The sequence below is a fragment of the Sesamum indicum genome, linkage group LG9 (genome assembly GCF_026168435.1).
Source record: "Sesamum indicum cultivar Baizhima isolate 11 linkage group LG9, ASM2616843v1, whole genome shotgun sequence".
NCBI classification, from domain to species: domain Eukaryota; kingdom Viridiplantae; phylum Streptophyta; class Magnoliopsida; order Lamiales; family Pedaliaceae; genus Sesamum; species Sesamum indicum.
Window position 1 is genome coordinate 3,353,016 of NC_142665.1, and position 279,752 is coordinate 3,632,767.

A 279,752-nucleotide genomic window follows, 5' to 3' on the forward strand; every position below is an offset into this window, starting at 1 on the left:
AAGATTTACGGTTGAAAGCATGGGTGTCCAGCCTGATATGCTATGCTGTAAGATGTTTTTAGAGAATTAGACGTTTTTAAAAGTTTATAAAGTTCAATCAGACACCCTCTAACTAGGTTGCACAATCATCAACTTTCTCCCAAACTAGAATATTATCGTCTAATCAAAGTCGAAACAGTCCCAGAAGCAGCCCAAGAGAATGGAGTTTGATCCTGCAAGAAATGTAAAAATATGGCATTTTAGTTGCATATGTCTAATGTGTGTAAAAGGAAAGAACTAGAGATTAGTGCTAGAGAAAAGGTCCAATCAAATGATAGTTTCTTGTTATAATTGGTTGGCGACATGGCATAGGCTAATTAAAGTTAAGGTTGACAGTTGGACAGACAGTTGGTATAGTATCACAGTTTCTTTGTCTATAATCTTACAACATAGGATCTGGTATATAAGGATGTCCAATCCTCACTGCATTCCACAGCTATCTCTTCACAGAAACAAGTAAAACCAGCTTTGTCCCACATTCAGAACTGATGGGCTCATCTACTCTTCCATCAGCCATATTTTTGGTTTTGTTTCTCGCTGTCTTTTTGTTTTTCGGCACTGGTACAGCTCAGCAATCAGGCACGACGCGGCACTACAAGTTCAATGTAACTATTTTGCTCCCTATAACTAGTTGTCCATGCATTCCTAGTTTAAATGATGCATCGCTGAGTTGTGATCGCGTTTGCATGATGTGTTTTGCAGATACAGCTGCATAACGTCACCAGATTATGCAAGACAAAAAGCATTATTACGGTGAACGGAAAGTTTCCTGGTCCTCGTATTGTTGCTAGGGAGGGTGATCGTGTTGTGATCAAGGTGGTTAACAATGTGTCCAACAATGTTAGCATCCACTGGTAATTACTCGTTGCATATATGCAGGAATTCTATTGCTAACTCTTTGCATGTATACTTAATCGATGCTTACATGAAAGAATTTGTTGGCATTACCGAATCAGGCATGGTATTAGGCAGCTGCAGAGCGGGTGGGCGGACGGACCAGCATACGTGACTCAGTGCCCAATTCAAAGTGGGCAGAGCTATGTGTATAACTTCACCATTATAGGCCAGAGAGGAACTCTGTTTTGGCATGCTCATATCTCCTGGTTGAGAGCCACTCTTTATGGACCGATTGTGATCCTCCCAAAGAAAAATGCTTCGTACCCCTTCCCCAAACCCCACAAAGAAGTCCCAGTCATCTTCGGTTAAGTATCAAATAATTCCTGTTTCCTAATGAAATGAAGAGTTCGGTTTAGTCTCTGGAACAAGCTTAATGTGATCATTAACATGCATGATGAAATATTACAGGAGAGTGGTGGAATGCTGATACAGAGGCAGTTATCAGCCAGGCTCTTCAGACGGGAGGCGGACCAAACGTCTCCGATGCATACACCATCAATGGATTGCCTGGTCCATTGTACAATTGTTCTGCTAATGGTAATTTTTATGCTAGTTCTTGAAATATGGAAAAGACTAGTACTCCACTATTTGGATCCAACTTATTGTAGTTCTGTTGTTGCAGAAACCTTCAAGCTGAAGGTGAAGCCTGGAAAGACTTATCTTCTTCGGTTAATCAATGCTGCGCTCAATGATGAGCTCTTTTTCAGTATTTCCAACCACACGCTCACCGTTGTTGAAGCCGATGCCATTTACATAAAGCCATTCGAGACAGATATTCTCGTCATTGCACCTGGACAAACCACCAATGTCTTGCTCAGGACAAAGCCTAATCCCACAAACAGCACATTCTTGATGGCGGCCCGGCCTTACTTCACTGGCCAAGGCACCTTTGATAATACCACTGTTGCTGGTATTCTTGAATACAAACTCCCTTCTCAAAAGGCCCTCGACGCTCCAATTAACAGTCTCCAAATCCCAACCCTTCCACCGATTAATGCAACTTCTTTTGTCGCAAACTTCAGCAGCAAATTTCGAAGTCTAGCAAACGCTCGATTTCCTGCAAACGTGCCACAAACCGTGGACAAGAAGTTCTTCTTTACCGTAGGTCTTGGCAGCAGCCCCTGTCCGAAAAACCAAACCTGTCAAGGGCCTAACGGCACAAAATTTGCTGCATCTGTCAACAACATCTCCTTCACAAACCCCACAACAGCACTTCTCCAGGCCTACTTTTCCAGACGTTCCAACGGCGTTTACAACACTGATTTCCCAAGCTTTCCTCTTATGCCATTTAACTACACGGGCACCCCACCGAACAACACCGGTGTTGCCAACGGCACAAAACTGGTTGTGCTTCCATTCAACTCCACCGTGGAAGTGGTGTTGCAGGACACCAGCATCCTAGGGGCGGAGAGCCACCCTCTCCATCTCCATGGCTACAACTTTTTTGTCGTCGGCCAAGGATTCGGGAACTTTGATCCTCAAAAGGACCCTCCAAACTTCAACCTCGTCGATCCTGTGGAAAGAAACACTATCGGCGTGCCGTCGGGAGGGTGGGCTGCCATCCGTTTCCGGGCTGATAATCCAGGTTCGTGCTTTTCATATAGAAATTCTACTCCTATGCTTCTCCTGCAATAGTCTTAAAGTTAAATGTTACTCCTAAATTTCCGTTTCCTCCATCAAGAACTGCTGCATTGAGAATAATACAATATATCTTGAATATATAAACAGGTGTTTGGTTCATGCACTGTCATTTTGAAGTCCACCTGAGCTGGGGTTTGAAAATGGCATGGATAGTGTTGGATGGGAAGCTGCCTAACCAAAAGCTGCCTCCTCCACCTTCTGATCTTCCCAAATGTTGATGCTGATTTCCTACTGGTCTTTTAGCCGCTCCAGTTCTTTGCATGCATAAATTATACAAACAGAAGTTCTTTCTTTCTTTCTTTTTTTTTTTTTGGTTCTTTACCCCTTCTTGTTTTTGCCTTTTCGGCTTGTTTTCGGACGTGGTGAGTGTGGGGGAGACGAAAAAAGACTGAAACCGGAATTGTATTGGATTTTTGCCTTTACATCTGTTACAACGAAATGAGAAATAAAGATGTCGTGAGAAGATTTTCCTTCCGCTATATCTCTTCTTGGATATTAGTTTCATTCGTTTATATAATCAACTTAAAGTAATACAATAAAAATGACATGTATTAGAATAAAAATTATATGGCCCTAGTGGATTGGCTCATTAACTTGAACCATAGGTCCAGTCTAAGATCAAGTGATCCAGGACCATTGGTATAAACTGATCCTAAATATTGTGACCTCGGACCAGCCCAATCCGATCGGGCATGGGCTTGACTGGTCCACTTTTCTTATTAGGCCAATTTAGTCTTGGGCCAGACTAGTCGAGTCCGACCCACTTTGTATTTTGAATCCTAATAAAATTCGATTATGTGTCGAAATATATAAGAGGTGTGAGACTCTTGGTCTCGTAAAAAGTTGATATGGTAATTTAGTCAATTAAATTATTAATTCTTGTGGATTGCGGACTTCTTTTTGTCATACAATTTCAAGATCCCAAATTTTAAGCTGCACGTGAAAAAATTCAACGGGTTCAAAAATTTTCATCAAAAGACATCATATAAATCTAACGATTAATTTATCAAATCAATTTTTAAGAGACAAAAACTGCAACTCCTATGTATACCAGATAAAATTCGGAATTAAGCCTATAATGTTAAAGAGAAATTCATGACAGTTATATCTTTTACATCATCCAACTAATTCTTTAAAATTTTGTGAGTATCTTAATGCTTTTATTTTCTATCATCTAATAATATCTCGATACACAACAATCATCCAATATTATTGCAACTTTGAACCATGAAATCGGAAGGATCGAAAAGTCATTCGGCATTGAAATTGGATCACTTGAATGATTTTGATGATGCTTGGATTGATTTACAAGGAAATGGAAAATATACATCTACTTGTTCAGCTTGGTACTTATGCTCCAAATTGGTAAACACCTGAGGCCGAGCCCTCTATAAAGGATTACTTTCTCGTACACAAACTGAACGGTAGATTACATCACATGTCCTTGGATTCTTTAACTTCTTTAATGTCAACCAATTTATGCAGCCTAAGTAACATTGGTATCAATTTTATTTTTTTTAAACGATCATTTTATTTAAATATGTGAAATGTTTATTTTATAATTGAATGATAATAAAATTTAAATTCAGAATCTCTTATTTGAATTATCTCTAACAAATGATTATCTCATCTAAAAGATTTGATTGTTAGATAGGTTTATTAAATATTCGTTCTAACAATCACTTAGAAAAATAGTGAGTCAAAAGCAACCATGAAAGTTTTAATTAGTAAAAAAAATAGTCTCTTGAATGAAAAAAAAAAGGGTAAAATATATATAGCTGGTGGTGGTTGTTTTTTTAACTATGTGCAATGTCTATTTTGTCCATAATTACTAATATAAAGCATAAATACTAAATTACCTTTCTGATTTGTGATCAAATAGTTAAGTTATATATATATACAAGGATAATTTTGTACTTATAATAAAATTAAGGATGGAATTGGTGTTCAAAAATTACAAATACCCTTCTCAAATAGAAAATAATTATGTAGCCTCTATATGGTGAGATGAACATTACTATTTTACTCTTCTTGAAATTTTTTTAAACAATACAAAAAATTAGGATGGGTAAAATAACTATTCCATGGGGAGTATTAGTTCATAAATTTTTTATTTGTAATGTAAAAGAGTATTTTGGTCAGTTCCACTTAATTAAAAATTATATGGAATCTAATGGAAGCTAACATAATGGGTTTGTCATTAGATTAACATTAAAATTAATGGGGTATTTGTAATTTCTAAAATAATAATAAATTATTTATAATTATATTAAATTTTAAAAAAGCAGCTGTAATTTACTCAAAAATTAATCAGGCCAAAATAAATAAGGAGACAACGAACTTTTTTGGTTCAAGTTTTTATTTTTGGCCCATTTATCATTTCACAGTGGTAAGATGCTTTTAAAAAAACAAAAAAAATGCAATGGGGTAGAGATTGAAGATAACCTGAGTTTGAACCAATACATCTAAAGAGGAGAGTGACGTCAAATTTATCTAATGTGTTGATGGCACAAGGATTCGTAAGATGATATTAACCCTAACAATGGTGAATTTATCAACCCAACAATTAACGTTTTAAACAGATTTTATTGAATGTGGAAAAAACCTGATGAATATGGGTTCATGTTTCATGATTTGAGTCCATGGGGAAACATATACAATGCCATCAAAGTAATTAATATTTTTCGAAAGATCTGACATTAGAAGTGGGTATATTTTTTCAATTTTCCGAAAACATCTTTTTGGTACTTGTACAGATTCCCATTGTTTCTGTAATACAGCTACTGTACATGAACTCTATCTCAGCACACACACATCATTACCAACAAGAGTCCAGCTGTAAGCAAATGCATTTGAATTCGATACGCACAATGTAGAAAGAAATAGAGGGCCCGTTTGGATTTGGATTTGGATTTGGATTTGGATTGTTCTATCTGCACTCAATTTTATACTATATCTTACATTTTTAATCTCATAATATAGAAATAATGTAGCTAGCTAGTTACACTCACTCATCAGGATCTGAATTACTTCCGCTGTTTTCTCTCTCGATCTCTCTGGGGATGGCACCAAAACTTGTTTACAGTTACAAATCCACCTCGTGCTCACCCATCCAGAATACAGCATCAATAACAACAATTAACAAATTAAGCAGCAGCAGCAGCAATCGACAGACAGACAGACATACTTGTGATCATCAAGAGTCGCCGTTCTTCTTCCAGCTGACCAGCATCGTGATGCACCTCTTCACAATGTAGAACTTGGCTTTCTGTTCCTTGGCCAGGCTGCTGCACTTGCGCGTGAACTCCGAGCACCTCTGCGATGAACTCCTCGACAGAGACGACTTGGTCGATGCGCTCTTCTGTGAAGCGCTCCTCGACAGGTTGAAAGGATTCTTGAGTGACTTTGTGGTCGAGCCCCTCTGGGAAACGCTCCTCGGCAGTGACGAGGACTTGCCTGACGAGGAATTATGCCAATGGCTGTTCTTATCATCCTTGGACGTTATCTTCCACTTCTCGTCCATATAGTGCTCCATTGCACCACCTAGCAACCAACAAGGGTGTTCTTTTCTTGTTTTCTTGTATGTGTATTTGTGTGCGTGTTAGAGAGAGAGAGAGAGAGAGAGAGAGGGAGGTGTAAGCATGAGAGATGGAGTGGTGATGGTGGGACAATTTATAGTAGGTTGAGGGAGAGTGGTGCAAATTGCCAGTGTTGACGACTGTTGCTGTTGCAGCATCACATGTGGATGATTGAGTAAAATCGTCAGACCTTGCGCCTTACTTTATAATTTGCAGGCAAATTCTATGCTGGATCTGGTTTTTTTATAGGACCCAACAACGATTTTGATGCTGCCTACAATGTCTATTTATTTTTATTTTTTTCTTATAAATTGATAAGTATATAAATTCCATTCATAAATTCACATTACCATAAATTCGTATCCAATGTAATAAAAGCTCGTTAAAATAAATTACTAATATTCAGTAAGATAAATACACACACATCTTGTGGGATTCAAAAATTAAAGCCCGGCGTGAACTTATTCATAGGATAAATACAATATATATATATATATTTACATATGTAAGTATTTATATACTGTTTACAAATACGACTTCATGGGCCTCTCCCTCACAAGTTCAAATCAAACGTAACTTATTTCCTTCACAAATTCAAATCAAACTTTCTCTGAAATGCAAGTTATAAATGTACCTGTTGTTATAATATACCCCCTCCAAAAAGGAAACAGAAAAAGCACAAGTTTTCCTTTGCCTCATCTCAAGCATGTTTGAATTTTCAACTTTTATGAGAGGAAATACTAAATATAACATTTTCATCCTGTACATGTATGTACGAGTCTTCGATTTTTTTTGTCGTGTAAAAAGTTGATTTGACAATTGAATCCATCAATTTAATAATTTTGTAGATTAGGGATTTTTTTTCCGTTGGAATTTTCAAAACTCGTGCGGATTTTTTCATGTGCTTGATAGATGAGAGAATAAAAAATGAGAATTTTGAAAATTCTAGAAAAAAAAAAGTGATTAGTCCGTGAAAATTGATAAATTGGTGAAGTAAATTGCTAAATTAGCTTGTCACAGGATTGAAATTGGCACACCCGTGCATATATGTGACGAAAATTAAAATTAAACATGGTTTCTTCAATTCCTATCGATATATTTGAATTTGGATTTTAGATTTTATGAATCTTAGTGACCAAGTATTGAAAGAAATGAGAGCTCTTTGTTCACTTCAAAAGCTTATAATAAGTTGATATTTGAATTGGGTTATTCAAAATTACGAATTTCAAATTCCTAAAACCAAATTGTTTGGATAATTTTGACTTCAAATCTTTAAACTTTGATTAATATTAAACTATATTTTGATGAACATTGATAAATCTCGAAAAAATTTTCCATATGTGATGCGGCTCGCGACTCAATCAGTGTATCGTTGCGCGAGGTATTATTCCTTTTGACCTTATATGGGTTTCATGATTTTATCTTAAAAAGGCGTCGCGCTGAGAAGAGAAGGTTTTTGAAGTTTCAAACTTTTCATTTGCAACTAATGAGGGATGTTTTGTCGTTTAAAATATTATTCTTTTATATTTTTTAATTAAATTCAAATTCATTAATTCAAATATGTACAGTCAGTTATATAAACGGCTAATATATTTGAACATAGTAAAGTCAGAGAAGTGAGAATGATTTGAATTAGAGTGGAATGATGTTGAAATTCGATTTCATTTGAGCAGCAGTAGGTCGGTGCGCATTAAACTATTGTACCTTCACTGTCTTCTATCATTTCATGATTCCTCACATTTTTATTTTCATTTTTATTTTTTAAATTTCAGTTCTCCTTTTAATTATTATTCTTACCCTTCTCCCATAGTTCCAGATTGGGTCAAAACCACCTCTCATTTTTAACAATTTAAAACTGTACCGTTTTGATTCTAAATCTCTCTAGTGTAGAATATACTCATAAAAGGGCTGTGGAATATGCAACCCACATCACTTATAAAAATATTGAAATTTCCCCCCCCCCCCCCCCATTTTAATGACTACTCATTTAAAATACTGTTAGGTAAAAATAATCATATCTTAAATTTTATACGCAATTATGTATATTAAAATATTTTTTTTTTATAAATTGATGGCAAGAGATTCAAACCCTCGATGTCTTATCTGATCTACCTCCAATACCATAATAAATGACTACCTCATCTGAAAATTTCAATTATTAGACAGAGTCTTAACAATTTCTATAGACCTAAAAATTATAATAAAATAAATCAATAAAAAAGTTTAAATTTTAATCTTAATTATTCAGTATTTATCATGATCTTAACTATTTTTTATTTTTAATCATGATAATCAATCCCGACAAAACTCGAGCAAAAAATGGATTTCCACTAGCATTAATGAGTTATGTCCACACTTTCACTTTTGCCGAAGCATTTAAACTCAAATTGTTAGTGAAATGAGCGACGTTATGTATGAGTTTAAATATTGAAAGCACACATACAAAGATTATGGGCTTTTTGTACATATTATAAGTAAAAGGGTAAGAGAGAGAGAGGTGCACATGGGAGTGTTGGGCGCCTGCGTTACTGAATTTGTACTTATATTAATAATCGTATTTGGTTTATTTCAAACTCAAAAATCAAACAATCATAGAGTAATGTGTTTAGTCGGAACAACACCACGTGATCCACTTCTATTCACTGTACAAAAATAATAGCCCCACTGTTTTTTTATTTTTCTTTTTTTCCCCAAAACTCCATCTCCAATTATTAATCTCATATTTTTAATGTTAAAAATGTTTTTCTTTAATTGATTTTAGCATAGAAACGAAAGTGTATTTGAAAATATCTAACGAAAATGTGAAATAACAAAAATTGGTCGGAGCTGCTTATATTTTTTGAAGTAAATCAATTTAATTTAAGCAATGTCATATAATTTTTTTTAATTATAAGTGTTTATTTTCGACATTTACAAATGGATCAAGGGACTGAATTTTCCCACGTCCCCATTGTAGTTTGGGATGGTGAATGATTAGGGCTAAAATAAATGTGAATTGCAGTGATTGGGAATCATCTCAAGTGTAAGTTTTGCAGAATTGAGAATATTTGACCAGTCAAGGGGAAGGGAGTGAGGAGTGAGGGCAGCACCAAAAATTTCAAACTCATAATGTTTGGGAGTATCAATAAAGAGCATGTGATCTTAGTGGCTTCGTACAATCATTAATTACTTTAATTAATTGCTCCTTCAAGATTCCTCTCCTCTTCTACATTATTTACGTATGCTCTCAACCCTTTTCATTTCCTCATTATTTAGATTGCGTTTGATGTTGAAAAGTATCTAATAAAAATTTTAAGAAATTAAAATTCAGAAATTATATATTGTATGGTGAAACAAATCTGATGAGAAAATTTAAATTTTGATCACGGGTAATTAACAGTCGTCATGATTTCACCTATGCCCAAAATATTTGAAACAATTTTTAGCCGTAACCAATATTTTGGTCATGCTTGCAGAGATAACCGTAGTCGTGGCTAATTTAATTATGGTAATTAATCATAGTGACTGGTCATATTTCTTCCGGCGTAAAACATTCCAACTTACTTTAAAAAATTTAAAATACTCCTTCAGTTTTGATTATATTAATTACAAAATTAATATATTTAATGTTTTATAAGTTTTATAATCTATTTTGTCCAAATACTTTAAAATTTTATTCTAATTTCGTATAAAATATTTTAAATAAATTTAACCAAACATAATCTTAGTTTGACCAATGCGGAGAGTTTTGCCGAAAAAGTTGAAAATGTTTATTATTGTTTCAAGACAAGTACTACTTGGTAGGGAAATGGTGAGAAAAATAAAGAAAATTATTATTCGACAAGTTAAGGAAATCAAAAGTATTTTTTAATATTAAAAGAGTATTATATAGTTTTTTTTTAAATTAAAGAAATAAAAAGAAAAATGAGTCAAGGGATTTGAAAATTATATTCAACGTAGTGATACAAAAATATTAATAATAACCAGACATATGTGTCTCATGACACTTTTTGACATATATATTTGTTTTGTCCAAGAATAATTTCTAAATCAAATATTGCATTAGATATGTACATAATTTATGTTGTTAATTCACTAATCATATTTAGTTTTCATGTTAAGTTCCATTTTAAATTGTAGACATCAAACTTTATTTTTGGGATATGCTAATATATTTTTAATTGGTAATTGAACTGAATACTGCAATATTTTCTGTTAAATTTATCAAAAATATTTATAGTTATTGAAATTTAGCAGACTCATATCAACCAAACAAAAGAGTTCGAATCTCATTGTCACCTATTTATGAAAGAAAGATGTCATGTGCAGGAAATACGCTCGATAAAGAGATATATAAAGATTTTATGTGCAAAATTTGAACGTGAAAGGATATGTTATACAATTTAAGTTGTTCTAACTCTGGTATCACTATTTGAAATAAAAAATAATTATTGTAAAGAGGTAAAAGTTTTATTTATCTTTCATTATTTTTTTTAAGCATTACTTATTATTTTAAGTTATATGGATCTTTGAAATATATATTTATAGATAAAAACTTATTTCAAACATAATAAAAAGATATTAAATTTGGAATTATTAAGCCATTTACAAGGAATTATATATGGGTAATAGTGATTGTATAATTAATTCAAAATGTTTGAAATTATGTAGTAGCTAGAGAATCTGTTTCGATTGTGTTGTCACCAATTGTCGTTGGACCCATTACTTTTACCGTTATACGAAAAGCTATACCTTCTTTTAAATTGTATGGCAGCTTAAGCCTCACTTCCCAACTACAGCTCCTCCACAGTAATCATTTTATTGACAAACAAACCAATATATTTATTTGTACTTTGAACTAGGCCGAAAATAATTAATAGAATACAACTACAAAATTTTAGTATTTATGCTGATTGATCCGGACAGAAGATCGAGTTCGTTCCAAGGGTAGTCCGAATAAGAAGTTTCAAGAACCTAAGAAAAGAGAAGATAACGGGCTCGTCGGATGGCTCCCAACAAAGATCTTCTGACACTTAAGTGAGTTCGAAGTCGGATGAAAATATAATATACTAATAAATAAAATAGATGGATGTATGTAGGGCCAAAATGTACCCACTTATTTGGATCACGTGGCATGATTTTGAACTAAAAAATATCAAACGATCAACGAATCAGATATAGAGTCACCAAAGCGGGACCCTATTCGAGGATGTTTGTCTCTATAGGTGGTATTCTGCCTTTTGTGATGGATTATTTTTATCTTTTTATTAGTAAATTTAGTATATCCCGTCACCCATGAATTGAAATAATTCCAGCAGGTTTCTACTAATTAGTTGTAGAGAGATGCACATAAATACAATAAAAAATATAAAGTTGATTATATTATTATTTATAATAAGTAGTTGCAATTAGTGATAAAAATTGGGAAGATGGTGGAGGGGTAAGGGTAAGGGTAAGGGTAGGGGTGGGGCATGTGAATGAGAATAGAAAGCATCTGGAGGCCCACATGCAGACCATGTGCCTTACACGCACTCCACTGCAACCACTATAAATTGAATTCACAGTACAAATCCGTCGTAACATGCTACACTCACTCTCCTCAACCCTCCACTTATATTTCAGGGTAAAATGCTCTTCGTCCCTACCAATTACCATTACCAACCCACCCTATGTCTAATATTTACTGACTATGTGCTAATTGGCACCAACTGGGCCGTGGTCACGACTAAGCTGACCCGAGCCAAGTTGATGCGCTGCGTCATGGCTGCCTTGTACCTTACGACTTATTTGGCCCATTTCTTTCTATAAAATTCATTTTTTCAACAAAATAAAAGAAAGGGTTAAGAATTAAAAGGGACGAGTCCTATGATGGTACTGGTAGAATAAAAGCTACTTATTGTATGAATTCAGTGAACATAGGTTTGTTAATGGACGGGTAATATCCAAATTGGACTCGTTATAATAGTTAATATTTAGATTCAGATTCATTATAATAGTTAATACACAGACCCGAACCCATATCCATTAAATTAAGTGCTTATATTTTTTATGATTGTAAAATAGATTAATAATGGTCTATTATTTGAACAAAGTTAAGATCATTATTTATATTCCAAATGACGTTCAATTTCACATGTTTCAAATTTGAATAGTTTTTAATTTATTTTATCGGCCACAAATTTATTAAAATATTTTTAATAAATTAATTTAGTAATGCGTTCTAGTAATATCATTATATATATTAAAAAGTAAAAAAGCATGTATAATTTTTCATTAATTTTAACTTGGGTAAAACCCAAATTGAGCCCAATTATTCTGAATATAGCATGAATAAAACCCGATGAATATTTTGCAAATAAGATTGGGGTATAATATCTAAGTAACAATTAAAAATATTTATACTTGAGTTTGAATTGAAATAGGGTTATAGCTGCCGATTAACAAGCCCAAGTGGATGTTATCTATGTTGAGAGGTTTGAGCCCAAACACTCACAAACATCCATTCTTTCTTGGGAGAAATTCTTGTATGATCTTTTGTCTTCCTAAAACTTATTTCAAACCATATTGAGTGCACAATTACATACTAGCTAGAAAATGATAATGACCTTAAAATAAATAACCATTTTTAGTTTTATAAGACCCCACATGGATTATGACATTAGTAAACTCACTTAAACTTTAGATTCCTTTTTCATGAAATTAAATGCAATTTACTTGATATAAAAAATTATCTAAAATGAAAAAAAAAACCTTTATAATGAAAAAATAAATAATTACCCCGTCATTTTCAAAATAAAGTAAAAACACCCTCACGTAATTTTTGTCTTTCATGCACATGCTTTATTTTTAGTTATTAAATTTTATTATAACTTTATTTAAAAATTGTTGAATATAACAACACAAGTTTATATCACAATATTCTCAATGGAAGAAAAAAGCGCAAAAACTTAATATATATATATATATATATCATTGTAACATTAAATGTAATTAATAGAATTACAACAAGTATAATCAATTAACAAATAAAGGGTTAAAGTTGTTACCTAATCAAAATAACTTCAAATATCAATGAAAATTAGAGACAGAATTCACGAACAAGAGTAAATAAATATTAGTAGGATGGTGAGATTAAAAAAATTTGAGAGAAATTGAGAAAATAGAGAAAAAATAAGAAGAATGAAAGAAGATAGTGAGATTAAATGGAAAGAGAGGAACACATTTATATAGAAAATTTTGGAACGATCTTTGGAACGGATATAGGAACACATATCTAGCCGTTAAAAAATAACCGTTAATTTCGACTTTAGGGCGGCACTTGAGATAGTCTTAGGAACGGTCAACTCGACCATTGAAATATAGACGTTGTATTTCATTTGGAACGGTTTCAGTAATACAAAAAAAATAATTCAAAAAATCGTTGCAATTTGCACTGGGTGTTGGAACGGTTTTAGAAACACATAGCTTTTTAAATAAACTGATAATTTAGAACTGTTTTTCACATATTTGATTAAGGGTATACCAAAATCGTTCCAAATTGTACCTCATTTTTTGAAATATATTTTCAAACTGTCATTTTTGGGACATCCATTGCAACACATATAGGAACCGTTGGGTAGGGACTGTTCCTAATTCTAATATAGAGTTTCAATCATTTACTATTACTATTTTAAAACGGTATTTGGAACGCATTTAGTAATCATCTTTTTTGGAACTCATCTAGGAACGGTTTGACTGCTCTAAATTTAAAACCCAAAAAAAAGGTTGAACATGACGTCATGTTTCAATGAACATTTTTTATGCATTCCAAAGACTGATCCAAGGTGGAACAGGCTTTGGAACTGTTGCCATTACCGTGCCAAATTCTGTCTTTTTTTAAGTGAACCCTTCAACACAAAACCCTATTTCAAACTATTACAGAATAATGGTGGATTTTGAACCCTTAAATTACAGACCAAAAATTTACAAGACAGATTTACAAGAATATATATAAACAATTGCAGATCTAACTATACAAGTATATAGAACAATAAAGAGTAAACATATAAAAGGCTCAGAGAGCCAGATCCGCTGAAGGGCCCACGGTCACAAAGATCGACAGTCAAACTCACGGTTGCTCAAACCAATCGTGAAAACCTTGGCACACAGGCCCCTTTTCTGAAACCACAAAAGTTTCCTAAAAAACTTAGGACTCATACAGAACACTTTAATCGGGTAGAAGAATGGAGGAAGAGGAAGATAGCAAATTTCTTTGTTATCAACAACCAGAAACCACATTTAAATTTATAGTGGTTCTAAATTGAAGAGAAGGGAGGAAAAGAGGCGATGGAAGGTAAGTTTCAAAGAATGAAGAGAGAAGAACTAGAGAAGGAGGGAAAAGAAGGAGAAATAAAAAGACAGATTGAGAATAGGGTTGGGGCTTTAGGGTTAAGTACTTATTAAATGGGTCAAAGACCGATCAGGGCAGTGGGCCAGTAGGAGCGAGCTGGAGCCAGCCAAATGGGCCAAGATCACAAGTGAGCTTGAGCCATCCAAGTGAAACTGAAGGTTTAGAGATAAATAGGCTAGGACCTGCTCCGGTGATGATCTATAATTTTAATAGAGACAATTGTCATTTTTCTTCGTGTTTGAAGGCTCTTGTACGTAAGGGGACACTATAATTTCTTGACTTCAATAGTTTGGAAATGATGGAAAAAAAGAATTGTTCGTAGTTCCAACTCAAGCAAGATAAAAAGGTTGGCTTGCCCTTAGAGGGATTTGGCATTGCTTCCAAGGAATTATAAAAAATAATTAAAAAGAAAACCGAATTTTGTGTGTAAATTTTCGTTTGGTACTTGGAAGTTCAATTATATTAATTATTCTAATATATACGTAAATAAAATGTTATTCTTATCAAAGTTATCTTCTAAAAATGCATTTTTCCGACAAACTGATCAGGCGTTCTTTTCCGAAAAAATGTTTAACATTTTATAAATACTTTTTTGCAATGAGCCCATCCATTCAATCCCAATCTACTTCTATAAATGCACTCCCTTCAATCTATTTTTGAAAATTATTTTGCGGCAATCCAAAACACATTTGATGCGTCTTTTCTAATATTATTTGGTTCCACTTTCTCAAAATTTATAATGCTATTCTTGAAATGAGTAGCTCATTTTATCTCTAACAAGAACTTCCATTGGATGGTAAACCGTCTGTGTATAATCCAATTTATCTTAAAAATAAAAATTTAATTTAATTTACCTCGACTTCTTATCAATACACAACCACTACATTTTTATTTTTACCAACAAGGCCTCGTGCGCGGTGGCGATGTCTGGATTTTCAAGAGTATATATGCTTCGTTTAGAATTTTATCAAACACATATATGCTTCGTTTAGAATTTTATTACATATAATTCACATGATTAATCTACAATTAAAAAATAAAAAACCCATTCCGTATTATGAAAAATAAAAATTCGTAAATATATTAATTAAAATAAAAGAAACAAGAAAACCCGGAATAAAAAATGGCAAGGTGGAAGCTAACAAGTATGAAAATTGAAATGAAGTTTGAAAATGTACAAAATTGACCATATACATCATCAACATCCCCGTCCCAACAAGAGGAAAAACGTTGACGTATTGCGGCCTACAAACCACACAACAAGAGAATAATAATCCAGCAACAGATCATGCAAATATGCATGTCCAACTCAAAAAGGATGGATCAGTATCCTAAGCACAAGCTTCAGGCCTCGGCCGCACCGCGAAGAGCTGCTCTAGGTCAGGAGGCACAAAGTAGCCGTTCTTGGGCGCTTCCCTCTTCCCTCCCGCGCAGTCTCGTAGGGGCTTCTTTCTCGGCGGTGGAGGCGGCGCAGACCTCACCGGGATTCCGCGCTCCGGGGTACGGCATCCTTCATCATACGCGGTGGAAATCTCCATCTCAATCTCCATGTATATTAAAAGTATATATATATGTATATGTATAAGATAAACAAGAAAGAAACAGTAGTAGTTCTTGAGTCGGTAGCTTATGGTACAAGTGATTAATTAGCCAGTGCGTGTTTTTAGGGTGTTTGGATATACAGCGGTTGACAGAAGGAACAATCAATCTTGTGTGTGTGTGTTTGGGGGAAGATTTGATTAATAAATGAGTTTGGCGTGTTCTGGAAAGCGCTAGGGATGTGTGGAGGAGGGTGGAGACAGGTGGGTTGGTCTGGGCGTCCACGTGTTGGATGTACAAGGGGTCTTCATCCACGTCGAACAGGACATCTGGCGGTGTTGGGTTCTGCTGCGCCAACGTTTGAGCGGGAAATTCAAGGTTTACATCGCTGTTTGAATCTTGGCCACAAGAGGATAGGTTGTGGCCTCCTGCCAATCTCTTTACACTCTGTTTTTATACCCTACACCACAACCTCATCACTACTTCATCATCCACCCCTCATCAAAACATACATCACCCAATATATATATATATATATATATATCTTCTTAAATTATTTAAAAATAATCTAATTAATTTTTTTGATAAAATGTAGAATTTTTTTTGTTAAATTTAATATTTTTAAAATTGTAAAAAGATTAAGATATAATTACATAAAATTTCGAAAACAATGTAATTATCCCAAAGTATTATTATATAATGGCAACTGACAAGTTGGTGAAGAAAGTAGGTATATCTTAAAACTGCAAAATGTGTTATTTGGAATATGTTTCTTGGCTCTATATCACATCATATAGTAGTACTCCCATTCATTATGAAATAAACGGTTTGAGGCTTTAATTTGTATTACTTTCTAGTTTAATCTTATCCGTATATTTCATTCATTTCTACTGCAAAATTTAAAAAAAAATATTTTTTATACTTATTTATTATGTGTAAAGGTAAAAAATTGTAACGTGCACTGATTAATACAACCAGCAATGACTATTAATCATTATTAAAAATAATGAAATAACTAGAATTCTGTCAAATATTTATTAACTATATTCACAATAGTTTTGTTCGACTAATGTAAATAATATTTATTTATCATAATTTTTAAATTTTATAGGAAATATTTTATTTTTTTGGGTACCCGACTTGGTGATTTCTTATTAAGAGGACGCAATGTGTCTTCCTGGAGGGCTTTGGTCTAATTGGGCTGGGCTTCACTATTCTTTCTCCTGCAGGGTACGACTAGGACTCCCAGCCCACTATTAGCAGGTCGTTCACTAGTTGGGCCCAAGTAACTAGTAACGCTTTAATACTCTGGCTCGTGGGCCACAAGGTTTGCTTCAGTTGGTCCACTCCTTTTATGAGAAAGGCCCAATAGGTTTGACCCAACAATTAAAAATCATCACCGATCTTGTAAAAAAAGGTTAATCACACTTAGAACCCCTGTTAAAATACAAAATTACTGTTTTTCCAAAGAAAGTTTTCAAATTTGCACTTGAATCCCCGTATCGGGAAATTTGTAGAAAATAATTTAAAAATTTACCACAGATTTTAAAGTGCAGCATGTATTAATTTGTTACAATAATTTTTAAACTGTAATGACAGACATTATCGTACTTAACTACCTTTAACCACATAACAACTGACAAAACAATGAGTACCAGGGCCAGCTGGATGTTTGCAAGATCTCAGACAAAACCCATCCCACATATACTCTAACAAAATGTGCTTTAGGCTGTGTAAACGTGGCCTCCCAACAAGCACATTTTGACTGAACGCACCCACACACATTTAAAATGAAAAAAGCTAATATCATTTATTTATTTATTACAGCAAACAAGAAACAAGAATCTTGTAAGAGGGGGCGACAGTTACTGGCATCCGTATCTATTGCCACACAGATTTGATCTCCTCCAACTTGCTTCTAAGGCACACATACATCATTTACATACATATCAATGGAGATAAATAGATCATTGCCTTCCCGATATTTTTTTATTTGGTCTTGAAATTTGTTTTTTATAATTCATGCGAAATTTTCTTACAACTACGACGTGTAATGCTACTTGCAACAATATTTTTTTGGACGAAATGAAATTTGTCCGTACAACCATCAATACAAACTCCAGTCAAATTACAAGATCAAAAAATGAAAAAAAGAAAAAACAAGAAATTAAGACTCTACGCAGTCAAGAGTTTTAAATTTTACACAACGGAAGATTGTACAAAAAAAAAAAAAAATACAAGAAATTAAAATAAAGAAAAGAAAATGATAATTGGGAAGGAAATGTCATTAATGGGAACACTTTTGTTCCCACTTTTTTTTTTTTTTTTTCTTTCTCTTTTCGGTGCTTCTATATATATAGATAGATATATTTATTTTGTGCTTAGTGTTTGGAGTATTGAGAAGTAGGTAAGTATTTTTGTTACTCATTTCGACAGACTTGAATCGGCAGTCCTCCTTTAGGCACAGGAAATGGGCCATATTGTATTGCATCTCCCTCCCCCATCACTTTCCATCTGATATATCAAACATTAATTTAAATAATTAATTCGTCCAGGGTATATACATATATATATATATATTATTGATATATTTTTCAGGAAAAGTGACCAATCATATAATAAATGTATCATTCTTACTCTCTCATTAATTAAATTCGACCAAATCTGATATCAACATAACAATTTCAATTTTTCCAGGTCTAAAACAGACTGTGGGTTGAGTCTCATCCCCTCGTAGCCTCAGGAATGTGAGTGCATAGTCATGCCATTAATGGCTCAAAAGATGAGCAGAGTCTAAAATTTGGAGGTGGAGTGGTGCATTGGCGCCACCTGTATGCACACAATACAAGATAGGTAGCAGCTGTTGTTGACTATTGTGAGTGATCATAAAATTTTTTCCTACCCTCCAAATAAAATCCTCTCAACCAAAATTTGAAGTTTTCAACACCAGTTTTGTCCTCTGGAGGACCACTGATTAATTTCTACCTCCCAAGGACACTCTAAACTCAATGGTCCTAACCCTATCTACACTACACTCCTTACTAGTAAGATTTGATTCCCATATAGCCCCATTCAGAATCCCTGCACGTGTACATATATAGTAAATCTTTCTACTATCTAATTATATTTTTTATATGTACAAATTCTGTTTATGATATTTTTTCTTTTTATAAATGAATGACAACGAGATTCACATGTAAGTCGGGCTCTTATACATCTAATTTTATAGAATTCAATGGTGCTAGACGAGTTGGGCTGAGTTCAACAGTGTAAGCATAAAATAATAGATAAAAGCAAAAAATGTACCTGTAAGTGGTAGTGAGATGGTGAAGGAAGACGAGCATCTCAAGTTTAGCCAGTTCAGATCCAGGACAAGAATGCACCCCATTTCCAAATGGCATATACGTGTTAGGTCTGGGAGGCACCTGTACCGATTGCATATGTGAATAAAATATATACATATGTATCTACACGCACATACATGCAAACATGCACCAAACTCCATTTGTGGTTGGTTGGATGAAATCTCCTCAACTTTTAAAAAAATTATTAAGTGTGACGGTTTGTTGCGAGAGACAAGGAGCTTGTTTTTTTTTTCAAAGAGAATTACAGAGATAAGTTTATATTTGGCAATGTTTTGACAGATGGTAGAATGCTATTAGTCGGGTATAGAGGGAGCTAACCTACAAGAGGAGCTCACGTGGGCTGATAAGTTTGAAAAGATTTTTGTCATGGGAGTAGGAAAAGGCCCAAAGATGAGGGAAGACTGAATAATAATGATGGACAGAGATGGGGGTGGGGTGGAGGGCACCTAGATTATTGAAACATTGACAACCTTATATTTTTCAAACACAAGGATAGATGAACTGTCCCACTCCGAGAATCTTTGCTCACAGTGACAAGAGTTCAATTTCACAAACATTTTCCTACTCGTGACCACTTCTTTTCTTCCTGTCTTAATTTTTGTTCCAAACCAAATCAAATGAACTTGGTAATTTAGAGCGTCGTCTATACCTCAAATCTTGAAGGGTCGAATTTTTCTGGTTGGGGGAAGAAATCAGAAGAATGGTGAATGCTTCTGAAGAGAGGGAGAACCTTCCAACCTTTGGGGATGACATAACCTTGGAATTCCACGTCTTCCACTGCTTCTCTGAACGTGAAGGATAGAATGCTAGCACTCCGTAACGTCTCTTGAATCACCTAATTACATCACAATACGTAAAAGTACATAAGTAAAATTATTATATAGACAATTCTTCTTCATTACTTGTAAAGTTATAGGTACAATCCCTGTAATATATCTACAATTTCAAAATAGTGTATCTATAATTTTATAAATAGAATAAATGCTTGTTGCATTTTAACTTTTCAAGATATTTTTTTATATTGTGTTTTAATATTTTATATGAAATGATGTACTTTTGTACAAGAAAATGGGAGGGTTTTGTCAATTGTTGTGTTAATCAGAGGAGAAATAAAATAGTAAAGCATGTAAAAAATGAGGAAAGAGAAAAAGAGGTACCCTGCTAGTCAGCGACATATGTCGGGTATCATCCCACGTAAGCCCCCGTTTGTCTTGTAGTTGTAGTTTGCGTCGAATTCCCTCTTGCTCCCTCTGTCATACATTTACTTAATCTTGTCATGGTAAAAACTTCAAACATTAAGATTGATGTGAAATCAGACATCACAACTATATATACTTATCCAAAGACCGATTATAGGAGTCAAAAGTAAATATAAGGAATTAAGCACGTCGTCGGGAAGACCAGAAATGTTAGGTCGAGAGTGGTTTTTATTCTCTGTTTATTTAAATTATTTTTTGTTATTTATATCGTTATAAACTACTTTAAAAAAAATATAAATAGTTTGTATAATGATGGTAATTGTTTTGGAGGGTGGATCTGTAATATTTTTAAGAAATAGGGATAATTTATGTAAATAATTTCGACGTTTATGATGGGTGTGTGCACAATTATAAAATACATGGATAATTTGTGTAAAAAAAACTATAAATTAGGGGAATTATTTCTCAATCTAATTGAGATGTAAAGAATTTTTTGATTTATAATAATTATAATTAATGTAATATGTAAAATATGAATAATTAAAATGCAATGATCAGAGAGAGTGTGCTATGCTCTTTATAAAGTACGTACTAAAATATATATTTTGGTAAAAAAAATTATAGATAAATATATGTAAAGAAAAAAATATTTCCTGAAATGAGATTGTATTCGACATGTTTTACTAGCTTTTCCTCCTTGTATATATAGGTAAATCTCTTTTACATAATAAAAAAACGTGGTATGCAACTTCAATGTATATTTTTGATAGGAAATATACGCAATGAAACATTAGAGTGGAATTTCCGTTCCAATTTAAATATTCTATTTTATTTAACATATACATATCATTGTGTATTTTTTTAGAAAAAACATAAATGACGTAATCTTTATATATTTGAATATTAAATCAAATAAAAAATAGAATATTATTTGGATTTGAAAATTCAATGGGCCATCTCAAAACGTTCTGCATATTATCGATTCTGTAAAAATATCCCGTCATCTAAAACACTGACATCAGAATTTTCTAAACAGAACATAGAATAAACGTGGTAACTAATGTGATTGTTAATGGAGCATATGAAGTATTTACTTACCTGGACAGCTTCCAAGACATTGGGATTATCATGCAAGTATTTGAGCAGCCAAGTGAGGACGCTTGCCGTTGTATCATGAGCCGCAAATATTACTCCTATAATGTTATCTGCTACTTGAGAATCACTCAATTGATTCAGCTTCTGCTTCTGAGCTGCCAACAAAATTCCCAATAACCCTTTTCCGGCTTCCCCACTTCCTCTTCTCTTCTCTATTAATCTCCTCAACGTCTCATCCAATGCCTTCCTCGCCTATTTCGTTCATAAACATCACCAACCACTCGATTTATACGCCAATTATGAGAATATATCTCGCATTCCTTTAGGTAAATCATCACTAAACGACAACGTTAAATATTCATTTCAAATATGCATGCTACGCCTTATAAAATCCACGTTATTTGTAACGAATATATGTGAAGTACTGAAATAATATATTATAAAATTCTATGAATTTAAAATAAAGGACTTGGCCGGCGTAACTCATGTACACGTATACGTATACATATCATGTATTTTAGGACAAATTAAAAAACATAGAGATGGTCATTTGTCAATATTGAAAGACTTTGTTGTCAGGGTTGAGACAATTAATCCACAAATCCAATATGTACACTACATGAGTACTTTACCTTCATTGCTTTGTGGAATGGAGTAGCCGGAAAATCCAAAGGCATTGAATTGTAGCCTTTCTCTAAGTTTTGGTACAAACATCTGATTCCTTCCGTTTCTGGTTCTGGGTTGTCACCAAACGCTGAAATCATAGCCACCTCAAAAGCATACTGAAAAACAAACAAAAATCAAAGACCCCTCGTAGATCATGTAACTTAAGTGATTATCAGTTTTTTGTCGAAAATAAATTAAAAAAAAAAAAAAGTAGTTTGATTTATCGTTTATGCATTTGAACTTCTTAAACTAAATTCATTTGAATCAAAAGCTATATATATGCTTCTCTCTACCAACTTTTTCAATTTATTTGTAAAATTATAAATATTGAACTTTCTTTTCCAAACCATAATCATAGTTAGTTTTTGTTTCCACTTTTTCACTTTTGTTATCAAATATTCTGTAATTTTTGTTATAGTAAAATTTACAAATATCGCTACAGCTTATTCAAACAATCCCTTACTTTACTTACCTTTTTCATCTCTTGCAAAGTGCATATAAGAGTGGTACTGTTGTCCCAAACGGGGAGGAAGCTGAGGACTATATTTTCGATTGCGGGCACCGATCCTCTAATCGCGGAGGGCGAAAACGAGGCCTGAACCAACTTCTTGAGCATCAAATGGTAATCACCTTGGTGGAAGAAGAGCGCCTCCGGTCCTATCATTTTCATCTTACTCGGCGGATACGTCGGCCTGAAGAGATGGGCTTTGCTCACCAGAACTACCTTTGCTGCTTCCGGGCTCGCAATCATCACGCAAGGGCACCCCAATATGTGGCTCTTGAATATGTTACCATACCTGGCAGAAAAACCAAACAACAACGCCGAGGAAAGTGCGACGATAAGTTATAACTGTTAGCAACGGTACACTGTAATCGTTTAAACTTAGTCTAACAAGCCAAACACCATGCTACAAAACTAGTTGGTATATGAATTGGTGTTGGTGCGCAATCTGTAAGTTAAATTACCTTTTCCGCCTGACGGAAAAGAAGGTGTTGGGGTGTTGAGTGTAGAGCTTGAGGGTTTCCCCTACGTAAGGCCAGCCCATGGAACCGGGAGGAAGGCGGTGTTTGTGTAGTGTGGGCTGACACCATTTCCATTGAAGGAGGAATAGAAGTGATCCAAGCACAAGCAGCAAAGAAACTATAAAGATGATGGGCATAATCTGATGAAGAAATGGAGTTGGGATAGATGAGAAGAAGAAGAAGAAAGAGTGCATGTTGGAGGTGGCAGAAGCTAAGTTAGACAGCAAGTGTATGTATACAGAAAGAGTATCTGCCACCCAGCGGTGAACCTTAACCTTACATACATTACTCTGCGTAGCCTAATATATATATATATATATATATATATATATATAGTGGTTTATGGGGGGGTGGGGGGGTATAGCGTTATAGGGATTATAATCTGCGGGTGAATGGGGAGAGAGTCAATTGTTGGTGATTTGGAAGGAAAGATCCAATTAATAGGGACCACGTGTATTATTTGTGAAGAATAAAATATGAGAGAATTTTGATTTTATTTAATTATTTTTGGGTTGCCTGTAAAGTTGAAAGTCTAGTATTCTCTTCATACCAGACTCCATCCCCACCCTAAATATCTCAAAGTTGACTGCCCAAATTGCAGATTTTGTTCTGACTTTTCAGTAACAATATTATGTTGATCTACATTGTTAATTATTTGGATATGGTTATGGATGAATTGAATTTTTTATTGTATTTTTTGTTCTATTTATATATATATATTAATAAAATTGATGGCAAATTATTTATACATATCCTGTTGCATGTTTATGTAAAATAAAATAGAAAATATATGCAAAAAAAGTTCTTATATAAAAATAATAATGTAAATTATATATATATACACGTCGCGTATGTATATAAAAAATAATAATATAATATAAATTAAAATAAAAAATTTAATTCGAAACAAAACCACCAAATTAGGACTAGAGATGAGGTTATGATTTTTTTTTTGGGGGGGGGGGTAATTATAATACTTATATGATAAAATAGGAGCAATATTTTTGTTAAGTGTCATGTATGTACATATTTTAATAATCTGGTTCTGTTTTATTTTTTCCATATAATAAGATCATATTTTTTTAATTAATTTAATTTTTGATAAGTTCATGACTGTTAATGGGCAATCATTTAGACGAACAGATGAAGGAGTAGGCATTCATACAATACATCCCAAAAACACTAATAGAAACGTTCTCATGTACTATTCAAATTATTTTATGGTGTCTTGGATGGATGGATCTTATTTAAAAATTTTAAATTTATAATGATAAATTCATTAAATTTATTTGAATAAAGTTATATTACACATAAAGTTTCAAATTCTTCAACTTTTACTTTAAATTATATATATTTTGTGGTATTGTAATCGATTTTAAAATTTATTCAATTTGGAGTCATTTGAAATATTTTTACTTCAAATTCTTCCTTAAATTCAAATCTTTTGCCAGAAGCCGTCTTAATTAAGCTTCATTTTGATGAAAGTATTTAGATTCGAATGTGGGATTTGAAAAAGAATTTTAAATAATTTAATATTAATGAATTTAAAATCGATCACAATGTTACTAAAAATACTTCAAATATAAATTAAATAATTCTAAATCATTTGAAACATATATACAACTATTCAAATATGATTTAAAATACTCTAATACAAACATTAAAGAATTTACAAATTTTTTGACCAAATATTCCTTTTACTACGTTAGTCATAATAATTATTAATTACATTAAGCTGTACCAATAAATTGGTGGGAGATGTGTCTTCCCCAGTAACCTGTAGCTATACGTGTAATTAATTTTAGATAAGAGTTTTTTAAATAGTAAATTTTTGTCAATATTCCCTTGAAACATAATATTTGATACTAAATAATTATTGTCATTACATTATTGATGAAATTAATATTTTATAGTTACCTTTTAACACAGATTTTTTGTAACTTTTTTATGATCCGATGGAGAGCCAAATTCTGGTCAGATTTATTTTGCAAGGATTATTTGGTTTCCGACAGAGGGCCAATTGATAATTGTCAAGAATCAATGTAAAACTGTGGGGAATTCAGATCCTCATGGAAGCCTGATTTTATTAGAATAAATGAGTATAGGCAGCTAATTAAATAGTCAACAACAATAATAAATGAAGAAAGAAAGGGTTATAAGGAATTAATGCGAGTGCAGATGGGGTTGGAAAGGCAGGCCGGCAGCCTCCATCGCCGCCGCTAGCAACCGTTCACACACTTGTACGCAGCAGCATGAGCATGCAGATACAGGTACACAAATTCAAATCATAATTCATTCCTCCCAATGATGAGCCACCACACGCGCCCTCTTCTCGTTCGCCCACTTATGTACGTACCTCATCTCATCACCCAGCCCCCATTATTGTGATGTTCATCCTAAACTTTGACATATCATTTGCATTAATTATTTTTTTATTTATGTTTTTTTCTTGCATTAGTTGTCTTAGTTGAGTTTCTGACTAACTAATATCATACTGCATGAATATCTGTTTTGGTGATAAATCATCATAATCTTAGCTTTATGCATGAATATGGCGTCCCAAATTCTAATTTGATTCGGATTTAATCAAATCCAACAAATTATATAACAAGTATTATACATTTTAAGTCGTGATTGATATAATTTAGGAAAAATGACAAATATCATACTTGAAATTCGATTGCTCAAATCAAATTTAGATAAATTTTCAACGTCTAGAGCTAAATTCATAAGCTTTTTTTTTTTTTCAAAATATTGATTTTATCATATATTTCAGAGCTTATGATAGTGTTTGGATTTATTTTCTGAGTGTTTTATTGTATTTTATGAAAATAATTAAGATATTTTAAATAAGACGTCAGAGTTTATATATAAGATGTTAAATCTCATTTTAAAGATATACACTTGAAGCATTTGGATAAAATAGGTTTAATTATATGGAGTTTATAAAATGTTAATAATAAAAAGTTTTATAATCAATATGGTAAATTTGAAGGAGTTCATTAATATTTTAATAATAAGTTGATACTTCATATATACTTTTTTAAAGGGATTATAAGTTCATATATTATTTTTTAATTTATAAGATTTTTTTAGAAAAAAAACTTCATTGCTGACGTAAAAAAAATGCATTCCGATTTAGGGAGTAATTAAGGGTTTTTGATTTATTTCATTTTATTTTAATAATTTCATGTTATAGCGAAATTCAAATAATTTGACATCTGAGTTTAAATTATTTTCTCCTTCATTATATATAGTGGGTTTTAATCCACTTAATATTGGAATTAATTGTTTCAAATTATTAGCTCTAACTTTTTGTTTTTGTTTTTTTTTAAATTCAACTCCCTTCATCAGTAAAATAAATAAATAAATAAAATTATGATTTTCTTGGAGCTTTTCCCTCCTTTTTCACTATTTTCTTTGCTTTTATCCATTTCTTTTTCACTATCTTTAGCAAATTCATTAACCTTATATGTATTAGAAGAATTATATAATTTTAGATCATGTTTTATAATAACCTTAATCAAAAGTAAAAATTGTGAATAATACAAATTAACAACTACTGCACAACAACTAATTAATATTTTCATTATTTTTGCAGGCAGGACAGAAATTAATTATAATTAAAAATTATAATAAATACTTTAATCACGATTAAAATTATAAGAAATATTGATTAATCGTTATCAAATTTTAAAATTTTATATTTTCATTTTAATAAATAATATTAATTTATTATAATATTTAAAATAAAAAGTAATTTGTTTTGTCATGGTCACCGCAACTATGGATCATTAGCTATAAATATGCATGATACTTAATAATTACTTAGTCTCCAAATCTTAATTGTAAAGTGGACCAGAATCTGCAGTCAAAATCCTCACGGCACCTCAGTATGATTCGGTCAAATTCTATATTTATTTATAACAGTTTACTTTTATGATTGGGATAAATAATGGATTGGTTCAATCAAATCAAATGTAAAGTAAAATGAAATTATACTGTCACACTTTTAAATTTGAATAACCTATTAGGTCTTATGAGATTTTTGGACCAGTTCGATTTTACGAATAAAATTGCACCGTTTTATAAATTGAATGACGATTCAATCAATAAATAGTCTGCTGAGTTTGATGAATAACTTACGAGCACTTATTTCCTATAGTGAATTTTGGGTAAATACATTGTAAAAAGTGATCGATTATATAATAAGTATGATATATTTGGTATGTGTTAATTTGATTCGACCAGATTTAATTTGAGTAAAATATTTGTATGAAAAAATATTATATATGCATATATATATAGGAAAAGAGAAAGAGAGAGAGAGATGAAATATTTGCGCATTTCTCAAGAAATTGTCGATAGGCATAGGCATGATTAATGTTGTAGCAGAGAATATTGAAGAAGTGGGAGATACGTGGGAGGTGATACGCCGTCGTGATCTTTCCATCAGCATTGGAAATATAAAGAGACATGGGCAGGAGGGGTGAATCTTGTTGAATTATTAGGAAGCTTGGCTTGCCGGCCTGCCTGCCTCTTCCTCCTCCTCAAAAATCATATACATGTGCTCATTGGATTCTGGGACTACATATTTATTGTATGATTTTTGGACAAAATATCTTATTTCTTGAATTCAAGATGTAATGTATATGCAGTTCATTTGTAGTTTGCAGGTAGCCAAAATTGAAGTGTTGATGAGAGACAGGTGTCCACACCACTTTGCATGCTTTAAATAATATTGGTTGGAGACAGTATGGAACAATCAACCAAACTTATAACAACTAATATTGTAATTCACAAATTAAAACAACCCTTTCTTTCTACACTATTTTATTGCCACCCAACAATTTTTGTGACCTACTTGTAATGAATAATATAAGTTGACATGAATTTTGTAATAATGTTGGATCGGATCAAAAGTTGAGGTCTCTCTAAAGGTAATTGAATCAAGTGTGGAGCCTGAGAAACAGAAAATCGTTAGGCTCGTTGGGAAGTTATGAACTAAGACTCTTTAATATACTTAAATTAGTTCGAGATTTAGATCTCATAGGGTATTTAATGCTGATATTGTAATAAATGTGTTTTACCATAAATAAAATATAATGGATGTATTTATAGGATCAAATGTATCCACTTATCTGGACGTGGCGAGATCTCCAACTGGGAGCTATCATATGATCAACGGCCCATGTTGAGGGTCTGCTGGAATGGGTCTTGGAGCTAACCCCATTTGGAGTTTGAAGACGCAGATTCATGTACAGATAATGTATTTTGTCTTTTAACCAAGGCTATTAATGTCTTTTTATAAATAATCATGATGTGCCCATATCAAACGTCATCGAGGGTCATTGCGAGTGTAGTTGCAAATTTGGGACCAAACTATTTCGTCACAAATTTACAACTGTATTCACAACAAAGAGTGTCTGCAGCAAATTTGGAATGAATTTGCTGCTAAATTATGATGAAACTTTGAAAAAATGTATTCATTGTCTATATTCGTCATAATGTTGTCGCAAATTCCTTACAACATTTGTGACTAAACATGTATTTGTTGTAAGATTTGATCATTGACCAAAAAAATGCAATGAGACCAAAAAACTATTTGAGTACAACGATGGTTCCTTTTTCTTTTATTCTTTTTGAAGAAATGCACAAATTCTTAAGTGAAAACGTTTCTACCTACATAACCATACATATCAATATCATAATAAAGAAAAAGCATCAAAAGCCAATGGGATTTAGTTAAATTGGCGAAGATGAAGCTTTATAATTTTAAATGTTATGAATTCAAATATCGTTATATGCGTAAGATATTGTTCTACTGCATAATAGGTGTTATATAATAAATTGTGGGTGTTGTTTAAATTTTATTTATCTGTGAATTATGAGAATATGATAAGTAAATATTATTTAAATTTTATTTATCTGAACATAAAAAAGTACAGTCATATTTGAGTTCATTACACACTGCTAAAACCTAGTCAAGATTTTCCGACAATCACGGAGGCGGCGGTTTTCCCCCACAGCTAAAAGAACTATTATATTAGCATTGTTAAACCACATAAATTGCATTTTCTGAAAATCAAATATCCACTTTATTTTTGTGATGCCAATATAAAATTAGTAAATAATAATAGATGAGAGAGTGCAAATTTTAGGCCACCAATGCAAAGGAAATAAGAAATTTGATAAAAGCAGCCACAAATGTCAGATCATTTTTTTTTTAATTTTAAAAAAAATCTAATTTAAAAAATTATTTTTCCTCAAAAAAGAAAAATAAAAATAATAATGGGACATCCACAAAAGTCCTTTTCAATTTTTAAGACGAATATATGTAAACTGTGGGTTATTTTATATTGGACAATTTTCACGATTTTTTATTGGAACACACTCCTTAAATATCTTCATTTTACAAAACTAGTTCAACAACATTAATATATATTATATGATCAGCATAAATTTGAAAAAAGAAAATTATATTTCAGTATATATGACCTACCAAACATAATTTGTATATGAGAAATTCACTCCAAACCTGAAAAAGGAACCAGAACTAGGGGCAGATAAACCCTTTACATTTCACAAAAAACTGAGCATTAAATAAAGGGTTAATTACACACTTAAACCCCTATAGAAATGCAAAGTTTTTATTTTTTTATCCGTAAAATTTTTTAAATTACATTTACATTCCTTTCGGAAAAAATTCGTTTAAACTCTATTTCTTCTTTTAGAGTTTGAATGAATAATGCTAACAAAAGATTTATAGTTGCCAGTAAATGTATATACTGTAGTCACATTCAACCGATATATTTTACTGTTACAGCAGCTCATACCATCGGCAGGAACGTAAAGTCTTAAGTATATAGAAAACACTTACCCTACAACTAATATTCTACATCAAATAGTATAATAAATGAATTGGGTGTAAATTATCGGATCTGAATTTTGGAACAGATTTTAATTTTATGAACTCGAGACCCATCCTTAATAATATTTATAAATATATTAAAAATGTTTAATTTTTATTTAATACATATATTTATTGAAAAAATAATATTTGTAGGATAATAATAATTAATTAAGTATTTACAGATAGAAATCTATTTCTTTTAAAGAAAATACCAATTAACTGATGAAAAAATATTAATTAGGTTTTACGGATTAAACCCATCAGGGTTGGGTTGGGGGAGAGTTGAGGGCAGGGTGGGTTTCGGGTCCAGTTTAACCTGACCCATTGCTATTCCTAGGGGATATTTTTCCATGTTAAATATTGTTCCCTAAAGAACCCAAAGAAGTTTACACCAATGTCTTTATTACTCAAGCAAAGAGTTCTCTCAGACCCACTCGTTAACATCCTAAGCTGAACACCAGAAGAGAAGAAGCCATGTAAGGTGTCTTAGCAATCAGGACTTGTTTCTGCTACCATTCTGCGTAAACCGTACTTCACTTGCTATTTCAACAGCAAGAAACACCAAAAAGTTCATAGACGATAAGTTAATATGCCAAGCTCCTGAAAGAATTCCACAGGCCAATAGATCGTAACAATCATCCAATCCTCACAGGAATGAGTAAATGCTATTTCCATCTGGACATTCTTTTACCAGAAACAGAACTAACCTGAGACACCATTCACAAAATCTCACAGTACTATTACACCCAATTATGACATCAGTCCAATGTGTGCTGAAGAAAGTAATTTGAGTTTTCAGATTGTAATAGAAAAATGAACTTAAGAAGATACTTGTGTCCACTAAGCTATTAAACTCAGAAACAAGAAAGTAAAAGTACCCATATTTTGTCTGACAGTATCAACTCAATTAGAGAAGAAAACCAAAACCCATATCATATGTAGCCGAATTGATATTTATTTGCAGTTCATAACAGGGAGTGAAGCTTAAAGTTTTTTGCATGCATCTTTGTTGGCATGATCTGTCCAGAATGAGCAGAAGAACATGTACATTCAACTGCAGAAGGATTTTTAAGATGAAATTGCTCAAGCAGTCTACTATAACGACTTTTGGCTGCATGTGATGTGAATTTTCCAGAAACAGTGAAGTTATACAGGCGGAAGTCACTAGATGCACAGTTTAGAAGTGACAACTCGTGCCAATGTGACGTGAATGCCAAGAACTTGAGCCTTTATGAGTTAAATTAACAGATTGCCTGTATTTAAAGAAGTAAAAAGATAACCATATATCAAACCACATGCATTTAATCTGCTAAGGTGAGTTGAGCTGACTGCTTCACTTGTGCCACAAGGGCGGTATGACATACGACAAATGTAAAAGTAAGCAGGAATTGCTGTTTACGAGTACAAAAAAATATTTACTTTTTCACAGTCTCCCTGACTGTCAGTCAGGAGCAACGATAAGCTGAAGGGCATGAGACGAGGGAGGTTGGGTTGTATGAGTTTTTACCTGTTCAACGAGTAAAACTTTATACAGAGTAGGGTTGTATGGAAGGGCCAAAATTCAGCAATTATCCTTACCATCTGTTCTAATTCCTAAATATAAAAACAAAATATCATAATCACATACATGGTGAAACATTATTATCACAATTCCCAGCATTTTTCTTGTATTTACAATAAAGCAAGAACCAAAAGGAAACATAGTATTCACCATTTCCATACTGGTTAGAGTTAAAATTCTCCCTCATGCTTTTGAGGGCACTTTAACTGGATAGCCAAACAAGAAATTGTGAAAACTGTAGAAACAGCAGATTCTGCATAATTGACAATGTTGTTGCATTATCTTCATATAGACAAAAAGCACACACAATATCAACTGTTAAGTGTTACTTGTTCCTCTTTCTAGTTGAAGTCAATACATGCAATGAAGTAAAACTAATGCATACATGATTCTCTGCATACCATGAAACTAAACTTGACACTGCATCTCAAGCCACCAATGGTTCAAGAATAATGGAAGGAGTTCTAGAAACAGGAGGTAACACTGGATCAATGAAAGCAGAGAAGTATGTTCTGTGGAGTTCCAATTTACCAAAAATAAATAAATTAACAATGAACTTGATTTACTTTTCACATGAAAGAAACCTTTAAGGTGAATCGAACTTTTCATATATATGCATTTGTCAAGTAAAAAGTAGAAGCTGTTGATATTTTATGCAGTGGTGAACCAAGGCAATTTTTTGGCTATACTAGTGATAAGTGGTTTAGAAGACCCAAGTGTTATCTTGTGCATTGACAATGAGACAGACACGATGATTGGACAACACAGTTCAGTTGACGTTTAATTTAATGAAATAAAACGAGTAAAAAGGCAGAGAAATTTGCATTAATCCAAATCGTGATATCCTAATTTTTTTTGCTTTAAAATTAAATTATAGTGTTGCTATTTACATTCAATATTCAAAATGAATCAGAGAAACCCTCAAGAACCCAATAAGGCATCCTATGCAATTTGTATTTGCAATATGTTTGTCTGTGTGCAAGCATCAAAAGAGCAGCAAAGCAGAGAGTACACAACGACACCCTAATGCCCTGTACAATAACTTCTGCTTGTGCATCTTTTTATGTGTGTTCTGAGTGTGATTTCATTATTGCGGTATAATTCCATTTGTAATTGATTCATCACGAGTGTTGGAATTATGGGAGTTGAAAACAGACGGCCGAGTATGAAGTGATTATGGTGAGCTGAAGTTAAGGCTAATTAGAAAATATTCACTAAGAGGACATACACAAATTGTTGTATAATAGTCCACTAATTATTTGATATCATTTACAAAAAATCTCACACTTTCTTCTGATAATAACAAAAGTGTAAAATCAGCGGATAGCTAGATATTAAACATCATCTGGCTTAACAAGTTCACGATATCTCTGTGGCTTAACTGTATTCTGGGACTTTAAACTTATTTCATAGGTAATCCAACTGTAGATGTATATACTTCATAATTAGCTCTTCCTATCCTAACCAAGTAAATTTTAATTTTAGCATGAGATGATAAATTCATAACTTATTCAAGATCAACAAATACTATCTACAAAAATTTAGAAACCTGTCACCACCATATACATTACAAGATGTCATCAAAAAACCAATGACAGTGCCCTTATTCAACATTATATGCCTGTAGCAGAACTAGTCTAGTTGTCATCTTTGTGTGATGTTATTTATTTAGTTTTCAACTAATATACCAAATAAATGCTAGGGAAGAGTAAATAATTCTGAGAGGAGCCCAATCAATCGAGGAGCAACCTTCATATTAGAATGACACATCGGAAGAAAATTACTTGAACTAAACCATTGTGGATCATACTAAATTCATAAAACTAAGCTCAAGTGCTTTAAGATGCCTAAAACTATATGGAGTTGCAGATGAATATCCATTTCCATTGATATAATACATGGAATTCCAATTTAACCAGTAATCAAAAACGGTTTGCACCTTAATCTCTTGTTTCCTTCCCGCAGATTCACCAACTGCACATCTGACCACATTTTTGACTAATAAACAAAAGGAATTAACTTGTAATGAACCTTATTCATATATTCACTATATCTCTCCCCAAAGGTCTCTAGCATCAAGGCCTCCTCCAACTTTGCCTTTTGCGCATAATAGACCAAGCAGACCAAAATAATAAACAGCGAGCTCATGGGTGCTCTGAGTGCAGTAAAGTAAGTGACAAACAGGAGCATTGTAGATGCATAAATCGGGTGACGGACGAACCTGTAAGGTCCAAACTGAACAACAGCGGTAGGCACAACAACCTTCTCCGAATACTTGGCCAAGTACAATGTGGAGTGATACTGCATAAACACTGCCAACATAATCATAATCCAAATACCCACATTGTTCCACCCACCAGGTATGAGGTGCAGTTCCGTCCCTTCAAGTGCAGCCAACCAATGCCCAACCATCACTCCAACAGAAAACAAAACCTTGTGCCAATTAGGCAAGCTAATATCCCACTTACTGTCATGCTCCCTTGGGAAATAATCACCATACAAGCGCTTCCGGACACTAACATTTAGAAAAAAGAAATAATGGTACACGAAAAAGAATACAAAGGGCCATCCTTCAAGAAAGCCATTAAAATGAGCAGGTGGAACTAGTGTTAACCAAGTGAAGGCTGATGTAACGATGGCAAGTTGTTCAAATAAGCTGGCTTCTCCCTTTAGGTATTTATTTAGGCAATAAACACCATAAATTGCAAGGGCAATGACCGCCATCCATGGCCAGAATAACCACGTCCAGCTAAAATACATCCAGAAAAATGGGTTAAACAGCAGATTCACAGTCCATTTTGATGCGGCAATTGCAACAGAGAATGCCAAACACCACTTGCAAATGTCAACGGGGGTAAACTGCAAAAGGGTTGATTTCAAGGACTCAAATGAGAAACTTTTGATACTTTTCAACAAGGGGTTCGTTTCATCTGAGTCTGCTAGGGACGTAGAACTTGAACTCGAGCATTGCAGCGAGCGAAGAGGGCGAATAATTCTAGAGTAGGGAGTTGATAATGATGGAAAAACAGAGCCGGAGACAAATGAATTATCTCTATTGGCGACAACTGACAAAGACAAGTTCCAATAGCTTCTGGTATCCCATAAACTGTTCTGGAACAGCGAGTTTCTCGCAGATAATTTTTTGCATTGAGCCCGTTTGTCAAAAGGTCGCACTGAGACAAAATAGCTACTCGGGGAGAGATTACAGGTAAAAGGGGTCACCTTTGAACACACGAAGGAAGTGGCTGCCTCCATAGTGTAATTTTCTTGATGTTTTCACGGTTGAAGACGCCGAGCAACAATGTTAAATCCTATTCCGACATGGAAGTAATAAGAGAATCGGGAGGACCGCGGGGGCTAACTTCTAAGTTTTAACACCGATTGGGTTTTTGCAAAGTCATCCTACAAATTTTAGATTTTCTCAATCTGGTCCTTCCGACTACACTTTGACCATTATTTCCGTTCAAATGATCAAAAGTTAGTATTTGACTAAAATACCCCTCAAATTATCACAAGAATATGTATGGAAAATCAAATACATCCCTCTTTTTAGCATCAACAAGCAAAAATTCCAACAAAACGAAGCGATTAACCAAATATTATCCGATTGTTAACAAAATTGAAAACTTTCCAACGAACAACTCATTTTTAATTGGGCTTAAGCCTGATCAACTTATTTATTTAATCTTGGGCTGGCCCGATCCATCCGGCCCATTACGCATCTGAGACGAAAATTGCAATTAGATCTCCAAACATATAATAATCGCATATCATATATCCATATATCATGCTTCCACCAACATGTATCTTTTTGAACCTTTTAGTTTAGACTTAGAGGAGAACAAGCCTAGAGAAACTGTGAAGCAGTAGCCTTTGAACTTCCAAATTAGACCAGAAATAGAATTTCAGAAAATAAAGAATGTTGACTTCTTACATCATATTTGAACAAAAGCATGTGGGAATTGAAGGAAGACGGTGGTAAGATGATGATGTGTCCACCCCTCATCATTCATCTTCCCCAACATATAAAATATTATTAATTAATAATATAACCTACACAACAAATCTCAAACAATGCGTCGTAATTTGATTATTGTATGACGATATTTTATATATAATTATTCCACTTCTCGTGTTTAAATAATTACTTTTCGTTCACTTATTATCCAGTGATTTGATTTTAATTATATATTATTATTATGTATGCACACACATTCATAATAGTCCTAAATAAATATAAATGAAAGGCACATGGTATGCTTTGACAACGAATTTCCAAATAAAGACCCAACTAAATTTTGACCAGAAAATCTGATCTGAGTTACTAGAAAAGTTTTCTTTTAACGCCCAATCGTTGAAATTCCAGGTTTCCTGTCGCTTTCGGCGTTCCTACCTTTTTGATGAAGCATTAATAACTCAACTCCTCCTTCACGACACACACCCACAATCAGTTTTTCATATCTCCTCATTTCTTGTTTATAAATTCCCGGGCCTCCATCACGCTGTTTTACCCCAGCTTCATTTTGCGTCTCAATATCTCTTCGATCGGCCTCCCCGTTTCTGCCTCTTTCAAGAATCTGGTACGTACTGTTATTTTCTACCTCTTCTGCCAAGTGCTTTCTTTTCTGTTTTTATATTGCTTGAATGTTTCTGCGTTTTCCCACACGATTTCTTCCAAATGCGGAACTGTTAAGTTTACATTTCATGTTTTGAAAACTTCGGGGGCTGTCTGGTTACATCATTACATGAACAAAAGCCCACTTTTTTCATTTTCTTTTTTGTTTTATGTTTCTATTTGGAAAATGGGAAATTAAGAAACCTATAGTTTTTATGTATCTATTTCCCCATTTCTCAGTTTTTCTAGACCAGATCTCGTTTTTATGAAAAGATGTGTGTGTGTGTGTGTGTGAGATATTTAGAATGCATAAATTAGCTGCAGTCGTTGGTGGTCCTATTTGTTTTTGAATTGTTTACAATTGTTCGACTTTGTTTCAGACAATTGTAGAATCAAAATGGAGAATGAAGATTGCTACGAGAAAGTCACAGAACCAAGATATGAATGTCTTCTCTTTGGTGAGTTTTCCTCTATATATGTTATACTACACCCATAAATGGGGTACTCTTATAATGAAGACTTATATTCTGAATTTTCAGATGTCGATGATACCATCTACCCCCTGAGTTCCGGTATATCAGCACAATGCACCAAAAACATCATAGGTGAAACATATAAATCACTCTTTCGATCTCCTCGTGTTAGTAACTGTTGTATTATTTATTTTATAGTACACTGTGCATTACTGAGTTTTCACTGATGGTGTCAATTAGAGTATATGATCAACAAGCTCAGCATCGAGGAGGAGAAAGTTCCAGAAATGTGTGCTCAACTGTATAAGGAGTACGGCACGACTATGGCTGGTCTCCGGGTTTGATTTCTTGACATTATGTTGTTGATGCCATCTTAATTAATTTTAAGTTAATATAAAATCAATTGATGACATTGAGAAGTTGATGAAACCTTTCAGGCTATCGGCTATGACTTTGACTATGACGATTACCATAGGTAAACAAATGAATATTCTGATTTTGCATTGTTTGAGATGTTATTTCTTGGTTAAATGCAACAAGCCCCCCCCCCCCCCCTCCTGAACATAATATTGATAGGCAATTCCCCCCAAGTTAAAGAGAAGGTACTGTAGACCCTCTAATATGGGAGGCTTGAGCTTCTTTTCTAAAAATTTAGGGGTCGCGTTGTTCTAACTTTCCTTTGTTTAGGGAGTTTTTATGCCTATTAGTGCTTTTATAGGGGGTAAAGTGTGATTAACCCATTTTTTCTTGCCCTCGTTATATGTCGTATCCTTTGTTTGTGTAGCTTTGTGCATGGTAGATTACCTTATGAGTGGTTGAAGCCTGACCACACTTTAAGAAGCCTTCTACACAGCTTGCCTATCCGGAAAGTTGTAAGTTTTATATCTCTAATTGATAGAAGTGAAAATACGTCGAGTGTTGTAGGCATTTGACGATGAATGTGAAAACAGATCTTCTCGAATGGAAACGAGGCGCATGTGGCTAAAGTTCTTAGTAGACTTGGATTAGAGGACTGCTTTGACTACATTATTTGTTTTGAGACGTTGAATCCTACTCACGAGGACAAAGAAGCTGACAATGATACCAATGGTGAGTTCAAAATGTTGAGATTAAGAGTATCATAATGTAGCTTTATTCTTACACTTTGTGAATACTTCTGCTCCAGAAATCCCAAAGACTCCCATTGTTTGCAAGCCATTTGAAAATGCATTCGAACAAACTTTCAAAATCGCTGGGATTAACCCTCAGAAAACGGTGAGGAATTGGTGTTCTATGTAGCTTTATACATCAGAATTAACGGTATGTTGCTAAGATTTCATCTGAAATTCATCTATTTCCACAGCTATTCTTTGATGACTCGATCCGCAATCTACAAACTGCAAAGCGTATGGGCGTACGAACTGTTTGGGTACGTTGAGTGATCTTAACTAAACTGGAAGTAGTGTCGTTGTATGAAATGAGCGCAAAATTGTGCTGACTAATGTTTTACTATAACAGATTGGCTCATCACATAGAACAGAAGGTGTGGATTATGCACTGGAGAGCATTCACAATATGCGGGAAGCGTTGCCGGAGCTGTGGGACGCCGAAGAGAGGTCAGATGTTGGCTATTCTGAGAAGCCGGCTATTGAGACCTATGTCAGAGCTTAGAGCAACAGATGATTTTCTTGTTATCGTTGTTTTTATCGTTTCTTTTGATTCGCAGTTTAGTTTCTTACTTTGTTAGGGTAAAATTAGGATTAGATGCACGGACTTTCCTGTAAAGACACGGATAGACAAAAAAACCTCAAATAAAGAAAAGGGCAACGCAACTCCTTGAACTTTTAAAAAATGAGCAATTCGACCGTTTGATGCGGGAGTCAGTGAGATGGTCTTTCAAAAGTTTAGGGGTCGTGAAGTTGTTTTTTGTTTAGGGAGAAATTTTGTCAATTAATGTTTTATGGGGGTAGAAATGCAATTAACCTGGTAAAATTATGTAGCTGTGATATTGGCATCTCAAAGCGTATGTATGGTTCTATACTAGTATGTAGTGGATGCGTATCTCCACATGTGATTTGTGATAAAAATGTTGTTTTCCTGCTCTCCGCCCTTTTGGTTTGTTACTACTGATTCATGTGATGCTAAAGCTACTTAGGCCTTTGATTACTGTAAGATTTTCAGGTGGACTCTCTCTTTTGCCTGCTGTTGCTGCGCATTTGCTTTCGTTTTTCTTTTATTAGAGACTCCCAGAAATGTTTCAATGCGTAATGAGTCGTTCTCTAATGGCATCCATACATTGAATGCCCAATATCCCATAAACCCTTAGTTCAAAAGTTTTCGAGGTCTACTACAATTTAATTGTGAATCATATTTGCTGAGAATTTCGTCCTCATTATTTCTATTAAACTTAAGAGGGAAGGAGGGATACAACAAATTAATTTAGACTAACCATTTAATTAAGAAAAAAACGCGAAACTTCTTGTTTTATGTTTATAGACAAAAAAATTCTGTGTTATTGAAAAGGCAACAAAAAATCCCATCTTAGTAAAAAATTAACGAAAAAAATGCATTTCACACGCCTAAAATGAGAGTGAGTTTATTCATTAATACAATTTGACATTATTTTATATTTGCAAATGTCTATTTTACCTCTTTATTTGATATATAAAAGAAAATCACACAGGAATTCTTTTTGCCTATAAAATTAACAGTGAATTTTTAACTAAAAAATTAAAATACAGTGGATTTTTATATAATTTACCCTAAATAAAAATAAAATGAGTATTTCTCAAATTTTTCAGTCTTATACTTTTTTTTAAGAAAAAAAATTAAACCAAGATAAAATTGATTTTGAGGGAATCAATATACATCCAATTTTCTTATATGCTGTTTTTTACTTCCACCTTATTATACATCCATTTTTGAAACCAAACAAGCCCTTACGACATTACTTACTAGAAATTGTATAAACTAGTTTGACCTAATTTTCACATTCTCCTTTCTTTTTCCATCCAAATCTCTCTCCCCCCAAACATCGCGGATCGCTCGGGGATATTTTTGTCATTCCGGTTCCAATAATCTTATTGCCCGATTCGAAAAACCCTTGCGATTTGGGAACCAAAGTCTGCCTCTATACCTGAACTCGCAGGACAGAGGGAGAGGAGAGGAGAGAAGGAAAAGGAGTATCAGGAACTGTTTGATATATCATTAAAGTTTGGTCTGAGAATTTAGCATGGCGAAGCGAGAGCTATCCAGTACTTTGAAGAACTTGAAGGTAAAGCAACATTGGTTAATTGTTTTTCTTGTCTTTTTAGCATTCCGTTTGTTTTACACTGAATCCAACTGGGTTCAGGTTTAGTTAATCTGGGTTGTTTTTGATTGCTTGATTAATTTTTTGTTTGTGATCGTTTTTATTCTTGGAATTAAAGATATTTTGTGGAACCATGAGGTTCAATGTTCTTATTCCTGTTTGCAACTGTTTCTGTGTTTACTATTCAGTTTATGCAAAGGGCTTCTCTGAAAGATGAGAAAACCAAGAAGGAAGAAGAGGTCGTATCTGCTGGAGATTTCCCTTCCACAAGTGCTGTTAAAAGATGGTATCTCTATGTTTTCTTGTCCAATGTCACCATTATGGTTCATGTTATGAATAGATTTATGTTGGTTTCAGCTTGTAAAGGTGTATGTTCCTTGAATGCATGTAGGCCGTAGTTTTTCTGTTTTGGGTTCTATTTCATATCTTCTTTCTGCATAATACTGGAAAAAGAAAAGACGGAAGCTTCAACATCTGGTGATTCTTTTTCTCTAGTAGTAGTTTTTGGATACCGTTTTTTGCAGATAGGAGGAGCAAAGGAGTAACTATTTGTGTCCAGTTGTTACTTTATAACTAGTTACTTATAAGTAATACCTCTCCAGAATTCTTTGGCTAATGTTATTCCACTCCCTGTGTTAGGAGCTGAGCTTACTAATGTAAGAGAGAAAACTTGCTGCCAAAATTTAAGATAATTATTTGCTTAGGTAACTTCTGATGCTTTTGTAATTTGGAACAGTAAGGTTGCAATAGAATCCCAATTCTTGGAAAATGTAGTGAGAGGGGAATTTTCGTAAAGTTTGGCACAGGAATCTCCTTCCAAAAGAGCTACATGATTGATGTCGTAGTTTGCAATTAGACTTAAGATTTTTTTTTGCCCCCTTTCTGGTATAATATCAGATCTCTTACTATTCAGCCAGAGTGAACCTTCACACGTTTGTATTAGGATTCAGAGATAAAGCAGCACATAGAAGCCCATTGTGTCACTTCCCTCACAAATTGGTCAGGAAAGGGTTTCTGGACTGTCTTATGCAACGCCATACCCTTTTTCCTTGGTAATCAATTTTCTAAGGATAGATTGAGCCTATGACAAAGTGGTATCGGAGCAGGACCTTACCAGTTTCTAGAGAATGGAACCAGTGTGTGAGGGCCCAAGGTATGGCTGGTCTAGGAGGAGGCTCCACATTGTACTAGGGCTTACATGGGTTGGGTAGGGGACAATGTGATGCTACCCTCACGTATCAGTTATGAAAGAGTTCCTGGACTTTCTTATATAGCATGGTCTCCTTCCTCTTTAGCAATTGGTTTTCTAGGCATAGGCCCACGACATCATGCTTTAAGTTACCTGAATTTAGACATGTAGCTTTTGTAACTTTCTTTGGGTTAATGATTATGTAGTAGAAGGTATTAGTGTGGGATAGATTATCTTTCCATTAGAATATTAAGGAGTCACCTAGAAACAATCAGTCTTGGACCACTAAAAACTTTTGCCTTGATATTACACTTGGAATGTGTTGCATTTTGGATTGCTTTGTTGGAGAATGTGAATGAACGGATAAGAATAACCTTGAATTCTTAAGTCGATGAGTTAGACAGTTTAAGATGTACATGTTTTAGTGCAAGGAAGTGGAGGGGAGGGGAGAACAATATTATTCTGTATTTCTCAGTTATAACTTATATTAAGCAGTCAGACAGGCTAAGATATGTCTTAAGATAATAGAAAGGGAATTATGTAGACAGTTACAAAGAGCTGAATTTAACATCAGCAACAACGGGCCAAATGATATCGGGCCTGCAATATTATCAAATGGGTATCCTTTGCTTTATAGTATAGCTTTGCTAGTGTTCTGCAAGCCTGGTGAAATTTCTTTCATTGAACATCTTCAAAGTCATAAGTATGTGATAATTTGAATGCTTCTATTCTACCTTTTTTTTTTTTTTCTCTTTATTTTGTTTTCATTACATGCAGTGTTGTTATAGTTGAAGGTGATCCCCATCCTGGGATGACAAGAGGCCGCATGTCGTTTTTAAGTTTTAACCCATCTATTGATGTGAGTATAAGGTTTTTAGTGACCTACAATTCCTGAAAGACTCTTAGTTTCTACAATGTTTTTATTTTGTCTTCTCACATCCGAGTCTTGATTGCTAGAAACTGAATGAAGAAGCATCTGACGTTAGCGAAACTGAAACCCCGGCTACAAGTTCTGGCAGACAAAATGAAACGATATCCAGCAGGTCAGTGTTCTCCTGACCCTTTAAGTTCTCTTATCCTGTTGACTTACTGGTACTTACTACAATAACTTTTGGGTTTTGAGTTGTAGGACCGAATCCTTCTCAATTCTTTAAGGAGTTTGACCATTTTTCTTGGTAGTTTCTTAAAATTTATTTCACAGATGAGATGAATATATTAAAAAATTAATTTTGGCATTGCATTCATAAATCACTCTATGAATATTCATCATTTGAGGTCGCCAAAACTTGCCCAAACTCTATTTGTTGTGAAGGTCGTTTATTTTACCTCTGGCTATGCAAGAATAACTTTCTGTTCGTTCGTGTTGTATTGATTAAGTTGAAGTGATTTTGAGGAGGGTTTTCTGTTATTGACTGTGGGGTATGCCCGGGGGGTTGGGGGGGTGTGACCTGCCATATTGTGTAGCAACCAAGTGTTACAGTCACATCCTTGAGTAAGACTGTTTTTCCATTATTACAGAGAAAATGCATCCTCACAATATAGGTCAGACAACTCGGAATTAGATGCTTCAAGCAGTATAGCAAACGGTGATCTCAAGAGAAAGCAAACTGAAGTCACCTCTGAAGCACAGTATCCAAATAAGTCTTTGAGAAACTTCCAAGACAATCAAGACTCATCTCCAACTAGAAACCATAGTACTCAAAAGCTCCATAAACGTGATAAGCTGGATTGGAGTGTTCTTCGGCCTCCCAAGCACGGAAGCAAAAAGAGGTAAGTTTTTTCAGGAGATATTTCCAGATTTGTCTCAGTTGAGTATTTTTTGGCACTTACAATTGCCTTCTGCAGTTAACTATGTTGTAATGCATTTTACTTTGTATTCAATGTTTAAATCCTCCATAATTCAGATAAGCTCTTTTCTATTAGCAGCATATAGATGATGTTTTTATCATCATGGATTCTTTTTTAATTGCGAATGCACCTAAAGCTCGATAGTACCCGACAACGGATGCCATGGTTGGTTATCATTTTGTATGACTGTGTTGAGAATCAAGAACTGTATAACTATGAGATCAGCACATATGTCATGACTACTATTATTTTAGTGTTATGTTAAGAAATGTTAAATAAAAGTTGACTTGATTTTAATAATTGATTGTAGTTGAGAACTAAACAAGTCAAAGGAGAATACCATTAGTTCCCTTTGCCTTTGGTGGAACATACCAAAATCATTCACTTGATTCGGTGTGGTTAGTTGTATCTGACTAAAATTGGTCTGGCAAAGAGTTTCCAATAATAGACTTGAATGTTGGGGTGATGTAAGTATGTAACAGTGTAGCCATGAAATTTGACTAAGTAGTCTAAATAAGAAAATTAACCACATATTACTACAAACTAAAATTATTGGCTTAATTCGCTTGAACCCCTTCGAAAGTTTAAAATTACATTTTTTTTTTCAAAAAAAATAAAAATTATGTGTACATTCTTTTTTAAAATGCTTGGTATATAATTGTGTACCTGTCGTTAGGATTTTTGACTAAAAATGTTGTCGAACAACAAAATTTTAAGTCAACTTATAATTTTTTTCCTCATCGACTCTGAAGTCTTTATTGTTTTAGTAACTAATTGCCATTGGCTTGGAGGTGTAAATGTAATTATGAAGTTGAAGGGGAGTAAATGTGATAAAATACTTATGGTCGAAAGTCGTTTATTTATTTTTTATATATATGAGCGATATTGTTGTTACGTTTATATCTATCACCAAATATATATATATATATATATTAAATTACACCTTTATAGTATTTAGGAACTAATATAAAGGAAAGGTATTTATAAAAGTAATATGAAAAATAAATGAATTTACCGATTTCTAATACCAATAAAACTCAAATTTCAAAAGGTGGTTCTATAAGTTATTAATAACAATATTACGAAAACCCTATTAATATCATGATTTTCAATATCACAATATCTATTAATAATAATATTGAAACCCTCTTAGAACATTATATAATCACCCGTATTGCACAGATAAATCACATCATAATTAATTTCATATATACTAATAAGAACATATAAATGATTTAACTGAATCTACACTAAAGATATGAACTTAATGAAAAAATAAAACTTAGAAATATGTTCATCCCACTAATCCATGTTAAAGTTCCTAGTACATGCGCATTAGACATTGCACCATGAGATATTAAAGTAATCTACTACCAAAATTGTTGTAGTTACGAGATTTGAAACCCATTTTGGCGTTGAGCTTTTCAAGATTCCTACTCATATTTGGCTGCTATTACTACTGCACATCACTAAAATCATGGTAAAATCACTAAAGGAACCTTTGTAAGTATTTTTATGTTTCATTTTAGTCAATTATTAAGTATAGGGAATTTTCAGATATAGCATTTAATTATTATTTCAAGATACTAAAATAAAAAAAATATGTAAGTATATTAGAGATTATTCTAATATAGTATGTAAATATCATTTCAAGCTATTGCAGAAGAATCCTACATAAATATCTCTTCAAATTTATGAATATAATAAACTCGTTTTAAAATATGAACACTACAAGTACATCCGATGACATAATGGTCATTTGATAAACTTATTATATGGTTGTTTTTTAAGAAGAAAAACCAATTGTAAAAATGAAATCACAATTTCTTTGAAAACTATATAATTTTACATTTTTAAATAAAGTCTAGGTATAATTAACCTAAAGTTTTATAATAATTGTATTCCAACTCTTTCTCTCACAATCCCAAGTAGTGTTCAATTGTCCTGGCTTGAAATTACGGCGTTCCCTCGCAACATATTTATGTAAATAGAAAATTTTTATTCAATTGTGATTCGGTCGAACAAAATTAATACTTTTGTTATATGTCCTTTTTCTTAAACTGTACAAATAATTATATAATAAATGTATTATTGTTGTCATATAATTATTTCAATTCTGACCAAACCTGATGGGAATTAAATTTTCTCCTACAATGGACATTGGAAGGAAACTCAGAATAAATTGTCTTAAAAGAACCAATTCAATGAAATATTGAAATCAAAGCAAAGGCACCAAAAGAGGTGCCAAGTGTACGGTTACTTGACAGATAGTAGTGCCCAAACCTCCAGTACAGACTCACCATGGTAAAAACCACACAAGTGCCATAGCAAACAAGATTCTACATTCTACTTTCAAGAACAATTCATCTGAATATCTGGTTTATTCTTCACTCGACCGGCACCGGCAGCATCAACATCACTTGTGAGCAGGTTGCCAATAGGAGATGGCATGAATAACCCGCCCTTTCCATCCCTGCAGCATCCACTTCCCGTCTTCGTCCACCGAAAAGTCTTTATGATAATGCCTCTTCACCTTACTCCTCACGTATTTCACGATCTCTTGATCCAGCGCCAGCTGCCTGAAACCTGCTCTTTGATTCCTAACTTGCCACTGCTTGTAAGTCTCCGGCCTCTCCACCCTCTCCGTGCCTTCGCAAGCTATGATGTTCATAGCATCCTTCCCGAACACCTGCTCTTCAAAGAGTCGTCTGTGCTGGTCTTCTCGGGATATTGTAGCCTCAAACATATCGAACAGGGAGGAGAAGTGGAAAAGTGCTTCTCTGAATCTCGTGACGAAGAAAGGGGTGTTGTATGTGCCGTTGACGACCCCGTGAATGAACATATCAGGTTTGATCTTCTTGATCAAGTTCAGAACAGCATCCCTTGGGCTGTTCACCATTACTGTTTCATCTGGCACGTTGTGAAGCCGGTACAAGGAATTCACCACGAGCAACTCGTTCTTTTCAATCTTGAGATCTTCAAGTCTAATGGTCTCCCATTTTTGTGCTATAGCATTGTATTCAAATGGGACTTTGAATCTCTCACAGTACTTGGCAAGTCGACGGCCTGTATCCCCTACCCTCTCTGCCGGCCGGAATCCCGGTTGGGGGAAATCTATCCCAGTGATGCGAAGCTTCGGAGGTCCACCTGGTCTTTCCGACAGGGCCTGGATCAGGCAAGGCCACTGAAACCCATATAGAATGCCGAAATCAACAATGTGAAGTGTGGTCACTCCGGTTGCCAGCTTCACTATCGTTTTGTTTGCCAAGAGATTCGACATTTTCTTGAAAGGGCACGCGGTAATGAACGTCTTGTAAGCTTTCAAAATCTCGGCAGCTGATATCCTCATGGAAGAATAGGCGGTATATGATGCCATTCCAGTGCCGGCCAGACGAGCATCGAGAGCATTAGCAAAATAATGGGCGAGCCTTTCTGTGCCGTCTCCTTGAGGAGAAGAATGCTGCCTTATGCGCATAAGTAAATCAGTTACGGTCCGGCTGTCGTAGCTCGCCACAGCTTGTGCACATTGCATCAGAAGACTTCTCAGGTCCACTACTTCTTTGACGATGCCATTTTTCTTACCTCCTTTCGGTCGTCCTCTATTGGACCCTTTCGGTTGCTCGTACTGCTGCAACTTCTCCTTCGCTTCAATTTCATCCTCGTCACCACAAATAGAAATATGGCTTTTGGCACAGAGCAGCACATTATCATACATCTCCAATGGCTCAGACTCAGCAACATTGTTGGCCAACTGTTTGCTAATCCTGTGCTCTTCTATAGAATCACTTTCTTCCCTGTATCGATTCTTCTTTCCTCTCAAGCTGCTGCTTGAAGACTGATCAGAAGTCTTGTTATACAGTTCCGAGTTATTACTCAGAAGCTCATCGTTGAAGAGTTCGAAATTACTAACTTCCCCTTTGCTTAAACTGGACATGTTAACAAACTGCATCTCATTTGCTGAATCCGAGGCCCAAAACGGACCCGTCGAAGAGCCTTTCGAGGAGTCAACGGGCAGCCAACTCGACGGAAAAGCATCCAGGGAAGGATACTGAACTTGGGGAGGACTGACGAGGGATTCAAAATCCCCCAAATTATGAGGATTCCAAGCAGACTCCACGACATTGCTGACATCTAAGGAACTCCCACTACTGCTAATGCTGCAAGATTTGGTGAAAACGTCACTTGGACTTTCGGCATTCCCGTCGGAATTGTTGTTGAGGACATCAAACAGGGATTTCTCAGTGGCCTGGAGAGCCAAACTGTCATGGAGCATACAGGGCTTAGTTCCCAGGTCCTCCTCTTCCATAAGCATCTGGCTTATGAACTTGAGGATTGCATCTGAATGATCAATTTCCTCAGAAATCTCACCCTCAGATGAAGAAGAATCAGGAACTGGCGAAGATCCATTTCCAAGCTCCACAGAAAATTCCTTGGAAATTTCCCGCTCGGAACAAGATTCATCAACAGGCGATGACCCGTTTGTGATGCGAGGAAATCCGTTGAAACCAGGATCCAGTTTGTACCCAAAAACATGAAGATTTTCCTCAGGAAACACTGATTTTGGGCAGCAATTCAACTGAAAATCATTTGTAGGAGCCAAGTATCCCTGGACTACAGTATTCATGATGACTCAATATCCAGCAAAAAGCCTATTGAATCGGGTTCTTATCTCAAGAATCAGGGAAATGAACCACAAAAAGCCTCAGCGAACTGATATCAACAAGAAAAATCTTGAGAAAAACGAAAGAGTTGCAAAATTTTTAAGAAAAATCTCCCCAGAGATCTAATAAGCAAACAGAAAAACGTGGCGGCGGAACTAACAGGGACTCAACAAAAGAAAGCTTAACTGTACCGGGAAGAGAATGAGAGTGTGAATCTGGACAGGTATTCAGCGGTTATAAGAAAAGTAGGAAAAAGAAAAAAAGAGGTGTTTGAATGAATGGGCTGTGTAGAATTTCATGAAGAAGGAACGGAACGGAGACGACTTTTTTATAGGCTGTAGTTTTCAGTGTTGAGGGAATTCATGGGGAAGTGAAGCAGGAAAATTCCAGGAAATAGAGATACGTGCGTCAGTCGCAGTCGCAGTGGCTAAAGTAGAATCCTGGGCGGGGGCGGGGGACTGTCTGTGAGGGGCAGTGGAGCCGGTCAGCGAGTTGATTAGTCTTGCAACTTAGACTTTTTGGTCACTAATTGATTCAAGATATGATTTGGATTCAGCAGACAGCTTTTTTCTTTGTGTAATATTATATATATATGTACATATTGTATATTAAAATATGATTCAGATGAATTCATGAACCTGCCCTCAAACTCATCTTGTCTTCCTCTTTCCAGAGTGGGACCCCAATTATTCATCAAACCAAAAGAGAAAGGAATCCCATATTCATAATATATACAAACCAAATTTTTTATAGTTTTGGTCCAATAAATGTGATATATTTGTCATGCAATTTATTATTTTTCATGAACCATAAATCAAAATCACTCTATAAGTGTATTGTACATATATTTAGTTTAAGTTCGATTAAATTTGATTTGAATTATAATTTTTCTATATATAAAAATATAAGCATTAAAAGATCGACTCATCTAAAAATTTAAATTTTTTAAAAAAAAAGAATAATTTAGTATTCAACATTTTAACTCCCCTCGTTCACGTGCAAATCCTATACATGAAACATTTTCTTTATAAATAAACTAGAAAGATAAGAGAGACTGTAATATTAATAAATAAAAAGAGAGAGAGGAAAAGGCAAAGGGGAAAGTCCAATATTTGTATTTCAAATAAGAAAGAAAAAAGAATGTCAAATCTCTTTATCAAAATTCATTATTTTACTTTTTGTCTCACTTTATTATGTACCTCTCCAATTATACGTAGTATAATAAGACCCTCATTTTTTATATGTATTTCGTGGAAGAAAGGGCGGGAGAGAGGTTTGGTGTTTTTCATTTTATTTTATTTTTTTAAAATAAAAATACGCATTGTTATAAATATTTTATATAATAATATTATTATATATTATATTTAAATATAAAATAATCTTTTATTCTTAAAAATTAATTAAAATCGCACCTAAAGTGCATTTAGGTTACTTTCAGGATCAGGGAGTATAAATTACTAATTTGATTTTTTTTTTTCACAGGGAGATATTTTGCACATTTCGTATATCACAGGGGTTGGTATGTATTTTTTTCCTTAAATAATGCCATTTTTTATAGTTAAATTCATAGTAAAAATATTAATAAACAATTGTTCAGAAGGGATAAAAAAGTTAAATATAATAAATCTATCTTACTCCGAAGTACTACAATAAAAAATATTTTTATGGTATATATAGCACTCTATAATTTCGTACATAGGGATAAAATTGATTAATTAAATTTAATTGTTTATTTTTCTTTTGAATGCTCAATACGTATTATAGTAATTAAAGTAAAAATTAAGACCGTAAATTGTGGACAAAATGATTGGAGAGACGTAGGATTGACTAGTGAGAGAAAATGGGTACCGGGAGCCGCCGGTGAAAGGCGGGGAGAAAAAGCGTAGCGCCCAAGCTTCTAGCAGCCTTGACCGGTCATAAGTATTATATATATAGATAGATTCGGAGCGGAATCATCGCTGAAGTCGGCCACTTTGTTTTCAAGTGAAATGATGGATATGGTAAATATGATATATGTATTTTTTAGAATTTTAAAGCTTTAATTATAGAGAAAAACTTTTATTTGTTGACCACTAACTTATGATGTTAATAAATTTTTAATAACTATGTAAAATATAAATTTTGTATTATATTTATTTAATGATAAAAGAGAATAAAGGTAAAATAAATAATTAATTAAAATTGAATAAAATGAATTAATCTTAAATATGTATGAATGAAAAATTATTGATAGTAAAATGACTTTAAAGAATGGTGGAAAAATAAATATAGTTGAGAATATTTTAATTTAAAGACATGGTGCCTTCCAACAATTCCTATAAGCTCCCTGTACTTAATTTATAGGGTTTAAATATATTTTTGGTAATGTAATTTTTTAATATTTTTATTTTTTATTTTTTTAAGATTGTAAAGAGTCTTGTACCTTTTTTATATTTAGTAATTTTAGTTCTTTTTGGAGCTAATTCTTACAAAAGTTTTCAAAATAAATGGTGTGTATTTCATGTGGTTTTTATCTAAATTGATGCTTTTGTTCTGATTGGTTCACTTTTATCACTACAAAGAATACAATATTTAATCGTGGTTAATTACCATGGTCAATAACAAAATAGCCATAGCAAATAGCCATGACTATGGCCATGCAACGGTTGTCGGCCGTGGTATTTGCGAGGGTACTAAATATTTTGTCATGACTAAAAAGCATGACAAATATTTTTACCATGACTCTTAGCCATGCTTTGTATTAGTGGAAAACCTATATTTTTGCATTGGTTTTATCTAACTATGGTTAATAAAAAGTATTTACCATGATTTTTAGTGCATAGCCATTAAAATTGTAGTCAATAGTCATTTTTTTTCTAGTGTTTCGAAATGGAAGGAAATTTTTTAAACAAAAATGATGTGGTGCATTATTTTTTTCAAAAAATTACATCACACTTTTGCAAGTCCTAGGAAAATAAAGGATAATAATACCAAAATTATTCCGACAACTTTAACAAATACAACAATAAATGGACCACAAATATTATAAAATGTCAAAAAGTTATAGGATTATTTTACGATCCTAAAAATATAAAAGATAAAAATGTAAAAAATATCAAAATGAATGGAATAAAAATATATTCAAAGAGTAGTGGTTGTCGAAACACAATTGCGGCATTACTTTTACCAACAGGTTTAAAATAAAAATATTGTTGTGTATTTAGAAATGGAGTGGGAGTGTAGTGTTGCTAATTGGGTGAGTATCGTTAATCAATAGCGGGTTGATTTCCGTAATTTCTGTCCTTTCCAGGAAGTCATGTTAGGTAACTCATGCTTGTGTCTCTTGATTAGGCTACCAAAACTTGCTGGAGGATCCCAGCAGGTCTTGGGATAAATGTCCAAACATAGGACGAGGAGGACCATTACTTTTGCTGCTAAAAATGCGGCCAAGTTGGCTGAAAGACCCAATTATGTACCCTCTAACGCCTCTCCTGTTGTGGACTTGGTGGTGATTCAGCCACCTCTCATTTTGATTCTAATTTTCTTCCGTAATGCTTAATACATTATGATTTGTTTCTCAGACAAAGAAAGAAAGGAATTGTCACATGCCACACGGGCAAAGGCGCACTGAACAAAGAATGTTTCTATGAATTATCAAATACAAAGGGGGTTGGTTGTGTATTTACATGTTACCTGGAAATATATACCTTTCAGTCACACAGACCTTATATCTGGAAAACTAAACAGACAAGGAAAAATACTGTAGAAAATATCATTTCTAAGAGACTCTCCAGAAAATAAGACTAATCTCCTCATGTTCTCTTGCAAACTACAATATTGTAAAGGATTTGAAGCATGTAGTTGGATTAGATGTCTGAAGCACCTGCTAAAGTTACAGTGAACAAAATCAGAGAACACTTCTAGATCAAATATTTGTTTTGAAATTAAGGCCTCGATGAAGACGTTATATACCTTCATGATAACAACACTTTCCCCTTGCACAAGTTTGCGACTTAAAAATTTGATGCTGGTTTCGCGTCTCTCTGGGTATGATGATAGCGTATTTGGTTTAGAGCTTATAGGCCGTGTCTTGAATGTTAGAAAATTTCTCCTCAAGGTTGGAGAGTCATCACTCTCTTGAATGCCTTTGAAATTAACACTATGCCATGATTACACATCAGGATTATTGATTAGCAATTTACCCTATCTAACTGGAGCATGCAATTTAATTCGTAAAAAATGATCACTTCATGAGATCTGGTTATTCCATAACATGTGTTCAGGTTTCCATGATATTAGCTTTCTACTTTGAAGATTTAATCTGATGAATTCTGAAACATAAATAAAGCATTTAGATTGATAACTATCAAATGAAGAGACAAGTACCATTAGCTCAAGGGGTGATAACAGTGGTAAGCCCTGCAATGAATGCAATAGCAATTTCCAATCTGTTCAGTTTGGTGAAGGCGTCCAGCAAGAAAGAGCATACATAACTCTGCCTCTCCAGCCTTGCAGCATCCAGTCACTCTCTTCATCCAACAGAAAATCATTGTGGTAATCTCTCTTCACTTTAGTCTTTATTTCTTTCATTATTTCCCGGTTCAATTGGAGCTGCCTGAACCCGGCCCTTTGATTCCTTACTTGCCACTGCTTGTAAGTTTCCGGTCTCTCAATCCTTTCAGAGCCTTCACAAGCAACGACATTCATAACGTCTCTTCCGAATACCTCCCTCTCATACAGCAACCGGTCTGGATCTTCCCGTGGTATCGTGGCCTCCATCATGTCAAATAAGGAAGTGTAATGGTATAGTGCCTCCCGGAACCTTGTGGCGAAAAATGGGGCGTTGTACGTTCCGTTAACTACCCCATGGACGAAAAGAACCGGGTTTATTTTCTTGATTAATTTCAGAACAGCATCTCTCGGGCTGTTCACTCCTGCAGATTCATCTGCAACATGTCTCAGCCTGTACAAGCAGTTCACCACCAGCATTTCGTCTCTTTCAATATTTAGATCTTCTACACGGATATCGTCCCACCTTTTGGCTATGGCATTATACTGGAAAGGAACATTGAATCTCTCACAGTATTGCATAAGACGTCGTCCTGTCTGCTCAACCCTCTCTGCTGGCTTGAATCCCCGCTGAGGAAAATCAATTCCTGTTATTTTCAATCTTGGAGGCCCCCCCGGCATCAAGGAGAGGCCCTGGATTATACAAGGCCACTGGAAACCATAAAGAATACCAAAATCAATTATGTGAATTCTGGTTGCTTCCCTTGCATATCTTCCTATCGACTTGTTTGCAAATATATTCGACATCCTCTTGAAGGGACATGCTGTAACGTAGGTTTGATAAGATTTCAGCAATTCTGCAGCCGGTATCTGTCTCGATGCAAAAGCAGTATATAGTGCTGAGCCAGTGCCTGCCATTCTTGCTTCCAGGGCATTGGCGAAGTAGTGTGTCAATCTCTCATTGGCATCGCCGTAAGAAGAAGAATGTTGCCTAATCCGCTTCAGCAATTCTTCACCTGTCTTGTTGTTAAAGCCCGAAACAGCTTCTGCACAGCGAGTAAGCAGGCTCCTGAGATCAACCACTTCCCTTACTTTCCTGTTTTTCTTGCTTCCTTTCGGCCTTCCCCTTTTCACCTCCGTGGTTTTCCTATACTGCTTCATATTTTCATCGCTGCCTGACGATGATTCCTCAGCCGGAGTCTCGTAGAAGCCTGGGTTCATCTTCTGACAAAGCAACGACTTGTCGAAATTCTCCATTTGCACAGACTCTTCTGCATAGCCCGCCAACTGCTTGCTGCTCCTTTCTTCTACACAATCGCCCTGGTCCACACGATCACGAGCTTTCTTGCTCCTAGAGTCCCTGTCTTGCAAATTTCCCTGGCCGCCTCGTCCTCCTCCTGTTAGAATCAATGGGGCTCCATCACTCTCCAATCCAGAGGGCTGGCAGATTTGTTGGCTTGGCCTGACAACACCACCCGAATTTAGGACCTGGAAACGCCTCTCCGTAGAGTCCTCCAGCCCATCATAATGACACGAGAAAGCAGAAGGCCCACCGATGAATACCCCTTCCCCACAGACGATGTGGGAATCCAACACGGACCATGGAGCAAAACCAGATGCAGATCTGCTCAAATCAGAACTCACCACTTGTTGATTATTAACAGCAAATGATGCCTGTGGACTCAAACTCGCATTGACAGGAGCAGAGCACTTGTCACTCAGCGCATCATAGAAATATTTCTCGGCAGCCTGGAGAGCAGAGCAGTCTTGAAACATGCAAGGCCTGTGCTCCAAGTCGTCTTCCTCCATCAGCATCTGCTTTATGTATTCATAAACACCCCCAAAATAGTCGCACGCCACCGGAGCTTCCTCATCGTTTAGATTACCGCTCCTTCTAAGCTGCGACGAGCCCGTCAGGATTCCAGGCACGCCGCTCAATCTACAGTTCCCGGAAACCGTCCCCATTCAACCCAAAAACACTAGAAGATTTCGCAAAAGAAACAAGAAGAATAGAACTTCAACTATGAATCAAAATGAAGCAGCATCATTATACAACTCACTGATTTCCCTGTATATGACGCTGAATTATGTTTCAACTAGTGTCCCCTGTTTATAAGAAAACAATGGTATATTGAAACTCGCAATTATGTCCTGGGGTGCGTGTAATACACCAAAGGGAGCAGGTGATCCTGCTTCTCAAATAGAATTCCGCCGACTCATATTATATTTGAATCAATTATACGACAAATATTATCACATAACTTGATATATAATTTAAAAATTGATCAATTATATAACAAAATATATTATATAATTAAATGTTGGAACAAACTTAATTTGTACAAAAATTTCCGGACTACCACCTATAGTAAGTAAAGAAGAGTATCACATGAGATCAGGGTTTTTTCTTAAAGTATACATGAGTTGATTGTGGATTTGGGAATCTCTTTATTTATTTATGTGTTGCCCTTAGCAGGTTGTCTCAGGTCTATTTGAAAATCTGACTTTTACGATTAATTAAGAGGGTATCTGACTAAGTTCATTTAATCTTGTCAGTTTTATATATTATATAATTATTCTTTTTGGGAGAAATATACTATATAATTACAAGATGCTTTAGATTTTTTTTTTTCTAAATTTTGAAAGGAAATTTTTTCCTTTTAAATTTACACTTTTTTTTTAAAGTTTACGATATTTTTACAGCAACTAATATACCTTATAATATTCAGTACGCAATACAATAATATTTTTAAAAATTAATAAATAACTTCAATGTAAATAACATACGTATATTAATATTAAAAATAGACTAAATAACAACATTGGTATAATTCAAATCTACAATCTTTTCATTAGGATACCTCAACTAGACTACTCAAACCAGAGATTATTGGTTACATCAATACATTTGCATGTTTGAGGATGTTTAACTTTTGTTTCAGAGTTTTGAAAAGAAGTGTAGTGTAGGGCAGGGGTGGTGTGGGGTGGGACGTGGGCATAATCATAGACGTGCACTTGCAATAAAATAACGTGGATAGGATTTAATATTTGACCGACAATTCTTACAAGGATGCCTAATTTACACCTTGCTCCCTCAAAATACGCTAATACACACTTTGCACCCTTCAAACATCACTTTGCACCATCGCTGCACATGAACTTTCCACTTTGATAAGTAATAAAATAACAAAAATTAGTATAGAAATAATATTTTGATACTCATTACGATTAAATAAATAGACACTAAAAACCGAAATTGTATTGAATTTTTAAGAAAATAAAAATAAAATATAGAACGGAAATTTTTTAATTTGATTTTGGTATCTATCAATTTATTATTATTATTATTATTTGGATTCGATCCAATCTATTTATCAAACTATGAATATCCTTATAAGAGACTTTGCATTTCTGGGGAGCTAATTGTAAAAATTGTATTTATTAATTATCACAATAAAAAAAATAAAATGATTTTCCTACTAAAATAAAAACGATTTGAAAATTATTATAAATCAACACTACCAATTATGCCAAGTAAATCAATTTAAAAACTCAAAATTTTGACTACAATTCCCGATATTCGTCATAATTTTATCTATAGTCAAATTATTTGTCATTGTTGTTAATTATGACCAAAGCATTAATCATAATATTTGATCATGACTAATATTTTAAAATAATGGTAATAACCGTTGTGATTAATTATGATTAAACAAGATCTTTAAATAAATTTTATCCACAATATTTTTTTTATTATTAAAATATATTTTGACAAGATTGATATCATGGTCATTCAATATATATTTTTATCATTAATGTTAATTTTATTGGTATGAATTGTTACACGATTCATTTAAAAAATTAACTGACTTTCCACAATATTAATTTTGTAGGGAATGAGTTGGTCATACATGTGGATGTGGTTCTTAGTGGACGTGACGGCTAATTAAGTTTTCTAATTGAGTTGGCAGACTTTTTTTTTTTTTATATTTTGATTCAACAGTAATGACTTTGATCTATCACCTAACAAAGATATAGAAATGTGGTCTGGCTGCTCAGATTTTGGAGACAACTAAAAAGATGTGCAGATTTCTATAAATAAATAGTATAGTTGAACGTATTTTGTGTTTGAATTTTAAATTAGATGATTATGAATGAGCATTGATGTGTACCAAATTTTTACGAAGTGATAAAATGGAGAATTTTACTTACTGTACAATTATGTACCAGGTGAAATACGATTTTTGAATGAGGTATTTTTCTAAAAAAATTGTCACTTTCAATGAATAGTGCTCTTGTGAGAGGTGCTGGGGGAGATTGTCGATGCGGTGGGGGGATTTTACCGTTAAGGGGTGCATGTTCATGTGTCAGGGAGGATACCTCCTGGGATATTGATTGTTCGCGAGGCGGGTCTTGTTCCACCCTGTTCAATTGGGCTTCGCGGATCACGTCCAGATTGTGGACGTCATGGGCTCAAGACTTGGTTTGCATACTCAATGTCGAGGTAAATTTTCCCACAGGCGGCGCCAATCTCCGCCCACACCTCCCATGAGAGCACTATTCATTGAAAGTGACCATTTTTCTTACAAAAAGAACTATATCGAAAGTTGTGTTTCATCTGGTACATAATTATGACGTAGATAAAATTTTTAATTTTATCCGTTCATAAAAATCTCGACCACATCAACATTGTCTTTAAAATTTTAGAACCACATTTATGAGAAATGGTTTAACTCTTTTACTTTGATTTCAAACAGTTTAATTTTACTTTTATAATGTGAAAAGTGAAAAACAAAGAAAATAGTACAGAAAGAGAACGCTGTGCTTGTAATCATTTTTGGGTTAAATACATTTTGTTTATTTGAATTATACATTAATTGCAATTAGGCTCTTTGAACTAATAAAATACAATGATACCATCCACAAAATTAATTGTTTGGATCAAATTACATTAATGTCTTGTATGTATATTTATTTGTAATATATTTTGAATAATTTTCACCTTAATGTGAATATTAAAATATTTCTTTGTTCAAAAGATACTAAAATATTTCTTAATGAAAAAATGCATTTAATTATAATTGATGCAAGAAAAGAGTTGCTTGTTCGGATAAGTCTAACTTGGAATCTTTGGACCTGAGTTTTCACAAATCTTGAAACGTGATTTTACAAAAGACACATTAACACTTGAACGTAAACAATAATAAAAGAAATAATCATAATCAAAGAATGTAGTAATGAGTAGTAGATTGACTCCAAAATACAGTAAACAATAGTGAATTTGTGGCATGTTACCTTTTACCTTTTAACATGTTTCTAGATTTATCTCCAAAACACCTATTTTCCTTATAAGAGCAGAAATGTATTATTATGTGTAGAGGTTCAAAGAATAGCCTCGGAGTCTGTAAATACGACAATTAGGGGGAAGACAAGTCCAAATTTCTTTCATCAACATGTGAACAAGTCACAAATTACTATACCTACACTTTAAACTTACGAGGCATGCAGATATTCGACTCGTATGTCACGGATTTAAGAACATGCAAAATTTAAAATTTTATTTTATTTACATATGAGAAATTACATTGACATTCCTTAAAAATTAAATTCAAACACTCTATAATTTGTTATTAGAGTAACTTTAAGATAAAAATGACCACAAACCATTTTACTAATCATTTTTATTAGAACAAATAAAAGAGAGTGTAAAATGAACAAAGTTAAAAGACTTCATCAACACTGTGAATTTGTCAATTTACACAAAAATCAGGAATATTTAAGTGTGAGGCAGATTAGAGTTCTGAACCTGCATGCAATCACACAGCACATAGGAGCCACCTTATATAATAATTCAGAGCTACTTTTTCCCTCAATTAACCATAAACTATTGGCTACAAAATTTGAACATAACTGCATAAAATCACTGCTGCAAAATCCATTGTAGAATCACACTACGATGCGTTCTTCCAATATAAGATCATCATCCCAATTAATGTACATATAAAAAGATCACAAGTCACCATACTCTAAAATCATCCTGGCACAACGGAAGAAGCACTAAAACATTAAATCTAGGCAAGCCGACTAATAAGCCTAGGTCAACTATATCTAAAACCTCCATGACTTCATCAAAGAGCAGTGAAATATTCCATCTCTCCTTCGCCAAGTAGGTTAGGCACATAGTTTATATGTACACATATGCTTACAAGGGACAAATATAAATATCTTGTCATACGAGATCATCTCCATATCAGGGAATAGCGGTGTCTTCTGAACATTTATCTGACAAAAATAGTAATTTGTGTTGTCAGTACACAAGTCAAAGGTGAGTTAACCTGCTCTTTGCATGGGAGAAACCATATGATATCTCAGCAATAGTCCGATGCGCATAAGCCAGAAATGCAGAAATAAAAGCTAATTTATAGATGCATACATGGAAGATGGAAATACTGATTTTGAGTGTAAACCTGGTCAGAGAATCATTGATGCTTGCCTTTTTGCCATGCATGTGATTGTGCTAGTCTATCCATACCTCACATTTAAAACTGAAAATGACAAGGAAATGAAGAGAAGGAATCACCTGCAATCTTGTTAAGGCCTTCTCCATACCCTTTCAAAATGTTGATTGAAAGTTCATAATTTTCTATGAGGGGACCCAACAGGAACTAGCACAAATAATCCGGCCTTTCCATCCCTGTAGCATCCAATTGCCATCTTCATCAAATAGAAAATCTTTGTGATACCCAGTAATAACCTTACGCCGCAATTTATTCATAATCTCATGATTCAAGGGGAATGGTTTGAAGCCTGCCCTCCTACAGCGGACTTGCCATTGCTTGTATGTCTCAGGTCTCTCAACTCTCTCTGCTCCCTCACATGCAATAACATTTATTACCTCAGGGCCATAAAAGTCTTGTTCAAAATTGATTCTGTGCGGATTATCACGAGGCAGGGTAGCATCAAACATATCAAATAGTGCTGAATAGTGGAAGAGAGCTTCCCTGAAGCGTGTAACAAAGAATGGGGCACTGTACGATCCATTGGTGACAGCATTCACAAATATATCTGGCTTCATTTTCTTAATTAAGTTCAGAACCGCATCTCTGGGACTCTCAACCATAACAGTCTCATCAAGCAATCTACCAAATCGAAACAGACAGTTCACAACAAGTACCTCACCAGGTTCAATTTTCAGGTCCTCAATTTTAATTTTCTCCCAGTTTTGTGTTGCAATAGCCTGGTACTCAAATGGTACACCAAAACGTTCACAATATTTCGCCAAGCGGCACCCTGTCTCTTCTACTCTATCTGCTGGCCTAAAACCTGGTTGCGGAAGCTCGATTCCAGTGATTCGCAGCTTGGGAGGTCCACCTGTTCTCTCTGAAAGAAACTGGATGAGGGCAGGCCACTGGAAACCATAAAGAATACCAAAATCTACAATATGCAATGTAGTCGCTTCTGAAGCCACTAATGCAATCATCTTAATTGCAAAGAAAATTGACATCTTCTTGAATGGACAGGCTGAAAGATAAACCTGGTACGCTTTTAACTTCTCAGCAGCAGTGATTTTCCTACGAGTAAGGGATGCATAAAGCTCGGTTCCAGTACCACCCAAGCGTGCCTGAAGGCCACTGGAAAATACATTAGCCAGCCTCTGGTACACCTCACCAGTGGGAGAAGAATGTTGACTAATCTGTTTTAGTTGTTCATATGCAGTCTTACGATCATCAGCAGCAACAGATTGAGCACAACTAATCAAAAGAGTCCTTAGGTCCACAGAGTCACGTTTCCCCTCATTTTTCCTAGCACGAGTTCTTCCGCCATTAAGCCCATTCGGCAGTACTGTTTTCTCCACTCCACCAGGCAATTTAGCATCACAACTACGAGACACCGAATCATCTTTAACGTCACAAAGGAGAACTCTGTCAAACATTTCAGAAAGCTCAACATCTTCAACATAAACAGCAGACTGTTTGCTGCTTCTTTCAACATCTTCAGGATCAGCATCATCCGGATACTGATGCTTTCTTCCCCTCAAGACATGAGGAGACTCATCAATCTCATCCTTTTCTACCTTGATCGCAACAGCTGGAGTGATATCTTCTGATTTTTGAGGCAACACATATTTGTCCAAATCAATAATCAATTGATTACCAGTAGGAAGGAATTTACTAGCTTCTTCCATCCCTCTCTTGAACTGCAAGATGGACTCACTATCGCTGAATATATTTTGAAGCAGGCTCGTGTTCTCAGAGGAGTTTATCTGGGTAGTGGCGTTATCATATGAGCCGTTAACAGTACCAAATGATGTTTGTGAACTCACAGGCAAGACTAAATTGGATGAAGAATCCTGTTGACAACCGTGTTCCACTGAGGTATTATTTTCACCAGGATCAACAATCCATTGAGGATCAATGGCACTACTACCAGCAGTACTACTGTTTGTATACTCACTGGATGTCCCGAAAAAGCTATCAGGGCTATCAGACGTTTGGTCACCATGACTTGATGGTTGAAAGGGTGAAGGAGGATATTCCTTGCCAATGACTTCATACAATGATTTCTCAGCAGCTCGTAGGGCTAGTGGATCATAGAACATGCTGGGCTTCTCTTCCATGTCCTCTTCAACCAGGATCTGATTAAGGAACTTTAGTACTGGATCAGAGTCTTGATCATCTGGAGATTCTGTCTCATAGCTCATAGTCAAAGATGGAGCAAAATTATCAGGGCTTGGGCTTAACGGAAGAAAAGGGATATCCAGGTCATCAAGCTCCCAATTATCATGTTTAATCCCATTGGTAAGGTTTTGAGATTGCTCATAACTGGGCAAAAAGGTCTCATCACCGAATTTCTTTCCATTTACTGTATTCAGCATCTCATTGAATGGGGGATCCATTGACTTAATTGCCTTAAACTTCCTATTGAAAGAGCCAGATTCAAAGAGTCAAAAATCCCATAACCTCATTCACCAATTTAAACTGCACAACATCAAAATAAATTTGACGTCTTGAATGGAACTCGCTACATCTCCCTCACCCAAACCCAAAACTAAAATTTAAAAAATAAATAACATGAGGTCAACTGGGAGTCAGCTTCTCGTAAGATAAATTCACCATGTTAACCTATCACAGTAGTAATAATAGTCATAAAAATACACATACGAAATCCAAAAATAAAATTTGCAGCCCTAGAAGAACAAAGCTCTCTCAGAACAAAAAAATAAAAGAAGACAACCGAAAACAAAGAACAGAAAAGTACCCAAAAATGTTTAAAAAATTTCAACTTTGCAACAACTTGAAACTCAGAAAAAAGCAGCAAAACATAAAAGAAAAGCAGAAACACTACACACGTCCCACTTTACAAGGAGCATCTTTCTTCAGCAAAAACCCTTATACCCACTCAATCATCAACACACCCAAAAAATTTAATAAAGTAATTGAAATAATCGAGAAGGAAACATAGAGAATCCGAGAGCCTCCTTTAAAAAATCAAAGGGTTTCTTTCCTTAATCAGCGTACCTCAGATTATTTGTGAAATTGACTGGAAGAAAACAGTCATAGAATGGAGTGAGCAGCGAGACTCTCACTGAGTAAACCTGGAACTTTTGAGAAAATCAAGGGAAACGCACGTCTATCTGTATATATATAGAGGGAGAAGGAAGGTTTCTTTCACTTTTTGGGATAATTATCTAGACGTCCTTGATGATTTACATAATTACAAAAAGTCAATGAATTGTTTATAATTACATAGACTTCCAAATTTATAACTTTTGCTATTTTTATTTTATTCCTTTTGGTTCTTTAGTGTATTTAGTTAATAATGTTTTATAAAAAAAACTAAAGAGATTTATGAATGCAAATACTGAATTCTTTTCCAAATATACAATATGGTATTATTCTGCCTAATTTTTGAGTAATTGTTTTGGATTGATGACTGATTGAGAAAATAATTTAAATACTTATTTCTTATAATTCACACAATATTGGTAAAATTAGTTTATCTTTAAATGAATTCTTACAACAGAGTTTGCAATTATATAAAAGAAATATATCTTAAAATAAATTAAATTTCAAACAAACTCACAAAATTGTGAAACTAAATTCAAAAGTATCTTAGCATACAATCAATAATGTGGTAAAATACTATACCTAAATGAAAGCTACAAAAAACAATTATAAAAATTAAATAAGTATGTCGAGAATAAAAAAAAAAACATAGAAAAACACCATTACAATAGTCGAAAATGTGGAATTCTACAAGAATGGTGGCCATGCACGGTCGCGTGTTTTGAATTTATGTCGATTCAAATGCTCCTAAAATACATATATCTCTTGTTCTATATTAATTTTATTTTTGTTTAAAGTTGATTTTTTAAAATTAATATTATGTAGAATTATAGTTGACGAAAACATGCATTCAAAATTTTAATTTTTACAAAACATGGATTATTACAACTAAAAAAAATCAAAAGTAATTATTATACATAGATGGCCAAATGCCTTTACAATCATGATTCACCTAAATCAGTTTTAAATTTAGATTGATAAACACCCTTATTATTACAAACTGTCATCCCTTGTTGAAACCCTAATTGCGCAGCCTTCACATCTCTCTCTTTTTCCATTCCTAATCTCCCCATCATCAAATCCTTCTCCATATATATTTATATATATATATCATTAAATAAGAAAAAAATTCTTATATAGATTCGGTCGAATCAAATCAAATCAGACTAAAATCCACAGAATAAAAAAGAACCAATATTTCCATAATCATCACCTTATTTTGATTGATTGACTTGCGAACTCTCCCTAGTGATCGAAGTCTAAGCCTTATTCTTAAATTAACGTGATAAAACGCAGTGAACTAATATAAAAAAATTAAGTGGCTTTACTTCAACGATCAATGAATCAGAGCTGTGATTCCTTGGAGTTTGATCTCGTCTCATCCCATCTCGGCGGATAAAAATAAGATAAAGAAATGTGTTTAGTTGAGATGAGATATTTTTTTGAGTACATGATTGCTTGTGGGATAAAAATGCAAGACTGTTAGTTGGTGTGGTGTGTAAAAAGTGTTAGATAAAAAAAATTAATAATTATAACTGATGCCGTATGTCTTCTCTTGAAAACGGCAAACTGTTTCTTAAGATAGAAAATATTTTTTCACAAACAAACAAACCCAACTTGGATGAGATGAGAAATATTCTATAAAAAAATACAGTCTTAACTTTTTTTTATAGAAATGGGCGATAAATAAAGAAAAAAGGTAAACTATTCATTATTTTTCTTTTATACTTTATTTGTCGGAGAAAAAAAATATTTTTTTCTTTTCTATAACCTATATAATGAGCAGAAATTAATTATCTAATTAGCATTTTGGTGTTTTTCTTGTTTGTTTTCTAAGAAAACAACAATAGACAAACAACTTTACTACCTGGGGAGGCCATTATAATACTTCATAAAGTAAGGTTCGTTATGCAATTATGTCAAACCTGAAGGAGGTATATGCAATTATCCTTTTGCTTTCAGTCCAAGGTGAAGATGAAGCTTCGGTGAAGCAGAGTGCAGGCAGCCCAACACTGTGCAAATGATTAAAACGGTCAAAGCTCACATCATTGTTTAAATATTCTTCATTGCCCGAACATTCTTAGGTTTTTGTTGTAGTTCTTACTCAATTAGTTCTTAGGTATGTTCCAAATTATTATTTCAAAAATTATATTATATTTAAGATTAATCAACGTTTTAACAAATACTCCTATAATAACTGTTACAATGGAACATTTGCTGGTCAATCAATAATTCTAAAAGATTTGTAATTTTTCAAATAATGGGAAGTAATTATGATGAGTCTTAAAGAAGCACGTTATACTTTAGCTTTTTTCTTTTTTTCTTTTTTCTGTCAAATACATCTGAAGGGTTTATTATTCTCTCGCTCGTACAATAAAAAGAATAAGTTATTCGTATGTTATAAATAATTATAATTTAAAAATTATGATATATTAATACTATTTATCATAATTAAATAAAATTAATACAAAAATTTATATTTTGATCACAATTAATTAATATTTATTATAATTTTATCTATGGTGAAGATATTACTTTAATTTTTAGTTATGACTAATCTTTTTGTCTTGCCTACAAAAACAATGAATAATAATTATCGTTCAGTCTTAGTTAATTATTATTTATCATAATTTTTTATTTTTAATTATTATAATCAGCCAAACAAAAAATTATATTTCTTTTAGTGCGGATTTTACCGTATATTTTAATTCACTACATAGTTCTATAAGAGGGTGTAAGAATAAATATTTTTTTTCTTCAAAATTAAACATAATTAAGAGGTTTCTTAATGAACAAGTTTGAGATTATGGGTTCGAATCTCATCGGATGTGTAGGCATTTGTCTCACTTTATATGAATTATTGTAATGTATTTGTTGAATCAATGTAATTTATCTGTTGGTCTTAATTATATTGAAACTCATGACATAATTATAATCGATTTACTTAAAAAAGGTAGGTAGGGAACGTATATAATGGAATTATTCGTTGTATCTTTTCAATTTTCTTAATGAAGATAAATATGTATAATAACATAAAGTAAATTGTAGTTTATGTAAACTATTTGTCAAAAGATGGATAACTTTTAGGTTTTTCTTCTAAGTTGAATAATTATCATAATTAAGAAACAAAGCGCATCCAACCACCATATCACCATTATTTGTAGGTCTAATTGGTCAAATATATTAATTATCATAATTAGAAGAAGTAATTAATGCAATAATTAAAAGTTAGATATATACAAATTTATCAACAGAGGTCGATTTGTAGGTCTAATTGGTCAAATGAATTGTGACAGGACCTAACTCAACATGCGAAGTTTGAGGCCCCATAATTTTAAGATTATGGGTATTTTACTTTAACAGAATGTGTTGATTAAATATAATTATCTGATATTGATGATTAGTATATGATTGTCTGCAAGATATAAATATTTAATATTAATAATTGTAATCGATTTATTCAATAAATAATAATTCATCGATTTCATTTAAAAAAATTGTTCAGATGGATTAATTAACATGATTAGAAGAAGTCATTAATGCCATAAATGAAAGTCAGATACAAAATTCTAAATTCTAAAAAATTTAGGATTTTGTCAAAATTACTCAGTTTTGTTCGGAAACTCAGAGGACTCTCTTCCTATAATTTGTACTATTTAAGCTCCAAAAGCAGATTGTTTGTAATTTTTCTTCTACGGCAGTTTGTTATTTCTTTATCTTATTTAATCATATCCATTTATTTAAATTATTAATATATAAAATAATATTTGAATTTAATATATTAAATAATACAACGAATCGTATCTTATATTAAAAAAAGGATACATGGATGATGACAATTTTATTTTCAGCACTATATAAACTATTTAAGTAATAATATTTGGGGTATTTTATACCAAAATGTATTTTTTGCCCAGATCTGGTTCTGTCGAATCAATCTAATCATAAAGCAAGTGTGATACACCAATCACATGTATTTACCATGTAATTAGTTTAAGTTTGATCAGTCGGGTCCAAACAAAAATTTTCAATATATTGAGACGTAATGTAAGAATATCAAGTCCAACAAAAGAATAAAAATTTAAAAAGTCTTATAAATTCGACTCTAATTATTTAGCCTGTGCCTCTTTGATTTTATTCAAAATTCTGAAAATTTTAAAAATTTTAATACATTAATTATAATTATATTATTAATTTCTAATATATAATTATGATTTTTATATTTTTGGCAGTGGGGCCGTAAGATTTAGATGGGTCACCACAAATCTGTCCTTTAGAAAAGGGAGAAAATCTTTGAACATTCTAAATCCAGATCCTCTATCATTATTTTAATCATATTAAAAATTAGGACAAAGTTCAGTATTCGCTTCGTATCAATTACTCTTTAAAATATTAAAATTCTCAATAAAACACCCTGATTTTAATTTATAAGTTTTGAAAAGTTCATTTTATCAATAAAAGAATTGCATTGTGAAATTTTTTTTTATTATAAAATTTTGAAATTATCATTTGTCTAATTCTAATTTCACTTGTTCATCGATCTGCGCTTATTTTATTATAATTTCACTTATTTTTCAAATTAATTAAAAATAAATTTATACGTGCATATAACGACCATATTTATATAACTACCACATATATATACAATATATTTACAAATATATGTTAACTGTATACTTTTTTATTAGTTCGTTAGCCTTTTGATTTTATTAATTATATATATATTTTAGTATATATATGCATGTATAAATTTATTTTTATTTTAGTTTGATAAACAAATAAAATTAAAATAAAATGAGCCCCAAGTAATTTAGGATTATGAAAATAAACAAAGCTTGATAAATAAACGAAAAAATATTAAAAAAATATTAACAAAGGATGATTTTGGTATTTTTAGAATCTATTTTTTTTTAGAACGCAATTTTTGTAAGGGTAAAATGAACTTTGCAAACTTAAAAAGTAAATATCATAATTTTCTTTTAAATTTTAATACTTAAGGGGATAATTGACGTGGAGTGAATACTTCAGAAATAATAATAGTATTTAACCCTAAATATTATTTTATTTAACTTGTTATTATTTATTAATAAATTTACGCAAAATTAAGAAATATATAGTACTAGTGTAAAATTTTTTTACTACTAATGTGGAGAATGTCTCTTATTATTTTGTATTTGAATTAATAAATTTGATTATGAACTAAATTTATATTAATTATATTTTTAAGATTATTTCGATAATTCTATATTAGAAATGATTTTCAAAATTTTTAGCGTTACTTTTGTGATGTTGTATAAATTTCAAATACATTTAATATAAAATTAATCAAAAATATTTTTTTCAAATTTTTATCTTAAATTTAAGAGTAAATTATATTGACATTCCTTAAAATTAAACAAAAAAAATAAAACACCCCCTTAAATGGTGTCAGTGTAATGTACTTGGGGAAGGTATTTCTAAAAAGTTTAAAACTTTTGTCATTGATTAAAAAGTGTACTTATAATTACAATAAATTTCATGAGGTGTAATTCTTTTACAAAAAAATATGAGGTATTTGTGGATTTAAGCTTAATATCAGGGGCTTTAATATAATTTATGTTAAATTTAAGTCATTCCATTTAGCCTCAAATATTTTGTTTTTTTTCCTTCACTTTTCAATATTATTAGACCTAAAGACGACTTTTTGGTTGCGAAATAAAAATTGGGAGGTGAAATTAAGTCCAAGTCCTTTGTACAACAATTAATTGGCACAAGGAAACTTTTCGTAATTGGAATGCCGATGATAGTCCACATGGGTCAAATGAATAAAACATGCACTCAACATATTATAATAATAATAATAATAATAGCAACAAACGACTTAAAATTATCTTATAAAATAAATAAATAATAAATTAAATTACATAAAAATTTATATAAAAATAATAGTTAAGAATATATAATGAACTTAAATAATAATTTGATTAACAAGCTTACAATAATAAATTTAGATGGTAATAAATTCAAAAAACGACTTAAAATAAGTTTTTTTTTTTTTAAAAAAAGTATTAATGAATTAAAGTACTAAAATATAGAAGTAGAACAATAAAAAAAGAATAAAGTTTCAAAAGTATAAAAACGACTATTAGAATAGTTAATTTAGAAGAATAAAATAAAAATGTTATGTCATTCATTATAAAAAAAAAAGGGGCCAACTGATGTGGTGTCAAAGTAATGCATATAGGGACGAGTAATATAACTCTGCATATTTATTTTATTATTTATATTAATTTTTAATTTAAATTTAAATTATTTTATTATTATTTTTTCAAATTGAATCTCTAAATAAAATTATATATTTTAATAATTAAAATATTAAATTATTCAATTAATATATTAATAAAATTAATTATTAAATTATAAATTAAAATTAAAAAAATTATCACACTTTTATAAAATATTTAAAATTATTTATCTCTATTTTTATTTATAATTAAATTTTATTAATATATACAGTTTGTATAAATCACATTACAATTAGTAAAATAAATAATTTATTATTAAAAAAGTATTTTAAATTGTTAAATTAATTTTTTTTTAAAAATTATTCCTTCTTCCTCGACCCTACTGCCATGTCCACCCTCAAATATATACATATAAATATGTTCAATTATATACATTTAATCTAAAGTGCGTCGTTTTTGAAACATATTATAAATAAAATATAAACTATTCTTTTTATTGAGTGCGTACAAATATATATATATATATGTGTGTGTGTGTGTGTGGAACAGAAAAGAAGAGGAAGGAGAAATGGGGTCGGCGCCCACGCGGAGCGAGGTGCTCTCACTTTTCCGATCACTACTTCGGGCGGCGCGTGATTTTACGGACTACAATATAAGGGAGTACGCGAAGCGCCGTACTGTCGACGCCTTCCGCCATAACTGCCGCCTCTCGGACCCGGCTGAGGCCGCCGCCGCGTTCTCCGAAGGGAAGTCGCAGCTCGGTGTCGCCAAGAGGCAGGCCGTGGTTTACTCGCTCTACGCACCTAGAGTGAAGAGCGTTATGGAAATGAATGGGTCGTGATATCATTATGTCAGCCGTTGATAATCTTATTAGGTTAGCTGTTCTCTTTTAGGGTTTGTTTTTTTCTTTTTCAATTTCAAGATAAAGGTGTTTCTCCAATTTTAGTTTATTCTTTTATTTAATTTCGGGGAGCATTGAACATAGTTACTCCTTCTTTCCATCAGTTTTGTTCATTCTGTTAGTTTGTTTACTGCGAGTAGTGTTTTAATACGAACTGAAGAATTTTCTGCTTTTTAGACTAAACTTGGATAAAGCAATTCTTCGGTGCTAGTTGTTTAATTTCTTTTATAATTTAGTTTGTTTCTTGTTTTATGTTCTTTTTTTTTGTGTGTGTGTATGTGTATAATTTACTTGACTTTAGTACTTATGAGCAATGCGTGTTCGATGAATTTGGATCAATTTCAGAAAATATTGGGGAATAATTTTTTGTTTTTTCCTTTGCTTCCAGGTTTCCCTGGTTACTTCATTCCTTCTTTAGCTTTGATTTCCTGTATCATTCTTATTTCTCATTCATTTGTCTTCATGAGGAGTTTTCAAGGCTTTGAGATGATATGTGTTGCTGTAGCGTTAATGGCACCTCTAATTTATGTTGCACTTTTCCAACATAGTCTCTTTTGCCGTATGAGAACCAGAGTTGACTTATTCATGGAATTTTGGATTGTAAAAGAACATATAGGCTCTGAATTATCTTCCATGTCAAGAATTGTATTGCTTGACTTGTTTGAGTCATCTGGTAGATTTTCAAGCACAGTAGTTGTTCATTTCTAAAGCATGACAATTTGTGCTACAAATAGTTAATCTTTAACGGACATTGATCAGCTTGATCAAAATTTGCATCTAGACTGTGATATTGGAGTGCTCAAATGCAACTACTACCCTATACTATAAACATTGGACCTTTACATAAAGATATAGTAATTATATTTGTTAGAAAGGATCTTGGAATAACTGTAACTTAGTTAATGATAAATTATAATGCATGTTATTAGAAGTCATCAACTTGATTCTTCCTTTAGAATTTAAAATGACCTGAATGGACTATGTCGGCTGGAATAACTTATTCAAGATAAGCTTTATGTTTTATGTTGTTGTCTGGATCTTGTAATTAAGTAATTCATTGCTAAGAAAAGGATCTGAAAAAATGAGCAAGAAAACAATCAGACAGGCTGTTGGAAAAGTTCTGTACTGCAAGCTTGAAAATTTAATTGACTGAAGTTTTATTACCCACTTGAAAACTAGAGTTTTTAGGTCTATCTTATCCATTTGAGGTGGTGGTGGTAATCTTGATTGAATCAGAATAGCCCCCCCAAAAATGACAGAGCAGATCAGTGCGTTAGAGTATCAAGAAGAGTTTACCTCTCGACTTTTCAATTTTGGTTTCCATTTTTTATTGAAGTATCCTTGTAGCTCGCTTGTGAATCTGTCTTTACAAACATGAGCTATTGTTTGATGCAATATTCAAGCCCAAGTGATCCACCTTTCCGACATTATTTGGTTTAGTCCAAAGTGCTGCCATGTTTATTGGGAAAGAGCAGTGGAGTTACAAGTCATAACTTATGTTTTAACTCCTTCAGGTCAGTCTGTGCATGTGTAAATTTCTTAAAATATAGTGCAGTGTATTAATTTCAAATTTTGGGTGCCGAAACTGACTTCTGAGACTACTGAAATGTGTTTGAGAATGCTTCTCAAATATGTAAACTTCATATAGATTGCTCTGCCAGGATCTTCGATTATCAAGGTAGGAAAACTTCTATGACAACATACAATTGTCATGAATGTTAGCATTTGGTTAGGATAGATTCTTGCACATAAATGTAGCTTTTAGAATCAGTACTTCTTGTTTTACTGGAATCCCATCAGTCCCACCTCTTATTTTCTGTTATCCTTTTGTTGTGTTTCAGTGCTAGATAAAAGGAAAAATGATGAAGATGAAGAGAATGTGGAGACGAAGAATGCTTGCCTCTTCCCCGAGAGAGGATCAGCTACGCAGTTCATGATTACTGGATATGTATTTTCACTGTTAGTGTCTCAGAAAGAATAACTGCCTCATTTTACAAAGACATGAACACCGGATGAAGCATTAATGTCCTCATTTCTGTTTAAAATAAGGACCTCTTCTTGACTTGGATCTGAGCACAGCCGATGTAGAAATACACAATTGTGCTGACATGAGAAACTAAGTTGAATTTCTATAACAAATCTTATTGCATCTTCCATTGCACTAACTAATAGGTGTATAAAAAATTGTCATTGTTTTGTTTAAAAATGATATTGTGCATTATAATAGAATTTGAAATTGTTTTTAAAATTTCTATTAGCCTACACGGAATCTGTTGCAATAATATTTGGCTTTTTTGTTTAACGCATTCAGGACATGTCAAGCCATTTAGATAACCATATGATTGTGCAGGTGGAGAACCAAATTCTGATATAGCAAATTAGAATACGAGTACGCATTTTTCAATTGAACTGTTCAGGACACATGATTCTTGTGCACCAATTTGAATTTTCATTCAAATCTGAAGCGTGAGCATTGGCTTGTGATTGTACCATACTGGGTTACAAGCTTTTAATCTATATGTACTGCGCAGTAACTCATACTTTGTCCTACAAGCAAACAACTAGATACACTAATTCCGTCTCAAACATTGGACGAATTGCATTTTGTGGCGACTGGTTGTGACGGAATTAGTTCTTGCAAGCCAATTTTGGGATGGATTTTGCATCGGTACGGCGTCGCTAACTTCTATTTTTGATGGATTTTACCATAACCAAATCCTACTTGGTGTTATTCGTCCCAAAGTTATTGCAAAATTCATTGCAAATTGTGATGAATTTTGGCCGTCACTAATTTGCTGCTATGAACAGTTTTTTTTTAGTGCTGCTTATCTCCATTTTCAAAATACTATAATGTAATTAATACGTGGCAAAAAATACACAAGAACATTTTTTTGACTGGTGAATATGTTTTCTTGGCTCCTGGGTTCACAACCATCAATGACAAGGATTAGGTGTATATGCTCTGTCATAGTCTAGATGTGTCCTTTATGTAATTATATTTGCTACTTTCTTGATTATCTGTTCTTTTAATTTGAGGTCAATATTAATTAGGTAATATCAGGATGGATGAATATGAGCCTACACATACCAAATCCTTTAAATTTAATGTATAGTTCTGTTCACAACCTCCCCCATTCTTAAAATTCAATAATTATTTAAGAAAGTATTTCAAATCCTTTAACTCTTATTTTAAATTATATTGTATGAAATATTAGTAAATTTTTAATACAATATGTGTGAATTTTCTAATAAGTTAAAACTATATACTTAAAATATATAGCAAGGTAATTGATTTCATGAAGCAATCATAAACTAAAATAAGATCAGTTTAAGACATTAACAACTCTGATTTCCAAATAACATGTTTCCAAGGAAACTAGATAACCATCATCCACCATTATGTTTCCATACTCAGTAATTTTAACTACCCCTAATTTGGAAACAAAGCGTCGCTCTAGACTCAATTATTTTGAAATGTTACCAAAATAAAAGATGATATCAGTGATAAAATATAAAATCCTGATCATAATATTATTATTAAAAAATATATATTAAGTGATAATAAATTAATAATTTTTCCTGTTATGTCACTGCATAGCAATTGTACACGTATCGTAATTGTTCATAGTGAAAATCTAATACACAAATTTTCTTGTCTCGAATTTGGTTAGCGACAGAATTTACACGATAATTGTAAGCAGTATTACAACAATGAAATAAAAGGTCTAATCAAGAAATATAATTAATTAGTGATAATTTTAATATTATCTTCATTTTAATTTTTTATGGCTATATATTTATATAGTCTGATCTAATTAAGTCCACGAGGCAACAATTTTAGGTGAACTCAAGTTATAGGGTATCAGAAAACAGTTAAAGATATCCTCAATTTTAATTTAATTATGGCCAAAACCGAGAGTTAAAAAATTATCAATGTTACAATTAATTGGTAGTTAATTAATGTGGTGAAGACAATTAGTGTTCCAATAATGAGAGTAGTGATGATTAGGGTTGCACATAAATTTGCATGGGAGCATTGCAACAATATTAGTTGTAACACCCACATGACATGGAATCAAACACAAATATTTCAACTTAGCTTAGTAAAAATTGCCTCTAATTGCTTAATCACCTAACTTCACACACCAAATCAACAAAGAGTGATAATGCTAAGAGTAGAGCTTTGCTAAAGCATCCATACCCAAAAGAAGTTAGTCCTTGTGGGTTCCATAATAGACAATCGATTGAAAAATGATCTAACTATCCTTGTAGGTTGAAGTCAGGTCCATACGATCCGAATAAAAAAAGTGCGGATTTTGACTTATTATGAGATTAATGAAAGAGTTGGGGCCGTTTACCCATGTATTGGTGGAACTTAAACCCATAATTTCTTAATTATAGAATTTCAACTTCGTCAATTAGAATGGACGTCATCAGCCATTCTGTGGCTTTTGAGTTGGTTGAAAATGAGAGCATGCTTAGCGCATCTTGCTTTGACTTGGGATTAAAGATTGTGTTTATGAAAAGAGAAGTAAAATCACTTTTACTTTTCAATTTCTCACCTCCTTTCATGCCTTTTTAACCATTATTATTTAATAATCATATTTACAACTATAATATGTGTGATAATATACTTTTAAATTTTAGAATAGTTACACCTAATACACTCTAAGCTTTATGCATATATATATATATATTAAAAAAGATTTTGGGATTTCAAAAAATTACACAACATCTTACACAATTTTTACCAATTGAGCAGTAGAATACACAAAACACCGAATATAGCATGTATTTTATATGCGGGATCTTGGAAAGAAGTGGGAGCCGGCTGGGTGATAATATATAAGGGAGTAAGCAGTGCGGTGTGCGCAATGTGAGAGCCGGCTAATAAACCTTGCTTAGGAGCAAAGGCCGGCGCCCTTACCATACACTTCATGTTCAGCTAATTACTACACAGTATCAACTTGTCACAAAAGGCTGTACTACTTGTGAACATCAACTCCCTTCCAAATCCCCTTTTTCCAACTAATTATTTGCTTTTTTCTGTTGTACTGTCGGATGGTATTATTCGAGAGAATAATCTTTGATTTTTATTCTGTATTAAGGACAAGAATTTACTCAACAAATTACCCAAAAAGATTCACTGACTTTTACATTATAGGTGATTACAACTTAAAAATGGAAAACAAATGCAAGCAACTCCTTGTAATAAGGGGTGCGTGTAAAATACCTTTCTGTGGGGAAAAAAAATAATAATTACCTACCCGTCTTTTTTAAAAATGAAACAATTTACCCCTTCTGGGAAGAGGGTAAATTGCTCAATTTTAAAAAATAAGGAGATAATTTACTATTTTTTTTTTCAGTGATTGGCGTAATTTGTTTATTTGCAATATCAAAGAGGGCTAAATAGAGTCCACTTAAAAGTCATGATAAATTAATACTATCAACTACGGCCGGAAAAATAAATGTGAGAACTTAAATGTTGACCACAATTAATTAGTATTGCAATAATTTAGTTATTACCAAAAAGTATTTTATTATGGTTTTTTTACTATAGCCAAAACATTGAGCTCGTCGTTGAACAACTATTGATGATCGATGTAGAGGTTAGTTATTATTCACTATAATTTTTCACCTTTAACTAAAATAAGTAATTATAATAAAAATTCATATTTCTTTCGGTGACACTTTCTTCGAGTGGCACTCAACGGACAAAATCTTTAGAAATCAACCTCCAATAATACCATAAGTTAGCAAGAAGGCTTACGATTCAAAGGTATACAAATTAAGTTGTGAAAAGAGACAATTAAATGGCTCAATAATGACAAGTTATTCATGTGAAAGATAAATAAGAGGTTTGAGTTTGGAAAAAGAGTTTGGAACCATGTTAGAAAAATTAGATGAGTAGAGTAGCTCAAGTAAAGAGCAGTTGACAACCTAAATGGGGGGCCCACCCCATATAGTGTGGATCTTTGTTTTGATTAAATTGAAAGAAATAATAAATATAAAAAAAATGGAAAAATTGGGGAAAAGTCCAGAGGCATAACTGCCAAAGACAAAGAGTGGAACTTCCATCTTGCACTTGGCATTGTGGGCTTGCTTAGTATCAAGACAAAGGAAAGAATAGTTTTTTTTTAAAAAAAATTGTTACTAGAGTTTCTTGTCTTTTTTCCCAGCCATTGGATTGCTTCACTTGGAGAACACCAGCCCTTGGATGAAGCTGGTGAGGATTCTCAGTTGGAGTACATGTGCTGCTATCTTTTCTTTGCCTTTATTTTATCTTTGCTTTCATGCATGGATTTCTCCTCCCAAATGTGTATGTATATATATATATCTATGGTGTCTCTAAGAGTGAATTTCAATTCTTTTTTTTCTCTTTTTTAATAATTTATTTTCTTCCATAATTAATATTGGGCTGTTGATGGCCATCATTTGCAACAAAGGTGACTGATCCTTCTCTTCAAATTTGATACTTTCTTCAACTTTCAACTACCCTACAGCTACTACTACTACTAGTAGTAAGAGCAACAAGAGAGAGAGAGAGAGAGAGAGAGAGAGAGAGTGCTTTAGTTGCTAGCTAACTCATCTCTCTTTTCTGCATACTTTTCTTGCTTATCAGATCTTGTTGTACACCATAAATTTGATCAAATCTTGAGTTTATATACCTCAGCATAAGCTCAAGATTCAAGAAACTGGAATCCCACTTGTGTTTTGAGCTCGATTGTGTCGTTTTTCGGCTGGTGCCTCAGCCATTTGTGCTGTTCCATTAGCATTTCTTGTTGCTTCATGTTATGAACTCACAATTTTAGCTTCTGTTTTGGTTTTTCAGAGAAGGAAAAGAAAAAATCAATCTTCAGAGTTTGAGCTCTTTCTGATCTGTTTCTTTGTTACTTTTTCTTGGTTGGTAGTCTGTTGTTCAACTTAGTTATGGAGAAAGATCATGATCAGAAGCATGCCTGTAAGTTCTGCAACAAAATTTTCCCCTGTGGTAGATCTCTTGGAGGCCACATGAGGTCTCATTTGATCAATGTTTCATCATCTGATCATCGAAGAATCGATGGAAAGCTTCCCAAGAAGAAGCTCCCTCCTCTTGTTAATGGAAAAAGCAGTGGTGAAACTGATTTTTCTGTGAAAATTGGTGGGAAATTTTGTTATGGCCTGAGGGAGGATCCAATTAAGAAGACAAACAAGTCCTCAAAGTCAAGTGAGGAAGATACTTTGCTTCAAGGGAAAACCTGCAAGGAATGTGGCAAAAGTTTCCATTCTTGGAAGGCCTTGTTTGGCCACATGAAATGCCACTCTGTAAACGCAAGGAGTTCGGAGGAAGATTCTTGGAACGGTTCCAATGATCAAAGGAAACCGGTCGTGGATAGCCAATCGGATAATGAAGCAGCAACTCCGTTCTACCGGAGGAAAAGATCAGATAGAATTAAAAGGTACACGAGTACTACAAACTCATCTTCTTTATCCATTGCAAATCATTCAGCAAGTGTTTCTGAGATTGATCAGCAAGAACAAGAGGAGGTTGCTTTGAGTTTGATCATTCTCTCCATGGACAAAGGGGATTGGAGTCGCGTAACGAACTCTGTTCTTGAGTCTTCCAACAATAGCGCCAAGGTTTTAGAAGCTGAAAAGGTCGCGAAAACTACTAATAACAACTCAAAGAAACTGAGAAATGGGCTGAAAACTACGGGAGAAGCAGATGTTTCAGCTGATGAATTTTGTGTCGACAACATACTTCAGAAGAATAACGTCGATGTCGGATGTAATGAATCTGAAGTTAACTCGCCAAGGAATTTGATCAAGGAAAGTGGACTTAGTCAGTTTGAAATAGATTGCACGAAAACTAAGTCAAGAAAGAGGAAATGTACTGATATACATGATTTTGACTCAGAACTCTGCCAAAATTTTGAGAGAAAGAGCAGATTCTCATGCTCAATTTGCAAAAAAGCCTTTGCGTCCTACCAAGCTCTAGGGGGCCACAGAGCCAGCCACAAGAAGTTCAACGGCTGCTGCGCTCCAAGGAGCGAAACAAGCATGGAAACCGAGAGCTCACACAATCAAAGTGATAATCACAGCAAGCTCATCAAGAGTGAAAGTCCAATTGGTAATTTTGCAGACATTGGATCAAAGAAAAACAAAGAGCATGAGTGTCCGATTTGCTTCAAAGTTTTCCCGTCAGGCCAAGCATTGGGCGGACACAAGAGATCGCATTTAACAGGGGATCAGGTCAAAACAAGTCGGTGTAATGCAAATCAGCAGCCGATCAGGGAAGTAAGAGATTTTCTTGATCTCAACATGCCTGCTCCTGCTGAAGAAGAATGCAATGATTTGAAGCCGTGGTGGTTAGGCACTAGCCACAAGCACGAGCCGTTCCTCGGCCTGCTCTCCAGCTATGGTCCTGCTTGCTAGCTATTTCTTTCTTTGACTATGGAAAAGAACAAAAGTTGTACAGATTCATTGATTTTTTTACGGAGAAAGTTGAAGTCTTTTCAGCAGCTAAAGAACCATTGAAGTTGTAACTCTTACCCAAAGATGTTCTCATTACAGTTTACTTAGGCCATTTCTTTGACATGTTTCCTGGAAAGTTGTAACATTTGATCATTACTGTATTTCTCTCCTTATTTGAAATGCGATTTAAGGTTGAACTTGAATGTTGCTTTTGGGGTTAAATACAACAACCCCCGACAACCTCAACGTTGGAGACAGTGGGTTTCTTCTTAAAAGTTCCCAAGGGGTAAAATACAATTAACCCGTTATTTCTGTTGCTTTCTAACATGATGTGTTCCTTCTGTGGAACCTAAGTTCTGCTGCTGTCATAATTCTTGCTTGGCGCTGAAGGGAAAATAACTGGTAAATTGACTACTAAGTCATGAGCAGATGTAGTCATTTTATAATGCAAACTGAGTTTGCAAGTGAGCTGAAGGTGGTTGTACCATGAGCATCCATCTCATTTCCATTAAATTATTTCTTAATATATTCTCAATTATGTTTTCATTGTGGGCTAATAGATAAGGTCGAACGTTATCATACTGAATGTGGGTTCGTATTCTTACCAAGACGTTTGGCGGAAATAAACATACGTCCTAATCTGTGTGTTGATTCTCACGCGGTTAGACTTTACTTTTTTATGACAGCGGCACACATTGCGTAGAGGCTGCCATCATTTCTGCTTCTCTATTTGGCAAAAAAAAAAAGAATGAAAATATTTCAATTATGTAGGTTAATGTGAAGTTGATTGACCATGCTTATAATAGTGTATAATCTCACATATAAACCACTTGTTATACGGTAAACAATGTCCTTCTGACACCCACAATAGATTACTAGTTAATGAAAGTTAGGTCGGTGGAGAAGTATGATAAAATACATGTTTGATTTACCTTGTAGTACAGAAATTTAGTCAATTTCACTCTACATGTATGTATGTGTAGGTATTTATGTCTAAAATGTTAAATTATCAGTTAAATGTTGCTTTCCCAAGAGGGGTAGGGGAGGAAACTCTGACGAGGGTGTTTGCCTAAATTCATTTATAAAGTCCTATAATTTTATAAAATATTTTTTGATCCTGAAAGATGTTGGAAATTTTACTTTAAAAATAAACTATCAAGTTCTTTTGATAGAATAAGATTTCCAAATTAATTTGAAAAAAGTTGAATTAACCTCATAAGATTTTTAAATTAAGGGTTTGTTTGGTACAAATCAAAGGAAAAAGGAAGGGGAAAGAGGAGAGCCGGAAAAATAATAGTTTTTCTTCAAATTGTTTGATATGATTGGAAAGTGAATAAATTCAAATGTTTTCCTTTGTATGGTACGAGAAAACAGATTAAGAAGAAAAAAATAATTTTTATAATTTTACTGAATAATTCTTTTTTTTTATTTTTTGTATTAAAAATTAATTTATTAATTAATATTATACTAATATAATTTTCGTATATCAAAAATTTAAAAACTTTATTAATAAAACTATTCATTGAATAAGAATAAGAAATATTTTTTATTAATAAAAATATTAATCAAAATGAGTATTGTTCATTTATTTTAATCTGTTTAGTTTAAATAAAATACAAAATTTACTAACAATATTTTAAACTAACGAATTCGAAGTAAAAAATCAGTGCCTTTGTTGGTACGAAAACAACTTTGGAGAACAATTAATTATATATGATATTTAATCGGGTAATAAAGTGAATAAAAATAAAATTTGTACTTTTTATCTTTTCGGCCTTATACTTCCTTTCTCCGTCCAATTTTAGACAGAAACAAAATTGAACTCTGGAAAGGTTTCATATAGATCGAGTTTTACTTTACCTCCATTTCTTCTCCCTAACCAAACACCAAATTATTTCTTATACATTTATTTTTACTTTCACTTCTCTTATATTCTTATTTTTCACCCCAATCAAACACACTCTAGTGAGGAACCTCTTTAAATTTTATAGTCTCGTCCTTTAAAAAAATTACTAAAACACTTTATAATATCTTATAAATTTTGTATTTGTTTTAAAAAATTTATAAGCTCACCCACAAATCCTGGCCTAAGTAAGCATTATTTTGAATAAGTTAGGCAGACTTAATCAACAGTTTTGACCTAATTGAGCTGTTTTTTTCTGTTCTTTTTGACCTCCTAACCCACAACCACTTGTACACATTTTAGAGCTTTAGCAGATCCGAAATTTTGTATAATAACATGGAGATTGTGAGGGTATGGACATCTAACCCACTCCTTTTGACCGAAAATTCTTATTCAGTCGGATCAAACTGATCACTTGGCAACATTGATGGTATAGAATTTAGAAGCTAGAGGTGGAGAATCAAATGGCCCTCCTGACCTATCACTTTCAAGTTGCAACGTGAGATTGCTTCGATCTCACAAGGATACATATGAGTTGTTACGTAGTCACTAAAATTAAGAAATTATGAGACGAGTTAGTGTATTTGGTACGACGCCAAAGTGCACTTATGCAGCAAACAAGGTTGTGCTGGATTTCAGGGCGTCTAATCGACTAATGCAGTTTCTTATGGAACTTTCACAAGTTATGCACATACCGGACTTCTGTCTCGACCTATTATCAGTCAGACAACTATGCACTCACTTTCCAATTCGATGAGTAAGAGGTTGTTGGCTATAGGTAGGCAAGTAGCCGAGCTATATGTTCTGGATGCTACATCCTTTTTCTGATTCTTGAGAAACCAATTTGATTCTGCCAACCCAATGTTTTCTTGTCCCGTAACTTCAGCCTGTGATGGCATTCTACGGCATCAAATACTTGGTCATTCTTATGTACAAGCAATAAAACGTATCCATGTAATCAAATCTAAATCTACATCAGACTCTTATCACCTGTGATGTATTGTTCACGAGAGACATGTGTTCATATACCTCAACCAAACAGTTTGGTTGAGAGAAAACACAAACACTTTTTACTAGTGGCCTGATCATTGATGTTTCAAGCTTCCTTACCTAGAAAATTCTGGGGAGATTCATTTCTTACAGACACATATCTCATTAACAGGTTACCCACACATGTGTTGAACTGGAAAACACCTTTCGAACTTTTAGATCAGAAGCCCGCTACATAAGAAGCTAGAATTGTTGAGACATAGCAATCAAAACAAAGTTACGATCAGTTTAGACATTGTAGTCTTTGCACTTGTCAGAGAAACTTATGTATGCACTCCATTTGCGGACTTAGGAGAACAAACTTGCAATAGATAACGACCTGATATTTTCATTTCTACTTTTCAGTTGTCCCAAAGACAAACCAAAACGTCAACGTTTACCTAAGTTTTTGTGAGAACCACAATTGAAAATGTTATACCTCATCTTTATTCAACTCTCACTAACACAAAATGCAGAAACCAGACATATTGACAACTTCCAAAAACACATGCACATATTTTACCTTTCTTTCTTTCTTACAAAAATAAAGAAAAACATTTCAGAAATAAAACCAAACAAAGCCAAGCCTCTGTGAGTGCCACGATTTCTCTACTGATCTAACATTCTTGATCAAGGAATTTGGTTAAATAGACTCCCGAACAAATTTCTCATTTAAGGCTCTCTGGAAGTTCCTAGGCAAACCAAGTTGATGCCTCAGTTTAGTAGCTGATCAACAACAACTTCTGTGTCCTAATATACTGAGAAAAATATTGGTGTGGAAGTTAACGTCTCTTTGGAGGAGTAAGGTTATAATATTTGCTCCATTTTTAAATAGCTTCAATAGTATAAGTTGATTACACCTTTCTTCCGTCCTCTTCATTTACAAACTTTCTCATGGTTTTCTCATAGCATCATTCGTTTTCCAAGTTACTTATATATATGAGTGAGAGTATACTAGGGTTATTAGAGAACTAGGGCTGATTCTTAAATCAGAATCACAAAGATAGACCATAGCACGGGGTGTCAAGACTTTTATTTCTCCTGAACCCCAAGGAAAGTTCTCATCTAGGAAAGTTTTGTTCGAAATAATTAGTATGTTTAATTCTCTAGAACTCAGTACTGGGAGAAAAAATTTGAACTCAGGCAACAAGAATTTACTACTTACTAGGCGTCGAATTGCTCTTCAGAAAAATGATGTGGACCTTCAGTTTTACAGCCTCTCACAAACTTCCAGGCATCCGCCAACAATAACAAATTTCATAGACTAAAATACACAGCACTCCCTAATTATTACGAGTATGAGAAATGGCAAGAGATTTAAGTGAAACCCCTTGACAATTTAATAGCAATAAGATAAAAGAAACTTAAATTTGGGATGAAAACTGAGACTTGTACAATATTCATCAACTTTTCTGATGGTTCTTCTATGCAAGGACAAATAAATAAAAATTTTCGCACCGTCATTACACTTCTCGATCATATATGCTCAACAAGGATAAGGAAATAGCTAAAGAAAAATTTCAACTTCCCACTTAGCCTCTGAGATCACTAGAAAAGAGATAACAACTTTCAAGACTATAGTTGCATGAAGCGAATTCACAAAAGAGAATAACAGTACTCATAAACTTCCGAAAATCCCCTCACTTATGTTTTCTACACTCATTTTTTATGGAGTTCACCTTTACAATCAGATGTTAACAAATGAATGCGCCAAATAATTGGTTACTCTCCTCAGTGAAGGTCAGAAAAATCCCTGGAAATTGTCCAAGCTCTACACATAGAAAAATTTTCAACAAGCATCTAAGGGGCGGTTTTCAACTTGTAAACAATTTTCTTTTCCATATAACAATAGAATTTCATAGTGTTTCCTAAGGAGCTAATGAAACTGCCAAACAAACCAAGAACATCTAAAGAAAACAACAATGTTCACCACAATGTAATGGGAACAATTTTACCATCATGGAAGTTGCAAATTTATGATGTTCTAAGAGATAGCAATCAGTCTGCTGCATCTACATCATCATCTTCTTCAAACTTCTGTCCAAAGCCTCTTGGTCCAGCTCTAGCTCTAGCTCTAACTTTCCCCTTTTTGCCACTTTTCTTCTTCTTAGCAGCCTCTTCTTTCTCAAACTTCTCTCTCTCCCTCTTCTGCAAGAAGTCTGTTACAGCTATGTAGACAACCTGAGAATTCCAAAACATCAATTCAAAATCAACAAAACCCCACGTTCCAAAATCACATCTTTTGAGTCACTAACAACCACAGTTTCCTCAATTCAGCATCAAAAGCAAAAAAGTCTCACCCCTACGGTAAGAACGGATAAACTGAGAAAGGCAATGAAAAAAAGAGCCGATACGACAGTGGTGCCACCACCACCACTTGTGGAAACTATTTCTTCAGAAGTCTGAACTGGGCTTGCTTCTGAAAGCAAAAAACTGCCATAAGTAGCAGAAAGTTTCCAACTTTTGGTGGGTTTTGACCAGACTGCTTCTGGTAAATGCAGAAAACATGATCTTCTTTCCGAAGATTGAGTGGAGGGAAAAGTAAGTTTAGGATCGTAGAATTGAGAAAATGAGTTCCGGGCGGTGACCAGACAAGCAGTTTTAGGCTTGAAAATCAAGGAGATTACGGGTGGAGAGAAGGTTGCAGATGATGCAGCCATGTTCATTATCCACTACTCCTTTCACATCCTCTGTTGGTTCCGGGCATCCTACCCATCCGTTTAGAAATTTAGGTGGGTATAATAGAAAATATTTATATTTTAAGATACTTTTATAAATAAAAAAAGTATATTAATTAGACGGTCAGATAAATAACGTGTTCAGAACAAAACTTACACGCTGCAAAGGAAATACAATTCATTATCAAAGAATGTGTTCTTGGTTGAAACGGCAATTTTCTCACAATAATTAATTTGTTAATTAAGATCCCAATATAATCGGTTTTATTGCACCATATAACCAATTCGCAATAAAATAATCAATTAAACTTCTTTCTTTCTAATTTGCTTACCAGAAGGTGATTTAGTGTTTTTTCCATCAATTCAATCTCACCGTTATATAAAGCTCAAGTGAACCCCCTTGACAGTTGGTTCATCAATCTCATTTCGCATCAAAACTCTTTCAATTCGCATCATAACACTTTTCACATCACATCATAACTCTTTTTCATATTGCATCATACCTCTTTTCATTTTATTTCTTTCTCATATCGCATCATACCTCTTTTTATTTCATTTATTTCTCATATCGCATCATCCCTCTTTTCATTTCATTTCTCCTTACAGGCTTTTCAACAACATCAAGGGGTACTCACATCACAATTATATTCAATTTTCACCGCTTTTTCATTTCCACATATCACTATTCCTATAAGCAGCTAGTAACGTAAAATCATATATCGATATATTCTCATTTTTAAGCACCCACAACACTCATACAACAAATATAATATTTCAATGTATTTTAATCATTCTACGTACGCAATATCGTCAATCAAATTAAATTATCCACCACTCATACATTTTCAAATAAATCAACTTCAGCATGAATCACAAATTTATATAAAAGTAATACCACAAATAAAGAGAACATATATAGATTAATACTAATTATTTAGTTACCTCAACTTTATAATGTTTTTATCTACCCAAATAGATAATTGTTCCATCCTTTCACTTTATCCGTACATCTATAATGAGTTATAACATATAATTAATATATATCAAGAACATCGTAATTTTTAAATAGAATATTAAATATTATTCGAATAATTTCTAATAATTCTTTAATATCTTATATCTATCAAAATATAAATCTTTGTTATAGTTCTACTCAATAACAAGACACTCTAGGCTTCACAAAAATACTTATAATTTATCAATTAATTCGTAGGAATTCATTTAATCAAACCCCTTATATATTTATAACTATCGTTTTTAATAACATCCCTAAATTAAATTATCATTAAAAATCTTATTTTTCCTCTTTAATAATATAATATTTCTTAAATATAATTTTTTGAAATATTTATGAATTTTCTATCAATCCCTCGCTACTATATAATTTAATTAAACAACAATACATAGAATTACGTATTTGGTTAATAATTTTGATGGAATTATATAAATTAACTATAGTAATATTTGAATCTAACAAATCTGATAATTCAATTAACCAACTATATCATTTTTATATCAAAATAATATTTAATTCAACACTAATTTAAATAGCTAAATCCATAAAATATTTCGGTTAAATAATACATCGATCAATATAAATAATATTTAATAAATAGATTAATTAGATAATATAATTATATAAATTAATAAAAATTAAAGTAAAAATTCTTACCTCCGTTACTGAAAGAAAAAAAGAAGTTGCACGTATTGTGAGATTGTGATTTGTACATATATATATATATATATATTTATCATGGAGGTGGGGCGGTGGGTGATGACCCACTCCAATTCATTTTTGGTTTTTATTTTTTTTAATTTAATTTTCTTAATTAATATAATTTGCTCCTAACCATTATAGTGAACTTCAATTTAATCCGTTCAAGTTTTAATATTTTTGAATTTCAATCTATAATTTATTTACTAACTAACTAACTTTTATAAAAATTTATCAATTAGTCCTACAATTATATATTATAATATCTGAAGCGTCACACGACTTGTATATTATATCAATTTCTTCCACTCTTTGTGAGGTCAACCACTATTAATTGATGACAATCCTCCATGCCATTTTCTGATTCAGCAAGTATTTAAAAAAATTAACTTTTGATGATATGTACACAGCGAACCTCCTCAACTATCGTAAAGCCTATTAAGGTGAAAGATCTATAAAATCGTCAGCACTACTTTTTTTTATTGTCATGTCTTGATAAATTTTATCTTGCCACTTAAAAAAATATTAGATTTATTTTATATTTAAGTTTAGACAAGTGTACCATTATTTATCTTTATACTCATTTTTTTAGGTAAATAGTTAGTAATTATTTAATTTTTATGTTCAAAAATAAATTATTTATAATTTATCTACTTAAGTTTTTTTTTTTTTAACATACAATTCTCCCAAATGTTGGCATAAGGTACTAACTATTTTGGTTAGGTTTAGACAAATATATATTGAAGACATCAAATATAAAATTTATGAGATTAAATATATAATTATTTTTAAATATTTGATGAAGTAGAGAAGTAGGACTAAAAATCAAATTTGGCGAATTATAGGAGATAGGGTGAGAGATATTTAGAGGATCAAAAAATATCTGTGGGAAGCATCCAGCGTGGCACTCTGTTTGGAATCTCATTTTGCACTTTTTCCACCTCAAACTACTTATTTATATTCACCGCCTACCCCTCTCCTCTCCTCTTTTTTCCCTATTTCACCACCCCCACCCCCACCCCCTCCGTAGATTATCTGTTACATGTGATTTGATTTGCTCTATACTCCCATGGGTGAGGAAGTGAAAATTGATGATGGTATTGCCGACTGGGAGGCTGGCCTTCCCTCCCCCGACGATCTCACGCCGTTGTCTCAGTCTTTGATTCCGGTCGAATTGGCCTCCGCGTTCAAAATCTCGCCGGAGCCGGCTCGGACCGTGCTCGACGTCAATCGCGCCTCACAGACCACACTCTCTTCCCTCCGCGGCGCTGCCGCTCAGTCCTCCGCCGCCGTCGCCTCCAATTTCAAGCCGTTTAGTAGTCACGTGGATGATCACGTGATGGTTGAGGCGGAACCCGAAGAAGGATCCGACCCGAAGAAGAGTCGTAGGATGGACCCCGCCGATGATCCGGCGATGGATGGTTGTATGGACGACCAGTCAACGGCGGCTGCGAAGACTCTGAAGAGGCCGCGGCTTGTGTGGACCCCGCAGCTGCACAAGCGTTTCGTGGATGTGGTGGCGCATTTAGGGTTGAAGAACGCTGTGCCTAAGACGATTATGCAGTTGATGAATGTTGAAGGGTTGACTAGGGAGAACGTTGCGAGCCATTTGCAGAAGTATAGGCTATATGTTAAGAGGATGCAGGGTTTATCCAACGAGGGCCCCTCGCCGTCGGATCATTTGTTTGCTTCGACACCGGTACCGCAACAGAGCTTTAACGAGTCATCCAGCGGTGCCCCCAGCCACGGGAATGGAATTGCTAGTGGAAGTCATAATACTGCTGGTAATGGAAGTAGTGCGAATAATCATGTCGGAATGCCAATTCCAATGCCATATCCTCCACCTCCTCAGATTATGCCAATGCAGATGATGGGAATGGCTGCACATGGACATGGATTTCATGGGTATGAAGCAGCTCACTCACATCATAACCATCACTATCAGCAGCAGTATAGTAGTATGGTGCAGCAACAAAGGGACTGGACTGGGAATAAGTATAGTGGTTATCCACATCATGTGACTCAGAATAATAATAAGTGTTAGTCGGAGCGATGCTGTGAGTGGAAATAAAGGTGAGGTTTTGTTATGGTATTTTCTCTTTGGTTCTTGCGGGTACTAAATTGCCGTCCTGTTGGTTGTGATATGCTTTTGCTGATTTCATATTGGTAACACAGGGTCTGATGGAATCATTGCATTGGAAATGTGACATGTGAACCTCTGCTAGGACTTTACAGTTAGCAAATTCGCTATGATTCTTAAATAGTGAATAAATACCTGTCTTAATCTATCACATTGTTTTTGAAGGTGTAACTAACTTTTACCGAATTGTTATTTGATTTAGTTCTAAGAACTAAGCTGATGCCTTTAAAAATGTTAAAGAGGCAAAATCAAGATTGTTTTATTGGAATAAGGGAAAAAAGAATGCAGATAACTTCCTGGCAAGTAGTAGAACTTCATAGTATAATTTTACATTTCTTATCTGTTTTTTGATAGAGGCAATGAAAGTTGTTGATTGGTTTCCCCTCATTCAAATTCTTGATATGGAGTTCTTTTGCTTTCAATTAGTTTGTTACAATTCCATTTGTAATCAATCATTTTTCTTTGTGGCGCATAGTATACGGCACCATGTAAGCGTTTATCCACACAAATGTGCTTCACATTCTTACTTTCTGGACTAGAAATATACATCTCTTTTCATTCAATGGTATTTCTTGGCATTGTGAGTTGCATATACTGCAGTTTCCAGGTATATGTCATATGGACAGTTGAAACTTTAACTATCTTCTCATCCTTGATTTACTTCTCCTCATGACAACTCTGGTTACTTAGGCTTCATGTTCCCGTCTACAATTATGCAGAAACTATAACAACATATTTCATCGTCATCAAATCTAGCCTCATATTTAAACCTTTGGCCTATATCCTATACAGTTTAGTTTTAGTATTTCACTGCTTATTTAATGTATTGCGGTATCAGATAAGTTTGTGCATCTTTCCTCATCTAATTCCATGTACATGATATATTGCTACAGCTGAACAATCATGATCAACATGTGTTTTTGGTATTGCTTTTTCTTGTTTATGGCTTGTTTACAGCTGGGTGTATTTAGTGTGTTTCTTATTTTCACTTGTATCCTGTATCATTCAGATCAATTGAGTGAGAGTGTTAGTGCGATGATGATGGTTTATTCTCTGCATCTAAACTTTGATTACCTGTAGTTTATGGATTAAAATATGAAATACTTACGAGTTTCTTTCAGGGGGGACGAACTTTATGGTTAAATCTTCATCTACTCTGCAACACATCTTAATTTCTTTACACATTTTCATGTTAACGATATAGAGGAAGTAATCTGTTTTTAAGGGTGACAATTGCTCTGTTATATATGATATGGCTTTTCCCTACTCGATGCCTGTTTCACTACAATCAGTAGATTCTTTTTCTTTTTCTCCCATCATTATGCTCATTCTTCTTCATCTTATTATTGATAAGAATGAAAGATTATAGGTACTTATAAGACAATCTGAGCCATTGATAACTACAGACTGTATCACTTTTTTTCTTAGTATCATTTTGATCCCACTATTGTCTTCTTAAGTATTTGATATCCTTGCATAAAAGTATCTTATATTTTTTATACAGAGAGTTCCAACTCGTAGGTGAAGAAAGTCCCCTGGGGATTTCAATGTAGCTCTGAGGATAGCATGATTAGGGGCTTACTAGACAAAAGTATTATTCTTGAGTTAATTTTAGGTTTTGATTACATTTATTACTGTAAATTTGTGGAATCAAACAGGACTATGTATCTCTGTGAGGAGAATTGGCTAACATCTTACCATGTTAGCCTGCAAAGTTTGAATATGAATCATTTGAAGCCCCTGCTTTGATAACTTCAGGTGTTGGTGATGACTGGCAAATATTTTGAGTGTTCAAATGCTAAGTCAATGAAGTATAAAGATTAGAGGTTACATTTTTTCTGTAACAAGGAGCTCTCTCTATTTCTTTTAACCTTTTCTATTTCTAAACTTATCTTCTCTGTTGAAACTGGTTTTTCTTTTATATGACTCAAGACCATGAAGAGATGCCCTGATTAGTATGTGTGATTTTCTCGCATATATTTAGATGCTGCGAAGCTTCAATATGATTCAAGTGCAGATATCCTTGATTCTGTGAGATGATTGTGGACTTTGGAGTAAATCATGGCATTTGGTCCTGTAACAGTAAATTGGCAGATAATCTATGAATTATCCGCAACAAGACTCAGCATGAGTTGCCAAGGTACTCTGAAGTTGAAGGTCACTGTCAAATTAGTCTTGCCTTCCTGCTGCGAGTTGTTAGTAGTTGACCTGCTAGTGTATTTGTTGATTAATGTTTATGCTTCTGAACATGAATGACTGTACTGAGTTTTGTTTACTACAAAACAAGTTTCTATAATAGAATGATATGCAAAAATATTTCTGCAGTTAGTCCTTGCACTTTAGTCAATCAAGTCATTCATCTTTACCTTCTTTACATAAAAGTATGGTGTGGCACTATTCTTTGACTGCATGTCTGCTTCCACTCCCATCCACCTACTGTATTTTCTTTCATTTTTATTTTGCCACAAAGATCACCATCTTTAGTTTCAATATGATGTGCTGGCATGTGAGAGTGCATGCTACTGGTGACAAAGTAAGTATGCTCCTCAATGGTAGTGCAGTATGTATACAAGGAAGCAACTCTTCTGTTAAGCAGGAAGTGAAGAAGTCAAAACTGGATCACCATTGTGAGAGCTCACATTTGTATATCTACTAGCTTCCTCTATGCTGTCGAAATGAGTAATGGTTGCCTGGCTGCAGCACAATGAATCTGGTGGATATTAGCTGCATTTTGTAATAGGTTTTGATTTGAAGTTGTCATCGACTCCTGGTACCCCCTTTGTCACTCTGAACCCTTTTCAAGATTTTTCACAGTTTTTACTAGAACAAGAACTGTAACTTGTTTGGAAACAGTGCATTTATAAGTTCAGCCTCTGTTCACAATATTAAACCAGCATGAGACATCTGCTCTAGTGCTTCGTATCAGGTTCACTCGGTTAATTATCCTATTTCAGCTTCACATGCCTGCAATGTCCAATGAGTCTACTGATTCATTTTAGAAGGTTGTAACTTTTTGTCCTAGTTTTAGATATTAATATCTTAGTCGAAAAGGTAAGAATGATGATGTTGCTTTTGTTCTGTTACTATTGAAGAAATGAATTCTTTTGCCCTTGCAGCTTGATCACTTAGATGGTCCATCAGGTTACAATATATTCTGCTGATTTCTCAGGTTTTCATCTTTCTTTGAATAACGTGAGCCCATACAGGAATATGCCTGTTTAAACTGGATTCTTGCCTAGTAACAGAAAAACAGCTACTGTTAATTTTGAAGATAAATAATCCAGTAAAAAGTTGAATCTAGGATTTCATAGTTTTTGCATGACCAAAGTAACATTCTATGAACATATCATATGACATTAGCCATGCTATTCAACAATCCTCGCATTGCTGCTAGCATCATCCATCTTATTTTTCTAGCTGGGTTACATATGTGCATCTGCCCTTGGGTGCCAAAAAAGTTAATGTGAATGGTTGTGAGTTAAAGCTCTTTTTGATGTGCTGATTGTTTCCATTGATAATGGTTGTTGGTTCAGTCTGCAGCACAAATATGGTGTTGATTCAGCTGTGGGGTTACCCCGTTGTACCCTTTCGAGCTCCAAAATCATTATGGGCAAAGAATAGAGAAATTAAAAAAGTATAACCAATGCTTGGATATTTATAGCTACGCATTTGAAATCGTGGTACTAAATACTATCCTGTGATAATTTTCATAATCTTGGACTCTGGAAATCATTACTCTTCCAAGTTTATGAATGTATTAGATTCTTGATGTTTATGGTGAACTCCTATGATATTGCAGCCCACTTGCAAATGATCTTCTGTTAAACTCTCAGAGTGAGAGGTAATAGTATGCAAAGTTATTAGAAATTTTTATTATTCGTGGAAAACAATTAGCGATGCTCGGAAAAGTCCGTGGCAATATGTTTCGATGAACAGAGGGAAGCCAGCTGATGTGACAAGAATTCACCCTAAAGGGAACACGTTGGGCAAGTCTTCCTCCGAAGCCAAATGCTGGCCATATTGGCCAACCAGATTCTAGATGGCTGAGACGGAATCTTATACTGTTTTTGGAGCTCGGTGAGAATGTTGTTCAGGTGGAGTCTAGTGGCGACAACACTGCAGTCCAGAGATTACGCCTCCATTCCCATCGTGAAGATGGCCTCCTTCTTGTGTCCACTTCTCATCCGGTGGTGCGCTGCTGGCAGACTCAGTTGCGGCAGTTGAGGAGAGCTTTTAGTGGCCTCAATTCCCATCTTCCCTCTTTTTCTAACAGGTCTCATAGACTTGCATCAAAGAGATATCCAACTGCTTCCGGTGCAAGTTAATTTGATTAGATTGGAACATATTGAATTACGACTTGGAAAACTTTCGCAATTTAGTTCGGATTGAATTTGGTCCAATCTGAAATCAATTATTACACGGGCAATATTGATATGGGCTTTTATGTAATGGCCCAATATTTGGGTTGGATGAGGCCTAAAGATTTGGGCTCGGACAACTCAATGTATAAATATTATTTTATGGGCCAAGTTTAGCAAGAGAAATGACCCATGAAGCCCATTAGCATATCGAGAAAGCACGGATGACCGCTACATGTAGGGACTGGATGAAGCCTACATGTGAACGTGCAATTGGAACTCAACTGTAAATACTCCACTTGTTCATTTAAGGTAGGCAATTTTATAAGCATTCCACCTCTTATTATTTTGTTAGACATCTATATGAGACCTCTTTGCTGATTTGGCGTCGGAGTGTCCTTGCCGGTGCCGAGATGACCCTGGCTCTTTTACCTTCTGTTTTCAATTTATTTTTGAACTTTAATGTACCAGAAAAAGGTCACCCATGACCATGATCAAATATGTTTGTCATATGATGACTGGTATACAATTTAGAAAAAATAATCAGTCAAATAATAAATATATCATACTGATTCTGTGATTGATTTGATTTGACCGAACGTGTTTTGGAGTAGAATTTTTGGAAAATTCATATCCAATCAATTTTTATTAGTCAGATTAAAGTAGATTGAAATATGAGGCGTATAATTTATATCGAATAGTTCGATCTATCTAAGGTTTAAATATATTGAAATATAAATTGAAAAACTCTATCGTAGTCATTTGTTTTGATAAGATTGAAATATATGCAATGTATTTTAGTTTGAGTAATTATAATTAATTGATTTACAGTATTTCAGATCATTTAACTTTCTGTAAATAAACTTAACTTGAATATTCTTATACTAATTATGATGTATAGCTTACTTTTAGTTCAAAGTATTTTGTTCGAGTAATTATTAAGTATTCTGAGTATTGTTGGAGTGATTATGATTAATTAATTAATTTTTATTTGAAATCATTTACTTTCCGTAATAACATCAAAATATTAGTTTGATTCTTGAAATGTTGGAGAGTCGAGTCGGGGAACTTTATTCTCTAATTTTTTGGATATAATTATTTGGACAGGATCATACTAAGTTCAATAGAACTAATTCAAATAATCAAACTAATTTATGTCACGTAGTTTCATTATTTGCAATTTCTAGAAAAGAAAAATAGTGTTATTTATCTTAATACAATTTAGATTTCAATTAATTTATGTCTTCAGAAGTTTGATCTTACTTTTAACACTGTATAGACTAACTAATCAGACTAATTCAACCAATAGAGTGTAATCATACCAACAGTAATACGCCATATTCTATCAGAACTTTAAAATTAAGCATGTCTGGACAAAAGTAGTACTAGGATAGATATTTTATGGGAAGTTTTCGTGTTGCACCCCTTTCAGTAAGAGTGACTTTCCATTTTCGACATAACTTTTGTTGTTAATTTAAAAAAAAAAAATTCAACCAATAATCTTTAACACTATACTCTAATCAAATTCAACCTAATTGAATGGATAATTTTTAACACTATAGAATTATCTTGGATCGAAAATTAAACGCAGCTGCAAGAAAGCACTTCATTTCTGTGGTTGCCCTAAATATGAATCAGCAAGTGTATAATACTTGTTATATATTTAATTCAATTTTAGTTAGAACTCGATTTGAATTAAAATTTCTCAAGCAAGCATGTTATAATCATTTAAAGTGGTGAAAATAAGCATCTGAAACTGGCATAGGTTTCAGTGTCATGTCATATTAGTTACTTGGACAAGATGGAAGGGGAGCTAAGACAGCTCTGGAACCACTGAATTAGTCCCTGATGACATGTACCAGAATTGAAAGCAAGACATTATCAGCGGCAGCAAAGATGATTATTGAAATGAATGTTCCTGCTCAGGCATGTCATAAAACTTGGATCCAACTACGGCTAGGGAAACTTCTTAATTTCCTTACTTTCATCATCTTCTTCACCTTTACAGCATTTCCCCACCTACCGGAGTCCGCATATAAATTCAACAAGAGCGTACTACTTCCTGAACTCTTTGGTTCAAGCTTAGCCAACTGTTCCGCAGCAACTTCCGCTAGATCTGCACAACCATGTTGCCTACAGGCCCCTAACAGTGCTCCCCATACGAATGAATCAGGGTCAACTGGTATTCTCTGAATAAGATCATAAGCCTCATCAAGCTTTCCTGCTCTTCCCAATAGATCTACCATACATGCATAGTGCTCTGTTCTTGGCACAATCTTATATTTTTGCTGCATCAACTGGAACAAACTTTTGCCCTGATCAACCATCCCAGCATGAGTACAAGCCGTGAGAGCTGCAGTGAAAGTCAAGTGGTCTAGCTTGCGTTCCTCTTCTCTTACCATTTGATTGAAAAGTTGTATTGCTTCATGGCAGTACCCATGATTCGCATAGCCAAATATCATGGAGTTCCAGGTAACAGTATTCCTTTCAGACATCCCATGGAACAATGACATTGCTTCTGAAATTAACCCACATTTAGCGTACATGTCCATGAGTGCACTCCTTACATACACATCCTTTACAAAACCCATTACCACGGAATAACCATGAATCTCCTTCCCACGCCTCAGATCTGCAATAGTAGCAGATGCAGGCAATAGAGAACTGATTGTTGATGTTGTTGGGGAGATCCCAGCTTTCAACATTTGCCCAAAAGCACTATAAGCTCTCGTGCTACGGAAGTTTTGCACCAAACCAGAAATCACTGATGTCCAGGATACAGCATCAGGCTTAACACCATCAGTTTCCATAATTTGGAAAATTTTGCCAACCATCACTTCATCATTTGCTTGTGAGAACCCTGAGATCAATGTATTCCAAGTCACAATATCAGGTTGCACTCCCCCAAATTTCATTTCCTCAACCAAATTCAATGCTTCTTTAACAGAATCATTTTGAACGTACCCTGAAACCATAGCATTTAAAGCCACCAAATCCTTGTCCACCATGGCACCAAACACTCTTTTGGCCTTCTCAACCATCCCACATTTTGAATACATATCAATTAATGCACACATCACAAACGCATCAGCCTCAAACTCATTTTTAAGAACAACAGCATGTATTTTCTCTCCCGTTTTCCAATCAGAGAGCTGTCCACATGCTTTAAGAACACTAGGAAGAACAATTCTGTCATAGTTATATCCTACCTTCTGCATTTCCTCAAACACACCCATTGCCTCCTCATAATACCCATTGCGCGCGAAGGATCCAATCACAGCAGCCCAACCACGTATTTTTGACTTGGGAATTCGGTCGAACAGCTTTCGGGCAGCCGCCAACTCTTTGCACCTGGTGTAAAATGCTATGAGTTTGGAAGCAAATTGGAGGGATCCAGCCAAACCATTGATGATGAGGTGGGCGTGAAGTACTCTGCCAGATTTCAAGACACCACCTTTTGTGCATGCATCGATGAGTTCACTGTAATTAGTGGACGTAAAGGAATGATGATGAAGTATAGGCGCTTTCTGGTGCATCTAATGAAGCACAAAGCACCGGAAAGGAAACCAGACAGTAGACAACTAAGTCCTGAAGTGACCAGAAATCATTGAATTTATACAAATGCATTTAGATTTGTCCGATGTTCATGAAATTACTATTATGTTGTGTATGAGTTTGTCGTATTAGACCATAAGTATAATTACATCTACATTATACAAATCATTCATATCTTTGGATAACTATACGTACACATATTAAAAATATCAATATCATTTATACAAATTATATTTACTTTTAAAAATTATATATATATATATCTTAAAAATATCAATATCATAACACAAGCGATCTCTATTATTTAATTACTAGGATATTTTTTTTATAGTTAAACAAAAAAATATAAATAATTTATGTAAATAAATCATAAATCAAACGTATAATGAAAAAAAATACAATTTAATCATCTGTAATATTATAAATATACAAATTATCCCCTTATAATTTTTTTTTTTTTTATCAATTTATCCCATGTATTTTTTAATATGCATCAATTTAGCCCTTCTATTTATTGTAAATTTTTTCATTTTAAAAATATAAAAAAGTTAATATTATTATTCTTTTATATGATAATTTATTCATTTATAATATTATATTAATTAAATTACATTAAACCCAAGGTATAAATATACTTTATTCTATAACCATATCTACAGTACTAGGTGGATTCTGAAATCTGACCCAAGGCGATCGAGTTGGGCCTCGGGCTGTATTTTTTAATAGTAAAATTTGGGATTTGGATATAGTGGAAGTCAATTATTGATTTGATTATTTTGGTATGAGTATCTGGTGCACATGTTGAACTAGGATTATTTTGGTACGTATAAACATCATCTTTCCCTTTTTCATTCTATATATTAAAAGTATATAATAATACATTCATGATAAAATAACTGATTTATTTAATTTTTAAAATTTATATTAATTAATAAATTATTATTATTTTTATTTCTTTCTTTTTATTATGTAATGTATTGACTTATATATTTTATTATTATTTATAACGTGTGAAAAATTATCTGTTATATGTACGTAGAAATAACGTGACACAATAGCTAATAGAATAATATATAAAGCAATGTAATCGAATTTCTCTTCATCCACACAACCATTACTGTTTCGGTTGGTAAATACTAAAAAAATTTCAATTTTGAAAATATGTGACGAGCTAAAATCAAGACGAGCATATTCAAAATTATGAATTTAAATTCAAATAGATAATATTTATATATAAGAATAAAATCAATTGATTATAGTTTTTAAAATCCAATTAATTATGATCAGATATTGTCTAGTTATACAAAATAATTTGTTTTGTGATGTTAATTATTAAATATCATTTAAAAGAGAAATTCGTTTGGCATTAACAAAAAAAAAATAGGCTACAGAAACACTAATGACAACTATATCTAATATATATGAAAGGTTTCAAAGTCTGAATTATAGTCCTAAATTAAGCTGATTTGTAACTATTTTAGGGAATATGATAAAAGTAAATTACCTAAATAAAATTTGGTGGTTTAAGGAAATATAATAAGTATCAAATATCAATCAGTAAATTCCTTTTAATCAAATTTGCAGAATTGCTAATTTAAAGAAAATTCTTAAATAAATTTTATAAACCCCTTCAGCTCCCACTCTTTTTTCTCTGGGTCTCACTCACCCAAGTTTTATCGTAACTCCGCCATCAATGGCGTGTTTCGCCGCTCCGGTACATCTCCTCCCCCTCAAGTCCTCCGCGGACTTCCCCCGCCGCCGCAACAATACATTGGCCGCCGCTTCTTTTTCCCGCCCCCACTTCCCGAATGCGAATGTTCAATTTGATCTCCCATCTGTTGCCGTCAGTTCCTCCCTTCAAAACCTTAAACCCTCGAAATCTCCACCTTTTTTTCTCAACTACCTAATTTCTCCCAAATATCTCGGTCTCTCTGCTGCCGCCTGCAGTGTATTCCACCTCGCGAAACCTGTCTTCTCCGGCAGCGGCTCTTTCTTTAACTTCGGCGGCGGCGGCGGAGAAGGTGGAGGTGGCGGAGGAGGAAGTAATGGAGACCAAGGTGGTGGTTTCTGGTCTCACATTTTCTCACCCGCAGCTATTGCTAAAGACGATGAGCCCCTTCGAGAATGGGATTCCCATGGATTGCCGGCCAACATTGTGGTTCAACTAAACAGGCTCAGCGGCTTCAAGAAATATAAAGTTTCTGAAATCTTGTTCCTTGATCGACGATGCGGCTCAACGTTTGACACGGAAGACTCCTTCTTTGAGATGGTGTCTCTTCGACCTGGGGGCATTTACACCAAGGCGCAGCTCCAGAAGGAGCTCGAAACCCTAGCCACCTGCGGAGTGTTTGAGAAAGTGGATTTGGAGACAAAAACGAATCCGGATGGCACCATTAGTATAACCATTCCGTTCCTGGAGTACACATGGCAGTCTGCTGATAGATTCAGATGCATTAACGTTGGATTGATGCCGCAATCCAAGCCTATTGCAACGGATCCTGATATGACTCAGAAGGAGGGACTGGAGTACAATAGGAGTCTGGAGAAGGATTACAGGAGGAGAATTGAGAGGTCAAGGCCATGTTTGTTGCCAATACCTGTGCAATGGGAGATATTGCAGATGTTGAGGCAGCAGGGCAAGGTCAGTGCACGATTGCTGCACAGGATTAGGGATAGGGTGCAGCAGTGGTATCATGAGAATGGATATGCATGTGCAAAAGTTGTGAATTTTGGCAATTTGAATACAAAGGAGGTGGTTTGTGAAGTGGTGGAGGGTGATATTACACAGTTAGTGATTCAGTTCCAGGATAAGCTTGGGAATCTTTGTGAGGGGAAGACACAGTTTCCTGTGATAGAAAGAGAATTGCCAAAGCAGGTTAGGTTTAACTGTTACAGTTATACTCACATGTATTGGATATTTTTGCAAATAATTAAGTGGCCTTTTGCACTGGCGTCCAAGTTACTAACTACCATAATCTGTTTGAGGAGTTATTGTCAATGTCTGATATGCATTACCCGGTTAAAGGTTCTCGGTATTATGATGCACAGTGTGAAAATGGTTATCTGCTATTTGTTTGGAATTATATGTGATCATACACGAATATGGTACATGACTTTTCTGTTTTATACTTCCATTTGCAAAAATTATAAGTAATCAATGTAATTCTATTGCCCATTTGGTTACTGCCTGTGTTATGAGCGTAGTAGAATAATGATTTTTAATTTGGTTTAGTGGTGAAATTACCTTGTCTTCTTTTTCCAGTATTTATTTTGGGATAATTAGGATTACATAACTTCCATCCATTAACTGTTATAATTTGGCAAGTTGTTCATTACTTAAGGGTTGATATTACTCTAATATTGTTTACAGCTCTGTCCAGGACAAGTTTTTAATCTTCAGGCTTGGGAACAAGCACAGATAAATATAAATTCATTAGCTCTTTTCACCAACTTTGAGCTAAATCGACGTCCAGATGAGAACAATGAGGGGGGCATTATTGTTGAGGTCAAGTTGAAGGAACTGGAACAGAAGTCTGCTGAAGTTAGTACAGAGTGGAGCATTGTTCCAGGTCGTGGTGGTCGTCCTACATTGGTAAAGAACTTCAATCCTAAGTTTATATTGAAGTTGTATAATTTGGTTGCTGAGAGTGTCTTTTTTGCTTGTAAAAAATGCTATTCAGGCTTCAATCCAACCAGGTGGAACTGTTTCTTTTGAGCATCGAAATATTAAAGGTTTGAATAGGTCACTTCTGGGTTCAGTGACCACCAGCAACTTCCTCAATCCGCAGGTGATTTACTTTTGATCTTCCTGAAACTTCTTTTTAAGAATGAAGTACCATTTTGTCTATAGCACTTCTATATTTGTGTAAATACATGTACAGGATGATCTTGCTTTCAAGTTAGAGTATGTCCATCCATATCTAGATGGCGTGTACAATCATCACAACCGTACCTTCCGTGCTAGCTGCTTCAATAGTAGAAAGCTAAGTCCAGTCTTCACCGGGGGACCTGGAATCGAAGAAGTTCCCCCTATCTGGGTTGACAGGGCTGGAGTTAAAGCCAATATTACAGAGGTATGCATGTTTTCCTTCTTGATGGTGTTACATATTTTATCTATATTTTGAACCTGATAATTGGGACTAGTAAGTCTGAGATTGATTCCGTTGTAAGTTGCTATTTTTACTGATTAAAAAGAAAAGAAAGTTTGGTCTGATAGATATTTGTTGTGTAAACTGAATTTTTGGGTGTCAATAAGGCAGGAGCAGTAGTTAATGATGTATTTCTTGCAGAATTTCACACACCAAAGCAAATTTACTTATGGACTTGTGATGGAGGAGATAACAACACGTGATGAAGGCGGTCATATTGCTGCAAATGGTCAAAGAGTGCTGCCAAGTGGTGGAGTCAGTGCAGATGGACCTCCCACGACCCTCAGTGGCACTGGAGTTGACCGTATGGCATTTCTGCAGGCAAATATAACTCGTGACAACACCAAATTCTTAAATGGGGCTATAGTTGGTGAGAGAAATGTATTCCAGGTGAGAAAAAGGCGTTTGCTTCAGACTAAGTTCATGTTGATATCTTCATAGCCCCTTTATTATGTTTTATATCCGAACAATAAATCCCTCCAATTGTCCATCCCCAACTTGACAATGAAAATACAAATTAGCATCTGATTTTTGAATTTATCCCCTGATGGAAGGTTTTAAGTTCTAAAGATTTATGATTTATTTTTTTCTTGCTTCTCTTCATTTCTGGTAGACTGGACGTTGCTGTTATATGACACTGCTGGTTTGAGATTTAGTAACTATGTCCAGAATTGAAGAGCTGAGTTGCTCAAATGAGTTTGGGCAACCTGCATTACTAAGATTTGTATTTTTGGTCTATCCAATAAAGCTCGTATGGTTTCTCCTTGGAACCAAACTTGCAGAATTTGAAATGCTTTCTAAAATAAATTAGTGTGGTCTACATCATGAGCTTTATATGTTAGCTTCTGTTGTGTGTCAAATTTACAGCTAAGCGACATACTCCTATCAATTAAAACTGTTTATGCATCAGTTGGCCATCAAATTGAAGCATAAACCTACTGGTGTTTTATAATTTGTCTGAAGTGGAACCTCCAGTGAATGTGCCGTACTTAAGTAATTTATTTTTCTGGAGTCTTTTGTGTGTTTCTCGTAGCTCTTGGTCCAAAATATGCATTGCAGTTTCAATCTTCATTTAGTTCCATATCATTCGTAGCTTCTTTTGAAATTCTTAGTACTTCGAGTTGCCTGGAATGCTATATAATTACTAAATATTTCTGTCAATGAGTGGGAAACTAATTTTTCTGGTCTTTTTATCTTCTGATACTTTCATTGCCATCTGGGTTGATCTTAATAGGCTTCTCTTTTAATCAAATTCTCGAAGGTCGAATTGGAGAAACATAAGAGTCAATTTATAGATTTCATAACATATTGATACGGCTTTCTAATTGGTTCATAACACAAGGATTCCAGGAATAATTCCTTGTTTCCTGCTCTTTAATTTCTGTGGTATTATTGTTTGCTGAGTTATGTCCTTGTAACAGCCTCCCTAATCTATCAGGACTGTAACTTTCCATCTTAGAATCGTCACAGTTCTTGACCTTAGCTGACTAATTTAGCATCTAAAACTTTTTTGTATATCTTATTTCTTTATAAAGTTAGATGCTGCTTTATCTTTCTATCCTCTTTATCTACATAATATTTCTTATATACAATGGATGTTACCAGACATTCTTTCGTGTTTTTAATCTTCTGCAGCTTGACCAAGGACTTGGAATTGGTAGCAAATTTCCGTTCTTTAATCGCCATCACTTAATGGTAACCCGATTTCTCCAGTTGAAGCAAGTGGAGGAAGGTGCTGGGAAGCCACCACCGCCGATTCTAGTCCTTCATGGCCATTATGGTGGCTGTGTTGGGGACCTTCCCAGTTATGATGCCTTTACTCTTGGGGGTCCTTATTCTGTCCGGGGTTATAACATGGGAGAGTTGGGAGCTACAAGAAATATACTCGAGGTACGGTAATGCGACTTAATTCCAATTGTGTAATATATTTGACCAATGATAAGAAAATAGTTCTCCTATTTGGATCGTATGTAAAAATAACACAATAAGATTACTCTTAATAGTGTAACATGGTTTTTGTACCCAAAGGTTTACTATTTATCATATTTCCGTGTGATATATAACTTGATTTACAATTATCAACATATCACACAACGAGTTCTCTTCAAGTCATTTGATATTGGATGCACATGATTGTCTGTAGTTGGCTGCGGAGCTGCGAATACCCATAAGAAATACACATTTCTATGTGTTTGCGGAGCATGGGAACGACCTTGGGACCTCAAAGGCTGTCAAAGGAAACCCCACGGAGGTGTACAGAAGAATGGGTCATGGATCCTCGTATGGTGTCGGGGTGAAGTTAGGATTAGTGCGTGCAGAGTATGCTGTTGATCCGAACAATGGAACTGGTGCAATATTCTTCCGGTTTGGAGAAAGATTCTAAGAGGTGCCGTTTGGGGGTTGTCGGTAGCACTTTCTCTTGTAGCTGCTCTGAATTTTCAAAAAGTTTGAGTTGAGACTAAAGGTTCTCTTTTGGAAGCGTTCATGTTTTTCTTAGATATTTTACAACTCTGATACTAGCCGAGTAATATAAAAACAGCTATATACTGTTAATTTTGATAATAATCCTTTAAAAATTTGAATCTAGGATGTGGTTTCTTTCATGACCCACTTAACAATCCGGATCATTTGTTTGCTTCAACACCAGTACAGCAACAGAGTTTTGTGGAGTCATCCAGCGGTGCCCCCAGCCATGGGAATGGAATTGCTAGTGGAAATTATAATACTTTTTCTAATGGAAGTTGTGGGATTGATCATGTCGGAATGCTGGTTCCTATACCATATCCTCCACATCCTCAGAATAGGCCAATGCAGATGATGGGAATGGCTGCACATGGACATGGATTTCATGGGCATGAAGCAGCTCACTCACATCAGAACCATCACTATTAGCAGCAGTATAGTAGTATGGTGCCACAACAAAGGGACTGTCCTTGGAATAAGTATAGTGGTTATCCACATCATGTGAGTCACAATAATAGTAAATGTTAGTCGGAGAAATGATGTGATTGGAAATAAAGGTGAGGCTTTGTTATGGTTTTTTCTATTTGGTTCTTGCTGGCACTAATTTGCCATCCTGTTGTTTGTTATATGCTTTTGCTGAGTTTAAATTGGTAACACAGTGTGGGCTATCTCTAATTTTCCCTGGAACGGAAAGTGCAGACAAATGGATTAGGAAGGTTGGGAACATGCTGACACATGACCAGTTTAATCTCTTTGCTGTGCAGTCTTGGCGGCTCTTGGGTCGAAGGATAAATTTGTTATGGATCAGGTGCAGTGCTGCCCCATGGAATGCATGAGCTCAGCGCTCGCCCTCTTGTTGGATTTTCAGAATGCCATAGGGAGCAGAGTTCATTCTTGAATGTCTGGTAGGGAATGGTTGCTGCCAGATACCTCTGTGATCAAAGTCAACTTTGATACTGTTGTGATCAAAATCAACTTTGATGCAGGGGTTCCCAAGGACGGGAGTGATTGCAGACTTGGTGCAATCGCTAGAGATTGGACTGTGCGTTGCATCGCCTGCCGTTCGGATACGTTCTCGCCTGTTTGTAAAGCATAACACGGAGAGGCATTAGCGGCTCGCCTTGCTGCAGAACTTTGTCATGCAGGAGCATGGGAATGTTGTACAATTGAAGGTGATTGCATCCTGGTTATCCAGAATCTCCAGCAGCGAAAGCTGATTAGTGATTGGCCCTACCATTGCTGACATCCACCATTTGTTAGTGGGATCATTGCCTACTTTTTTCTGTTTTTCTAGGAGAACCGCAAACAAGGCGGCCCATCTGCTTGCCAAGTTTGCTGAAGGAACGCTTCCTCCAGCTTATTTGTCACACTATTCCGGCAGATGCCAGATTGATTAATATAATCGTTTATTTCACCCTCAAAAGGGGGGGGGGGGGGTGTTAACGCAAGTTCTGGTTGAATCATTGCATTGTAAATGTGACATCTGAACCTCAGCTAGGACTTTACAGTTAACAAATTCATTATTATTCTTAAATAGTGAATGAATACCTGTCTTAATCTATCACATGGTTTTTGAAGGGTACTATTTTACAGAATTGTTATTTGATTTAGTTATAAGAACTACACGTACCTTCAAAATGTTATTTGATTCTAGAAGTGCAGGAGAACTAAGTGCAGCGCTGCAGCATGTGTTGGGAAGTCCTGCAGGCCAATTAAATGCCTGGGGTTCCCCTTACATCTATCAGGCTCACTCGGTCACACTGGCAGCCTATCATTGATAAGTTGGAGGCGAGAATTCACAGCTGGAGTATGCATTCACTTTCATTTATGGGTCGACTCCAACTAATTAAGTCAGTGTTATCCACCTTCACATGTATTTGCTGCAGTCTTTGCCTTGCCAAAAGAGGTTATTAAATAGCTTGAGCAACGGAATAGGCAATTCCAGTGGAAGGGCTCGGCAGCGAATAGGGTTACCAAGGTCGTGGACAACTGTGTGCAAGAACATTTATTGTGGGGGGCTGGGCATTACCTCTATCCTCCCTCAGAACTAGGCTATGATGTGCAAGCACCTTCGGTTGTTGGTAACAAAGAACAGGTCTATATGGGTGCTACGTTATAGATTGAGGAACAAGTCCTTGCAGACAATTCACGGAAGGACTGGGACTTGAGGATGGAAGCAGTTATTGAAGTTTAGGGACAGATTTCAAGTAGGTCTCCAGTATTGAAGTTCTGGTTTTGGCTCGAGCCATGGGACCGAGATAGCGTTTTGTCAGCAAAATTTCCAGGAGGTCCCATGATCACAGGCCTCTAGGAATCGTGAAAATTGAGTGAGGTGACCCACTAGGATGATTGGAGATGGCAGACGTATTCATCTAGCAAAGTCCATGAGATCACCTCTAACCTCCCACCATTGCAAGGGCGTGACACAATCAGGTAGAGATCACTAGGAGGAAAGTATTCTATTGATGAGGGCATGAAGTTTTCTGCTGAGCAAACAACTCCAGTGTTGTGGCAATCGCTTATGACAGGAATTTTCAAGGTGGCAAGGGACGTTTTTATTTTGTAGTGGAGGGTCCAGGATAGGTTGTCAACATTAGACAAGATGTATATGGATGCAGAACTTGAACCAACATTATTGCTTGTGTGATGCAGGACATGAAATTGAGTCGCATAACCACCTCTTTTTTAATTGCATGTACGTATTGAACAAGATGTGAGAAGGTTACACACACAGTGAGGTTCAGTTTAAATGGACTGTTTCAGGTTGACCTCTCGCGGGGATCGCTAATTCTTGAGCAGAGCAGATGAGACAGAATAAGAGTTTACCTTATTCCTTTCAAATTATAAACATTATTACTGCTTGGAAGGGAGTGAGTTGGCTTGGCGCCACTGCTTACGCTTTTTTTATTATAAAATTAAAATAAATTTAAGCACATTACATCAAATTTGCAATGTTGCTAATAAAAAAGAAAATTATTAATTAAATTTTATATAGGTAGGAGCGTTACATTACATTAGGCAAAGGGGCAATCCGAAATCCCCACACACTTTATAAACCCCTTTTTTCCACTCCCAGTGTTTTTCTCTCGGTCTCACTGTCCCAAGTCTTATCATAACTCCGCCACCAATGTCGTCTTCCGCCGCTCCGGCGCATCTCCTACCCCTCACATCCTCTGCCGCCTCCCGCCGCCGCTGCTCCAAATCATCGGCCACCGCCTCTGTCTCCCGCCTCCACTCCCCGGAATCGATTGTTCAATCTAATCTCCCATCTGCCGCCCTCAGTTCCTCCCTTCAAAACCCTAAACCCTCGAAATCTCCACCTTTTCTTCTCAACTACCTAATTTCTCCCAAATCTCTTGGTCCCTCCGCTGCCTCCTGCATCCTATTCCACCTTGCCAAACCTGTCTTCTCCGGCAGCGGCTATATTTTTAACTTCGGCGGCGGCGGCGGCGGTGGCCAAGGTGGAGGTGGAGGTGGCGGTGGCGGAGGAGGAAGTGATGGAGGGGAAGGTGGTTGTTTCTGGACTCGCATTTTCTCTCCCGCGGCTATTGCTAAAGACGATGAGCCCCAACAAGAATGGGATTCCCATGGATTGCCGGCCAACATTGTGGTTCAGCTAAACAAGCTCAGCGGCTTCAAGAAATACAAAGTTTCTGAAATCTTGTTCCTTGATCGACGACGCGGCTCAACGGTTGGCACGGAAGACTCCTTCTTTGAGATGGTGTCTCTCCGGCCTGGGGGCATTTACACCAAGGCGCAGCTCCAGAAGGAGCTGGAAACCCTAGCCACCTGCGGAATGTTTGAGAAAGTGGATTTGGAGACAAAAACGAATCCGGATGGCACCATTAGTATAACCATTCCGTTCCTGGAGTCCACATGGCAGTCTGCTGATAGATTCAGATGTATTAACGTGGGATTGATGCCGCAATCCAAGCCTATTGAAATGGACCCTGATATGACTGAGAAGGAGAGATTGGAGTACTATAGGAGTCAGGAGAAGGATTACAGGAGGAGAATTGAGAGGTCAAGGCCATGTTTGTTGCCAATACCTGTGCAGAGGGAGATATTGCAGATGTTGAGGCAGCAGGGCAAGGTCAGTGCACGGTTGCTGCAGAGGATTAGGGATAGGGTGCAGCAGTGGTATCACGAGAATGGATATGCATGTGCACAAGTTGTGAATTTTGGCAATTTGAATACAAAGGAGGTGGTTTGTGAAGTGGTGGAGGGTGATATTACGCAGTTAGTGATTCAGTTCCAGGATAAACTTGGGAATATTTGCGAGGGGAATACACAGTTCCCTGTGATAAAGAGAGAATTGCCAAAGCAGGTTAGTTTTAACTGTTTTAGTTATACTCACATATATTGGATATTTTTGCAAATAATTAAGGGGCCTTGTGCACTGGTTTCCAAGTTACTAACTATCTGTCTGAGGAGTTACTGTCAATGTATCATATGAATTTCCCGGTTAACGGTTCTCGTTTTAATATGATGCACCATGTGAAAATGATATCTGCTCTCTGTTTGGAGTTATCTGTAATCATACATGAATATGACTTGTCTGTTTTATACTTCTATTTGGAAATTGAAAGTAATCAATGTAATTCTATTGCCCAATTGGTTACTGCCTCTGTTATCAGCGTAGTAGAATAATGATTTTAGTGTGGTTGAGTAGTCAAATTATTGTCTTCTTTTTCCAGATTTTATATCTGGTATGATTAGGATTACTTAATGATGTTGTTGTAACATTGTTTACAGCTTCGCCAAGGACAAGTTTTTAATATTGAGGCTGGGAAGCAAGCACTAAGAAATATAAATTCATTAGCCCTTTTCTCCAACATTGAGGTAAATCCACGTCCAGATGAGAAGAATGAGGGGGGCATTATTGTTGAGGTCAAGTTGAAGGAACTGGAACAGAAGTCTGCTGAAGTTAGTACAGAGTGGAGTATTGTTCCAGGTCGTGGTGGTCGTCCTACATTGGTAAAGAACGCAATCCTAAGTTTTTATTGAAGTTGTATAATTTGGTTGCTGAAAGTTTCTTTTTTGCTTGTAAAAAATGCTATTCAGGCTTCAATCCAACCAGGTGGAACTGTTTCTTTCGAGCATCGAAATATTAAAGGTTTGAATAGGTCACTTCTTGGTTCAGTGACCACCAGCAACTTCCTCAATCCGCAGGTGATTTACTTTTGATCTTCCTGAAGCTTCTTTTTAAGAATGAAGTACCATTTTGTCTATAGCACTTCTATATTCGTGTAAATGCATGTACAGGATGATCTTGCTTTCAAGTTAGAGTATGTCCATCCATATCTAGATGGCGTGTACAATCCTCGCAACCGTACCTTCCGTGCTAGCTGCTTCAATAGTAGAAAGCTAAGTCCAGTCTTCACCGGGGGACCTGGAATCGAAGAAGTTCCCCCTATCTGGGTTGACAGGGCTGGAGTTAAAGCCAATATTACGGAGGTATGCATGTTTTCCTTCTTGATGGTGTTACATATTTTACCTAAATTTTATTGAACCTGATAATTGGAACAAGTAATTCTTATATTGGTTCTGTTGTAAGTTGCTATTTTTTACTGATTCAAAAGAAAAGAAAGATTGGCTGATAGATATATGTCGTGCAAACTAAATATTTGGGTGTCAATAAGTCAAGGGTGGGAGTTAACTAATGTATTTCTTGCAGAATTTCACGCGCCAAAGCAAATTTACTTATGGACTTGTGATGGAGGAGATAACAACACGTGATGAAAGCAGTCATATTGCTGCAAATGGTCAAAGAGTGCTGCCAAGTGGTGGAGTCAGTGCAGATGGACCTCCCACGACCCTCAGTGGCACTGGAGTTGACCGTATGGCATTTCTGCAGGCAAATATAACTCGTGACAATACCAAATTCTTAAATGGGGCTATAGTTGGTGAGAGAAATGTATTCCAGGTGAGAAAATGGCGTTTGCTTCAGACTGAGTTCAAGTTGATATCTTCATAGCCCCTTTGTTATGTTTTATATCTGAACAATAAATTCCTTCAATTCTGTCCACCCCCAACTTGACAAAGAAGATACCAATTAGCATCTATTTTTTAAATTAGCTCCTCATGGAAGGTTTTAAGTACTCAAGATATATGATTTAGTTTTTTCTTGCTTCTCTTCATTTACTGGACATTGCTGATATATGACACTGCTAGTATGAGATTTAGTAAGTATCCCCAGGATTGAAGAGGTGATTTGCTCAAATGAGTTTGGGCAACCTGCATTACCTAGAATCGTGTTCTATCCAATAAAGCTTGTATGGGTTCTGCTTGGAACCAAACTGGCAGAATTAGAATGCTTTCTAAAATAAATTACTATGGTCTACCTTATGTGCATTATATGTTAGCTTCTGTTGCAGGTCAAATTTACAGCTAAGCAACATACTTCTATCAAGTAAAACTGGTTCATGCTTCAACTGGACATCAGATTGAAGCATAAACCAACCGGGTTCTATAATTTGTCTGAAGTGGAACCTCTAGTGAATTAGCCGAACTGAAGTAAATTAGTTTTCTGAATCTTGTCTGTTTCTCTTAGCTCTTGGTCCAAAATGTGCATTGCAGTTTCATTGTTATTTTAGGTCCATGTCATTTTTAGCTTCTTGCAACATTCTTAGCACTTTGAGTCAGTATTAGAAGTGTTATATAATTGCTGAATGTTTTAAGCCATTGAGTGGGAAACTCATTTTTCTGGTCTTTTTATCTTCTGATATTTTCTTCGCATTCTAGGTTGATCTTAATAGGTTTATCTTGTCTTCATTTTAATCAAGTTTTAGAAGGTGGAGTTGGAGACACAGAAGAATCAATTAATAGAGTTTTTAACATACTGATACAGCTTTCTTCTAATTGGCTCATATCTAAAGGATTCTAGGAGTAATTCCTTGTTTTCTTCAGGAATTGAATTTTCTGACCTTAGCTGACTAATTTAGCATCAAGAACCAGTTGGTATATCTTTATTTCATTAGAAAGTTGGTTATGTATCTTCACATCCTTTTTATCGACATAATATTTCTCATATATAATGGAGGTTACCGTAAACTTAGTTATTCTTTCATTTTTTTCTTAATCTTCTGCAGCTTGACCAAGGACTTGGAATTGGTAGCAAGTTTCCGTTCTTTAATCGCCATCAGTTAACGGTGACCCGATTTCTCCAGTTGAAGCAAGTGGAGGAAGGTGCTGGGAAGCCACCACCGCCGGTTCTAGTCCTCCATGGCCATTACGGTGGCTGTGTTGGGGACCTTCCCAGTTATGATGCCTTTACCCTGGGGGGACCTTATTCTGTCCGGGGTTATAACATGGGAGAGTTGGGAGCCGCAAGAAATATACTCGAGGTATGGTAATGCCACTTAATTCCAATTACATAATTTACTGTACCAATGAAAATAAAATAGTTCTTCTATTTGATCATAAGTAAAAATAACGCAATAAGATTACTTAGGTTATTCATTTGCTGAAACTTGGTTTTGCATCCAAAGTTTTACTATTTATCATTTTTCCTTGTGCTTTTAACTTGATTTACAATTTATCAGCATCTCATACAACGACTTCTCTTCAAGTCATTTGACATTTGATGCACATGATTCCATGTAGCTGGCTGCTGAGCTGCGGATACCAATAAGAAACACACACGTCTATGTGTTTGCGGAGCATGGGAATGACCTTGGGAGCTCAAAGGATGTCAAAGGAAACCCCACGGAGGTGTACAGGAGAATGGGTCATGGATCCTCATATGGTGCTGGGGTGAAGTTAGGATTGGTGCGAGCAGAGTATGCTGTTGATCAGAACTCGGGAACTGGTGCAATATTCTTCCGGTTTGGAGAAAGATTCTAAGAGGTGCCGTTCTCGGAATTTTCCCAAAATTTGAGTTGAGGCTATAGGTTCTCTTTCGGAAGTGTTCATGATTTTCTTAGATATTTTCACGACTCTGATTTTCGTTAAACTCGGTTATTATTTTTATTTTCAGTTTAGCATAACGTGTCATTTATGATTCATGTTATAGACTAAGTAATCAAACATTACTATTGCATTCGATAATGTAGGAGAGCATAATGGGTGTGGGCATGCTAAACCTCAACCTTTTCAGTGTGATCTATTGTTCAGGTTGCGGACCTTGTGATTTTTCCTATAAGGACTAACACTATACTATACTTTTCAAGTGATGCTGGAATCAACTATATACATCATCACATGTTATACGAATGTATTACAGGAAAAAGTTAGATTGGTGCTCAAGCGGAGTTGCAGCATATGGTTTTTAACTTCAAGACCATATTTGCTTGATAGTAAGAGAATAAAAGTTGAATCTAATGTGGAGATATATATGGTTGTAAGGATTTTCATTATCAGTAATTCGATTCAAGTATAATGTTTGAATGAGAGGACTTGTGACTTGTGAGCAAGGAGAAGCAGCGAATACTTTCCCAAATTTTTCGTATCTTATATGAGACAAAATAGTGAAATTTATGTTTGGATAAGTGGAGAAAAGTTATCTTTATTACATACATGTGTTTGCATAGATATATAGCTTACATAGTAAATATCATATAAAAATATTATATGGTTCAATTGTTCATTCTAATATATAATAATATAATAATAAACGTATAAGTAGATGTAAAAAATACATATATTTTATATCGATACTATTTAGTTAAGGTTGAGGGTTGTAGGTTAACTACATTGGTGTGCATTATATTTATGGTTCTTTCGTTCTTTCTTTTCTTTTTTCGTTTCTCTTTCCTCTACATGAAATTATAGTCTTTATCTTTTAAATTTCACAATGCTTTTTGCAAATGTATTATCAAATTCATGATAGTTATTACATTTATTTATTTAGTTTAAAAGAAAGTCACAGAACAACATTTATAACCAAAACTTAAATTTAACATATCATATTAATTTTATATAATTATATAAGTATTAAGCAAATTTTTGCTATATCTCGTACAAGTATTTAGTGTGACATAATCACTTGTATTCATAATTTTACACGGGAAATGCATGTGTATGTGTGTACTTATGTGTATGCACATGTGTTGTGTTTCTTCTCAAATCATAATATCTATGTATATGAACATGGGTTCATTTACACTTACACCTCTTTTAAAAATATAAAATTGTACTTTAAAAAAAAAACGAGTTAGAAATCCCACTTACACCACCTCCAAAATCCCTTATTTTGGATTTTATATAAGCCTTCATGTCATGTATGATGAGGATCATTTTGCTTTCAAACTGGAATCCTCACAATTACTGATAACTCTCAATCCCCTCTACCTTTTATTTCTAACACCTCAAATGCTGAATTCTGCACCAGCTTCTCATTCAGTTCACAACACACCTCTTTCTTCACCATCAGACCATCAACTACAACACCAAGACAACACCAGCTTGGTTAAGTACTCACTATATTTGTACTCCAACACACATCCTTTTTGGCCTCTTTGTCGTATTTACAGGAACCTTGAACCTTAAAGCCATTGGCTTGAAGTGGGTATTCAAACTAAAATTAAGGTCTGCCATAAAGCCCGCCTTGTAGCAAAGGGGTACAATCAAATCGATTGACGTGGATTTTTCTGAGTGCTTTTCTCTTGTTGCTAAGCCGTCATAGTTTGTTTATTTCTTGCTATTACATGTTAATAATGCCTTCTTATACGGGCACTTGGATGAGGAGGTCTACGTGGATCCTCATGAGGGATGCAAAACAGCTTGCCCTACCAGGTTTGTCCTAGTATGGCTTGAAGCGCTTCATGTCAATGGAACCAAGAATTCAACTTGAAACTTTCAGCCTTTGAATTTCATCAATCTGGCTGCGATCATTGCCTTTTCTCTAAGCATTCAGCTCAAATATCTTGGCTCTTATTGTTTCCATGGATGATGTTCTTCTCACTGGTCCCTCTGAGGAACTCAATCATGATATTACGCAACATCTTGATCCTCTTGGCACTACAACGCGAGTATCTTCTGGATATGTTGACTGACAAAGGTCTCCTCGAGGCCTCAAACTGGTTGCAGATGGTGGTGCCCTCTTTGCAGACCTGAATCTTACAGACGAGTCATGGACAGAGTGTTATTTTTGAACTTCACAAGAGTGTTATGTTTCTCATGGGGTTCAGCAACTAGTTCAATTTCTGAAACATCCCTGTCAGTTTCACTGGGATGCTGCCACTTATTTGCTCAGATATCTTAAGGGATGCCCATCAAAAGGTCTCACTTTTCCAGCCAACGATGACTTTTATCTCACTATTTATTTTGACACTGACTGGCCGACTGGGCCTCTTGTCATGACACTAGATGGTCTCCCACCGGCGGGTACTGTATTTTCCATGGGGTAACTCTAGTATCACGGAAAACAAAGACGCAATCCATTATATGGACATTATTTGCAGTGTTCATACTTTTGCACCTTATTTAATGTTTCTCGTTCTTTCTCATACTGCAGCTATAATGCCTGATTATAAAGAACACCGTCATGTGTGTTTCATGCTTCTCTATTAGCCATTCCTCATATATTGATCTAGTTGAGAGTCAGCCATTGCATGATTCACTCATGTCAATTTTGATTCTTCTCATTCTGTTATGGATTCTACGCCATATTTCTGAATTTGACACTATGGCGCTACTAAACCAATCACTCAAATAAGAAATTTATGTATTTATACTTGTTTGAAATCTCCTGAAGATATATTTAAGGTAAACACAACACCACCAAAATGATTAAAAAAGGTACAACTACGTGAAATCGTACACAGAAAAGAACTCTGCAACACCACTGCGATCCAGTAGCCCCTATGCTAGCAGGCTGCTCATGTGCAATATCAAGAGCTAACTGAACTTGAGATATCATTCCAAGTGAAGAGGGGCTGAAGCATTCACATATTCACATTTCCATCCTTACTTAAAGATTTCGAAGCTTGCTCTCACTTAGAGACCCAATTCCTTTTTTAATTGCGCAAGGGCTGCTTCAATCTCATCTATATTGTCATCAATGCTGCTCCCTTCATCAGCCTTCTTCTGATCAGCGGTTGCAGCTTCCTTTGTTCCATACGATGCATATCCCTTTGAAGATGTATCATCATTGTTTTCAACTGCCTCTGCATCCGTGATGTTCAGCTCTTTCTCTAAGAACTCAACAAACTCTTCTCCAATTTCCTGCCCAGTACCAGTGTAATGAAGAGACATCAGCATTAAACAGAGAAAAAGAAAGGATGACATAAGCTAATGTTTAGATTCAGTGGGAAAATGATACAGAGTCGGATTCAAAAGAACAACTCCAACTAACTGTTTCATATAGTAGCATCTCACCGCTAGTTCTTCCCACAAGCTCTTTGGCTTTCCTTGTGTAGCAGCATTTGTCTCCCAGTTGCGAAATTCTTCCTGAAGATCTCTGAAGAAGTCCTCTGCAGAAACAAAAATTTAATTTCAGCTTCTTAAAAAACTGAAATAAATGTAAGGCATCCAAAATTATTTAACACTGAGGTAAGGAAATTATCAGTCATTGTGGTCTCGCAGGAGGATATATCCACCTAGTGTTATTTGTACATCCCTCAAAAAATTACCTGCATCATTGAGGGGTTACTATAAGAAAATACAAAAGAAAAGCCTTATCTCCTCTAGAAGGTAAGACATACTGCTGAATGAGGCCATAATTCATATACATTAATCATATAAGAGCAACGAGAAAAGATTCGTAGCCTAAGTATCAAGCAACGTGTATGCAGCTGTTTATGCAATAACTGGGCAAGTCTAGGGTAGGACCACCACTGTATGCAGTTAATCAAACTTACATTTATTAATACTTTTACAAGTACCTTGAACTTAAGACTTGTTTCTGATTAACAGATATCAAGAAACTAAAGTTCATTCCATTATGACCACAACCAACTAAAATCAACACTTTAAGTCTTTTGGTCCTCTGTGACAAATTCTGTCAGCCCATTTTCCTTTTGCATTTGCTTTGATGGACCACAGTGAGAGTTACCGATGATGTACGTGTTCAAAGGAATTTGTAATGAATATAAATGCTTTAACTGTGTCCATACCTGCCTTATTTACATATGAAATCAATATGAAGGTGTACAGAACAAATAGTTATTAGCATGAAACCAGATCTATGTATAATATATCCAAGCAAATGTCATGAACGCAACTTTCACGGCCCAATGGAATCTATTTAACCACCTAGGACAATATATCTTTCTCAAATCTGAATCAATATAGTTGCCTATCTTTATCCAAAGTTTCAAAATATGTCTAGAATCTACGATAAACTCAAATAAGAAAACTAAAATCATGTCTATATATTTTTCTATTAATAATAATTATCCACTACTTTAAATTTTTAGTTTTGAATTATTGAAAGGGATTATTCCTATTTCTAGTTATACTATAACAGAAGGTTTTCCCATGCCAATGATAAAATTTTGCATGTGTGCATCAGCAAGTTTTATTTTTAATTTGCTAGTAAAATAGTTCTTCTAACTTTGAGGTCAAAATAATACAATAGCATTTCTTACTCAACCCCTTTGGGAACTGAAAAATATACGCATATTGACAGACACAAGTTGACAAAGGCAAGCAGCAAAACAACCATTCATAACAGTATACGTCGTAGAAATTTATTATTGTGCTATCTGTCTTTCTCTGGTATGGTTCGAATAGCGATTAAACCAAGACATGTGTAAGATTATATGGAACTATTATGTCAATGCAATAACCTAAAAATAGCATGACCCTAGGAATTATGCCCAGTTACTTCGAGTTTCTTACCCAAGCAACTAAAATACAAGTAATACTCAAACTTCTCCTTTCCAAAGACATCTAACAAATGATTAATGGAAAATAAAGAACACAGACATCCCAACCCCTTCTATTTTCCTTTTTCCTTATAAAAGCATTCTTCTGATAAAATGTGCACCTTCGACTGTAGAGTGTAAAAGTGGCTGGCAGTTCTAAGGACTCAAGTATTCTCAGTTCTCATGCCTAAGAATGGTTGTTGCATGAACTTTACATAGCGTGACAAATTGCTACTCAATTACACAATTTCTCTTGCTTCCCTCTTCTACAATTACCGAAACCAACTAATGAGTGAAAATCTGCTTCATTAACATAATGAGTCCATGATTAATGATCATTGGGTTTTGAATTGCTCACACCAAATAGATATTATTGATTGGACATGCATACAAGAAAGCAAGACAGATGGCAGCTTTGTTCAATCAAAATTAAAGGTGAGATTGGCATATTAGTGTGCGTAGTGTGTCAATATGGACATAACTGCACTCACTATATAATATAAAACACCAAATTTTATTTATTACCTGTTGATAAGTAAACTTAAGTTTTTTGCCATTTGGAAGAGTCTATCCTCCTGCATCCTCATATTAAGACAGCAAAAGTTTGAGCCAAAAGAAAATAATGGTATGATTCAGTGTTTTTAAACAATTCAAAATCTTAAAGTATGTTAATGCATTTGAAACATTATTTTGCTTCATTCTGGAAACATAATTCGTAATAGATGTTACGACATTTGAAATTTTAGATTTCTTCAATCCAAAAGCAAAATTCCTAATAGATGTTACTGCATTTGAAATTTTATTTTGCTTCATTTTGTGAGCATCACATGCTCTACTCTCACCTTTTCAATTGGTTTTCAACTGGCTTTTCATAATATAAAAGTAGTCATCATATTTATTCACCATATATAGTCTTGACCTTTACAAATGCTAACCATACAGGTGACATCTCAAGAGATTGCTTGTTGGAACTAACAAAACTTAGGAGCACTTGTACATAGATGCAAAGAGTTAACCAAATAAGAATTTACATCCAAAGACATACTCGGTAAACGTTCTAGATGTACTTAGTAAAATAAAGCAAAGGGAAGTTTTGACATCAGCCTTGCAGTGGCATTAGTCTTTGGCCACATTGACATCTAAGCATAAAGTGCCACTGCAGTCTGTCTTCCTGCATCAAGCACTGGCAATAACCCTTGGATCTAGTCATTCTTCCATTATTAGGAAAATGCCTAAATATCACCAAAGGACGTCAACTTTGAAGTAGAACAATTAACCATAAAGGTATAGACAAAAATATGCACACAGTTTCTCCCATAAAGTGTGGCATAATGCTTTCTAAATCTACTAATGTAATAGTACTTTCCTTGATAAAACCAATTAACAAAAATAAAGATGTCGAAAGACAGACATAGAAGTGGGTTTCACAAGCAAGTGTTTTACCAAAGCCATAGAACTCTTCTCCAGCTTCTCTAGTATTTGTCTTGTAACTTCCAGTTGCAGAATAAGAAAAATCAGATCCCTGATTCCCAGAATCATATCTCCCTCTCGATTTAGAGTTCAGCAGTGTATTATATGCTTGCTTAATCCTCATAAATTTTTCCTGAGCACCAGCCTGTATGACAAATAAAAATGAGCTCGAATAACAAAGTTATTGCAAGTAGCTGACTTCCAAAACATAGCATCTGCAACAAAGTGAAGACAAAGCAAGATGTACGACACAGTAACAGAGATAGCTGCTAGACAATGAAAGCTACCTTCTCTGTATGATATACATGTCATACATACAAGTTTATTCTTATCATCAGCCTTGCTCACACTAGCACATGGCATATTGATGTGAGTGGAAATTCATTTGGCCGGACTAGATAGAGAAGGATCCTAATGGATAAGACAATACATGGTAGACCAACAGTACAGCTAACAAAATGGTTAATTACAGGTAGCAAGCTCAGAAACAAAACTGCCACCACCTCAGCTTTCCACGTCTCTCAACATCATAGTGGTTATCAACTATTTTTCTTTACTCTGTCCGTTTCGTATATTTTTTTATCCCTCGGATAAAACATTCGATTAACATGAAATTCATGTTTAAGAATTTATAGGCATATAGCATCAAGAACTCAAAAGTGCAATATCTCGCAAAATTAATCTTGAATAGATATGTTGTTAGCAAAGAAAAGTTAAAACAGCTGCTTACGTCCAAATAAAGTATTGACAGTCAGGTGAAGAAAATTTAGTTGTTTTAAGGGGTTGATTTTCATTGAAGATACAATTAGATATGATAAGTAAATTTATCACAGACTACAAGAAAAGTACAAGTATCGAGAGCCATTTTCCATCAGCAGGTTTTGGAAGGAGAGTGAGTTGGTGAAAGAGTAGGAGGTGGTTGGGGAGGAAGTGGCAGGGTATCTAGGTTACCAAAATAATTCCATGAGGGATGCAAGATGCAACAGTGACTCGGAATATTTTAGAAGAATCTTGAGGAGACAATAATCTTCCTACCATGAGAATAACTCATCTCCTTATCCACGGAGTTGCTTTCTAACTGTTCATGTGGGTAGGGACATGGGATGACTCTGCTTATGCCTGCTTTGGTAATTAAGATATGATGGCAAGGATCTGATCTCAGGTAAGCCAGGGTATTATTGCAAGATTCTCAAATGAAGCCAGGATATAAATTAATAAAATGATATTCAGCTAAAAATTAAAGGAGCAAGGCCTACTATAAGATAAACAGTGATGCCAACTGGTGATTTGGACAGATCTTGACAGTGCCAAAAGAATATGAATTTGAATAAGCATTCACCCATTGATTTGATTTCGCATCTAGTACCATTTCTTCAGAACTTGGTGGAAGTTTTCCAGGGTCATCTTCATCAGAATTCTTTTTATTCTCTCGCTGTGGTACCAGCTGCTTTCCACACAGTTTGATAGACAACAGTTGTTGTATGCTTGCAGCAACATAACTACAGTAGGTGCTTCAAATGAGTTTTCCCCACATTCAAACTTAGTTAACTTTTTACATACCATGCTTGGGCATGGAAAATGCATTGTTATCCTCTTTGAAATTAGAGGACATCAATCTTGTTTACAGTAATGCTTTTCTTATAGTTTAAGAAGTAAATTAGACTAGGTTGGATTATCTCGTCTATGTCTTTGTCCTCCTCAATCATCTCGCATAAGTAAATTCTAGTTATACAATTACATATTGCAGAAAAAGATTATAATCTACACTAATCGAAGAAGGATCTATTCAAGACACAAAATGCAAATAACTTGAATAAAAGGAGTGTCTGCGCCCCCAAAATAGAATTTGAAAAGAAAATTGACAGCTTTAAAGTTAAATTCACGAGTCACAGCACGAAATAATGTTAGATGATAACTAGGACAGCTACCTCTTTGTTTACATCAGGATGATACTTAAGAGCAAGTCTTCGATAAGCCCTTTTGATATCTTTGGTGGAAGCAGAAGGCGACACCCCCAGAACTTCGTATGGGGACTCCCTCCTACTCGCTGTAACCTGGCAACGTCTAAAATTTCCTATCTTCTTCTTGCGGTAGTGATAATATCTTCTGTAACTGTGTAAAAAGGCGTGAGCTGTGCACACGGACCGTTCGATCTTATGCCCATACCCGATTCTGCAAAGGGTTGCTGAAGAAGTCGATTTTAGTGAGGGAAAGGGAAATGAATTTAGGGGTAAAGTTGATGGTGATGTCAAAGAATGGGCAAATCCATGCATGTTCTTGAATTCATGCGTGTTGGTGTTGTGGGTTTTTGGCAATGACATGGATTTGCTGTTTAGGTGCCTGGGGCTGGAAGTTAACGGTTGGAATTGTTTCCGACTTGTATGAGTTGTTTCTTCACCATTTTACATTTTTTATTTTCAGAATAATTTTACTTTTGGTTGGTAAGTTAGTCATTAAATTATATTTGGTACTTGTATTTTCAGCTTATCAACTTTGATCCTCAATTTTTTTTAAAAATTATCAAAATTAGTCTTAATTATCTAAATTTAGCGGAGGGACATTTTAGCAACTAAAGGTGTGGACAAACTTTTATTATTTTAAAAGAATTTGAGGATAAAAATTGATAAAATCGGAACATGAGGTATCAAGAATGATTTAATAACTAATTTAGATGGATCAAAACTATGTCCTCTCCTGCTGTAATTACATATAATTTTTGTATAGTTTGAAAAATTATATTCAAGCTTAAATGCATAACTCCCTATACTTTAAAAAGTCTGCTAAAAACACCCATTTATTTTAAAAATAGGCAAAAACATCCCTATTTGTTTTCTTAAATATAGTTCAATCGTTCATCTCCGTTAGATCTAACTAACAGCGTTAACTTTTTTTATAAAGTGACCATTATACTCTTACTTGATGCGTGCGATTTTAGCACAGGGCCAAAGTTTTTTAATCTTAATCTTGAATTTGGGCTAATTGAGTGAAGACTCTTGAGAAAGAGAACCTATAAAACAACACATTAGCACTCTGATGCTTAAATTAGTCCTGAATTTAAGAATAAGTAAATACAAAAGTAAATTATGACAAAAAATTGTGAGAGAAATAAGAATTCCATAAGCAAGAACACGGAATTGTAGAATGACATAGTAGTAGTAAGAGAGTTTTTCAAAGGTGGAGGGAGAAATCCGTTGAGAGGTGTCCCTTGTATTTATAGAGGAGGATCCCTCTATGGCAAGAGTTCTAGGCTGTGCGCCTGGCGAGGAACGTCTTGAGCAACAAATCTTAGGATGAGGGAAGATTCCTTCCTTGTGAAAACTCCTGCCTTGCAAGGAGTCCTCTTAGGGGGAGAGGAGTCCGGCTTTTGGGCACCTTCCTTCCCTCGGGCTGGGCTTGCAAAGGAGCTGCAAACCTTCGTATTGAGCTTCTTTCTTGGGGCATACTTCATCCTTGAGCAGGCTCTTGCATGGGGGCCTCCTTCTTGGGTTGAATCTACTGAGTTTCCCTCTTAGACCGAGCCATATTGTAGAGTGCTTCCTACTTAGGCTAGACCTAGTTGGCTACACTTTTTTGGACTGGTGGGCTTGGCTTGAGCTTTAATATTTCTTCTTGGGTCATACCTATCATTACTTATTTCTTATTTTGTTAACCATCGGATTTTTTTTGATTAAAAAAAACCTAACTAACCCCCCCCCCCCCGCCATCCCCCGGCCCCGCATATTAGTCTTTGTATTATAATTTTTTTATTATAATTTTGATATTTAATACAAATATATTTAAAAATAAAAGAATTTATATTTTTAGAAGAGAGAAGAATACAAAAAAAGAATTAATTTAATCATAACAATATAGGAGCATTTTAATCAATTAAAGATAAAAAAAATATCAAAATACCCAAAAATTCAAGCCCAAGCTCACTTTAGGCGCCTGCATCCTACCTTTGGTTAGTTTTTACAGAAGCGGGGCTTTGTGCTAAATTTATTAAAACACAGGGAGTTTTTTAGCTTATTTTTAAAATATAGGAGGGTAAAATGAAATTTAACCTTATATCTATTTGTTAGACAAAATTAATTGAATTTGTTGATATTAATAATTTTTTTTTTTAAAGGGGTTCAATTGCATATAAAATTGATGTGCCCAAATGCTAATATAAATAAATAAGAACTGAAGAGAAATGTGAAAAAAGTAAAAATAATAACTTTTTTGTAAAATAACATAAAATATTAGTATGTGATCTAGAACGAAATATGTGACCTCTTAAGTGTGTCCAAGCTCGCGATATTTTCCTCTAGATATCGTGATGGGCTATGAGGAAGAAACAAGAACGTTAGCCTAGTCGGTTCGACTAAGATTTTCTAACGCTCAAGTTAGTGTGAGTTCGAGGTAGAAATATGCCATCTGATGATATAAATGAGGTAGAAAGCAAAAATGTATGTTACCATTAATGTTCTAGGTTTATGGTATTTATAGGCACAAATGTACTGTATTGAATGAGTCACGTGGCGTTATCTTAACATTATTTTTCCAGTAATCGTGCGATAGGGACAATGGACGCGTCATTCGGGTTTAAGACGGTGGGTACACGGCGGGTTGTGTCTCCAGACTCGAGCCGGTGAGCTGTACGCGGATCTTCTAAGCCTTTTGGGTATTTTTACTCTAAATAAGAATATTTTTATCATTTCTTAAAAATAAGGGTAATCTCCATTATGATCAAATTTAATGTCAATGGAGGGAGAATGTAATTTATCCTATTTAATACGCCCAAATTGAATCCAGTTATATAATATTTCTCGAAAAATTTGACATAAAATTAAATATTGAAACCCTAGATTTCGAATTCAACCATACAACTTACAAGAATGTAGAGAGAGAGAGAGAGAGAGAGAGAGAGAGAGAGAGAGACCCGTAAGGTGGTGAAGGAAGGGTGAGGGGTCCAGTTCAAAGATCTCCAACCACAGTAGCATAGAGAGAACCACACGAGCGCAGTGGAATTATCGACTCCGACGATTCTTATTTACTTTTATTATTAATAACTATTATTTATATTTTTATTATTGTTACCATCAAATTCCAATTTACCCGTAACAATAAATCTGTCTATTTACTTCTCTTTGCATGACGTATAGTCCTCTCCGCCGCATCGGAGTTGCAGCCCCCAATGTCTCAAAGCGTCCATATCTTGTCTTAATCCGTACCCCAATCCATATTTTGCTGTATTCATCCACCCATTTGTTGTTCCGTTCTTGTTTTCATTGACAAACGGATTGAAACCCTCAAGCATTTGGAACTTTTTCGGTTTTGGTACACACACACACACACATATATATATATATATATTCTGGGAATCTAGGGTTTGCTAATTTGTCAGTGAGCTTTAAGGGGGAATCAAAGAAAGGGGGATAGGAATGGCGGCCAATGGGCAGGGGATAGAGCCTGCCGTCTTGGATGACATTATCAATCGTCTTGTGGAGTTTCGAAACGCGAGGACAGTGCGCCAGGTGCAGCTGTCTGAGAATGAGATCCGGGCTCTCTGTATGGCGTCGCGTGAGATCTTCCTCTCCCAGCCCAATCTCCTCGAGCTTGAGGCCCCCATCAAGATCTGCGGTATTCCTTCTTCCTCTTCTTTTCTTTCTTTTTTCTTTTTCCCTCTATCCCTTTTTGTTGAAGATGAATTAGTGGTTACTTGCGTCCGCATGTATAAATGGTTTAGGGATTTTTGCCTTTCTAGTGATTTGTTATGATTGGTGTTGAAAAGTGGTTTATAGCGTGGAGTTGTTCATGGGAGGACGGATAAAATTCTGTATTTCGTAAGAACATTATACATGTTCGGCCAGCTGCATAACCATGTAATTGCTTATTTACGATGTTAGTTGGTGTATTTAGTGATGTTTATTTTATTTGGATCCTGTTACAAATTGTTCTTTTAAGCTTTTCCCGTAATGTGTGTGTTCAGAGTGTTCAAAGGGAAACCAATGCAAAAGAAGTTCCAAGCCAAAACTCTAGATGTGGTTTCACTTTTATTAGTTGGGCAGATCATGAATTTGCTTTACTTCTTGTATTCAGGTTATGTGGTAGCGTAGTTTAATTTTTTATTAGCAGGATTAATCCTGTGTCAACTTAATTATGATTACTATTTGGTTAGCATTTAATTTTAGAAAGGTTCTTATTTATATTAAATTGAACTTGTCCCTTCCAGCAGTGTCTAGATTTTTGCATGGTGGTTTTTTTTTTATGTTTGCCCATTGTATTAAATTCATAGTGGTAGTGGTGCGCTACAGAGTGTGCATGGCGCATAAGGCGAGAGTGCCAGGTGCTCCATGCAGCCCAGCCTTAAAAGGCCGTGCTTGGCTTTTTATAAAATAAAATTAAGAAAATGACTTACAAAACGGATCCCGAACTGTTCAGTTTCTCTCCAACTGTAATGTTTTTCTTCTTCCGCTTCAGGTAATGTATTTTCCTTTGTTATTTCTTCTTTCTTCTCTGATGCTACTGCATTCTCTTCTTTCTTGTCCTTTCTTTTCTTTTATGTCAATTCCACCTCTCCTTTGCCCTTATCTTTTTGTTTATCCTTGAAATTTTAGTAAATTATTGATTACTTGTATTATGATGTAATTTGTTGTTATTATTTATTATCAATTTGCTAAATAAATCATTTGTGATTTTTCTTACTAAGCTTCTGATTATAATCTGCCTTTTTCCTGAAAATTCTGGGTATAAAATAAAAACTGTAACTTTGAATTTTCTGATCTTGGAAAAAAGAATAATGGTATAAGCATATAAATTCTTTCTGCAATTATGCGCCGTGCTCTGAAAATGCAGGCGCCGTGCCGTGCGTCATGGCTCAAGAGCACCTTTGCACCATAATGCAGAATGCGCCCTTAACAACTATGATTAAATTTGATATGAATATGGGCCAAGAAATTATTTTGTGATTTTAGTGCCAGTTTGTATATGACAGTGGTAACTGCTGATCCTGAACATTAGAGAAGGTCAGAAGATAACTTTGATGCTACTGCAGTGTTCTCTATCATATACCGTCCTCTTATCACATTAATATGATGGAAAGCCTACTCTTTTGAGATTCCAATATTTTGCTGCTCTCAATTTGTTTTATTCAAATGTACTTTCCAGAATGGCGTTTATTTGAACATCTGTTTGTTGGTTCTGATTCATAAAGGTTGGTTTTGAATTGTTTTGCAACTTCATCTTTGTTGTTTTACTCGGAGTTGGAACTAGGGGTTATTAGGTCTCAAGTTTCTCAGTGATCATTTTGTGAAGCTTTAACATTTAAGAGCTGTCCGATGCTAGTGCTTCCATTGCTAAGTAAATATAGCAAGTGTTAAAAGCAGGATTTGTTTCATGGATTTTATTTTCCAATATAGCTTTACTAGAAAGATATCTATAGCATCAGCACTGTGAGAGAATTGGTTGCATCCTCTATGTAGACCCAAAGCAAGAAAAATGCGCCTTCTTTATTTTAGGTCACCGTTAGGTTTCTGACTTTCTACATATTTTGGTAAAGTCAATTTCGATGTCTACTTGTCGTTCTTGTTGAACTGAGTGAGTACCATTTTTCTCAATCTTTGTGACCTTGAATTTATTGCATAAAATGTACTCTGTAACTTGTTTGGTCAGTTTATCTGATCATTGATAGAGTGTGACATTATCCTATTATCCCTGAAGTCTACACAACACAATTTCCATTAATGCTGGGAATCAGCCACTGGAAGACTGTTTTCTCTCTGTGCCGTTGTTTTTATAATTGGTAGGACCTCTCTCCTGTTTAGTGGACCATGCAGAGATGTATTTCGCATGGTAATAAGTATTATTTCTCTTGTTGGAAAAATCAAATAATTCCTCTTTAGCAGTAGTATTTCACTTGGTTAAAAATTCAAAATTGCATTTCTCTTTTATTGCCACCTTCTTCTTTGATATTTATATTGAGTATCAACTGAAAATGCATTTTAGGTTTTTTTTTAGCAGTTATAATATTTTATTTTTCTTTATTCTATTTACTGCGAGAAGGCTATGATCATAATTATTTTCTTTGTGGATTCCAGGTGACATTCATGGGCAATATGGAGATCTTTTGAGGCTTTTTGAGTATGGGGGTTTTCCGCCAGAAGCCAATTATTTATTCTTGGGGGATTACGTGGACCGCGGCAAACAAAGCTTGGAAACAATATGCCTTCTTCTAGCCTACAAAATCAAGTATCCTGAGAATTTCTTTCTCTTAAGGGGAAATCACGAATGCGCTTCTATTAATAGGATATATGGTTTCTATGATGAATGTAAACGCCGTTTCAATGTGAGGCTATGGAAAATTTTCACTGAATGTTTTAATTGCCTTCCTGTGGCAGCTCTTATAGATGACAAGATACTCTGCATGCATGGTGGTCTTTCTCCCGATCTAACAAACTTGGATCAAATAAGAAATTTACCTCGTCCAACTGATATTCCTGACTCTGGTTTGCTTTGTGATTTGCTTTGGTCGGATCCTAGTAGAGAAATAAAAGGTTGGGGGATGAATGACAGGGGAGTCTCATATACATTTGGCGCCGATAAGGTGGCTGAATTTCTCATGCAACATGATATGGACCTTGTTTGTCGTGCTCATCAGGTATTGGTATTTTCTCTTACTCCACTCTTTCTTCTTTTCTTTCTTTTAATTCCTTGTAATTTTGCAGTCTGATGATTAGATGCTTTTCTTGAACAGGTTGTAGAAGATGGATATGAATTTTTTGCTGAAAGGCAACTAGTTACCATATTTTCTGCTCCGAACTATTGTGGTGAATTTGACAACGCTGGTGCTATGATGAGCGTCGATGAGAGTTTGATGTGCTCATTTCAGATCCTAAAACCAACAGATAGAAGACGGTTCTTGTGATACAAGTTCCTATAACCGTGTTCTCAGTTCTCCATGGATACCCAGGTTAGTTTCGTTTCTTTCTTATTAGCCTTATTTATAAGAAACCTTATTAACCGTGCTTATGCTCTCATTTGATTTGCGGCTTTGATCCTCTTAACGTTGTTTATCCTTTCTCTCTTTCTTGGTTATTGATTAGGTCTTTTTCTTGGAAATATCTTCCTTGCGCACAAAACTAACTCACTTGTGAGGAGTCTGATATTTGTTTGTATTGAAAGAAAACTAATTCTAAACCATGCGCCCAATGATTTCATCTCAATAATGAAGTCTTTTAGATGCATCTTAAATACATTTTCTTGGTATGATTTGGTGTCTTGCTGGCATGACAGATATGATGAGTACCAGAAATCTCATGAACTTCAGCTCTAAGGGTGTGAGGGAATTTCTTTTTTCCTCTCCTCATAAGTTAGACATAACAGATACAATGAGTACCATATCTCTTGAAGTTCATCTCTAAGGGTGTGAACGAGTTTTTTCCCTCCCTTCATAAGTCAGTCTGTTTTGTGCTTAACTGCACTCCATAACTCATTGCTGTGTATTTCCCTTATGATTTGAAATTAATGTATTGGGCAGAAAGGTTCATTTCCAATGAACTTCTTGAATCTTGCTGTATTGCATTATGAATGTGGAGCCAACTATTTCTTATGTAGTAACATTGCGAGGTGAAAACATTGGACACTCCTAAAGGTTTTTATATTTATTTAAACTTTCATACATAATAATTTGGATACATCCATAGATGTCGTAATTAATCTTGTAATATTTTTTAGTGTAATCAGCTTCTCAATGAGATTTCAGGCCTTGTCATGTTGTTTGAATTGATGAAATTTGTTTACATCTAATCCTCTATAGACTTCCCCTACATAATATCTGTTGCATTGATTCTTTTGTGTAACAAAAGGTTCTTAAATATCTTGTAAGATTAAGGATCATTTTGTATCTAGGGGATAGTGGTGGTCAGGAAATAACTTGCTTCTAGAATTTGAAGATGATTTCAAATGATTGCAATTGATATGATGTCCTCCAGTAACCTATTGATGTAAAATATCATCTGCTTTCAGTTTTAAACAAAATCTCGTGTTTATTGTATGTAAATGAAAATTAATGACAATTATTCATATTTGTATAAAATCAATTCTAACTGCAAACTTTTTGAAATTTTATTTCTCATTGATATTAGTGGAAGTGTTTCTCAAAATTCTCCGTCATTGAGTAATAAAAACCATTGGTTTCGGCACATGAAGTGGAAATTGGTTCAGTGAAGTTTGTCAGTCATTTTAAGTTCATACTGAATTGGTTGCAGAGTGCTATGCTATACCAAGTGGCATTCACTCTGTTAGTTGTTGCTTGAATCAGCACGAAGAGGTGATGAAGGAAAACTATGCTGATTACTAGTCAGGACTTGTTAAATTAATGTCACAAGAACATGAAGGGACTTTCGGAATTGAACTGCTAGCTCGGCATTAGGAATCTTTTCGTATTTCTTGTTTGTTACTGATTAACATTGAGACTTATCCCCCCACCCTCCCCATGTCTCCTTTTATATCTAATCCTTATCCTTATAGATACTGCGTTTATATACCTTGCTAATTAAAAGATGGTGTGTGGCGATGATGGTTACCGCTCGCCAGAATATTTTACTTCTGTGGTTGCATCGCCATTTCAGACATTCTTGAGTTGTATTCATTCTCTTATAATATAATATCAATCTATTCAAGCTATGGATTATAGAACAATCAGTTATTATAGTCCTAACAATAGTTGGTATATGATAGATTTTTAGTCCACATCGAATTGTGGTTGGGAGAGGCCAGAAGTGGAGTCAGATGTGTGTGATATAATCTAATATTTTGTTCTGTGTTATTAATTGTTTCTAATTGTTGTTATTTGTGAACAGATGTCCTGTCTTTTGGTGGCAGAATATACTGGCTTCTTGATTTTGTAGAACTTGGCCACGTCTAGTACTATGGCATTCTGCAATGGAATGAATTAGAATCTCGCTCTAGTGTTGTTGGGGGAACCCCAATGTATTTTGGAGGCAACTTTACTCAACTGGTCTGAAGTGCTGTATTTCTTTTTCAAAAGATTTCATGTTACATTGTTCTCGCGCAGTTTATGATTCGACTGTGTAAATACACCTTATTTTGTAAATTGCGGTGGAATTGTAGATTGTTGTTACTGATTTGGCAAATTTGCCTCTTCTTGAGCACTGTTCTGATGAATGCTCAAATTGTAACTTTCCACCTATATACTATCTATATTGCCAATAGCTTCTATTTAGCTGATGTTGAATGTGTCTACATGTGGCAAGGTCCTATTCACCCCCCCCCCCCCCCCCGCCCCCAACCATGTTCGTGCATTCCTCTTGAATCTGATCATGCGGTTATCTTTTGCTGTATGGGTGATCTTAGTTGGGCTGATCCGCGCATATTTCACAAATCTTCCTAATGAGGTATTATGCTTTATCTGCGAGATAGAATTCCAGGTTGGAAGGACATCGCCAATATATAATTTCTTGGTCCTCTCCTTATTTTGTTGTTGATTTGAGGGTTGAGTTTGGTTTGATTGATTTTTTACTTCAACAGGATTTGGTGAAGTTTGATTTAGGGTTTTTAGAAGTAACAATTTGCCTTCTAAACTAGTTGAATTTATCCCTAAACCTTCACATGTGTGATTCACATGTGAATTTTCTTTACAACTTGAAAACTTGACAACAATGTTACATATGTTTTTTCTTCAAAATAAAATACTGAAGATTGGGAGGACGACGAAATGTTAGAAATTTTGAAGATATCCCACTAAATTTGATATTCCTTGAATAATAGGACTGAAAACGCGGAGATCCTAACTTATGAACAAAAAGTGCAATTTTTTGTAACTCGAGTGTTTGTATGCATGGTGTTTCAAGTCTGTTCACATGCATACGTCATTTGTAGATGTAGGTTAAAATTATGTTTTTTAGTCCGATAGAATAGGAATTTAACAACTAAAATCCTTCACTTTACAAGGTTGATAATTAAAGCCCCAAAATCTAGAGGAGAAAAAAAAAATGGAAGATTTTGTCCTTTTTCTGATAGACAATTAGAAAATCAACATAATATATTATGAGATTGTCATGAGTTAGTTAATTGTTGATGATTCACTTTTAGTCGCATTTAATAAAAAAGTTACAAGCCTTAATGAGTTCAATATTGTTGGTTCCAAATTCAACAAATTAAAAGTATTTCATTTAAGAAGTAATGAAAGGTTGGTCAGTTTAGTTCATCATAATAGAATGCAAATATGCATATGTCATGAAACACTTGAATAGAATTTTGTCGTTTTTATTTATTTATTGGGCAAAAGTTTTTGTCAAACGAAAAAAGGGAAAAAAATGAAATATCTCAAAAGAGTTCTTAGTTACAATTGGAAACTAGTTTGACTGTAATTATTTAGCAGTGGACTACTAATTTGAATGATATTTTATCATAATTAATGCATGTTAAATATATAACAATCTTGATTTCTAGTAACTAATAATTAATAATAAGAGGAAAATAAATTCGAAAAGGGATTATGAATAAGGCTGTTTAATATTATATAAACACAAATGAGATTGTATTTCTATACATCCAAGTTGAGAAAAAGGGAGTGGAACGAGAACTAAACGTGAGCGGCAGGAGTCGAACCTGCGCGGGCAGAGCCCACATGATTTCTAGTCATGCCCGATAACCACTCCGGCACGCCCACTAATTGCTTGTAGCTGTTGAATTTACTTTCTTAGCTGAGTTTTGAAAAAGATCTGAATGGACATTCAATTAGTAGATATTCAAAATTACTAAAATATTCCCGTTTTGGGCATCGAATTCTGAAAAAGGTCAAATATTGAGTCCAAATTCAATTATGTTGCTTTTTGTTTTTCCTTCGCAGTAGTTTTTTTGCATATTTCTAGTTTATATCTTATCGTTATTGTTGGCAAAGTCAAAGGTTGAATGGAATTGACTCATGTCTTAAACCATTCAATCTCTTGTAATAATCTCTGTTTCTTGTTTTTTCCCCTTTCCAATGGTTTATTCCTTTTCCCTTTCTGATTCTGAATTTATTTTGGGAATTATGCACATTTTGTGTGTAACCTCTGATTCTCCTCTTGCAAAAATAAAGACTAAGAATCGGTTTATTCTCTTTGATCTTTCTTCTATTTTCAATTGCCTTTGATCTTTAATTTTCTCGGTTTCCGGGGTTTCAAATGACTAAAGAATTGTGAGGATTTGATCAGTTTCTGGGCATCCCAACCATTCATTCCTCCAAGATTTAAGGGTTAAGGAAGGATGACTAAGGTAAGGAGTTGGCATCTGATAAACAACTGCTTTTCACCTTAATCGTATGTTTCAAAAGATTTGGGCTAATTACAGCTGATCCCTTTGTTTGAGATTTTGATTAGATGTGTAATCTGGATTTAAGATTTGCTTTTGGGTTAATGTCCGAAAGACATTTGATGGAGGTGAAATGAGAAAATAGATTTGGGCATCGGAAAATTGCACTGTGAATTTAGAAGAAATTTCTGTGAGTGTAAGAATACATTAATTTAGTCAGGCTGAAAATACTGACAGTTTCTGTTCTGAATATCAGAGTGGAGTTTTATTTTAATGCGTAGAAAGAAGTCCACTAGAAAATAGCTTATGGCATTCACGATTTGTAATTGCAGATGGAGCATGGGAATGTCCAGTTGACTGAACTGCAGCAGGTAAAGAGAGATGCTCCAGGAGACTTTGAAGAAGCACCAAACGAATCCCCCCGGAAACTGCAGTTTTCATGCAACTCCACTTGTTCATTCTTGAAGCAAGAATATAATAAGTCTGATGCAGCAAAACGGTCTAAGACGACTGTTAAACTGTGCGGACTTATAATTTTTTATACTATAATCATGGTAATTGAGATTGTCGGAGGGCTGAGAGCCAACAGCCTAGCAATTCTTACTGATGCAGCTCACTTGCTGTCTGATATTGCTGGATTCTGCATTTCTCTTTTTACGGTATGGGTGTCTGGTTGGGAGGCAACTCCACTACAATCTTTTGGGTTCAATCGTCTTGAAGTTATAGGAGCCCTTCTCTCTGTGCAGCTAATATGGCTAATCTCTGGGACTTTGATCTATGAAGCAGTCAACAGGCTTATTACCAGAGTCACAAAAGTAGACGGGAAACTCATGTTTGCAATTGCCGTATTTGGTTTCTTGGTTAATTTTCTCCTGGTTCTATGGCTCGGTCATGACCATTCTCATCATCACCATTCTCACCATGCCTGTAAGGACAATGCCCACGATGATGAAGCCGAAGGATCATGCAGAGGAGAGGGAGATGAAAGCATGAAGCTTGTGTCAACTCCTCATGGGAAGACTGAAATGTTAAACATAAACATTCAAGGGGCTTATTTGCATCTCGTTACTGATCTCATACAATCTGTTGGTGTAATGATTGCTGGATGTATTATATGGATAAAACCAAAATGGTTAGTGATTGATCTGATTTGCACACTCATCTTCTCCATTATTGCCTTGGGCACCACCTTGCCCATGCTGAAGGATATCTTCTACATACTGATGGAGAGGGCACCGAGTGAGGTTGATATCGTTGCCCTTGAAAACGGTCTCAAACTCATCAGAGGAGTTGGTGATGTCCACGATCTTCATGTTTGGGACATCACAATGGGAAAACATGTATTGGCTTGTCATGTCGTAACTGGGAGTGAAGTTGATCCGAACAAAATCCTGCAAGAGATCAGGGAATACTGTGAAGGAGCATTCGGAATTTATCATGTAACTATACAGATAGAACGAGAATAACGGCGACTTTTCTCCACCTAGAAACATTTTCGTCATGCGTTCTTGGAAAGATATTACCATTGCAAGACAAGCGGTTGAAATCTGATGAAGAATGCAGCAACGTTGTCATCAGCAGGTCTTGACATAACTCTGCTCAAACTTTAAGCACTCAGCAGAACACCTCAAATTTCTGTTTTTGGAACCGATGGATGTCAGAATTCCTTTCACCGTCGTGTTTATGTGTTTGTTTGCTAACACAACTTTTTGGAAGAATTGTTGGCTGAAGGTTATGTGCTTTGAATTAAGGTGGAATATAGAGTGAGAAGCATCAAGTCATAAACGCCACACAGAAATTCGTTCCTTAATAAACCACGAAAAATTATCTTTCATTCAACGCCCAAAGATCCAAGTCCAAGATTAAGCCCATTGGTAGCCAGCACCGGCTTAGAGCATCTATTGCCCGTTAATACCATAACCTACTCAACAGACACGTTGGTCTTAGATGGACATATCTGCATGAAATACGTTAGCACGTAGTTAGAAATACCAACAGGAATTTTGGCATAACAGTGGAGCTAGCTTGAATCTTCGACATAGTTTCTGCTATAGGCATCTACTATCCGTCAATCTGGCAACCCTTCCTATTCAAGTATATAATTGGACCAATGCACTCTCATGATGGTAAACTTGTCTTATATCATGGCATAAGTGGATCATGCTCAACCAAACTCCTACATTCTTTCATCCGACCGGATAGGATAAGGAAGGTAGCATGCCGTTTTTTTTGATAGAACCGTCACTCGATCCATAAAATGGATTCATCAAACTAATAAAACTGAACAAGACTAACCGTACGAATTGTTTGAAAATCGCTTATAATTGCCTATTGACCCTGTCCAAAATCAAGTCAACTGCCTAATTCATTTACTTTTTTTAAATTTTTTCAAAAATTATACAATTTTGAATTGAACCAATGAAATTTGATATGAAGATGAAAAGAATTACCCGCAAACCAACACCCAGAGTATAATTATATGAAATATATATTAATACATGAACCAACTCATTAAGTCCATAATCGAACAATATTTTTATGTTCTATGATTACCTAAGTTGCTAATTAAATTGAGAATTACATTTGACACCCCTGAGGTTAGGTCGAAATATACGAACACCCCCTATTTTTTTGTATAATTAAAACTACAACCCCTGAGGTTATAATTGTAATTACAATGACACCCTTTATTCAAATACAAAATATACAAACACCCTGTGGAAAAAATTACACTAATACTCCCTAAGAGGTGTAGCTGTAATTTTGTAAAACACAGGAGATGTTTGTGTAATTTGGCATAACTTCATGAGGTATTAATGTAATTTACCCTTAGATTTATAATTAATAAAATAGGACTTATATATTATTTGATGAGCGGCATATACTAACTATTTATTAACAATAAAATTTAGTTGTAACTTAATTCTAGTAGTAAATGGCTTACTATTTTTTTGTTAAATACACAATTCTTCTATTTCATTTTTAATCTAAAAACTTTAACATATTGATTTTATTATCAAACATGGGCTACTTTTAGTTCCTACAATAACTTAAAAAAAATTGTATTTACATTTTTATGTATTTTTTATTTTAATATATTTTTGTAAATTAAATTTTATTATGACATAACTATGCCGTCACCAGTTCAATCATGATTAATCTATAATTGAATTAGTGACCCTTGATCAGTCAATTTTCTGATTGAACCGTTCGAGTTTTAAAACACTGTCTCCAATTTTGTTGTGTTCTTCAATCTCGATGTATGCAACTGTTTATTTATGTTGGGACATGTATATTATTTCACCCTACTTATAAAAACCTAAATATTTGATTAGCACCTAGATTTGTTTTTTTTCAATCCCAAAACACCACAACATATTTGGACTCTTATAATTGATGATAAAAGCAAAATATATAATATTCAGGGGCAAAATATGAAAAATAATCGCAAAATGCGCAAGTTAAGAACACACCAAAGCTGAGGGGAGGTTAGATACTTCTTTTTCATAATATTAATGTGTCTTTTTTAAACTTCTTTTTTTCTAATTTTACGAGGCTTTGTGCCTTTTTCAACTTTCAAATGGGGCAATTTGAATTTGACCCTAGCTTTAATATTTGAATTTTTAAAAAAAATTAAAATTTCCAAATTAAAAGAATTTTAAATACATTATTATTCAATAAAATATAATTCAATTAATGAATTTAAAATTCTTTAAATCTAAAATTAATCTAAATAAATCCAAATGATTTGTGCCAGAAATGTGAAATTCAAAATTTCACATCCATCGTCAATCCAAATGCAGCCGAAACAATATGGTGAAACGTCCATACCAATGTATAAAATCTATGAAATTGGATGAATAAAAAGAGAGACACAGGCAATGGAAAAAAGATTAACATGGCTCTTTATTGGTAGAAAAAGCGTATACCAGAAACAGAATCCGAACAAGGATACTACTACCTTACAACAACAGCAAACATCAGCAGTATCAGTCACTTTTGAGAAAACAAAACGAACAATACCCCATCATTCTTACAGAGCATGTACCCTAGAACCTAATAAATGATTGCAGAGCTTTCCCAGCATTTTTACTGTCACACTGAATTAAGAAAGTATTCTACAAGACTCTCTTTCTCTGGAAAAAGGAAACATATAAAAAGAGTAAATAGAGCAAAAGTTTTGGGTTGCTATCAATGTTGATATCTTCCCTGGGAGTTTAAATTTAACTAATTAGAACAGCAGCCTCTCTTCACAGTTCCTGATGAATCACTAACATTGATGGTAGTGCCCTGACCAGGAAGAACAGTTGCTGCAGCAGCTTCCTGTGCTGCCAATGCTTTCTTGCTAATGATGTGGTATATTTCAGTCAATATAGTATGGAAAGCCCTTTCAACATTAAGTGCCTCCAGAGCTGATGTCTCAAGAAATGAGAGCCCTTCCTTCTCTGCCAAATTTTTACCATCCTGCTCGGCAACTGCTCTCAGATGGTTGAGATCGGATTTGTTTCCAGTCATCATGATGACAATGTTAGAATCTGCATGATCTCTCAACTCACGAAGCCATCTTTGGACATTGTCAAATGTTTGCTTCTTAGTTATGTCATAAACAAGGAGTGCACCAACAGCCCCTCTGTAGTAGGCACTTGTGATTGCTCGATACCTTTCTTGGCCAGCAGTGTCCCAAATCTGGGCCTTCACTGTCTTACCTTCTATCTGTATCATAACGCAGGCGAACCAGTGATTTCCAAAGTGCTCAGCATCGAAAAACAAACATACAAACAAGGAAAAACAGTTTCCCCAAAAGTTGATACTAGGATTTCATACTCAAGTGGGAACCAGACAAGGAAGATTTTTATCCCAACGAGCATTCAAGAAACTTGGAAGAAGACTTTAGAAATCAGAATCATGTTAAGCAAACAAATATCCTGAAAACTTGCTCGGACCATCGAATCCTTTTACTCATTCACATTTGGTTCATAAAAAGATAATGTTAAACATAATACAAACAATCTCGAAAAGAATGAAAAACCAAATGGAATGATGGCGTCATCAAAATTGTTTAACAACTCAGATCAACCGTAGACCTACCAATACCATGACAATCACTTAAGTTTACACAGAATAAATGTAATGCCACCGGAGAAGGACATTCAGAACAAATAATTACAAAAGCATCCGAAACTCAACTCTTTGCTCGTAAGCTTCAGTGAGCTAATAATGATCACTATTTCTAATCAGCACAAAATGCAAGCCTTAAACAAAAAATATGATCTTCAACAACCAAAAAATTAAATCAGAATAGTACTATGTTAGTTACATCAGAATTATGTCCTACGATGATATCTTAAGGGCCCAAACCATGGTAAAGTTGCATGAAGAAAAGCACCAGCCTACCCTCCCCCCAACCATAAAAAGTTTCACAAAAATCGCCCAATATATATGTGCTGTAATCAAGAGATGAAGTATAGGATCGATACTAGAAAAAGATTTGCAACACACCTGAAGAGTTCTGGTGGCGAATTCAACTCCGATGGTTGATTTGGACTCCAAACAGAACTCATTTCTGGTAAAACGAGAAAGAATGTTGGATTTTCCAACTCCAGAGTCACCGATCAACACGATCTTGAACAGGTAATCATACTCGTGATCCACTCGACTTGCCATCACCTTTTATTCCACTTTATAATATCTTTTTTCTCCCCTATTCTACTCCCTCACATACCTACACGCACAAAGAGAAATTAATAAACGGAGAATAGAAACAGATCGAAAACAATCAGATCTAACCATTCCGATCCAATCATAAACCCAAATCCAAAAACAAAACAAAAGAAAAAAAAAAAAAAAGAGAGAGAGAGATAAAACATACATCGAGACAAATAACAGAAACAAACATATATTACAACAAAACCGAAAAGATCAACACGATGTTTCCTTCACATAATTACCGTACCGTAAAGGAGAAATCTCGAGCGGAAAACAGGAGCGCAGAAAAATAGAAAAAAAAAAAAAAGATGAGTGAAAATGGGTGGAAAATGTGAAAGGAAAAAGGGAGGAAAGGAAGGAAGAGGTGTGTGTTGGGTTTGGGAGAAAATGTGGGGAGCGGGTGGGCGTTTGTAAATGGGGAAGAAATTTGAGTTTGTGCATTCCAAATTTTATATGTGCACTCCCGAAAGAGGAAAACTATTATTGTGAGGGTGCGGCAAATATGTGATGACGTGCAGATTCTTGGTTTAAATAAAGAAATGGGAGATGTTGGCATTAATATTGCTGGGAGTTGACAAAAATAGCGCATATGGTTTGAGCTGGCACTGCCCACACTGCACTTCCAGGTTGTGATCATTGGAATGTTAGTGACCTCCCATTTGTAGATGCCAAAACTCCAACCCCCATCCTATATTCTTTTTTTTTTTTTTTTATAGTTTTCACCACCCATGTCCTCCTCCTTTTAATAAATCTGACTCTTAACATTATTTGATTTCAACTAACAATGATTTGAGATATTTTAAGTTAACATCTTTTATATAGGTTAGTGCTTGTTCAACCTTTTTAACCACTTAGGTGTGAAGACGGATCAAAGTATATATTTGATCATACTCCATTGAATTATTGCATTTTATCATTTGGGGATCACCAATGGAGAACCCAAATCTGCACTTGTTTCATTTTCTTGCAATATCGGGACACGTCGAGATGCAATGCTGCCTCATTCTATGAGAGTTTCTCGATAGGTGGTGGAATGGATGCCTATTTTGGAGGAGTTTTCTATCTGTTTCAGTTAGCCCAGCTTTTTATCACCATTTTCCTATTGCCTAACCTGACTAACTTTCCTAATATCTCAGGCTTTGATGTGTCTATTTAAGATGGGCACCTAGTGTTATTGCTCGTTTATTTTCGTGGTTTGAATTAATAGTTGATAGAACTCAAATGTATTTATTGTAGGATCCGATAAATTAATAAAAATTATAAGTTGTTTACTTGATTAAATTGAGTATTGAATGAAAAAAGTTTTAATAGTAGGAAAAGGTAGGGAGAAAGTCTGCTTTTGCGTGGATTTCTCAATCAAACCACATGTACTCTGTTTTCATATCAAGCCCAATCAAAGCTCGTCTCGAGCTTGTAAGATTCAAACTGAGTCGATATCATGAAAAAGAAATGGTTTATGCAATTGGATAAAGAGCATAATCCATATTTATATATAAATGTAAATAGGCCTAGCTTGTGTTATAATGTTTTGTATGCCCGTAAGTGAATTAAATTGATCCAAAGTCACCAAAAAGCCATAATTGGGCTAGATGGGGCCACGACTAGTAGGATAGTCATATTTGGTAGAATGTTTGTCTCATCTCTATATATTAGAGATTTTTTTTTCCTTAAAACTATGTACATCATGTTTTCCTTTCTCTTTATTCAGGAAATTAAAGAATAAACATACAAAAATTTGTGTGGAGCATATTCATCTTTACAAAACTTAACAAAATTTCTGCGAAACTCATGAATTTCAAATTTCATATATAATATTCTATAAGTAGTTTTCAAATTTCATATATAATATTCTATAAGTAGTCTCTTGCAAATGGAGTAACATTTGCGCACTGATTGAATTTAAAATTTATGTCGATTAGCCTTAATTTGATTGGCGAAATTAAGATTTCATGACCTTTTTATAGATTCGAATTTCTAATAATATATGAGTATTAATCTATTGGTGTTAGTTATATAGATTTAACTTGATATAATCGTAACAATTCACCCGAAAAGAATGAATGTGAAACTTATAAAATCAAGAAATATAATGTACAAATCAGATAAAAATGAAAACTTATTTCCTCTTGAACATGCAAGTGTTGCATTGCTATCACAAGAAAATATTTGCGGATCGTTATATTGGAGAACTACGACGTCGTATTGGGGGCTGCAGTTTTGTCCTTCTCGAGACGGAATCACATTACAATTCGTATTTCTATCCCCAGATGGTGTGGAGGAACCCTCCCAACTCCGCCCCAAGATTCCCGCCTGTGCTGTAATCAAATCGAAAACTGCCGAGCTGCTCCCTTCTCCGTTTTCAGCCCCGCTCCTCACCACCACCCAGCCATCTGATTCCCAATTCGCCCCTGCTCCGGAGACTAATCCCCTTAACCTCTCGTTGGCCCCAGAATTCGGAGTCTCATCTTCGTCTTTCTCGCATTCTTCCTCGCAGAATTCTGAATTAAACCAATCCAACACGCACCGCGGAGATGGAAAGGCAATTGAGCTTTTCTGCGGTCTCCTTGACAGGAATGGGTGCTGCAGCAGCTGCTCACAGCTCCATCTCTTCGTGTAATCCCTACTGAAGCACTTATCTAAGAAGTCAAGCCCTAAGTGCGAAAGCTGAGATGGAAACGGAGGCAACTCGTCCGAGTAGCTGATTCTACAAACTGAGTTAGCATCCGCTCCCCATGCCGGCTTACCCGTCACCATCTCGATAACGGTGCAACCTAGCGACCAGACGTCGGACTCTGGCCCCTGATGCTCGCCGCGTATCACCTCCGGAGCCATCCATAGCGGGCTGCCTCGAGTAGAGATGGTTGCCGACGAGATCTCCACAGCGGAACCAAAATCGGCGAGCTTGGCGGTGCCTGGTGTGTGCCCTAAGAGGAAGTTTTTACCCTTGACGTCGCAATGCATAATGCCTCTGGAGTGAAGGTATCTGAGTGCGGATACCAAGCACCAGGTGTAACTAGCAACGGCTTCCTCGTCGAAATCCACGGACGTTACGGCTAGGTCAGCGCCGGTGCCAGCCGGTAGGTACTCCATGTGCAAGTTCCTCAATGACGTCGTTGGTGAAGAACCCTCCATCGTGGTGTCATCCCCTAGGTACTTGACAATATAAGGAGAGGAGAGTGATTGAACAACTCTGATTTCGTTTTCCAACGCCTCTATCTGGGAAGGCAAGGCGGAGGCTAAATCCACAGACTTGACGGCAAAAACATCGCCGCTTGAGGTGGTAACTCCAAGACTCACTGTTCCGTAAGCACCTCTGCCGATGCAGGGGCCTCTGACCCATCCTCTGTTCACCTTTCTCATGCTCATCTGATGGAAATCGGGTAAGAATAGCTATCCTTTCTGCTGTGTAATGGGTTTTTGTATTGAAGGACGATGACATATCTGAGTGGGAAACTTGTGTTTATATATATACAGAGAGTTGGGAGTTGGGGTGTGGATATGACAAGTTGACGTGAACAGAGAAGTGATAATATTTAAGACAACACTCTTGTGCTTTTATCCTTATCCACTAATTGATCGGTGGGGATTCGGTTAATTTGGTTGTGCGATAAATAGTGGGATTTTAGGACATGTTGAGCTTAGATTGTGGTGGTGGTGGGGATTTGATCAGTTAGGAATTTGGCATGTGATTGTTGGGGGAATGAATGAATATCCACATTCGGTTCGGCCAAGAGTTTGTGGACTGAGCTTAACATGGAATTATTATACTATGTACGTGTGCTTTTCTCAGACAAACCTCTACACACAAAGTTGCGATGTTTCGGCTTTCTTGATTTGGTTTTATCTTTTTAGTTTTTTTCTCTTTTTTGAAAGATAAACATAGGTGTTAAAGATTTTGAGCTTATGGTTGTGTGGTTCAATTCATTTCATTTTGAACACGTCATTAAATCGTAAAGATATTAATATTATATAATTTTTTTGCTATTAGTATAAAGTTTTATATGAGATGGTTGTTTAGCATGGTTTTAAAGTCAGGCCAAACATGAGCCGGTGTCTTAAGTTCAAAACTCATTACTATTCATTCTTATAAAAAAAAGGTTTCACGTGATGGGATATATTAAGATATTAATATTAAATGATTATCTTTTCTGATTATTTAAACTTTTAGATAAGATAATAGTTTACAAAGCAAAATTGTCAAAAAATTAAGAGTCAAGAGAGAGATGATGCTTTGAAACGAACTTGTGGCTCATGTAATTAAGTAGGCAAGACCCTGAAAAAATGGAACCTTTTTTGGGTGAGTGAGTGTAGTTAGGCTTAGAGCTTCCCTTTTCATAAATATACAAGTATGGGCTACTTGCATTATTTTGTCATCTAACTCAATGGAAGGCAAGAGAAGTAAACGATCTTCTATCACATACTCATAATACATTGATATCATACCGTATCAATGTAAGACTAATACATAATATAAAAGTATGACACAACATGTTAGATCGTCACCCATTCCTCCACATGGAGAGACCATGAAAGAGAGAGAGAGGGGGTTGGCCAAGAAAAAAGGGACTTGTCTAACTTCTTTGCTTACGCGGCGGGAGAATGAAGGTTCAAGTTTTGGCAACAAAAAGAGAATGAGAGGCTGAGAAGTGGATATGGCAAATGGAAGTGTGATTGTGCCCACAACCCACACACACAACACACTCACAGTGACACTGCATACGCTTTTACTTGTGAAGGAGAATTTGTTGCTGTTGGAGTGAGTTGACGTGCACCACTCTCGTCCACCTCAATTCTTTTAATCGCTGGAGTTGGACTTGCACAAAATTATTTCCTATGCTGCATTGAGTTGATCATACCAGCCAAAATTTATTTTAATTTTTTGAGTTCATAAACAGTGATACAGATTAATTATACTTAGACTCTCTCTAATAACTATGAAATTATATTTTCTCCAAAAAAACTTTCAAATCAATATTTTCCATTTTCTGAAAATCCTTCGTCTACAATTGTACTCCTTACATTCCGAATTTGGATAAGAAATTCTGACATCAACAAAAAATTTATATAAATTTTAAATTTTATCCCTCATTTAATATTTTGTATAATGTACTAACAAAAATATTCTACTAATATTTTTTTTATATTTGTAAAGGGATAAATATAATATATATATATATATATACAATCAAAAGGTATAACTATAATAAAATATTATTTTTGAATTATTGTCGTTGGATAAAAACTAACCTTTATTGAATAAAAAACTAGTCGTATTATCTATAATTTATACAAAATGTTAAATGAGGTGTAAAAATTATAATTTTTTTGTTGGGGTCAATATTATACATCCAAATAGGCAAATTGCATTTTCTGTTGCACACAATAGAGGGGGTTGCACATATGATCCCAAGGTTTACAGACTAAGCATATTTAGTCCTATAATTCAAAAAATTTGTACTTTTAATCCTTTTCAATAAATCGAGCAAAAAACTAATGGAATTTGTTAGATAAACACTTGTCATTACTTTATTAACAAAATATTTGAAAGTGGAAAAAAAATGCATAACCTTTTGACAGGCAGTACCTTTAATCTGGGGGAAGAGACTCTCTTTCATAGTTCTCTACCGAGTGAAAATGAAGAAGTATGACCCATTGTGAATCGGGTTGTTGGTTGCTGTAGATAGACCCCTAAAATTTAAAATCGATTGACAAGGATTTTAAAAAGTTACAGCTATTGAATAATACTTAGACGGACATTCTCTCAGTAGGGGTTTTTGAGCTGCATGTGTTGATTTGCCCATGTTCTGGTGCCTCGTCACGGAACTCCTCTGATTTTTTGCCATTCGGGTAGGTAGGCAGGCAGAACAAGGCCGGTTCTCCTCGTGGGCTGACGGGCCTTGATCGTAGCCCACCTCTCTCAACAGCCTGAAGCAGCTACATGGTCTGAGCCTCTCCTTCTCAGGCCTCTTGCATTCAAGGGCTCCTCATTGGGATTGATCCAAAAATGTTTAATAGCTCTTCTATGAATCCATTTCATGACAAATCTCATTCTTATGTCGTCAATCATATCTATGACTAATTGCAATAAATTGTAAGCGTAGGCAATCACCCCTCTATGAATCTCTTGGACGTAAAGTAATTCGGACAAAAAATTATCGATTTGTCCAAATTGGGATACGAATAACATAATTATTTTATTTTAATACATTTAATTTGACCACAAATTTGCATCGAATTGCACCCAAATTGCCAACCATTACAACATCCCATGTGATTCACTAATCAAATTCATATGATGCCAAATTCTGGCAATTTGCTGTGAGTTAGCCAACACTTTCCAACATCTATGAATACTCAACTCAAACAGTACATCAGACTTCCCGCTTTTGGCCTTAGAACTCCAACTCGTCTGTTATTTTTAGTGCCCAGAAATGAATTAGATAACTGTATGAAAGCAATTGGAAACAATAGAATGCTAATACAGTATTGCAGATATCACACACACTATTTACGCTTGGATCTATCCAAGCGTTTCAAAAACATATTTGACTCTTGTTTTACATGAGATGCAAATTTAATTTAGTAACTGAATTAGTAAACCAAAATTGAAATTATCCGGATATAAACCTATAGAATCAAGAGAAAATTTCTTTCCATCTAAATTAAATGTATTAACTATCAAATCATGGCTTCATATATCAAATATTTCTCTGTGGCATTCAAATCTTCCACTATCTCATAGCATATACGGAAAAATCCTCTTTAGGCAAATCTTCTATAAAGAGATCATACAGTAAAAACCCAACTGCTCATAGACTCCGACAATATTTGGGAAAAAGATAAACGTGAAAAACCATTTTGATTTCCCATTCATAACACAGCGGAGACTACCTTCATCTTCATGGGCCATGCCCGTGATAGCGAAACGCGGTGAGTCTACAAGACTACACACCCATTCACCACAAGAATCAGCCAACTCCCGATATAAAGTATATGATCACAAGCGAAAAGTAAATTCCTCGTAAGATACTTACTGGGCTGTATTGGGAAATGGCTCTAACTTGTGCTCCGCCATTGTTGAACCTCAAGCTCAAGAACAAGTACTCGCAACACCATTTCTGCGTTGCCAAGAAATCTAATTCTGTTGCCACCACCCCTGTTAGAAACTCTTTGAGCCTAGATTTCGACAGCCGTTCATTTTGGGCTAATGATAAAGGCTTTAGAATACGTTTTTTACGCGCTGCTCCCAAACCCAATTTGATGAAGGTAATTGCGGAATGTGGGGAATTTTCTTTAGTTTATTTTCTTGGGTATTGGTAAATGGGGTTGAATGCATCGTGCAAGTTTGAAGTTCTTCCGTTGGTTTTTTTGGTTGGAAGGTTGGAGCTTCTTCAGGGGAAGGTAAATCTTTCAATTCTGAGACAACACAGCAAGAGGTTTTTGCTTGGTCTTCTGTTATCTTACCGTAAGTCCTCTGCCTTTACTGTTGTTTATGGTTGAGCTTTCTTGTGCTTTGTTTATTTAGTATTTGGTGGGTACTTCTCCTGGTTATTTGGAGAGAAACTCAAAACGCCTGAGCCGGTTGATTAAATTTTCATCTTTTTTCTCTTTTCTTGGTTCCTTTGATTTTAAGCTTGAAGTTTTAACTTCAGTACTTTCTTCCTGGACAAAGCAAAAGATAATGAAAATGATTGTAAAAAGTGATTGCCACTTGGTTCATGAGATGAAGGGTTCTTTTGGTTAGAAACTTAGAACAAATTTAAGAAATGTGAGGATTTGTTAAAACTGAGACAGCAGAAGTTAGACAAAATCTCAATGTCGTGGTGCAATTTTGAATTGAAGGTGCAAGGGGTCTTTGCACTAAACTTGCTAATCTCTAAGCTTAGATGATCCTAATCTAACAAAGTGGTCTTGTTCGATGTGTCATTCTGATAGATAGTCAAAAGGGCTTTATATCTCTATGCTACAACAGATGAAGTCAGTTTCCAATTGGTTAAGCTATGTGAACTTGAAACAAACCAGGACAAAAGAAGAATAGACTAGAAGTTTGTTTTAGAACTTTATTACTAGGCCTGAATTAGATCGGACAATGAAAAATACTGCTCTTCTGATCATAAATGTGTAAAAGTGATATATTTGTACGCAATACTTATTGTCCATTAGATTCCTTGGTCTGGAATAGAATCTTGGTTCGTTGTTGATTAACTTACAGATTTGGACAGATGATGGACATTTCTCTGTTGAAATAGCTTTTCCTGAAGGATAAGTTGGACTGCTAAGCTTTCACCTTTTGTTATCTTCCGTCCACATAGTTTAAATGTCTGTTTCAATAGTGACTGCTATACTTTCTATTGTCAGATTTCTATTCCCTGCCTTGGGTGGTCTGTTATTCGGCTATGACATTGGTGCAACCTCTGGAGCTACCATTTCTTTGCAGGTTACATTCCCACTTCATGTGTTCTGAAAACTTAACGGAAATATGATCAATTTTACTTTTGTTTTTCAGTCACCTGAGCTTAGTGGTACAAACTGGTTCAACTTTTCAGCTGTTCAGCTTGGTTTAGTGGTATGCTTTAAATTTTTATGACACTTACCTGTTAAGATCACATACTTCATTGACTCATCTTATATGGTTGTTCCTTATTAAGGTTAGCGGTTCCCTTTATGGAGCTCTTGCTGGCTCCCTCGTTGTTTATCCCCTGGCTGATTTTCTTGGTACTCTTTTATCTAGTTACAATATCCTGTTTTTTCAAGTTTTCAAATAACTACGTTGTAAGCATTTTGCTGGTATAAATGTAGGGAGGAGGAGAGAGCTTATCATCGCTTCCCTGTTCTATCTGACTGGTGCTTTGTTGACTGCCTATGCTCCTGGCCTTGGAGTTCTCTTAGTAGCCCGGTTTCTATATGGTCTTGGTATTGGCATGGTACTGTTTTGTTCTTTTTCTTGTGCAACTACTTTTTCGATGTATAATCGATGTTAGGCTAGTCTAAGAGTGATTCATCAATTTTTAATCATATTAGCTTGGCAGGCAATGCATGGGGCTCCTCTTTACATTGCAGAAACCTGCCCATCTCAAATTCGGGGAACTCTGATATCCCTAAAGGAGCTTTTCATAGTAATGGGGATATTGGTAAACATTTCTGCAGGCCTATTAGCATATAGCATTGTGTTCCTTTATAAATATATTGAAACACAAATCACTAATGATACATTAAAGAATGATTTTCTGTGCAGTTGGGCTATTTTGTTGGTAATTTTGAAATCAATGCTATTGGGGGCTGGCGTTACATGTATGGGTTCAGTGCCCCAATTGCATTACTTATGGGATTAGGCATGTGGAGTCTCCCGCCATCTCCACGATGGCTTCTTCTTAGGGCTGTTCAAGGTAAAGGGTCCTTACAAGAATATAAGGAGAAGGCTCTACTTGCATTGAGAAAATTAAGAGGCTGTTCTGGTGAAGACAAAGTATCTGAAAGGCAAATTGAGGATACCCTCGTTTCCCTGAAAACTGCATATGCGGGTAACGAGTCAGAAGGCAGTTTTCTTGAGGTGTTTCAGGGGCCAAGTCTGAAGGCATTTATAATTGGAGGAGGATTGGTTCTTTTTCAGCAGGTTGATATAATGTCTTTGAATTGCACTTTTTAGTTGTTCTTGTCTTATATTTTCTAGTGAAAGTACACCTAATGGCTCTGTGGATGTATCAGATTACAGGGCAACCTAGTGTTCTGTACTATGCAGGTCCCATTCTTCAGGTACTACATATCTACAAGCCGGAGTTCTTTCTGTTTCTTTCAAATTCAAAGCTTCTATCTTTTTTTTTCTTGTTTGAGTGTTTGGCACATTGATCCAATTATTAATCTCCAAGACTGCTGGATTTTCTGCGGCTGCTGATGCTACAAAACTTTCAGTTGTTGTTGGTGTGTTTAAGGTACTTGTAACCAAAGTGTTTCTCATATATGATTTCTTTTTAATTCCCTTGTTTCAGTCACCGAAAATTTCCATCATATGATCATTTATTCTGTTTGTTCTTGCAGTTGCTCATGACTGGAGTGGCTGTCCTGAAGGTTGATGATCTTGGGAGAAGACCCTTGCTGATTGGAGGTGTCGCTGGCCTAGTATGCAACTTGCCACCCTCATTTATCTATGGTGTGATTGGCATGTAGGAATATGATAGGAATAGAACTGGCATCCTTAACCTCATTCAAAGCACATGTTTGGTACAATTTAGAGTTAGGAATATTCATTCTCATTCAAAAGTATGGGATTAGTTGTTCCTTCACTCACCTATAAATTTAGCTATTTCGATAACATTAAAAATTAATTTTTTTTCCATATTTCTTAAAGGTGATACGCGGCGTTTTAACATAGTGCACGTTTCATATATTAATATCTATCTATATTCCAAACGAGTATCTGTGTATATTATAAATATATGTATTGTGTCTTATGTAAATAGTAAACATCCAACGAAAACATATTAATTCGTTTAATTTTTAAAATAACATTTCTTACCTGATTGGAATTCTGTGCAATCTCTTCTTCTTTATGACTTTCAATATTAGTTACCCAACACATGATTGAATGATTTGGAATATCTCAATTTCCTCCTTTTATGTCTTTGGCATACCAAACATAGGAACAATATAATAAAATCATTTCTTTCCTGTCTCTATTCCATCTCTAAATTTATTTCTTTCCCACCTCATTAATATATGTGCATACCAATCACCCCATTTGTATTGTATGATCAAGTTCCAAGTTGCTTCATGTGAGATCTAAATCTTATTCTTAGTGTGAAGTGAACTCGAAATATCTTCAACTTTCTATTGCATTGGTCTCAGGCCTTCTCTCTGCTGCTGCTTTCGGCCTATTACAAATTCCTAGGAGGCTTTCCTTTTGTCGCTGTAGCTGCTTTGCTTCTCTATGTTGGTTGCTACCAGGTGACTCCATGACCAACCAAAACTTACGTACTGATGGTGTTTAATACTGGATCATGATTTTAATAGTCATGGCATACTTATCATGTCGGAAGAAATTACCTCTTTCCTCCCTCACACTAGTTTCAAGAACTAGAAAAACATAACTAACTCAACAAAAAGTTGTGGCCCTTATTTGAAATTTCAGATATCATTTGGACCTATCAGTTGGCTTATGGTATCAGAGATATTCCCACTCCGCACAAGAGGAAAGGGTATTAGTCTTGCAGTACTCACAAACTTTGGCTCAAATGCTATAGTGACATTTGCATTCTCGCCACTGAAGGTACCGATAGTATTCAGACCCTTAATTATCAATTTTGTCTGCATTCATATTTAGAGTAATTTGCAGAAAAAGATACATGTAAAACGTATCAATCTCTGCAGGAGTTACTTGGAGCAGAAAATCTTTTTCTTCTATTTGGGGCAATTGCTGTACTCTCACTTGTGTTTGTGGTAACCTCTGTTCCTGAAACCAAAGGCTTGAGCTTGGAAGAAATTGAATCCAAAATTTTGAAGTGAAAGAACTGTTATTATGAGTTTAAGCTCCTATATGTACACTTCAGATGTGCACACTTAATTTCCATTCTTGATATTTCAGAGATCTCAGTCCTTGAACTGTATCTTGAATCAAAGAAATCATTTTGCAAATGTTCATCTTAGAAATTCATGGTGATTGGCCTTGTTGGCGACCCTCTTCCCATTAATTAGTCCATTCGTTTTCACTGTGATCTCTTATGGTGTATGCTTTCAATGAAAACATCCCTACAGGTCACTAAGTGAAATGATAGACAGGTAGTCACGAAAGCGAAGCCAAGGAGTCAAAGAATATCTTTGTATGAACAATTTACTTCCAAAATATATTTACACAGAGATTAAGCTAGAGTATATGAAGTGCTTCTTCATCAGGATGTAAGGTCCATATCCCTGTTTCGTTTTGCTCTTTCTTTACAGGATAACGAAACTGGTAGGAATACGCACCAAACCCCCTCCGCCTAGACACAGGCGGGTGTCACAAGGAAAATAAAGGAAAAGTATATACTAACTTCTGCTGTATCTATATTTGATACTTGAGAGGATATAAAACCAAAAGTAATCCATTCAAACTGCTTGTATATCATGTATTGTTGGCTGCATACGCGTCTTCAGTTGGCTTGAAGTATCTTTCCATGATTTTCTTCCTCAACAACTGGGACAAGATTCTCATCAGTGGATAAAAATCAGTAAAGCTTTATATGAACCTTAAATTTTAGTTAAACAAAGACAAATATTAAAGAAAATGTGTAATTTTGTGCTAATGTTATCTTAATATTCGAAGTCCGCATACAGTGACATTAGAAAAATAATCCCATATTCTGCTACTAAACGTAGATTACCTTCACGAGCATTGGATGAAAGTGGGACCGGGGAGGAGTTAGCACTGGCGGGGCGGTAAATTTCTGAAGAACGAGCCTTGGTTGAAATGCTGCGAAGCAGGGGTGCAGAACTTGTAATCTTTGATGAGACGGGAGTAGAAGATGAGCTTGCAGCCTTTGCCATTGAGTTGGAGGGCTCATCATGCCAGAAAAATGAAGTGACAGCTTCTTTCACCTTCTCCACCACCCCACTGTCTCCAGTGCTTCTCCTTGGACTTATGGCCTCTGTTATAGCTTGCGAAAGTGCTCTTTCGTCTTCTCCAGGCTCCAGCTTATTCATGAAATACTCCTTTACAGAAATACCTTTGTCCCATTTCTGAGGACTGCTGGCATATTGCCTCAGATCTCCTGAATTTTCGCCTGCTTTCTTGGCTTCATACCCTGGATTTGCTGGAACACTAAAATGCACAGTGTTCCTTGCTCTTTCTTGTCCTCCACCTTCAGTCTGAGTAGGAACATTGGCAGCTGACTCTTGTGCTTCAGGAGTTGTAATAGCAAGGCCAGCAATCTTCGATGCAAGTTTGTCGGTTGCATCAGACACAGCAGCATATGCTGGTCCCAGTTTTTCAGATACAGCTTCAGTCACGGTGTTGTTTGGACTAACGGGTACATAATCTTCTTTTGCAGCTTCATGTTTAATACGGTTTGGCACCATATGGTTCTGAGAAACGACAGGCACCGCTCGTGGATGCTGCCGTGCAGTCTCTTTTAAGCTCTCTGGTGCTGTTTCTGACTCATACACTGAATGTAAATCAGAAAAAAAAAAAAAACAAGGTGAACCATGATAATTATGAGAATCATAGTAGTAGTACTTTATATCAAGTTAGAAAGAGTAAAAATCACTTGGTGCTCCAAGATATTCAGGATCATCATCGAGTTCATCATCATCTTCCTCCAAGGTAACACCCCATGCAGGAGTAGTGTTATCGTCGTTGAGCTCGCTTCCATGTTTCTTCCTGCCACTCAGACTGTGCCTCAACTTCTTAGCTCTCTCCTTTACTTTGGAAAGAACAGACTTCCTGCCGTGGGAAGCTGGGCTCAGAAACTCTTCTTGATCATGATTTATTCCCGGCACAGGAGATGGGCTTGTTGACCAGTTTGTCTCATCAACTGCAGGTTAAGAGCAACAACAGTCTCATGGAGTATAAATTAAATCTATTAATAAAGAGTATTATTGGACTAATTAGACTTTATTTTCTGATGAAATTTCATATGTTATATATATATATATATTATAGTATTATTAAAGCATAAATAAGTTTGAAATATTTTATGTTTCTTAACTCCTCGAGAAGACAAAAATATGGAGAAAATTAATATCATTGTTTAAATAAAATATATCTAATAAGTGAATGATACGACGGAATTTTCAAAATTAAGTACTAACCAATGTATTTTATGATGATGTGCATTCTATCTAGTTTATTTGTAAATCCCAATATTTCTGAGGTTGAATTTACTTTTACTTGATTTTTCTTACATAAATGATCGAACATATATTCCAATAAATATGTCGAAAATATTAAAACACATATTTGTTTCTATGCAAGAAAATACGCATTATATTAAATAGTATTTCCCTTACGAGAATTAAAATTTTGATAAAATCGTTGCATTTTACATTTAACACGACATGTTTTACTGAAACCTAATATTTGTGGTAAGTGCGGACAATACGCATGCATTTTATTAGTCTATACTTTGATCCCACCACCTCTTTGCCTTCTTCATAATTATAGTGAGATGAAGAGAAGAGCATGACGATGATGAAATCCTCATAGGAAAGAATGAGAGCAGTAGTATGTCGGATTGAATTTTTTATTATAGTTTTTGTTATATCTTCTATTTCATTGCATATATATATCATACGTATAAAGATTACATCATAAATTTTATTTAAATTTTTTTTATACATGCATTGTGATATATATTAAATAGAATCACAATAAAAAAATCCAATGAATCCGATAGTAGGTACCTCTTAGGAGCTGCTCAAAAGTTGGTGAAGATGGAGGTAGTCTAGACATGTTAGGGCTGTCACAAGATCTTCGTGACCTTTCAAGTTGAGCCATTATATAAAATGTTTGTATTTTTATGTACCAATCTTGAAAGTAAGTGAGAGGAGACATATATATATATATGTATATAAGAGCATGCACCGTATTTCAAGGCATGCTTTCGGGTCTCCTTAATGGACTATATTTTGAAACCTCTCTTATTACACCTTAACCAAGAGACTTGCATTTGTGTCGGTTACCAAAATATATGCGTATGATGACCCACCTACACAATTAATTACCTGAAATAGAAATTTACTATCTTTCTGCAAATTACTGCTTCTTTTTCTAGTTTGTGGGTCTTGCATTTCTAATACTAGCCACCTTCGTACGCGGTTCCAGCAACAACACGTGCATTGCCTCTGGTGCTTTTTCCCTCCAAACCTTTTTTGGCCAATTTCCCCCCCTCGAATGGCCTATTAAAGCACTTGCTCATTCTGTTCAAATATATCATCGGCACAAAAAATGTAACAAATATTTAAGATATGGGATATAAACATAATAACTATTTTGAAAAGCATGAGATCATTATTTGCTAAACGCCGTAAAATATGGGACTAAGAATACAATTAATTCTTGTTGCATAGATAAATGAGTAATATGTTGGGTTGTGCAAGCTGATGCACATAACGGATCAATTTTTAAGTGTACCATAAGAAGGATAAATCAAAGGTTTCAAATTTCTTTATTTCAGATGTTGTGTTAAAGTGTGTGTATATATATATATAAGCACGAATACCTTCGTTTAATAGAATATTTTTGGTCTAGAAAGTCTCAAATTCTGAATCTTCCGCTGTGCGAATTTCCTGAGAAACAAAGTCATAGGCACGTAGGTTCAAGGCCAAACCGACTACTCCAAGAGCACTCATCCATAAACCGGTTTCTGCTACAAATAACATAAAGAAATATAAGGATCTTCACTTTCACTAGTAGGACCAAGATTGTCCGTTGATTTCTTTATCCCATACCTGAGTTAGAGAAAAACAAACCTAGAAGCTTTCTTGGATTGAGAAGGCAGGGATGAAAGATCAGAGGCTAAGGCCTGGCGAGTAGCAAACGGAGATGAGTTTAGTCACACACTTAAGGTTAAACTCAATATGAAAACACGTATCTCTATTTTTTTTTATTAAATTACAGACATAACTTCTAAGAGGGTGTAAGAATAATGTACCTCATGAAGAAGTATATTTGTAATTTTTTGTCACTGAATAGGACATGTATTTGTACAACTACAACTTCAAAGATGTATATATAACTTTGTAATTCATGTTACATGCATAATGTATATATATCCGTATGCTTCGATCTATATTTATATTTATTTCTATATCTTTATAAACATGTAGCTAATGTTCCAGTGAATAGTTTCATTTGTTCTCCTCTTTCATGGTCACGCCATAGAACACTGTTGTTTTCTATGATAGAGACAAGATTTCACAGTTTGCAAAGGATTGATGAGTGCTGAGTGATGTTTGATGCAAAGCAAAGATGGTGGTAGCTCATTACCATTACTTATAGGGTAATTACCATCAACTTTCTTAAAATATTTATCTTAATTAGGGACTCAGTTTCAGTGCTGTATGACTTTTTATGTGCAATCTAGATTGACCAAGTTTAGCCTGTTGGTCATGTTTTAATGAAAAATACAAGTGACACATTCAACCTTAAAAAAATAAGAGATTATACTGATTAGTTTATCATAAAAAATAAATAGAAACATAGCAAAGACGAACGAATTGAGCTAGTTGTTGAATGACTGTTAAAATAAAAAATATTAATAGTTTCTCAAACAATGAGGAATTGTTTATAATTATATCATATACTAGAAGAACTCCTTTTAATATATCTTTATTTATAAGCATGTAGCACTCTTTTGTTGATTTCATTTCTTTATATTTTGGATCGTGTTAAATTGCACAAGATAAATAATATTTGAATTTGTAAATAGTGCAAATTCACTCTATACGTTCAAACGAGTTGGAGTTCTCTCAACCTTCCAAAATCCAACCTCCTAAAATGAACTACTGATCACACATTTATACTGTTTGGTAAATAAGAAAAGTCATCTTCTCATCTAGCTCGAAAACATGCGTGCTCGCTGGACGATCTCAATGACGGCCACATTTTTTCACCAGATCTGTATTTAGGCCCTGAGGATGAAAGAACGTGAGACTTGTCGTGTTCGTTCCCGATAACGATCCTCTAACGCTTAAATTAGTATGGTCGAGATAAAAACATGTGAGCTGATAAAAATAGGTTGAAAATTATAAAATGCCAATTACCTTAAATGATGTGTATCGGGATGTTTATAGGGCCTAAGTATACACTATTGCTTGGGCCACATGTCGCACTCTACCGCACCAATGTCCATGATCGGATGGTTCCTCCTTTGTCTGCGATTCGGATCTTCTCCTCGGGTATAAAGGTGAGTCGGGTATCCTCAAACCCAACCCGATAACTTAATCCACGGGGCTTCATCAGCTATTACTAAATTACCCCTCATTAAGGGTAGTTTGGTACTTTCATAAAAAAATTGGCGTATCCCTCATCATCTTCATTGACCATATTGCATGAATTTTCATTTGTCGGAACTAAATCTAAAAGCTTTTTGGAGGGTATTTTAGCATTTTCACCTCGTAGCTATCTCATTGATAGATTCCTTGATCGCGTCCCGTTCATTTCTCCTATCCAAATCATTAATACTACTGTAGAGTGATGCTGAAATTTTCAGATCACATAGTTTCTTTTGCTACCCTCCGCTTGTTTTTCAGTCTTAATTTGTGAGTTGAGCTTTGTTGTTGTGTTGAAAACATTTAGAAACAAGAAGAGGCCCCAATGATTTGTAACAGTGTAAACCTCAATTGCTTAATTGGACGGCTTCCACGTAACCTTTCTGGCAAAGTTGGGTAACAACAAGCATTTCAAATCAACTGATAAACACCAGAGATGCACATTGAACCACGTTTAACGTAGAAGCAACAGTAGATAGATGGTCGTACCGAGACGTAGAGGCCAGTCAGCAAAAAGGAGACCAAATTGGCTACTTCATCCGCCATACTTCAGTGCTCATTCGTATCTGGCCCAAAAATGACCACTGCTTTGTTTGTACACCAATTATACCAAGTCGATTTAGGAAATTCGATATACACATGGTAAAGCAAAAGCGGGTGAAAATTTCATTGGCCGAGTACGGGAGTTAGTTTTCGTCGTTGCAAAGACATGTATCTAGAGCCAACTAAGATAAGCTTTATAGCAACCACAACCGACAGGGAGGAAAGCCAGCTCTCAGCCAATATGCGATTCAGTATATAGGACATGTTACAAAGGTGAACAGGGCCTTGCAACAATTTCTCCATGTTTTTGGAGTCCAGATTGAATACTGAAATATAGCTTCAATCAAATTCCTATCCGACTCTGATAGCAGACCATTCTGCGAAAATAGTTATAGTACATTACGTCGAATGTTACAGTTTTGGGGATTCATCAGAACAGTGTTCAAGAGGAGGCAACTTTGCGAAAATCGGAACACTACAATTGCACCGCAATTTACAAACAAAGTGTATTTACACAATCAATCATAAATTGCGTCAAGAAAGATATAAAATGAAATTCTTTTTGAAAAGAAATACAGCACTTTGAACCAGTTGAGCAAACGTTGCCTCCGAAGCTTTCAGGGTTTCCGCAGGAGGAACCAACACTTGAACAAGATTCTAATTCATTCCCATCGCGTAATACCATAGTATCACATTCATGTTGCCAGGTTCTACAAAATCAAGAAGCCAGTACATTCTGGCACCAAAAGTGCACATAATCAATAATTAGGAACAAGTCACAACACATGGAACAATGTGAAAATTCATAACTCGGCCAGAACGAAACCAACCTCATCAAAAACCCTACAACATGTGCCACCTTAAGAGCAGCATTGCAGAAAACAGTAAATGTACGAACAGATCTAAAAAAATTTCAAGGCTCTTCAACCACAATACAATGTGGTTTAAAAATATCCACCAAATATAAAATAGTTTAAGCATCATTATTATTTGGTTCTTCCGCAATACATTGATCTTTTTTATAAATATAAAGCACTGTGCAAAAGGAATAAAATTGTGCAAAAAGCACTGTCAATGGTTAAATATAGAAGCATAACATACTATAGTATTACAAGTTTAATAGTTACATCTTATAGATGTAAAGAAACCATGTTTGCAAGTTAGAACAGATTTAAAAATTAAAACAGCTTTAAGAGCGTCCAAAGTTTCCACCTCATGATTTTAGCTAGTTAGCTCTAAATCCCAAAACAACACAGCCAGATTAAGATTTCCACATCAACAAACCTTTTTCACCAATAAATTAGTTCAAATGCAAGTACAAACTATAAGCCAAGGAAGTAATCAGCAATGAAATATTGTATCCAGTTAAGCACAAATACAGAAAGATTATCATTAAGATGGGGGGAAAATCCTTTTAAGTAAACCTTTGTTATTATTTATTCAAGGGGAAAAAACACAACGGAGCTGAAATTAATATGATCTCTGGTATTCAGTGTATCTTTTACCGCAAAGAAAAATTGGTATTTAGACACAAAATCCTACTAAGGGATTGTTTCGAATATTGTATCCAGAAACCTCCATTGTTGGAACAAAATCATTGGGGATCTCACCAGACATGCATACATATACATGGTCAGTATCAGTCTTCTTTTCTAACAAACAAGCATCACATGCCCTGAGTGCGCATTAGGTCAAGCAGGAAAGAGATTCTTTTCGAACATCATACAAGTTTGAAACTAAAACATGTACAGAAACCAGATAACGGAATCAGTAACCAGGATGGAGAGATCCGGGGAGACCCACGATGGAGAGAACCATAAACAAGGTTCAGAGGATCAAAGCTCTGGGTCAGATCTGAGCTTAGGAATTGTAAAGAAGGTACCTTTTCCCCAAAAAAAAGTCACTAACCTTAAAAAGAGGCAAAATATCTCCTTTCAGATAACTTCTTGTAAAGTATGGTTCTAATTTTTTCCTAAAATACTAGGATCCCTATCTGAAATCTAACAAATCACTCAACAATTTCCACATCGGAAATCTAACTACCACAGACAGAAGAATAGCAGACAATATCATTGACGTCTTTCTACAAGAACCAGAACTGCTTGAGTTTCTGGTTGATGTAGTCCATACAATCCAGAAATTGAAAACAGGGAAACAAAACTAACCTGGAAATTCCTAGAGAAGTTGGGAGACAGTTACCAAAACTTGCTTCACAAGAACCGTTTTCTATCCGTTGGTTTCAGGATCTGAAATGAGCACATCAAACTCTCGTCAACACTCATCATAGCACCAGCATTATCAAATTCGCCGCAATAGTTAGGAGCTGAAAATATTGTAACAAGCTGCCTTTCAGCAAAAAATTCATATCCATCTTCTACAACCTGCCCGAGAAAGCATCTAAATATCAGACTACACTCCATAGAATTACCAGTTAGGTGGTTTCAGAAAAATAAGAGAGAGTGAGAGAGAATACCACCTGATGAGCACGACAAACAAGGTCCATATCATGCTGCATGAGAAATTCAGCCACCTTATCTGGACCAAAAGTGTACGAGACTCCCCTGTCATTCATCCCCCAACCTTTAATTTCTCTACTAGGGTCAGACCAAAGTAAATCACAAAGCAGACCAGTGTCAGGAATATCTGTTGGACGAGGTAAATTTCTTATTTGATCCAAGTTTGTTAGATCAGGAGAAAGACCACCGTGCATGCAGAGTATCTTATCATCTATAAGAGCTGCCACAGGAAGGCAGTTAAAACAGTCAGTGAAAACTTTCCAGAGCCTCACATTGAAACGGCGTTTACACTCATCATAGAATCCATATATCCTATTAATAGAAGCGCATTCATGATTCCCTCTTAAGAGGAAAAAATTCTCAGGGTATTTGATTTTGTAGGCAAGAAGAAGGCATATTGTTTCTAAACTCTGTTTGCCGCGGTCTACATAGTCCCCCAAGAATAGATAATTGGCCTCCGGAGGAAATCCCCCATATTCAAAAAGCCTTAGAAGATCCCCATATTGCCCATGAATGTCACCTGAAATCCAGAAAGAAATTTTTGGAATCACGATATTCTCAGATTTTAGAAAAGAAGATATAGTGATAAAAGAAAGAAGACAGAAAGACAATATTGAAAACTCCCACGAAAACCAAAAGTCCAATTTAAGGTTGATACTCAGTATCAAAGGAGCAAGAGGCAGAAAAACAATTATAACTTCAAGTTTTCAACCAAGGGAAACAATACTGATTAGAGAATTATTTGACTTTTCTACCAATAGCGAATTCCGTGCTTAATAATCTCCACAGGTACCAATCAAGGAGAGACAGACTCTACCAATAACAAAAAGGAAATGCATTGAGAGCAAGCAATTTGCCAGTAATTGATTCCCAAACACTAAGAAGAAATGACATTTTCCAACTCATGGATAATAGCAGAATACCAAACCCTGAGGACAACCAGAGAGACCGAGAAATCATAGAGTTCTAAAATTGTAGGTAAGAAATCCAGGCTCAAAAAGGACGACACAAAAATAAAGTATATACCCAAGTCCAACGAAGATGGAAAGTAGACATAATGTTTAGAAATATAATAGTCACCTAAAATCAGAGAAGGCATATTTATCTTGCTTTGTGTCAAAATAAACGAAACCGTCAATTTTCTCACAAGGCTCCTGTTACAGGAATGTTTCAAGTAAATGCTTTAGCTAGTTCATCAAACATGGCACTAGAATGGGAAATAGAAATCCATGAGAAACCATGATTTGAAGTGTGAACATTTGTTTTATTTCACTTAAAAATAGGCAGAACTAATATATCACCATTCTTACATGTTAAAAGCATCACAAATTCATCATTGTCAACTGTAACACCATGATAACTCGTACACCCATATATAAAAATCTGAGTGCATGCAAACCCGCAGCAGGGACAAGTTCAAGTTAAAATTCAGATTATGAAATCTTTGCAAATATATATTGTAACAAAATAACTTCACAATTGAATCAATACAGCTTAGGTCCTTCTTTCTACTAATAATTAAAATCACATTAATAATGTGGCCTTAATAAAAGAAGTAAAGCAGAATCACGACTCCCCAAATAAAAATAGCCAAAACCATCAAAATAGAGTTTTGACTTTGAACTTTTTTTGCATTAGTATTTCCCCTTCAAAACAAGCTTAATACGTTGCAAGGAAGGGGGGAAAAAGAAGAAAAAGAAGAAACAAAAGATTAAAAGAGAATTCGTAACAGGATCCAAATAAAATAAAATACGACCAAGTAAACTAAACTACCAAAGGGAAAGAAGCAATTTGCAGCTCACGATATATGTTTATTGTTCATACGAAATACAGAATTTTGTTCCTCCTCCTCCCATGGATAACACCACAGCGTATACCATTTTTCCACATTAAAACCAACTTTAACAAGTCATTAACAAGGCAAAATTTTACAAGCTGGGGGGAGGGAAAAGAAAAAGGAATACCGCAGATCTTGATAGGGGCCTCGAGCTCGAGGAGATTGGGCTGGGACAGGAAGATTTCACGCGCCGTCGTACAGAGAGCGCGGATTTCATTATCGGAGAGCTGTACCTGGCGCACAGTCCTCGCATTCCGAAACTCCAACAAGCGATTGATAATGTCATCTAAGACGGCAGGCTCTATCCCCTGCCCATTGGCCGCCATCTCTATCCGTCTCTTGTGATATCAACCTTTAAAGTTCACTGACAAATAGCAAACCCTAGATTTCCCAAAAACAATTATTAAAACCAAAAATTCCAAATTTTTCAGGGTTTCAATCCGTTGTCAGCGTAAACAAGAAAGAAGAAAATAATGTATGGATAATATAGCAAATATCGATTTGGGCACGAATTGAAAAAAGATGTTGAGGCTCTGAGGAATTTCGGGCTGCAACTCCGGTGCCGTGGGAGGCCTATACGTCATGTAAAGAGTAGGAATATATCGATTTATAGCCACGAATGATCGGATTTGATGGCAACAATATCGACAAAACTAGAAGAGAATCGTCGGAGTCGATGAACCCACCGCCCTCTTGGGGCTATCTATGCTACTGTGGATGGAGATTTTTGGACAGGACGTCCTCCCCCTTTCTTGAGGGACTTAGGCTCCGTTGTTCTCTTCTCCATTCTATGAGCTGTGTGCTTATGCCAAGTGACAATTCGAATGGTTGAATTCAAATTCTAGGGTTCCAATGAATATTCAACCCTATATCAAATTTCTTGGAAATATTAAATTATAGGACTGAGTTCGAGAAGATTATACACTATTTATCCTCAAACTTTACTACTAATTCGGTATTGGTCCTTATACAATCAAATATACAAATTTTGATCCCCAAACTGTCAATATTAATAAAAAAATTGTCTTTTCTTTTAAATATCCATTAAAATGAATGAAAAAAATAGCCGAAGAGCCCCACAGCCTGACCATCTTCCCCTCGGCTTCATGTTGCAACTTGCAAATTAGTTAACACTAATTACAAATATATTAGGTCTTTTTTTTTTTTCATTCAATTTAAAGAATAAAAAAAGAGTAATTTCGTCAAAAATTTGACAATGGGAAGAATTAAAATTATCACATTTAAGAAATTACTAGTAAAATTTGAGGGGGAGGGGGGGAATGTAATTCTCCACACCTGAGTTTGGTTCCTGTTCTAAGTCATTTTTATTATTAGTTTTAGTCAATTTCTAGTTGAATAAAAAATCCACAATCTTTCTCGGAGGCATCATTTTGCCCTACTTTGAACAGTTCAAAGTTAGATAAAAAGAAATTATCTATTTTTACTCCTTTCATATTCCTCTCTAATACTTACTTATTACTGCAATCTAATAAATAGAAATGACAGTAGCTATTGTAGCGTTTTGGTCCAATATTTTTAATTTTTTTTTTATATTTTTCTAAGGTCGCACGCTTATTTAGTATTGATGCATATAAGTTAATGTACGGTCATTTTATGTTTGCGCATGTAGTGATGCTTGTCCACTACGGTAATCTTTTGGTCATGAATGTGCTCGAAAGAAGCACGATTTCAATTTTTGTGTTGTATTTGAACCGATGAATTTTTAGATGAAGATTTCAAATCCGTAACAAATTCATCCAACTGGACTTTCAAATATAGCCATACTTGATTTGAAATCCATCCTAATAACAAACAACAACTCATGAATGATTACTAAAATTGATTTTCCATGTAAAATACATAAACATCCAGAACATCAACCATTAAGCTATGAATCTGTCTTGGCTACTAATGGACCACACTCTTACAAACCTCTTGATTCTCAAGAGGTAAGCCATGCATACGGCTTCCACTGAATAGGACATTGTATATCTCTATCCCCAATAAACTGTATAAAAGCAGAAATTGCGACCTAAACGTTACCCGATCATGCAAATTCACAATCTTATTTCCGACCGGGCAAAGATGAGAGTGTAAGACATCTTATAAAAACCTCAAACAGGTTTTTGAGACTGCTTTCAGATCATGTGATTTCTTCAGATATCTTGACTCCAAACGCATTTGTTGATAACATGGCTGATGTCCGGCTATTTAGAACTGATATGCCAATGGAGAATGCTTGTAAAAGGTTGAGTGATGAATTAAACTCGATTGAAAAGATTCCATCTTCAAATGGTGAATAGATGAATACGGGCCTCTTTTTCTCTTCAGTTTCTTCCTGTACAAATTAAGCGAATGTATGGAAATCAGATATTACAATAAGCATGCACATTTTGGTATCATATATGCCCAAAAGGAAGTGTCATTTAAAACTAAAATGAGACGGGCTGATAGCAAGAATGCAAATTACCTGAGAGAAAAGCTTGAAGGTGCTCGACTGGGATTTTGCTAAATTAGATCTCTGGCTTGACTGATTGCTGTTAGCAAGAACTCTTATGCGACAACCAAGGTCCCAGCCTCCACAGTCACAAGATCCGCCTGATTTCCATCTTTCAATTAGCGGCCACGGTTCTCCGTTGCTGGGCATCCCATGATGACCACTAGGAAGTATAACTGTCAAGCTAAAAATGTCATTACTTGCAGATTCATTCCCTTTGTCATCTTTTGAATTTGAGCAGCTTTTGACTTCTTGAAATGGCTCATTTAGACCTATCACTGATAGCTTATTGAAGGTACCCCTCCACTGACCATCTTCTTTTGATTGTTCATCAACCCTTTCCAGAAACTTTACAACAATAGCAGCGAGCTCATCATCACCTGTTAATGGGCCTGATTTCTGATCTATGTCTTGTGTCCCCATAGAAGACAAAACAAACTCCCTCACACAAGATTTACTGACAGGACGTTTTCCATTTGAATTAGTGCACAGAATATCAGAAACCTTCATCTGTGCAACAATGTTCGGTATATAACCATGATTTCTGTCCTTGCATCCTTGATTTTTCCAAGAAGCATTCTTTTTCTTCATTTCATTGAAAGAGAAGAACGTATAAACCCATCTTGGAGCAGTTTTCTTAGAACTCAATTTTTTAACTGTTGCTGCTAAAATATTAGTGCAATTATCAACTGTAAATGTGAACAGAGGATTGCCATTCTTTACAGCTACTTGCAAGAGTGCTTGCATCATCACTAATCCATTCTTCTCTGCCTTATGGGTTCCAATAATATCATCTGTTTTGCAGCCCTTTAAATCGAATCTTATTTTAATTGAATGCAAAGCTGGAGATTCTCTTTGACTGCCTGATGATTTTTTGGTCTTATCAGTTTTCAATGGATTTCTCTCTGATGATCTGTCGAAGTCATGAGAGTCACTACCCCTTGGCTTCAATAACGGATCAAGAAGCCTTCGCAAAGGACTAGATCTAGATCTGCTGGTAGCATTTGATTTTTCACAAGTTGAATTGCTGGAACTAGCTGAAGTTGATGTTACCTTTGGATCATCTCTGGAAACTGGATATGGTATAGCTAATGAGTTTGAGCTGGAACTGTTGCAAATTCTACCCACACCAGAGCTGAAATGATGAGTTGGTGAGGAATTCTCAACCGTGGTGGAATCTGCAATACTCACTTTCACCTGAAAAACCTTTTCTTCAGCTAAGTTTCTCGGCTTTGAACCTGAATTCTTCTCTTCCAGTTTCTTTCTTATGCAGGGACTAATTTCACTTCCAGTCAATGGTATTGTCTGTTCCTTACCAGATGGGCAGTTAATACTCCTTATTTCTTTAGCGCAGGATTGCTTTACATGCGCACCCTTGGTCTTGCCACTTCCATCCGGAAGGGAGTGGAAACAAGCACAATCAGATGCAAACTCAATATGGCAGAAGTTTCCAGTATATCCTCTAGAGCAGCTGTGGCAATTTGCTTGCAAAGATCTATTGTTGTCCACTTTGAACTCAGATTTATGGTCTAGTGAAAAATGTCTGTTTCCTGTATCATCTGTTGACTCGAGCACTACTGGTCTGTGTCTCTCAGAGAAATCATGATCCGTAACAATAAAACTTGGAACCAGCCGTTCAGCCTTCAAAGCTTCCCTTTTTTGCATCCCATCATTCCCTTTTAAACCAGAAATGATAGAATCCTTTTCAAAATGCCGCCATCTTGTGCCAGGAACTCTCCCTTGGGCTGAATCTTTACTTTTTCTATCTATTAGCCCATTCAGAGTGTCCAGACTAGAAGACTGAGATGCCTGCAACACGCTCTGCTGCGCTTTCAAGGGATTAATTGAACAAGCTTTGCCGTCTGGGAACTTTACTCCATTTCCTGCGAGAAGTTTGGTGCTGCTAGAACAGCCTTCAGTTGGAGTTGCATTTGAATGGCATGACAATGCATGATGATTTACTCCCTGCTGATGAGGAAACAACATATTTTCTCTGCAACAATGGGACGACAACCCTTCCGAAGTGATAAATGACGAATTGTTGCTAGTAAATTGTGGGTGCTTGCTATTTATACCAGAGATGTGATTAGAGTTACATTGCCACTTCTCAAGCTGGTGCCAGTCAAGGACCCCAATGTTGAAAGGTTTCTCCTGGGGATTTTCTCCTTTCTCCAAAAAACTAGGCAAATATGACATGTACTTAACAACCTCTTCACTTCTACCTAACTTCCTTTCAACATGCTGCTTCTCATGGAACCCTTCAAAGTTTTTCGTATGTTTTGGAACTTGTGGATGGAAATCACCATAGAACCTTTCACACTTCTCAAAGTTCAATATGGATCCCAACTTCTCCCTTTGTTTTGCTTCGGGCAACAAACAAGTATTTAGTTCCCCCATTTTCTGTTCATTTGATTCTTCACCAGAATCTAAATGAAACTCCATATGGCTGGTCAAATGCAATTTTGCATAGTGTAGTATTAGATTCAACACTCAGAAGCTTCCTGTTTTTGGATAATTTATGAACACAGTCAAGAAACCAAATTAATAGTCTATGAAGAAAAGAGAAGTTAAAATGGTTTATTGATGAACAGGGAAACAACCAGGGAAGAGGAGAGAAGAACTGAATCTAAATGCATTCCCAGCAATATATACAGCTATAGAAACACACATAACCTCAAAATACTCTATATATTTATAAGATATATACACATGTGTATTCTTCAGCAGATAAACAAGTCCGCGAAAGAATACGATTTCTTTTCTGATAGCCAAAAGAGACAACTTAATATTTGTTGGCAATGTTGGTGAAGGATCTAGTGTCACACGCTAATCCACATGTAGACTGTATGCCGACCCAGTTTTATACATAGACCTGCCTCACATTTCAATCTACAGCAAATTGCCACACCAAGATGGCCCATATCCCAATTGATTGAACAAGCAAAGGCAGCATCATCATAAAGTAAATAAGTGTAGTTGTACTTGTACCGGAAAGAACAAACTAAACATTTCGTTTTTCTCGTGTCGCAACAGAAGAACAAATCAGGCTTATGCTACTTTCTTATACTCTTGGTAATCTGGAGAGCAGCAGGAACTTTAAAATTGCCATTGAGATCTGCTTCTTCCATTAGCACAAGCAAACAAAAGCACCGTTTGGTATATTTCCTTTCTCAAAATATATCAGTCAAAGAATGATCATTTTATCTGTGGTTGCAAACTGTGTAACTTCTACAATACCAATTTTATCCAATTAAAGCAGCAAGAAGACAGCTCTGGGCATGTGTAGACAAGGGAGAATCAGACAACATATGGAAAGCCAAGACTCTGTGGTGTGTACTGCTAAAATACTAACAAACCTGAACTGTGGGTTTTCTTCAAACATGTAACTCATAATAAAACACTGCAATTCTGGATCCAAAAAAATAAAATAAAAGACAGCAATTCAGTCACAGGTAGCCCCAACCCCAAACCCGAAATTTCAAAGATTCAACAGCTGAATTTCGGTAGTTAACTAAAAAAAATTAATTGGCTCAAAGCCACCAACTTCATTCCGACACAACATAATGCAGTGTTTTACGGCATCATCAGCAACAATGATGGTCAGAATGAATATTCTACAACGTAAGGAAGGAGACATCCCACCCTCATAAAGGACAAGTAATTTCAAGAAATACAAGAAACAATCACATACCCAGAAAGCGAAGCGACCAAATCAGGTTCTTGAAATTGAGTAGCTGACCTGCCACTGCCACTGCCACTGCCAGCAACAAACGAAAATAGAAAAGCAGGATGTCGGTGACGGTGAGGGTGAGGGTGGGAATAACAAGAACAATGTTAACTGGGACAAGGAGAAACCAAACTGACTTTTTTCTGGAGTTGTGCGGAATATGCAGCAGAAATCAGAATCACAAGCAGAGAAAGAATTGTGGGAAAAAAGGGTACACTTTTTTGAGTTTGAGAGCGTTGAGTGAAAAGCGACCATGGTTGGAGCTCACTTTGTTTACTGGGGAAAGGACGATCCAACGGCTGAAAAGGGAGGAGGGAGGGGTCATATCATAGTCATATAGAGAGAGAGAGAGAGGCTCCGGTTGGGCCCATACAGCCACTGGCTTTTGTACATTTACTTTATTAGGATACATTACATACAATGGTGGCCAAAAGCAGCCTACTTAATGAACCATGATTTTAGACTTTCTGCTCCTTTCCGGAGAACTCATAACTCATTTAAATAACTATAATTACACTTCCTTGTCTTCTTCCTTTTCTATGATTTCACGTTATTATATCTAAATTTTATTCAATTTGAAAAATTCATTCAAGTGCTTTTTTTACGTTTATCTTGTTCAATAAACACATATATTTGATACAAAAACTTATGGAATTTGTTGGGATCAGCAAGAAAATTAAGTAAAAATTTATATTTACGCTTAATTAATTTATTACTGACTTATTACAGGTCGATTAAACCTGCTCTAGACAAATTATTTTAATACATGTTCACATACTAGTACATGTGAAGAAGAACATTTTTATTCTTATAAAGATAGTTTGATCACGAAATATTTGTTTAATCTATAATAGATATGTAAATGGGAAATATCGATTTTCATTCAATATTTTTTGTTGATTCAATAAATTGCGTGAATTTTACTAACAAAAAGTCATAAATATTATATGCAATTTTTTAAACTATAAGGAGCTATGTATAATTATATCAAATTTTAAAAAATGAGGTTCTGATTATCCATTTAAATAATGTAAATTTATGAAAAGGCATCCGAAATAGCGTTAAAAAATAGTAGTGGAGCATATAGAAAGGATGATTCCTACATTATAAATCTGATGATGTGTTTGAGCAGGCGCGAGTGCCAGTACTTGGGATACTTATAGTATTTTGATTGGCAGTTTCATCTTAAAATTTCAAATGATTATAATTTTTTATTCAGTTGGGGTAACAAGATGTCACCCATCATTTCGATTATTGTGAAATTCTATAATTTTAATCATTGTTTGTGTGATTCTTTATATTTTTTTATTTTTCAGTCAATTTTACTTAATTTTTCTTTTTTCTATAGTTATCTTTTGTGCCAAATATTCTTTTAGATATTGCTACCATAGTAGGGTAATTTTGGGCCTAGTCTCATGGATTTTGAAACAATCCAAATTCTATTGAGTTTCACGCTTGTTTTATTCGTGAGTGTAAATGAGTCAAGTTCGAGCTCGTTACCCTATATATAATAATTAAAAAGAAAAAAAAAATCTCACGAGCTGATAAGCTAAATATTTCTAGCTTGAGCTCGTTACCCTATACATATAATTAAAAAAAAAAAAAAGCTCACGAGCTGATAAATTTAACATTTCTAACTCAGCTCGAGAGGGCACAACTCGAGATCAAAACCCTCGAACTTCAAATCAAGCTAGCTCGACTCAGCCACCAAAATTAATTTATTTTACTTATATGATGACTCTTTTTATTTAAATAGTTATAGCAATGCCAAGAAACTTATTCGACAATAAATTATTCTTACTTTCAATTGCTTCGTTGTCCTCAATATCTTATGTTCCAATCTAATTTTAGTCCATGAATTTCTCAAGATGATAAAAGTCAACCTTTTTTTGTTAGTTAATTGTCTAAACTAACATAGGGACTGCACATACCATAGACAAAAGAGGAATATATGGTACTGAAATTGATACTAACTTATGGATCAAAATTCAAATTATCCCACCGACTTAATGGAGGTAAGCGGTGGAGCTGGAACGAGAATTTGGTGATAAACTGCTTTTGGCGCTCTGAGAAAAGTGGGCGCTTTACTGTTAGGATGGATGTGGTGAAGGAGCTCAGTTTGGAGAGGCAGACTCTATCGCTGCACGGATCTGCATCAGGCAGCAGGTGGAGTGGGAGTTTCTCTGGAGGTTCGTTTGGAAGACTTGTAAAGAGCCTCTGCCAACCATCTTAAACATGAGATAAAGGGGAGTACAGGTAGCTGAGGGTTGTCCATTGTGTGACGCTGAGCAGGAAGACATGCAACATTGTCTCCTGAAGTGCACGTATGCGACACAGGTTTGGGCATTGCCTCATTTACATTGGACAGAGATTCAAAAGGATTTGCAATGGTGGACTGAGCGAGAAGATGTTAAAAGTAGAATGGGATGATAAGCAATATCGGCCACTCCTACTCATATGTTGGGTTTCTGTTCCTGTGCCTGTGTGCGTGTCGAGTGGATGTCTTAGAACCACTCAGCTAGCTAGGCCACAAGACAAGAGGTGAGTAACATTGCAGTTCGATCAACATGCACACAGCAGAGCAGCTGAGCTAGAAGGATTCCGAGGAGAGGGCAACTCTGAGGTAAGAGTCTGTGAGGCAGGGGTCACTAAAAATCAATTTTGATGGCCCAATATTCAGAAAAGTACGTGCAGCCTTTACAGCTCGAGACTCAAAGGGAGTGGCGGGGGATGAGGCAAGCGACAGATTGTGCATGTCTCAGACCCTGAGCTTGCAGAGTTGCTTGCTTGTCGAGCATGGTCACGATTCAAAGGTTGAGGCGGAGGATTATAGCAAAAATATCATCCTACGGAATTGTCGGTGCTGGTTTCTTACTCCAAATAAAAACAAGAAAAAGATAGAATGATGATATACGAGGATTTCTGCAACAAGTTCAATTTGAGGCGGGCTTCCCAAAACCCCAGACCCAATCCACCAAAATACTCTTTGGACCCATGACTCATCTCGCCCAAACCCAGGACCCGATGCCTTCTACCCAGTACACCTAATTCAAAATTCTCACAACAATAAAAAATATGTATTTCAAAATATTAAATAATAATACCATAATTTTATAAATATAAGACAATGATATTATTGACTCATTAATTCTTATATTAAGTTTATATGTGTAAATTTTAGATTTTAAAAAATTACAACTTGCAAAATGCGTGACTTATAAATTAAAACTTTACCGTAATATACATAAAAATAAATATAACAGATGGCATGCATCTATACATATTTCTCAAAACTAAACCGTGAAAAATCTGACGGGAATCTGTCACATATAATAACTTGCTGTATTCTGTATATATGTGTGCCTATAAATTTACAAAGCAACCAAATTGCCCAGCCTCCTATCGAATTTCACTACAGTTTCAGAAAGAGAAATCAAGTTGAAGTTGAAGCACTAAATTTCCGGTATGAAGAAGCCAAAAAAAGGAAATGAGAGACCATCAACTTATAGCATTAGTCCTCTACCAGTATCAATCTATCTCAACTCAATAACTAGGGGGTGAATTCTAACAACTCAACTCCAAATGCACTAAATGCACCACTGTCTCGTTCTGTGCGATTCATGACAGGACGACAAGGGTACTTTCGAGATTGGAAAACTAAAGAAGCCATATATCTCTGCCTACAAGTTTTGTTAGCATCTAAATCCATATACCCTCTCACTCTTCTGTACAAGTTAACAATCCATTCTAATGCATTCTACTGGCACAGAGGCGGAAACTCATCTTCGTTCTTAAGGTGGATTGACTGCCCTGCAACCCTGAAAGCCCAAACCATGTCGATCTTTAGACATTGTCATCTAATAAGAAGCCTAGAGACTGGCAAACACATGTGGGCCTAAAGACAACGATGTTTGAGAGAATTTCTTTTACCTTTCCCCTATCATCTTTGCTGCTGAACCCTGTGTTTTCAGTGAGGCACCGAGGGTCGAGGCCCTAACATGATTCGAGCCTGAAATCACCTCTTCCGCAAGATTACCGATGGATCCAAATTCAATTCTACAAGATCCACTTAAATACCCATTGGTGTGATTCCTACCTCCAACCAAACGAGGAGATTGGCACTTGATATCTGATCTCCTTTGTCCTTGAGATCTGCTTCGTACAGGGCAAATTTCATGACTACCATTTTCAGAAGAATTTGACTGGCTGGAAGCAGGATATAAGCCATTAATTTGGCTATATCTGTGATGACGATTGTGATTGCCTGGTGCCTTATTTCTCCCCTTCATTTGTGAAGGCCGATCCATGTAAAGAACATTCTGCAAGGACGCAAAAAGTAAGATCTTGGATGCATTATGGTAGCATAATGAATGAAACACAAGCCTGAGAGAGCAACACAGTGAGGAAAACAATACCACATGCGGAAAGTAAGTGCCAGTTCCTCGTGCTTTCTGGTTCGCTTCAAATTGAAAGGCAGTACCAAGCAAGCCAGAGTCAAAACCAGGGTGCATCTTATGTTCTGTTGATATTGTGTGTGAATTCATCTGACAGAATTTATTCTCCCTGAGTGGCATCGATTGACGAACAATATCCCAAGGCTTCTTGGTGTGGATAGCAGAAGTTGATGATGCAGGATTGCACACTACATGTTCGGATATAGTAAACGCATGGCATAATTGACCACGAAGCAAACTCCTTATATGATTGTCATAATCTCCAGTCAGGTCAGCCAAAGGATTGAAAGCTTCTGATTCCCCTCCTGCACTCATTGAATCTGTTTCTCTAAAATCAAGAGACAGATCTTCGAGTCCTTTGTTCTCCAACCAAGATTTGAGGCCAAACTTCTCCGAAGCACATGCTAAACCAATTTGATGAGCCTTTAAGATTTCATTTTCAGTAGATGATTTTGAAGAAAAGTCATGTTGCTTATGGCAATGGTTCTCAGAAAGAGATGCACTGTAATTGCTGCTTGATATATAATCCATCGTGCCATTCCTCCAACCTGAATTAGGTGTTGCAAGGCTATCTTTGTCTCCAGTGATAGAATGGCCTGAGATGAAAATGCCATCTGAAGAATAGCAAGCCTCAGATGCCGTCTCTGATGAAACTTCTATTATTGAGTATCCGTCCATATCATTCTTAAACTCTAGAATAGGTCTCTGTCCCAAATCAACACTATAGTTATCAAAATCACTGACAGATGACTGTAGAAGCAAGTCATCGTCAGAAAACAACTCAACCGGGGATGATAAAGATGAAGTCAAAGACTCTTCATCATCAAATTCCAGGGCCAAACGCCGAATGCTACTTCTATGTTGATTTTCATGCCTTGCACGGGTATTTGCGAAAAATTTGTGGATCTCATCAGCTACTTTATCCCTTGGTCGTAAAAGAATTTGACCAAGCTTGCGAGCACCATACTTGAACGCGCTCCTTATACGATAGAAATTGCCTAGAAGAGAGCAACATAAGGACTATCAACTTGAATCTTAGAAATTATTACACCAATTACTATTAGGAACACCATATATTCCACCAAAAGCATGCAGAAACAATTCCACAAACAATAGTAATTCCCCAAGAAGACTTAGCAGAGATGACTAACTGAAACGTCAAGCAAAAATATATGTAAAGCATTCAACTCAGAGCCAGGGAAGACTGGCAGCATGGTCGATCTAGCATTATGCAATAACAACATTGCATTGCACGTAGCTGAATCAATAAAATCTCCTGCATCTGTTGATAAGAGTAAAAGCAAAGGTAGGATTTTGAGAAGAACCTCTTTGAACGTTTCCACTATCTAAGAGGGCCTTTAATTATTTAAATCCTAATTCACAATGTAACTGCAAATAAGTGTTTGGTCAACTTTATTTTTCCCATCATGCAACTTGAAAGAGCATGAAATGCAGGCGCCATGACTTGAGAAGAAGCCTGTTAAAAGCCAATTTTGTTCAACATCACCCCAAAAGTCGTGGATTGAACTTTTACATTTGTCAATAATCTAATTCAACTTAATTATGCAGCTGAAAACAGTGCAGAATGTCATTTGAACAGAGAAAATCAGTAATTTGCATACCTCTGTGAACACTGCGCCCAAGATTATTATTTTCCTTCAGCGGGTCAACTATATTAAGGTGTTTTGTTTGAAATGCCTTTGGTTGAGCTTCAAGCCCCCTAGAAGAGACTGAAAACATTTCCATGCAGTCCTCCAGAAACGCTTCACTCAGCAACAGATCTTTCCGCTCACTTTCAGGCATCTTCACTGCATGGACATAACAAAAAGAAAAAGGAAAAGATTACCATTAAGTGGTGACAAGGATAATGCAAGCTACTAAGAGAGCCCAAGAGTGTGTATACTGTCAGAGGAGGAGAGTTGAAATGATGTTTAGGTCAAACCATAATTATATCATTTAAGGACATTGCTTACCTACAATATCAGGTAGAGATAATTTACAAATTGGACCTTTCACACTGATACAATAGTTCTCCCAATCAAATTGACTGTAGTAATCCAAAAACCTATGAAGTACCTACATATAAAAATATATATATATATATCAAACTGACGAAGGCATCTATTTGCATATAATTTGGAATGTCAATATGGATTAGTCAGAGGTGATTACCGCTAAAGGGCCACTTAACGATGAATGGAATAGATTGAATATGTAGAGGATAAGTGTTTCCAGAGCATATGTGGATATTAAACCATGGTGTGCTCCAAGGATACGACTCTCATAATAGCACCAAGTTTTGACCAGGATAATGCTACGTTTAAAGAGATGATTTCTCCCAACAAGGCGATCTACCTGAATTGGTAAACGTGTCCACAGAAAACAAGTGTTAAGCAACCACAAGTACAACATGCAATTTCAGAATTTATATTTTAAAACAATGGACTGAAAACCTAGGAGTGCACAATCCATGATAGTCATCAACATGATCAATTTCAGCAGAAACTAACAGAAAAATTTACTGTAGAGTGGAGGAACACAATCAATCTTATGCAAAGAACTTTTTACCACAATTTACTGTTCATGTTATTAAACAGACAATGTGCACAAACAACAAGGAAATCTGAAATTAGATTCCAGTTTGCCAACATCCCCAATCCAATCAACCACAGGAACAACTACTAAAGGGATCCAGCATTCTCCGGTCACTATAGTGTCAGGGAATGCACCAATCATCCATGTTCAGGAAAGTGAGAAGAGAGAGCGAGATCTATTTTAATTAAACTTTCAGACAACAGACCCATGGAAGATCACTTCAGGTTGTATCAGCTATTTTGTTGGAAGAAATATATGTCAAGGATATGTGTTTAGTGTGTCACATGGTGCAAAGTCTACACAATTCAAAAGTAACAAAAAACCTCGATTTCTAGCTTCACAAGAATGAAATCTTTGTTCCTACCTGCTCAAGGAAACAAAGTGTCGAAAGTCCACCTAACTGATTGAAGGATATGTCAATCACAATGTTCCTCACAAGGCATTTTACAAGTTTAACCTGCCGTCAGAAGCAAGACAGCCTCAGCTCATAACATCATAGAACAGCGATGCATATCAAGAGAGAACTACACAATTCATTCAACAAAAGATTAATTAGACCACCACAATGACCTTTAAACAAGCCAAAAAGTACTGCAAATGAGCCACTCTCCTTGAAATGGAATCACAATGGACTGCATTGAAAACCATAAAGGCAAAGCAACAATAAAGGAAATAAGGAGAGATGGAACAGAAGTTTTGGTTGGGATGTGGAAGTTTCAAGTCCAAGATGACAAAAGCAGATGGTTAAAATTGACACTATTAAATAGTATAACGACAAGAAAATTAATGCATATCCAGGGTTTACTTAGCATAATCCAGCAGAAGAGGTACTTTCAATAACGATAGATAAAGGGTAAAAAATCAAGTATAGTGTTCACACAGTTAAAAAAATCATCTAGAACATATTAGAGCTGCTACAAAGATCTGAACAGGGAGTACCTCGGCATCAATAAATTGTGTATCCTTAACTTCAAACTCAGCATTTTCATTTTTCTCTTCACCCTGTAATAGAGCAAGAACATCATGGGCCAGACATTCATCGGCTTTGGGACCTTTAAGGATGGTTAAATCAATGTCACCATCAGGTAGGTATGTCTTGAGTGGCACTGACCCATAGGAGACAACCTGATATGAATATGAAGGAGTCAACATTAAACAATTGAACACTTCAACGAATAACAAATTAACAGTACATACACAAGCACAAATGTACACTTTAATAGCGAGTTTTACTGCAATAGATCTAAAACTTCTACATCCAGTTTGTCTCACCAGCATCCTGGGCTCAGAAGAACTAAAAAACACCGTTTCTGGAAATATAACTCGATTAATATGTGTGAACATCTTATTGTTTAGCAGGAAGAAAACCTCAGGTTTTTATCAAGGATCGCCTCAGCTCCATGAGGAACCCAAAAAGTATAAACCAACCTTAAATTCATCTATTGCTTATGGTGTTTCTCCTAATATGCAATATGCATCAGTTAAGCAAACTTCATAATCAACATCCAAGAGGAACAGACAATTTATTACAAGAAGTTGAAAAGAAAATCAACAAGGCCACAACAATGCTGATATGTAAATATTTCTTTTGTTATTAAAGGCAGCTAAACTACTGTGTTCTCCTGGCGTGAAACAGTTCGTCCTCAGTACACTCACATCTAAAGGGACCACCCTGCACCTATACTTCATGGTTGACTCTTAAAGTCACTCCACGAATGGGGCTAGCAGACACAGATACACCCATGTAGCATCCCCAAGTCTTGCAATTTCATGTTGCTACATCCTGTTCGTAATAATTTGCGTCGCACACGAACAAATTTGCGTCCCACTTTTCAATTTTCGTCGCAATACACCTTTTTTACCAAATGGAGAAGCAAGATTAGAGAACTTATTGACACTAGAATCTAGCATATAACTCAACCCCAATACCATGGAATCTAAGAAATTGTAAAAGTTTTCACTTTTTCTGTGAGACAATTATCTGATGAATCATCAAAGTCAATCACATTTTTCCTCGGCACAATAAGCAACAACGAGATGATACCTCGATTGATCAACTATCTATAACCAGATAAAGAACCTCGGAAACTGTTTAGAACAGTATACAAATGTAGCATCACGCATCACAACAAAAATCAAAAATAATTTATTCGCAGAAAATCTACCACAACTTTGGCACACCACATGAAAGAAGTAATTTAAACAAATGAGCCTACAGAGCAAAACACCTATAAAATAAACTTGAACAACTTTCCACTGGCATGCAATTTTTATTTTAAAAAAAATTACAAGAAACTAAAAATTTGAAACTAATAAACTTAGAAAAAAATATATATCACCTCACAGTTCAGATGACTTTTGACAAGCAGCTGAACGTAATCAATGACGTCTCTTCTCTTCTCCTCCGAGTCGAGTCTGGGGTGTACACAATTCAGTACCTGCTCCGCCGCTTCCTCGGCGGCGCATAAACACTCCTCGCTAATCGACGCCGGATCAGGGTGAGGAGAACACTTCAACCCGGAACCGAAAGCGAAAGGCGCCTCCTCCGACGAAAAGCTGCCTTTTGAAATCACCATCCCAAGCTCACCCATCTTTTTTGTCATTTACAACCACAAAAAGGGCAAAAAAAAAAAAAAAAGAAACGACACAATCAAACACCAAAGAAAGAAGAATTCTCCATGGCTCCTACCCTCACTCTTCTTCGTTCGTCTCAGCTATGGCGTTTCCGAGACATGGGTTCTCACTGTCTTGTCGTCACATGAAAAGGCAGAGAATTTCAGAACGAGAGGGGTTTAGAAATTGGGGTTTGCGTATATATATACGAGGAAAGGATTAAGGAAGGTTTTTCAGCCAAAAAAAAAGCAAAAGGGGTAGAACGAAAAATCCGGAGATGAAGACGAAAACTGTAATAATTTGTGTGTACTCATCATCCTCCAAACCTCCCCCTCCCTTTTTCAGTTATTTGCAGAGAGATGACTCAAACAAAACAAACCCGCCTTCATCTTCTTCCTCTTCTCTCTACCCTCTATTTCTCTCTCTATCATACATATATACGTATAGGTCTTGATTTTTCTTTTTTCTTTTTCTTTTTCCTTTTCTGCTCGCGAAAAATATCAACACATGGCGCGGCAGAAACCCGGGACGCGACGAAAGGAGAGGGAAGAGAAACAGACGCGCCTATTAAAATATATTTTTATTTATATATCATACCAACGATACGCCGTCGTCCTACTGGATTTATGGTCTTTACTGCGTCGTTTTTGATGGATTTGCTGGGTCTTACATCTCTGGATTTTTGTAATTAATACAGATGTGGAAAAGACAATAATAATATGAATCCCAATTTATTTTTTTCTATTTGATTTTATAGCACATGAAAATGTTGCATTTCATACCAACCTCAAATATATCATCCAAAAAGGAAAAAGAAAAAAAAACATCAAACAAAAAAGTTATAAATGTAGAAAATATAATCCCTCGAATCGAGTCTGCACACGTGTTACTTGTTCAAGTATGATAATGATCGCAATTTATTATTTATTTTTTTAAAAAGACAATCGTTAAAGTACAATGATGATAATTTAATAATTAAAATTCAACGGATAAAGGTGTTTAATCCACCCTGTTTTTGACATAATAATTAATGTTTGTCGAATGCATGTAGATTTTGTTGAAAGTTACGCAGTTTGATCTGCAACACGTGTACAATATATATTACATGGGATAACCGTAATTGTCATATACACGTAGGTTGCCGTATATAGATAAAAATTTCTATAACGAAAAAATTTTATTAGGCAACAAACTTAATCTGTGATGATACAAAATTTCATAACACTATTTAACACATGTCGACTATATTTAAAATCATCATTAATTGAGCAGTTAAAAGAAATACAAGTATGAATATACAAACATTTAAATCAATATTTAATTTATATATTTTTACTCATCACGATACGATGAGAAATTATATTTTCAGGATAAGAAAACGATACATACCATCATAGTTCAATTTTGTTAGATGTTGCCCTCGTTTGGCCCTGACGCAACTTTTTTGTGTTGTTTGACTTTTTTGTTTTTCAATAATCAATTTGAAATTAAATTTCATCCAAATCACATTTTGGTAAAAATTATAATTTCTAACTTTTAATCCCATCTTAATTATTTTTCATTTAATTATCCATGATGATGATATTTTGTTTGAGTATATGATATCATTATGTGCACATATTATAGGTAGAGATACAGTATGCCACGATATGTAGTAATTAAGAGAGGATAGAAAAGTCAAGAAATGGGAGTGATGAGGCACTACATATGTTCCTAAGGAGGGAGATGTTTGTTAATGAGATTTTGCTGAAATTAGGATGTAAGAAAATGAGAGTGGAAGTTGTTTGTTGGGGGTTGTCTGTCCCACTTTATTTTGTAAACTAATTATTGCTAGGAATGAAGATCAGCGATTGGTCCATTGGGAGAATGCTTCATCTATATGCTATTCTTACGATTTGGCCAAGACCCTTTGTATATTGTATTTAACTCCTAAATGTTTTTTATTCAATAAATGCATTTGAGGTTTTTCTTTTTTTTCAAATATTTATATATTATTTATATTATTAATTTATAGTACATGTGGGACGGTGTATTCCAATCCCTCAAATGCACCCACATAAAAAAGAAGTCGTCTCTATACTATTTTTATTATTAATTTATAATCCATGTGGGATGGTCTGTTTTCATAGGCCTTACAAATTTACCTTAGAAAGGAGCATCATTAGATAGAGGAGGTTTGTGAGAGTTATAAGTATCGCAAGCTCTATTTTAACATGTATTAGAGGCTACCAATAGTATAAGATTCACTTCTACGACTCGTCTAATCCAATAATTTAGAACCACAACCATGAATGAAAGGACATGTGGCTCAGTTGTCCCAACCCATACTAGGGCACATGATTGGTCCAAAGGTATCGATACTCAAGCTCATAAACACTACATGTATATTGTTAAACAATACAATCATTTACAATAGTTTGCATTTATATACCATCTACATCAAATTTCTGTATTTTATTGGGGAAAATCCCGACACTTCTAATCACGTTGACCGATCGAGACCAAGCAACAAAAAAAAATCATGACCCAAAACACAATTATATTAACGTTGTATTTGAGAAACTAAGGGTTTCAATTTCCTAATAACAAATTAATTATATATATTTTTAATAATTTCATATTATAAATAATTTTCAATTTTTATATAAATCATGTAAGAATAATTTTCAATTTTTATATTTTTAAACCATCCAAAAAATTCCATTCAAATGTAAACAACCAAAATATGAAATTACATGGATTGAGATAAAAGCGAAATACAATTGCAACAGTCTACTACATCTGATGTAGGTAGGTGCAAACTGCAAAATACCCCAAATATATGGGCTTAATTATTCCCCCTAGATAGGGATGTTCTATTCTGAAAGCTAAGACCTGAGCTTGAAAATGAAGGTGGTGTTGGGCAGCCCTCTCCCATGTCGCTAGCTAGGGCTATAATCATTTATTACCCATGATATTTGTCAACATTGACCCATAAAAGGATAAAAGTAATACAAAACAAGAAACACCAAAATAATCATATAATTTCTGCAAGAGTTAAAAGCTATTACTTAAATTTTGTATGAAATTCCTATATATGTATATATAGATAAATGTAGTTTATCCCCTATATTAGCGGAAATAAGTAATTTATTCTTAGTGTAAAAAATAAAACAATAATTTATCTCCCTATATTATCATAAATAAAGTAATTTACCCCTAACGTGTTTCATGAATTACATGTGCATTTTTTTTTATTTTAAAATTTAAAATAATGTCTATGTTTTTATTCAATAACCGTTGGATCTTGCTCAATATACGATCCAAATTTAACTAATAAATCAAAAGTGTAGATATTATATGTTCAAATTAACGATTTAAATTTGAATTCATAAATTAAAATTACATATTACATATAATTAAATTTGAGTATATTATATTTATATTTTTATAATGAAAACTATTTATATATTTTTATATATACACAATATATATATGGAGAGAGAGAGAGAGAGAGAGAGCGACAAGGAGGGCAAATCTGGGCGGGGGGCTGAGTTTGGGCGCGACAAGGGGTTGGCGATGGGGAAAGGGGCAGGGGGAGAGAGATGATGGATCTGGGCGCAGGGGGAGGGGGCGGAGGAAGTGGGTGGCGACAGAGGAGGAAGGGGGGCAGCGGCGACAGTAGCGCGAGGAGAGGTTGACGGTGGCGGCAGCCCGACGACAGTATGGCGAAGACGAAAGGGAAAAGATATATATGCTACTTTTATATAACTAAATGTATAATATTTAATATACTAATATTATTTTTATAAAATATATATATATATATATATTAATATATTTAATTTAATATATATAATAATATTTTTATTGATAAAAGTTATGCCTAAATGCATATGGGGCCGTGTAATACATGGCTGGATTTAGGGGTAATTTGTTCTATTTTTTATAACACATGAGGATAAATCGCTCATTTTTCTTAACATGGGGAGTAAGTTGCATTTTTCACACACATATATATATGCATATGTATTACTTTTGTTAATCCACAATTTGATACTTGATTATTAACCAAGATATTTATCACTTTAACTATAGCATTACAGGCAATCCTCAACCTATTAAACATAATTTATCCATTACTTCAACTGCAATTAGGATATGTAGAGATAAAAAGTTATTTTATGAAATTTGATTTTCGGTTCAATTAACTTATCCAATCACTTTAGGACTCTTCCTAGTAAGGAATTAATAATCAATAATTCACACTTAATGAAATGCACACTAGACGTTATATGGTTACCCATGGTGGGGAAAAGTCAATTTTGGTTCTCGATTATAAAGACTCCAGACTTCTATAACTACTCAACATAACAAGTTGAAGGTTACCATTTGCAATAGGTTTGACGAAAATAAATATAAATATTTATATACAATAAAAACTGAGTGTTCAAAGATCAAAATAAAATTTAAATCACTATTTTCCAGCTTATTTTCAACAATTAATAAACACTTACAACCATTGACACGCCCCAATGTCAAAGAACAAACAAAGAAATAATACATGACAAAACAAATACTCATCCACAGGTATGTTATATTAATGATGCCAAGTACCGGAAAAACTCAAGAAACCCCACTCGCCATGAACAAGCAAACAATTATGATGCATAATGGCATGAAAAAGATAAATGTAAGAAAACTAAATAACCAGGTTGGCCCTTGACATACATGAGATCATTCTACTCCAAAAATCATCTCCATGATTTTTCAATGTTAATGCAGCTAATGGCTTCACGACCCACTGTTCCTCAAAGGACAGCCAGAAAGGCATTTTTAATGAATTCAAGAACCCCATTGCACATTAAATATCAATATCATAGTTCTAAGTCCGGAAAACTAAATTTAACAATGGTCAAAACCAGGTTATACGTCAAAACCGCAATTGAAAAAAAAATAGCATAACATAACCAATGAGGTAGCAAAAAGGTCGGCAGAAGGAATTAAGCACGGGCAGCAACAGGTGGTCCACCAACACGTGGAGCTTGCTGTGGCCTAGGCAGATCATCCTGCAATTGTGGAAAGGACGTAACAGCATATTAGACAACCAATAAGGTTTGGTAAAGGAGAAAAGAATGTATTACTGCAATAAAATGCGAAGAATTTAAGACCAACTCATGCAAAGTCTTGTTCAGTTATGAACAAGTAAAATTCGGAAACCTCCCTTAGGCAGTAGTAATAGAAGTGTATAAAACTAGAAACCTCATAATGTTTTCCAGTTGCAGAGACAAATCTAGTTTTATTTTCAATGGCTCTGCTACAAAGCTGCCATTTCCAGAGCCAACTTCCTTAAAAGCATTGGAAGAGATGCTTATATGCAGAACATTCCAGAAATGTCATTAAACCCATGCACAAGGGTTATGGTGTGTCTGTGTGGCTTTTATTTATTTATTTCATTTGTGTATGCGTGCGAGAGATAGAGAGAGAGAGTAAGGGGGAGGGGGGAGAGAGTAAATCATATTTCCTCCAGAGGGTGAGCAAATATGTACAACACAATTACACATGTCGCAGTAATAGCACATCAAACTAGAAAAAGCAAAATGCTAATCCAGAAAAAGAATAAGGTAACTGACCCTTGGGCGTCTGAAGCGCTGTGGAGGCTCACGAATCCTCCTGTCAGTACGGGACCGAACCCTCACAACCTTGGAGTGAATAGCACATGAGACACAGTACTGCATCTTCACATACAGCTTAGGAAGGGTGTACGCTATATTGAACAAAAGTATGCAGATAATTTATCAATTTCTTCTGAACTATTCTGTACACATGTAAGACAAAGTCAGACTAATTTGGGAAAAAGAAAAGCTTACTGTCGAAAGCACAAGCTTCCTGCACATCCCTAACAGCAGCTTGCTCAACTATGTTTCTCACAAGAAACCTCTTGATTGCCTTGTCCTATCAAACAAAGTTGTAGTTTAGCAACAATCAACTGCTTTATCAAATTAAGCCAAACACTTTTCATGTACGAGATAATCTTCAAGCTCTTTAACATTCAACATAGCACAAAAAATACTACAACATTCTTTAGCCGGTAGCAGTATATCTTCATAATTGCAACTACACATGCAAATGATCTACTTCTGAACCATACACACATGGAAGCAGAACCAGGGTGTCCAAAGCGAAGCCACTGATGTAATGTTTGACAAAGGCCTGCTTGTGTAGTTTATCAAGAGATAACAACCACCAAAAGGCCAGCTCTTTGATTGATTCAAGACATCAACACTGTAAAAGATGATCAGAAAGTAAAACCTAAACTCATCCTTCAACAGAGACCAAGATTCTAACTCCAGAACAAGCTGATAATATTAAGTCTCAAAATCATCAGATACATCTGACCAATACGTGTTTGCTAGACAAAATTCAAGGGAGGAACACTAGCACAACAAGCATTTACACTCCACAAATTAACTTTCAGTGGAGGATCGAATACCAAAACATGCAATTTCTATTACCCAGCAAAAAACGAAATTCGAAAACCAAAGCACGATCCACGCCACGTCCAATCGATTTGTTCATACAGGTTTAACTCAAGCCCGACCACTACCAACATGACACTGAAAATAAATACACTAACAAAAAAACGGAGAAAGAAGAAAAACCTTGGGGCAGCATTTCCCACAGTTGGAGCAGCGGATGAAATTCACGTGACCACGGCCATGCTTGTTGCGCCCTCCGTTCCTTCTCTTGAACGTCTACCAAATTTTCCAACAAATTAAATAATGATTACGCACTAGACGAACAATAGGAAAACGAGGAAAAATTCGAACAAAGATTGAATAATTCCAAGCAGAACTATGGAGAATAACTGTTCTTCTACCATTGTCGATCAACTGCTTCTGATCTCTGGCAGTAGAGCCGCTCGCCCACAGCTCGAACACGCTCTAGGGTCTAGTGTTCCAGAGGAATGAAAGAGAAGACCACAGTTAGGGAGAATTTATACTAGGGCCTTTTTTCTGAAACCCTAAATCCACTGGGTTCAAATTGATGCCAAGCCCATGAACCGCCCAAACTCGAATTGGACCCAACACTCGGTTTTGCCAACCGGGTTTTGTTTAGATTAAGAATGAGCAATGGGAAACGGGGCGGATAGATCGGGCCATGTTTTAAGTTCAAACAGTTCGGGGTCAGGGTTAGGGTTCGGGTTCGTGTATGGGTACAAATCTTTTTAATTTTATAGACCTGATTGAATTTACGATGAGTCTCGAGTTTTGTCAAAAACACAGCTTGAACTTGTCTCGAATAATATTTATAAATGTAATAGTTATATAAATAGATATGAATCAAGTACATTTTTTTAATTTAAATTAAATTGATAGTCATACTTTTTATTGGTTTAAAATTATTAGTGATGTAAATGTATTAGTTATATAAATATTGTTCATTGATGAATTTGAGCAGAAATATAATTTGCTGGACATGTGTGTTCTTGCAATTATTTCTATGACATTTCCTCGGTGAAAAATTAATACTTGAGTATCGTCATAAAACTAAAAGAACATAAAAATACTATTGTCTTAGTTAATAATTCTATCATGTTGCTCGAATGTATCAAACATATTAATAATTTTATAAAAAATAAAACAATAAAGACAATAGATCACGAACAACCATATATATATTGGACTTCAACCCAACACTTTGGTCTAAAAGTGTTTGGACCGATGATTCTTTGCTGAGTGGTTTATTTCAGGCTTTACAATAAAAAAATTGTAAGTTCAAATCTTACGAATATATTTGTTTAGTCTATTTTTAATAGTAATTTGTTGCTTTTTTGTTTACTTAAAATGACAAGTAGGAAGAAAATTGACTTTGAATTGATTATGGTTTTATTAAATAATAGTACTTTCGAGTATTATGTAGTTTATTGTTTAATGTTATTAATGTTAATAAGACTGCTTATCGATGGAAAGTTTCACAATTTTTTGAAACAGGAGGAGGAATTCATGTCATCTCAACAGTACTCCAAACATGTTACTGTGCTAAGGTTACTACAAGAGAGTGCAACAGTAAATTTCAACCACCTCAGAGCAAAATCCGGACTAAAATTCCTCAACCACAAGCAGAGATTCAAATCATATCTCTTCTCAACCAATTAATAATTTTCATTAAAACGCATATTCATAATCTAAACTGTAACATTTGCTTCTCAAAAAACAATGTCATCCACGAAACAAGTATTTTGATTAACCATCACTTCTATTGGCAAGCCTAGCGTATACAAAACTGCTACATAAGACCATATCATTTAGCTCTAGTACTTGTGAACAAAAGTTTTAATATGTTGAAAATGCAGAAATCACCAATCCACAATGCACGGAATCCCTTGCAAGGCGACATCTTTTTCGCCAGAATAACTTCGTCCATATATTCAAACAGGGTAAACGAATTTGTACCGTGAAGATTTTACGCCTGCAGGTCCTTGTTTGAAGTCCATCCAGGAGCTCTTACAACACCTCCTTCGTTTAAAATACCGCCTCCGTTTTCAACACTTAGTAGGGGATCAGACTCGCCTTCCTTGGCCTTGAAACACACAAATGGAGAATCAGCACAGCTGTTTTTACATACGTGATGGAACTCTCATATACGAAAAGGTAGATGAATTACAAAGTAATGAATAGAAGGTTAAGCACCTGAGACAATTGGGCCGATGCTTCAGCAACGGCCTTTTGCTGGCTTTCAACGGTGCAATAATACGAGTATAGCACCATGCCTACTATAGCAATCAAGATTCCTAAAATGTTGCGCCAGCTAAATGGATCCTGTAGAAGAACGTAGCCAAATGCCAAAACAAGGCAGGTTTTTAAGTGCCCCAGGACCTGATAGGTGACTGGTGATGTCTTTCCAATTACCAGAAAGGTACTGAAGTTCACCGACACTGATATTAAGCAGGAAAGCACGATAAATGCCTGTCATGAAGAAACCATGAAGTTATGGGCTGTGCAAGATCTATATCAGCTGAGGGGAAAGAGTTTGAATTCTCACCAGAACTTGAGGAGTGTAATTGAAAGCAAAAACATTTTGGTTTGTCAAAAGCCCATCTAAAAATGGTCCAGTCACAAACAGAGTTATTGCCTGATATGGACAAGATTGGTACAGGAGTTGGGTCGAAGAAACCTTGAATTTCTTCTGGATTGTATTTGTCATCTGAGTGTATTTAGAGTTAAGATCTCATTATTGCTGAGGAGCCAAATGTGAAAAGCAAACTGCTAATATTTCAAAAGTATAACTAGACAAAATGACAGATGAAAGATAAACTTTCTTCTGCAGACCAATTTCCACTTTTTCGAGAACAGCTAATGGAGAATTCTTAGAGGCATGAGAAATAAGTTAGATAAGACAGAAGAGGATACAATTTGTGCAACACAAGTTGTAACAACTGCAAGCAGAGACAAGATGGAACCCAGGATATTGAGCTGTAAATCAGTCACTGTGGCGATTCCAACGCCCATGAGAAGAACAGAGAGTGAAAGCTGGACATTCCGACTGTAAAATGGTGGATAAGAAAGTGTTAGCAGCCAAAATTTGCAAACTTGTATATGCAGAAATGGAGCAAAATCATATCAAAACTACACTACTAATTTAAATTGCCAGGGACTCAAATTTAAAATGTGCATTATTGATGTTGCAATTCATGATTAGCATATTTAGCCCCACAGCTGCTCGCCCCCCAACCTGCCCAATGCTTAATAACTCCTGATAATTGGAGGATATAGTGGCAAAGAGAAGACTCACAAAATTTCAAATGAAATGCAGAATTAATGGACATTGGGAAGCTTTGACTATTACAGCTGGAGTGAGGCATTTTTATTCTATTAAGGATGTAGAACTGATAAACTAGTTAATCCTTGCTCACTTTATCTTCAACAATATGCACGACACAAACTGTTCTACTATAAAGTGCACAAGACGATTGTTATCGGTGATGAAAACAATAATCCTTGAGGGTTTTACACCAGTTTGGCTCATGGTATATATACCATGAACAGCTGCTCATATAAGACAGTAAAACTTTAAGCAGCACTTATCCAGTTTCGAGGTATTGTGATAAGAACTGTTCTAGGCCGGAAGAGGAAAAGGAAATACGTTAATAGCAGTTGTATGATTCGCACTGGACGACAGAAGATCATCAGATAGATCCAGCCTTATGTTTCAAGAATATGCATCAATATACCTTATTCCCCAATCATCCTAATAAACAGAAAAAGGCATCTTCAGCTATCCAGTATATCAGTTCCAAATCTGACCCAACAAAGGGAAACCTTAAAGTTCTTGATCCAGCCAGTAAGTCCAGTGGCTTTCTCATTGTCTACTCAGAGTCTCAAACAAAAGAAATTTTGAAAGACTTGATGCATTATCCGGTGAAACAAATGGAAGTTCAAACACTAGATCCAACTACTTTACTCATACCCAGGGATAACATACATCTCAGGCTCAAGGCTTTGGCACAGAGGGGCTATAGAGAAAGTTAAAGTATCTGAAACTCAACCAATTTTTGCTCCAGATGTCACATCAGCTTTATATTCCAAATATAGTCTCCTACCCAACTATAACTGACCCTTCCTTCCCAGCCCCACATGCCTCCACACAACAAGCTGTCACCCCGCCGCACTCAGACTCAACAACGGAAAACTTTGAAACACCTTCCACCATCTAAAGCCACAGAGCATCAACAACAGCTTTTCCTCACCTGCGCCATCAGCCAACCAAACCCTCACAACACAATCACATGCACATACACAAAACAACATAGGAGTGCGCATACATGATCACATAACGGGAACTCAAATTTTCTTGACCATTCGTGGCAGGAAAAGGAGCTGACACCATTCCTTCCCCAACACTCAGCCCCCAAGGCCAGTTGAAAAACCCCAAATCTTCCCATATTCTCCAACAATTACCCTTAAATTCATCCAAATTTTCAAGAAAATTGAGAGAGGAATAGTTCATGCCTTCCTTGCCTTTGGAGTAATTCTTGTATTGGAGGTTAAATTTCATTTGTTCCCCATACTACTTGAATTGAGAGTGCAATACAGGATTACAAACATCAGCATCAGAATGTGAGGGTGAGGTTGGTCTATGGAGTTTTTAGACAGTGGATTCAACCTTGGATTTCGAAAATATAGTGATTACATTTGTTGGTAGTGTTGTATGTGAGTGTCTAAGGTCTCTAACCATGGAACAAGGGGGTTGCAGCAGCTGCTACAGTGGCAATGTAGTGGATACCCAAATAATGAGAGGGGGGGGGGGAGTATTAGTAAGTAATACACTATTTTCTAGGGAAGGTTCTTATAATTAACCCTTTCTCTTTTGTTCTTTGATGGATCTCATAATTAACCATTTCAAATGAACCAGAACTACAAAAGTAACAAAACTATGAGAAGACTTTACAATTCTTAGATATAAGATAAAAGATACAACACTATTTAAAATCATTTTATGTAAGACAATAGAATCTTTTCTTGCAACAAACAACATTTACTGCATTAAATTAATAAGCCTTTCATAAAAACATGGAAGACGCAGGGATGTTCTGATGAACAGGAAAGAATATTGGATCGAAAACTCAGTGCTTGCAGTAATTATATACTCAATATTAGATAGATGGCAAAATACACAAAATTTAAATATGAAAAAAGAGTGATTGAGAGACCTAACCTGAACTTCTTTCTGAAGAACAGCGTCTCTAAAAGAACAGTGCAGGGTATAATTGCCAGTTTTGTCATCTGAAATCCATAAAGCGTTGGGCATTTAAATTTGGCAACTATGGCTATTGCAAACAAAGGAAAAGAACTCTAGGGATAATAGTGTGCTGAAAGGAGCTAGATAGAGAGAATACAAAGAACCTAGGGCCCCTTATCTACTTCAAATGCTAGATATAAAAACATATTGTTCTATAACCGTACTTCCAACTATTATGAGAAAATGCTATACTGGTTGCCCATGAGTTACCCTGACCTTTCATCTATCTACATCACTAGATCCCTTGTCCAATCTCCCAAGTGAACTAGCCTAATGTGAGTCTTGAAAAAGTTAACTCTCCTTTATTGAGCTACAGATCTTATCTGACACAGCTTGAAGATTTGAGCAAAGTAGCTTTAAGGCTTGATAAAGGACATTAGGACTTTGACTTTAGTACTGTAAACCTTCAAAGATACCCCCAAAACTAAACTTATCAGGTGAAGGTTTTTTAGCATCTGAGAGAAGCTTACAGAAGAAAAAGCACTAAGGCCCCAAAGAACTTGCCCCTACTAAATGGATTGAGAAAATAGATTAGAGCGGGAAAATAGAGATAAACCTGATAGAAACCAACGGAGTTGAAACCCAGGCTAAGATTTAGAAGACCAATCGATGTTCCATTCAGAATTCCAAACCCCATGACAGCTCTAGGATCAAAAGGCTTGTGCTCAAACCATTTCATCCACAGAGCCACATGAAGAGAACAAAATGTGACAAGAAGATGCCAGCTAGTCAGAGTGGTAGCTGCAAAAGTAAAATATCGACAAAGTCAATTACTTGTAAGGGTTCAACCAAAACCAGTATGGTTTAGTGAGAAAAGAAACAAAGTTAGATATATGATCTACCAATATACACAAGCTTTGGAGATATATAATCTTAAATAGTTAATCATGATATAATCAAACATTTACATAATAAGATGCAAATTGGCATTGAAGATGTCTAGATATATACTTCCAGAATGCTGACAAAATTATAGATAATGTCATACAATTCTTTAAACAAAAAATTATATCCACAAGGATACTGAAGGACTTCCTCTAAGGGTAGCTGTTAGGCAATTCAAACCTTAATATTTCTTATAATTCGCATGAGATGGATTGATGGAAAATTTTTTGATGTCCCTTATACGAAGTTCGCGTGTTTGGTACTTTAGAAATACATCATACATCACAACTCAGACAATAAGAAGGAATTAGTGAAATCTAGTAGAGCTGCCAAAGCAATAAAACATGTTAATATGTAAGGTTGATCATATATCCATTTAAACCAATACGAATGGTAAATATTAATTTTGTGATGTGAATACAAAAAAACAACGATCTCCGATATCAAAATCAAGTGTTGTTCAGCTACCCATGCAATTCTGTGAAAACTTAATGTTCACTAGCCACCCTTTGCCTTTTCAATCTAAATGCACAAACTCCCATCACAATATACAAATGCATGACAAAATATGATGTTCAATTCAATCAGTAATAACTAAAGAAGCACAATTTTGATTCAAACAACAAAAGTTGCCAGGCTATTGGTCTAGTTGGTACATTCCCTGAACAATTAATTTTATATTTCATAATGGCACAAGCATCATCAAGGATTTCTCTGGTATCATTGTTGGATCTACAAAAGAAAGATGAAAGAGAGAAGAAGATGAATCAAAGTACTGGTACAGAGTGGCATTATCTTGATGAAGTAGAACGAACAAGATGAAGTAACTTATGTTCCCTCCGCACATAATCTAAAGTTATTAGTACAGACCTATGCTCTGCATTATATTTCCATTTTTAGTGGCCCCATTCAAGAACACTACCATCAAGTCCATATTACTCATAACCAAAAAAGAAATGCAAAATTAAAAAGTGCCTCGGCTGCGCAGTGAATGAGTTTGTCCAGATATCGCTACACCATGTATTAGCTCCCAATCCTCTGTTAGAAGAAATATCCCCATTACCAAACCCCAAGATTCTTCCAATAAAATTGCAGTAAAACGCAATCCTCAAAAATACCTGTTAACACAGTAAAATCTTTGTCTAGACAAAAGTAAGACCACAAAATTCACAAAACAATGTTCCCAGAACGCAGACGCCTAAAACAATACACTAGGTGAAGACAAGACACTAGTACATGCGTGACAGAATAGACGCAATCAGTACTATTTTCACATTACTAACGGATAAAGTCCATAAAATTCTCACCAAAAGTAAAGCCAAGAGTGCTAATCAGCGCCTTGTTGCAAATCACAATAGACACCGAAGAAACTACAGAAAGACTCAGCGCTCCAATCGTCCCCAGCTGATACCGCTGGCCTTCACTCATCTTCACAGTCTCCTCTCTGATTCAACGCCTCAATATCTACTCATCAAACATAAAATCCTCCATAAAATTCATGCTTCCACCAAAATTATAAACGATAGCAAACTTAACGCTAACTAGGAATATTCAATTACTTCATTTCAAATTCAGGTACAAAACTAAGACATATTGAGACAAATCACCAAATCCAGCTCAGCTGTAGGAAATGAACAATATCCCGGACCAAATTAATGAGTTAAAAAAACCAATGTTATCAACATCAGAACAAGGCATTGAATTACAAACCAAACGAAAACCCAAAAATTTCAGAAATGAACCCCAGATCTGCTCTATTGCGCGAACAATCATTCACATCTACTCGCACCGAAGTACAATAAACACACGGACACACGCACCGACATACAGAGCAATGTGATTTTGTACGTAGAGAGGGAGAAAGAGAGTACCGGAAAAGGGTTTTCAGATCACTGAAATCGATGCAGTGATCTGAGTTAAAAATATCTGAAATCTGATCAATCTTTCTCCTAAAAGAATGTGATTTTACGTAAGAAGAAAACGTGTGAGAAGCACCGGGGGGTATGAAATTAAAATTGAGAATTAATTTGACTTTGCCGGCTAATCATGTGGGGGGCGCAAATGTAATTATTAGGAAACTAAGGTAACACCCCTTCACTTTCTAAATTACTCTTCAGGACCCAAATAATTCCCAAGTTGCAAAATCAGCTCTATGAGTTTGCCCAAAGTGAGAACCTAGTCTTACCAAACCACTTCCAATCAGTCCATTAATAATTGGTTAAATTACAACTATCTCCCCTAAAATTTAGTATAATTCTAAATAATTTTTTATAATTTGAAAAATTATAAATACTCTTCTAATTTTAACATATGTCTAACAAAGAGCTTATTATATCATATTTTCATTTAATTTTTATGGTGAACTGACCAAAATATTTTTTTGAAATGTAAATTATAATTATATATTTTTTATAATTTGTAAAATATTTTTATGAACTAATATTCATTATAGATTTTTTATAATGTTCATTTCATCGTCTAGAGGCTACATAATGATTTTTATTTGAATGGAATAGTTTTAATTTTTTAAACAATAAAAAAGTATTCGTAATTGTATCAAAGCTCATAGAGCGATCGACACTTTTGATGCGAAAATTTCTCTTCTTCTTTTATACAATCAATGTACCTGAAGGAGTATATGCTTGATTGCTCAAAAGATGATTTTGTCCTTTATTTTTATAGTTAATTTTTAACAGACGAGCAATAGTTTATACTTCTAGGCTTGTCATCTATATATTAAAAAAGGTAAATTATATTTAAAGTCTGTTTGAAAATACAAAATTATATATTTTTTTAAAAAAATTCTAAAATTATGCTAACAAGCTTTTGAAAATTTATCGTTTACACATAATATTAGGGAAAAATCTAGAGACCCTTTGTGATAATAGGAATGTTCAAAAAGCCCCCTATGAAAATTAAAGTATCAAATACCCCCCTGTGATATAAAATAAAGTTTAAACCATACAAAATTTGGGTCACACGGGCTTTGATTGTGATTTTTCTATGATAATACTATTTTTTTGATATTTTTGCCCTTCTCTCACAGTTAATATATAAAATTATATATATTTATTAATAATAAAATATTATCTTTATAATAATTATTTAAAATATTATTTATATAATAATTATTTAATTAAAATATTATATGTTTTTATTATTTATAAAATATTATTTAAATTAACTTATGAAAAAAAAAAAAAATGCGACAGCGGCAACGCCGCTGTTGAAGAGGAGGGCGCCGCACCCTCCTTACCCCTAGGCAACGGCCGTCGCCCATATTTTCGAATGTGATGCGGTCGCCCTCCAATTCGCCCTCCATTTCTAGACACGAGAGGGGTGGGGGTGGGGGGTGAAGAAGGGGGCGGGGAAAAGAGGTGAAGAAGACGGGGTGGGGGGAGGGCCGTGGGGTGGGGGTGGGGTTTATAATTATTATTTTATTTTTTATATATATATTATAATTATATATATTATAAATATATTTTAATAATATTAAATAATATATATTATAAATTAAAATAATGATAAGGGCAAGATCGTAAATGCATCCCCAATTCATGATAAATTGTCGGATATACCGCAATAAAATAATAATAATAATCTAACGGTTGCTAGAATTAGAGATGGCGTATATATTAAGTGAAGGTACGACAAGTAAGCCACTCACAAAATGGGCATGCATGCACTGGATTGAAATCAGGAGTATTTTGACAATACAACTAACGTTGGAGGATTTTATGCAATTTTAGCAAGTACATGGGGTTCTATGCAATTTAACTGAAGTTTTATTTGTTATTATATTGGGATAGATATAAAAAGAATTTTAGTATTGATTATTAGAATTTGGGCGTGAAGTTGGAGTAGTACAACAACTTGAGGGCTTTTCTTCTGTTACATGCTATTTTATATTTTTAAATTCCCTCCAATTAATGACATTTTGAAATTATTTTTAACTTATGATAATTGACAATATTTGTCACCAAAAATTGCCAATTTTGACCATAAAATATCCTCAATTTGCAGTTGTCACGTAACAATTTTTTGCCAAATATGAAATTTCCAGCAACAGATATTCTCAATGTGTCATTATTGAAAATTCATTTTCCTGTCAGCAAATGTTCTTCAAGGCCTCAAGCTACTCAGTTGGGCCTGGAAAGTGCATTTGAATACTAGCCCAAAAGCCCACACAAATTCCATTCCATGCCCTAAAGAATTAAAATTATTGTGGTCCTATATATAAGTATAAATAAATCGAGTCGAGTTAAATACATTATTAGTTAAATTAATTGAAATTATTATAAAATTTTAAAATTTTTGTTCGAGTTAGCCTAATCATTGATCGATCAAGTTCAAAATGAGGTTTAACTAGATCAATTATGAGTTGAATTCGAACAATTTGAGTTTCTCAAGTATATTTTTTTTATTATTTGTTTATTAATTCAATCAAATCCGGATGTTGCCTAAAAGCTTATGAAATAAAAAACTTAGTTCGAGTTTGGTTCATTAAGTTTAACTAATTGTGCTTAACTGATTTTTTTATCGATCCACTTCAATTGAGTTTCATATAATTTGATTTTTTTTCTCCAATTCTATATGAAACAAACTTAGAAAAAATCAATGTTATGATTAACGAGAAAATCAAATAAAAATTTTATACCACGAATTTAACGTGACACAAAATTATATTGCTATAGTCATAATACAAACAAAACATTACACCAATTAGCAAATAAAGCAAAGCGGGTAGTAACCAACCACCTCAGCTTTTCTCTTACTTCTACAAATACGTATACAGAAAATTATACGTATACAAAATAAAATACATATATATGTTGATTTTTAAAATTTCAATTTATCATCCCTTGTAATGGTGCAAAAATATAGTTCCAAAAAAAGGGAAGCATTTTAGATCGTCAATGCGTGACCATTGATCTCTACGTAGATGTAGTCGGATATATTAATAAATTAATATGGAGTAAAATACGTATAATATTTTTCACTAAATCGTTTTTAATAATCATCTTAGAATTGACCCCCTTCAAATGTCTGGCCGAACTGCCAATTAGAGGGCGCCACGTTGTAGTTGGTAACAGTTCTGCCGTCACTGGTAGTGACTTGAAAGGAGAGGCTTTGGGCGTTGAGGTAAGAATTACTTTGCCAGTTCTGGCCCCAGTTCCTAGACATCCGTTGCCAGCCAGTTCTAGACCCTTTGATTGAAACAGCATGGACATCCCCTGCACCTGCAACATTAGTGATCAGAACCAAGTTGAAGTACGAGTGACCGTTGATGGTGAATCTAATTCCTCCTTTCTTGACACAGGGCACCCTGCAACAAAATGCATGAAAGAGATCAAAATTGATGCTTTATTTACACGTATTTTGACAAAAGCTTGGTAAGTGCACAAACCTCCTAAAGGCAACGGGCACAATGCCTGCTCGATATCGAGCAATTTGTAGAAAAGCGGGTTGGGCCATATCGAAATGCTGGAGAGGGGGATTGCACCACCCGCCGTTATTGTTAGGCAAGGCGTAGTTCGGTGGGCAGAAGTTGGTGGCGGTGACGGTGATGGTGCCTGGCAAGCACCATTGAGGGTCATTGTCGCACCGTACTTGGTAACACGCCCCACAGGTCAGCCCATTGTTGAATAGGGCCGTGCTTAGTGCTGCTGTGTTGGTTCCATATCCTTGGCTGTACAAATTACCATACCCACACGCCCCTCCTGCACAAGAGTATAGTAAGTATTTTAATTAATTTAGTTACAATTTTTGGAAGAAATTCATTGTGTATTTATCAAAACTAGCAGTGTTGAGATACATGACGTGCATGTTTTTAGAAAATATATAATTATTATATGTGAATAATTACAGTCACTATGTAGTCAACTTATAAGCACCTGAGCTTGATATTTTGAAAAAAAAAAAAAAAAAAGTTTCCATTTATCTCCACTGCAAACACCACTCTAATAAGCTATTTATAATTTTATTTTTAGACGATAACAAAATTAGAATAAAATACTATTTCACCTATTTAAGTAGCTATTTCTGTTCGTTTTAGTAACTCATAAAATACAAATTATAGACAAGAAATAAAATCAAACTATACGTACCCATTGTACCGGAAGCATCGCCACCGCCGTAGAAAGTGGCATGGGCGCTTTCCCAGGCGCCATAGTCAGCCACAGCAGCATGCAATTGAAGGAGTAGAGAAATTATGGCGAAAGAGTTCAGCCCGGGAACCATTTTTAGTGAATTGAGAGGAAGCAGAGTACTTAGACAAATATATGTATTTTTGGTAGCTGGTGGAGAGTGGTGGGAGCATTTATAGTGGTGGAGCAGCAGGCAGCAGGCAGCAGGAGTATCAAAGTTGGCAAGTAATTAGAAAAGGAGAGACAGCTGACAAGATTGGGGCTAACGGCCGCCCAAATGCCCCACGAGGGTGTTATCTGTGTTTGTGTGCTAAAATTAAGTTGAAATAGTTGATGTTGTTTAAGGGCACATGCGTTGGCTTTGGTTGGGCAGCTAAGTACCAAATTCTCAGCCTTTGTAGGCCCACCTCCTCCACATGCATGTAGCTACCCATAATAACTTATGCAGCCTCTCGGTTTTGTATTTATTTTCGTCTGAAAATATCAAACAGTGTAAGAAAGGAATCGTAAATGGGTGGCTTCTTACCTCAGATTCATTTCAAATAAGTTTGGGTTTAAATTATTGGATTTGGATTTGAAAACGAAATTTTATTTCACGAGTCGGGCTCGTTCGAATTGCGTCATTATAAGGATTTTCCAAGAGTATACCAATCACTCTGATAATTTTTTTTAGAAATAATTCGTTATTTTATCTATAAATACATCGAGAAACAACTATTAAAGTAGGTAAATGTTTATAAATAGAATTATAGAGACCTTCTAATTTGAGGTTATTTGGACGTAGACGACCTGGGCGGACCTTATGAATTCTACGCACTACTTGGTCAATAATTTGGATCTTTTGCTGTAACTTTTTGTTTCATCTTATATTCCATCTTTTCACTGTTAACTTTAGTACATAGAATATTTCTTCAAATATATACTTAAACATATACAACAAACAAATAATACAAATGGGTCTAATCTTCTTCCAAATCCAATGAATAGATCCCACGTCCTCCTCCGAGAAAAGGCAATCAGTAAATTTGATGACGACATTGTCTGAAAATTTATAAGTTTATTGAAGGAATAATTATTTAATATTTAATATTTTTAAAACCTTTTTTCACGTGCATGTAATAATTATATTTTGTGAAACTTTGTACGTAAAATTCTTTTTATGTTATATATATTTATATAGTGATAATAAAATTTCCATTCAAGAATTTTTATTTAGGCAGACTCTAATACCACGATCATGAAATGGACTGCGATTTGTGAATTTACTAATTAATTACATTGTGTGGACACGGTCTATTGATTTTACTATGGAGTTGGAGGGGGACAGGATATGGCTAGGATTCATTCATGGCCGTCATTTGCTGCAATGCCGCAATTGTCCAAAGGTTGATGAAGATGCTTTTCGGTGAAGAAAAAGTTTAATCAAAATCCGGATAATTAATGAAGCGTGTTGGCGACTATAGCTGATTTTGGTATTACTCGTGTTTTGGCATTTCTTGATGTTGTTGGTTAGCAGAATGCCCAAGTTTGACAAACTGATTTTCCAAGTAGCTGTCTTATAAACTTGTACTCACTCCACGACAATTTGGAAACATTAAAAATGATGTTGGACCACAAATAGTTCCACGAGTAAATAGAACCACGACAATGTGGAATATATATGTTACTTATTGGTCAAGTGCAATGTAATTGATAATTCGTCTGTTATAAGTTATGTTGTGTATTCGAATATAGATAGTGGGTAGACATCAAATTTATTAAAAAAACTTTAAAATACGTAAATAAGTCTTGAAATCCAGTAGCGTGTTCTGGAAAAAGAAGGACGCAAGTGCAATACCGAGAAGGCTCCAATTATAACATTTTGATTAAGATAGTAAGATCTTAGAGGAGGAAATATGTAGTCCTAGCGTTTTTTTTTTTTTGTTACATTCAACATATGCACGCTGATTGTACAAAAACGACACCATTTGTTTTATTTAAGAAAATATTTTATACACATGCCATGCATATGTTGCCAAAAATATATAGAAAATGCGACAAGTTTGGAAATAGAAACTTCAATGCGGCAAAAATGAGGTCGTAAGAATATTCAAATAGTAAAATCCGTACTTAAGACATAAAGAGCTGATATTAATAAATGTTCCCTAATTGTAGAATTATACTTAAACCATTCTTACAGAGACGATCATCTTGAGGCCTAGCAGACTTATGGCAAGATGCCTAAAGTATCATCTGCTTGTGTTCTTCTGGACTGAATGATTAATTTTTCTTTCCCACCGAAAGGTAGACAACAAAAGCTACTTTATACGTGTGTGTAAACCTTTGCAATTTTCCCTTTTGTCCAAATAATTGAAAAATACAGTAGTTCTAGCTATGTCGTGCAACAAAGTAGATGAAATTGGTTAAGTAATAATAATAGAGTAGTAGTATTGCTTCATTAAAAATTAAAGACAGTATGTCGATGGATACGAGGAAATTATACGTTTGGTGGTTGTTTGGTGTTGGGTCACCAAGGATTTCCCATATTCTTACATTGTTTCATCCTATGTTACAACAGTGCTTTGTCAGGTTCACTTGATATGTATACAATGCTTCACCAAATCTCCTATTTCACATGTACATTAATGAATTTTGAAGACAGCAACAGTATAAATCTTGAAAATTTTGATGAATTATATGTGCAGCTTAAACATCCACACTTGATAGGACGAAAATAAAGTCAATATGTAGTCTTGAAACAAGCCTCAACCCTTGGGTAAGACCAAGTTTGGACATAATCCCACAAAAAAATACACGAATCTGATACGGGTTCAAATCGTCTAGAGTCGACTGCGCTCTAGTCTTGTGTTATATTAAATTAAATTTATTTAAGTAAGAAGTTATACAGTTTTTAAACACAATTTTTTATAACTAATTGATAAAGAAATTATTACATTTATACACCACTGGACCTATGATATATTTACATTCTACACAAACCACCTATATATGGCTCTTGCATAATTGCAGAAAATTAAGGCTAGTTTGTACAATGATATTAACGTTTTTGTGGAGATGAATGTATAATTTTTCAAAAAACAATGATAAGTACATTTTTATGGATGGACGTGTAATTATTCAAAAGATAATCTTGAAACAAAATCAAGTGTTTCGTCGCAAACATTCTCCTAATAGCTACCCAGGATAGAGCCACATGTCACTCCATGAATGGCCTAATTCCACACAACTCAATCAAAATGCCTTTTTTGCCCTTATACCCCCCACCCCCTCCCAAAGAAAAAAAAAACGAAAAATCGCTATTCAATTTTTATTCCACTTCTCACTATAATTGTCAAACAAGAATAAGTTTTTTGTAAGTTTAGAACCACAGAGGTCCATATGTATTAATAACATCTTTAATGATAAATCTACTTCAATCAAACTATAGCAACATGTAAGAACGATTTTTTCACAATATAAAGTCATTTAAAATTCAATCGAGAAATCAACATCGACTTATATATAAGTTGAGTGATTGTCGTCATACTAAAACTAACACCAAATATATGTCAATTTATACGGCGCCTGTCCCATACAAAACCAGCTTATGCATAATCACTTTCACATAATTAAAGGAAAATCACATTGTCCTTTCATCTGTCTGTCTTTACTTTGATCAACAAGAAGAGAAAGAATAGATAGGTCCACGACAATTTGGAGCATCTTTATTCCTGTTCCTCGTCACGGTTGGAACATGCTTTTAAAATCATAATTACTTATAAATTATTCATTAATACAGTTCTAACATTGAAAAAAAAATAAAAAAGAAAAAATCGATAATTATCTGACGAGTAGTGATCTATCTCTACCAATCAAACCAACAAGTGTAACTGATAGATAATATTACGTGATTGAAAATTTAAAAATACTCCCTCCATCTTGTATTTATTACGATTTTAGCACAACATATCATTGTATCTTTGTCAGTAACATTTCTGTTGCTTTTACTGTCCAAATGAATCGAGCTGAGTCGAATATGAGAAACTTTAACACTATAAAATAACATGTTAAACTTGGTATTAATAATAATTGAGGTTTGGGGTAATTATACATAGACTCTCTGTGGTTTGAAAAACTACATCTAGCATTCCTGAGGTTTGCTTATATCTAACAAATAAGTTCGTTTGTTAGGTAAAATCCAACGAATTTGCTGAATATTAACAAAATAACCCAAAAAAGTTCATATTTTCCCTCGATTGACTTAGTACTAATATATTGTAGGTTACATTAATCTTTATATGACCAAATTATTCTTATATATCTTTACACGTTAATACATGTAAGGAGATATATTTTCATCACTATAAGGGTTGTTTAGTTATAAAAAAATTATTTGACCTGTTATAAGTCAATCGAGGGTAAATATAAAAAAATTCAGTTGTTTTGTTAATATCAATAAATTTAATAAATTTTGACTAAATAATAGATTTATTTATTAGATTAAAATAAATTTCAGGGATATTAAATTTCACGTATCAATTTTTTATACCACTTCATCAATTTCAATTATTTTAAATATATATTTTAATTAATAAAATTATTAATTTATTCAATTTTTTAAAATATTATATTAATAACGTGCCACGAAAATTAATATACATAATAAACAAATGGAGGAGTTTTGAACCTCGACCCGCCATGTTAGGATCACATGAGAGGTCCGGACTTGCGGGTCAATGCATCACTTTTCAATCATTATTCAGTGATTGAAAGATAATGAGGTGCAAAAATCCAAAAATTACTACTATTCTACTCCATGCTTAATTATAATTCTGTTAGGCGGGAAAAACAAAAAAGAAAAAGAAAAAGAATAATAAATTCACATGTTGCGAACTAAGAGGATGTTTGGGTGAATTTGTAATAGGAAAAATTATTTGTTTAGTTTTTTAAATTTTTCTGTTATTAATTTTAGTCTTTTAAATTTATTCGTTTCAGTTTTAGTCATTTGACCCAATTTCGGACAATTTTATCCCTATGTAACTTTTCAAGAGCAATTTTAGTCTATATATATCCATTCATTTTGCATCTTGTAGCTAATGTTCGTCTAGTATGATATAAGAGTTTAGGTTTATTAAAAAAATATTTATTTATATTACACTTAGAGCATTAGGCTAAAGTACCAAATCTAGGCAAAGTTGATAGATAAAGAACATAATCTAATATCCAAAGATAAAGGACCAAAATGAATTCAAACCAAAGTTATATGGCAATCTTTCTTTTGTCTTTACAATATCTTCACAGGAGCTCGAAGAATCCAAAAAATAAAAGTTGATGAAATCTAACTCAATTGACAAAATTGAGGCCCCAAAGGTTATGAGTTCGAATCCCGCTAATATATGACATGTTATTATATTTTAATAGTAGGTGTTGATTGTATAGAGTTATTTGATATTGATGATTAGTGTATGATTGTTATAGTTGTTCGATAGATAAATTTTATATTGATAATTGCTATCGACTTATTCAAAAAAGAATAATAGCTCATCGTTTTCATTTAAAAAAAATAAAAAACAAAAAAAGCTCTTCTAAAAAAAAGGAGGAGTTCCGTTTTTGTAAAAATCTAAGTAGTTATTGAAATATGTTGTTTTATCCAATAATTTAATAACTTATCTTTAAGATAAGATCTAATAAATTATAATTTCAAAAACATTTCATAAATCAATTCTATATTTTGTGAACAAACGCATAATAAATTAAAATCACTCTTTTCATTTTATATCTAAATAAAAAAGGGTAATAATTTAATTAGAAAGAAAATGAAAAAATTGTAAGAATATCGGAGAGGAGATAAGAATAAAAGGGCAGTTGTTTCTCTTTATTGATTCCAAACAATCCATGTGTGATTGCTCAAAAGCTAACATTTACATGTCACTCATATATATATATATATATATATATTAGGGAAAAAATTAAAAAAAAAAAGAAAAAGGGGAAGCATAATAAAATGAAATAAAAGATCCAATAGATTTTAGTGGGGTTAGGAATTAGGATGGTTAAAAATCTTGGGGGGGGGGGGGAGTCCCCTCCAGGAGGTAAAATTATTAAATAGGATAAAAATTCGTACAATTTTACCCGGGCTAGAGTGTGCCTAACCCCTCCAACCCAATTACCCAATTATTACAATCGTTGATTATATCTTTTCAAGATAGTTCAGATCATGCCATATAAAATTAAACATTTGTTGACATACAGGATCTTTTATAGATGCGGGCATTCATTTGTGACGGGACGAATGTGATCAAGACTTTAACTGAAATCAATCTTTGGACTCGATTTTCTTATTAGCCTAATTAACTTAAAATTCAGATAATTGTTGTTGGGGACCACCCATTCAGTGAATTTAACGATTCAGTGTTGTCCGATCCTCCCATTTTTGTCTTGATCAAGTTTAAAGTCCATATTGTTGGTCAATCTTGATAGCATCTCCCCTTCAAATTAATTTCCAGATAAAAAATTAAATTCATGGATTAAACCAAAGAATTCATCCACCCTCTGCTTGTGATATGGGACCAGATATATTTTGATGAGTTATGAAGAAGGGTGTCCTAATTCAGACTAGACTGTGTGAAAGCAAGACAAAAAGCTCTTTCATGTAATGTTTGGTACTCAAGGGACACAATTTCCAAACACAAACACTATCAAATGAACACATTAAATGAAGGAAAATTTAAGTCTAAATTCTATGTATGTACTCACCCCACATTAAGCACACGTACTGGTTTTGACAACATTAGGTGATGGAGCCAAAAAAACACTAATTATTATTATTTTTTTTGGACAAGTTATTAGATACATTGAAACAGAAGAAATATTACTTTTGATAATAATTAATCACTATAGTTAAAAGTAAATAGGTATGGCATATATTATTATCAAAAAGATTTTATTTAACTATAATTAATAGTATTGATTTAACATAATTATTAAATTGTAATCATTACAACTTACAGTGTGGGAAACAATTCATTTTTTGTGGGTGTATGTGCAATTATCTAAAAGTTAGGGATAATTTGTGTAAACAAATTATAAATTAAAGGGTGTAAATTTAATTATTTCTTTTCTTAAAAACTAATTTGATATTCAAGCTCGATCGATGAAACTTCGTCTGAACTCAATTTATTAATTTGATTGATTAAATTTAAAGTTAATTTTTTATTTAATAAATTTGACCAGACATAAGGATATAAAATGTCATTTGAAGTTGGGCCTAAATGAAACCTGGCCGGGGAATTGGGCTGTTTTGGTTTTGTTCCTATTCTTTATTTTTAGTTTTCATAATTTTCAATAGAATGAAAATACTTTATTAATTTTTTAGTCGAATTGCATAATTTTAAATTTAAGTTTATAGGTGTGAGAAATAAAATAAAAATAAAAATTTTATTTGAATTTTGAGTTTTTATATAAATATTTTGTAAATATCGTATTTTGAATTTATAGTATAATATTACTTTTGTTTTTCTAAAAAATCGAGACGACATAATTAGAATAATAATTATTTTCTGAGGTAATGTATGAGGGACCAAATTGTACTAAAAAAATGAAAAGTGAAGCACTACAATGATTCTCTATAAAATAGAAAAATTTGATGGGGGTAATATAGAAAAAGTATCTGCTGAAAGGACTAAATTAAAGTAAATTGAAAAAATAGGGACTATTTTAAAGTTGAAGTTAAATGTGGGGGACTAAAATAAATTTTACCCTTTTAGTTTTATGTGACTTCCCAACTTCCACATTTTCTTTTTTCTCATTTTTACTAATAATTTATTATAATATTTTTAGGATAATTACCCTCTCATCCTTCGATTTTTGTGTATTTACATATAAATTTTTTATAATTTGAAAAATTACATCAAACACTTATAAGGTTTGTTTATGTATAACAAATAGATCATTCTGTTAGTTAAAATTCATTGATTTTGTTCATATTAATAAAAAATTAAATAAAAAATAATATTTAGCCTTGATTTACTTATTACAGGTTAAATAAATTTTTTGTAACTAAACTACTTTTATTACAGTAAAGATATATATCATCACATGCATTATCGTGTGAAGATGTATAATAATAATTTGATCATAAAAAAATTATTTGACCTGTAATAAATCAGTAATAAGTAAATTGATGGTAAATAATTTTTATTTGATTTTTTGTTAATATCATCAAACTCAGTAATAACTAACGGAGAGACTTATTTGTTAGATAAAAGGAAACCTCAGGGATACTAAATGTAATTTTTTAAATTATAGAAAATTTATGTGTAATTATATCAAATCTCAGAGAAGAACAATACAATTATCTCTATTTTTATCTATTTAATTAAAATAAGAATAACAATTATTTTTTTAATATTTTAATCAATTATACACACACCACACACACTAGTGAAAATTGTGAAAACAGCTCTACAGCATTCAATTCTCGTCGCTGCACAAAAGCCTTTTTCCTTTTCTTGCTGGCATATGACGTCGTTTTGGCTTCAAAATTCCCAATTCAAAGCAAATCCCTAGCGACAAACGCAAGATTTGTTTCCCCGCAGATTTCCCAGAAAAGTTTCCTTTAACTCGTGGAGAACAGGGTTTTGATACTTCGTTGTTCCTTCATGGATGTCGATCCGGATATTGCGATTTGGGTGCTGGAATTTCTTCTGAGACAGCCGCTCGAGGACCGGATGGTGAATTCCCTGCTTCGGGCTCTTCCTCTCCCGACGGAAAATTCCAAATTGCAAAAATTGATTTTGTTGAAGAAACTCGAATCCGAAATGTCGCGCAATTCAATTTCTGAAAGCACTCTCGAATTGTTGGAGCAATTGGAGGAAATCGAATTCCGTCAAGGGAGTGAAATGGTCTCTGATGCCATGAAGCATGCGTATTGCTCGGTGGCAGTGGAGTGCACGGTGAAGCTTTTGGTAAGTGGAGATGGTAGGGATAGTAGTAGCAAGTTCAAGTTTTTTGAGGCAGTTAAAAGGGTTTGGAGGGGTAGAATTGGGAGAATGGAGAAGTTGGTTGAGAAGGGGGGGTTGGGTTCGGAAGAGCTGTGGGTGTGGAAGGACGAGATTGAGGCTGCCGTCTGGGAGGATAATGCTTGTCAGAGTATCTTGAAGAAGAGCGAGGGAGTTAATGCTATCGAGGCAGTTAATGCTTATCTGAGGGAAGAGAAGGAGAAAATGGGTCCTTCTTTTCTCGAATTGGTTGCTGAACAAGTGAAGAATGATGATGTTTTGCAGGGGATGCTAGGAGTGGGAAGTGTTGATCAGATTGCTGGAAATGAAGCACATTTGTGTAGTGTTGGCCGAGATACAGATGTTGGTAATGTGAACAATTGTAAGTTTATGAATGCTTAAAGGATGAATTTTTAAATAATACGTGAAATTGAGAATTTGCTAGCTCAAATTACTCACCATACATGGTAAAATACCAAATTTTGTTGTGCTCTTTGGTTGCTTGTTAATAAAACCATGCCAGTGGCTTGTAAATAGAACTTCCAACAGAATCTTTATCGGTTTATATGCTTTATAATTCTTCATATCTTACTAAGCACTATAGGTTTAGGATTAACTACATATCAGAAGTAATTGCTGAAGCAAGTTTCATAATCATGTTGTTTCATCTTTTATGTTTCAAGTTTTGAATTTTTACTAACCCATTGATAAACATGTTTGGTTGCTCACATAGCTTCACAATCACCACCATTATGACCGAGCAGCATGACTGCACTGCATCCCCATGGTCAAACCCATTCTTATGTAGTTGCATTCCAGTTTTAGAAGCCATAGACTGATCTGTAATACAATGCGAAGCTGCATCCCATTCTTTTCACTTGCCTCAATCCAATTGAAATTTCTGAAGATTGTGACAGAACGGTGCAGTCTACTAGAAAGTGGTTGTGTAAGGAGTAGCATTGGGGGTGGGGGGGGGGAGCATCTTCAGATTGTAGTGCCATAATAATATACTGATATGAAGGAGGAGGAGAACATTTGGAATTTATACTTGCATCACAATTAAGTTGGTTAGTTAAAGAAAGGAGAGCTTAGTGAAATCTGACAGTTGAAAGTAATCATGCACTTGCAGGTGCAGTTAGTGGATTTTTTTTGTTGGCGAAGCAGTGAGTGAAGAATGAATTTGACTTGTGATTGATACTCTCACCTAACTCCAAATGATTTTCTCTTTTTTTGCTTCTATATTCTGATTTGTGGGTTTGGGGAAAGATTGAGTATATGGGTATATCTAGAAGAAAATACATAATATTGATTTCAATTGGTTGAAAGATAAATGAACCACAAACAATTTATTATTACTAAACATGTGTTGTTCTTTTCACTTAGAAAGCACCAGAAACATGGTTTTGGTTTCTGAAGTTCAAAGAGAAAACGACGCAATCTGGTTACTGGTTAGCAAAATTGGTGCTTCAGATGCATTTTTTCCATTCCTGGTTGATTTTTTCTGATCTGTTCAGAGAATTAAAGGATTGCTTCTTGTTTTGCTTGCTAAGCATATCAGGATTCATGAATGTTCTTATGCTTAGGCTTTTCTTTAGTCCCTTTTTTCTTCTTTTGTGTTCCGTAGATATGCAAAAGGGAAAAATTAAGCTTAGAGACAAGCTTGTTGGTCTGAGAGGTTCAAGAGGACTGGCATCTCGAAAAGCAAGAAGAGCCAAAATTGTTGAGTCTGATGAAATGAAAATAGGAGCATCAAATAAGAATTATAATTTGCCACACAGCCCAGAAGTTAATGGAGTTCGGAAAGCGCTTCAGTCGAGTTCATTGGAGCTTCAAGCAGTTGTCAAGGATCCCCTTCCTGATGCATTACGACTTGCAGAAGCTATCTCTGGTGTGGCAAGAGAAGATAAGGGTCATGATCCTACAGAAGTGAATCATGTTGCAGGCAACCAATTTGTTGTGGATGGTGCTGGAGTTATTCATTCTACTGTTCCTAATGTGAGTGATACACGTAAGCGAAGTTTGATGGAACGAAACAGCTCTGCTCACACCTATGAGGTGATAAAAAGATACTTGCTTTCTTTACCCCATTTTGTTCTCATGACCTAGACATCAAAAGGATTTCAATATATTGTGATTGTTATAACTAGGAAACTGGAAATATATATGATTCTTTGTTCGTATTCTGCTCCTGAGTACTGACTAATGAGTCTGAGATCCAACATTGCAATTGAGTTAAGGTCAAATATTTCTACTATGTATCAAAACCACAAATTACCAACTTTTTGGTCCTTTAGCATCAACTACCTTTATACCCTCAGTATGTTGTCAATGTTGTCTCCAAATTAGAAACTTGCTAAAATGTTAATTAACCACTAATAAGAGGACCTATATGATATATGGTTCCAAAATAGACCAATTAAAATATACAGGAGTCCTGCTGTAGTTCAACGGGAGTCCATAAGGAGCAGTATTATGCAAATATCTTCCAGCCTGATGTACATTATCCAGAAGTTGCTACTCTCCTTTGTTCTTGCGATTCAACATCCCTTGTTTCACTTAAATGTGATGTGTAAAAGGAGTTAGCACTAACATTTTCATAAGTACTACCAGTTAGTTATAAGGTACATGTGAACAAGTTTGAAATATTAGGTCTAATTTCACCTAGGTCCTCCAAGTTGTATATTATTACCATATCATCCTTGTTGAATGGGAAATATAACTTAAATGCCACTTGGTAATCATGTAAGTAGTTAGCATTCAAATACACATACTATGCTTTATGATTATACTGTGATTTTCCCCCGGCATTCATGTTTTCGGTTAGGAAGTCGTCACTAGTCACTTGTTCACCCCATAACTTAGGTTAATGTGAAGAAATATAGACTATAAAAGTTACCATTTTTGGTTTTGTAGGGTGCAAAAGTTTATTGTAATTTGTGGATTGCATTTGCAGTGGGATGGATCACAAGAAGACCGAACAGATTGCAGGGGTAGGCTTCAGTTGCCCAGCCCAAGGGTGATAAACGTGTCTCCTCTAGACAGATATGAAGCTGCAAATATAAAGAAGAGGAGGAAAGCTAGGAAATGGAGTACTCTGGAAGAAGACACTTTGAGAGCTGGAGTACAAAAGTATGAGCTATTTGTTATTTTATGGACATTTAGAATAATGGTTCTTTTTTTTGAATTGTTGGTTCTAGCTTTTCTTTTGGAGGACCCTTTCCTTTGTTTAGAGAACCTGTTCTATTGGATGATTATATTTGGTGTTTGCCTTTCCTCTGCAATATTTACTACAAGCTGACACTTTTCATTTGGGTTTCTCTCCTTTTTTGGCTGAATTCCTCGTCTCTTTAACCTCCACTTGGTTTACATGATATCCAGTAATATATGGACTTGTTAGGACCTTTCCTAATGTAAGTGTTTTAATCAACTGAAGGTATGGAAAAGGAAATTGGAAGGTCATCCTAACTACCCAACGTGATATATTTGAAGGTAGAACTGAAGTAAGTTTGTTTTTCTTTATTCCCATTTGTTAGGTTTGCATCTTTGTTTTATCCAAGTTGTTGAAGATTATTTCCTTTCAGGTTGATTTGAAGGACAAATGGAGAAACCTGACACGCTGCTAAGAACTCTGTAAAATTTCTGATGTAAAGGTACAGCAAATAGCATGCGCTTTTTGACGTAGAACAAGTGTCCATGCAGTTAATGAAGGAATAGGATTGTAAATTATCACTATATTGCTGAGGCTATGCTGGGTAGGTATTAGTATTCTTCTTGTTGTACTTAGGTTTAAGTTTGCTTTGGGTAGTTTTCAGAAATACTTGTTTTTCGTGAAGGAAAGACAATAAATTTTGATGTTAAATATCGCTCTCCAGCTAATGTATTTTATGTAAGATTGTTTGTAGTCCACTTGCTTCCTCTGCTGGTTTGCCATTTGCCCTTATAACAAACCAGCTCTTATAACTTTTTCTCTTGGGCTGATCCCTTTACTCATGCCAACGATGGGAAAGGCATGAGTGGTTTTGTAATGGTAGTTCTCCAGTTTGATTTTAGCCATTTTCTTTTTTTCAGATTCTACCTATATTTTCTGTTAGTGATATATGTCATCTAACTTCTGTGTATATTCTCCAATAAGATTTTATCAGCGATACCAAAACACCACCTCGTTAAGGCTGATGGGTTGCTCTGATCACCGTCGTGTTGAACTTGTCACGCTAAAAAGACAGGATTTAAGCAGTGTTGTGCTTTGTCTCCAGCTCGAATGTAAACAAAATATAAGATGACACTGCAGTTGGTTTGTGCCTCCTCAGAGTTATCACATTGAGTGGAGACCGGACATTTGGCTTGATATTGTAGGAGTGTGTGATTAGTTTATCAAGTGTAGAATGGGTGCTTTGCTTGTAGTTTCTCTGCCCATGTGAAGGCTGCAAGAAAAATGGCAAATGATAATGGTGATCTACTCTCCCTGGATGCGGAAGCTGCAATTGGTGAATCATCGATCACCTGAAACGTGCTTTGGTGAGAATCTATAAATCTTGTTTTGGTGAAACGGGACGAAACCCTTCGAATCTCTTTGATCTATTTGCCTGGGTTGTGGTTTATCACGCAAATCATTGATCTCTGAACAGGAATGTGAAGTTGTTTTTGCTACTGCTTGAACCATAATTTCTGTTCTTTACCATGCCCTTGTATTAAGCTTTTCTGGAAAAAATGATTGGAAGAAAATGCTCGATTTTGATCTGGGTTGCATAAGTTGTTGGAAACTCTTGCTGCTTCAGTGCTCAAGGCATGCTTCCACAACTTCCGAGTGGGAGCGCCACGTCGCGCCACATTAAAGAGCTCTAGTTTTCCTTAATTCGTGCTTCCAATATTCGTAATTTTATTTTTAGTTAAGTAGAATGATTTCTTTTATATGAAAAATAGAGGAGATGGTAAAGAAAACGGATTGGGTAAATGATATGATGGTCATGAGACGACTTGCATATCAATGGTAGAGAATATTTAGTGGGGAAAAACATGAACATATAATAAAGACAGTGAAAGAAAAAAAATAGTTAGATTGAATTACAAAGAAACGGGTGGAAGTATGAATAAAGCACAACATAAAGAAAAATTAAAATAGTTTTTTGCTTTTGCTAGTTTTGTGAAAAATGACAAATTCCACTATGTAAATCGTTTATGCCAAACTTTCATGTACTTTCTATCTTGAAACCAACACGTACTTACTATATTCGATGTTCAATACATTGACGAGTTAGATGATCATGTAATTATTATTATTTTTTTAAATAGGAGTATTTGTAATGACTATATATATACAATGTACGTATAAAACACTGCGTGTAGCATGAATTTGATAACGTTGGATGGTGTTAACAATTATAAATAATTAATCAAATCCATCTTCATTGTGTTGTAGTTTAGATTATCATTATGAAATCAAAATTGTAGGATCAAACTCTTTGTACATGATCCAGACAGCAGCCTTTTCCTTAATATCTAAGCACGCAATGCCCCTAATCATTAAATGGTTGATAGCCCACCAAACTTGAAAAAATCTCACCATAAAAAATATCTCATATCCCTCTTACAACTGCCTGTTTCCATATGCCAACCACACAAGTCACTGTTCACCTTTCCCATGGCTGCTTTCAGGTGATAAACTAACCCCTCTCTCTCTCTCTCTCAAAGTTGGGAAATTATACTATGCTTGGCAGGACCAGTTCTTGATCAAGATTTTTGGTCCCAAAAAACCAATAAAAGAGATAGAGCCCCTTTATTCACTGATCTCTTCTCCTTATCCTCATTATAATTTAGATACCCTTTTTCCATTCCTATCCTGTTGGAATCCTTCCAACACTCCATGCTTAATTAGGTTTAAGTCCTCCTGATGATCAACATCTCAATCTTTCTTGCATGCTGTTTGATCGATCATTAATATCACCACCTTAATTTCTCCAATGCCCACCACTTATCCGAATCGCCTGCTGCTCGACTCCAACATCATCACCGTCCCTCCAACCAACGCTAACAAGACAAACGCCTCCTACAATGAGACCGCAAATTTCGACAGCAACATGGTCATCATCCTCGCAGCTCTGCTCTGTGCCTTGGTGTGCGCTCTCGGGATGAACTCCATCGTCCGTTGTGCGTTGCGATGCACGGGCTCCAGAACGATTGCTGACGACGTTGCTGTCCGTTTGGCTTCCGGATCTGCCAGTCTCAAGAAAGAGGCCGCGCTGAGCCAGATTCCTGTCGTTGTTTACAAGCCGGGACTGCATATTCCGGCCACAGACTGCCCCATATGCCTAGGGGAGTTTGTGGAAGGAGAGGATGTTCGGATTTTGCCTAGGTGCAGGCATGGTTTCCATGTTAAGTGTATAGACAGATGGTTAGTTCTACAATCGTCGTGTCCTACTTGTAGGCGGCCGTTGTTCGAGGATGCTACGAGTGGTAATAATGCAGAGAATGTGAGAATTCAGATCAGTTAGTGTGCGTTCATAACTAGAGAATGGGTAAGGATCTAAATCAATTATATGAGGAGTACAATACACTTTTTTGTATGATTAGTGTACAGTTTAAGAAAAAGTGACAAATGATTTAGTTCAATTAAATCTATCCTCATTTGAATAAGATGTTTTCATAGAGCAGAACTTTCGGAATGTTAGAGCTGAGAATGAATAGATTTTAGTGGCTTATCATACCTTAGAGTACTTCTTCTACTTGTGTACTAAATATCTGCTTGAAATGTCCTGAAACAATTATTGGTGGTCTGGTGATTAGTGCAAGGACATAAGCACAATCTCTAGTCTCGTACTTCTGACGGAATACATGAAAATAAACGTAAGATGTAAAGATTTACACATTTGGGAAAAATTCTTATACATGCACGATTGTTTGAAACTGGTAATTTTATTAGCATAGCTTCGTCTATTAGTATATTTCTTTTCGTGTATAGTAAATAAATGGTCATCCATTAGCCTTTTATGTATACTAACTAGAGCACATCTAAGGTAACTTTTACGTCTAAAATTCAATTATTTTAGTCTATTAAATTTTTTATTATTTTATTAATCGTCATTTTTTTTCTCCCCCTCTTCTCAACTTCCCATTTCTCCCTTCTCAACCTACGTACACTTTTCATTCTCTCATTTTTTTTCAATAATATTTTTAATGCTTTTTTAGTATTTTTAATATATATTATTTTTTAGGGTAAATAATTATATATTTTGAGATTTGACATTATCTAACAAGAATGTATTTATAATTATACTAAACTTCAGAGGATGGAAATGTAATTCACCCTAACATATAAAATAATCCCAAAAATATTTAATGAACAAAAATGGCTAATTTAACAACAAAAAAAGAATTACATCTAAGTACACGAATATGAGATCATAACATTTAACCCCCTTAATATTTTAGAACATTACAATTTGGTCCAAATGAAAAATTGGCTAAATCATGGTCAAACTTTTTATTAGGAGTACTTTAGGAATAACATGTGATAAATTTACCGAAACCCCTATTTGGTGGAGTTAAATGTAAGATGGAACAAACCTCAAAAAGGACAAATGTAAATTTTTATCTGACAGATATGTATTTGTTATTATGCTAAATTTTATAAAATATTGATGTAATTTACCCATATTTTAAGATAATAATTAATTTTATATATTTAAACACATATTTGAACATGCCACCTATACTAGTAGCAAGAATAGGATGACAAGTTGAGTAGGTGACATGATACCCTAAGTCCTAGGATGCTACAGTCACTTTTTAGAAAGTTACAATTAGGGGTGGTAAATGTGCTTGTTGGATCGGATATGAATTGGGTCTAAATGGGTTAGATTCAAAATGTGTTGGGTTCAAAATAGATTGGATCGGATTAGTATAAATCATTTTATTAATTTAAATATAAAGATTTCACAATTTCATACAATGAAAAGAAAAAGGATAATATTTTAAATTATTTAAAAATATAATTATTACGTGTAATGTAATACAATTAAACTTGTATCATATATCATTTTTGTCTAATGACCATGTACATTAAGATTCATTTGCTAAATCATAAAGTAAAAAAAATTACTAAATATTTAACAAAAAACTACATTTTATTAAAATAATTTATAATATTTTAAATGCTTATCTTAAATGAACATCAAGTCATGCAACCAAATTTTTAATTAGATATCGTGATTAAGAACATTACACATAGTATTTACTCGTACGAGCCTAAAAAAAACAGGAAATATTTTAGATTAATTTTAAATTTTATAAAAATTAAACAGGAGCGAGTATTGAATTTAACAAAATCCGACTCGAACCTGCCCTCCTATTGTTTCAAATCTCACTCAAATATTAAAATTTCAAAAAATTAAATTAGTGAAAAACTCAGGATAATTTTATCACATTATTTATAAAGTATTTATGAGATTAATCTTAGAAAATGTGGAGAGTTTGTTTTTTTACGTTGGGTATTATGACGTGTACACCCTCTCTACAAATGAAAAGATAGGGGCAATTCCGGTAAATTCACTACACAGAGTAAAACTTGAAACCCTAGCAATTATCCGATCTCCGCCTATAAATAGCACCCACCCACAATGTTCCCCACGCATCTCATCTGTGAGTATCGCTTCGCCTCAGTTTCTTTCTTAGATCAACAGCAATTGATCGGACTAGTTTCTCATTCTTAACGTTTTATCATATTCATCAGTTTTGTACGTTTTACAATTTTACGTTTATGTATGTGTATTCCTGTTTGAATTTGTGGTTGGATCTGTGTACAATAAGCCGATGCTCTGGATCTGAGAATATGAAGGAAGCATGGTAATGTGCACAGAGAATGAAGCTTAAAGGTCGGCATGTCTGCTCTCTCTGATTCCTTTTTTCATGATTTGGGGGCCTGGTTTAGACCTATATTTTTTCTGAATTAGTTTTTTGTTTCTTCGTTTTTATATTTTGTATTTAACTTTTTGATTTGTAATTTCTGACAAAGGTCACTTTTGATCTTTTTATTGGCAAGTAATTTTATTGATTTTTGCTCTTTTTTTTTTCAATTTTCGTTTGTGAAATTGGATATATGGAAAATCTATTTATGTCTTCGTTTTCGCTAAAAACTGAGTTAGAAATTCAGCTGTTTGATTGAAGTTGTGAAATATTTCCAAATTGTCTATTCAAAATCAAATTTCAGTTTAATATTATCAGAAAAATATTCGACATAATTTTTTATGATGATGATTAAATATTGATGTGTCGTTGTTGGATGCTGCATTAGTCATTAATATTGTTTTTGTTATCTTTTTATTTTTTTTATATTATATAAAATCATGATTTTGTATTTTTTGATCACGCCTAAGTACGAATTAGATGTCGCCAATTAGATTCAACATATTATTAATGTTTTTGCAACTAGCAAATGTTGAAGAAATTCTTTTCCATACAATTTCAACGAATTTTACATGTTATATAAAAAATGGCCCTTGTAGGATTGAGTGAGTTATACTATTTTCTAATACCAACATGTCTTTTGGACAAAACGTCAAATGAACATCTGGTAATAAATAAAAGATTAAAGAGAAGGACTATATTTATGGTGATATTTATGAGGAAGATTGTTGGTAATAATAGATTCGAGAGAAGGACTAGAGATGGTGACAAAGAATCTTTTATTCAAAACAAATTGGGTTTAATTATTTTAATATTATTAAAAATAAAAATATAATTAAAATAAAATTTATAACAGAAATATAAAAATGTAGATGCTGTCAACTTTACGTTTAAGAAAAAATATATATGTTTTTTTAAAAATGTAGATGCTGTTCACTATACGTTAAGAAACAAGAAATTTATTTGGAGAACAAAGTTGTGTCAGGCTGGCATGCCTTTGTCAAGGTTGACACGTTTAACAGATTCACTAAAAAAAATTTAATATTCATCATCGATTCAGGATATAATACAAAAAAAAGTAATTGGTTTTCTCAAAATTCGCTTGTTTTGATAATAATTTTATTAGTGTCACAATTTGTATTTATTTAATTAAGTTATTGTTTTGTACATTGAGATGAGTTATTAGAATCTATTTGTTGCTATTAATAAAATGCATCAATGAAAAGTTTTTGTACTGTAATAATGTATCATGTACCAATGAAAACATCATATTTGTTGACATTTTACATCAATTTTTGATTGCTTCAACTCATTTATGTAATAGGATGTTTATATTTTTGGTTTTATTGATTATACAGTTTTTATTTTTGGTCCTATAACTTTCAAAAGTGGTGCTTTTGGTTCTTTGATTTTTGAAAAGTAATAGATTTGGTCCCATAAACTTAACGATCATGTGGTATTTTATCTTAAATATCTAACAAAAATGTGTCATATGTCTAAAAGTATTACATTTTGAAAATTATGAAATCAAAAATAAAAAATATTGTGATTAATAATATCAAGAGTGAAAATACCTACATTATGAAGCTAAAAATGCTATTTTTCCCTTATCTTGGTACATCATTGGTGAGCTATGCAATTTAGAAATTGTGCAGCCTAAATGTATGCAAGGTGGTCGGTATTTTTCTTACTAAAAATCCTCGGTCATCAAATGGATAGAAGTAAAAAGAAGATTGAAAGAGTTGTAAAAATATGAGAATATCACCGAATATATATAGTCTAACACTTCACAATTCTAATTGAATTGAACTTAATTTAATTCATTAATAGTTCCAACGTGTATGCACGAAAATGATGTTAAATAAATACAATAACATTTGTTTCGTAAATTTGTTTCTCATATGAAACTAGAAGGATAACCGATGAAAACTATGTGTAGTGGTACTCAAAACCCCAAGTGTGTATATTTAAGGGATAATTATACATTCTTCTCTAGATCTAATGTAATTATATAGAAATTTTTTATAATTTAATAATCTTTTATAATTATACACTCATTGCTGATTATTATAATTTGAAAATTTTTTACAGTCAAAATTCATTGATGTTAACAAAAAAGTTGAATAAAATTAATATTTGTTTTCAATTGATTTATTACTAATATATTAAATAATTTATTTTTCTAACTAACCTTTATAACGGTGAATGTATTAAGGTGTAAAAATATATAAGGATAATTTGATCATAAAATAATATATTTAACTTGTAATAAATAAGTAATAACATAGAGACGAAATATAGATTTTTATCTGAATTTTTTTTGTTAATTTTATCATATTCGATAAATTTTAACTAATGTGATTTTTTAAACCACAAGGGGCTCACAAAAACTCAGGAAAGTAAAGTGTAATAATCTCCATATTTAATTGCACTACTAAGCTTGTCGAATTTGTTGTTGGATTGCTATCGTAATGATATTATGATTTTCCCTTCAAAAAAGGAAAAAGAAATTACAGTAGAAAGGATAGTTAATGAATCCATTGCTAATAATCGAAGTTGATACGAATTTGTGTTGGTCTTGTGATACATTTGAAAGGAATTGTAATAGATTAATAGGGAGGGAAGGTGCGTGAGTATGCTAATTAGTTTGAAAATCCGTTGCTAATAATTGAATTTGATACAGATTTATACGAATAGTTTGCTACCACAATTGTGACGGTAATATTATAACACTTATAATTCCGTGGCAAATCTCTCTTGATTCTAACTATTGCAATGGTTCTTTGGTATCAAGAATCTATCTCTAACAGTATATATTGCCAATATCATCTCATTTGTATTCCTACATTTTTACACCAACATCTCAATACGTTATGTAATATGTCGTACATAATTGAACATTTTAATTATTTACTTGAAATTATATCTATTATCTTTAATGAAATTGTGGTTCATTTAAATCTCATTTGTGACAAATTTCTGTTTTTTTCATTACAAAAAGTTTCGTCTCTCATTTTTTAAAAAGTCCTGTTTTTGTTTGGTAGTGGTAATTATCTAAAACATACATAAACTCTTGAAAATCAAGTTAATACCAATAATGTAAATATTTCCATTTAAAAAAGGACTAGCAATAAGTTCATTAATTAATTAAAATAATTAAATGAACTTTTGATCATAACAACTTAACTTATTCAATTTTTTTTATTATCATAAATTGGCACTATATTTTGCACTGTGACGCACATATACACACTATCTATATAAAAAAAATAATGCAATATAAGATATACTAGAAGAAATATAATATTTAAATATGTCTAATTTTCATGGCTAATTATAACTAGTCGTACTGAATATTGATTCACCATGACCACACAATGACTATTGATCGTGGTTTCTATGAGCGTGACTGAATTTTGCGAGTGTTTTATAATGAAATTTTGTGATGGAATGAAGTAAAATTCAGATAAGAATTCGTTTTCTTGTGATGAACTATTGAATTTGTGAAGGTGGATGAAAGACGTCGTAAAAATATTCTAGCCATTTACGACAAAGTTTTGGGAAAACACAAAAATTTGGTCGACATGTGTGTTGGGAATAAGCTTTAAAATTTTCTACATTGTCAAATTATTTCCAATACTTGATTTGATTTTAATGTGCCAGTTTAATTTGATATTTATTTAAGGTTTATGGCCCCATTATTATAATAATTTAATTGTGAATTTATAAGATTTAATAATTATTTGAGCATTACATTTTATATATTTATGTGACCTATTTATAATTGGATTTAATATAATATTATAAGTTTAAATTATGTCATTTAATATTTTATAACTGTCAAATTTTTTCAACTATTTAAAGGGCCATTACCTTTCTTCATTTGTCACATTGAGAGAGATATAGATTTTGTATAACTTATGAGTTGAGAAATATTTTATACTCCCACAAGTATTTATAGAGTTTTTGCAACGTGACTGTAGACTGGTTCCTAGTCTCCTTGTAGTCGTGCACATGGGATGAGACATTGCTGAGAGTTAATGGGGTTTTATCATGGAGTCATGGTCAACCGTTAAAATCTGCACGTAGGGAGGCAGTCATGGCTTTAGGTCCACGACAAGTGTAGTGACTTTCCATCGGTGCAACTTTTCTAATTTCTAAGTTTTTTTCATTCATTTCGTACTATATGTAATTGTGATAATTTATATAATAATATATATAAAATTATTTTAAAATATGATTATAAACACAAATCACACTATTTTTACAACAATTTAAAGCCATGACTTTAGGCAATTTTCCTTTTCAGAATGCACACATAAACTTGTTGTGCATATTGACAAACAATTACTGTGCACCACTTGAAAAAAAAAAGGCGTAATTGCAAAAATAGTCCTGTAAGTAAGGGGGTTGGCGTTCTTGGTCCCGTAACTATAGGACTGGCAATTTTAGTCCCGTAAGTTTCAAAAAGTTCGCAATTTTAGTCCTCCGCACAAATCTGGCCAATTTTTGGACAATTTTACCCTTTTCCAGCTTTAAAATGTGCAGTTTAGTCCAGTTTCAATTATTTTGCATTCTAATGTATATTTTCCACTCATGCTCAACAAGAATGGTATCAGAGCCTAGGTTTATTGAAGAAATATATATTTATATTACATTTTGATATTATCCACTAATGGAGGAGACTTTTTCAAGAAAAAATGGAACCGAACGAAAGTTCGAGTTGCTATGAAAACAGGGAATATTTCCAGATTCTGGAAAAATAAAGAAGAGAATTTCTCATGGAAATTCTTGACAAGTGTGACAACGGTCCCAAGAGGATTGATCTAAAACTTCTCACGCCAGAAGAAGAATAAGAGTGGCTGAGAAATTTTGAAGTTCGACAAGTACTGCCAGGAAATGTAGTGAAACGTCTACACTCCACTGAAGTCCATGGTAGAATTCCAGCCAGGAGAAATGGAATGGGTAAATTCCTACATAATTTCAGTTCAAAAAATTATGAATGATTGGAAGGAACTTGAGCCAGATACATCAAAGATCTCCCAAGATCTGAGGGAGATACAAAAGACGGTTCAAGACTATGGACATAGGTTAATACATATACCTATGAAAATAGAATCTTTGAGCCAAAAGGTGGACGAGATACTTAAGATCCTTCCGGATCTACACAAGGGCCTTACAGATCTGAGGATAGAAATTACAGATATAAAGAAAAATCAGAGAGAAAACCCTGAAACATCTAGATCCAGACAGGAGCGAATCAGGGACGCTCTCGGAACAGTACCCCTTCTACACCAGAAAGGGAAGGCCACGGAGATTCCAAAGCCAAAATCAAGAGAAGATCTGATCATTGCATCTATCAGATCTATAAAATAATGGAGGTAATAAGAGCAGATCTTTCAAATCTACAAGAACTGGCAGAATTCTTTTCCCAACTCGGGATCGTGGATTTAGTCAATATCCAAACAAATGAGCTCACTCCAGCACTACCACCGCCGGAAGGAAGTACATGTTCTAATGATCCTCCACAGGATCAACCGATGAGGGAGAGTGCGGATTTCCACACTAATGCCACACCAACATTTGTGGGAACTAGATTAAAGGAAAATCCAGGAAGAAATCCAAAAAGAGCGCCGGAGAATACACCTTGGGCAAGGACCATGCTCCAGCCCTTACATCCATACGGCGCTATACTAAACCTGGATATTATCGATTTTCGAAATACTGAGAAATTGATAGACGAATGGGTTGCAGCAATCAAGATAGCAGCGACTACCCTAGAACTCGACAAAGAAAACTTCATAAACCTTGTGGTGTTGAGTTTGGAGGGATCTGTAAAAATCGGATGGGATAATACCCCAGAAGATACCAAAGCCAGCATCCTTGCCGGAGATTCAAAAGGCGCGATAGCTGACCGACTAGGAAGGCTCATCAAGATACACTTCATTGGAGATGGATACTTCGAAGGAAGTAGGGCAGAAAAAGCTAGGGAATATGCACAAACTCTTTTCAGCCTCGAATTAAGAAGTATTTGCGCAGTAGATGAATATATCTATTGGTTCCGCAAGTATTTCTTCCAAAGCGGAGTAGCAACAGAAGTAGCAGCTCCAATGTTTTTTGCAAAAATATGCAGTCCATGGAGGGAAATGTTGATTCAATCATACAAAGTACCTGAAGGACAACTAGATTCAGTGGCACGAAGAATGTCTTTCCCTAAAGACAAGTTGAATGATTGGTGTTATCAAGCATCTATCCAAAAGAACATGAAAAGACTGAGAGGTATAATCAAACGAACCCCTCTCTGTTGTGATAACAATGATTTTTCAACTATTATAGGAGAATCAAGTGAGCCAAAGAAAAGGAAGAAGCAGAATAATGACTCCTACACTAGGAGTTCCAGAAGAACTTTTTCCCAACGGAGATCATGGTGGTCCAAGTCCAAAGCCAGAACATACAAATCTGGACAAAGAACATGACCAACAAGGGTTTCATCCCAAGGATCTAGACGAACAGATGCAAGATCCACCGGAAGAACCCCTACAAGAAGAACTTTTAGATGGGCCCATACCCGAGCCAATGAAAGTTTTAAAAATTGCAATTGCTGGACTTGCAGAGCAAAAGAATATATATCTCCCGATTGTCCGCAAAAACATGGTGAATTAAGAGAATTAAGAAAATTTGAAGCCACGGATGATATCCTAGATGCAGTTTACTATGGTGACTTGGTACCCATCTACCAAATCGAAGATCTTCCTTCAGACGAAAGCGTCTATAAGGAGGAAATAGAGACTGATTCGGATGGATCTTCAACCGAGTCAGAGTAACTACAACGAAGGAGATAGGCTTCAAACCTCCGAAAGCCTATCAGGATTCTTTTCCAGAATGACGGTGTCAAACAAAACCATGGAAAGAATCATGCGGCAAGATTCCAACCTCAGCCCATATGATGGATTTAGGATTGGAGGAATTGGGAAAGTCCTGAACCAGATAAGACTAAACTAAAGGAAACATCACATAATCTATAAAGTTCAGGTGAGTTTGCTATACCTATGGAACTTACTGGTAATGTGATGGAAATGCAGTTAATTCCTAAAGAAGAAATTTTTGAAGAATTGAGTAAGCTTAGAGAAGAAGTAGCCATTACTATGAAATGGATCCACATAGGAACTATTGAAGTAGTAATAAAAGCAACTTTTAAGGAAGGAATTAATTCAGAAATACATTTATCAATAATAGATAGAAGAATCAATAACTTAAGAGATGGTTGTCTTGGAACAATGATAGGGAACTTGTATACAGAAAAACTGATGTTTGACATTCATCCTAGGATTGCATACAACCTAGCAGACCAAGATTTTAGTAGAGTCTTAACCCTTTATCAAGATTTTAAAAGAAAAGATCTAATGAGAGAAGGAAATAGACCGTATTCTATAACTTATAGAATTGCATATGCCCTTTCCAATACGCATCATTCAGACTTGTTTCTTAGGGAAGAGTATATTGAGATTCCTTGAATTTTCAAGGAGTTCGCCAAAGTCATGACACCAGACCCTATTAGAATACCTAGAATAGGTGGTGTTGATATTATTATAAAAGATCACCCAGTCTTAGATCGGACACTTAACTCTAGGACTGAGTTTAATAGTCGAATGTCCTTTTCGGAAGATAGGATTATAGGCTACAAAGGAAAGGAGAAAGAGTTACTAAAAGCTTTAACTCCTCAAGAGATTAGGGTTGATAACGTAAAACTTAGATGCCCTGAAGGATGGAAAGAAATACAAGTTATATTTGACATCACTAAGAAAGAAAACTTTTTTCCTTGTGATGACTTATATTATTTGCAGCAACCTGTTGTTGGAAAATATGAGGGCATGCTGGAAATAGCAGGCCATGAAATTTTAGTTGCAGGTGTGCAGGAAGAGAAAATGGGAGTATGACTTTGGGGTTACGTTTCCTCGAAGATCATAAACCATGGGGAAGAAAAGGTAATGGAATGGAATTCAGTCTTGATGGTGTCACCATAAGGATTGAATGGCGAGTCCCTTTTCTATATACATATCTGTTGGTATGTTGTATGATCAATATAAGACGGAGTATTTTGCAGCTTATATTGATTCAGGATCAGGTATTTGCACGGCAAAACCTGGAGTTTTCCCTAAGGAAGCAAGGGAAACCTTACCCGTCATTGCAGGAAGGGATTTTTCACAAAAAAATTTTGATACTCAATAAGGGAATCATAATTGGAGGAGCATTCGGATCACCCTGGTTCAGGGTAAAAACACCTCCTATCTACTTTCATTATACAGGTGCCGATATCTTGTTAGGTAACAATTTTATTCAAACATTTGCAAGATATATGCAGGATAATCAAAGGAATCTGTTAATCTTTACTACTAACTGTGGTAGTGAGATACATGTGTTGCGAAGAGAAAAGGCATTTAATAGGATAATGCCAATAAATTTTCGCAGCAAACGTGGTGATTTTGATGCCAAATTAACTCATCCAAAAATGCAGGATAAGAGGAAATTTGGTAAGGTCCTTTTGTCTTTCAGGCAACAGGGACTCATAGACAACGATAGCTTCTATAAGGAATCCGAGGAGGAAATCCTGAACCTTAAAGAAACACTATTGGAAATGAAAGCACTCGACATCAGCGAAGAGAGCAGACTTTCTCTTGATAATGTCAAGAGGCTTATCCAGAGGAACTTCAGCGAAAATCCTCTGGCTTGGTGGGATAGGAACAAGATCGAAGCTACTCTGAAGGTCAAAGAAGAATGCAAATACGAGTATGTTAGATACAAACCTATCCAGATGAACATGGAAGATAAGAAGAATATGCAGATGATAATCAAAGAGCATATCAGTCTTGGACTCATCGAGCCTGGAATCTCTACCTATAGTAGCCCTGGATTTTTGGTAAGAAACCATGACGAGATCAAGAGAGGTAAACCCAGGTTGGTAATTAACTATCAAGGCATTAATAAAATTTTAGAGTTTGATGGTTATTACATTCCTAGTAGAGAACACTTAATTGATTGCATTAAAGGAGCAAAAGTGTTTTCTAAATTCGATTGCAAATCTGGTTTCTATCAGATTAAAATGGAGAGCGAATCAAAGAAATTTACGGCATTCTCCACACCACAGGGACAATATATTTGGAATGTGCTTCCAATGGGTTTAGCAAATGCACCCCAGATATTTCAAAGAAAAATGGATAATCTTTTTAAAGATTACTTCGAATTCATGTTTGTCTATATTGACGACATATTGATTGCATCAAAAAATATGAAGGAACATATTAGACATCTTGAAATATTTTCTGATGCATGCTATAGGGAAGGTTTAGTACTTTCTGAAAAGAAAGCTACTATTGCAGTCAATAAGATTGAATTTTTAGGAATCCTTATTGACGAAACAGGAATTGAGTTGCAGGACCATATTGTGGAAAAAATTCGCAATTTTCCAGATGTACTCAAAGACAAGAAGCAATTGCAAAGCTTCTTGGGAGTTGTTAATTTTGCAGGAATCTTCATTAAGGATCTTGCAAGATACAGAAAGGATTTCCGACCACTTCTAAAAGAAACGGAGAATTCAAAGTGGAAATGGGAAGAAATCCACACTAAAAGGGTTCGTGAGCTGAAACAAGTTTGCAGTAACCTTCCAAAACTTGCTATACCGCAGGACATGGACGAATTGGTAGTCTACACAGATGCCAATGATTACAGATGGGCAGCAGTGCTCATGAAGAAGACAACTATAGGGGAAGAACCCTGTAGATATACCGGAGGGTTGTTCTCAGAACAACAAGCCAAAGTTTGGCACATAAATGAGAAAGAATTCTTTGCGGTTTGGAAGGCTTTCAAAAAATGGCCTTTATTTTTACTTGCGAAAGAATTTACTTTAAAGGTTGATAACACTAATGTCAAGGCTTTCTTAAAAAATAAATTAGAATAAAATTGCTAAAATTGCTAAAATTCAATCATGCATGGTCTTTTATTTTGGTTGTAAAATTGATATGATATGTCAATTGAATAGTTTTTGGAGTTCTAATCCTACACGACTGTATAGCATGAGTTGAATATAATTATAATATAATATTATAATATTGTTGATATTTATGGATGGATGTTATTGAATAGTATTGTATGTGCATATAAAATAAAATAGTAAATATTTTTCAATTGGCTAAAACCATTCTGTATATGTCAATTAACATAACCAAATACCAACCAAACCTTGAATTATGCTACAGATTTTTTTTTTTCTCTTTTTTCTTTTGATGAAAGCAAGCACTTTGAATATGATTTCAGTTCAATCAAGGGGATACAAGGTATTGATCCATGAAGTGTATCTGATCATAGCCTTCAACAGTATATCTATCTCTCCAGATCAATGTGCGTTTAATGACATTTAATAGAAAAAAGATACAATTTTAGTCGTGTATTAATTTAGAAGCAATGATATTTTTGGTCTTATAAAAATTTATTTTTGTAATTTAGTCTTATAATTTAAAATTTTAGCAATTTAGTACTTTTTTTAGTCGGAATCCTCATTTCGATTAGGTCACATACAATTTTCTAACCAAATTACGTTAACATACTCAATGGGTGTATTTACAATTTTATAAATGGTAAATGGTATTTGTTGGTATAATTTAACTGTCTTAATGTATACTCACAGAGCGTCAATGTGATTTACCCGATATTACAGGCAAACAAGATTATTTTAATTACATTTTTATTCAAAAACCACAACTAAATACACACATTTTGCTTCCTGGTGCAAATATGCACATAAATACATGCATGCACTTAATTATACCATAACTTCCAAAGATATTATTGAACCTTCAGACATATCTTGGCTTCAACACAATGGTGGCATGGTTCAACATCCGAGTTGCAAACTGCCCGTTGTTCTCAGTCATGTCGATCTTCGACTGCCCGGGAGGAGGCAGAAGCTCGAAATTTTGGACCAGGCTGCCCAAAGTTATGCCTAGGACAGGCATGGCAATGAGCATTCCAGGGCAGTTCCTCCGGCCAACCCCGAATGGAATATACTTGATGTTGTTGCCATTAACTTGCACATTAGACTCCTCCTCCAAGAATCTTTCGGGCCTGAATTCTTCGGGCCTTTCCCAATGGGCCGGGTTGTTGGCTAGCCACCATGCATTAACGTATATTCTACACTCGGCAGGGATATCGTAGCCCACGAGGTTGGCTTGGTGGAGGTTCATATGGGGGACCAAACAAGGACCTATCATTCTCAAGCGAAGAGTTTCCTTGATCACGGCCTCAAGGTATGGGAGCTTGTGGGTGTCGGGCTCCGTAACTTGATTTTTCGGGCCGAGAATGGTGTCAATCTCAGTCCGAAGTTTTGCTTGGATCTTAGGGTTGTTGATGAGTTCTGCAATTGCCCACTCAAGCGCCCAAACAGTTGTCTCTATTGCTGAACATACATATAATTCACATAATTGAAATAATATATATCCGATTAATTAACTAATATTCTTTTAGCTTTAGAATTAAGAAATTAATTAAAACATAAAATCTTGAAAAACAAATTAAAAGATTGATATACCAGCAACATTCATGTTCTCAACAATGAAGAGGACATTGTCTTCATTGATCTCTCCATTCTTCTGCGCTTCAAGAAAGTGATCGATGCCACATTTCAGGTCAATATTCTTCTCTACCATCCCATTTCTAGTTGCAACCACACTCCTGTTGTTGAGATTCCAAAACATTATACAATTAAGGATTAAAAGAATGTTTGTGTAATTAGATCTAACCTCATGATATAACGTCAACATATTTTATCAAATATTTTATTATTGAACTTCGGAAAGCGCGGAGTATCAAATATAAAACACAAATATCAAATACAATTGAATAGGCAAAGTTACACTTTAGTAATCATGAGATAAGAGGTTCAACACTTTTAATCCTCTATCTTAAAGAACTTTTTAAATGATTTCAGAATTAGGAAGACTCAAGACAAGTAGTCCAATAAATTACATAAAGTAGAGGACCAATTAAATGTATCGAATTTTGTCAAGTTTGACTATTTTAGAAATACCATAAAGCAAACGACTAAATGCATCAAGTTTTTAAAATTTTTAAACTATTTTAAAAATTTCGTAAAATAGAAAACTAGAAGTAATCTTATTTTATAATACTAAAAGTGTATTTTTTGGATTAAATAAAATAACTTTGGAAAAATAAATGAAATAGGGAGTGAAAGAGTAAACATACTTCTTCTGGTGAATAAAAGAGTCCTTGTATAAATTCAACCTTCTCCTCATCACCTCTCTGCATGTCTTCAAATACCCTCTCAAGAATGGTCTCAGAAATGGAAAAAAATCACCAAAATTATACTCAAGACTCTGTCCTAATTTACTCCTCTCCCCATTCACACTCTTGAGCTTCACAAACAACGGATCCTCTTCGCTCTCGAACCTCTTATCAAACATCATCTTATACACGTTGTTGTACACCATCAGCTCCAGTCTCCTCCTCAGCACCACCCCTTCCTCCGCCGCTGCCGGGTTCCTCCTCACTTCCTCCACCACCTTCGCCACCTCCGCCTCCCACTCGCGGCGGTACTGCTGCACCACCCTGTTCGTGAAAAAGGGTACCGACACGATCCGCCGCATCTTCCGCCAGTGGTCGCCGTACTCCGCGAACACCATGTCCTGGCCCTTGCCTGTGAAGATATCGAACACGATGTTTCTTGAGCGGGACCCGAATTCTTTGCCCCGTGTGAGTAGAACTTCTTTGGCGAGTTCGGTGGATGAGATTACGGCGATGTTGCGCTGCCCCATTCTGAGGAGGAAGAGTTGGCCGAATTTCTTTGCGTAGTTTATGAAGTCGTGGTGGTCTAAATTGTTGCCGATTTGGAGCCAGCTTCCGACAAGGGGAAGGGCGAATGGGCCCGGCGGAAGATTCAGGCGCTTGCCGCGGAGTTTGGAGATCAGGATGGCAGCGGCGGCGGCAGAGAAGAGGCCGACGAGGGTTTTCTGGAGGAGGAGGAGAAAATCCATGGGGAGGGGGAAGGAAGTTGGAGATGTTTGTTGTGGTGATTGGCGAAGTCCTCAAGCTGAGGTATTTATTTATCTTTCTTAAGCTTATTTATTATACTATTGCCTCTACAAAGATTTGCACATGTAGTGCAACTACTTGTAAAATATTTGCAATATGGTCCCAGCCGTATATAAAAATGATGCCATGTAAAAAATTTATTCTCTAATACAAATTAAGTGAATATAATAATTAGGAAATCACAATCGAAAAATTATAGTCCAAATCCGATTACATTTTTATAAATTTGATTATCTTATTGTAAATTTAAGAACAAGGTGATGAACATTGTTGGACTATGAATTACTCCTGAGTCATATAATTGGGTGAAATCAGCCGGCACATCACAATCGAAAAATTCTAGTTCAAACCCAATTATATTTTTAGAGATTTGGTTATCTTATGGTAAATTTAAGAATTAGGTGATGAAAATTATTAGACTAAGAATTACTCTTCGAGTCACACTAAAAGGGTTCGTGAGCTGAAACAAGTTTGCAGTAACCTTCCAAAACTTGCTATACCGCAGGACATGGACGAATTGGTAGTCTACACAGATGCCAATGATTACAGATGGGCAGCATTGCTCATGAAGAAGACAACTACAGGGGAAGAACCCTGTAGATATACCGGAGGGTTGTTCTCAGAACAACAAGCCAAAGTTTGGCACATAAATGAGAAAGAATTCTTTGCGGTTTGGAAGGCTTTCAAAAAATGGCCTTTATTTTTACTTGCGAAAGAATTTACTTTAAAGGTTGATAACACTAATGTCAAGGCTTTCTTAAAAAATAAATTAGAATAAAAAATAGAAAAAACTCGTATTATCAGATGGCAAACAGAATGCCAATATTATTGTTATAATATTATCGTTATAAAATCTCATGAGAATGTTCTTGCAGATTTCCTGACAAGAGATGGAGGCATCTGAAGCAAACTCCATCATGTTGAGACTCAGGCACCTCCGGGAAAACCTCGAGGAGCTTAACAGAAAGTTCGGACAGCTAGCAGTTAATGCTCAAGTTGCCGGACAAATCTAAAGAGCTGATCTAGACACGGTCCAGGTCGCAATAAGGAGTTCCTTATTAGCATCCACTTCGCTATGGAACGACTTACGAGAACCAATTCGAAAGGCATCACCTTCCGGGATGACTCGTGAGTTGAGGGAGCATGACCCAAAACATGCCTTTAGAGTACAGGGCTCTACACCTGTAACGTCGGATTCAAGTACCAATTGCACAAGGCCATCACCAGACTCTGGTGAAACGGCAACAATTGAGTCTCAGGAAGTGCAAACTCCTGTTGATTCAAGTGAACCCAACACCTCTGGGGTTAAAGAGGGAGAGATTAGCCTTAGGCCAATGACGGGCACCTCTAAGGCTAATACTAACGAATCAATATCTTCTTCTGCTTGGCAGGATTATCAGCGTATGTGGGAAAAATTAATTTCCCGCAAAGGAGTCAATCCGGGCAAGACCATTATCGAAACGTCTGGAAAATATAACAGAGTCTGGATGTTAGAAGGGTCTAAACCAGAAGATGTAAGAGAATGGTATGATTTTGGAGCTCTTGCTTCAGTTCATACTATGTCACCGAGTTTTTCGGAAATCTCAAAACTCCCGGAATGGATTAGTGGGGCGGTCTTTGATTCATGGCAAAACAACCCCCACTTAAAAAGAGGCGATGTTCTGGAGATAAAATTTATTTCAGTAGCTCCAGAAACTGCAGGAAAGGGGTCTCATCCAGCATTCCATTTCATGAAGCTGCAGAGGCCAGATATGGTAGCTTTTAACAAAATCAAAGCTGCCTCAGGAGAAGCTCCCTTGGTATTAGCCATTAGTGAAGATAGTATTTCTACCAGGAGAGCTTGGGGATTATGGGTCTGTCTCACAGAGATGGACAAAGTCAAGTATCCATTCAAGATTTTCTCAAACAAAGTGAATGGATCATTCCTGTTAAATTCCATGACAGGAAAAAGCACGGAGTTTGCTGAAAGCTTATTCGAAAAGAAGAGGATGTTAATCTGGAAAAATAAGCTGCTAGCAACCGAAGCCACAAGGATGAAGACGTGCAACATGTTGCATGTTGGGCAATGGCATAACCATCTGTGCCCTTGCTGCGAGAAACAAGAAAAGCCCTGTTCGGGACAAAGATTCGGATCACGAAAAATAAACCCGAACCGGACCAAGACAAGGGAAAGAGAAAATTTTTTACCAAGAGAGGTAAAAGTTAAACGATGTAAAAGGTCGAAAGGATAAGACTGTCGATAGAAAACAACAAAAGCCGACAGTCAACAAAACAAGGAAGACAACTGGAAGTCACATGGCCGACAAACCATAATGACCAATAGCTGGAAAGGACGGGGCGATGACGTATGCAATGACGTCATTTGAAAAAGACAAGGTGATGACAGAAGCAATGACGTCGTCAAAAAATCAAGTTGGAGTCCGAGTTTGAAGTCTGCGGACCCCTATAAATAATGTGGCAATGAAGCAGAAGGGGATCATCAGAAAAACTTCTCCTACTCTTCAAAAGAATTATTCTGAGTGTTTTCAATATTTCTAGTATTTTAATCTTTCAGTTTATGGGGGTTTCCCCAACGAGTCTAGTCCTCTATCCTATGAGAGGCTAAACAGTTGTCTCCTCCAATGGAGGAATAATATCTATGTAATATTTCCTATATTTCTTCAATAAAAAGTTAGGCTTCTGTTCAATTTGTTTATCCAAACCTTTATTAATTCCCAATATTGGAGTCTCTTTCACGCCCTAAGGTAGGAAACGAAATAGGGCTGTGCTGTTTGTTGCTGAAGGAGCCAAGTACCTGCGAACCATCTACTGCAGTAGTGTGGTTGGAAGAGGTCCGTAAAATCGAGGACTTGGAATACCCGGGAACAAGGCGGTCGAAAAAAGGTATGAATTTATGAGGGCTTAGTTTATTTCGGAAGCATGTTGGGCCAAACTTGAAGCATGATAGGGGCTAAGGTTCATTTTTCGCTAGAAGGGCAAAATGGTCCTAAAATAGGCTGAAGGACCAAAATTGCGAAAATTCGAAAGATACAGGACCAAAATTGCCACCGCGATAGTTAGAGGACCAAATTTGCCATACCCCTATACATACAGGACGAAAAATGCAATATTGCCAAAAAAAAAATCTTGCGACAGAGTATTACATGAGAACAGAGTCATAGATCATTACATGGTCTTTAAATACTAGCTATTATCATAATCTATTAAGTCAACAGGTTATTATGCATTTTCCATGCATAGCGGTTAGAAAATTTAATTCATTTAAAGCAAACATTAGAAGTAACATCCATGTAATATAATTTAATTATACAATTTCAACTCTTGGAATTTCATGTGAGGCAAAATTTGCATACCAAACTCTTGACTTCAGAGATGAGCAACTAGAATTTCAAGGCAATAAATAAAACAGTATATTTAAAAAATACTGCATGCTTAAGGCTCTATAGGAGTGATGTACTCTCTTGCAATGCAAACACCGGTACAAGAAAGAGACCATAAGAGAACCAATTAAATTTCACTTTCTAATGTAAATATTTAAAAAAAAAAAAAGACATACTCTTTGTAGCAAGTCTTTTTTTGAGAATTTAATAAGGCCAATATGAGATGTGTCCCAATGGTCGCAATAACCAACCCTATTGCAACTGTAGGCATCCCTGGCAAATATCCATTGGGATAGGGAGGCAAAAGTTTTGGGATGGTTTTTCTGTGCATGAGACACGTCTTACTCTGTTGTGGATTTTGCAGCGAACGTTTAGTTTGAAATCCAAGATGATGTCATCCGTTGAAGTAAAATCGATGCAAATTGGGACGGATTGTTGCCGTCATAATAACATATTTTTCTCACTTTGTGATATTTTGAAATATTATAATATTCAATAAATGGTAATGGCGAGTATCTCGTGTTATGCGTGAAAATGATATCTCTAATTGCAATGAAGTTTGTTTCGTGATTTTCTTTCTTGTTGTAAGTTGATGACTAATTTCATCACGATTCAATCTTTGCTGTAATTTAAAACAAAACAAAACAATAATAAGAGACGTGCCATTGTGTACACTAAAAGTTAAAGTTCAAGTGTTTGTATTTGTCTCATTTTTTCCGTATGCAAAGTGTTATATATTACATAATTGTAATTAATTAGGTAGGGATAGTTGCGTTGAAATACTGATTGATGACTAATTTGATAAGATAGCAAAATTATTACTTCTCTAAAAAAAATAAAAATATTATTTCTATAAGTTTATGAAAACGTTCCGTCTTGTTGTCAAGGTTAAAGATATTTTTTTTTGTACATGATTTGAGATGTTGTACCAAAAACCTGTAATAAATACGTAGAAAATGAGATAACTTTCTCCTAAATCAGTCCCTAAAACGTAGGAATGTTAATCAACTTCTCCCTAAGGCTCCTACCCTGGGATGAAAGCAAGAAAGTATGAAGGGGATTAGCTTTTTTTCTTCAACTATAGGGCAGACAACTCTCAGTGCAAGTGCATGTAAGAAGGGAATAAGTCAGACAATTCTCACTGCAAGTGGATGTAAGAAGGGAATAAGTCAGAGGTTTTGAGTCTTAGGGCCTTGGGAAAGAAACTAGCACCTCTACTTCTCTCTCATATTAGATACAAAACCCAAAAAGGTATTTTTATGTTACTTATAAACAAGCAATGAGTAATGAGTAATGTCTCACTCAAAAAAAATTATGATAAATCCTATTATTCAACATAATTATAAAATTGATGCAAAAAAATAAATTTTAATCATAATTGATTAACATTTATGATAGTTTTAGCTTCAACCAAAATACTTACTATAATTTTTAGTTGCAACTAATATTATGACATTGCCTGCCAAAACAACAGCTAATAACTATTGTGTAGCCATTCTCAAATACATTTGCTATATGGAAAATTCTTGCCTGAATTATGTTTGATCGAACCAAACCAGTGTGTTGACCATTTTTCCCGAACTGTAGATCAATCATACGTTAAGTATATTGGACTTGTCATTTTCGGACTAGAATTTTCCTTTACTATGTTTAACATTTTACTATTAATTATGACAATTAGTCGTAACAAACAGTCATTTTTTTTTTCTGGTTTCCCTGACTAAAAAGATAACGATGAGATTTGCACCTTAAGTTTCAACATTTTACATATAATTATTTGGTTAACTTTAAAGGTTGCTAATTTGAAAATAGTAAGAGAACTAAAAATTCATGTTACTATGTAAAATGAATAACTCTAGGCGCCCTGCCCTTGCTCATCAGAATTCTAAATTCTAAATTCTTGACAGCATTACTTATGATTCGATTTTCTACTGCAAATTTGTATTATATATAAAAAATTCACCTCATATGTGTCACAATAGACAAAATATAATTTTTTATTATAATTAATTATCCTGATTAAAATTAAAAAAATGATGAAAAATACTCACTATAAAAAATAAAGAATATTAGCAATAATAAATCTAGTAATAGAGTTAAAAGTATCACTAATTATATATATTAAGTTATAAAAATTTTTATTTTGTCAGTTCAACAATTTTCATAATTTTAATAGTGACAATATTTAAGTAAATTTTATCGCTATATATAAAATCGTTATTATAAGTAATTAGTGACACATGTATAATGATAATATAATTACATATGTATGTCATTCAATTATCATTAAAGATATGCCACTAAATATTTATAGTGACAGATTATTGAAATCAAAATTATTGTCATTTAATATATATTTTTATTGACAATCATAAAACTGTCACTTATTTTTTTGTTGTGGTGACTATTAACCATGTTCGCACAACATTTATCTACCATGCATGCTTTTTCAAGTGAGACGATAAATAAATCATAATTAAAAATTATGACAAGTATTTTTATTATAATTGATATACATATATAGAGAAAGAGGATATAATTGAGAATTAAACCTAGATAACAACTATTAACTTAATAATCAAAATTTAGCAATAATTAAAATAGATGGTATTAATTTACAGTCCCGCAGCTATAAATACATAAAAAATGAAGCCACATACAATGAGCAATATCACCTACAATTCTAAGCCACTTACTGAAGAACTTCAAACCAAAGAAAAGCTATAATGGATCTTCTCCTCCTCGGGAAGACTCTTCTCGGCCTCTTCTCCGCCGTAGCAACGGCCATCTTAGTCTCCAAACTGCACGCCAAACGCCTTAAACTCCCTCCAGGCCCATTCTCTTTCCCGATATTCGGAAGCTGGCTCCAAATAGGTAACAACTTAGACCACCACGTTCTCACAGACTACGCCAAGAAATACGGCGACGTTGTCCTGCTCAGGCTGGGCCAACTCAACATTGTCGCCGTCTCATCAAAAGAGCTCGCCGGAGAAGTCCTGCTGACTCAGGGACCGGAGTTCGGTTCACGCTCAAGAAACATCGTTTACGATATGTTCACCGGCAACGGCCGGGACATGATCTTCACCGACTACGGGGATCACTGGAGGAAGATGCGGCGGATCGTGGCGACGCCCTTTACCGGGAACAAGGTGGTGCAGCAGCGGCACAGGGAGTGGGAGGAGGAGGCAGCGGCGGTGGTGGAGGATGTCAGGAGGAATCCGGCGGCGGCGGCGGAGGGGATCGTGTTGAGGAGGAGGCTGCAGCTGATGGTGTACAATAATGTGTATAAGATACTGATCGGGAAGAGGTTTGAGAGTGAGGAGGATGCGTTGTTTGTGAAGGTGAAAGAGAGTAATGGTGAAAGGAGTAGACTGGGACACAGCCTTGGCAATTTTGCTGATTTTATTCCCTTCTTGAGGCCTTTCTTGAGAGGGTATATGAATATGTGCAGGGAGATTACCATCAGAAGGCTGAATCTTTTCAAGGATCTTGTTCATCAAAGAAAGTAAGTTCCCTTTCTTGCATCCAGCGTTCACCCTCCCCCCCCCCCCCCCCCATCAAAATATGTATGCATAAATATATACATATAAACATGTTCAATTTGTTAATTTTAAAAAAAAATTAGTTATAAATATAAATAAATCTTTTAATTTTAAGAATTTAAAATAATTTATACAAGTGTGATAATTTTTTAATTTAAATCTTTAACCTAGTGACTAATTTTTATTAATATATTAATTAAATAATTTAATAATTTTTAAATATTAATAGGTGTAATTTTATAAGTTAGATCCAATAATAAAAAAGGTAAATAAAATAATTTAAATTAAAAATTATTATAAATAAAAAATATATATGGGGTCATATTATTTATTTTCATAAATATTACTTTGTCATCCCCTCTGTCTTTTGGTAGTTACAAAAAACTCTGGAGGGCATTTCCATCGTGAAAAAATTAAATTAAAATTTGACGGATCAATAGAGGCATTTTTTTATTTTAAAGGCTGTCAAGAGTAGGGGTGGTTTTTATAATTTTTGAAAAGACAAGAATAATTTATATAAAAAAGCCATAAATAATCGGGTGTAAATATAATTATTCCTTTATTATACATATATATGTTTACACGTTTAACTACGATAATTAATAATGACAAAATATCATATTTGGTGTTAGCGTGAGCAAGTGGGCGATCAGTGGTTTTGCTATTATTTGATTTTGATGGATGCTTTTGATCCGACAGGAAAGATGCAGTTTTGGACGGTAATAGTTCAAAATGTGCTGTTGATCACTTCCTTGAGGCTCGACACAAAGGAGAGATCAAAGATGACAATCTCATTTACCTTGTTGAGAACATTAATGTTGCTGGTAACTTTATGGCTCTTTTTCTTTAATCACATTAATTATTTCTATATACAATGGCATTAACTTATTTCTATGTAGGAAAAAGATTTCATTAAATGTTTTTTTAGTCTCGTAATTTAGGTTATTTGGCGTTTTTATTTTTTTAAATTTTTTGGGTAGCATTTTGGTCATATAGTTTTTTAGTTATGCTGAAAAAAAAGATTGAAATCATAAAATTTAAGAGAATATAGGATGAAAATGCTATCCTAGAAAGTTAAAGGACAAAAATACTTTAAAGAAAAAAATGAGTCAATAGAAATAATAGCCCTAAGTATTTTGCCGGTGAGGAGGGTGAGTTCCAAGATAAAACAAGACTTAAATCACAAAAATTAAAAAGATACAAAATCAAATTAATTGCTACCCAAGAAAGTTAAATAACAAAAAACGTTAAATAGCCTAAGTTACATGACAGAAAATGCATTTAAGCCCGAAAACTTTTTTATTTAAATTTGATCAAATAAATCAATCACACAACAAATAAGATACATTAGCCATATAATTGGCTACTCTTTTTAAATTATACATTAATCACATATAGCAAAAATATTACTCATCGTATAATTAATTTAAGTATGGCCAAACTCAGTTCACATAAACATCATGTCAATATATAAATTGAAATGGAAGATGCAGTTGGAAGATCGAGTAAAAATCGTGTACTGCAAAATGCCTACTTTCGCTTATGACATGCTTTGCTACAATGGGCAGCAATAGAGACAACAGTTTGGACACTTGAATGGGCTATAGCGGAGCTGATCAACAACCCTCATGTCCAAACAAAACTTCGAGCAGAGATTGACACCGTGCTCGGTCCAGGAGTTCAAGTCATGGAGCCCGACGTTCACAAGCTCCCATACCTTCAAGCCGTGATCAAGGAGACTCTTCGCTTCAGAATGATTGTTCCTTGCTTGCTACCACACATGAATCTCAACAACGCCAAGCTAGGCGGATACGACATCCCAGCCCGGAGCAGAGTGTTGGTGAACGCCTGGATGCTAGCTAACGACCCGGCCCATTGGAAGAGGCCCGAAGAGTTCAGGCCCGAAAGATTCCTTGAAGAGGAATCTAGGGTTGAAGCCAATGGCAATGACCTAAAGTACATCCCATTTGGAGTGGGACGAAGAAGTTGCCCGGGGATTGTCATTGCAATGCCGGTTCTGGGCATCACTTTGGGCAGGCTGGTGCAGAATTTCGAGTTGCTGCCTCCTCCAGGGCAGTCCAGAATCGATACAACGGAGAATAATGGGCAGTTTGCTACCCAAGTTTTGAAGCATTCTACTGTTGTTTTGAAACCAAGATCTTTCTGATAAAATTTCTTTCTCCCTATACGTACCACATATATATTATGTAAAATTTTAGTACTAATATTAATATTATATGAAATTTTAGTGTGAGCGTAATAGTAAAATATATGGTAATTGATGCATTGTATGAGATGATGAAATCGTTTGAATAATTTATAATGTTATTTGATTAAAGATCCTGCAGTATTTGAGATTAATGACAAATGTTTGAGTTTTAATCTCTATATTTTTCTTGTGGTGGTTTGATGTTACATACTAACTTGTTCTATATATTATTTTTATGAAAAATTCTTTTTTTAGTTTGTTAACTCTGCCCAATATTAATCTTAGTCCTATAACTGTGCCCCTTTTTTAAATTAAGTCCTTTAAATTTTAAAATTGCTAAAATTCAATCATGCATGGTCTTTTATTTTGGTTGTAAAATTGATATGATATGTCAATTGAATAGTTTTTGGAGTTCTAATCCTACACGACTGTACGTAAGCATGAGTTGAATATAATTATAATATAATATTATAATATTGTTGATATTTATGGATGGATGTTATTGAATAGTATTATATGTGCATATAAAATCAAATAGTAAATATTTTTCAATTGGCTAAAACCATTCTGTATATGTCAATTAACATAACCAAATACCAACCAAACCTTGAATTATGCTACAGATTTTTTTTTTTTTTTCTCTTTTTTCTTTTGATGAAAGCAAGCACTTTGAATATGATTTCAGTTCAATCAAGGGGATACAAGGTATATTGATCCATGAAGTGTATCTGATCATAGCCTTCAACAGTATATCTATCTCTCCAGGTCAATGTGCGTTTAATGACATTTAATAGAAAAAAGATACAATTTTAGTCGTGTATTAATTTACAGGCAATGATATTTTTGGTCCTATATAAATTTATTTTTGTAATTTAGTCTTATAATTTAAAATTTTAGCAATTTAGTGCTTTTTTTGGTCGGAATCCTCATTTCGATTAGGTCACATACAGTTTTCTAACCAGATTACGTTAACATCGTCAATGGCTATATTTACAATTTTATAAATGACAAATGGTATTTGTTGGTATAATTTAACTGTCTTAACGTATACTCAAAGAGCGTCAATGTGATTTACCCGATATTAGAGGCAAACAAGATTATTTTAATTACATTTTTATTCAAAAACCACAACTAAATACACACATTTTGCTTCCTGGTGCAAATATGCACGTAAATACATGCATGCACTTAATTATACCATAACTTCCAAAGATATTATTGAACCTTCAGACATATCTTGGCTTCAACACAATGGTGGCATGGTTCAACATCCGAGTTGCAAACTGCCCGTTGTTCTCAGTCATGTCGATCTTCGACTGCCCGGGAGGAGGCAGAAGCTCGAAATTTTGGACCAGGCTGCCCAAAGTTATGCCTAGGACAGGCATGGCAATGAGCATTCCAGGGCAGTTCCTCCGGCCAACCCCGAATGGAATATACTTGATGTTGTTGCCATTAACTTGCACATTAGACTCCTCCTCCAAGAATCTTTCGGGCCTGAATTCTTCGGGCCTTTCCCAATGGGCCGGGTTGTTGGCTAGCCACCATGCATTAACGTATATTCTACACTCAGCAGGGATATCGTAGCCCCCGAGGTTGGCTTGGTGGAGGTTCATATGGGGGACCAAACAAGGAACTATCATTCTCAAGCGAAGAGTTTCCTTGATCACGGCCTCAAGGTATGGGAGCTTGTGGGTGTCGGGCTCCGTAACTTGATTTTTCGGGCCGAGAATGGTGTCAATCTCAGTCCGAAGTTTTGCTTGGATCTTAGGGTTGTTGATGAGTTCTGCAATTGCCCACTCAAGCGCCCAAACAGTTGTCTCTATTGCTGAACATACATATAATTCACATAATTGAAATAATATATATCCGATTAATTAACTAATATTCTTTTAGCTTTAGAATTAAGAAATTAATTAAAACATAAAATCTTGAAAAACAAATTAAAAGATTGATATACCAGCAACATTCATGTTCTCAACAATGAAGAGGACATTGTCTTCATTGATCTCTCCATTCTTCTGCGCTTCAAGAAAGTGATCGATGCCACATTTCAGGTCAATATTCTTCTCTACCATCCCATTTCTAGTTGCAACCACACTCCTGTTGTTGAGATTCCAAAACATTATACAATTAAGGATTAAAAGAATGTTTGTGTAATTAGATCTAACCTCATGATATAATGTCAACATATTTTATCAAACATTTTATTATTGAACTTCGGGAAGCGCGGAGTATCAAATATAAAACACAAATATCAAATACAATTGAATAGGCAAAGTTACACTTTTAGTAATCATGAGATAAGAGGTTCAACACTTTTAATCCTCTATTTTAAAGAACTTTTTAAATGATTTCAGAATTAGGAAGACTCAAGACAAGTAGTCCAATAAATTACATAAAGTAGAGGACCAATTAAATGTATCGAATTTTGTCAAGTTTGACTATTTTAGAAATACCATAAAGCAAATGACTAAATGCATCAAGTTTTTAAAATTTTTAAACTATTTTAAAAATTTCGTAAAATAGAAAACTAGAAGTAATCTTATATTATAATACTAAAAGTGTATTTTTTGGATTAAATAAAATAACTTTGGAAAAATAAATGAAATAGGGAGTGAAAGAGTAAACATACTTCTTCTGGTGAATAAAAGAGTCCTTGTATAAATTCAACCTTCTCCTCATCACCTCTCTGCATGTCTTCAAATACCCTCTCAAGAATGGTCTCAAAATTGGAACAAAATCACCAAAATTATACTCAAGACTCTGTCCTAATTTACTCCTCTCCCCATTCACACTCTTGAGCTTCACAAACAACGGATCCTCTTCGCTCTCGAACCTCTTATCAAACATCATCTTATACACGTTGTTGTACACCATCAGCTCCAGTCTCCTCCTCAGCACCACCCCTTCCTCCGCCGCTGCCGGGTTCCTCCTCACTTCCTCCACCACCTTCGCCACCTCCGCCTCCCACTCGCGGCGGTACTGCTGCACCACCCTGTTCGTGAAAAACGGTACCGACACGATCCGCCGCATCTTCCGCCAGTGGTCGCCGTACTCCGCGAACACCATGTCCTGGCCCTTGCCTGTGAAGATATCGAACACGATGTTTCTTGAGCGGGACCCGAATTCTTTGCCCCGTGTGAGTAGAACTTCTTTGGCGAGTTCGGTGGATGAGATTACGGCGATGTTGCGCTGCCCCATTCTGAGGAGGAAGAGTTGGCCGAATTTCTTTGCGTAGTTTGTGAAGTCGTGGTGGTCTAAATTGTTGCCGATTTGGAGCCAGCTTCCGACAAGGGGAAGGGCGAATGGGCCCGGCGGAAGATTCAGGCGCTTGCCGCGGAGTTTGGAGATCAGGATGGCAGCGGCGGCGGCAGAGAAGAGGCCGACGAGGGTTTTCTGGAGGAGGAGGAGAAAATCCATGGGGAGGGGGAAGGAAGTTGGAGATGTTTGTTGTGGTGATTGGCGAAGTCCTCAAGCTGAGGTATTTATTTATCTTTCTTAAGCTTATATATTATACTATTGCCTCTACAAAGATTTGCACATGTAGTGCAACTACTTGTAAAATATTTGCAATATGGTCCCAGCCGTATATAAAAATGATGCCATGTAAAAAATTTATTCTCTAATACAAATTAAGTGAATATAATAATTAGGAAAACACAATCAAAAAATTATAGTCCAAATCCGATTACATTTTTATAAATTTGATTATCTTATGGTAAATTTAAGAACAAGGTGATGAACATTGTTGGACTATGAATTACTCCTGAGTCATATAATTGGGTGAAATCAGACGGCACATCACAATCGAAAAATTCTAGTTCAAACCCTATTATATTTTTAGAGATTTCGTTATCTTATGGTAAATTTAAGAACCAGGTGATGAAAATTATTAGACTAAGAATTACTCTTCGAGTCACATAATTAGGTGAAACCAGCCGGCATATTATAAAGAATCTACAATCTTATACGTATTTGATAATTCGGATTAAAGAAAATCAAATTGATGAAATAAATTGGATTTAAATTTCAAAACAATATACTCCATGCCTGCTGCCTGCCTATATATTTTTCTTTTTTTTTTTTTCTGAGAATAAAACGTACGACGTCATGAATCACTCACTGAAATATAGCAAATCTGGCGCCAAGTTCATGCCGCCGGAACAACTAATTACATGATCCATGTCGGCATTACACGTTGTTATTATTCTTATTGTTGATTGTTTAATTCCTAAGTTCAGCAGTACAAATTAACTCCATTGCTGACATTAATTTATTTGATATGCATATTATACTACAAATTGGATAAAATTATAATTTTAGTCCTATAATTTAGAAGTGGTGGCATTTTTGATCCTGTAGGAATTAATTTTCGCAATTTAGTCCTATAATTTTAGCAACTTTAGTCCTTTTTTTATCAGAAAATTGCATGCAACTCAATTCAATTATAATTTTAGTCCTGTAAATCAATTCGTGAAGGACCAAAAGTGACAACCCATCTAAGTTCCAACATCCCTTAAGTTATAAAATTATAATTTAATTGGGTTATGTGCAAGTCACATACAACTTTTCCACCAAATAAATATTACTGTAAAAATTAATTTATACAGAACAAAAATTGTGATCCCGTATATATTAGAGAAGTGAACTTAAATTTTTCCCTACAGATTGTCTACCGCTACTACCACTAAGGCTGCCGCTGCTGCTATGAAGTCATAAAGTTGGGTTCGCTCTATGTAGCTATCAAGGCAACTTCTTGGAGTTTGCGGTTTTAGTTGAAGTAGGCGAAAACAAGTAGCAAGTAGGCAAGGCAAGATTAATGCCGCATGACGCGCGTGGAAGTTTGTAGCATGCTTATTAGATGTGATAATTATACTTTTGATCCCCAAATATGTCATTAAATTAGTTTTGGTATACTATATTTCCAATCTCATCATTTTGGTACCTCCACTTTCTAAAAGTTATTACTTTTAGTCCTCACCGTTAGTTAATTGTTAAATACTGACGGTGTGATGCACGTGAAGCTCACGTGATTAGTTTGGGAAAAGGGTACCTTTAAGGCTTTTGAATTATTTCAAAGAACCCTATAATCCCCAATTTCTCTCATTAAAACCCTAGTCCCGGTCTCTATAATTTCACTTACCTTCATAAAATTATTGACTTTGAATCTGATTTTTCCCAAAATTTTCAGAGTACATGCGGTTAAAATTTGTCCATTTTTTGCGGTTTTGGCAAGTGCAGTTGATGAGAATCAATAGCACGTCGTTTCTCTATGTATATAATAAGTATCTTTCATATTTTAAAATACATTAGAAATAAAAATAAAATATGTTAATGAAACAGTACTTAAGTTAATATAAAATTTGGGAAGTTGAATAGGTTAGTTATTTGAAAAGCATTTTTTAGATCACAAAAAATTAGTGTAACTGTGTCGACTTGATAATTAATTAAGATCAAGGCTACTTAATTAAATTAAGAGCAATTTTAAATTCTTAATCTTGTTTAGGATCAATCTATCATATGATACGTTCAGTCCATCATTAACAAGTGCAACGTGCTACTCATATTATACTAGGGGGACGAGCCACATTCTATGTATATACATAAATTTCTTTTACAATAATCAAATATTATTTAATATAAAAATCATAGTAGGAAATATGATATTATGAAAATAATTATGATAAGAATAAATAATTTTGAAAGATAATATTTGAAGTAGGAGAAAGAGAAAAAAAAATTAACTAAAAATAAATAACTATTTAAAAAAATAAATTTTATCATTTGTAGATAATGGGAGAAATGTGAAAGTCAGTGAGTGGGTAAAAAAAAAGACAAATAAAAAAATAAGGAAGACATATGATGCCGGTCGCACAATTTGGGGTTGGATCGCTGAACCTGGTATTTTGAGATCGGGTCGCTGAATCCCTCTTTTAGCTTCATATGAGTGGATCCTGAGAACAGAACACACGTTAGGCTTGTTTGTTAGCCCCCAGCTAAGGCCCTCCAATGTTTAAGTTAGAAAGTGGGGTTGAAAGCGATCAATAGTGGGCGAATGAAATAAAAAATCGTGATAAATGCACTTGCGTAAATATTCATAAATGCAAGTATTTCAAGTGTACGGTACCGCATGGTAAGGTGCCATGTGGCATCATCAAGCTGTACATAGTGTCAGGTGATCCAATAACTGCCTAGGCGGGTGGGTCAATTGGTCCGGGTCAAGCGGGTCGGGTTGAATCCTGGCATTTATTGCAAATCTCTTTAAAAAATAGGGGCAAATTAGTCTTTTAAAAATTACCCTCATCAACATCGAAGAGATACTCTCCCTTGATATATAGTATATATTAACCTGCACAAATCTCGTTAAATCATATCTCAATAAATTCAATTAATAATTTCACGTTTACAATTAATAATTGTGCCTGGAATCACTATTGATAGTCAATGGTAGAACCATTAAAGAGTAACTAATATTGTTGCTTAGTGATGAGTGAAAATTTGCATCTCCATTTAATGAAGTCCAAAGTTGCCGTGAATTAATTCGATGCAATTAATTATTAAAAAATATTTAATTCCATAACAAATCAATAGAGAGAGAGAGAGAGAGAGCTGGTTTGCTTAATATGTTGGAAAAGTTTGAGAATACAAATTAATGAGAGGATTATTACAAATTAAAAATCCTTCGAAATTTCGTCTGAAATAGTGCGTATGAAAACTGATGATCAACACTTACCATCAGAATTGACGATCATCACGACGGATTTACGACAGTCAGCAAATTTAAGCAACATTCGTTCCGAAGACAATAAATCCATCGGAATTGTGCGACAAAACACTTCAATCGGAAATAGCATCACAGACATTAGATGAGTTGCATTTTACGACATGTTAACGAGGACGCAACAGAATTGTCTCCAATCAAAATTGTCCAAATTTGTAACGGACTTTGCCACTATTGCTTGTCATTCACTACACTCTTTTTCAGTCTATTTATGCGACAAATATATTGTACCTAGTGTTTTTCTTTGCAAATTAGTCACAAGTTTCATCACAACTTGGGACACTAAATTTTTTGGTCGTTGCTAAATAAACCAATCCTCTCTTTTAATGATATAATTATAGTCTGTGAATGTTTTTCCACTAATTATCTTAATTTATTTCTCAACAAAAATGTTTATGTGTATATATATAAGGGATAATTACATTTCTCTCCCCTAATATTTATATAATTACACGTAGATTACCTGTGATTTGAGAAATTATATCTAACATCCCTGAAGTTTACTTCCAACACACAAATAAGTTCCTCCGTTAGTTGATATTCACCAAATTTGTTGATATTGACAAAAAAAAAAAATCTATATTGACCCCCTATTGACTTATTACTGATTTTATAATAGATCAAATAAATTTTTTTATAACTAAAATACCCTTATACGTCTTGACGTGTTAATGCATTAAGGAGGTATATCCTTGAGTTATTAATTTTTTTATTACAAAAAAAAATTATATTAATATAAATTTTTTAAATATAGTAATAATAATATAACGAGTCGCGATTTAAAAAATTATTTTTTTTAAATGAAAGCTCAAGTCGCAATTTGAAATTACGACTCCATGTCGCAATTACATCTTGCGACTTGGGTGGGCAAATTTAGTCCTACATTAATTTAGATGTGATGGTATTTTTTGTCCTATAAATTTATTTTTGTGATTTAAAATTTTAGCAATTTATTGCTTTTTTTGTTCGAAAACCTCAATTTAATTAGGTCACATAATTTTCTAACCAAATTACATTATCATCCTCAAATGGGTGTATTTACAATTTTGCAAATGGCAAATGATATTTGTTGGTATAACTTAACTATCTTAACATAGACTCAGAGTGTGTGGATGTGATTTACCAGATATTAGACGCAAACAAGATTATTTTAAGTACATTTTTATTCAAAAACCACAACTAAATACACACATTTTGTTTCCTGGTGAAAATATGCACGTAAATATATGCATGCACTTAATTATATCCGTAACTTCCAAAGATATTATTGAACTTCAGACATATCTTGGCTTCAACACAATGGTGGCATGGTTCAACATCCGGGTTGCAAACTGCCCGCTGTTCTCAGCCATGTCGATCTTCGACTGCCCGGGAGGAGGCAGAAGCTCGAAATTTTGGACCAGGCTGCCCAAAGTTATGCCTAGGACAGCCATGGCAATGAGCATTCCAGGGCAGTTCCTCCGGCCAACCCCGAATGGGATATACTTGATGTTGTTGCCATTAACTTGCACATTAGACTCCTCCTCCAAGAATCTTTTGGGCCTGAATTCTTCGGGCTTTCCCCAATGGGCTGGGTTGTTGGCTAGCCACCACGCATTAATGTATATTCTACACTCGGCAGGAATATCGTAGCCCCCGAGGTTGGCTTGGTGGAGGTTCATATGAGGGACCAAACAAGGAACTATCATTCTCAGGCGAAGAGTTTCTTTGATCACGGCCTGAAGGTATGGGAGCTTGTGGGTGTCGGGCTCCGTAACTTGATTTTTCGGGCCGAGAACGGTGTCGATCTCAGTCCGAAGTTTTGCTTGGATCCTAGGGTTGTTAATGAGTTCCGCAATTGCCCACTCAAGCGCCCAAACAGTTGTATCTATTGCTGAACATACATATAATTCACATAATTGAAATAATATATAACCGATTAATGAACTAATATTCTTTTAGCTTTAGAATTAAGAAATTAATTAAAACATAAAATCTTGGAAAACAAATAAAAAGAGTGATAGAGTTAATTTAAGATACCAGCAGCATTCATGTTCTCAACAATGAAGAGGACATTGTCTTCATTGATCTCCCCATTCTTCTGCGCTTCAAGAAAGTGATCGATGCCACATTTCAGGTCAATATTCTTCTCTACCATCCCATTTCTAGTTGCAACCACACTCCTATTGTTGAGATTCCAAAATATTATACAATTATGGATTAAAGCAATGTTTCTATAATTTTACAAACAATATATGATGTTTGTATAATTAGATCTAAACTCATGATATATTGTCAACATATCTTACCAAAAATTTTACTATTGAACTACGGGAAGCAGAGTATCAAATATAAAGCACAAGTATCAAATACGATTGAATAGGCAAAGTTATACTTTTAGTCTCACAAGATAAGGGTTCAACACTTTTAATCCTTTATCTTAAGGAATTTTTTAAATGGGTTCAAAATTAGGAAGACTCAAGACAATTATTCCAATAAATTTCATAAAGTAGAGTACTAATTAAATAAATCGAATTTTATCAATTTTGAAACTATTTTAAAAATAACTTTGGAAAAAAAATGAAACAGGAAGTGAAAGAGTAAACATACTTCTTCTTCTGGTGAATAAAAGAGTCCTTGTATATATTCAACCTTCTGCTCATCACCTCTCTGCATGTCTTCAAATACCCTCTCAAGAATGGTCTCAAAATTGGAACAAAATCACCAAAATTATACTCAAGACTCTGTCCTAATTTACTCCTCTCCCCATTCACACTCTTGAGCTTCACAAACAACGGATCCTCTTCGCTATCAAACCTCTTATCAAACATCATCTTATACACGTTGTTGTACACCATCAGCTCCAGTCTCCTCCTCAGCACCACCCCTTCCTCCGCCGCTGCCGGGTTCCTCCTCACTTCCTCCACCACCTTCGCCACCTCCGTCTCCCACTCGCGGCGGTACTGCTGCACCACCCTGTTCGTGAAAAACGGTACCGACATGATTCGCCGCATCTTCCGCCAGTGGTCGCCGTACTCCGCGAACACCAAGTCCTGGCCCTTGCCTGTGAAAATATCGTACACGATGTTTCTTGAGCGGGACCCGAATTCTTTGCCCCGTGTGAGGAGAACTTCTCTGGCGAGTTCGGTGGATGAGATTACGGCGATGTTGCGCTGCCCCATTCTGAGGAGGAAGAGTTGGCCGAATTTCTTGGCGTAGTTTGTGAAGTCGTGGTGGCCTAAGTTGTTGCCGATTTGGAGCCAGCTTCCGACAATGGGAAGGGCGAATGGGCCCGGCGGAAGATTCAGGCGCTTGCCGCGGAGTTTGGAGATCAGGATGGCGGCGGCGACGGCCGAGAAGAGGCTGACGAGGGTTTTCTGGAGGAGGAGGAGAAGATCCATGGGGAGGAGGAAGGAAGTTGGAGATATAGGTTGTGGTGATTGGTGAAGTCCTGAACCTGAGGTATTTATTGATCTTTCTTAAGCTTATTTATTATACTATTGCCTCTACAAAGATTTGCACATGCAATTACTTCTAAAATATTTGCAATATGGTCACAGCCGTATATAAAAATGATGCCATGTAAAAATTTGGATTAAATGCAATTTTCGTCATCTAACTATAGTCCAATTCCATTTTAATTCTTTATCACTTTAGGGTTTGAATTTAGTCTTTTACGTAATTAAATTACTTAATTTTAGTTCTATTTTGGTCGGAAAAAAACCAAGGCCGCCGGAAATTTACACGTGGCTCCTACGTGGACATTTAAATTGGGGCTGGGATCTCATTGGTTGAGATTTAAATGACTTGGCAATTTTTCGAATTTAAAAAAAATTACAATATAAAAAGTGTTATTTAAATCAGGTTCAGTCAAAATACAACAGTTCATACAATAAATATGTTATATTTTACATGTAATAGATCACTTTTCCTAAATTGTACATCAATTACATGACAAATATATTATACTTTTTGTGTAATTGTTTGATGTTTGATTAAATTCAATTTTTTAATTAAAAAAAATTATGCAGAACACTCCTCGTGATACATTATGATGGAGATAATTTCTTGTAATGTATCTTCCAAGGGAAAAATAGTCACTTCATATTATGCTCTTTTTTTTATTGATTGATTTTTTATTATATTTTTAATTTTGGGTTATTTATTTTCTTAATGAGAAGTTCAAAACTAATATATTTTAATAATGAGTGAAATTTTATAATGATTGTAAATAAATATTATGTGATACATTATTATCACACAATATTAATGTAGTTTTGTGATTATTAATATATATATGTATATTCATCGGGGGCCCAAGTTATGTCAAACACATGTTATTACTAAGGCCCAATAATTGTTTGTTATTGGACCCTAGTTTAATTGAGAGTGACCCGGCCCGGCCCAATTGAAAGTACAATAGGGTGTATTTAGATATTTAACGGGCAAATTTTGTTACCGTTGTGATACTCACAACACACACTTCATCCTCCTCCAGCCCCCAGCCTCCAGCCTCGGTTTTCTTCTTCTTCAGGTAGGTACTTCTTGTAAGTCATCAACTCAAAACAAGTGAGTTTTATTTAAGTTTCTTGATTTAGGGTTCTTGCATTGTGAAATTAAATGGATCTTGGTTCAATAAATTTGTCTGCCCGACGGCAAACTTTCTTGAAGATCACCGAATTCTTGAATTACACTGTTTTACTCTTTTTTTTTTTTTTTCCCTGTACTTTTTTTGGCTATAATTCTTCCTTGCGTGCCCTAAATGTAGGGAATTCTTGTACTTTCTTTTGTTTAGATGAAGAATGGAAAGGAGTTTCTTTTAACTGACGCTGTTGGCTTCATCCAGAAGTTACCAACAACACTCATATGAACATTTCTCCTATGTCATGGTCATTCCCCGTTATTTCTGATTGTGTTTTGTTATGTTCAGTGAATTAAATCTTGGCTGTTTTATTTAATCGATGTTTCTTTCAACCAATCATTTTTCTTCTAGGTAGCTGCTTGTAGGGCAACTCTGGAAGAGATATATGAGTGATCACTTCTAGTACATGTGGTGGATATTAGATATGATTGACCATTTGAAGAGTAGACTGTAAATCTCAACTATACATCTCCTAATTACATTGTTCAATTTGGATCAGCCATCCACTGGCAGAGCAACAGATTGACGCTGTGGAAAAAGTTCTTGCAGAACTTGATACATCATCAATCCACCTAAATTAATTATGTGGAACAAGGTAGTAGGATTTATTTGTCATTTGTTCTTAAATATGCACAATCATTCTTATGTTCTGTTTATAGTTTCTGATTTTCCTATCTGATAACTCGTCAACAATATCGCCGACCCAATAAGATAGTGTGAAAACTCAAGATTGCACTACACAATGATACCACCGTGGTTGAGGATAAGGCATTCAGATTAACTCCATCCACTTTATTGAGTGTGGGCTGCCTTATATATGTTTCTCTCTAATATATGAACGTGACTTATTGATACATACCCTTGGTATTAATTGATTTCTTACACGACATTAGACTGACATTAACACAGTGTGCTAACCTAGTGTGGTTGTCGCTGACTGAATATGCTTGGTTTTGTTCTTAATTCTCAACTTATTGATGGTTTAGATTTATAACAAACTTCCATTCAAAATACGAGAGGTTTGACTGGTTGCAATGGAGTGTAAGAGCATCACTTGTTGACTGGTTAATGCATATGTTTACAGGTCGCTAATGCAAAGGATCCGGAAAAGATCAAGTCTGAAGCTAAGAAAAAAAGTGGATGCCATATGCATCTCTGCTTTAACTGGTGAAGGGTTAGATGATTTCTCTGTAATGCAGTTCAGGAAGAACTAAAGGTACTTCTCCATGGCTATCTTGCATAATTACAAATTGGTTTCTGACCTTCTTTTCTCCGTCCTCTTTTATATGGGACATATGTACCAGTAGATTGAATGTTCTTATGTGATCCTTGACTTTTTCCTTCAACGGGATATGATGGTGTGGGTGGAAGCTCTGATTCCCTTTGATAAAGGGGAAGTCCTATGCAAATTTATCTGATATTTTCTCTCGGAGGTAATAGGAACAAGGATATGCTAGACTGATTTAAAATGAGGAAGCAACTTTTTGCTTTAGAAAATTGTGAATTCGGGTTGAAGAAAGAGAAAAAGAACCTAGAATTACGCATCATATGTTGGTCCGATTTAGTGCAATTGTAATAATGCAATATAAAGGGTATAGCGGTCGTAGGTTGTCTTCTGCCCATGCTTGAGTCAGTGTCAAATTCACCATAATTTTGACAATGCGATGATAAAGGGTTGTAGCATTCTGAGGTGTACTTATGTCCGTGTTTGACTCAATATCCAATTTTTTCTGTTGTTAAACAAAATATAATCTCAGAAACTTCAATGTTTGACAATCATTCGATAGGAATACATCAAAGAATGGAGCTTTGGTTAGAGCTCATGTTCCACTCCGCTTTGCAAGGCTTCTCACTCCAATGAGACAAACTTGAGTGTCATAGCTTTTTTCAGGGCTTCTTCCAAAAAGGTTTGAGCGTTTGAAGAAGGCACGATTTTTGCTGGCCTTGCTGTGATTGATGCTTACAGCTACAGAGACAAGTGGCCATGAATGTATGCATTTTCTGTTCTTTTAATATGAATGTGACTGTAGCAATAATATGAATGTATGCGTTTTCTGTTTTAGAAAGTTCTTTGCTGGAAGTTATATAATAAAAATGCATGCAAAAATGTAACGGAAATGATTTTCTTTTTCTTTTTTCTTTTCGGAAAGGATTATTTTCATTGATGTAAAAGAATTATATGTACACTTACAAGCTTTTCACAAAAGTTTTTATTAGAAACGATTTTGTATCTATGTGAGAGGTTTGTCTAGTGATATCTTTTGAAGTTTGCTGAAAATTCTGTCAATGATCCTTGGTTCTCGTAGGACTTTGGTGCCGAAACTTTTTGGCTCCACTTGTTAACATATGGAGCTATATGAGCAAGATGCTGTTGTTGTCAATTACACAATCCAGAGTAAAACTGCTGCTTTAAGGTAATGGAAAACCATGTATATCTTCATTTTGATTAGTGACTCTTCGTCTACTTGAGGAGCAGAAAGTAACATTATGTTTGCTGATCAATTTGCCTACTTCATCTCTTAATGCATATATGTGATCCACTGCTAGCTGACCGCCATCCTTCCATTCTCTCTTACTCTTATTTGAACTTGAGTTTAAGTATCTTAATATTCTCTTGGGACTGTGATGGAACTTCTTTATATGTGATCCGCTGAAAGCTCAGTGCCACCATCCATCTCTTACTCTTAATTTAACTCGCCTTTTAGTATCTTAATATTCTCTTGGGACTGTGATGAAACTTCCTAAACCAATTAATGGACCAGCAGAATATTTTCTCTCAAGTGCCATCTAGAAAGGTATCTTCTTGGTTATGCAGTATCTGTTTTTATGCTTCAAATTAGAGCATGCCGCAATGACATTTGTGTTGTTTTCTTTTGTGCCTTACTTCATTATTATGTATTAATGCAAAGGATAGATGTCATACAATTTATAGTCTCTTGGAGAAGTGTTGTTACTGGTAATTTAGCAGGAATTTTTTTATTTGCAAGTTTTGTTGTTGATATATCATTTTTCAGTAATACGTGTAACATGCGTTTATTTGATTCTACAAGTGAAGCATGTCACTTGGTATATGTGATTCATACTTGTCTTTTACAAGAGCGAGGGCTAGAGTTTGAATTTGGTTTGCTAATTTCGTGCAAAGTAGATAACCTCATATCGATAAGGATTGTGTGGGAATTAAAAGGTTAAGTAGGATTTAAATGCTCAATTAAAACATATGTTGGCTGCTAATGTGTGTTTTTTTATGATATTTTAGAACCTAATGGTAGCCTACCTATCTTCATATTCCTCTAGTTTCTAACGCAAAAGTAACCAATGCCCCTATTAATTCTTCGTTGTCAATTTTTCTTCCATATTTTGAAATCAAGAAGGTTGAACCATTGATTTTACACTTTGTATAATTCAAACCCAATTTTACTGCTCCGATTTCTTTGAAAAGCCATGTAATCACCATTCTCGTTTGGAAAGAAAAGAATTGTGGGTTTTGGGGCTGCTCAAAATGTGAAGGATGCAAGGGTAGAGTCGAGACCTAAATTCGAGAATAAACCCTCCTCTTTTTTTGTAAATTTATTCTTGGTTCGTTTGTTGTGTTGGGTTTTCTCTTCATGCGCTTGCCTTAAAATATTTTGTTTTTGATACATTTGGTATTCTTGTATGGATTTACAAACATCATGTTGGTTCACGTTATTATCCTCTTATTTTTGCAGGTGTATCATAGAAAAATGTGTTGAAAAATCTATTTCATACAATCATGAATTATTTTATTTGTGAACTTTGAAAATTAAATGCTATGCTAAAATGCGAAACGGTTGTCTAGATGCCAATTTAAAATTTGATTTTCAAAAGGACTTGGTAAATCTTTTCTGAGTATTATATAATTTCATGAGTTGATAAATAGTTTTTGAGGAACAAAGAGTTTTGGTAACATATATAGTGTTTGAAGAACTTTTTAATTTTTATTTCTAAATAATATTACTGGAAATTAGTTTTCCTCTTTCACTCAAAGATTTGTTTTCCTTGTCAATTTCATGTTCTAAAAATCAATTTTTATCTTTTACTCAAATATTTGTTTTTCTTGTCAAGTGCTTTGTAATAAACTCATGTTTTCGTGATCAACTTCAAATACACTTGCAAATATTGAAGACAAATTAACAAAATATTTTGATTAGCAATAGATGAATTCATTTAATTGTTTTTGGATAAATGCACGAAAAGTCATATGTTTTGGACTTTGTGAAATTTGTTATTGAATTTTATTTTCAGAAAAGTAATTGAAACTGTTTTTGAAGTTTTTTGGAACATTTTTAAGAAGCATTCGGTTTACTATTTCTAATCAAATTGCATTCATCGCCATATTTATTCAGATTTTCAAGAAACTACATTATTAACTTTTCTTTTGATAAATGATTATTGTGCTGAAACTTGACAAAATGTGTTGAAAATTCTTTTAAGATATTTTTACCAGTAATTTAAAAACGAATAATGAGATTGGCATCTAGAACTGTAACGCAATTTAGTATATGACATTTTATTTTTGAAGTTCACAAATCAACTAATTTGTGATTGTGTGCTATGGAATTTCCAACAATACTTAGATACACCTCCAAAGTTAAGATGATGATGATGATATGAACAAATTTGGTGTTTCTGTAAAATTTATACAAGAGTTTTAAATGTATCATAAACAAAACGTTTTGATAAAGCGACATGGGAACAAAACCTAACATAATGAAAAAATCGAGAATAAACCAAAAAAAACGATGGAGGGTTACTTCTCATCAAGGCCTCAACTCCAAACTGTCTTGCGCCCCTCATATTTAAAGCAGCCTTAAAATTCGTAATTATATCGCTTCCAAATTAGAATGTTGAAAACGTGAGGGTTTCATAGAAATCAGACACTTTGGGGTTTGAATTATACAAAGGATATGGTTTCAACTTTACTTGATTCCTAAATATGGGAAAAATTGATAAAGAAGATGTAAGTTGTTATTGCATGTAATTATGTTGCGTGTTTTTCACTTTAATTGTTAATTCTGTGCGCGTTTTCTTATCTGTTTTGTTTTTTTCATCTTGCACCAGCTTTCATGTCAACTCGGGTTCAAGTACCTCGGAGTAGGAGCCCTCTTGCACCAACAGCCATTTATGTAAAAAGTCTATTGTAAATAAGAATTAAGTGTGTTCAGTAGTACTTTTGCCTTCTTTGTAGTATGTGGAAAATTGTTGCTTTGCCCAACAAGGTCCGGCTTATTCTTAGCCAGAGAAATAAAAGTTTTGATTCAAAACCAATTTCTAGTTGTATAATTATTATTTGATTAGCTTCCAAAACACATCAAAATCAGCTCAACTCAACAATATACGCAAATTTTGGTACATCACTGAAACTCAAATTCACTGTTTTAAAAAATATTTTTGTTCTGTACTTCTACCACTACTCTGCTTACAATTGGAACATCTTTGAACTCTTCACCATACGAAAAAACCACTGCCAACCAATAGCAAATAAAAAAAAAAAAAAGAAAGAGAGAAATCGTTTATGGTATACAATCATCATCAACAAACTAAAAACAAACTACCATCCATCAGCAAAGCTAGCTTGTATGTGTTGGTACACATCAATAAATTCGGCATTCTATTAGCAATTTTGGAATATGATGATGTCTCTAGGCTATACATAACTATAGCTCACGATTATGCCTATGATGGTGATTGTAAAATATATGTCTAGACCTTGGTTTTAAATGTTCAAAGTTAAGAATTATTGAAATCGGATATCAATGATCTTGTGGGGACTTACCGACGTGATATATGCGTAAAGAAATTTATTCGTTTACGGAGACTGTACAAATACATTTTTACAAGTAAATATATTATTATAGTTAGTTATAAAATATATTAAGTTCATGATATTATTTATGTTTCTGTCGTTGAAACATTTATATTATACAATTATATTTTCAAAACAAATTGATAATAATTGCTTTATTGATAAGGAAACTATTTACTTCTATTATTTGTAATTCGTATTCATGAATGATTATATTTACTATTTTGTATACAAGTCAATTAATATGAAAATATAAATAATAATATTCAAAAACTCAATAGTAATATAAAAATAATTAGTCAAAACTCCTTATTGTATATTGTTTTAATAAGAAGTTCCATTTAGTAAATTATTGATAAGAGATTGCAGGGTTGGGCTTCGATTCAATTGTCATTTGCAGCTAGAATTCAACTAATTAAATCAATCTTCATGTCACTACAATTTATTGGGCTATGACGTTTATTTTGCCAAAAGGAGTTATTAAGGAAATAGAGAAACGGTTCCGCCAGTTCCTGTGGAAAGGTGCATCAACCTTTGGATATCCGAAGGTTTCATGGAATCAAGTGTGTCGTTTGGTGGAAGAATGAGGACAGGGAATCATGGATGTAGCAGCCCTCAATCGGACTCTTATGAGTAGACATATTTGGAGAATAGTAAGTAGATCACGCGGTTCTATATGGGTAACATAGATTTGCACCATGAGACATCAAGGCAAACCTATATGGATAGTTGAGGCCAATTCCGGGGCATGGGGTTGGCGCAAATTGCTTAGACTTCGACTTATACTAAAGCCTCATATCCATTATAAGATCGGCAGGATCCTTGACATCTTATGGGGATCTTAATGATTATATTTCCACACGGCCCCTATCACACCCATACACGGGCGGACATGTTCCTTAGAGAGGTTATTCACAATGGAGTATGGCATTGGCCATTGCCGCTCACACCCACACACACACGGGCGGACATTATTATGTTGGACATCATCCAAAGTTTGCCTCCACTACACGGCACACACGACTCGAACACTCTGAGTGGAGGCCCCTACACCAACAGGAGGGTGTATGACATTTTTCGTTGTTCAGGGCCAAAGGTAGGTTGGTATTCACTCCTTATGAGCCCATTCAAAATCCTTCGAAATTCGTTATGGCTAGCTCTACATGAACAACTCTCAACCATGGATCGTCCGTGGTTACAGCAATTTAATAGGGATTGTGTTATTTGCTCGTTGGATACGTTGGAAAATCACTAATACTTGCTATTTTTTGCCCTTATTCAAAGCAGTGTGTTCGAATTTTACGCAAGAAGGTCCGGTTTTCATGGACAAACAGAGGATGGATGATTGATGTGATGATTGTTGTGCGAAAGTGGCGAGGAAAGCATGTAGTTAACGCCGCCTATCGCAACCTTTTAGCATCTCTAGTATATCACATTTTGCAGGAAAGCAATAGGAGGAAATTTCAGCAATTGGATCGAGACCCGTCGGCACTGGCTAACATTATTTTAGACGAAGTTAGATTACGTATACTTAGTGCAGAATTACCGAATAAAATTAGTACGATAGCTTTGTATAGATTATGACAAATTCTATGGCACACAACATCAGCCATATGACTGTACATTATAAATTTTTTAATGCAATTTGCCTTTACCGAAAAATGATATAATTCAATAAGAGCACATTATGAAAATGTACCCCAATAAGGGTATGGATGTTTTTTTACTATAGGAATAAACACTCAAGAGATTCTCACTATTTTATATTTAATCACAAGTTACACTTATTAGAATTCTAAAAATAATACGTCCATTATATTATAAAAAAAATTATAATCAAAAAATAATTATTTAATATTAATTTTAAAATAAAATTAATTAGTTGGAAGCCACTTAATTTAAAATTTTCAACAATACTTTTAATTTAATAAAATTGAGGATATTTAATCTATATTATATTTTTATTTTTTGAAGTTTGGACATAATTTTATATTAATATATTAATCGAATCAATATATTATTTAATTTACTGAGATATTGATATAATTATGTAATTACTAAAAAAATATTGCATGTATTTCTTTTTTTTCCTTTTGACAATTGAACATTACATACGTTTAACATTTGAAAATTAATGGCTAAACAGTCCACCAATTGTGTAAGATATCTTTTCTTTAGTATTTTTTTCTAGGGTATGAATTTATTTTTATTATATATATATATATATATATATTATTTTGTATAGAATAAGAGACTGATATATTTTGAGTGCAATTGAATCGATAAAGTCGTAATTGTAGTATTTGAAGTATGTAGTTTGACGGTGTAGTACCATCAAATAACTTAAAGTTTTTATTTAGAAAGACTTATTGAACCATCTACTTATACACATGATCGAATCATATGTAACCCATCACTACTAATGTTGTGAACGGTGAGCGTATGTCATGAAATGTTCCACCATCTTTCATAATTGTACGAGCATTTATTTATCCTATTTTCAACCGATTATAATTAATTTTCATATTTTGTTATAATATTTGTTTCGACCTCGTATTTCACCTAGTTATTACTAGGGTGTTCTCAATACAAGTTTTATAACTTGTGAAGATTTTTGGCCCATGTTAGCCTCGATTGCGAATTCTATTACAGAAATTCATCCAACAATAAACTACTTTTGCCCACTATTGAGTTCTTTGTCAATTATTGTCTCAAATGTGAGAATGATTCTGCTCCATCCCTTTTGGGACATCAACCCATCCGGTGGCCTTACTCCAGACAGTCAAATCCATAAAAATACCACGCAGTAAGTTGTCAAGATTCAAAGCCTTACGTCGTTGAATCATCTTAAGACACACAGGTAATGACATGTTTTTGGCCACACGCCAGCCCTCTTAACAATGATTTGAATCCAAATTAAAAATGCCACATTTTTGTGATATTATCACTACGTCGCGATTTCTAGATTAATTCAAAATTGTACATTATTTGAGAAATTTAGTAAATTAATATTTGAACAGATTACTCAACTTCATTGGCTTTAATTTCATATAAAACAGATCAAGAGACCAAAAAAAAAAAAGAGAGATGATCCTGGAAGAAAATCCGAGGATTCAGCCACACATAAAAACAGTAATACATCTCTTTCAATCCCCATTACTATCAACAAATGTGCGAGTATTTTCACAAAGATCTTGGCTTTAAAACAATGGTGGAGTGCTTCAAAATGTGCAGACTGAACTGCCCACCCTTCTCGGTCGTGTCAAGCTTCGACTGCCCCGGAGGCGGCAGCAGCTCAAAGTTCTGCACTAGGCGGCCCAAAGTGATGCCAAGAATCGGCAAAGCAAGAATGATTCCGGGGCAGCTCCTCCGGCCAACGCCAAAGGGAAGGTACCTGAAGTCGTTTCCATTGGCTTCAACACTCGACTCCTCTTCCAAGAATCTCTCTGGCCGGAACTCTTCGGGATTCTTCCAGTGGGCAGGGTCGTTAGCCAGCCACCAAGCGTTCACCAAGATCTTGCTCTCAGCAGGGATATCGTAGCCGCTGAGCTTGGCGTCGTGGAGGTTCATGTGGGGCACCAGAAGAGGAATGGCCATCCTTAAGCGAAGCGTTTCTTTTATCACTGCCTGAAGGTATGGAAGCTTGTGGGTGTCAGGCTCTGTCAATGGTACTCCTGGGCCGACCACAGTGTCGATCTCATCGCGGAGCTTCTTCTGGATCTCGGGGTGGTTAACTAGTTCCGCAATGCCCCACTCGATCGACCAAAGAGTTGTTTCAATCGCTGTTCACAGAAATAAATGCCAGTTCATAAATATATAGAACGGACATGAAATTTTTCAGGAGATGTTTATCAGTGAGGTAAAATATAAGATGAAACATTAAATCTATTGCTTTATCATGTCAACAAAAAAAGTAAGGAACTATGATAAACACCATGAGGGGCCATTTTCAACTTAGGTGGCTAAAATGTCCTAGTCCTTTCAATTCAACAAGCATTATGCTTAAGTTGTCAACATCTAACAATTCATCACCAACTGGGCAACAAACTTCAGTTCCGTGAAACCCACAAATGAAAATTCAAGAAGAGAGGTCCGTGGTATGGTCTTCCCTTGTCCCTATCGGGCACTTGGGCTAACATTTTTCCTGCAATAGAAGTCTTGTACACCCTTCCAATAACACTATGAATCCATCGGAAATCTACATTCTATACCAACGTTGCATAGGTGACCAGCCCCGTCATGCTATCATAAGTGGAAGTTATATTTGGAGGAGAAATCTACACTAGTAGTTGGGTATGACTATTAAGAAGGAAAATCAAATTCAAGATGGTTAGGTACGGAGGTCGCAATCACTTGTAATACAAGTCATGTCGAAGGAGATCCACCGCCTACTTGCAAATAGTCTTAATTGAGAGTTGAGACCACATGAAATCTTTAAAAATACCTACCACAACAACTCTTTGGCAAAAACAGTTTAAGAATATTCAACTAGTTCAAGGTGCAGAATTCCCAAGACAGAATGAACTTGTTCAAGAAGTAATATTCTGCAAGCAAATCATGCACACCTCTATTTCTTAATCATTCAAAACCTTTTTAGCTCAAGAATTTATTTTCTCGACCCAAAGGTGCACATATTCCTTGGTTGGCGCTTACAGTCGAACGACAGAGAGGACATAAAAGAGGTTTTAGAATCATTGTCACTTATACAAATGGGAAAGCAGATGATTGTCCCCTGTAGATAAGAACTGTCCATTCCAATTTCCCAACTCATTTCTATCCTTATCAACAAAGGAAAGAAATACAAAATTGTCGAATTGAGAGGTGCAACCTCTAGAATGGTGTCATAATCAGCAAGTGGCAAAATTCAAGCTAAACAGCACAAGCGTCACAATAAGTGCATTTCAATAACAAAACCTTCTTTAGTTTGGTGTGACCATTACAAGCTAAATTATTGGTGAGGTTGCCGCAACAGACCTTTGCTAACATATGGTGCATTAACGGGGTATTTGCCTAAGTTTATCTCCTAATTTTATATATCTACATTTTAGAGTTTATATAATATTAAAATTTATTTTAAAACTAGTCGTTCAAAGTATGTGGATAAGATAAGATGTATAGATTTAATAATATAGTATATAAAAATTTCATAACTAATATGACTAAAACTAACTGATTTTGTTAAGGTTTTAACAAAACTTAAGGTGCTTGATAAAATCACAAGTGAGGGAGAAACAAACAAAAACGATTAGAAACTCATTACTTTTCTCTAAGGAGCTTGCAAAATTTTAAATCTTTATCATAAGAGCTTATAAACTGGTTTGAAGAATTTTACCAAACACTTTTAAGTTTCCAAACGTCTTATAAAATGTTTTAAGAAGCCTATACACTCTCACAAATACCATCTGAGTCATAAATGTGGCTAACTTATTAATGAAACAAAGAAGGGCAGGGTTTCATTTAGAAAGAAACTAGGAAGAGGAAACACCAAGAGAAAGAGAAAATTTACCAGCAACATTGATGTTCTCAACTATGTAAAGGACGTTGTCCTCATTGATCTCCCCCTTCTGTTGGGCTTCAAGAATGTGATCAATCGCACATTTTAGGCTATCATTGCTCATCGCCTTTGTGCTTGCAAGCTTCCTGTAACATGAAAAGCACAAATTAGTGTTTTTCCTTGCCAATAGCCATGGCACAGAGGGAGAACTCTGCACATGAAGTAACCCATCAAATGATAAAGGCTCTTGTGCCTTGTGAGTAACAGCCATGAGCGTTAATCAACTTCTAAGACATAAAAAAGTAGGATTCAGTGGTCAGTTTAGCATCTAAATCTGGTGCAAAGAATTCCTTCCACCTAAATTTACAAACAAGACAACCACCACATCTTCCAACATGTTGCAGACAGCTTAGATCAATTCAATAAAAATTTGCAGAAAAATACAATAAACTAACTCAAGCAGACATATCAAGCACCGCCCCCCCTCCTCTGTCATTCAAGCAATCATGGAACATAAACATGAAACTCGTTTCAAGCAAAAGAAAAGAAATGTCTTTCGTCATCTGAAAGACAGGACGATCACTGTACAAACTGAGCAGAGACTATCACCACTAATAGTCCAAGCAAGATTCATGTCAAACTGAAACCCATATCCAACATAGCAACAGTTGCCCAATGCTTTGACCCTTGTCCTAAAAGAGTAGCATCTCTGCCGAATCAGGATCACATACCCCAAAAAGTGTAAAAGCACAGGGCTGAAACCCCACCAAACCATAAAAGGTAGACGAAATAGTTCTAATTCGTCCAGAAAGGAAAAGTATCCCACATTTCCAACAGAACTAGAATAAAAGCAAGCAGGATCAAGAAAGAAAAAGGGAGTATGACGAAAACGCAGCAGAGAAAGAGGCTAAAAGGGGACTTACTTTCTCTCATCAACAAAGTACTCCTTGAACAGCTGCAGCCTCTTCTGCTTAACCTCCTTGCATATCTTGAGATACCCTCTCAAGAAAGGTCTCAAAATGGGGATGAAATCACCATAGTTGTACTCAAAACTCTGCGCCAATCTACTCCTCTCCCCGTTCAAAGCCTTGAGCTTCACAAACAAGGGGTCATCTTCACTTTCAAATCTTCTGTCGAACATAATCCTGTACATATTATTGTACATCATCAGCTGCAGCCGCCTCCTCAGGACAATCCCACTTGTCGCAGCCTCCGGATTCTTCTTCACATCTTCAACCACAGCGGCGGCCTCCGCTTCCCATCCGTGGCGGTATTGCTGCACCACCTTGTTGGTGAAGAAGGGCACCGTCATGATCCGCCGCATCTTCCGCCAGTGCTCGCCGTACACCGTGAAAACCATATCCTGACCTTTTCCGGTGAAAATATCGAAGACCACGTTCCGGGTCCGGGATCCGAATTCCACACCCTGCGTGTGGAGAACTTCCTTGGCGAGGTCCGGCGAGGAGACGACGACGAGATTGCGCTGCCCCATGCGGAGCAGAAAAATGTTTCCGAATTTCTTGGCGTAGTCGCTGAGATTGCGGTGGTTCAAGTCATCACCCACCTGGAGCCAGTTTCCGAAGATTGGAACGGGGATAGGCCCCGGAGGAAGCTTGAGTTTTTTGCCTCGTAGCTTGGAGACCACGGTGGCAACGACAATGGCGAAGAAGAGGCCGAGAAGGGTCTTCTCAAGGAGTAGAAGATCCATGGTCGGAGAGGTGTTTCAGCTGGAGATGTTGGCGGTGGAGCGGCAGAGGAAGATGGAGCTGTTTTAAAGCTGGTGAAAGGTATGCCGGGATTTATAGAGTGAGGACAGCTGTTAGGTATGGTGAGGGTGTGGGACCCAGTGGGTTTTGAGGGGGTTCTGGACGGCGTCAGATTTAAACGGTAGAGATGATGGAGAAAAGGTCAATCACGTGGCAGCGTGTTAGTGGAGGGAATGAGCGGGGTAGGTAAGCGGGTTTGGTGAGCCACACAAGTCAACAACATTTTTTCATCGTGTTATGCAAATTGGCAACTACTCATACTGTTTGCTTTAATTCTCACGCTTTTACTATAGTTAGTTGGCTTCTATGGCTCCATATTTTGGGAACTTCTGTTCCCACAATTCAAGAGTTTATTTTTGGATAATTCCACTTCGACCCCTCTACTCCAACAATATCTCACTTTACCCCCCCCCCCTCTAATTCTTAATTGCACCACTTAACTCCCTTTACTCTTGTAAATGCTTCAATTGCATTCCTATCTTAAATCACCAGAGCAAATTTTACTATTAGCTACAATTTATTGGCTATGAATGAACTAAAATTATGCTAAATTATTATTATCAATTATAATTAAATAAAAATTAAAGCAAAATTTTAGATTATCCATTGCACTTGCAAAAATCATAGTCGACAACCATTAAGTATCGTGATTAATATTATTTAATACGTTTATTTATTTTAAACCATATTAAAATATTAAATTCCTTAGGTTGGGAATTTTGTAGGTGTACGGTACGACACTTTAATTTAATAACTTTTATTAAACAAGCTATTTATGTTCAAGTTGTGAATTTCTTTTCATACTCTAACTTATATGTATTATTATTCTTTAAAATATAATTATTTAAATAGTAAAATGATTTTCAAAGCTCAAATGTGGTCAGACAGGTACAGTACTAATCTAACAATTTCATTTTTATAAATTTACAAAAGTAAATACACAAAGAAGATTATGAAACTTTATATTCAAAAGGTATATACATTGATATTACTTTGGTGAACTTTATTTTTAGAAATAAAATCTAAAGTGGTGCAACTAAAAGTATAAGGGGGTAAAGTGAGGCATTGGTAAACTAAAGGGGGTAAAATGAAATTTACACATATTTATTTGTGGTATTTGTTATAGGTAGATGTTGGGACCTATAACATTTACACATTTATATGGACCATAAGATAATCTTAGTGCTTTTTTCTCTGTGTTAAATAAAATAAACATAATTTGCTGAAAAGTATAAATAAATTATATATAGAAAATTGCAATCTCGTTCACGTGGGGTTGAATTTTTCCTGTAGAAGCTTCCGTTTATGTATCGTATCTTTCTATCTCAAATTTATGCTCTTAGCCCAATTTATTATTTTAATAAAAAGGTTAAATTGCATAACACCCCTTTTATTATAGTGAAATTGTGCCAATCTTCTTTTGTTATTTTTATACACAAAAGATTCTGTATCTATATAATATTAATTACATTATTAAGGGGCAGCTGACAGAATGTATTCATCATTTCAAAACATATAGGGATTTTTTGCTTATATTTTTAATATAGGGGGAATTTTTTAGCCAAATTTATAAATAAATGGGGATCTTATGCAACTTATCTTAAATTTAAATTGACAGTTTAATTCTTTGAATTGATATTTTTAAAAAAAAAAAAACAATATGTGTGGTGTTAAATGTACAATTATTTCTAAAAATGACTTTGTGCAGCAAATATTATGGGTAAAATAAATTATTTCCGACGAGAAAACTCCTTATAATTTATTTTAAATTAATACATAATTATTTTAAATAATCGCGAACACCTCATACACAAAAATATCAAATAATTAACCAACAAACCATTTCAAAGTGGGAATCTAATGGAACAGAGCGTGACTAATATTTAAGGATTGATGCAGAGATGTGTAGGCCATTTCTTAAAGTCAAACCATTTTTCAATTAATCAAATCATTACAAAATTGTTTTGTCCATTTAATTTTGCACTCGCATTTTTCCAAGTTGTTATATATACAGAGAGAAAGAGAGAGACAAGGGGGTTAAATGCAATTTATTTTTCTATGATATATAATTGAATAAAAACACTTTAGATGGAGGAATAATTTGCTATATTTTTTTAAATATAGAGAGTAATTTATTATTTTTCTTCACATGACTTTTTTGCTCATTTAACATATCACAGAGGGATAAATTGTACTTTACAATATATATTACTATATATAAAAAAAGACAAAAAAAAAAAAGGAAATAATTTAGGCATATGATTATGAGTCTTATTGCATGTTAGTGAGGTTTAAGGTATGATTATATTATATTATTTTCTTACAAAATTCTCCGCTATTACATCTTACACTCTGGATTATCTCTAATTAATGACTTCATCAAAATAAGGACTAGGTATAGAGCGACTATGTAAGAGGTTTACCTAACTTAATTTTATTATTTATTATCACCGTATATTATTTTATTATAATCTCATTCTCACGTATTATCAACTTGTTTCATTTATTTAGCTATTTAGTAGAGTATTGTTTATGTATTAATTAAATAAGCGAAAACGTTACAATATGATGACGCAGGACACGCGTAATTATTCCATGTACGATTTCTCAAACTTTGCTAAGGGGGTATTTAATTTAATTCCACGGATTCATATTTTTCTAAAACTCTTGAATTAAGCGATTTCGGAGAAGCGGCTAATAATGATAAAGGCAGAATACGACTATGCATTATTACAATTATTATCTTATTATTTGAAAAATTATAAATATGGCTCAAATTGAAAAATAATTGTGTAGCTCCTAGATGGTGAAGTGAAATTTACTACTTTATTTTCTCTGATTTTTCATTTACAAATAATTTAAAAAAATATAAATAAATTTGAGAGTGGAAAAAGTGGATAATTCATGGGGCATATTGGTCAATAAAAATATATTTTAGAGTTTTTCTAAAAAATATATCAAAATTATAATTTATAATTCAAAATGACATTCCATAAAAATTGGATGAAAACGAACCGAGACTAACAGAATGAACTCACTGTTAAAGGAACCCTAAAATCAGGGAGATATTTATAAATTCTAAATAATAATGATGCATTTATAATTATATCAAATTTCATGAGATGTGACTGTAATTTATCTCAATAATAAATGGGAGTACTTGTTAATAACAACAACAATAATAGTTAAAATTTAAAAAAAAAATAGAGTGATTATGCAAGTATTTTTGTGTGCAAATAAAAATATGATTGGAAATTAATGGCATTGTGTTTTATATTGAATTGTAGTAGTCATGTTAATATATTTTTAATAAAAAATATATATAAACAAATATATTTTAAATATAATTACAGTTTATTTATTTATTTACATTTTCATAGAATGGGAAGAAAATGTGGTATTGTATTTTAATAATTTGTAAAGTATAAAAATAATAATAATTATTGGATGTTTGATGTTTACCTACTACGATAAGTGGGGCCCTCCCAAAATAATTTGCATACACCACCCCCACCTACTTCTCCACTTCAACCAACCTTCATTCAGATCAGGACAAAATCAAGTCCAGAATTTGCTTTTGCAATGTAGTAATCGGTATGGCACATCGTTTCTTTGTGTATTTCGTAAATATTTTTTAGATTAAAATAAAGTACATAAATCATCACATTATATTAAAATAAAATCGGTTAGTATAAAATTTAAAAAATTAAATAAATTAGTTATCTTATTTGATATTTTCTGCTTCACAAAAAAATATTAGTATAGTAGTGTTTTTAATCGTCGTTTGTGAGTGTAAATGGTCTTTTCTTTTTTATATAAGTATAAATATAATATAATATGATATTGGATGAAGTTATGAGTTTTTTAAAATATCTGATAAGTTGTTGTAAAATATTTGATATTTTTGTTAAATAAGTTTATAAGACTACAAGTACGATGGAATGAGCTTAATTATAAGCTCTTTAAAATAAAATTAAAAAAAAAAGAATTTTCTAACTTATTTTTGATATCGTTACAAGTTAGTTTAGCTTTGTTCGAGTTAATTATAAGTTCATTAATTAATAATATATTATAAGTTCATTCATCTTATTTTATTTAAATATTTCTATCGTTTTATTTCTGAAAATATCTTAATCTAGTATTTTATAAGTTTGAAAAATATTTTATAAGATGTATGAGTTTATAAGGCTTTGTTCGGGTGACGTCTATAGAATTTTATACATAATTGAGAGACTAATTGATAATTATTTAAAAAATTTAAATTTTATTATAGTAAATTATAGATTAAAGTTTGCATATATTAAAATTTGAATGGAGTCAATTATAACTCATAATAGTATTTATGAACAAATTATATTAATTAAAAAATTAAGTAGGACGTAAAAATAATTAAATAAATAAAATAAAATATATTAAATAAAACAAATATATATAGAGAGAGAGAATGAAGGTGGGGCCGGTATACCATCACCACTCACACCGCCTCACCATTGATATAATAATACACACATTGAATTTATGCACACACACAAATCACAAATCGTACACACACTTGTACACAATTGAACCGTGCTGTTGTCGTGAATAAGTAGATCGGGCGTGACATCTGAAGTTAAGATTTTTGTTACGAGAATATTAAATATGTCAGTTTTTGTTCTGATTTATATTTAAAATGTTGTACAGTTCGTTGTTGCTTTAGATTTTATAAACGATGACGTTTGGAGAGAATAAATATTATCTATTGAATATGCCTATTATCTCATGGAATGTTTATATATTATATTGATAATTAAAAATATCTTATAAGAGGAATTATAATTAAAATATATATATATAATAATTAGTGGTAATTAAATATAACGTAATAAGGGTATTTTACTTTCAAATATCCATTTTGAGTTCCATATTTTTTCAAATTGGCAGGTCATGTTCAGTTTGGCATTTTTTTTTTGCTGGAATTTGACCATAAGTTCCATAAAATTTATTTTATTACGCCTCTTCATAGGGGAAAAAAAAAATTATCACAAAATGTTATAAATAAGCCTAACACACTTTTACTTAGAGCAAGGGATTGAATTTACTCAAATTGGATGAATCAATATACCCCAATTTCATATGAGAATCATATCTCAATCTTATTTGATAATTAAATTGATGGGGTGCAGTTTTTATTTATATTTTTTATTGTAACATAATAAAATAATCCAAAAGTCCACTCAAGTAACGTGGCCAAATATCAACCCAAAAGCTGAGTTTGAACCATTCTCTAACACCCAACTAACCCATGATTTATTGCTCTATTGTTATACTTTTGCACTTACGTACTCGTTCCAACTTGCATACACCTTCAGTATTTAAAATTTGAAACTAAAATCTCCAACAACAAATTTTGAGATCTAAATCATTGGACTGTCTCATGTAGTATAAATAAAATAACCCAACATTTCATCTGAATCCAATTGGGTTGACCCCTTTCTCGTCTGATTTTCAACGTTCCAAGAGGTGAATTTATTCACGTATTTGTCACTAAATCACAGTTTGATTTTACGAGATTGAGGATTGGGTAACTATAAAATTGCGTTTTGGAATTTCATCAACTCGTGTGTTGTTGTTCTACGATAGTAATAGTTATATTTCGACTTTAATAATAATTACTATTTACTATAAGTATTTTGAATTAATAATTAATATATTGACCGTTATATCCGAGGATGAACTTCTTTAATTAAATTAAGTTTGTGATATTAATTTGTAACAATTAATATTTTAATTCACATTGTAACTTGTATTAGACTGACAACCTCAATCCCACCATTTTAATGGGCATGGCCAATTAATTAAATTAAACTTAATATATATATATATAAAATAGATCTTACATGATCCGATGTATTGAAGAATCTGTACGAATATTTTCTCGTATATGTACATTATACGCTACCGTATGCGTATATCATAAGTATTATTGTGCTAGTGCTAATACTATTTCTTTTTTATTCTTAAAGTACCATTATTTTTTAATTAAAGCATTAGAGATCGAGTTGACTAGTAAGCTCGAAACGAGAATTAGACTATTTAATATTCAACTTGATTTTTTTTTCTCAAACTTGATTTATTAAATATACGAATCGAAATTAAACATATATATATATATATATATATATATTCATAAGAAGATTTAAAGCTGGTTGGATATTTATTCAATCGGTAAAGATGAAATAAAATATGGGTAAAAAGTCATCAATTGCTGGAATTTGTGTCGTGTTCGATTTAACGCCCTAATGAAATTTGAGAAAGATTCAGACAAACTTGAAACATAATATGCGATTTGTCCTGGCATATTCATGAAAATCCCATCTATCTTGAAAATTAAATTATTTTTTTAAGGTCCAATTTAATCTAGCGATTCATAATAAATTTTAAAATAATTGACTTAAAATAGGGTGATTATGACGCTTTGATTCACAATTCTATAATCAATTATGCAATTGCAGCTAACTATAGCTAAATTTAAAAAAAAATCATAGTTTTTGGGAACTAAAAAATTATTTAATGAGTATAATGAGTGATTAAGTAAAAAATAATTATTTGCAATTAAAAGTTATGAATTATATATATGTATATATATAATCAAAATGCGATTTGGATGAATTATTACATGATGGGCTAAACAATACAAAAAAATTTATCAAAAATAATTATAATAAATTTATTTTAATTAACAATAATTCAGTGTTATTAAAAAAATACACAAAAAATTGATTTGCACTCGAAACCTAAGTCTGAACTGCTTAAGTATGATTGAATTACATTTTCAGTCACCACTCAAATATGAAAAACTAATTAAAATATATTGATAATTTCAGATAAAAATATAAATTTAAAATAAAAACATATATTTATATTCCTAAAATTAAATTCACAACTTTTTAATTGTGATGATCCAATTTTAGCAGGTGACCATATCCAAATACGGGCAACACAGGATTCAATGGGACCCGGCCGAATGAAGTTATCTCAAAATGTAATATGGACCCAGAAAGTGAGTCCTCAAATTGGATAGGGGTTTGGGCTTGGGTTTGAGGTCCGGCCCATCAACAAAACCTTAGAGTTTAAACCGTTTACCCATTTTTCTCACTCTCTTCGTCTCTCTCTCTCTAGAATCTGTCTCACGCTCACATTACGTACACTCATCCTATCCCCCGGCGAAAATCATCAAGACGATGTCGTATGTTCCTCCCCACCTGAGAAGCTCTTCCGCCGCCACCATCGCAGCAACCGTAGGTAACGGTGTCGCCGATCAGTTCCATCCGAAGCAGGTGAAGAGCTCTTCTACTAAATTCACTTCAGCTAAAAACAACTATAGTACTGGTAACTCAATTAATTCCGGGAATGCGGGTTATCGAAGCTCCGGAAGTGGTGTGTCGACCCGAAATGTTGTCGCGCCGGACCCTGTTTTCCCCCAGTGGAAGCCGTCTGACCGCGTTCTCCGCCTCAAACCGGAACAGGTTCGATTATTGACCTTTGTCCTTTGGTTGTAACTGTTTCGGAATTCTGGGGACTGGTTCTATCTGAGCTCTTGAACTTGGAGATTTAATGTCTCGTAATGACTGGGAGTAGCAATCCGGTTACTTGAACGACTGTATTTTGTGGTGATTTTGCTTTTGGTCAGTTTATGCATGAATTTCTTCGCAAGGGTATGTGTTTCGGTTTTACTATTTGATGGGATGGTGTAATCGTTAGAATCATAAAGTAATTGGCTTTGCTTTACTTTAGTACTGTGGAGAATTATAATAGTAGATAATGTTGCCTTTTTAATCATCTACTGAAATTAATTGAGGAAAAATTCTTTCTCTTTAGTGGTAAGTTCTTGAAGTGTTATTAGACAGTACTGGTTATGGCTGAATGACTTCAGCAAATTACTTATGCTGGGATTATATATTTGTATATTCAGGTTCAGGAGGTTCGATTGAGGTTAAATGTTGATGTTTCAGTTCCACCAGATTCACTTCATGCACCTGCCCCTATTGAAGCATTTGCTGACATGGTGAGAATCTGATATCGCCAATCAGATCATTTTTGTATCTTCTTTGGAAATTAATTCTTTGTGGATTAACAGTATCATTTGTTCTCTTTAACTTCTGCAGAATTTGCACACGAGCATCATGAAAGATATTGCATTTCATGAATATACCACGCCAACTTCCATCCAGGCCCAAGCCATGCCAGTTGCTCTAAGTGGAAGGGACCTTTTGGGTTGTGCAGAAACTGGTAGTGGCAAAACGGCTGCATTTACCATACCTATGATACAGGCATTATTATTTCTCCTGCTTTTGGTTTTGATTATATTTATACTGGTTCTTATGTTTATGGATTTTGTTTTGTTGGAACATTGTAAGCCAAGCTTTTGTTTTTGTCTTTAATTTGCAGCATTGCCTAGCTCAGCCTCCAATTCAGCGTGGAGTCGGACCATTGGCATTAGTATTGGCGCCAACGAGAGAGCTTGCTCAGCAGATAGAGAAAGAAGTAAGGCTACTAATTCAAGTGCTTTAGGCTGCGAGTGTTATTGTTGCTGATATAAGTCTATCCACAACTGTTCTTTCCTCAATTTATCCAGGACTTTGGAATTTGAACAATGCTTCAACCATTAGTCAAACTATAAATGCTTGCTATGTTTTGGTTCACCCCAATTGCCTTTGTGACCTAATTTTGAAACTAAATGATATAATAATTCTTGATTATGGATGAGTTCCAAATCTCTTTCCTGTTGAACATTTCAGATTCAAGTACTTACATTTAGTCCATAGTTGCAATATTTTTGTGTACTTTTGGATAGCCATGGGAAGCTTTTTGTGGCACTTGGGCACCATGATCATATAAACCATGAAGTTGGCAAAGATTTTGATCTTGCATGCTAGTTTTTCATGTGAGGCATCATCTATCTACTCGTATCAGGTTAAGGCCTTCAGTAGATCTTTGGACTCCTTCAAAACTGCAATTGTTGTGGGTGGAACCAACATGGCTGAGCAGGTACATCCTTCTAAGAATTTGCTTTTAGTGCCACCCGAGTTATGTCACATTGACATATTTATTGATCGCATTGTTTTCTGCTACTTAATGGCAAGACAGAGGTCTGAGCTGCGAGCAGGAGTGCATATAGTGGTTGCTACTCCTGGGAGATTTATTGACCATCTACAACAAGGAAATACTTCTCTGTCAAGAATTTCATTTGTTGTCTTGGATGAGGCTGATAGGATGCTTGACATGGGATTTGAACCTCAGATAAGAGAGGTACTTCACATTCTACTGACATATCATTAAATGTTTTCTTATATAAAACTCAAGGTTTCTAGATTCCCTTCCTTATTTTCTCCTATCTGTCATTTTGCTTTACTCTAGGTTATATCGGTTTATGCTCCATAGTTTAGTTGATCTAAAGATTAATTGAGAACTTGTAGTTGTTACATCTTTTCCCATTCTTAATTTTCACCTCATGCTACATTGAACCATGTGGTACTCCGTGCATTAATCTTGTAATTGCTTCTCTGCTACATAATGATGCTCTCAAATAACCTATTACAGTTTTTCATTATCATATATGTTTGTTCAGCCAACATGTGAAACTGCACTGGCAATGTGCAGACAGGCAACATCGTTATCATCCACCAGAGAAATTGGGAATAAGACAGTATTGGAAATAAATCATTAGATTTTGGGTTTATCTTATAAACCAAACTACAAAACAAAATAATGTGAGGTATTGTGGAACTTCAAAATGGAATAAACCAAACCTATTGTGATAATATCTCATCAGGGAAAAGTCTTCACTTTCCTCTCTCCATAATGTTTGTTTACTAGTAATGGGCATCTCATAGACTGGACTGAATGAGAGGGGCAAGATGGGTGTGAAAATTATCCTCACCCATCAGACCAAGAACCATGTCACTCCTTCCTAAATTAGGTGAATACTTGAACTTATGTTGAACTTTCCAATTTTCCAAGTGTATATAGAATGAATAAAGCAAGTACTTGGACTTTGCTCATATAAAATGCATTTATATATCCATCAATATGAATTGTATGCACCCCAACAGCCTCTGCACATAGTAAAATATATATGGCATTCTTGTAGTCATGAAAATCTTGCTTTTTTATGGAGAGGGCCTATTGCAAGTTCATGTATTGGTCATGCGGTTTTCTCTTATAGTGTTTCATTCATATCTGGTGCTGTCTAACTCTGTTTGCAGGTGATGCAAAATCTTCCACAGAAGCACCAAACTCTGCTGTTTAGTGCTACCATGCCTGTAGAGATTGAAGAGCTAGCACAGGTTAGATGTCTGTGGTGATTACAAGTGTTATTCCTGTATAGACTTTGTTTTTAAGTTTTAACTATATAGAATTTTAACTTTCTATATTCTAAGATATTTTAGTGAGACTCTTTAGTTTTCACTTTACGTACATCTCATTTCAAGCCAATTTTTAGGAATACTTGACAAATCCAGTGCGGGTAAAGGTTGGAAAAGTTAGTAGTCCCACAGCTAATGTGTCTCAAATCTTGGAGAAAGTACCAGAGAATGAGAAGGTATGCTGTTCTCTGCAATTTGTATGTTGCAGAATGTATTTATGCAGCCATCATCTGGCAATTAACGTCTAATTTCTCTTTTGTGGGAATCTTCTCTTTCTTTCCTTATTCACCATCTCTTTTGGTTATGTTTTAAGCACCATATTTCATTATGTTTTCAGCTTGGCTCCTTATGAAAATTCAGTAAATCTAGGTAACTGAGCAGTCCATCTCCTTTGAGTTTGGAAACTCTGAATCTGATGCTGTTTTGGAACTGTGGTAATGAAAAAATTTCCTAGCTAGAACATGTAGTTGGATAAATACTGACCTGCGTGGTTTTCTTTGGCTTTCTTGATATGGGAAGGGTTTTCCAATGCAAAGCCTGCATATCGGATTTCGTAGATAGTGGAAAATGATGGGTCTGACCAGTACGTTTAATGAAAAGCTAGCCACAATTTTATGGACCATAGATATATGCCACATATTTTCTCCAAACTATGTCATCCCATTTTCAGATTTTCTGGACATGGGCCATAGATTATTGTGCTAGTAATGATCCTATGCTAAATCCAAAGCCCCCATATAAGGCTATGCTTTCAATACTCTAACATCTCTCTTGGGTCATCAAGTGCAAAGGTTGCCTTGTTCTCATAATTTCTATTATACACCTGAAAATATACAAATATTGCTTCAGATGCAAATCAGAAATATCTTAAGGCTCTTCTCTGTGTTGGGGAGGTAAGATATGGTATTCCTGGAAAATATTATGATTTTGTCAATGTGATATTTCAAAATTATATTACTGTCCTAAACGACACCATGTATAATTTTTCATTGGCCATAATGCTGTGGGAAAAGGTTCATGTTATGTGCAAACTGTCTTGCCACTAATATTTGAAAAAATATTACTGGCATTTGACATTTCAGATATTTTTTGACGGTAACATCGAGAATGATGTGGATAATTTTTTATGGTATGAAGATTGACAGGCTTCTCGATATCCTTGTTGAGGCAGCTGCAGAATCTGAGAGATTTGACCGTCCTTTTCCCTTGACCATTGTATTTGTGGAACGGAAGGTATATTCATGTGCACATTCAATTGCATCACTGCTCTCTTTGTGCTAAGTATCTTTTGTTGCAGCAGCATGGTTATATTCTTATGTCCATCGTGAGGTGTATTTCTGGTCCTTAAATGCAATCTTTGGTTATCTGTATTTAGCATTGCCATGCAAACGCATGACTGTGTCCCTCTTTGAAATTAGACCCTCTTTGATGTTTAATCAATTCAATTGAAACTAACATTGGAGGGTGCCTGTATTTCTCTGGTGGAGCATGTTGTTTGTACAATATTAATGAAGCCAATGTTTTTGGTTGAGCAATATTAGCATTTTGTTTGATTCATTACCAGCCCCGCATGCATACCGCCAAGGTATAATAAGTTGGAGATAGATTTCATTGGTATATGACATTACCATGATTTCATGCTTGGGCTGCGAGTTTTAAAGGGGACACTATCCACTGGTGGCTTTTGTTTCCTTGCACAATTGCCAGTTACACTGTTTATCAAAACTCAGAAAGTGGGGTATTTCCATTTGTATGACCCTATTCTCTTTTGTTGGTACTTGGGGATCTGTACCCCTCCTCAATCCACCAACATCCTCTTTCTTACCCAGAATGTTCAAACTATTGGTGTTTATGTGATCTTTCAGAGCAGATGTGATGAAGTTGCAGAAGCCTTGACGGAGCAAGGTCTGCAGGCAGCTGCTCTTCATGGGGGTCGCAGTCAAAGTGAGCGGGAGGCTGCACTTCGTGATTTTAGGCATGGTCCTACCAGGATACTCGTATGTCTTGACCTACTTCTTCCGAACTTACAACAGTACTCTTAGCTACTTTTGCATCTTCAATTAATGTTTTCAAATTGCTTCATTTTCACTTTGGTTGTTAATAGGGGAAACTGACTTCAATTGTGACAACTAAAGGAAAGTTTTTTTTCCCCTCACCATATTTCTTTCACTCAATTGTGCTTAATCTTTGCACAAGGTGGGTTGCTAATCATGAAGAAATTGTATTATCAGGTACCCCAAAAATAGGGAGTTATCATGTTTGGCTGGGTGTTGAGTTGAGGTGCCAGAGTTTGATTTATAGTTGTTTCTTTTAACCTTATTTTCTGGAGCAATCATTTCTTTTGACCTTGGTCGCTAAAAATTAAGTGATTGGTATTACTTGACAGTATTTTCTATTGAATACTAAGATTCATCACCTTATTTATGCATAGTGAGTGAAAATTGATGTTCTAAGATCTGGATTTTCTACTCTTTAGCTTCCTTTCTAGCTTCATATACAAACATTCTGCCTTTTGTAGGATTTTGTTGATGGATCTTTTCAGCTAACCAACATGTCATCTTGTTGGCCTGATTTGCAGGTTGCCACTGATGTTGCATCACGGGGTTTAGATGTCACCGGTGTTGCTCATGTCATTAATCTAGATCTTCCAAAGGTATATCAGGCTGCAATTTGGAAGTCGGTTTTAATTTGCTGCTGGACTTTTGGGGCAAGACTGGTTTGATTTCCAGTTCAGCAATAATATGATCTTCGAGAGTTTGCATCTCCCATTTTTCTGGACACCTCCTTTTTAAAAATCTCCAAATGGCAGATTGAAATGTCTGTTAAACATAAACTTGTGTTTCTGCAATGATTTTTGTTTGTCAAATCTTGATTTATTTTAATAACTTGGACTGCAAAATTTTGATTTTTTTCATCTTCGGATCATACTTAGACAATGGAAGACTATGTACACCGAATTGGACGGACTGGTCGTGCAGGATCAACAGGCCAAGCTACATCCTTTTATACTGATCGTGATGTGGTATCCCCAATCTTCTGTTTCTTGCCTTCCAAATCTCTTTATTTGTTGCATTATAGTTTCTCTGTTCTCACCAATTGAAACACTGGCATACAGTATCTTGTGGCGCAAATAAGGAAAGCAATTCAAGATGCAGATTCTGGTAATACCATAACATATGCGATCGGAAAGGTAGAACTTCCCCGTTATTTGATTTGCAAATATATTTCTTCTCTCTAAAAACTATCGTTGCTTTCCGAACCTCCTCCCTGAAAGATTTGATAGATTAAATTGTTTTTAGCATTCTCACGTTTGATATTTTAGACTGCTAGGAGAAAGGAGAAGGAAGCTATAGCTGCTCAGAAAGAAGCAAAAGTTGAACTGTCCAAGCTCTCGTTGGTTGGATCCACCGGTATAAATGTGGAAGACAAGTACAGGCACATGATCGCTCCTGCAGTAATAAGAAAAGAGGGTGCTGCTGATGATGCTTGGGATGACTGATTATATTTCCTGTCAACCTACCCTACTTATGTTGCTACAAGCCCAAACGAGGCAAGATCCTCTTATCCCTGCATATTTTGCTCATTCGACAGAGAGGAAACAAGAAACCTACTCATCTATTCTCCTTCAGATGCTGCATTCCTTGCTTGTTTGGACAATGATAGTGAAGAACTTGTTCAGGTTTCGGCATGGAGATCAAATCGCAAAATGTGCTCAAAGTAGGATGTTCTTGTACATTTGCGTTTGTGTGTGCCTTTGCGCTGCTAACGTAATAGCTTGTAGCCATGACTAGCTACATGGAGCTCCTTTTAACTCTGTAGGAATTGAATGGTATGAATGAGCACATAATTTGTAAATGAAGCTCATGACTCCTTTGTTTCTAGTTGAATGAGTATTTAGACATAATTACATAAATACCTTTGAGGTTCAAGTATGTTATCGATAAATCTCATAACTTTATAGAAAAAAAAAAAAGGTGTATTAACACTTTTTGCAGTCATGATTTATATATTAGATTCAAATCCTGCTGACTCAAGAGAGAAGTTACAATATAAATCATGAGTACAAATAATTGAATTTGAGAATTGTTTAAACCATGTGAAACTTGAAAGAGTGATATGTTAACGGGAGATTAATTTTGGCACAGAATCCAGTGTACAGTTAAAGGGTCTCAAAATTTTCTTCAGGGGTGATAAAATTTTTTAATACCGTTCGAAATCCCTCCAATCAAATCAAATCGAACTGATTTATATATATATCTATATATTCAAGTTTTAAGCCCATTTAATAATTATCTCAATCTTTCATTTATTTTTTCCCCCCTATTTTTTTCCCTTTTTCCTCTTCTCTCTTTAGTCTCTTATCGTTTATTTTGTTCTGTTTTTCTATATGTTTGTTAGTCCCAATATCTTATTTTTATTATAAGTATTAAAATTATCAAACCGCCCGCGACAACACAAAACCACATCTGTAATTTTAATTTTAAACGTGACAATTTAAAAAATTATTTTATAAAACCATCAATAACAATTCAATTTTAAAATAAGTTTAAAAAAATTGAAACCACACCATGAACCCCCTAATTTTCTGTACCACTTTGATATTACATATTAGTGTTACATTTTTACGTAACGTATGGTATACATAAGCAACTCTATTTTTAAGATTATGATTTAATTTAATCGTTTTTTCAATTTTCATTCTCAGAAAAGACAAGTTAAGCATACACTAGTAAAATATTAATTTGTTTTACGAAAATATGATAAAAGATCCTAAACGCACGTTGTTGCAGCCAAGACAGAACAAGTTTCTTCAAAGCATTCGTTCAGCAAAGCAGTTTATTCTCTTCCATAACTCGATAGTTGTACATAAAAACCATTGAGTCGATGATGAAACCTCAACTTAACAGTGGAATTTCCAAACCCCCCCGGATGTATCTCGCCAGATCTACACATCAACTACAATAACAAAAGTAAACGAGAATGAAAAAATCGAAGCCGCATTGAATCTTGGAAAGCTCGATACTCCTTACGTTGCCATTACAGCCGGTCGCCTGTGCGCAATAACGGCCTGCCGAAGCTGATGATACCCGCTACGATAATGCTCGAGCGAGAAGCAAAGCTGCCTTATTGCTTCTCGTTTTTCCTCCGCCCCTTCAAGAATAGTTTCTTGTTTCCTCTCCACTTCCATTTCAAGTTCTTTAACTCTTGACCTCAGCTCCTCTGCGGATTTACGTGCCGCCTCAGCTGCAGTGATTAACTCGACGTGCTGCATGTGAATCTGATGCAAATGCAGGCTCATCTGAGCCATCTGATCATTTTTAGAACTCATCTCTGCAGCAAGTGAAGCAATCTTGGCATTCAGATCGTCTCGGACAGCTGTCAATGCTTCAAGCCCATTGTTTAGGTCTTCCAGACGACTGTCTCTCTCAGCAATGTCGGCCTTCAACTGCTCGATTTGAGCTCCGAGTACACTCTCCATCTCCACTTTTGCAGCCTTGACTCGTCTCACGTCCTCTTCCAACGACTGGCAACGTAAGTCCAGTTCTTTTAGATTATCCTCCAAATAAGCTCGCTCCTTTGTCAGTCTATTCATTTCTGCTTGAAGTTGCTTGTTTTCTTCGGACAAGCTCTTGTTGGCATTAGATATCGCTTCCTTCAGTCCCCTAATCTCTTGATCACGCTCCGAGAGATTCGTTTTGTACCTGACTATGCGGTCCTGTAGCTTCAAAATCTCTCGTTTCTCTCTCTCGACTTTGTTTTTCCAGACGGAAACCTCCTTCTGTGCCGATTTCAGCTGATCTTGCCAATTTTGCATGGACGAGCCCTTGCTCGTAAGTTCTTGCCGTAAGCTTGCTGCTTCATTTTCCGAATCGAGAAGCTTCTCTCTTGCGATTTTCAACTCCTCCTCGAGCGTCTGAATTCTGTTCGCCAAGCCAACTTCGGCTTCTGAGCCACTAACACTTTCTTGATCATTCTGTTTAAAAGCCAAATTATTGGCATCTCCCATAGATTCGTATTTCTGAAGTTCAACCATCAAACGTGTGATTTCGTCTTCTGACAGTTGGATCTTCTCTTTCGCAACTCTCAATTCCTCTTCATACGCCGCTATCTTGAACGAAACTTCAGAATTTTCATAATGGGATTTCTTGCAACCTTGAGAAATCTCTTCCTGTTGCATCTCGAGTTTCTCTTTCACCTGCCGAAGCTCGGATTCGAGTTCAATAATCCTCCCGCGCAACCCTTGTTCCTCGCCATTGCTCTGTGTGCCTGAGTAATTGTTAACGGAGGAATCATCGGATTCCGACTCTGAGTCAAGAGTAGACGTCTCATCTCCTTCTTTACTATTCAAGTCCGAGCCACTCCCAGCACTTCCAAGAAATACGTCGAAACCAGCAGCACGAGGGCCGGATTTAGTCCGATTTGGCCTTATATCGGGAGACGGCATAGTGGAGGGCGGCTCGGATCCAACATCGGATATCCCGGAGCCCTGAGATTGGAGATCTGAGGGAAGGCTTTTCCGTAGCTCTCCAGTCACATGATCGTACCGCTCAGCCAATCCCCGATACATTCGGTAAAAATCCTCGACAAGGCCAATCAACTCAGGTCTCTTCTTGAAATACAATTCGGCCTTTTTGGCAAAGGAATCCGCATCCTCTTCTATGAGTTTCAACATCCGTTTGACAAGCTGATCCATTTCTGAGATCAATATCTCCTTATCAATTTTTTTTCCTCAACAAACTCGACCAACATAGTCTTTATCGTAATTTCACAACATAGATCCAAAGACATGCGAGAATTTTGCAAATGTATCAAAACAACGGTCCATTCCCAATCATGAATGGGAGTCAACGACATATTATCCATCCTTTTTCAGAGAAACGACGTAAAACATTAACCCAAAATCAATGATCCAGTGCACGAACAGAAGGAATATTTAACTAAAATGTTTAAGTCGGCCTGTCGCTTAAGCATTCGTGCTTGCAAGACGAGAACAACGCACATGCACAGTTAAACAGAAAATTTATCGATAAATTTAAATTCCATTCAACAGAATACCCGTCATGCTTGTTTGAACAACATACAGAGAACAAATAACAAAACACTATACCTTCAAGATTTTCTTGTAGCCACTTAGAGTTCTTGGGACTAATGTGGCTGTCCCACCACCACGAGTGAGACTTCCTCGAGTCGGTCCTCTTCATTCTGTTTGACTTCACCTGAAACGAAGAACCAAAACTCGTGTTCTTAAGAGCAAAGAAAACACGGGACAAACAACATCAATAATCTCTACACTAACAAAAGTATCATGTAGTTTAGTTTCTTACAAAGCCTGATGCCATTATTGCAAACTCGATGGATCCCTAAACGTCAAACGAGACAATAGATGTCAATTGCCTGCAACTTAGGATAACAAGAATACCATCAATACAACTTAGAATGATAAGGAAACAGTACATAGTACAGATATACATGCTTAAGACAAAAATAAACAACAGTAATACTAACGTGCTTCTTGAAGCTACATCAACGTACTAGTACTAAAAGTTCTAAAACCATCAGTCGACAAATTTTACACTCTCATTGCTCTCAATCAACATACTTTAACCAAGACAAAATCACAATGTGTAGCAAATTCAATATAGCAGATCAATTGACAAAATAATATGCTCCAGCCAAAAAATTAAATGACATCGATACTATTCGGGGCCCGAGTATCAGTATCCATACCCAAGATGGGCAACCTCACATGGCTTCATAAATAAGTTAGTTGACTTATATGCCCAATTATGGGGGGGTCTAGCATTAGCAAGGCCCCTTGAGAAATAAATAAATAAAAAGTTAAATGGATGGAACTACCAAGTTTTGTTTAATTATAAATACATTCCTATTAGATTGAAAATTACAAAAACCCCACTTAAGTTTTGCTCTGTCCCAGAGCTAAATTCTTTCGTTAGGGTTTGGACGAATTCTGCACGTCATATCCCAAAATTATCCTTGATTGACAGGACAAAAATGCCCTTTAGACGAAATTAAAAAAAAAATACCAAGAAGGGGGGGGCCGTGTGTGCCACTTACACACAATGCGCGTTGACCGAACTCGAGTCAAGTCTAAGAGGAATAATACTAGATGAATTTTGAATGCCTGAAAATTTGGCACAACTGTCTCTCCCACAAACCAGCTATATCCACGCGGTCCTGTTCTCCAATATCATAACACCCCCCCCCCCCCCCTCTCTCTCTCTATTTTATTATTAATTTAATTTAATTAAATTAAAATTAAAATTAAAATTTTTCTCTTTTAAAAAGGGGCTCTAATTAAATTAAAAAAATCCTCAAAATCAACTAAAAGGGATTAAATTATTATGAAAAGTACATGGGAAAAAAATGAACATCTGTTTTTTTAAATTAAAGATTTAACAAGAAAGAAATAAAAAAAGATTTCTTTTCTCTCCACTTCTTTAATGAAAAGAGATAAAAATGAACTCTTTTTTTTTTAATTTATTTTACTGAAAAATGAATAGATAATGAACATGTGGGAGATATTAGTGGGAGGGGGAGAATTAAAGGGCAGGAAAATTGAAATTTTCAGCAATTAATTCTTTTATTTTATATTTTTGGATGGTTTTTGCGAATAATTATTAATTCAAGAACAAATTATTATCCAAAATCAACAAAATACAAAGAAATGAAGCAAAAATAGTGAGAAGGTGGTGAATGATAGTGAAGTTGATCCATGAAAACACAACAGCAGACTTCAATTTTTTCAGACACAGAGACACGCAGTGAGGGTGAGAGAAAGAGAGCTGTGAACGCATACCTCAACTCAGATCAGGAGGAGCAAAGGGAGCGGAGCGGCGACTGCCACCAGATGATTATCACCACCGGAAAACAAACTCGTGGGCTCTCATATAAACGACGGGATTTCCTGAAAATACGCCCAGAAATTCTTTAAAAAAAAAAGAGGACAGTGTGGAGAAAGAAAAAGAAAAAGAAAGGCCCAGAAAATGTCTCACCTTTTTCACTATTTCTTGAAAATCCCGAGAGAGAGAGAGAGAGAGAGAGTATGGAAAGAACAAAATTATGAAGCTCCGGCAAGAGAGAGAGAGAGAGAGAGAAGCAATGTATGTATGTATGTATGTATGTATATGTGGGATTCCTATGTCAAATTTTTAGGTGAGTGTGTTTGTATTTATTTAAGTGGGGAATGAGGGAAATAGAGAGAGACGGTGGGAAAAGACACACACATACATCATCATCTCCAATTTTTGTTCATATGGGAAATGATTTTTCCCAACTCAAAAGGTTTTTTTTTTTTTTTCATTTGTCTCCTAATAATATTATGAGTTTAATTCGTCTTATATGGATCTCTTAGATATGCTTCAAAAAGTGTTGTTTTGGGAATTTTTAGGACAATTACTATTGTTATTTTTCATCCTTAATATTTGTTTTTTTTTTTTGTATTATTCATTCATTTTTGTTTGTATAGAAGCAGTAATTATATGACTGTATCAATATTTTAGTAAATAAATTACAGTACAATTACATAAAATTAGTGAAATATATTGATTCTATTAATATATTAATAATATATATATATATATTCAATAACTTACAATAAACTCATTAAATAAGATAATACTCGCATATCTGATAGAACTCAAAATCTATGGCTGACTAAAAAATCCATAGTAAGTTTTATATTATTCAATCCATAATATTTGGAGGTTTTCTGGTTAAAATTTAGGGATAATTACGCTCTCACCCTAAGATTTGGTGTAATTACATATAAATTCTTTATAGTTTGAAAAATATATTAAATTAATTTTTAATAATATATTAAAATTTAAAAAATTAAAATGTTTAAATTGTATATACAATAAACTGTACAAATATGATAGTATATTTATAATTTAAATAAATTGTATTTATATAATTTTAATACTATTAAAACAATCAACCCAGTTCATGTAAGTATTTTTTTTTTTTTTGACTCATTTAGTAAATTATTTTTATCTTAAATTTTGTACTGTAAATTCTTTAAAGTATTTATCAATGATGTCATAAACCTTCATAATTTTTTCGATTTATTTTAAAAATAGATCTTCATACTGCAGAACTAATCATTACAGTTTTATTTATGAAAAGATTTTTACTATCCATTTTATTATTTTAAGTTGAACATATTACAATAATAAATAGAACGTTGGTATTAAAAATTTCATAATTTTATCAAGAATACTTCATGTAATAAATTTTATGAAATTAACTGTCTGGTTAAAATTTAAAACTTACCATTTTGATATCCCTAAAGGGAAAATAAAACATAATTTAAAATATTAGGTATTAAAGTGATATAAAACATTCATATAAAATATTAGGTATTAAAGTGATATAAAACATTCATAGTGTTTGGTTTCGTTTTTGGCCCATCTCGGAGATGGGTCAAAATATGGACAATATTTGCCTTGTTTGTTTTGGAAGTGTTGGTGGTATTTTCAGATGTTTTGAAACAGTGTCTCATATGATTTTAGTCAAAATAAGTCTACACTAATTATAAACTCTACAACTAAAAAAATTATATACATACTCATATATATATATAAATATATATAAAAGAGATATGATTTAATAATAAATAGTAGTTTTTGTTTTTCACTAAACAACATCAAATATACTATACTTATTTTATATTATCTCCAAAAATAAATCCAAACATACACACTATCTCTAACACATATTTATTTATCTTTGTTTTTCTCTCTCTATATCCACAAAACATACCAAAATAAGTTAAAAGTAAAACCAAACATAGTGATTAATTTCAAGAAGAATTAGAGGTATTTTTTTTCAGATTTTTATATTATTACTCTTAAAAGTAATTGTAGTTCGAATATTTCAAACAAAGATGTCCGAATTGAAAGCGTGGCACGTAAAAGAGTCACCTCAATGCAACGTCTTGCCCAATAAGGCACGCCGACCTATAATAAAAATAAATGATTGAAATTTAAATTTATAATAATTTTTTGTAAGCGTGATTGTACGAGTCTTTCACGATTTTAAAATATTCATTTTCAGTGTAATTTTACTAAATAATATACCGACTTATATAAGAAATAAATAAACTATTAAATTTTTTGAAAAATTATAATTATATTTCTTGAGCATGACTTTACATCTCTTTCATGATTTTAAAATTTTTAATTTTATTTTTTTATGCAACTTGGCTCGATAATATGTCGACATGTAATAAACAAACTATTAAAATTCTGATATGATAACATTTTTTTCATATTGGTAGCTCTATGAGCTTTTTACGGTTTTGAAATATTCATTTTATACATAAATAAATTCAATAATATGTCAATATATAAGAAATAAACTGTAAACTTTTTGAAATTATAATTACTTTTTCTCAAGTGCGACTGTACATATTTTTCACGATTTTAAAATATTTATTTTTTCTGTAATTTTACTCAATAATAAAGGACATATATTCCCAAATTTTCAGAAAAAAAAATATAATTAAATGAAATTTTTTTAGGATGATTAACGATGTCGAAAAGTCAAGATCTGGAGCTTTCTTGTAGGAATGAATAAGTCAGACTAAAATTAATTTATTACTGAGAAGAAAAATAAGTGAAAGGATGAATCTTGAAAAGGACTAACAGATGAAATCATATAATATTAAATAAAATAAAATAAAAATGAAGAGGCAAAGGCATCATGTTATTGGAGTCAATTTCTTAGTGTGTTTGGCCCTCTTCGAATTGGGGTGTGGTATTTCGGTACACGTTTGGTCCGATGATTGAGCAGGTTCAATTTGTAGTTGAAGGCCAAGTATTAATTATTATAAAATTAATTATATTAATACCCTCGTAAATATATATTTTATTACATAATATTTGACCGTTGTAATTGTAATTATAAATACATTATCTAATCAGGTAAACTGAGGTTAAGCTAAAAACATAAAATTAATTAATATATACCAAAAGAACTTCTTAATATATATAATTGTGAAAGATACAATATTTTTAAAATAGACAAAAACAAAAATACGTGGTTAGAATTAACGTCTAATCAAAGTTAGTGAATATTTATGTCTGGTTAATTACTTAGTTTGGTCCCAATTATTAATAACCTATTTCATTAAAATACTAGGATGATTTTGTCAAAACTAGAGTAGATAATATAATGCAAGGCAAGACAATTACTCTATTTTTTTCTTGATAACCAATTAATGGTCTAATAATACTACTATTTTATTCTACAAAAATACTAAAAAAACAATAATGACGAGGTTTTGGCTCAGTGGTAAGATTACGATGCTAAAATTCTTTACTTAATAAAAAAAATATGGGGTTTGAATTCCAATTATGCGTCACCGTTTATCTACTTCTCCTCCATGCATTTATTCAAAATTGTAAATGTATTTGATTAATATACGGTATTTTTAATATATTAAACAGTATAATTAATTAATTCTAACAAAAAAATATACTTCAGAATAATTTAAGAAATTTGAGTTAATTTCGGGGAGAAGAGAAAATATAAGCATACTTAACTATATCTAAAAATATTATTTGGATTTCAAGATTTAGTATAAAAAATATGTATAATAATAATCTGGCTTGGGAAATTAGCCATTTTGGAGTCAATCTCTTTTTTTGTACGCTTTTCTCACTTGAAATTAGATAAATAAATATTAGAGTCAGAAGGATTTGATCATTATCCTTATACGATCTGATGTGGGGCTACATAAACGTCTTTCAAAGTTATTTAAATGTCTCCAACTCTTCTATTAATTACGAAATATGCAAAATTCACGCATTTTTTTGTACGAAGCATATCGACCTGATCCAACTAGATTTGAACTCTAATATGTAAGGATTCATAATGATCACACGATTATTTATCGATCAATCGTTTATATGAAACTGAACAAATCTGAACAATTTCTTATTTAAATTGGAGATTTACAGAATTAGTAAATTGGAACACACATCAGGGGTTTATAATATTTGTACTTGAGACTTTGTTTACAAAATAATGTTTGGGTTTTTCTTTTTTGTGTGTTTAAAAAATTGGATTCGTGTTTGATGAGATCAACACCATATATGTTTACTTGTTGCCCAAAGTGATTGTCACATTCCACGTTCTTGTGCATCAATTATTGACCTGCTCCCTTTATAATTTAATTAGCTTCATCAAGTAAACATTTCATTATTTATAATTATTCTTCACACTGATTCAAAATAGATATTTTTCATAAAAAAAAATCAATATATGCATATACCATCATTTTCAAGGGTAGATGAGAAATATTGCCCCTTGGGAATAAATATTTATCTCTTT

General features: G+C 34.7%; 38 protein-coding genes, 1 long non-coding RNA gene and 2 other non-coding genes across 73 annotated transcripts; 17 read left to right on the top strand and 24 right to left on the bottom strand.

Annotated features, from left to right (window-relative positions):
• The first annotated feature begins 461 nt into the window (after positions 1–461).
• Positions 462–3,056, top strand: LOC105170430 (laccase-17). The gene is made up of 6 exons (XM_011091190.3): positions 462–644; positions 742–893; positions 996–1,240; positions 1,345–1,473; positions 1,559–2,521; positions 2,665–3,056. The coding sequence occupies exons 1-6, from the start codon at positions 528–530 to the stop codon at positions 2,793–2,795; spliced, it is 1,737 nt and encodes a 578-aa protein (XP_011089492.1). The 5' UTR covers positions 462–527; the 3' UTR covers positions 2,796–3,056.
• Positions 3,057–5,395: 2,339 nt separating this feature from the next.
• Positions 5,396–6,397, bottom strand: LOC105170841 (small polypeptide DEVIL 18). Its single transcript, XM_088884618.1, has one exon. It carries the CDS (start codon positions 6,110–6,112, stop codon positions 5,774–5,776), a length of 339 nt encoding a protein of 112 aa, XP_088740744.1. The 5' UTR covers positions 6,113–6,397; the 3' UTR covers positions 5,396–5,773.
• An 11,817-nt stretch (positions 6,398–18,214) lies between these two features.
• CYP707A2 (cytochrome P450, family 707, subfamily A, polypeptide 2) lies at positions 18,215–23,742 on the bottom strand. 2 transcript variants are annotated; one of them, XR_016067365.1, is made up of 9 exons: positions 23,354–23,742; positions 22,860–23,184; positions 22,354–22,503; positions 21,725–21,973; positions 20,585–20,677; positions 20,077–20,262; positions 19,369–19,487; positions 18,700–18,891; positions 18,215–18,576 (listed from the first exon to the last, which is right to left on the bottom strand). XR_016067365.1 is itself a non-coding variant. In XM_011091191.3 (8 exons), exons 1-8 carry the CDS (start codon positions 23,602–23,604, stop codon positions 18,483–18,485), a joined length of 1,467 nt encoding a protein of 488 aa, XP_011089493.1. In that variant the 5' UTR covers positions 23,605–23,742; the 3' UTR covers positions 18,215–18,482. The 2 variants fall into 2 exon arrangements, 1 of the variants encoding a protein (XP_011089493.1); XM_011091191.3 differs by lacking the exon at positions 18,700–18,891.
• Positions 23,743–33,646: 9,904 nt separating this feature from the next.
• On the bottom strand, positions 33,647–35,293 carry LOC105170433 (protein C-terminal S-isoprenylcysteine carboxyl O-methyltransferase). Its single transcript, XM_011091193.3, has one exon. It carries the CDS (start codon positions 35,137–35,139, stop codon positions 33,883–33,885), a length of 1,257 nt encoding a protein of 418 aa, XP_011089495.1. The 5' UTR covers positions 35,140–35,293; the 3' UTR covers positions 33,647–33,882.
• Positions 35,294–36,235: 942 nt separating this feature from the next.
• Positions 36,236–39,056, top strand: LOC105170434 (uncharacterized protein C24B11.05). The gene is made up of 10 exons (XM_011091194.3): positions 36,236–36,464; positions 36,880–36,957; positions 37,039–37,104; positions 37,213–37,310; positions 37,410–37,447; positions 37,757–37,844; positions 37,923–38,061; positions 38,138–38,226; positions 38,315–38,380; positions 38,470–39,056. The coding sequence occupies exons 2-10, from the start codon at positions 36,897–36,899 to the stop codon at positions 38,620–38,622; spliced, it is 798 nt and encodes a 265-aa protein (XP_011089496.1). The 5' UTR covers positions 36,236–36,464; positions 36,880–36,896; the 3' UTR covers positions 38,623–39,056.
• Positions 39,057–39,938: 882 nt separating this feature from the next.
• Positions 39,939–43,378, top strand: LOC105170435 (scarecrow-like transcription factor 11 (SCL11)). Of its 2 annotated transcripts, none has more exons than XM_011091196.3 (5): positions 39,939–40,225; positions 40,450–40,547; positions 42,239–42,309; positions 42,408–42,493; positions 42,969–43,378. In XM_011091196.3, exons 2-5 carry the CDS (start codon positions 40,475–40,477, stop codon positions 43,222–43,224), a joined length of 486 nt encoding a protein of 161 aa, XP_011089498.1. In that variant the 5' UTR covers positions 39,939–40,225; positions 40,450–40,474; the 3' UTR covers positions 43,225–43,378. The 2 variants fall into 2 exon arrangements, with proteins under 2 accessions (XP_011089498.1, XP_011089497.1); XM_011091195.3 differs by having other exon boundaries at positions 39,941–40,225; positions 42,228–42,309.
• Positions 43,379–45,480: 2,102 nt separating this feature from the next.
• LOC105170436 (scarecrow-like protein 30) lies at positions 45,481–48,338 on the bottom strand. Its single transcript, XM_011091198.3, has one exon. The coding sequence runs from the start codon at positions 47,920–47,922 to the stop codon at positions 45,715–45,717; it is 2,208 nt and encodes a 735-aa protein (XP_011089500.2). The 5' UTR covers positions 47,923–48,338; the 3' UTR covers positions 45,481–45,714.
• A 3,276-nt stretch (positions 48,339–51,614) lies between these two features.
• Positions 51,615–54,627, bottom strand: LOC105170437 (scarecrow-like protein 14). Of its 5 annotated transcripts, none has more exons than XR_016067220.1 (3): positions 52,325–54,627; positions 51,911–52,097; positions 51,645–51,824 (listed from the first exon to the last, which is right to left on the bottom strand). XR_016067220.1 is itself a non-coding variant. In XM_088884465.1 (1 exon), exon 1 carries the CDS (start codon positions 54,410–54,412, stop codon positions 52,391–52,393), a length of 2,022 nt encoding a protein of 673 aa, XP_088740591.1. In that variant the 5' UTR covers positions 54,413–54,627; the 3' UTR covers positions 52,278–52,390. The 5 variants fall into 5 exon arrangements, 1 of the variants encoding a protein (XP_088740591.1); XR_016067221.1 differs by having other exon boundaries at positions 51,646–51,821; positions 51,911–52,083; XR_016067219.1 differs by having other exon boundaries at positions 51,646–51,821.
• A 3,758-nt stretch (positions 54,628–58,385) lies between these two features.
• LOC105170438 (scarecrow-like protein 14) lies at positions 58,386–62,102 on the bottom strand. 3 transcript variants are annotated; one of them, XM_011091200.3, is made up of 3 exons: positions 61,966–62,102; positions 59,028–61,365; positions 58,386–58,729 (listed from the first exon to the last, which is right to left on the bottom strand). In XM_011091200.3, exon 2 carries the CDS (start codon positions 61,341–61,343, stop codon positions 59,091–59,093), a length of 2,253 nt encoding a protein of 750 aa, XP_011089502.1. In that variant the 5' UTR covers positions 61,344–61,365; positions 61,966–62,102; the 3' UTR covers positions 58,386–58,729; positions 59,028–59,090. The 3 variants fall into 3 exon arrangements, with proteins under 3 accessions (XP_011089502.1, XP_020552355.1, XP_020552354.1); XM_020696696.2 differs by having other exon boundaries at positions 59,028–61,569; positions 61,966–62,038; XM_020696695.2 differs by lacking the exon at positions 61,966–62,102 and having other exon boundaries at positions 59,028–61,956.
• Positions 62,103–68,764: 6,662 nt separating this feature from the next.
• On the top strand, positions 68,765–71,287 carry LOC105170439 (uncharacterized). The gene is made up of 2 exons (XM_011091201.3): positions 68,765–69,111; positions 70,980–71,287. Exon 1 carries the CDS (start codon positions 68,806–68,808, stop codon positions 69,076–69,078), a length of 273 nt encoding a protein of 90 aa, XP_011089503.1. The 5' UTR covers positions 68,765–68,805; the 3' UTR covers positions 69,079–69,111; positions 70,980–71,287.
• A 4,214-nt stretch (positions 71,288–75,501) lies between these two features.
• Positions 75,502–77,795, top strand: LOC105170842 (uncharacterized). Its single transcript, XM_020696779.2, has one exon. The coding sequence runs from the start codon at positions 76,069–76,071 to the stop codon at positions 77,551–77,553; it is 1,485 nt and encodes a 494-aa protein (XP_020552438.2). The 5' UTR covers positions 75,502–76,068; the 3' UTR covers positions 77,554–77,795.
• Positions 77,796–82,335: 4,540 nt separating this feature from the next.
• On the bottom strand, positions 82,336–83,263 carry LOC105170440 (uncharacterized). Its single transcript, XM_011091202.3, has 2 exons — positions 82,825–83,263; positions 82,336–82,705 (listed from the first exon to the last, which is right to left on the bottom strand). Exons 1-2 carry the CDS (start codon positions 83,188–83,190, stop codon positions 82,523–82,525), a joined length of 549 nt encoding a protein of 182 aa, XP_011089504.1. The 5' UTR covers positions 83,191–83,263; the 3' UTR covers positions 82,336–82,522.
• A 2,637-nt stretch (positions 83,264–85,900) lies between these two features.
• Positions 85,901–89,384, top strand: LOC105170441 (transcription factor PCL1). 3 transcript variants are annotated; one of them, XM_020696928.2, is made up of 2 exons: positions 85,901–86,989; positions 88,989–89,384. In XM_020696928.2, the coding sequence occupies exon 1, from the start codon at positions 85,986–85,988 to the stop codon at positions 86,958–86,960; it is 975 nt and encodes a 324-aa protein (XP_020552587.1). In that variant the 5' UTR covers positions 85,901–85,985; the 3' UTR covers positions 86,961–86,989; positions 88,989–89,384. The 3 variants fall into 3 exon arrangements, with proteins under 3 accessions (XP_020552587.1, XP_011089505.1, XP_020552586.1); XM_011091203.3 differs by having other exon boundaries at positions 89,041–89,384; XM_020696927.2 differs by lacking the exon at positions 88,989–89,384 and adding an exon at positions 87,092–87,204.
• A 3,764-nt stretch (positions 89,385–93,148) lies between these two features.
• Positions 93,149–95,128, bottom strand: LOC105170442 (Tetratricopeptide repeat (TPR)-like superfamily protein). The gene has a single exon (XM_011091204.3). The coding sequence runs from the start codon at positions 94,948–94,950 to the stop codon at positions 93,346–93,348; it is 1,605 nt and encodes a 534-aa protein (XP_011089506.1). The 5' UTR covers positions 94,951–95,128; the 3' UTR covers positions 93,149–93,345.
• Positions 95,129–96,595: 1,467 nt separating this feature from the next.
• On the top strand, positions 96,596–103,144 carry LOC105170445 (protein TOC75-3, chloroplastic). 7 transcript variants are annotated; one of them, XM_020696977.2, is made up of 10 exons: positions 96,596–97,844; positions 98,340–98,561; positions 98,650–98,757; positions 98,851–99,042; positions 99,259–99,507; positions 100,753–101,007; positions 101,261–101,581; positions 101,705–102,137; positions 102,345–102,485; positions 102,567–103,144. In XM_020696977.2, exons 1-7 carry the CDS (start codon positions 96,663–96,665, stop codon positions 101,498–101,500), a joined length of 2,448 nt encoding a protein of 815 aa, XP_020552636.1. In that variant the 5' UTR covers positions 96,596–96,662; the 3' UTR covers positions 101,501–101,581; positions 101,705–102,137; positions 102,345–102,485; positions 102,567–103,144. The 7 variants fall into 7 exon arrangements, with proteins under 7 accessions (XP_020552636.1, XP_020552639.1, XP_020552641.1 ...); XM_020696980.2 differs by having other exon boundaries at positions 101,765–102,137; XM_020696982.2 differs by having other exon boundaries at positions 101,770–102,137.
• A 1,462-nt stretch (positions 103,145–104,606) lies between these two features.
• On the top strand, positions 104,607–109,562 carry TOC75-III (translocon at the outer envelope membrane of chloroplasts 75-III). Its single transcript, XM_011091208.3, has 7 exons — positions 104,607–105,907; positions 106,336–106,557; positions 106,645–106,752; positions 106,846–107,037; positions 107,258–107,506; positions 108,672–108,926; positions 109,186–109,562. The coding sequence occupies exons 1-7, from the start codon at positions 104,708–104,710 to the stop codon at positions 109,423–109,425; spliced, it is 2,466 nt and encodes an 821-aa protein (XP_011089510.1). The 5' UTR covers positions 104,607–104,707; the 3' UTR covers positions 109,426–109,562.
• Positions 109,563–112,229: 2,667 nt separating this feature from the next.
• LOC105170448 (uncharacterized) lies at positions 112,230–118,245 on the bottom strand. Of its 2 annotated transcripts, XM_011091209.3 has the most exons (5): positions 117,788–118,245; positions 115,833–116,004; positions 113,121–113,153; positions 112,900–112,994; positions 112,230–112,746 (listed from the first exon to the last, which is right to left on the bottom strand). In XM_011091209.3, the coding sequence occupies exons 1-5, from the start codon at positions 118,178–118,180 to the stop codon at positions 112,519–112,521; spliced, it is 921 nt and encodes a 306-aa protein (XP_011089511.1). In that variant the 5' UTR covers positions 118,181–118,245; the 3' UTR covers positions 112,230–112,518. The 2 variants fall into 2 exon arrangements, with proteins under 2 accessions (XP_011089511.1, XP_011089512.1); XM_011091210.3 differs by lacking the exon at positions 113,121–113,153 and having other exon boundaries at positions 117,788–118,243.
• A 2,481-nt stretch (positions 118,246–120,726) lies between these two features.
• On the top strand, positions 120,727–127,070 carry LOC105170449 (serine/threonine-protein phosphatase PP1 isozyme 2). Its single transcript, XM_011091211.3, has 4 exons — positions 120,727–121,463; positions 123,920–124,479; positions 124,576–124,791; positions 126,683–127,070. The coding sequence occupies exons 1-3, from the start codon at positions 121,265–121,267 to the stop codon at positions 124,744–124,746; spliced, it is 930 nt and encodes a 309-aa protein (XP_011089513.1). The 5' UTR covers positions 120,727–121,264; the 3' UTR covers positions 124,747–124,791; positions 126,683–127,070.
• A 1,362-nt stretch (positions 127,071–128,432) lies between these two features.
• On the bottom strand, positions 128,433–128,514 carry TRNAS-AGA (transfer RNA serine (anticodon AGA)). The gene has a single exon. It is a non-coding gene; the product is annotated as a tRNA-Ser (tRNA).
• Positions 128,515–128,672: 158 nt separating this feature from the next.
• MTPB1 (metal tolerance protein B1) lies at positions 128,673–130,914 on the top strand. Of its 2 annotated transcripts, XM_011091213.3 has the most exons (3): positions 128,673–129,101; positions 129,470–129,796; positions 129,884–130,914. In XM_011091213.3, exons 1-3 carry the CDS (start codon positions 129,093–129,095, stop codon positions 130,601–130,603), a joined length of 1,056 nt encoding a protein of 351 aa, XP_011089515.1. In that variant the 5' UTR covers positions 128,673–129,092; the 3' UTR covers positions 130,604–130,914. The 2 variants fall into 2 exon arrangements, with proteins under 2 accessions (XP_011089515.1, XP_011089514.1); XM_011091212.3 differs by having other exon boundaries at positions 128,675–129,101; positions 129,470–130,914.
• Positions 130,915–133,113: 2,199 nt separating this feature from the next.
• Positions 133,114–135,232, bottom strand: LOC105170451 (ras-related protein Rab11C). The gene is made up of 3 exons (XM_011091214.3): positions 135,091–135,232; positions 134,637–134,859; positions 133,114–133,850 (listed from the first exon to the last, which is right to left on the bottom strand). Exons 2-3 carry the CDS (start codon positions 134,799–134,801, stop codon positions 133,365–133,367), a joined length of 651 nt encoding a protein of 216 aa, XP_011089516.1. The 5' UTR covers positions 134,802–134,859; positions 135,091–135,232; the 3' UTR covers positions 133,114–133,364.
• A 1,596-nt stretch (positions 135,233–136,828) lies between these two features.
• LOC105170453 (mitogen-activated protein kinase kinase kinase 18-like) lies at positions 136,829–138,526 on the bottom strand. Its single transcript, XM_011091215.3, has one exon. The coding sequence runs from the start codon at positions 138,207–138,209 to the stop codon at positions 136,887–136,889; it is 1,323 nt and encodes a 440-aa protein (XP_011089517.1). The 5' UTR covers positions 138,210–138,526; the 3' UTR covers positions 136,829–136,886.
• Positions 138,527–141,626: 3,100 nt separating this feature from the next.
• LOC105170454 (Major facilitator superfamily protein) lies at positions 141,627–146,527 on the top strand. The gene is made up of 14 exons (XM_011091216.3): positions 141,627–142,109; positions 142,223–142,308; positions 143,202–143,280; positions 143,350–143,409; positions 143,492–143,558; positions 143,643–143,767; positions 143,873–143,974; positions 144,079–144,456; positions 144,549–144,596; positions 144,710–144,772; positions 144,879–144,959; positions 145,686–145,784; positions 145,969–146,106; positions 146,208–146,527. Exons 1-14 carry the CDS (start codon positions 141,894–141,896, stop codon positions 146,340–146,342), a joined length of 1,677 nt encoding a protein of 558 aa, XP_011089518.1. The 5' UTR covers positions 141,627–141,893; the 3' UTR covers positions 146,343–146,527.
• Positions 146,528–146,641: 114 nt separating this feature from the next.
• On the bottom strand, positions 146,642–149,363 carry LOC105170455 (low-temperature-induced protein). Its single transcript, XM_011091217.3, has 4 exons — positions 149,214–149,363; positions 148,079–148,345; positions 147,197–147,976; positions 146,642–147,009 (listed from the first exon to the last, which is right to left on the bottom strand). The coding sequence occupies exons 1-4, from the start codon at positions 149,305–149,307 to the stop codon at positions 146,966–146,968; spliced, it is 1,185 nt and encodes a 394-aa protein (XP_011089519.2). The 5' UTR covers positions 149,308–149,363; the 3' UTR covers positions 146,642–146,965.
• Positions 149,364–152,720: 3,357 nt separating this feature from the next.
• LOC105170456 (serine/threonine-protein phosphatase PP1 isozyme 2) lies at positions 152,721–157,599 on the bottom strand. Its single transcript, XM_011091219.3, has 4 exons — positions 156,826–157,599; positions 154,822–155,381; positions 154,511–154,726; positions 152,721–153,081 (listed from the first exon to the last, which is right to left on the bottom strand). Exons 1-3 carry the CDS (start codon positions 157,022–157,024, stop codon positions 154,556–154,558), a joined length of 930 nt encoding a protein of 309 aa, XP_011089521.1. The 5' UTR covers positions 157,025–157,599; the 3' UTR covers positions 152,721–153,081; positions 154,511–154,555.
• Positions 157,600–158,525: 926 nt separating this feature from the next.
• LOC105170457 (uncharacterized) lies at positions 158,526–163,344 on the bottom strand. The gene is made up of 3 exons (XM_011091220.3): positions 162,887–163,344; positions 159,169–161,696; positions 158,526–159,036 (listed from the first exon to the last, which is right to left on the bottom strand). Exons 2-3 carry the CDS (start codon positions 161,635–161,637, stop codon positions 158,842–158,844), a joined length of 2,664 nt encoding a protein of 887 aa, XP_011089522.1. The 5' UTR covers positions 161,638–161,696; positions 162,887–163,344; the 3' UTR covers positions 158,526–158,841.
• A 2,888-nt stretch (positions 163,345–166,232) lies between these two features.
• LOC105170843 (uncharacterized) lies at positions 166,233–173,129 on the bottom strand. The gene is made up of 9 exons (XM_011091766.3): positions 172,311–173,129; positions 170,911–171,096; positions 170,336–170,428; positions 169,549–169,731; positions 169,350–169,452; positions 168,999–169,184; positions 167,338–168,374; positions 166,853–167,241; positions 166,233–166,740 (listed from the first exon to the last, which is right to left on the bottom strand). The coding sequence occupies exons 1-9, from the start codon at positions 172,572–172,574 to the stop codon at positions 166,680–166,682; spliced, it is 2,502 nt and encodes an 833-aa protein (XP_011090068.2). The 5' UTR covers positions 172,575–173,129; the 3' UTR covers positions 166,233–166,679.
• A 4,128-nt stretch (positions 173,130–177,257) lies between these two features.
• On the bottom strand, positions 177,258–179,598 carry LOC105170458 (small ribosomal subunit protein eS26z). The gene is made up of 5 exons (XM_011091221.3): positions 179,444–179,598; positions 179,226–179,318; positions 178,434–178,518; positions 178,197–178,330; positions 177,258–177,632 (listed from the first exon to the last, which is right to left on the bottom strand). The coding sequence occupies exons 1-5, from the start codon at positions 179,444–179,446 to the stop codon at positions 177,567–177,569; spliced, it is 381 nt and encodes a 126-aa protein (XP_011089523.1). The 5' UTR covers positions 179,447–179,598; the 3' UTR covers positions 177,258–177,566.
• Positions 179,599–180,707: 1,109 nt separating this feature from the next.
• Positions 180,708–187,280, bottom strand: LOC105170459 (UDP-xylose transporter 3). Of its 3 annotated transcripts, none has more exons than XM_011091222.3 (8): positions 187,122–187,280; positions 186,558–186,714; positions 184,922–185,106; positions 184,282–184,349; positions 181,977–182,109; positions 181,609–181,770; positions 181,257–181,532; positions 180,708–181,146 (listed from the first exon to the last, which is right to left on the bottom strand). In XM_011091222.3, the coding sequence occupies exons 2-8, from the start codon at positions 186,676–186,678 to the stop codon at positions 181,030–181,032; spliced, it is 1,062 nt and encodes a 353-aa protein (XP_011089524.1). In that variant the 5' UTR covers positions 186,679–186,714; positions 187,122–187,280; the 3' UTR covers positions 180,708–181,029. The 3 variants fall into 3 exon arrangements, with proteins under 3 accessions (XP_011089524.1, XP_011089525.1, XP_088741591.1); XM_011091223.3 differs by lacking the exon at positions 187,122–187,280 and adding an exon at positions 186,961–187,102; XM_088885465.1 differs by lacking the exon at positions 187,122–187,280 and adding an exon at positions 186,810–186,831.
• Positions 187,281–189,876: 2,596 nt separating this feature from the next.
• On the bottom strand, positions 189,877–191,559 carry LOC105170460 (expansin-A4). Its single transcript, XM_011091225.3, has 3 exons — positions 191,358–191,559; positions 190,658–190,970; positions 189,877–190,576 (listed from the first exon to the last, which is right to left on the bottom strand). Exons 1-3 carry the CDS (start codon positions 191,488–191,490, stop codon positions 190,273–190,275), a joined length of 750 nt encoding a protein of 249 aa, XP_011089527.1. The 5' UTR covers positions 191,491–191,559; the 3' UTR covers positions 189,877–190,272.
• An 8,283-nt stretch (positions 191,560–199,842) lies between these two features.
• On the top strand, positions 199,843–205,096 carry LOC105170844 (uncharacterized). Of its 6 annotated transcripts, none has more exons than XR_016067600.1 (6): positions 199,845–200,756; positions 201,999–202,429; positions 203,328–203,503; positions 203,808–203,863; positions 203,956–204,024; positions 204,507–205,096. XR_016067600.1 is itself a non-coding variant. In XM_088885514.1 (6 exons), exons 1-5 carry the CDS (start codon positions 200,036–200,038, stop codon positions 203,995–203,997), a joined length of 1,437 nt encoding a protein of 478 aa, XP_088741640.1. In that variant the 5' UTR covers positions 199,845–200,035; the 3' UTR covers positions 203,998–204,024; positions 204,507–205,096. The 6 variants fall into 6 exon arrangements, 5 of the variants coding, with proteins under 5 accessions (XP_088741641.1, XP_088741643.1, XP_088741640.1 ...); XM_088885514.1 differs by having other exon boundaries at positions 203,808–203,874; XM_088885515.1 differs by lacking the exon at positions 204,507–205,096 and having other exon boundaries at positions 199,843–200,741; positions 203,808–203,874; positions 203,956–204,280.
• An 861-nt stretch (positions 205,097–205,957) lies between these two features.
• On the top strand, positions 205,958–207,079 carry LOC105170461 (RING-H2 finger protein ATL73). The gene has a single exon (XM_011091226.3). It carries the CDS (start codon positions 206,332–206,334, stop codon positions 206,860–206,862), a length of 531 nt encoding a protein of 176 aa, XP_011089528.1. The 5' UTR covers positions 205,958–206,331; the 3' UTR covers positions 206,863–207,079.
• Positions 207,080–209,196: 2,117 nt separating this feature from the next.
• Positions 209,197–209,307, top strand: LOC148786823 (small nucleolar RNA snoR100). The gene has a single exon (XR_016067613.1). It is a non-coding gene; the product is annotated as a small nucleolar RNA snoR100 (small nucleolar RNA).
• Positions 209,308–219,942: 10,635 nt separating this feature from the next.
• On the bottom strand, positions 219,943–222,381 carry LOC105170465 (trans-cinnamate 4-monooxygenase-like). The gene is made up of 3 exons (XM_020696731.2): positions 221,528–222,381; positions 220,854–220,996; positions 219,943–220,721 (listed from the first exon to the last, which is right to left on the bottom strand). The coding sequence occupies exons 1-3, from the start codon at positions 222,313–222,315 to the stop codon at positions 220,123–220,125; spliced, it is 1,530 nt and encodes a 509-aa protein (XP_020552390.2). The 5' UTR covers positions 222,316–222,381; the 3' UTR covers positions 219,943–220,122.
• Positions 222,382–228,390: 6,009 nt separating this feature from the next.
• LOC105170464 (trans-cinnamate 4-monooxygenase) lies at positions 228,391–231,633 on the top strand. Its single transcript, XM_011091228.2, has 3 exons — positions 228,391–229,258; positions 229,995–230,119; positions 230,864–231,633. Exons 1-3 carry the CDS (start codon positions 228,480–228,482, stop codon positions 231,460–231,462), a joined length of 1,503 nt encoding a protein of 500 aa, XP_011089530.2. The 5' UTR covers positions 228,391–228,479; the 3' UTR covers positions 231,463–231,633.
• A 968-nt stretch (positions 231,634–232,601) lies between these two features.
• On the bottom strand, positions 232,602–234,985 carry LOC105170463 (trans-cinnamate 4-monooxygenase). Its single transcript, XM_011091227.3, has 3 exons — positions 234,137–234,985; positions 233,462–233,604; positions 232,602–233,329 (listed from the first exon to the last, which is right to left on the bottom strand). The coding sequence occupies exons 1-3, from the start codon at positions 234,922–234,924 to the stop codon at positions 232,731–232,733; spliced, it is 1,530 nt and encodes a 509-aa protein (XP_011089529.1). The 5' UTR covers positions 234,925–234,985; the 3' UTR covers positions 232,602–232,730.
• Positions 234,986–239,430: 4,445 nt separating this feature from the next.
• Positions 239,431–241,711, bottom strand: LOC105170466 (trans-cinnamate 4-monooxygenase-like). Its single transcript, XM_020696621.2, has 3 exons — positions 240,875–241,711; positions 240,305–240,447; positions 239,431–240,158 (listed from the first exon to the last, which is right to left on the bottom strand). Exons 1-3 carry the CDS (start codon positions 241,663–241,665, stop codon positions 239,560–239,562), a joined length of 1,533 nt encoding a protein of 510 aa, XP_020552280.1. The 5' UTR covers positions 241,666–241,711; the 3' UTR covers positions 239,431–239,559.
• Positions 241,712–242,729: 1,018 nt separating this feature from the next.
• LOC105170467 (uncharacterized) lies at positions 242,730–248,188 on the top strand. Of its 6 annotated transcripts, XR_002287775.2 has the most exons (8): positions 242,730–242,798; positions 243,060–243,153; positions 243,258–243,317; positions 243,406–243,501; positions 243,991–244,122; positions 244,694–244,896; positions 245,213–245,320; positions 247,986–248,188. It is a non-coding gene; the product is annotated as an uncharacterized LOC105170467 (long non-coding RNA). The 6 variants fall into 6 exon arrangements; XR_016067228.1 differs by having other exon boundaries at positions 243,060–243,317; XR_016067226.1 differs by having other exon boundaries at positions 243,258–243,501.
• A 3,547-nt stretch (positions 248,189–251,735) lies between these two features.
• LOC105170468 (trans-cinnamate 4-monooxygenase) lies at positions 251,736–256,058 on the bottom strand. The gene is made up of 3 exons (XM_011091230.3): positions 255,148–256,058; positions 254,237–254,370; positions 251,736–252,512 (listed from the first exon to the last, which is right to left on the bottom strand). Exons 1-3 carry the CDS (start codon positions 255,930–255,932, stop codon positions 251,914–251,916), a joined length of 1,518 nt encoding a protein of 505 aa, XP_011089532.1. The 5' UTR covers positions 255,933–256,058; the 3' UTR covers positions 251,736–251,913.
• A 7,065-nt stretch (positions 256,059–263,123) lies between these two features.
• On the top strand, positions 263,124–270,309 carry LOC105170470 (DEAD-box ATP-dependent RNA helicase 20). Of its 2 annotated transcripts, XR_848499.3 has the most exons (15): positions 263,124–263,498; positions 263,945–264,037; positions 264,138–264,302; positions 264,421–264,516; positions 264,946–265,020; positions 265,120–265,281; positions 266,238–266,318; positions 266,474–266,572; positions 267,534–267,629; positions 268,262–268,393; positions 268,975–269,049; positions 269,329–269,418; positions 269,512–269,586; positions 269,719–269,946; positions 270,026–270,309. XR_848499.3 is itself a non-coding variant. In XM_011091231.3 (14 exons), the coding sequence occupies exons 1-14, from the start codon at positions 263,214–263,216 to the stop codon at positions 269,893–269,895; spliced, it is 1,701 nt and encodes a 566-aa protein (XP_011089533.1). In that variant the 5' UTR covers positions 263,124–263,213; the 3' UTR covers positions 269,896–270,309. The 2 variants fall into 2 exon arrangements, 1 of the variants encoding a protein (XP_011089533.1); XM_011091231.3 differs by having other exon boundaries at positions 269,719–270,309.
• A 909-nt stretch (positions 270,310–271,218) lies between these two features.
• NET4A (Kinase interacting (KIP1-like) family protein) lies at positions 271,219–275,574 on the bottom strand. 2 transcript variants are annotated; one of them, XM_011091233.3, is made up of 5 exons: positions 275,411–275,574; positions 275,215–275,322; positions 273,722–273,791; positions 273,505–273,613; positions 271,219–273,092 (listed from the first exon to the last, which is right to left on the bottom strand). In XM_011091233.3, exons 3-5 carry the CDS (start codon positions 273,734–273,736, stop codon positions 271,423–271,425), a joined length of 1,794 nt encoding a protein of 597 aa, XP_011089535.1. In that variant the 5' UTR covers positions 273,737–273,791; positions 275,215–275,322; positions 275,411–275,574; the 3' UTR covers positions 271,219–271,422. The 2 variants fall into 2 exon arrangements, with proteins under 2 accessions (XP_011089535.1, XP_011089534.1); XM_011091232.3 differs by having other exon boundaries at positions 273,722–273,797.
• Between the last annotated feature and the right edge of the window lie 4,178 nt (positions 275,575–279,752).

What these genes read in the sequence shown, in the direction of transcription:
- LOC105170439 (XM_011091201.3), top strand. Translation starts at nt 68,806, where the DNA reads ATGGGGTCGGCGCCCACGCGGAGCGAGGTGCTCTCACTTTTCCGATCA.
- LOC105170468 (XM_011091230.3), bottom strand. Translation starts at nt 255,932, where the DNA reads ATGGATCTTCTACTCCTTGAGAAGACCCTTCTCGGCCTCTTCTTCGCC. An exon ending in TACTTTGTTGATGAGAGAAA is followed by an intron (nt 254,371 to 255,147) that starts GTAAGTCCCCTT and finishes TTCATGTTACAG; the next exon opens with GAAGCTTGCAAGCACAAAGG. An exon ending in TGAGAACATCAATGTTGCTG is followed by an intron (nt 252,513 to 254,236) that starts GTAAATTTTCTC and finishes TTCTGTGAACAG; the next exon opens with CGATTGAAACAACTCTTTGG.
- LOC105170436 (XM_011091198.3), bottom strand. Translation starts at nt 47,922, where the DNA reads ATGAATACTGTAGTCCAGGGATACTTGGCTCCTACAAATGATTTTCAG.
- LOC105170448 (XM_011091209.3), bottom strand. Translation starts at nt 118,180, where the DNA reads ATGTCATTGCCAAAAACCCACAACACCAACACGCATGAATTCAAGAAC. An exon ending in AGAAGAGTTCTATGGCTTTG is followed by an intron (nt 113,154 to 115,832) that starts GTAAAACACTTG and finishes TCAATGATGCAG; the next exon opens with GTAATTTTTTGAGGGATGTA. An exon ending in GCTTGTGGGAAGAACTAGCG is followed by an intron (nt 112,747 to 112,899) that starts GTGAGATGCTAC and finishes GGTACTGGGCAG; the next exon opens with GAAATTGGAGAAGAGTTTGT.
- LOC105170438 (XM_011091200.3), bottom strand. Translation starts at nt 61,343, where the DNA reads ATGGATCCCCCATTCAATGAGATGCTGAATACAGTAAATGGAAAGAAA.
- LOC105170464 (XM_011091228.2), top strand. Translation starts at nt 228,480, where the DNA reads ATGGATCTTCTCCTCCTCGGGAAGACTCTTCTCGGCCTCTTCTCCGCC. An exon ending in GATCTTGTTCATCAAAGAAA is followed by an intron (nt 229,259 to 229,994) that starts GTAAGTTCCCTT and finishes TTGATCCGACAG; the next exon opens with GAAAGATGCAGTTTTGGACG. An exon ending in TGAGAACATTAATGTTGCTG is followed by an intron (nt 230,120 to 230,863) that starts GTAACTTTATGG and finishes TACAATGGGCAG; the next exon opens with CAATAGAGACAACAGTTTGG.
- LOC105170440 (XM_011091202.3), bottom strand. Translation starts at nt 83,190, where the DNA reads ATGAACATGGCTGCATCATCTGCAACCTTCTCTCCACCCGTAATCTCC. An exon ending in TATCCGTTCTTACCGTAGGG is followed by an intron (nt 82,706 to 82,824) that starts GTGAGACTTTTT and finishes TGGAATTCTCAG; the next exon opens with GTTGTCTACATAGCTGTAAC.
- LOC105170453 (XM_011091215.3), bottom strand. Translation starts at nt 138,209, where the DNA reads ATGAGCATGAGAAAGGTGAACAGAGGATGGGTCAGAGGCCCCTGCATC.
- LOC105170842 (XM_020696779.2), top strand. Translation starts at nt 76,069, where the DNA reads ATGGAGAAAGATCATGATCAGAAGCATGCCTGTAAGTTCTGCAACAAA.
- LOC105170465 (XM_020696731.2), bottom strand. Translation starts at nt 222,315, where the DNA reads ATGGATTTTCTCCTCCTCCTCCAGAAAACCCTCGTCGGCCTCTTCTCT. An exon ending in TCTTTTATTCACCAGAAGAA is followed by an intron (nt 220,997 to 221,527) that starts GTATGTTTACTC and finishes TCTCAACAACAG; the next exon opens with GAGTGTGGTTGCAACTAGAA. An exon ending in TGAGAACATGAATGTTGCTG is followed by an intron (nt 220,722 to 220,853) that starts GTATATCAATCT and finishes ATGTATGTTCAG; the next exon opens with CAATAGAGACAACTGTTTGG.
- LOC105170461 (XM_011091226.3), top strand. Translation starts at nt 206,332, where the DNA reads ATGCCCACCACTTATCCGAATCGCCTGCTGCTCGACTCCAACATCATC.
- LOC105170843 (XM_011091766.3), bottom strand. Translation starts at nt 172,574, where the DNA reads ATGACAAAAAAGATGGGTGAGCTTGGGATGGTGATTTCAAAAGGCAGC. An exon ending in CACTTTGTTTCCTTGAGCAG is followed by an intron (nt 169,732 to 170,335) that starts GTAGGAACAAAG and finishes TTACCAATTCAG; the next exon opens with GTAGATCGCCTTGTTGGGAG. An exon ending in TGGGCGCAGTGTTCACAGAG is followed by an intron (nt 168,375 to 168,998) that starts GTATGCAAATTA and finishes GCTCTCTTCTAG; the next exon opens with GCAATTTCTATCGTATAAGG.
- LOC105170437 (XM_088884465.1), bottom strand. Translation starts at nt 54,412, where the DNA reads ATGGGGACGGTTTCCGGGAACTGTAGATTGAGCGGCGTGCCTGGAATC.
- NET4A (XM_011091233.3), bottom strand. An exon ending in GCTACAAGAAAATCTTGAAG is followed by an intron (nt 273,093 to 273,504) that starts GTATAGTGTTTT and finishes TATTGATCTCAG; the next exon opens with AAATGGATCAGCTTGTCAAA.
- LOC105170455 (XM_011091217.3), bottom strand. Translation starts at nt 149,307, where the DNA reads ATGGCTCAACTTGAAAGGTCACGAAGATCTTGTGACAGCCCTAACATG. An exon ending in TTTTGAGCAGCTCCTAAGAG is followed by an intron (nt 148,346 to 149,213) that starts GTACCTACTATC and finishes CTTAACCTGCAG; the next exon opens with TTGATGAGACAAACTGGTCA. An exon ending in TGAATATCTTGGAGCACCAA is followed by an intron (nt 147,977 to 148,078) that starts GTGATTTTTACT and finishes ATTTACATTCAG; the next exon opens with TGTATGAGTCAGAAACAGCA.
- LOC105170442 (XM_011091204.3), bottom strand. Translation starts at nt 94,950, where the DNA reads ATGCACCAGAAAGCGCCTATACTTCATCATCATTCCTTTACGTCCACT.
- LOC105170458 (XM_011091221.3), bottom strand. An exon ending in GGAAGCTTGTGCTTTCGACA is followed by an intron (nt 178,331 to 178,433) that starts GTAAGCTTTTCT and finishes TGTTCAATATAG; the next exon opens with CGTACACCCTTCCTAAGCTG. An exon ending in AGCGCTTCAGACGCCCAAGG is followed by an intron (nt 177,633 to 178,196) that starts GTCAGTTACCTT and finishes CCACAATTGCAG; the next exon opens with GATGATCTGCCTAGGCCACA.
- LOC105170430 (XM_011091190.3), top strand. Translation starts at nt 528, where the DNA reads ATGGGCTCATCTACTCTTCCATCAGCCATATTTTTGGTTTTGTTTCTC. An exon ending in AACAATGTTAGCATCCACTG is followed by an intron (nt 894 to 995) that starts GTAATTACTCGT and finishes TTACCGAATCAG; the next exon opens with GCATGGTATTAGGCAGCTGC. An exon ending in AGAAGTCCCAGTCATCTTCG is followed by an intron (nt 1,241 to 1,344) that starts GTTAAGTATCAA and finishes GAAATATTACAG; the next exon opens with GAGAGTGGTGGAATGCTGAT.
- LOC105170451 (XM_011091214.3), bottom strand. Translation starts at nt 134,801, where the DNA reads ATGGCAAGTCGAGTGGATCACGAGTATGATTACCTGTTCAAGATCGTG. An exon ending in TCGCCACCAGAACTCTTCAG is followed by an intron (nt 133,851 to 134,636) that starts GTGTGTTGCAAA and finishes GTTATGATACAG; the next exon opens with ATAGAAGGTAAGACAGTGAA.
- LOC105170454 (XM_011091216.3), top strand. Translation starts at nt 141,894, where the DNA reads ATGGCTCTAACTTGTGCTCCGCCATTGTTGAACCTCAAGCTCAAGAAC. An exon ending in GAGCTACCATTTCTTTGCAG is followed by an intron (nt 143,281 to 143,349) that starts GTTACATTCCCA and finishes TTTGTTTTTCAG; the next exon opens with TCACCTGAGCTTAGTGGTAC. An exon ending in TTGTTGTTGGTGTGTTTAAG is followed by an intron (nt 144,773 to 144,878) that starts GTACTTGTAACC and finishes TTGTTCTTGCAG; the next exon opens with TTGCTCATGACTGGAGTGGC.
- LOC105170435 (XM_011091195.3), top strand. Translation starts at nt 40,184, where the DNA reads ATGGCGAAGCGAGAGCTATCCAGTACTTTGAAGAACTTGAAG. An exon ending in ACAAGTGCTGTTAAAAGATG is followed by an intron (nt 40,548 to 42,227) that starts GTATCTCTATGT and finishes CATTACATGCAG; the next exon opens with TGTTGTTATAGTTGAAGGTG. An exon ending in AATGAAACGATATCCAGCAG is followed by an intron (nt 42,494 to 42,968) that starts GTCAGTGTTCTC and finishes CCATTATTACAG; the next exon opens with AGAAAATGCATCCTCACAAT.
- LOC105170470 (XM_011091231.3), top strand. Translation starts at nt 263,214, where the DNA reads ATGTCGTATGTTCCTCCCCACCTGAGAAGCTCTTCCGCCGCCACCATC. An exon ending in TCCGCCTCAAACCGGAACAG is followed by an intron (nt 263,499 to 263,944) that starts GTTCGATTATTG and finishes TTGTATATTCAG; the next exon opens with GTTCAGGAGGTTCGATTGAG. An exon ending in TTGAACCTCAGATAAGAGAG is followed by an intron (nt 265,282 to 266,237) that starts GTACTTCACATT and finishes CTCTGTTTGCAG; the next exon opens with GTGATGCAAAATCTTCCACA.
- LOC105170844 (XM_088885514.1), top strand. Translation starts at nt 200,036, where the DNA reads ATGGATGTCGATCCGGATATTGCGATTTGGGTGCTGGAATTTCTTCTG. An exon ending in GCTCTGCTCACACCTATGAG is followed by an intron (nt 202,430 to 203,327) that starts GTGATAAAAAGA and finishes TTGCATTTGCAG; the next exon opens with TGGGATGGATCACAAGAAGA. An exon ending in TATTTGAAGGTAGAACTGAA is followed by an intron (nt 203,875 to 203,955) that starts GTAAGTTTGTTT and finishes ATTTCCTTTCAG; the next exon opens with GTTGATTTGAAGGACAAATG.
- LOC105170445 (XM_088885382.1), top strand. Translation starts at nt 96,663, where the DNA reads ATGGCGTGTTTCGCCGCTCCGGTACATCTCCTCCCCCTCAAGTCCTCC. An exon ending in AAAGAGAATTGCCAAAGCAG is followed by an intron (nt 97,845 to 98,339) that starts GTTAGGTTTAAC and finishes TATTGTTTACAG; the next exon opens with CTCTGTCCAGGACAAGTTTT. An exon ending in GTGAGAGAAATGTATTCCAG is followed by an intron (nt 99,508 to 100,752) that starts GTGAGAAAAAGG and finishes AATCTTCTGCAG; the next exon opens with CTTGACCAAGGACTTGGAAT.
- CYP707A2 (XM_011091191.3), bottom strand. Translation starts at nt 23,604, where the DNA reads ATGCACTCTTTCTTCTTCTTCTTCTCATCTATCCCAACTCCATTTCTT. An exon ending in CTTTGCAAGAGATGAAAAAG is followed by an intron (nt 22,504 to 22,859) that starts GTAAGTAAAGTA and finishes TTTGTTTTTCAG; the next exon opens with TATGCTTTTGAGGTGGCTAT. An exon ending in CATTCCACAAAGCAATGAAG is followed by an intron (nt 21,974 to 22,353) that starts GTAAAGTACTCA and finishes TGAACGAAATAG; the next exon opens with GCGAGGAAGGCATTGGATGA.
- LOC105170456 (XM_011091219.3), bottom strand. Translation starts at nt 157,024, where the DNA reads ATGGCGGCCAATGGGCAGGGGATAGAGCCTGCCGTCTTAGATGACATT. An exon ending in GGCCCCTATCAAGATCTGCG is followed by an intron (nt 155,382 to 156,825) that starts GTATTCCTTTTT and finishes TCTGGATTTCAG; the next exon opens with GTGACATTCATGGGCAATAT. An exon ending in TTGTTTGTCGTGCTCATCAG is followed by an intron (nt 154,727 to 154,821) that starts GTGGTATTCTCT and finishes TTTCTCGGGCAG; the next exon opens with GTTGTAGAAGATGGATATGA.
- LOC105170841 (XM_088884618.1), bottom strand. Translation starts at nt 6,112, where the DNA reads ATGGAGCACTATATGGACGAGAAGTGGAAGATAACGTCCAAGGATGAT.
- LOC105170460 (XM_011091225.3), bottom strand. Translation starts at nt 191,490, where the DNA reads ATGGTTCCCGGGCTGAACTCTTTCGCCATAATTTCTCTACTCCTTCAA. An exon ending in CGATGCTTCCGGTACAATGG is followed by an intron (nt 190,971 to 191,357) that starts GTACGTATAGTT and finishes ACTCTTGTGCAG; the next exon opens with GAGGGGCGTGTGGGTATGGT. An exon ending in GTGCCCGTTGCCTTTAGGAG is followed by an intron (nt 190,577 to 190,657) that starts GTTTGTGCACTT and finishes ATTTTGTTGCAG; the next exon opens with GGTGCCCTGTGTCAAGAAAG.
- LOC105170459 (XM_011091222.3), bottom strand. Translation starts at nt 186,678, where the DNA reads ATGAGTGAAGGCCAGCGGTATCAGCTGGGGACGATTGGAGCGCTGAGT. An exon ending in ACTCCGTTGGTTTCTATCAG is followed by an intron (nt 184,350 to 184,921) that starts GTTTATCTCTAT and finishes TATGGATTTCAG; the next exon opens with ATGACAAAACTGGCAATTAT. An exon ending in ATTACACTCCTCAAGTTCTG is followed by an intron (nt 181,533 to 181,608) that starts GTGAGAATTCAA and finishes TCTTCATGACAG; the next exon opens with GCATTTATCGTGCTTTCCTG.
- LOC105170433 (XM_011091193.3), bottom strand. Translation starts at nt 35,139, where the DNA reads ATGGAGGCAGCCACTTCCTTCGTGTGTTCAAAGGTGACCCCTTTTACC.
- LOC105170434 (XM_011091194.3), top strand. Translation starts at nt 36,897, where the DNA reads ATGGAGAATGAAGATTGCTACGAGAAAGTCACAGAACCAAGATATGAA. An exon ending in ATATGAATGTCTTCTCTTTG is followed by an intron (nt 36,958 to 37,038) that starts GTGAGTTTTCCT and finishes CTGAATTTTCAG; the next exon opens with ATGTCGATGATACCATCTAC. An exon ending in GGATTAACCCTCAGAAAACG is followed by an intron (nt 38,227 to 38,314) that starts GTGAGGAATTGG and finishes CTATTTCCACAG; the next exon opens with CTATTCTTTGATGACTCGAT.
- LOC105170466 (XM_020696621.2), bottom strand. Translation starts at nt 241,665, where the DNA reads ATGGATCTTCTCCTCCTCCTCCAGAAAACCCTCGTCAGCCTCTTCTCG. An exon ending in TTTATTCACCAGAAGAAGAA is followed by an intron (nt 240,448 to 240,874) that starts GTATGTTTACTC and finishes TCTCAACAATAG; the next exon opens with GAGTGTGGTTGCAACTAGAA. An exon ending in TGAGAACATGAATGCTGCTG is followed by an intron (nt 240,159 to 240,304) that starts GTATCTTAAATT and finishes ATGTATGTTCAG; the next exon opens with CAATAGATACAACTGTTTGG.
- LOC105170441 (XM_020696928.2), top strand. Translation starts at nt 85,986, where the DNA reads ATGGGTGAGGAAGTGAAAATTGATGATGGTATTGCCGACTGGGAGGCT.
- TOC75-III (XM_011091208.3), top strand. Translation starts at nt 104,708, where the DNA reads ATGTCGTCTTCCGCCGCTCCGGCGCATCTCCTACCCCTCACATCCTCT. An exon ending in GCAACTTCCTCAATCCGCAG is followed by an intron (nt 106,753 to 106,845) that starts GTGATTTACTTT and finishes ATGCATGTACAG; the next exon opens with GATGATCTTGCTTTCAAGTT. An exon ending in CCGCAAGAAATATACTCGAG is followed by an intron (nt 108,927 to 109,185) that starts GTATGGTAATGC and finishes GATTCCATGTAG; the next exon opens with CTGGCTGCTGAGCTGCGGAT.
- LOC105170463 (XM_011091227.3), bottom strand. Translation starts at nt 234,924, where the DNA reads ATGGATTTTCTCCTCCTCCTCCAGAAAACCCTCGTCGGCCTCTTCTCT. An exon ending in TCTTTTATTCACCAGAAGAA is followed by an intron (nt 233,605 to 234,136) that starts GTATGTTTACTC and finishes TCTCAACAACAG; the next exon opens with GAGTGTGGTTGCAACTAGAA. An exon ending in TGAGAACATGAATGTTGCTG is followed by an intron (nt 233,330 to 233,461) that starts GTATATCAATCT and finishes ATGTATGTTCAG; the next exon opens with CAATAGAGACAACTGTTTGG.
- LOC105170457 (XM_011091220.3), bottom strand. Translation starts at nt 161,637, where the DNA reads ATGGAGTTTCATTTAGATTCTGGTGAAGAATCAAATGAACAGAAAATG. An exon ending in CCTTCAAGCTTTTCTCTCAG is followed by an intron (nt 159,037 to 159,168) that starts GTAATTTGCATT and finishes TAATTTGTACAG; the next exon opens with GAAGAAACTGAAGAGAAAAA.
- LOC105170449 (XM_011091211.3), top strand. Translation starts at nt 121,265, where the DNA reads ATGGCGGCCAATGGGCAGGGGATAGAGCCTGCCGTCTTGGATGACATT. An exon ending in GGCCCCCATCAAGATCTGCG is followed by an intron (nt 121,464 to 123,919) that starts GTATTCCTTCTT and finishes TGTGGATTCCAG; the next exon opens with GTGACATTCATGGGCAATAT. An exon ending in TTGTTTGTCGTGCTCATCAG is followed by an intron (nt 124,480 to 124,575) that starts GTATTGGTATTT and finishes TTTCTTGAACAG; the next exon opens with GTTGTAGAAGATGGATATGA.